Source organism: Neofelis nebulosa, chromosome 3 (genome assembly GCF_028018385.1).
Source record: "Neofelis nebulosa isolate mNeoNeb1 chromosome 3, mNeoNeb1.pri, whole genome shotgun sequence".
NCBI classification, from domain to species: domain Eukaryota; kingdom Metazoa; phylum Chordata; class Mammalia; order Carnivora; family Felidae; genus Neofelis; species Neofelis nebulosa.
The window spans coordinates 186,414,355-186,702,712 of NC_080784.1; the positions used below are offsets into that span (position 1 = coordinate 186,414,355).

The window sequence follows — 288,358 nt, forward strand, 5'->3', positions numbered from 1 at the left end:
CATTTGTGAAATACCTAGTTTAGTCATTTAGTGGTTCATTTAATCAACCAACAGATAATTGCTGAAGGTCTCCTATGAGTCAGATGCATGGCAGGCTTCGGGCATTCTAGAGGATTTGCAGTCCAGAGAAGGAGAAAGACAAGCCGATAGGCAGCTTCAACAGGATGGAATTTTTGGTAGGGGTCAGCACACGGGGCTGTGTGTGCACACAGAGACGCCCCGGGCCCAATGTCGGGGGTCTGGGTGGACCTCTCCTGAGGGCATATCCTCTCAGGGAGGGTAAGCAGCACCAGGTATGTGGGAATCAGACCCATGCTGTGGGGTTTGGGGGGTGTTGGAAGGCTTTAAGACAGGAAGGGGCGGGACCAAGCTGAGTGAGGCGTACAAGGCTACCCTGCTTGCAGTGAGGAGGGTGGCCTAAGATGTCGCCCAGAAGTGGGGCCTGAGATGGGCTTTTTGGACGCACACTTTCCTAAGGGATGTGCACAGGGGAAAACTGGAGAGGCATGGCGCGAACCCGCAGAGGGCAGGCAGAGATGTGGTCTCACCTCACTCTCATCCCATGGGGAGCTCTGGGGCATGCCAGTCAGCCTCAGGCCTCCTTCTCTGCAGTCCTGGCTGTGGGCCACGGGCTGTCTGCAGACGGGAGGCAGGAGTGCCCCGGGCACGTCTCAGGACAAGGGAACAGCTGTGAGCAGGTAGCCACCCTGGGCAGGGGACATGGAAGGGGACCAGGAGCATCTATTTCCAGAGGGAGGGTGAGCAGGATAGGGGGCCCTCGACGTCCTCCACGTGGGGGAGACTGTGGCAGGCCATTGCTGGAAAGGAAAAGGCGAATCCGTTCTTCTACTGGAAAATGCATTAGGCTTTCTAGAGAGAGCCGCTGAGCACGGGGCGAGAACCACAGGACATTACCGGCGGTTTGGCTGAGGGTGAGACCCGAGAGTGTGTATCCATCATCAATCACGAAGAAAAGAGGCCCAGAGTTCAGAATTAATCGGAGGTAAAGGGAGTGGGATTCGAGTAACATTGAGGTATATATGTCAGGCAAGGCAGGGATGGGGTTATGCTAACGTTCTGAAAAGAAATGCTTCTCCCCTGTTTCCATCAGAGGCGCTCAAGGTAATTTGCAAACATTTGCAGACCAGTTTTCCCGGGGCTGAACTGCAGGCAAAGCCCCCACTGACTTACTTCACAGGGAGCTCTCAGGCGATGCTCAGCAAGGTGAGGCCTTGGTTCTGGGTAATTAAGACTTACAGCACCCTTGTTAGTGTAGAAATCCCTGCTTGTAGCATTGAAATGCAGCGGCCCTGCAGTCCGGGAGCTTCTCGGTGGCCAGCAGCCGATAGAAGGCCACTCAAGCCGTCATTAATTTTGCTCTCCTTCACTTTCTGAAATCAGAGGATGATATCACTTTGACTTAGAGGGACAGTCACATTACAATCAGTGGAGTCCGCCTGTGTTTGTGTCAGGGCCATCTACAGATGGTCGGGTCTTCCACGGGGTGGAAGGAAATCGAAGGAGTTGGCAGAGATAGACCCCAAATCCATATTGCTTCTGAGCCGCTGAAACTCTCCCCAGACACCCTACCTGAGCTTCTTTCTTACATTACTGTCCCCTTCTCTAAGACACAAAGGTGCTCATAGGTGGCCAGGACTGGACAGGAAAAAATGTCTCTAGAACACTCTTCTGATCCCTGCTGTAGAACAGGGTGCAGGAGGGATGGGCAAATGAGTTAGCAGGCGTCTATCAGACTTCACTATGTGTAAGTACTGTGCTGGCAGCTAGGAAGGGGGCTGAGAATTCTACAACACACTCCTGACCCTCAAAGGGCTTAAAAATCTTATAGAAGAGGCACATCTCTACCCAGAGACAGATACCTACAAACTAGGCTTAGCAGGACAGCTTTGGAGATAGACAGCCTGGGTCTGAATCCCAGCTCTGCCACCCTAGCTCTGTGGCCCTAGGCAAGTTCTACAAACTCTCTGTGCCTTAGTTTTCTCATCTGTAAAATGGGGATAAACAATAATACCGACTTCACAGGGTCATCGTGAGGTATAGATATATTAAGGAAAGGGCTCAAAACATGGTCATTACTCAATAAATGTGAGCAAAGCAACCAACGTTTATTGAGTATTCACTGTGCTGAGTTGCTTTCTACCCTTTATCTCATCTGATCTCTACACAACATACGATGTGGGCACCGTCACTATCCCTACTTTACCAACAAGGAAGTAGAGACTCAGAGAGGTTCAGTAATTTGTACAAAGCCACAAAGCCAGGAAGTGACAGAGCTGGGATTTGTACCCAGAGCCAAGGCACTTAGCCATCATTCTAGAACGTGTCTCCCATAAGAAAACCAATGAGGGCCAAATGCTTTAGTTCCTCAGCGAACCAAGAGCTCCCTGGGAACCGGGACAGTCAATGGAGGTTTCTGCTGAGTCTCCCACTGGCGTATAGGAGGTTATTTATTGGTTCGGCCAGTATTTACTGGGCACATAACGCAATCAGGCACAAAGCTGGAGACATCGTGTGCAATGCGTGGTTTCTGCTGGCAGTTTAAAGGGGAAGAAGTAGGGTGCCTGGGTAGCTCAGTCGGTTAAGCGTCTGACTCTTGATCTCGGCTCACGTCGTGATCTCGAGGGTTCATGAGTTCGAGCCCCATGTCAGGCTCTGCACTGATGGCGTGGCCTGCTTGGGGTTCTGTCTCTCCCTCTCTCCGCCCCTCCCCCGCTCATGTTTTTTTCTGTCTCTCTCTTTTTCTGAAGAAATAAATAAACTTTTAAAAAAGATGAAGGGGAAGAAGGAAACCATCAAATGCTGCAGCAGCAGGGATGGGCTCCGAAAGGGTCACAGCAGGACCTTCAGGGGAGTGGACAAATCCCTCAGGATGGGACAGTAAGGAAGAAGGGAGAGGGCAGGAAAGGATTCCCAAGGAGGTAAAGGTTATGGTGCCCTGAGAGCAGAGGCTCAGAGGGATGAAACAACTGAAGGAAACCATTTCCCAAGTGTTTACGTGGCTGAAGCCAAGGGTGAAAGTGCGTATGATGGTAAGAAAGAATTATAATAGCCAACATCCTTCGAATACTCAAGTTGGGTTAAGCACATCGTACCATTTCATTTCTCTTATTTTTCCCTTGAAGTGGGCAAACTCTGGCCTGTGGGCCAAATCCAGCCCCCACCTGTGTTTGCTTTCAGCCCACAAGTTGAGACTGATTTTTACAGGGAAACATTTACAGTAGGTTTTGATGATAGGGGACACTAACTTTGAAGCTTACTTAACCGTCCCCCTCAAATAATTCTACTATTCTCATTGGCAGACCCGTATTATTAAAAAATTGTCCTTGATTATTACATTTTGAACTTTGTCAATAGCATATATTGTGGAAATTTGTTTTCTCTCTAGTTCTAAAAGTAGCTATACAATAGCCTTAATTTTGTATTTTGAGCTATGAAACCTGAAATCTTCACTACCTCGCCCTTTCTGGGGAAAGCCTGCCAGCCCCTGTTCTTTCCACATGCCCAGGATGCATCATTTTAAGGATAAGGAGACTGAGGCACAGAGGATGAGTTGACAGGACTCCTGTCACAGGGCTAAAACGGGGTGGAGGTGGGATTTGAACCCAGGTGGTCTGGACCGCCGCACTCTGAATCCCATCCGATCCTAGTGCTGGCAGAGTTCTGGGGAAGGAAATTAGCACCTGAACTACCAGCAAAGGGAGAGGGAATGGAGGGGGACAAAACTGCCCAGATATGGGGACCAGGAAGAAGGAGGAGGTTCCCCCGGCTGACCTGATGTGTATGAACCTACACTCAGGCTGAGGGCACAGCAGGAGTAAGCCTCGTTTCCCAGAAGAGGATTTCTGATCAGGGGCATCGGATTGCTCTCTTGAATGACTTGGGCTCTTTGAATGACAGTGTTGCAGGAAATGCTGGAGGAAGAGCAGGGTTGGTGGCCGAGGATGGGACAGAGGGGATGTTCAGTTCAGACAAGTGGAGCTGGAGATCGCTGGGGGATAAATATATGCAGAAGCCCAGGAGGAGGGTGGGTCTCAGGGGCCAAGAGTAGAGTTGGGGGTCCTTGGCCATGGGGGCCGAAGTCTCAGAGAACCAGAATTCACACACAAAGGGAAGAAATTACTCCCTCTGTTAACAGGAACTGAAAGGTCTGCCTTCTCAGAATGGAGATGGGGACAGAACACTTTTTCATTTTTGAAGCCCTGGGATAGAGGGGAGTGGGGGACATGTTTCTGGGTCCAGTGGATCTGGGAGAAGGACATAGGGATCTTTTTTAAAACCATCTGCTTGCTTGGGGCACACGGGTGGCTCAGTCGGTTGAGCGTCCAACTTCGGCTCAGGTCGTGATCTTGTGCTTTGTGGGTTCGAGCCCCACGTCAGGCTCTGTGCTGACAGCTCAGAGCCTGGAACCTGCTTCGGATTCTGTGTCTCCCTCTCTCTCTGCCCCTCCCCTGCTCATGCTCTGTCCCTTTCTGTCTCTCAAAAATGAATAAACGTTAAAAAAAATTTTTTTTAAATATATCTGTTTGTTTGTTTATTTGTTTATAATCCCAAGCAGGCTAGGCTCCTTGCTGTCAGCGTGGAGCCCGACCCAGGGCTCAATCACACCGACTGTGAGGCCATGACCTGAGCCAAATCAAAAGTCAGGTGCTTAACCAACTGAGCCACTCAGGCACCCCAACAAGGCTCTTTGTGAAGTAGGTCACCATATGATAGCTCAAGTCACACACATGCTCCAAAAGATCTTAAAAGACATATTTAAAAAACTCCGGTGTGTGTATTCATTTAGACAGAATTATCTGGTTAACTTCAGAGGCTGCTGACTTGAGCGTGGAGATTTCCAAGTAAGAGCAGAGGGAAAATGCTCAGTATAATTGCGAACGCAAGGAGAATTTCCTTCTAGTGAAGTTTCCAAACACAAAGGAAGGAGCAGCCTCTGATTATATAATTCCTACCTGCGAAAGTAAAAATCTTTGATTATCTATTTATGCCCCGCCATGCTCAGGGCCCAGAGGAAATCAGGCAAACCTAAGAGAAACTAATCTCCACCCCTTCTCCCTTCCTCTCTCTTGTTTCCTGGCCTCGTAACCTTGCCGTGCCCGCCAGCACGAGGCTGACTTAGGCAGATTCTTAGCCAAGGGGCAGGTGCTCCTGCTGAGGGAGAGAGCAGGATAAAGGGCCCCGGGGCAGGGCTGAGCCAACCTCGCCAGCACAGGGGACTCTTACAGACCTAATGTTTCCCCCAAGAATTTGGGGGGCAAACAGGGAGAAAAACACCAGGCCGTGTGACGTTTTAGAGGAAGAGGTTTATCGAGGTCAGGATTGTGCCCGGTCTTTGCAACGTCTGCCTTGGTTTTCCTTGAGGCCAGTCCTGGTCTGTAGGGCTCCTGTGTGCAAGTTATAAAAAGGTGGCCCTGCTGCCCCTGGCCCCTACCCCGGAGCGAGCCCGAAGCCAGGACAAGTGGTAGGGTAGGCAGAGGGGGCCCCCACTTGCCTGCTTGGGTGAGCGTGGAGACAACAGAGCACAACAGCACATCTGGCCCCCCGTCCTGTGGGCCGCATTTATTACTTTGCAGAAAGAGCAGCATCTGGAAAGGGGTGCCACAGCAACACCTCAAACGCCGATTTGTCCTTTCCCCTGGAAAACCGATGCGGAAGCAGGCCTGGGGGCACCTGTCATTTCTGGAGCCCCGTTCCCTCCTGCATTTAACCCTCCCAGGCACTCTGAAAACCTGCAGCCACACTTGGAGCTGCTATTCCACCGAACAAGTGATCACTCTGGCATTGTAAATGGAACCGGAGATCAAATCCACAAGATCGAGGAAATCCATGAAAAGAAAAAAAAAAAAAAAAAAAAAAAAAAGATGCGACATGGTGGTCCCCTATCTGCTACAAGAAGGAGGTTTTATGAGAGGTCTTTCAAAGAGAAAATGCATGTGCATAAATATACAACAGCTGTGTAAACTAAAACAATTACCTCTCCTGATTTGAAGGGAGCATGTAATGTAGGTGGAGGGGAGACTTGTATGTTTACCTCTGAACCTGATTGGATTTGAATATCATTCTGTCATTTATGAACAGTCCCTCAAGTGCCTTGTCAGGAAGAGTCGCTTATTGAGCCACTGAAGGTAGCTGAGAAAAGTAGCAGAGAGCGTAAACGGTGAATCATTCCATGGAACCCCGGTGGCCCCACTGGTTTCTGCACCGAGCTAAGAGCTGTGCAAACGTGTTCAGCACGCTTTCCACCGCGGTCAGTGCTAACCTCAGGTGAAGGAAGGGTCACAGCCCAGTGTGAAGGAGCAATCAGACGTTTAAAATACTATGCGAGGTAAAGGTACACATTAGAGATCAATTAGAAACAAACACCCTGACGCTGCACTGACCAAGTACGGGTCTGTCTAGGGTGCGACGGGAACAGAGAAGAGAGGGTTACCCAACTTAAGGGTGCCAGGGAGATGGCAAGGCAGAGACACCCGAATGAGGTCTTCAAGACGGGTTTGAAAGTGGCAAGGGGAGTCTCAGCATGGGCAAAGGTTTGGAGACATGACTGCACGCAGCGAATAAGGGCACAGCAAGGAGCACGGATGGCTGAACAGCGCCCTGCATGCGAGAGGGCCAAAGAATGAAACCGGGAAAGAAAGCGGGGTGACCGGGCCAGCCCCACGGTGACTGCGAGCCCCGAAGGTTTCCAGGCTGAGAAAAGCACATGCAGATGGGTGTTTTGGATGGACTCTTCTGACGGCCTCCCACCTGCAGAGCAGAGCCTTTCAGTGAGACCCACCTTAAGCATGATACCGGGTGGTGGTGTCATTTTTCTCACTGACTTCAATGAATTCGTTTCCTAGAGTTTTTGGCTCAGTCTCAAGGGGCGTTTATAGCCTAAAACAGGCTGCAAGCCCTGGCCCCCAGGATCATGTCTGGCCGGCCACCTCTTTTTATAAATAAAGTTTTATTGGAACACAGCTGCGTCATTCCATTCTGAGTTGTCCGTGGCTGCTTTGGCCTGGTGGCTGATTTTGAAGCAGAGTTCCATGGTTGCAACGGAGGGCCTGTAGGCCTGAAATAATTATGACTTGGTGCTTACAGAGAAAATTTGCTGGCCCTGGCCCTGAATGAAGTCTTTGCCCTCTCTCCCGTCAGACCAGAAACTTCGGAGATAACCCTAAAGGTCTGCCTCGTTAACTTTTGCACCATTTACCTCTGCCTTTGTCAAGCGGCCCAGTTCAGTTGCCAGTAGTGGGAAACAGAGTGGAGAATCACGGACAGAAGAGGAGGCAAGACAGTGAGCACCAGGCTGCAGGCAAGTCGGGCCAAACCCCTCCGTTTCTTCCCTGCATGGTCCCCGAGGATGAGATCAGCCTGCGATTCACACTAGGTATAATGATTGCAGCGGAGTTAGAAAACCTTTAGCCACGCCCCTGCGGGCAGGACGGAACCAGTTTAAGTACTTGTGTTGATGGTCAAACAGTGGCCCCCAAATGTCCAGACTCCTCTGCTGCTGCAATCTTGGGGAGATCTCCTACATGTTCTGGCAAGACTCTGGACTTACTCCTGTCCTGTTCAGCATTTTTATTGGTATATAAATAAATCAGAAGCCATGTTACCAATGTGGAGTTTTCTCATAGCTGGGGGCTGGGGGACAGCCAATAACTGGCCCTGATACGTCGGCATCAGGATTCCAAAAAATTCTTGAAACACTCAAGCAGTGACCAACACGTGCTGTCGGCCAGAGAGGCAGTTTCTCCTAAGTGAGGACTATGAGGTTCTACCAGGTCCGCCCCGAACATTCATGACGCTGGGGCAAGAGTACAGGGGAGGCCGGCATGCCATATGTCCACACGTTTAGAAGTTATAAATCAAGCTCACAAAGAGCCAGACAAAATGTATGCTGTCCTCCTACCTTGATAAATATACTTTCTTCACCACCCAGAAGTCCAGATTCAAATCCAGAATTCTCTGACTCCTCGGGGTTTTAATGCCAGAACACGGCAGCTTGGGGAGAAGCAGCCCTAGTCCCCGGCCCCCAGTCCTTGACCCGTCTTCTTCTCGCTCACCTGTTCTTGGAGTCCTCAGCAACGTATCTCTGGTGTCTCCTTCTTTGCTGCCTCACCAGTGATATCTGTCATTTGGTGTCATTTATCTGGCTCTGCCCTCCGGCTTCTATACTCCTACTAACTCCTGTCCCCACTGCTGATTAATCTGTTTCCAGTCTCTTCAGGTAACCCTAGTTTAGTGCTTACATTTGGCACAATTCCCAGGCAATAGCGTTCCTGATGGATTTTTCCCAGGGCTAGGAAACAGAACCTGGCCAACTTTCTCCTATCTTCCAGCTCCCAGATCTTACATGGTAACCCCCATCCCCCGCCACCACCCATGCCAATGCCCCTCGAGCTTAATGACAAAGGATGAACATACACTTCAGCAAATTTGGGGCTGCTGGGGGTGGGAGGCAGCCCCACCCACAAGTCATATGTTTATTTGAATGCTAGTGTTTTTATTTTCAAAGGGTCACATGCTTTAAGAAAAGGCTTCAATCACTGCAATACGATTTATGTGTAACATACATTCCAAGAAGTACACAAAACAAATATACAGCTTCATGAATTATCACAGGCATCTGACCAGCAGGTAAACAAATGCCCCAGCAGCCCCCCACCTCTTTGTGCCTCATTATCTTCTTCCCAAAGGAAACCAGCCATCATTTTGACCACCGACGCTATTGTTCAGTTTTGCCTGTTCGGGGATTTTATGTAAATAGAATCAAACACTGTTTGTTCCTCTGTGTAGATCTTAGTCCACTCAACATGTTTTTGGGGTTCACCTGTGATGCCCTGGGTAGCTCTTGTCTGCTCATTTTCATTGCCACGTGTCCATTATGTGAGTATACCACACATCGCCGTTGGGCGTTTCAGCTGTATCCGGTTGCTGGTTATTATGACCGATACTGCCACGAATATCCTTGTAAATATCTGTTGGTGCACCTGAGCACAAATTTGGGACTGTATGTATCTAGAAGGGGATTGTTGAATCCTGCGTTCTACATACCTTAGTACCTCCAAACAGTCTTCCAGAGTGGTTGAACCAATCTGTACTCCCACCATCAGTCCACAAGAGCTCTTGTGGGTCCACATTTTCGTAAGGTTTGCCACCTGCCCGGGTTGGAGGAGGTGAGCTGTATGTTAACCAAGCTGACCTCTTAGAGGTTCTTCACTCAGCCTCATGACCTTCTAGCCTTTCATCAGACTGTTTCATTTCATGGAACAGCTTCCCCCCCCCCCCCCGCCGCCTCCCCGCCCTGCATAGTACCTGAGTCATATTGGCTGAATGTGAGAAGGATTTGCTGCTGACCTTCAATCCATTTTGCCAAGATAGTATTTATCTGAATAATCTTATTTTGATTACAGGTTCATCTATTTGTCACTGAGATTAGCTTCTAAGTCCTTTCAAGGAAATGGACCATATACTTCCATAATACATACCTTTCTCGTCTACAAGAATTCTTGGGACCCCATGGGGAGTAATCGGTATTTGCTAACCGACTGACTGGCTCAGTGTAGCTTAAAATCCATCTTTATTTTTATATGATAGTTTAAGTGATTTAATGAGTGGCTGTCACTGACAAAGCACTTGGGGACTGTGCATAAAATGACACAATAATATAAAAATAAAGCTTTGCTCAGAGACTAACACATACCACTGCCTTCCATGTACACGCGGCTCTTTGTACTAAAGGAGGCAATTCTTCCTTTGGCCAAGTGCAGTAGTTTTCATTGATAAAAGTAAGTAAATCCACATTCCCTTCTACTGCCTTATTTGAATACTTCCCAAATCAGGAATCATATATAATATTCATTTCAGCAATGAATATGCAGGAAGTGCCACATCTCTTTATTTAGGGATTTTAAACATTGCAGTCATGTTCATCACGGTGACTGTAGGCTTTTATATCTAAGACGGACTCGTTTCTCAAAGTCATATTTAAATGCCTCAAACGGTAGTGTTGGCCTCTTGGGTATTGCACAACATACAACCGAAGAAGGAAGGTTGACTTCACCGAAAAACATGTAAAGAAATGGCGCAGCTGTGGATATTTCATGTTTAGGAAGCAGTGGGATGAGGGAAAAGAAGAAAAGAGAATTCTAGGGAAGCTAAGTTTGCAACGAGAATCTGGATGTTGGTCCCATCTTAGAGCAGGGTGTGGGAGTTGTTCTCTAACTTAATGACGCTCTAAGTGAAGTATACACTTTTTTTTTCTTTTGTTCACATGTTTTGTAGGCAAGGTTTCTCGTCTGCTCTTTTCAATAATCTGAATACCAAATACTGATGGTCCAGATGCCACACATACAGTTTCATACCTATGGCTTTGCTCTTAGTTTTAGATCTTAGGATTATTTCATTCATTCATTCATTCATTCATTCACTTGTTTATTCGTTTAATTAGATGATCAGGCAAGAAATATCCAGCACCTACTCTTTGCCAAGTGTTGTGCCTGGTGCTCAGGGACCATGATGTGTTCTAACCAGACACTATTCAAATAATTGTAAAATTGCATCAGGGTGCATACCCTGAAGGAGGAACATGGTATGATGGACGGAAATGTGTATTAGAAGGATTTGACTTAGAGAGGTCCACGAAGTGTCCTTGAGGACCTGATGTCTAGGCTGATATCTGTTAAATGAGCAGGTGAGTTAACTAGGTAGAGTCGGGGGAGGGGAGAGCAGCTTGAGGAAATGAGAATAGCTTGTGCAAAGGCCCTGTGGTGGGAGAGAAAATCACTTACACGAGGATTAGAATGAAGGTCTGTGTGGCAGGAGTGGAGTAAGCAAAGAGTGTGGGCAGGACCTTGTGGATCCTGAAAGAGCTTTGCCCTTAACAGCAAAGTTGATACATGGTGAGGATAGGTGGCGGATGGGAAGAGATTCAATTTTTTCAATTTTACGGTGTGGCCTGTGGGACTCAGAGATATACGAGTAAGAGGGTTTTAGAAGTTCTTGCTCTTGCCTTTACTTGCCTCAGCAGCTTGACTCAGTTACAGGTGTCCCCCCACAGCTGTGAGCTGTCAGGCAGACTGGTCTCCCAGGCCTGAGTGGATAATAGGGACGACACTCAGGGGTGGCAGAGGGACATGCTCCAGTGGTCCGGATCTGCTCTCTCCTCTGCGCACAATGAGCCATTTGGGCAGGAAGCTTATGCTTACCGCTCGCAGATCTGAATGTGTTTAACTGTAACGGCCTGACGGGGAAGCCTGGTTTTAACTTTAATAGAACACAAGACAACAGGCATAATCTCTCCTCGGAAAGGTAACGTGTGGCCTTTGTGTGCTGGGGCTTCAATTTACAACCGAGATGAAGTATCGATAACTTCAAAATAGAAATGCTTTGACCCCATGTATAATGCTAATCATAAAATGCGTTTGCATAGTCCAGATATTCAACATTCGGAGATTTAAAAGATCTGAAAAAAAAAAAATTTTTTTTTGGCTCAAGTTATTCCCATGCCTAGCATCCTAAGACAATAATAAATCTTGGAGGGGCAGAATTCCGGGCAGGGGGAAGGAAAGGGAAGGGCAACGATATCCTGAGCTCTGACTGTGATTGTCATAGGGCAGGCTTTCTCAACCTCGACACTGTTGGCATTTTGGGCCGGGTCGTTCTTTACTGTGGTGAGCAGGCCTGTGTATTATATGTTTAACAGCATCCCTGGCCTCTCTACGCATTAGACCCCAAAAGCACACCACCCTGTCTCTCTCCAAGTTGTGACAACCAAAAATGTTTCTGGGCACTGCCGAACATCCTCTGGGGGGCAGTCCTTCCCCCACTTTGAGTCGCCATAATGGGGGAGTCATAATGAACACACTTAGCGTAGAGGGTTTCATGAAACAACGATAAACATCGCCCCAAATTTGAACATCTCCATCCAATTTTTAAGAATTTTATACACAATATGGCTAGCGTTTTTTCAACCTAAAAATCAGTTTTATTTCTCAAGCTATTTAGACACGTAGCATATATACGAAAATAACCACACTCAAGCCTTCCTCAAAACTCCCAACGAAGGGACAGAGCCTTTTCTAATTCCTTGAGGGAAGTTGAGCTTATGATTCTACAAGTCAGCTTTGAAGATTTAAGTTTGAAATGCACAAACAACTTTCCCATTTCTTCCTTTGCAGAGGAATAAAATAAATAAAATAAATTAAAAAAAAAAAATAAAGGAACCGGTTGCTTGATTGCTGTGCTCTTGAGACTTTAAATATCTCTCCCCGTCTCAGTTTTGGTGGGAGATGGGAAGGTATTAAAAGCTATAATACAATCATTCGCATGCTTAACTGTAGTCTGGAGGAATTGGAGAAGATTTGTAAAGTTTCCCAAGAGGTTGAAGTGCTCTGATAGGGGTCCGATGCCCCCCCCCACCCCTCCCATCCCCCACCGCAGGGACAGACCGTGTGTCACTTTGTCGGGACACTGTCGCAGCCAACTGTAGGTGTTGGGCTTGCAGCCTCTTTACCACGCTGTACATGAGTGACCTTGAAAATGGGCTAAATCTCCTTGGATCTCCACTGTCCTTTCTTTGAAAATAAAAGTAAAAGCAGTCACTGAATCCCTCATGGAGTAGTTTGAGGCTTAATGAGATCACAGTTGGGGGACCGGGCGTTATCATTTGAAGGGTGTTACTTCTCACTTCAAGCCTGCCAGGCTCTCTCCGTATTTTGCCTATTTCTTTTTGTTAAATTGGTTAGGTAGGCAGATGTTTCTTTTATATAATTGGAGATGCAGGATTTAGAAATGTCACGGAAGTACCTGTTAACCACCCTAAATTTAAATCTGGTGAGTTGAGATTAGACATACCAAAGTTTAAGCTTATTTTGTGTACGTAAAAAAAAAATACATAAATTACATAAACCTCTTATAGATACAAAATAAGTTTAAGCTCGTCTCTAACACGTGACATTGCTCTGTATACATAATATGTAAAACAGATTCAAACCCTATATGTATGTATGTTACAGATACAAATATCCTTGAATAGATTCACAGTACACAATAATGAAACACTACCTAAAAGTATCGGTAATGCCATGGCTTACACAATTTGAAAAAGCCTTTGGTATTTTAGATTAGAAGGTATAAGCAATAGGTACTAAACATGTGAATGGAGTTGGAAGAATTTAGTTGGTGTGAATAAAGGAAAGCTCTAGACACAAGTCACTCCAGGCAGCCTGCCTGTTTATCTTGTGGAAGGAGAATTTATCTACAGCCCTCGGAGGAATATGAAGAGAGTGCTTGTTTTGTTGTGTCCCAGTGTGTTTTGTGGTCTGTGCAGCCGGAAGTCGGGGGATTAGGCAGGAAAATGTTAGTTCCTTTACATGAGAGCTAAAGACTGATCTCTGACTAATGTTGAAACGAACGAGATAAACTGGGGTTAGTCCAAGGGGGAAAGCGAATAATAAAGTGAGAAAAACATCTCTGAAACTGGAGCATGATTTTGGAACATTCCAGGGGCAGCAGCATGGGATGTTCGTCTTATGGAAGGGGATGGGAGGAGAGACCTGTGAGTTTTCAACCCTGACTCCTGCAAGTGTGTGCCCTGCACAGTAAGACTTTTCTCCCTGTCCAAAATGATACCAGTGACCCCACATTTGTGTACTTTGCAAAGCACTTCCCCTGCCGCCATTTCATTTGATCCTGAGGACAATCCTGAGAGTGGCTGTCATCATTTTCAATGGATAGAGCCCATTTAGGCTCAGGCTGTCAAGGGACTGGCTCAGAGGCCCTTATTTGGAAATTGGTGGAGAATCACTTCTATCCCATACACCAAGTTGTTTTGAAGGAAGGAAGAAGGGAAGGAAGGAAGGAAGGAAGGAAGGAAGGAAGGAAGGAAGGAAAAGAGAGAATGAGAGAAAGAAAAGAAAGAAAGAAAGAAAGAAAGAAAGAAAGAAAGAAAGAAAGAAAGAGAAAGAACAAATGAGGGAGGGAGGAAAGGAGGGAGGGAGGGAGGGAGGGAAGGAAGGAAGGAAGGATGAAGTTAGAAAGGAAGGAAAGAAGGAAAGAAGGAAGAAAGAGGGGAGCCTGGGTGGCTCAGTTGGTTAAGCATCTGACTCTTGAATTTAGCTCAGGTCATAATCTCACAGTCTGTGAGTTCAAGCCCCGTGTCAGGCTTTATGCGGTCACAGAGCCTGCTTGGGGTTCTCACTCTCTCCCTCTCTTTGCCCCTGCCCTGGTCACATTCTCTCTTTCTCTCTCTGTCTCTATCTCAAAATAAAAATAAATAAACTTAAAAAAAAGAAAGAAAGAAAGAAAGAAAGAAAGAAAGAAAGAAAGAAAGAAAGAAAGAAAGAAAGATGGAAGGGAAGGAAGATAAACTCTCTTTAAAAAAAGAAGGTAAAATAAAATAAAAATTGAAAGCCATCAGGGCTCCAGGTGGAGTTTGGAATCAATAGACTGGTCTTGTTTGCTTTTAAAAAAGTTTCTTCCCTTATAAGGAAGGGAACATAAGATAAAAACAGAGAGGCAGGCAAACCATAAGAGACTCTTAAATACAGAGAACAAACTGAGGGTTGATGGAGGAGGGCGGGGGGTGGTCACAGGAGGGAAAAGGTAGGTGATGGGCATTGAGGAGGGCCCTGCTGGAATGAGCACTGGGTGTTGTATGTAAGTGATGAGCCACTGGGTTCTACTCTTGAAACCAATACTACACTGTATGTTAACTAACTTGAAGTTAAATAAATACATTTTAAAAATAAAATTAAAAAAAAAAAGTTTCTTCCCTTGGACTCACCACCCTTCCTCTTTTTTTATTTTAATTTCTTGCCAGTGGTCTTGGGGTAAGGCGGATCTTTCATTTTAAAAAGGTAAGGAGGCCGGTCTTGTTAATCACTGGTCTCTTTCCCACACTGAAACTTCCCACAGGTCACTTGGCCAAGTCTCAGCCTTAGCTGCCAGGTGCCGAGCCCTCCGGCCATATGTACACGAACAAATGCATGTTGCAGTTTTAATGACCATGACCTCTCCAAGGACCACGTCTGTCCTCCTGCGTGGGTGCATTCCAATTTACTAGTTTTGAGATGCAGTGAACATAAGGCTGTTCCTGCAACTGCCCAAGAGTGCTGGACCCAAGAAGGCACGAATCTTCTGATGCCTGTGTGGTTGCCCTGCTCACCCCTCGGCCATGCTCACTGCCTCCGAACAGCTGCCGCTTTCACTTCTTGTTTTTTAGTTTGTGTTTTTTTAATTTCCTAAGTTTTTTGTTTGTTTTTGCCCTCCACTGTTCTGGCAGATACATTTCTACTTTCCAGAGAAATGTTGAAACCACTGTGCTAAAGGTATTTTTTTTTTTTTAGGGGCGCCTGGGTGGCTCAGTCGGTTAAGCGTCCGACTTCGGCTCAGGTCACGATCTCGCGGTCCGCGGGTTCGAGCCCCGCGTCAGGCTCTGGGCTGATGGCTCAGAGCCTGGAGCCTGCTTCTGATTCTGTGTTTCCCTCTCTCTCTGCCCCTCCCCCGTTCATGCTGTGTCTCTCTCTGTCTGAAAAATAAATATACGTTAAAAAAAAAATTAAAAAAAAAAAAGGTATTTTATTTTTTTAATACTGTCCTGTCAACGATGCATTGAGGATGTAATTTCAGGAAGTCAACATCTGTTTAAACACAACTTACTAACCGCTGCTGCTCATCATTTGGCCATTGCAATTTCATTTTACTTAATGCCATGTTCAATGTTCTTGGTTCAAAATACGTCCTAACTTTAACTTTTGTCTTAAAGGCATTATTTTATTAAAAGATGCACTCCATTTGACTTTCTTCTAATAGCACCCTTCCTCAAAATATACTAGATTTCTGTATCATATCAATTTATGTGTCTTCCTGTTTGTCTCTCTCCGTAGCATCATTTATCTGTATAAGCAAAAGCTGCTTCTTCTGGAAGGTGGGGGGAGGGATCACCATAGTACCCATAGTTACCCCCCAGAAGAGGTCTTTTGTTATGCGATCTCTGGTGGGTATCACACAGGATTGCCTCTTCAAAGCCAGACGCATCCATCACTCATCACCCCCGCCGGTCCTTTTCTGGAGTAATTTTGCTCCCTTTCCACTCAGATTTGAGGGAGTTAATTATTTAATATGTTTGCAAAGCACATTGGTTTCCCTAGAGAAAGTGTGCCACATAAATATATATAAATGAATAATTAATTAAAGTTTAAGCAGATTACTTGGTGAGTTCTTCCTTAACTGCCCCATTTTCCTAACGAGGTGTTTTGAAGTTACAATCTCCTTTTGGTTTCTCGCCCCTCCTCCTCTCTGACGCCTTCTCCTTCTTCCTCTTCTTAATTTCCTTCCGTTTAATTCTTTTTCCCCTCTGTCAATCAGTGCCTACCATATTGTGGGCACTCGGTCAATCACAGCGATTTAGTGCCAGATCCACAGGTAAAAGCCTTCATTAACTTCAACGGGTGTCATAAGCTCCTCAGAGCTCTAGGGTGAGATTAATAATTAGATAATGATTCTAATGCACTGTGAAAGCTAGAAGCCAGCCTCATGAAATGCTGAGTGATCAGTAGTCGAGATCAGTGATCAGTAGTCGAGAAAACCCTTGTTGACTGACCCCGTTCCCTGATCTGTTTCAAGTAAAACAAGAGATCCCTGATACTCTAAAAATTAATATCAATCAAATCAAATCCCTCCTGCAATCCTGACTCCTCTCACCGGTTAGAACAAAACAAGGAGGTTGCAATCGAAGAGCACGGTTTGGAGGTCCTTTGGATTCTATTTGAGGGAAGAGCAGACTAATTTGGATCGTGTTTGAAGGAGTGCCATAATTGCTTATTGAATGTTGACGTTCAAATCCTAGTTATTCCTTTACCAGAGATTAAGGGGAATTAGAGAACAGTTCACCTCCATCCGGCTAAACCTGACCCAGTTTATTTACACCGTAATCTTACTACAGAGCATGAGAGGTAAAACGAGCTTCTCTTATCAATTAATAGCTGGCGAAAAATTTAGATTTCAAGTTCAACATAAGAGCTATTTATTCTAAAGCACTACAGAAATGAAGAGGGGCTCCCTGTGATGCTGGAGGGAGGGACTCTGGGCGGGCGGGAGTGCTGAGGAGAATTTTTTTTTCCTTTCCCTCTTAAGAGTTTGAATTACTGTGCAATCTTGGATTTTCTAGTGACCCGTGTTAAAGCCCTGGGGCTAAAGCAGACCTATAATGGATCTATTTCTGAATTGTTCAGCAGTATTGGAATTTAAGACAGCAGTCATGGTGTATGCATATAATGAGGCCAGTGCCTCCTTCTGCATCCAGGAGGGCATTGGTCATAGCCCTTTGCTGCCACTCAAAGTACAGAAGGGAGCAATCTCTTCCTCCGCCCCGTCCAGAATTCTCCGTGGTCGCCATTCTGTCCTGAGCAGACACCGAAGTTGCTTTAAGGATATGAGATACGAGGTCAGTGAAAGACCCTACCCTTGCCCACGGGTCCCCCTGTCCTGCTTTGCCCGCCCCAACCTTCAGTCCCACCCTCCGCGATCTGAAATGCACTCCTCTGGGTTAAGGCATTGTTTCACATTCAAATACCTCTGGGAGGTAGAACATATTCTCGTTATCAGGGATTAATAATTTGGTGTTCGTTCGACAAACATTTGTTGTTTGTTGAATTTATTCATAACATGAATTAACCAGAGTCAGAGAGTGAGAAGACGTGTTGGAGTTCAATGCTGCCTTTTGACTGGTAGGGTGACCCCTCTCAACCTCAGGTGGTACACCTGGAAAGCCACAGGGCTGGATCAGATCTCCCAAGCTGCTTCTAGGCCCAGCACTGCCTACGTCTCAGCCAGTTGTGGGAACGGGCACAGACCATACAGTGGTGACGGATGGGCGTGGGGGTGGGGGTGTCTGGGCGTAAGGATGCTGAGGGAGAGCCTGAGACTCGACAGAATGAGCATAGAAACTCATCAGAGGGCTCAGGTCTTTGATTTGTTTTGTATCAACCTGTAGCTTTGGGTCTGAGTTCTAGAGCTCAGCACAGAGTCTGGTACACAGTAGGTATCCAGTAACATTGGATTAAAAAGGTAATCCAATAACATTGCATTAAAAAATATAAGAAAATGGGGCGCCTGGGTGGCGCAGTCGGTTAAGCGTCCGACTTCAGCCAGGTCACGATCTCGCGGTCCGTGAGTTCGAGTCCCGCGTCAGGCTCTGGGCTGATGGCTCGGAGCCTGGAGCCTGTTTCCGATTCTGTGTCTCCCTCTCTCTCTGCCCCTCCCCCGTTCATGCTCTGTCTCTCTCTGTCCCAAAAATAAACAAAAATTAAAAAAAATTAAAAAAAATAAGAAAATGACAACACTTACATATTAGTTTTCGAAGGCTGCTCGAACAAAGTGCCCTAAACTGGGTGGCTCAAAGCAATAGAAGTTTGTTGTTTCACAGTTCTAGAAGGTAGAAGTCCAAAATCAAGGCACAGGCAAAGTCACGCTCCCTCTGAAGCCGCTAGACAAGGATGCTTCCTTGTCTCTTCCCACTTCTGGTAGCCCCAGGCATTCCTTGGCTTGTGGCCTCGTGGCTCCAATCTCTGCTTCTGTCTTCGTATGGCCTTCTTCCTTCTGTGTCTTCACATTGTCACCCCTCGGTGCATGTCTATGAGGAAATTTCCATCTTCTTGTAAGGACACTGGTCATATTGGATCAGGGCCCACCGTACGATCTCAGCTTCACTTGATTACATCTGCGAAGGCCCTATTTGCAAATAAGGTCATATGCGCAGGTACCAGGGGTTAGGACTCCCAGCATATCCTTTTAGAGAACACAATTCAACCCATAACAGGGTCATCCCCCAGGATTCCACAGGAACTGTTGAGACAGTGACCTGAAATATGGATGTGAAATGTCTTGGTGATTTGAAAGTATTTAGGAAAATGTGGTATAAGGAACTCAGCTGGGATTTGAGAGTGCTCTTCTCTGCTACCCTTCAGGCTGTCCACACAGAGGTTCGCTACGAGGACTCGGAAGTCCTGCTTAGGGGTGTGAAGACAAATGTGGGGGAAGACTACAGAAAACAAGGTCAAGGACACAAGGACAAGGTTCACTACCTTCACAGGGTTGGCTGGGCCTCATTCAGGTTCTACGTAAGTGAGGTGACCTCAAATACCCCACGTGCTAACCAGCCTTCCCAGAATGGGACCCACAGGCAGGTAACGCCTGTTCACCAAGGTCACACTGGAGAGAACAGAAATCCCCGATTCACACTCAGCTTTATGTGTTTCATTATCGTAGACTTGGAAGGTCACTTAATGAAGACAAGCTTTAATAAGCACCACAAGGCATTAAACATTGCACTACCCAGAACACGGATGCAGTTCCTGACCTCCCAGAGCCTGGGTCTAAAGGACACAAAGACCGTCACGGATGTATGTTACGTGTTTGTTTCCTTTCCCTTTCGGGGGCTAGCGCCAGGGAAGTGTTGCATTCTTAGGAACCACAAATCCAATTTCCAATTCTGGGCTGAATAGTAATTTTTCCTGAAGGTTTGAATAAATCATCCAATCTGCTTCAGTTTCAACTATTTTCAGCATTTCTATTTTAATCATTAATTTTGGCTGCTTAGGACCCCAGAGACACTGAGCCCATTTGTGACTTAATTTGGGGTGGGGATGAGGCAGGAGGCAGAAGAGACACTGAGCACCAAACAGGAGAAAATAGGCTTGAGCTACCGTCTGAAAGATTTGGGCCAGATGCAAGGAACATTTTGTTGTCAGTGACAACTGTAATTCTTTGGTTTGCTCTAGCAGGGCAGATTATAGAATTTGCACAACCGTAATTTTGGTCAAGACCGGAGAGATTCTAATGTAAGAAGATAGTTTAATTTTCATTCTGATTGGACCACAAGGAGACGAGTCACATGAAATAGCCCTTCAGGTAAATCCTAATACTCAAGATAATAAGAAGTGCATATAATCCATCCTGCTCCCCTTGTTGCTTCGAATGCCAGGGAGCTCAAAATGAACTACACTGTTGAGTTAAAATAGAATATTAGCCTAGGACACTGTTTCAGTTACCTACTGTTGTCAACAAACTATCCCTAAACTTAGTGGCTCGGAACAGTTTATTTTTACCTTTCATGGGTCAGTGAGTTGCTAGGACTCAGCCGGGCAGTTCTGGCTTAGGGATTCTGAAGCTGTTTCAGCTGAACGGGGCGGGGCTGGGTTCGAGTCATGTAAAGGCTCGACGGATAAACCTTCAGGATGATTTGCTCATTCGCAGCTCTGGCCCACACGGGGTTCGGAATGTCTGAGCATCTCTCTCCCGTCACATGGCTGGCTTGCTGGTGGTGAGAGTTGACACACGGCAGCTGGCTTCCCCCCACCCCCCGGGGGGTAAATACTGGGGGAATACCCTCCCCTGCTCCAGGGTTATAATGGAGATGTGCTTCATGGGTGGGGTCATCCTTAACCCCTTGACAGGTTATTTATTTATTTTCTGTTTTTCATAAACTTACAAGGGATGGACCTTTCTTTGTGAGCCTTTTTTGGAAGTAGGTGAGTCTGAAAAATACACAAGAAGTGCTTTACTCTTGTCTAGGGCTTGACGATTTGCCACGCACCCTCACCCATGCTACCTCACTGGCCCCCACAACACCACATCGATGGCCAGATCGGTGACTTTATCCCCAGTTTTGCAGAGGCTGGAGACTGAGGTTCAAAAAAGGATTCGTGACCCGGCAAAGGCAACAAAGCTGGGGAGTGGCAGGATGGCCCCAGACAGATGTGTCCGACATGGCAGTGTCTGTCCCCAGGCACCATGAAGCCCGGACACACACCTACGTTTCAAACCCAGGTGCGAGCCCTGGACATACCTCACGACACCTGCTTGCCCCTCCACCACCCGCTGTCACTACAGAAGTTTCGTGTAGTCGTGGAAGCTCTGGTCCTTGAGCACGGCTGCTCGGACCAAACCCGCTCTGCCACCTGGTGATGACCCTGGACCTGGGATCTTTCAAACGACTCAGTTCCTTCGTCTGTAAAACGAGGCTGCTGCTGCTGCTGCTGTCATGAGGATTGAGTGAATTAGTGCGTCAAAGTGATACGTGGTAAGAACTTTGAAAAGAAGTCTCTCAGTCAAAGGCTGCAGAGATAAGTAGCTGTTAAGAGAACCCTGGGCTAGCTTCCTCTTCCCTATGCTTTTCTTGATTTTATATGGACCTTACTAAGTGTCCATGCAAGTACAGCTCATCTTGACATTTCATTTCACTTGATCACTTGATATTGTTTATTACCGGATAGACTAAAAGCCCTAAGTCGATGTTAATGCCTGTCTAAGGATCGCGATTTCAGCTGCAGGATGCAGTTATAAAATATTGTCAGGACTCGTAGATACAATCCGCTTTCCCCAAGGTCCCAGGTGTACTCACTCTCTCTCTTCAATTATTTACACTGACACTCCCTGGGTGCACAGTCGCTGTCCTTCCTCGCTCTCCGTCCCACGTGGATCGGCACACTCACACCCAACCTCCCTCCACCCTTTTCACACACATGTTCTTCTCAACATGCTCACCCGAAGATAGTTTTCTAACTACATGCCCTTGGCCTTCTGCATCCCAGCGTTCTTCCTTCCTCAGACCCTCAGTGTACAGCTATTTCTGTGCTCACTGAGCTGAAAATGTCCCCTGGCCATCCCAGGTGCCCTGAGGATGGTAGGAGAAGTTTTTGCAGCCAGGCCCAGTGGGGCAGGTTGCAGACCTTTGTATGTATGAACGAGGAGGCTTTGGATACCTGGCTGTACCTGCTGTTCGGCTCACAAGGGTCTCCATCAGTCATCTGAGGGGGCCAGGGAGCGGACTCCCCTGCTGCCCCCCTGGCCACGGCATAAACAGCCGCTGCGCAGCCCAGGACTCTTGAGATAGCTGCTGCTTAAGGGGGCAAATGTTCCTGACTCGAGAGGAGGCTTGGCTGAGGGAAGCTGCCTGCTTCTTCCCAGCTCAGGGTCGGGGGGAGAATTGAGCTGAATATGCACCTATTCAGAAGGGCAAAGAGCCAAAAATAACCGTGAGCAACAGCATTTCATCTGACAGGCCCAGAAATAGAGCTCATTTCGGAGTGCGCCAGGCTTACAGACTGGGTGATTCTGAGACCTTCCGCATCCCCACAGAAATACATGGAAAAACTCCCAGCTTACACAAAGGCTTCCATCCTCTCTTCACGCAACTTCTCAAAGCGAGGACCCTGTGGCCCAGGGAAAAGGAGTCTGCAGTCAGAGAGACTTGAGGCTCAAAAGATGGGGTCTGGGGACCCGGGGATAAGAATGGTACCTGGTGGAATGTTCTAAGAGAGGAAGAAACAGGAAATAATTGGTACATACGGAGGATTCAAAAAAGGAAGAACAGAGACAGGAACAGATTTAGGGAAGGTAAAGCCTAGGCTTTCTCATTCCCCCCCACCCACTCCCCGTGAGAAAAACGCAAGTACTGAATGTTAAAAACGTCAGGCAGGATTTGACTGGATCCCCAAGGTCATTGTTGGCAGGAAAAAAGACCATGGTTTTCCGATGGGGATGGGAAATGTGTGGTCTGACAGCAATCTTCTCTTCCATTTTTGTTTTCTTCTCTTGTATTTTGATGTAAAAGGCAAATGTCACAGTTCATTTATCTTTATTCCGCATATCTGAAGTTGCAGAATGGATGGGAAGTGGCAGGGTACAGAATTCCAGAGGACCCTGCCCACGGGGAAAATTGTGTACTAACAGGAAGGAGCTGGAGGAGATAACAATGGATATAAAAGGAAAAGAAGGCAGGAAGGTAAAAAGGGGGCAAGAAGGAAAGGACAGATAGAAAGAAAAAAATGAAAAAGAAGATGATGAAGTCAATCTGATTGAGTGACTATGCCTAAGAAGCTTCTACGTATAAGGCCAGGGGACAATGCCCAGAGCTGAGGAGAACAGGTGTACAGACCGACCAGAATACGAAGCAGGATTAGCCAGTTGCCACACGGGCTTACAAGCAATGCTCGCTGGGGACAGAGAGAAACTACCAGTTGATTTTTGACCTGAGATCACAAGGGATGTCTCTCTAGAGCTGGTGGCATTTGCCTGGGCCCAAAGGTTTATGTAGGAGGGCGCTTTCCTCACTGCTCTGCAGTGCCCTCCCTGCCCCCTCTTATAACTCAGAGATCAGGTGTCTTTGCAGGGACACACCTCAAGACAGATCCCAAGACATCCTCAGTACCTAGAAATGTGGTTTCCAAGTGCCCATGTGTGGACTGTGACAGCCTGAAGGTAGCAAAAAATAAGGCGATGACAAGTCTGGAATTTTTCACAAATTATATTCCGTTTAAAGAGCTGTCTTTTATTGTGATATTGGATCCTTCCTAATTTTTTGATGGTAAAAATACCGTCTTTTGGATGAAATAATGTTGATAAAAATAGTATATTGGGGTTTTTGTTTGTTTTAAATACTTTTATTGGCAAGTGGATAGGTAGCCAACTGCATCGGTCCCTGGGATTTTACAGATGTTATGCCATTTCAGATTCTAAGAACTCCTGGCCTAGAACGCCATTCCGTGCTCACAGAGGCAAGCATATTCAGTGAAGGTCATGCCCTTTTCCTGAAGCCCTGACCTGACCCGTCCAGGCTTCTGGATGCTTCTCCTCATAAGCCTTGCAGAGAGAGGCTATCATCCTCCTGCTGGACTCGGTCTTTTTCTGTGTTGAGGTGTGGGATTGCTCTCTCACTGTCTCTCAGAGGGGATGAGATAACCCTAAGGCAGTGATGAGTGAGAGCAGATACAGTCCCCAGGGACCTTCCCAGGTTAGTGGAGCATTAAAACTTAATTCGAACCAATAAATTGTAAAGGTGGGAAAGAATGGTATTTTAAAACGAACGGTCTTCTTGGGCACTCAGACCACACCCTTCAAATTACTGATCCGGACAGAGGAGGCAAGGGCAATGACCGATTCCGTCTTCTGGATCAAAATGTCACAGTCCACTGTGAATAGAAATCCTAACCTTCTGTTTTTCTTTCCCCTCTTCAACACAACATTAATCAGTCAATCCTGCCACACCCCTGCCCTGGGCCACAGAGCAACCTGAACATCCCTTTTTGAGGACCGAATTGTCTTGAGGTCAGTTCTCTGCCTGCCTGACGCTCCTCACGGAACAGGGCACCTTCTTACCTCTGGATTTTGGGGTGTTGAGTGACGCCCGGCGCACAGTAGGGGCACAACAGAGGCCTAGTAAGTAAGAGATTCGGTGCACCACATTAAAAAGAGCTCAGTGCCCCAAGGGGTGCCTCCACAACGACTACAGTTAGGTAAATTCAAACTCACAAGGCTTCTGAAACTTGGATTCCATGAATCCTGATTACAAACAACCTAAGGGAGCCATTTCGTTCCCTGAAGGCCAAACTGAGTCTTTGTGCAATGAAGTGAAAGAGAACTCCAGAGAAAGGCCCAGGAAGACAGGCAGAAATTCCAGAAATATTGTGAAGCCCCATTTTCTGGAAATGGCCAACAGTTTTCCTTCCATACACATTAAAGAGTATAGGGGCGCCTGGGTGGCTCAGTCGGTTAGGCGTCCAACTTTGGCTCGGGTCACGATCTCGCGGTTCGTGGGTTCGAGCCCCGCGTCGGGCTCTGGGCTGACGGCTCAGAGCCTGGAGCCTGCTTCCGATTCTGTGTCTCCCTCTCTCTCTTCCCCTCCCCCGTTCATGCTCTGTCACTCTCTGTCTCAAAAATAAATAAAACGTTAAAAAAATTTAAAAAAAAAGAGTATCGTCTATACTTTGACCTGCCCCCCAAAATAATATGGACACAATCTGGGACAAAGCTGCCAAATCTTTCAACCCCCCTGGACACTCAACAGAATAAATCATTTTCCACATCATACAGGAGAATTTTCAGTGCTTCGGGTCTTTGGAAGTGGGGCAGGGTGCTGGAGACAGCTGTCAAACAAAGACACTCTCAGATGTTTTAATGTAGTGCCTGCTGGATGAGGTAGGAGCAGAATGACCTTATCATGGTTCTGGAAATGGGGTCTGTGGACCAGCATACAGCTTCTCAAGCTTCACCCAGGGCCAACTGAATCTGAAATTCTAGTGGGGTTGTCCAGCAACGTGTGTTTTAATAAGCCCTCCCCGGGATTCACATGCAGGCTGAAGTTTGAGAACCAGTGACAGAAGGCATTACCTTGGAATGAGTGACTGGGAGCCAAGAACCTGACCCAGGGCCGCAGCCCTCAGGTGACCTAAAAAAAGAAAGGAATGACTCAGCTCAGTTGCTGAGTGTGGCCAGGCCTGTACTGAGACGGCCGAGGGCATACCCTGGGCACTCCATCTGTATGGCCAGACTCTCCTGACGCCTGCCGCGACTTGCCCTACCGTGGTGGCATCTCCAGAGGGCAAGGGCCGTGTCCTTCCAGGCTCCCAATCATTGTTAGTTCCAATACGCACAAATCCACCAGTGCCAAAGGGAAGCTTCTGAGAACTTTCGAACGTGGGTTAACTATTTCGGAGCTACAGCTACCTGCCCAAGCACTTGTCTGAACCGCTGGACACAGCCCAGCGCTTTCCAGAGCACCAGGGCGGCCGCAAGCTGGAAGACTCGAGGGCCAGCCGTGCCCCTGCGCTTGGCGGCAGGACCCGTATCCGTGAACAGCCAGTCCCAATCTGGGCCCCACGGCCGAGGGTGTGCCTGGATTTATTCTAAAAAGTGTGCGCTTCACGAGCCTCACCCTTTCGTTTAGGGCTTCAGTACAATCGCATTGACCTAATTAATTCGTTTTCTCCTCGGTCCGAAGTGGAAACCGGGGCACAGGGCTGCAAATCCAATGCAAACCCGCTTTGGGCGCCGATACTCTGGACAATTAAAACAAAGAGCGCGGCGGCGGCGGCGGCGGCACCGCACAAAACCCTCGGGAAACATCCAGAACGTGCCGGGAACCAGCCGGCAGGGCGGGGCGCAACCCGGGTTAAAAATGTGCCCGCAGGGAGGCGGCCCCACCCCTGCAGGTGGACAGGTGGAGGTTGGCAGGGGTCAAAATCCATCCTTAAAAGACTAGAAGCTGCGCCGCTGCGTGGCGCAACTGCAGGGGGCACAGTCGCCCTGCGCCCAGCGGGAATGGCGCCCTCGCCAAAAAAGCAAGGAAACAAAACCCATTGCACCGGCGGGAACTGGGCTGCGGGACCCGCAGAAGGAGTGGGTGGGAGCGGGAGGACGCGGGAGCGGGGTATAGAACGAGAAGGGGAGGGAGGGAAGGGAGAGAAGGGCAGGGAGAGAAGGCAGAAAGTGGAAGAGGGGGTTAGGAAGAGAAAGGTGCGAGGGGGAGATGGGAGAGAGGGAAAAAGGGGAACGGAGGGAGGGGAGAGAGGGATCGCGGACAGGAAGAGCGCCGAAGGGGGGCGGGGGAGGAAAGCGAAGAAAGGGGAAGGGGGGGGCGGGCCGGGAACCGAGGGAACCGGGCGGGGGGGGCGGCGGCCAGGGGGCGGGACCGGGGTCAGTCCCCACCTGCGGGGTCCCCGGCCGCGGGGCGAGGTGGAAGCTGGGGTCGGAGGCAGCCGCCGAGAGGCGGGCTGGGCACGGAGGCAGAGGGGAGGGAGGGGACGGGCACTGGGAGGCGGGGAGGAGCCGGCGCTCGGCTGGGGCTGCGGGGGCGGCGACGGCGGGAGCGGCAGTGGCGGCGGCGGGTCCGGCGGCGGCGGCGGCAGGTGGCCCCGCGCGCGGCGGCCGGCCCGGCCGGGGGCGGGCGGGAAGGTGGCGCCTCGGGCGGGGGCCGGTCCCTGCACCAGGTGACCTGTTCCGGCCCGGATCCGGGCGGCCTCGCCATGCAGCGGCGCGGCGCGGGGCTCGGGTGGCCGCGGCGGCAGCAGCAACAACCCCCGCCGCCCGCGGTCGGTCCCCGGGCCGCAGCCATGGCCCCCCCGAGCGGCGGCGTCCCCCCGGGCCTCGGCGGCCGCGCTGCCTGCGCGCTGCTCCTGTTCTGCTACCTGGTGAGCGCCGGACCCTGCCCGGGTCCTCCCCTCCGCGCGGGGCCCCGGGGACGCGGGCGGGGGCGGCCGGGGACCTCCTCCTCGCCGGGCGGTACGGCGCTGCTAGTTTTCTCGCTTCCGCGCCGCTGCGCCCCGGGCGCGCCCGGCACCTGGGATGGGTACGCGGGGCGCGGAGAGGGGTGCGTGGACCGGACTTGCGGCGCGGCGCTCTCGCTCGTGTCCGTTCCTCTCCCTCCGAGACGCGCTCCGTACCCGGGTTACGTTCCCCTGGAGACCCTCCCCTCCTGTTCCCCACTCCCCCCGGGAGCCTCGCCAGCCGCGTTTCCTCCCCACCCGCCGCGCGCGGCTCTCCAGCCCCCTCCCTCCCCGTCCTGGGCTCCCCTCACAGTCTCGCAGCTCCTTTCCTTCCCGTGCTTAACTTCGCCTCTCTCTCGCGGCGAACGCCACCCGCCTCGAACCTCCTTTTACTTTCCACCGGGGCCTCATGGCCCGGACTGTCTTCTGCCAACGCACCGGCGAGGAACCTAGCGTTGCCAGCGCTCTTCAACTCCTCCGTGGTCACTCCGGCCAAGTTGCGGATGCCAGAAAGAGATCTAGTTCTTTGTAACACGCTTACCGCCCGAGTGGGGACTTTAGCTGCGTCTTGAACGTTGTCATTTGAGAGAATACGTTTGGCTTATGCACGTCAGTTTACAATTTGCACTCTTCTTGGCTTCTGTTTCCGTCATCAACTAAATGGCAGTAACCTATTTTTCAAAAGCAGCTCATTTAAAATACCAGAGTAATTTAAACCCTCAGAACAAGGTGGGGGAAATAGTCCTCGTCGGTTCCTTTGATGGCTTGCTTTCTTCTGCTTTGAATTCTCCTAAACAATAGTAAATTTACAGAAGGTGACACCCTTCCTGTCCAGCCTACCTTATTTTCCAGGATCTTGCAGAAACCTTGGGTTATCTCGCCATATATTACTGTAAATAAATGAAATAGAAAATGCTGAATCATGAAACTGATGTAATAGGAAATTCACAGAACGCTTAAAATTGAGCAATGTCATTGTCCAGAATTATTTTCATTTATGTGGTGTTGCCGTTATGCAGAGTCTGTCTTCACAGAAGCTAAAAACTGCTTGGGAGACATTGTCAGGCATTAGAATTGGATTCCAAAGAAATTGCTACCTAGCCCAAGTTTCTTTTAACACTCTTTACTTCTTGGCTGTTGCATTTCTTGAAGCAAGAGGGTGTAAAAATGCAAATTGTAATTCTGCTTTAGAAAATACCTGTTGAGCAATCCATGCTTTGCCTCATATTTTAAAGTACCAAATTTTGTGGTTGGATTTACTTGATATTTTCATGAGAAGTTGTCAGTTAACCTGAATGTTTTTTTTTTTTTGCACCCGAGAGATATTATTATTTAATATTTATGCCACAGGGTTACAGCACACAGGCTCATAAATAAAACTGCCAAAACAAATGACAGGGTTTCAGTTTAAACAGATGATCCCCGTCCACAAGGCACTGGTTACCCACAGAGGCAGAAATGATGACATAGTAGAGTCGTGTGTGAAACATTTGTGTACAGGTGGTCTGGAAAGTTCCACGTGGAAATCCGAAGACCTGGCCGGGAGAGACCAGTTCTTGTCAGTTCCGAGAACTCAGAGGAACAAGAACAAAGCCTAAAGACCTAGTGGTCTGTGGGAACAGAGGCAGATGATGGAGTGGGTATACAAGTTCTGTTTGGACCCAGAGGGGTTTTGGGAGAACAGGTCACAGAGAGGGGAAAGAGACGATACCCGAAGCATAAGGTGAGCTAGTGAAGTCATGAGGTGCGGCTCCGAAGAGAGATTATAGAAAATACCGTAATGTGGGAACTAACTGGAGTGTGGATGAGTGTCTTGGCAGACAGAGAAGGATGGGATTTGGGAACGATCACGAGGAGGGAAATGTCAGTGCTTCCTGACTGTGTGTGTTTCCTTCAGATGGGCCTCAGATAGGCTACTGTACAGGAAAGACTCGGATAAACAAGCAAGCCATTTTGCAACTAAATGAGAAGGTTTTGTCAGAGCCAGGACAGCAAAAGTGTGATTTGGAAGGTGGGTTTCCCCATTTGTTCTAAAGGTCTAGCCGTCTGCTTAGGATTCTGTTCTAGAGGTACGAGCTACCTGAGCCACTGCTAAAAGGTAAGGCTTCCTGACCTTGGAGAAATTCAGTGTGCAAGGTGGGGGAAACCGCAAACATTGGCACAAAACACATGAGGGCCAGAAAACAACAGATGAAAAAAATGCGTAATTGTGTCCGTCCTGCTTGTCAAGGAATGCTTTGTAGAGGAAGAGATTGGTCGGGGGGAGGCGAGGCCGGCAGGTGGAGGGTACGAGTGGAGCAGAATAACGAGGCAGGATCTCAGGAATGTGCAGACACTGGAGGGAGAAAGCTGTCCCATAATTTGGAAACGTGAATAATAATAAGAGTAGCAATAATAGTTTGCGTTATATCAAGTCATTTATATCCATTATGCAGTATTAATTTTAACAACAACCTTGTGAGGTAGAAGCTGTTAAGATCCTTATTCAGATGAAGTGACTTGAGACTCAGAGAGGTTAAGTAAGTTGCCCCCGGCCACACAGGTAGTCCAGGATCGCAACCCAAGTCCATCTACTTCCAGAGCCCCAGTTCTTAGTTAGCCACGCTAACTTACTGCTTTTCTGGATCTCACTGCTTGGAACCCATTCCTCTCATGCATAGATGCATGCATGGGCCGTTAGCAAAGCTCTTACAATTAGCAGCCACTGTGCAATTGGTCAGGATGTGAGGTCATGTCTAAAGTAGCCTAAAATATACAAAGCAGGAAGCACAGGCCACAGAATAGAAGCAGGATGTTAAAAAGAAAAAAAAAAAAATAGGTGAAACCAGAAAATATTTGCCATCTGTGATGGAGAGGTTAAAGATAGGGTCCTTCTGTAGTCCAGAGGCAGCTGGTGGGGGTTAGCGCTCGAGTCTGTGTGAATGCGTGTCCAGGTGTAGAGCGAGTGTGCCTTGGAATGCATTCCAAAGCCAAGTCGTCCGTGATTTGGGAGCCGATTCCCACTTGGTGTTATCCCCGCCAGTTCGCTCGTTCGCAAGGCCTGGAGGTTGAGAGTGCTTTTCTGAACAGATGCCTTTAAGCCCCTGCCCTCGTGGGTGCGGGCTTCCAGGAGCCGGGGTCCTGAGGCAGCGGGCGCCTTTCTTCCCCATTGGCGGGGACAGCGTAACCTTCAGTCACAGCCCAAGAACAGTACTGTGACTGTAGCTAGGATACTGCCAAAGCATGAATAATTGTGACGAGGCCTGAAAGATAAGTCACGGAACGATGCCAAGCAGATTTCGGAAAAGATGATCCCTGGTTCCAGCAGCTGCCAGAAAATTCTAAGGTCACCAAGGGTCAAGATGCAGAGAGCCCCCTCAGAGAAGGTGAGGGCCTCGAAAGTAAAAGGTGACAGAATCGCTTCCGCTGAGGTCACTGGTGCTGAGCGGTGTGGCCCATGTAGAACTTGCCAACAGATCCCCTTGCCAGTCTCTTACATCATTAACTCTTACCCTCCTCCAGACCTGGCTAGACCAGCTGAGCCTGCCCCAGCCCCATCGATAGCAGTGGCACTTGTAGAAGGCATTTCTGTCCATTCTGAACTCTGGTCTCGAATGTATAATTTTTTCTTAAATGAGAAAAACAGATCTCACAATGGCGAACATTGATGTCAGCTGTAGAGCCGAAATATTCAGAGTGGACATTTGCACTTGTTAGACAGTCAGAGGACAAAGAAATAAGAGGGCATTAGTGGCACGGATGTACGTGGGGATCGTTAGCAGACGGTGGCTGCGACAGAACTCTCCATCAGTGGCCACAGACCATTGGTTATCCCTCTAGAAGTATTCATTAACTCCTTACTCTGGAACACAGGACTTGAGAAGATCAAAAGCAAGGTATAGAGAATTCTCAATTATCTCGCTTGCCCAAGAGTGAAAATGAATATATGAAATACAGAGATCACCTTCAAACTTCGCGTCAGCCAGTAGGGTCCACATTCATCCTGACCAGAGCTCCGAAAATCTCCCAAGCCATGGTGTTTGCCTCTTTCTTTCTATACCTTCTATTCCTGTTGACAATAGTGTGGGAGCCATGAATTGGCTGATGGAGACAGCTGGAGGAAAGGTAGACGAGAAGGCTTAAAGAATCCAGGCAATTCAGAGAGAATGGATAGACTCAAGTAGACCATAAATAGTCTCAAGTGAATTCCTGTTACCCCACTCATCCTATTCCCCTGAGAAAGGAGCCAAGGGGCAGGAGGGCTGTGCAGCATGTGAGGAATTGTTGGAGAGATTGGCCGACATCCTCATCCAAAGAAGGGCTTACCCTAGCTAGGGAGCTGGCCCGGTTCAAGGTGTATGTTTGTGGGTAAGACAATACCTACCCTCCCCACAACCAAGCCGTAGTGACACGGGGGGATTTTCGCCCACACACATCCCCACCCCGCCTTCAGGATGAGAGTGAACAAAGTCCCAACTTTTCCCCCACCTGTAGCCAGAAAGTGGGACAGGTGGAGAGGTGAGTTGGTGAGTTGAGGGCCTCTCCTTTGGGGTGTTAACTGGAAGGCAAGAAGGACACTATCGCAGACTCTGGAGTCAGATGGGAATTTGAATTTTGGTTCTGGTTTTTAGTGGTTGGTTGGCTTCGGGCAAGTTACTTACCGTCTCTGAACCCATGCTGTTTTCTCAGCTGTAAAACTGGAATGCTGTGTCCCTCCCAAAGCCCTTGTGAAGATTGGCTTTGAAGGGAGACGTTCTGTGAAGGGTGAGGTTAGAAGTGAGTGAGAAAAGGGACTTTCCGCACCTGTCCCGATGCCTGCACAGAGTAGGTACTCCATGAAATCGAACCAAACTCAACCTTGGTTACATCTTATGATTTAAGTTAAAAAGAAATAGCATATCAAATAGTATTAAAGAGGAGGGGGGGAGCAGACAACTAGAAGCATTGATCATTGTTGTGGTGGTTTCTCTAGCCAGCTCTCAGTTTGGGGAAGGCATATTAGTAAACTGGGAAGTATTTCCCAAGGCACATCTCGATTTTGGGGTCCATATTGACATCACTGCCCATTCGGTTTAATTGCATGCTTTGTTGACATAAACAGGATTTTTGCTTCTTTCTGGTCAGCAGAAATTGGGAAAGTAGGCGTTTTAAGGCAATACAGTTACCTCTTGACTCATGGAAAGTTTGATCTGGCCAGTTTGGAGAGAAAGCACACTCATTAGCCAAGGTTTCCTTAGGTGACTGATGGGATGGGATGGGCAGGAATGAGAAAAACACACACTCAGTTATTGTTTGTATATCACATGAACCCACGTACACGTGTTAGTGTAAATAAACTTCCCATAACAAGACGTGAATGATTGAAGATTTTGCAGTCTCTCTGTCCCTTCCTTAAATGACAAGTGGACCATATGGAGAAAAGAGCCAAGTTTTCTCAGCTTTTTAGAACCGGCAAGATTATTTGAATAGAATTTTTTCTTATTGATTTTGTTTAAAGGCATCAGATGCAGCCATCCTAAAAGAAGTTTAGGCAGAATTGATAGATTTTTTTTTTCCCATCCAGAAGATACATAAATTCATCTGTTTTGCAATTCCCAGGCTGAATCGAATGCATTTTGGTCTCCATTTTGGGGTCTCTCATCATGAACACAACATTAACTGACCCATTTCTTTCTTTAGAAAAAATGTACAATACATACTCAATTACACAAACACAAGGGAATCTGTTTTGTGAGTGGGTGTGACATTGTCAAATTTGACTTTGATTAAGGCTTACTTCTGGTGTAAACAGATGTTTGAGGGCTCAGGCATCTTTCAGAGCCCAGCTCCATTGTGTGCAGAACAAATCAGTAGCTTCCGAGGTGGAACATCTCCGTGACTGCCTAAATGGCGTAATTTAAGGGGCACAGAAATGCCCCGTCACTCCCAAAATCTTGCTTATAGACACAGTGCGTTTAGGCTTTGCTTTTAAGGCATTATCTTCACCAGGCTGGCATAGAAATGTAGGTATGTGACTTTACTGCAGCACTGTTTTCATTATCACATTAACATGGATGAACTTGCCAGATGAGCAGGAGTCCAACAGAGGGTAGAAGGATAGGAAACGTTAAAAATTTAATTTGTATTTTTGGTGTGGAGACATGGAAAGTTCTAGAATGTAGGGAGGTTGTCTGAAAGGTCTGGAGGGACTTGATAGCTGAGAGAAGTCCACCCTAAATGGGTAAGGTAGGTGCGAGAGTGCCACTTTCCCTGACCTCACAGTCCCTCATGTCAGCCCTGACCCCCAGGGGCCCGGTGGGATGCCAAAGGGTGAGGGTTCTTTACAAGGAGATTAGCGAGGCTGGATGGAAACGGAGAAGTGGAGACGGCTCCCCATCGCAAAAATGGGAGGCAGGCACTCAAGATTGGATGGAGTTCTCCGGTTAATATACAGGTGCCCCCCCAGGAGCAGTGACCCAGGACAGACCACAGCGGGTCCTGGCAGAAACGTTCACGCCCAGGACTTTAGTTCAGCAGGAAGCACTTAACCAAAATCCTACTGTGTGCCTGCCTACCTGTATTTCAGAAGCCAGAGACATAACAATGAGTAAGACATGGACTCTGACCTCATAATTTCTAAACAAAGGAACGTTGGTAATTTTTCACTTCCGCTAATGCAAGCTGGCATGTGAAAATACCTATGAAGGTTGGACACGTGTCATGCCTGTAGCTGAAACTCTTCAAGTTAATTGCCTTATTTTCCTGGCAGGAAACAGCTCATAAGCACACACATGACTTGAGCCAGGAAATCAGCTTCAGCTTAATCAATATTTAGAGTGTGATGTGTTGCTAATCGGTGTTGGTTTTGTACATAACAGAGGTAGCCACAACTCACAGCGTAGCAGCTGCCCACCGGGTCTCCTCCAGCCCGCAAGATGCCAGCTTCCTACGTTGCATAGGTGTCCAAAGGACTGAAGACTGTAGTGCCTTCTGGCGGGATTCAGACCTTGCCCCTAAAGCCACACATGGTGATGTCAAGGTCCCCTTTGGGGCCAGCACTCCCCCATCCTATGAAGAAAACAATTGTCCATCCCTGAAATTGTTCTTCTCTCCTATTAACGCTTCTCCCACTTCTCCAATCGTCTTTGTCAGCCCGTGAAATTTTCCAGTCCTGAAATTTTTAGCCTCGCTCGAACTTCTTATCCCACGTAGATGTTACTGAAACAATAGGAAGATGTCAACACCGCCGCCAGGGAACCTTAGCAAAATAACAAATCAAGCGCCATCAACCACACGTATATGAAATTGTATCTAATTGCCCAATCTCATTTCTTCGGTATGATCGTTCCTTCAAAGTGCATATTTTCTGTCATCTTGTGTTTTCCTGAATTCTAAATCTAGAATAAAAGCTTGATAATCTTAGAACAGGAGTCGGCAGACTGTGCCCCACGGGCCCGCCAGCCAGCCGCCTGTTTTGGTAAACACAGTTGTGCTGGACCACAGCCGTGCTCGTTCGCTTGTGAGTTAGTTGTCTGTGGCTGCTTTCGGCAGAGCCGAGTAGTTTTCACGGACACCAAGTGGCCTACAAAACCGAAAATACTTACCATCGCGCCCTTTTTTTAGAGGAAAAGCCTGTGCTCGCTTCAAATCTGGAAGCGCACCATCCAGGAGAAATACGACGTAAGCCACAGATGCTAGTCACATAGGTAATTTCAGATTTTCTAAAAGCCACGTTTAAAAAGCAAACGGAGGGGCGCCTGGGTGGCTCAGTCGGTTAAGCGTCCGACTTCGGCTCAGGTCAGGATCTCGTGGTCCGTGAGCTCGAGCCCCGCGTCGGGCTCTGGGCTGGTGGCTCAGAGCCTGGAGCCTGCTTCCGATTCTGTGTCTCCCTCTCTCTCTGCCCCTCCCCCATTCATGCTCTGTCTCTCTCTGTCTCAAAAATAAATAAAGGTTAAAAAAATTTAAAATTTTAAATCTGTCACCACCGATCTCCGCAGTGATGAGCCCGATGTGCGGAAGGTCACGGGTCACCAAGCAAAACTGAAACCGGTTTCCATGTGCTGTGCTTATTCACTTGGGACAGGGGACTGTGCGTGTTTAGCCCTGAGGTGTAAGATAATGGACGCTGTTACCAACTGCACTTTGCAATGAAATCTGGTGAAATCGAATAGCCTTCCCTCCAGAATTTGGTTGACCAGAAAGATTCACTGGAGTTCCTAGTGTCCGTACTAAACGCGTGGTTAGGGGTGTCTGGGCGTCTCAGCCAGTTGAGAGTCCAACTCTTGGTTTCGGCTCAGGTCATGATCTCATGGTTCGTGAGTTTGAGCCCCGTGTCGGGCTGTGCGCTGACAGGGAGGAGCCTCCTTGCGATTCTCAATCTCTCCTTCTCTCTCTCTGCCCCTCCCCCACTCACTCTGTCTGTCTCTGTCTCAAAATAAATAAACTTTAAAACAAATTAAGGGGTGCCTGGGTGGCTCAGTCGGTTGAGCGTCCGACTTCGGCTCGGGTCATGATCTCACGGTCCGTGAGTTCGAGCCCTGCGTCGGGCTCTGTGCTGACAGCTCAGAGCCTGGAGCCTGTTTTGGATTCTGTGTCTCCCTCTCTCTCTGACCCTCCCGCATTCATGTTCTGTCTCTCTCTGTCTCAAAAATAAATAAACATTAAAAAAAATTAAAAAAAAAAAACAATTTAAAAAAAAGATTAAAAAATAACTGAAGTGGGAGGGGCGCCTGGGTGGCTCAGTGAGTTGAGCGTCCAACTCGTGATTTCAGCTCAGGTCACGATCTCACGGTTGTGGGATTGAGCCCCGAGTCGGGCTCTGTACTGACAGCAAGGAGCCTGCTTGGGAGTCTCAGTCTCTCCCTCTCTCTCTGCCCCTCCCCGGCTTACGTGTTCTCTCTTGCTCTCTCTCAAAATAAATAAATAAACTTAAAAAACAATTGAAGTGGGTGAAGAGGGCTGGGTGAGTCTTTAAGGAATACATAAGAAGAATGAGGAAGAGGTTTAAAGTCATTCTCTGAGAAAGAACACAAGGTAATATTTAATATACCGCAGCATGTGTTGGACTCTAGTCCAGTTGCCTCACTAACTGGGCCAATGTCTTCTTCCCAGGGAACTGAGCGAGGGCAGCGTTAGGGGCACTTGGTAGGAGGGACACCAGCCACCGTTGGCTGCTGTGCCGTCCAGCTTCCATCTGCACCTGTGGCCTCGGTCTTCAGCCACCCTCTGCTGTGGGCTCGAGGCCGGCCGGATTCCCGTCTGGAGCGGCGGGCCAGACCTCCACACGTCCGACAAGCCACTGCTTATGGACAAATGCTGGGGGTATCTCTCATTCACAAGGAAGCCAAATTCAGCCCGGCAACTCTTCAGTCTCGCTGTTGTGTGCCGTGGGGTGAAGAACGGGGGGATAGAGAGTGAAAACGGGGTGGGTGGGGGGAGGAAGCTTCTGGGCTTGCCTCTGCTGAGCCACCGGCCCGGGTGATGTCGGAGAGCATGGCCTCTCAGCGACCCATTTCCTCGTTGGGAAAATGGGTTGGGCTGATTCCTCGCCAAGGGCTCATCCACTCTAACAGTCGCCACTTCTAATTATAAGATTATTTTTATGTTTGTTCCCCCCCTCCCCCGTGTAATTTGGAAGTATAAATGAGAACATAAAACAATTAAACCCCTTACTGCGGGGGCAGACAGTTTGGACTGTACCCACCTCTTTACATATTTCTTCCCACGCTTTTCCCATGACTAATCAAAAGGAATGGCCATTCTCCTGTTCTCACTCTGCCACTTGGAGAAACTATGTTTTTTATTTTCATCTTTAGGACAGTTGCTCCCCCCACCCCACCCCCTGCCCTACTCTGTTTTGTTTTGCAATATTCATGTAATACAGAATTCAAAAGATAATAAATAAGAATATACAGCCAATGTCCCTCTCTTACCCTGTCTTCTGGTCACTTTATCCTTTCCCATGTGAGCAACCCGTGCTATGTGTATTAAAGAAAATATGTATATATGTTCCTTTATTTATTTATTTTTTTTAATTTTTTAATGTTTATTTACTTGAGAGAGAGAGAGAGAGCAGGACAGGGGCAGACACACACACACACACACACACACACACACACACACACACACACACAGAATCTGAAGCAGGCTCCAGGCTCTGAGCTGTCAGCACAGAGCCTGACATGGGGCTTGAACCCACAGACCGTGAGATCATGACCTGAGCCAAAGTCAGAAGTTTAACCGACTGAGCCACCCACGCACCCGAACCAGCAGTCTCTTGATGGACATTTAGTTTTCCACCTTTTGCTATTACAAACAGTGCTGCAGTGAAAACATGTACGTACATCATTTTGCACAAATTTGAGAGTATGTGTAGGATAAAATCCTAGAGGGGCAATTGTTGGACCGGAGGGTTTTTTATACTTTCGATGGCTATTGCCTGACCACCATCCACAGAGATCACTCTTATCAGCAATACATAAGAGGCCCATCTGGCCGGTACAGTGTGTTATCGGACTTTTTTGATCTCTGTGAACCTAGTAAGTTCAAACTGGTATCTTCAGTGTCATTTCCATGTGCCTTTCCTTTACTATCCGTGGGAATTCACTAATTGATGAACTATGTCATTTCGCTCATTTTTCTTGATTGTTAGCTTTGTTTCTAATTGACTGTCAGTGCTTTTAAAATAGAAACGCAGTTCCCTTTTACGGAAATTTTCGTTGATTCTTCACTGTTAGTAGAATGAGATTCCACATGCCTTGGACTGGGATTCAGTGTCCTTCCTTGAGAGCCAGAACCCTGCCTTTCGTTTTTCAACCTCACATCCCTGTGTCCTTTTGTGTCGTTCCCCTCCTGTTCTCTGGTCAAAGCAATCTGCCCTGTATGTGGTCCCCACGTACGTCGGTGTTTCCTTGCCTTCTTGCCCCTGCTGATGCTGTTCACACCACTTGCAGCGTTTTCCCCTTTGCCTTTCTTCCTAAAGAACTTCTCTTCATCCCTCAAAGCCCAACGGAAATACCATTGTTTCCATAAAGGCTGTTCTAGAACCCCCAGGAAGAATGACCCTCCCCTGGGATTGTATTCCTTTAGGACTTGCTTATAGTCCGACTAGAGCACTGACACGTTCTGCCTTGTGTCACTATTTATAAACACGATTTCCTGATACCCACATTTATGTCTTAGCCCCCTCTGCGTCTCCTACACCCTTCAGCCAGAATTGAAAAAAGAGTCCTTATTTCTTCCTTCTTTGGAAAAGACCACGGTGACCTTCCTCTTTAAACTTGTAAAAATATTCACAGCACAAAATTTACCATCGTAACCACTTTCAAGTGTATCGTTCAGGAACATTAAGTATATTCACACTATTGTGCAACCATCACCAAATCCATCTCTGGGACTCTTTTCATCTTGTAAAACGGCAACTCTGTGCCCTTTAGACACTCACGCCCCGTGATCTTCTCCCCGCAACCCCTGGCAACCACCACCCTCCTTTCCGTCTCTACGAATCTGACCGCTGCAGGCATCTCCTCTAAGTAGAATCATGCGGTATTTATTCCTTGTGACTGGCTTATTTCACTTCGCATAATGTCCTCAACGTTCATCCATATTGTAGCATGCGTCAGACTTCCTTTCTCAAGCGGGATCATATTCCGTTGGGTGTGTAGTAGATCACATTTTGTTTATCCATTTATTCATCGAGGTCAATTCTACCTCTTGGCTGTTGTGAATAATGCTGCTGTGAACATGGGTGTGTGTCTGTGAGTGTATCTCTTCGAGTCCCTGTTTTCTTTTCCTTTTTTTAAAAAATTTTTAAATGTTTTTATTTATTTTTGAGACTGAGAGAGACCCAGCATGAGCAGGGGAGGGGCAGAGAGGGGGGAGACATAGAATCTGAAACGGGCTCCAGGCTCTGAGCTGTCAGCACAGAGCCCGACGCGGGGCTCGAACCCACGGGGTGTGAGATCATGACCTGGGCTGAAGTCGGACGCTCAACCGGCTGAGCCACCCAGCTGCCCCTCGAGTCCCTGTTGGAGGTGTATAGCCAGAAGTGGAATTGCTGGGTCACGTGGTAATTCTAGGTTTTGTTTTTTTGAGGAACTGCTACACTGTCTTCCTCAGTGGCTGTGGCGTTTCACCTTCCCACCAGCCATGTACGAGGATTCCAGTTTCCGAACGTCCTCTCCAGTGCTTGTTAGTTTTGTTTTGTGTTTGTTTTTGGATAACGGCCATACGAATGGGTGTGAGGCGGTCCAAAGTAACCTTTTTGCTATTGTGTTTTGGATGCCTGAATCACAAAAGTTATATTTGGAAGAGCTCTTAGCACCCATACATCAGCGCCTTATGCTCGAAACCTTGCCTTGATCTCATGACCAACTTCCAAGATTTCTTCTGCAAGGAAGGTCCATTTTAAGAGGTCTTCGTCGTTTAAAGAACTAGGTAAATACACACACGGCTAAAATCCTTCTTGGCACCTGGAGCACCATCCGTGGTGAAAGAATCAGACAACACAGTCTGTGGTCCGAGGCTGGCTGCGTGTGATTTGGAGCAGCCGGAACCTCCTGCTGGTCCATCCGTCATGCGTGCTTGTCCCGGCTCAGAACTTCACGGGAGAAAAAGAGGCCAGGTTGGCATCCCATCATGCTCCCTCTCGGGTGCACTTTGAACTCTTCTCCCGCCCTTTGATTTGGCTGTGTCTGATCACCATTTGAAGTCAGGACAATAGTTTGGAAATGTCTGAAGCTGGCTCGTCCCTTTCTTTCACACCAAGGCAGGTTCGCAGCTCCTGGATTTGTTGCGAACTAGCTCCTCCATTTGGAAACCAACTCTGGAATGATTGCCACGGAGCTTTGAAAGCCCCATTTTGATCAGCAGATGCTACTGAGTCTGGGAAGAGAGTTGAATGTGGCCTAATCTTCATTCGTGTGTGCGCGTGTGCGTGTGCATTTTTCTCTAATTGTTCAGTAGTGGTTTTGCCATCTTTCGTGTCCCACGTTCTCTGCTTTATGTAGACGGGTGTTTTTGTATCCCAGGAAAGTGATTCACATATCTGTTAATATGATGATTTTTTAACTCCCTGTATTTCTTTCTTCTTCTTCCTCTTTTTTTTTTTTCCTTTTCAGAACGTTGTGCCATCTTTGGGCAGGCAGACGTCCCTGACGACGTCGGTAACACCCAAAGCGGAACAGAGCACGGCTTACAAAGACTTTATTTATTTCACCGTCGTTGAAGGGAACGTCCGCAATGTTTCTGAAGTCTCGGTTGAGTATTTATGCTCTCAGCCGTGTGTTGTCAATCTGGAAGCAGTTGTCTCGTCCGAGTTCAGAAGTAGCATCCCCGTGTACAAAAAGAGGTGGAAAAATGAAAAGCATCTTCACACCAGCAGGACACAAATAGTGCACGTGAGATTTCCGAGCATCATGGTTTACAGAGATGATTATTTCATCAGACACTCCATTTCGGTATCCGCGGTGATACTACGCGCCTGGATTACTCACAGATACAGTGGTGGAGACTTGAATGTTAAATGGGAGGACAATTTGCTACATGCCGTAGCTAAGAATTATACTCTGCTGAAGACGGTCCCGCCTTTCGAACGCCCTTTCAAAGACCATCAAGTGTGCCTGGAGTGGAACATGGATTATATTTGGAACCTTCGGGCAAACAAGATTCCCCAGTGTCCTCTTGAAAGTGGTAGGTCATTTGCCTTGCAAGGAACCTCGTGCGTATTTCTTCAGATAGCCTGTATCACGAGAGGATGTCGGAGAAGGTTCTTATACCAGCAGTGGGGGGAGGTGAGGAAAATGGCGGGCACACCGAGCCTGTAGTTTAGGACTTTAGGGAGAAAGAGGGAGGAAGTAAAAAGGTGAAGAGAGGGGAAGAGTAGGAGAGAAGAGATTGCACTGGAGGGTCACAGAGGTCGTGGAGGGACCTTCAGAGGCTTGGGTCTGAACTGGGAAAGGAGCGTTACTGCCACTGAAACAGGCACAGGCACTGGGGAAGTCTTCCTCCCTCTCCCCTCATGAACCCTTTGACTGTCGGTTACTTTTAGGTGGAGTGTTTTTTCCGGGAGGAGATGAGAACCAGAGCAGCCTTTGTGTCAGGCAGGAAGTCACGTGGGAGTTTTCAGCCCAGCATATCTGGGTTCAGCTCCTTGACTCTACCACTTTCTGCCTGTGAACCTTGGCATTCTGGGAGCCTCAGTTTTCTTATCTGTAAAATGGGGATAATAAGTAGCAATACCCTCAGAGCAGTGCCGTGGAAATTAAATGAGATGTCGTGTGCTTAACACATAACCAGCACTTGATAAAATTAGCCACCACGATGATAGGGTCCAAACTCTACATCTTATCCTAAATGTCCCATGGTTATAGCCACCGAAGGACCAGTGCAGGAGGTTCCCGTGCCCTCCGTTAAGCACCGGGGTTGGAGATCTCTGACTGTGCACTCTTAGAAGCTCTCTCCATTGGTAAGAGGGGCACCTTGCTATGTGGATGCTGAGAGCCTGCTGGCCCTTCTGCCCATCCTGCGATGGGGAGTCAACCTGGGCATGCTCCCAGCACTCACCTGGAACCCGGCCGTATTTCCTGAAATGTGGCCCTGGGACCAGCTGCAATGGAGTCACCCAGGGCTCTGGTAAATGCAGATTTCCAGGCCCCATCCATATCCTACTCCGTCAGGCTCTGTAGGCTGTGGAGCCCTGAAATCAGCATTTTAAACACACTCCGGTGACTCCGATGCATCTTAAGGCTTAGGGGGCCTCTAGAGCAGGGGCAGAGCTGGTAGGACTCTGATCTAGAGTAACTGCGGCTCAACCCCCCGGCAGGCTTGGTGGGCGAAGCAAACCCATGGGCCTGTGATAGCAGACCCTTCCTCGGGAGGCGCCTGGGTGGAAGATCACATCTAAGCGTCATCACTCCTAGATGACTTAAGAACACCGAGAAGGTGATGGCCACAAATGTCTCCTGGGGCCACCCCCAAACAGCCCTGCATGTAATGACAGCTTCCAGGGCCGGTGCTACCGTATATTATAGTCGGTCGGAGGCCACTTGCCATAGAACGAACACATTTGCCCTTAAAAATAATCTCTTTCTTTTGAAATGATTTTAGATTTGCAAGAAGTTGCAAAATGGTAGAGTCCCATGTATCCCGCTTCCCCCTAATGGTGACGTCTCTCCCAACTGTAGTGCAGTATCAAAACCACGAAACTGATGTGGATCTAATACTGTTGAACCAGACTGCAGACCTTGTTCAGAATCCACCAGTTTTCACGTGCGCTTCTGCGTGTGTCTAGTTCTATGCGATCTTATCCTGCGTTTTGTCTGAATAGCCTCGTTCTGTGTCTGGCTTATTCCCTGTTTGTGCGGTGCTTTTAAATACAGATATGCAGAAGGAGAAGGCAGATTCCTTTTCTGTGTGTGTGTGAGTTGGGGGTAGGGCGGGGCGGGTAATTAACTAGTCGAGCTGCCTGCATTTCGATGATCAGTGTGCATCCTTCTTCCAGGCAGAACCCCATGCCAGCATCTTTCTGGAATGCCCTCCACGGGGAGACCTAATTTATTAAGGAGAAGGAAGCACGAGGCGCGTACAGCCGGTTTTGATTTGCCTCCGATTTTGTCAGGGCGTAATGATTCCATTTCATGTTTGGCAAATCACATATTTCTCATTGAACAATGACTAAATTGCAAGCTGGAAGTTTTTAAGTGAAGTCATTTATGGACTGGCTGAGGTCTTAGGGCGCCTGAACATACCCTTAACATGTGAACTGCCTTTTCTTTTCTTTTGTTGTTCCTTCCTGTGTTCACGGAGCTTTGGAACAGCGCAGTGGGATTTTTCTCCCCACCTTATTCCGAGCATTACTTTTGAGGTGAGAGCAAATCTAATAAAAGCGTAACGCAGAGGAAAACCCTTTCTAATAATTAAAGTCACCACAAATGGGGGGAGGGGGCTCTGTGCACTCTCAGACCAGGTCTGTGTGCGTGGCTGTGATTCCTTCACCAGAAAGGGGAACATTTCCTCTCCCTCTCTTTAAAAGAGGAATCAAAAGAGTGTCTGCGGCCGCCCTACGGAAAGTGTCCACGACCTTTGTTCTTGATGCGGCTGTGCGATGGAAGGGGGCCAGGCCTCTGGCTTGTTCTTAGCAGGGGCTTCTCTATTCGGCTCTTGATGAACAAGAGTCAAGTCAGAACAACAAGATGGCATTAAGGAGCCGCGGGGGTGCCTTTCATGTCTGGTCCCCTTGCAGTCTGCAGCCAGCCCTGGTGTGGGGTGTGGGGGAACGTTTTCTGTGTCGAGTGCCTGGTGTCCTACGAGGGCTCCGTGTCTGAACTGAAGTGCCCCCTGACTCGCTTTCATTTGCTTTTTCCTTTACAAAGAGAGAGCAAGCCAAGGTCCCCATGCACGGCTGTTCCGTGAGCGTGGCTGAGTGCCTCTCCACCTAAAGCTTAGGTTCGGCTCCTGAGGTGAGGGTTGTATGCACCCGCACCCGCCCCCCGCGCCCCCCCCCACCGCTCCCCGGAAGCTTATCTCCTTTGCCAGGACCGTGGCAAGCCCGGCCGGTGGTCCGATTGTTGGTGGACACGTGGGTAGACTTTTGTCCCGCCTTGCTGAGAAAATCTAGCCCAGATCAAAAGTCAGCAGCCTTTCAGGACACGTGTGTGCCAAGGCTTGGCCACGTGCCCTCCTGGTGCACCTGCTCCGGCTGCATCCTGGGCATGTGGGCCATAGGTGGCCAGGCACGCCACACCTGAGGCTCCACTTACTCTTGTCCATTTCCTGGGGGGAGGGGACCAGGCAGTAGCAGTCGTCCCTCACCCGTTAAACGTGTGTCTGACTCATGCATGACCATCGAGAAAAATCCGCGGCACGGGCAGCAACTCTAGGCCCACCTGGACTTCTCTTCATGCCTGTCCTGCCTCGAGAGGTGAGAGGGCCACTGGTCCCGTGGCCCCCGTCTTCAGACTACGTTGCATATTCAATCACTGCTCGCCGTGCGTATTGCTGTCCTACTGGCCTGTGTCACAGCCTGGCTTTGCCCTCATCCCTAACATGGCAACCGGTGCAAGGGGGGTCACACCGCCCCCCACCCCCCCGCAGGCGGTCCCTCCCATTACAGTGAGGAGGAGCTGCCCAAGACCCTTACCATGGCCCGTGCAAGGTGTCTCCATCCTTTTCCTGTTCCTGTCCCCTTCCCACTGCCTCTCCTGCCATGCTCCCCCCCGTCCACCTGCTCCGGCCCCACAGACCTGCTTATTCCTCGAGCTTCCTGAGTTCATTGTCCCTTTGGGACACTTATGTCCCTGCTCCCTTGCCCTACATGGCTTGCTCCCTTGCGTCAGGCCTCCGTGCTAATGTCATCTCAGGAGAGAAGACTCCCCTGATCACTTTATCTATGATGGCAGCCCCACCCCTCCCCCTCCCCCCCCCCATGGTCATCTATCTTTATTTTCCTTCTCCGCCTTATCGTCACCAGACATTGTAATTAAATATGCGTCATTGCTTTTTTGCCTGTTGAATGTCTCTGTCTGGTAGGCAAGTTCCATACCGCCAAGGTCCTGGCTTGTTTTATGCGGTGCCCGCCGCAGCCCCTAGCACAGGCCAGGCATGCGGTGACTCTTTGTGAATTGAGTGATGAATGCTCTTAGCCACGGGGCAAGGACCTTTTTCTCGTAGGGCTGTGTGTGACCGTCACACTGTGACATCCTCACACAGCTGTGTTGTCACATTAGGGAGCATGCAGGGGTCGTGGGCGGCTGTGTGCCGTCCCTAGGCTTGCGCACACACACCACAGCTGATCGGATAGAGCCCATCAGGGCGGTGCTGGTTAAGGATGCAGACTCTTGGTCAGTGATTCTCCTCGACAACCACACATGAGCTCACCTTTGCTCTGCCCTCGTGGTTTGAGTCTGCGATTCCTCACCTCCTGCTTTGACTACATCAGTTTCTTTTACGGGGGGGGGGGGGGATAGCCTTCCACACTGCTCCCCAATACCGCCACACCATACCCATTATTTCCAGTAGCCAGGTCAAATTTTCCCTCCCCCACCCCCTGCCCCTGCCCTGAAGATTATTTTTCTTCTCTTTTCTTTTTGTCACCCCCAACATCAGAAATTAAATTCTCCCCCCTCTGGCCTTCCCTAACCTCGTGTTGGTACTTCTTTCCTTATACAAGGTGTTTCATGTTCAGGTCAACTAAGCAAAGAGTGATTGAGCACCTACTATGTATCCATTTCTTTACTAAGTCAGGTGGCTCAAAGATGCAGACATGGTCCCCTCTGTCTTTAGGTGCTTACGTGGGAGGGGAAAACAGCCACCCCGTAGTAACAGCCGCTTTCTGTTACTGAGTACTCACTGTGTGTTAGGCATTGTGCTAAGTGCTTTATGTATCTCATTTAATCTGCCCAGCACCCTCCTGTCAGGTTTGCAGAGGAGGAAACTGACTCAGAGAGTTAGTGTGACCTGTCTCAGGTCGCACCGCTCTTGATGATGGAGCAGAGATTGGAACCCAGGTTGTCTGGTTCCCAAACCCCACACATAACTATCAGTCTCCACTATGGAGAGAGGTCATGAGACCATTTCTTGACTTTAAGTCATTCATTCATTGAAAAAAGCTATTGAGCAGTCTCTGTGTGTGCAGAACTCTGCTCGGCTTCTTCACAGAGGAGGCGACACTTGAACAGAGACTTGAAGGGTGACTAGAGTTTTCATAGTCAGAAAACGAGTAGGGGGAACAGCATCCAGGCAGAAGGGAAAGCACGAATGACAACACACAGAGGAGAAAATGCAGCCGGGTGGCAGAATGGTGACGAGTCTGCATCTCTTGATGTGTGAGGTTTCGTCCTGCCCGCCACCTCTGAGTGGGTGGGGGTGGCCACCTAGACGCGGTGTTGAGAAGGATTCTGAGGCTGAGTCTGGGCCTGAGTCTGAGAATGAGCGGCATGTGGACGGATGACCAGTGTCTGCCACAGGGTGGCGATGTGGAGTAGCAGCTCCTTGCTCTGTATTTGTTCACCCAGGTAGAGGAGGCTCAGGTATGAGTTGGGCAGTTCAGGAAATTACACTAGAATAGAGGTTGGGGCCCCACGTGGAAGGTTCTTAAATGCCATGCGAACGTGTATTAAGCATTCTGCCCTACTGTCTGTCTATATGAACATTTTTCTGTTCTTCCCTTTTAGGACAGAAACTGGGGAACGTGGCAGTTTCCTTCTTTTCCATTCTCTTTTCCTTTTGCTAAACATCCGGTCTCATCTTCAGATCCGGTGGATTAGAAGTGTGATTTCTTACAACAAAATTCCATTAAAACAAAGTAATGGAAGGACTAAGTCAGATATTGGAGCCAGGCTTTACCTGTCTCTGTGAAAATACCAGTTAGAAGTCAATGACATGATGATAATGTTTATAACTATGAGAACCATGTGTTTGGCACTTTGATTAAAAAAAGAGAGACTTAGTTCTTCTCTCCCCCCCCCCCCCCCCCCCCCCAGTTAATCATGGTAGTCTGAATTTCTCAGTAATAACACTAATTAGTGCCTGGTATCTGCTTTGCCCTTTATGATTTTCAGAATACTTTTTCTGTGCACATTGTCTCATTTAATCCTCATAATAGTCCCATGGGAAGGAGTCTTATTCTCATCCTTTCTTTTCAGAGGAGAAAACCAAGGCTCAGTTTGTTTAACGGGAGTCCAAGCTTCCTGATTCCTTCGACTTTGCTATGCCGCCTCTCTGAAATATGCTAATACAGCCCTAACCCAGGTTCTAAATTAGAAGGAATACTCTTTTTTTAAGTTGAATTTTTACTGATGTGAATCATCCTGTTTTCCTCACCCACTGGACTTTGTCTCTTTGAAGCAGATTGAATAGCCGCAGAGGCCCAGGGCGGGGAGGCCTCCGAATGTGGCTGTCCCTTTCTCCCTGCCTGCGTGGAAATGCTCAGACTTTGTTCTCTGCTGTTTTAGCCTAAAAAGGAATACAGGTACCTGGTAAAAAATTCATAGAGTGTAAAAGGGATTGGAGCAAGAGCGAGTTCCCGCCCACTCTGTGTTCAAGTTCTTTTCCTGGAGGCAAACTCACTAATACCGGTTTCTGTGTCTCTTTCCAGAAATGTTCTCTGCTCATATAAGCATTAAGTTGACGGCCCTTGTCTTCGTACACACATGGGAAGATACCGTAAACTCTGTCCTACACTCATTAACAATACAGCAGAGATTTTTCTATGTTACTGCATGTTACATGGCCTCATTCTTTTCAATAGCTGCTTAGCAAATCCTGTTGCCTGACGGCTCATAATTTACTCAGCCTGTCCCCTGCTGATGGTCACGCATATTGGTCACGTATTTTACTATTTTACTATCAACAACAAGGGTTCACGGAACATCCCTGTCCATGTATCTTTGTACACACCTACAAGCATATTTGGAGGATAAATTCCTGGGAGTGGAATTTATTTTATTCTTAACACTCCTACTATTGAATATTCTACTGACTTCCTTACTCGCCCACTTCACTGCCTTGTATCCTTTGGGGGGAAGTTCTGACCTAAATCATACTTGCTAGAAAATGGAATTTTAGTTCTCAGGCTTTGCTTTTAAAGAAAATGAAACACCCAAACAGTCCTGCCTTTTAACGTCCCGTGTTCGGAAAGCGCGATTGAATTACCCGTACTCTCGCTTTCCTTCTCCAGGTTGGAAAATCTTAACTTCTTTTCCTCCCATTTCCACTTACAGACTTTTAGCTGGTTATTTTTTGCCTCAAGATTATCTCTAACTTCTCCACAAACGGCCCGAGGTCTCCCCTGTGTCACTGTGGAGGTGCTCGAAGCCCGTCCTCAGGAGGGTTTTGTTACGTTGGAAATGGGACCCTCTCCAGAGCAGATGTCCATGTCAGGGCTCTGATCACCCTGCTGAACTGGAGAGTGGGCTGTATGGCCAACCCCAGCCACCCCACTCAGATTAGACGGGGTGGGGGGGGTGAGGGGAGGGTGGCGCCCTGGTCAGTGTCCGCAGGCGCTAGCCGTAGTGCTGAAGAAGGATGGTGATGCAGGCTTTTGCCGATCCAAGCTGTACCCTGAAGGAGAGCCTGGATGTGTGGTAGTGGTGGGGCCCTGGAGGGTCAACGTAGCAGCCATCCTCTAACCAATATGGGCATATTTCAGTCTTTTAACCACCAGCGAGGCCGCCCAGGGGCAAGCCAGCTGAACCTCAGCGTGAGTTCTCTTTGATAAGGCCTTTGAGATACGATGTGGTTTCAAAAGAAGCCCATTGGGTTTGTAGCGGGAGACCAGCTTTGAGTCACGCCTGCATCTCTTATTAGCCGTAAAACCTTCAACGAGACACTAACACTTTCCTTGTCTCCCAGTGAAGGAGTTTGCGCCATACAAAATCCAATGCCTCCTCTTGCTCTAAAGTTGGAGAAAATGAAACAAGCAAAACAGTCAAGGTGGCGGGTTCCAAACCTGAACCGTGTCCCTCGTATTTTATGTTTATGTCGTAGTGATGCCTTTTTCCTGCCTAACTTCTTCATTCAAGATTAGCCAAAGAAAGGGATTTGGGGGAAGGGTCTGAAAGAAGAGAGACTGTGATCTGATTTGGGCAGCACGGGGCACATCATAAAATTGTGAAAAGTGTTGAGCAAAAGAGGAGCAAGTTTAAATCCTGACTTGGCCGCACTGTGTTCATTTGTCCATTCATTTCTTCATTCGTTCACTCCCTCAGTATCTGTGGAGCCTCAGGGGTTGGGTGCCGTTCTGGACTCCAGGGAAGGGGTAACGATTGCAGTAATGTCCCTGCTTTCTTAGGATTTATATTCTAGAGGCACCTGGGCAAGCCACTTATCCTCTTTGGACCTACGTTTTGGACTTAAGTTTTTGTACCTGTGAAGTTTTTAATGGGGAGTGACACTGGTACTCTTACTCCCCATTCTAGTGCCCATGACAGCCATCACCAATCAAGCATAGCACTCCAAGCAGCCACAACCAGTTAATAGAAAACAAGCCTACATGTTATCCCGGGCTAGCCGAATTCTTAAATCCTTTCCTGCTCCAGAATTTCATTCTTACTCCTTCTAAGTAAATTGGAAGACAGGATTATACTGAAGAAAAAATTGCAGTAGAACCCCAAAATAGAACCATTGAAGCTGCAGGTCTTACAGGGAAACCACCATCGCTTTGGTTTTTATTGGGTACGAAAGGTATGTGTTTTTGTAAAATTGTCTTAGATCTTTCGGTCTTAGATTTTTCCATCCACATCTTTTGCTGCAAGTTCTCCTGCTCAACCTGCTTTACTTTGATCCCTGGATAAAGGAGAGGCTCATCAGCATTGACTTTTAACTCCTTTTCCTTTGGAAACCTCTTTATGAAGCCTCCTTTTACTGGAGGCAGGCTGGGCAGAATCAAATCCTGCTCCTTTTGATAAATGTTTCTACTGCACACTAGGTAACTGAACAGCAATCACTAGCAGAAGGCCTCCTAGGGGGCTAACGTGGCCATCTGGCCTTTTATGTTCCACTCCACGCGGTGGAAGCCAAACCAAGGTTGGGCTGACAGCAACGTCTTGGTGATTTTCCCCTCAGATTCCAAAGACACCTTTGCAGTATTCCCATTTGTGTGCCCTGCTTCCCATCCCTGTGATCGACCAGCAAATCCAGTGCTTCCAAGTGAGCTCAAATCGTGAAGAAAAAAAAAAAATGGCATTGTTTCTGTTGGGATTGGTAGCCTTTGAGCTTTCAAATGCCTCTCTGCCTCTCGCAAAACAGGGAGATGGGCACTGGGGACAGCTTGGCTCTATTTTATTTAATTCTATTAGATATATCACAGGGGTTGGAGACTATGAACACTTTGCTCCTGTGATTTCTAAGTTTTAATGACCCAGAGGTACCTCTCTCTATAATAAAACATTCTCTCCAATGAGGAATGAGAGCTGGGGTCTCCAGTATCCTAGGCTGAGGCTCCCATAATCTGTAATCCGTGCCATATAGGCGTTTGGTAATTGGCACAGAACTTAACTCTTCTCTTTTCAATGGAAGAAACCCAGGTTTCTAGCATTGAATCATGGACCTTTAAACCACAGAGTGTTTTAAGAAAGAGGAAAGGGATCTTTATTCCTCGGTTTAAGTCCGTGATTTTTTTTTTTTTCCTTTGAAGGGGAATGGGTATGGGCAATTTAGAAAAAAAAAAAAATCATTCTGGCCTTGTTTAGAACAGTAGGTATTAAATATAGATGAGATAACTCAGTTCTCCTTTTAAGACTTGGTAAAGGCATCCCTATCTTCTCTAGAGCCACAGAATTCTCCCACATTTGCAAAATGAAGTGGAAAGCTCTCTGGTTTTAAGGGGTTTGGTTAGTCATTTTTGCAGAGGGTAATGTGTGGAGTATATTGGAAAGTCTGCACAGAAGCAAAAAGCTTGTGTGCTCTTAAGGGCATGGATTCTGAAAGACAGTTGTGAAATTAAATGAGATTATTCCTGGGATGCTATGATTCCATATTCTGTGTTATATACATGGTAGCTAACCATTTTGGTAGCTGTGCCTCCATTTCCTCGTCTGTAGAATGGGGATAATAATGAGGCTTCAATGAATCTCTCTGTAGCTAGCTGGCCAGATGAGCTGTAGATGCATTTCCAGCAGCGTGGACCATAGTGAGTGCTACTCATGTGACAATCGTTACTGTTGTTGCGTGAACTCCGAATGCTTTCCTTATTGGAAGGGGCAGCGTGTGAAATGGTTAAGGACCTAGAACCCAAGCTCCAGGTCTGCCACTTATTTGTTAGCCGTGACCTTAGACGAGTCATTTTCCCTCTATGCCTCAGGCTTTTCATCTGTAGATTGGGACTAATAATGCAATCTCCTTTGTAGGGTTGCTCTGAGAATGAATTGAGATCGCTCTCTGTAAAGTGCTCAGAGGGTGCCCGGTGTACATTCAGGGTTCCATAAACCATCGCTCATATTTCCAGACGATTTCTTTTAACTCTCTGATTGGAGCGAGGCAGAGGGTTCCAGGAAGAATGTGCTTTGGGAAGCAGTGCTTTCTGGAGATAATTGAAAGGCAGCCGTCTTGCTGTTTGCAGATGTGGTCACCCTGCTGGGCTTTCTCTATGCCTCCAGTGGAGAAAACACAGGCATTGTGAAGAAGTTCCCGAGGTTTCACAACCGAGAGCTGGAGGCCACCCGACGCCAGCGGATAGATTACCCAGTGTAAGAATGGGCAGAGGACGGTGGGGGGCACTGGGCTGGTGGGGCAGGACCGTTTTAACCTGAGGACCAGGGCAGGCTAGTGGAATCCCTTAGGAGGACATACCTGTCTAATACGTTTTGGAAAAATGTTGAGATCCACACAGCTTAGATGGAATTCGTGGCCCAAAGTGGTCTTGAGTTATTCTTGCGATTAGCAGTCCTCAGTTTGCCTTAGACTCTCTGTGTCGGTCTCAGGAATGACATGAGCAGGGGCGCAAGGTGTGGGGGCCTGAAGCCTTGCAAGCTTTCGGGGGCAGCCAGCCACAGCCGGCACACGTTGCCGCCTTTGCTTTGCCTTTTCTGTCTTGGAAGACTGGATGAGCTGCTTGAAATCTCACAACTTCTGATCTCCTCCATTGATTTCAGCAAAACCCAGATATAGTTTTTTCCTTCTGCTGAATTGAAGATGCTGAAAATGGTTCCTGGTTCACCTCAGACCGGATGGATTTAGCAGAGTGATTTAATTCTTCCCATGCTGCTGGCTGTAGAAAGATCTTGAGTCACTTTACTGAGCGTATGTTCTTGCTAAGCTTCCTTGTAATAACTTATCTTCATGAGCTTGCTCAGCTGGGTGGGTCAGGAGGGAGCTGTGTGGCACCATCTGTTTGCATATCTTACCACTGATTCCGAGGCCAGATTATAAAGCCCAGAAAATTCTAAAGGACTTGTTTGGATATATCCCCCAAAGAACCCGGAGCCACTGCCACTTTAACCCCCAACTGTGACTTGCTCACCGGGGTGATGGCAAGAACTCTGCACGTTGGTTTTGACCTTGATTGCCGTTTCATCTGCAAAATGCAGTTGCTCCCAGCTCCTCGTCTTTGAACTTCCGGTCACTAGCACAATGCGTGGCATTAAGCAAGCACTCGGCAAATATTTGCTGAGTGATGGATGGATCACACATCTTGGCTAAATGTGTCCTAGTTAAGTTGACTACTCTTATTTTATTCCCACTCGGCAAATCACAGATGTACAATACTCTTTTCAACTAAAATAGCCCCGGTCCAGAAATGGAACAATTAGATTAGTCGTTCCATACGGGTCAGCCAGAACTGTGATCCTGCGCAACCTAATGTGTGCGTTAAAATAGTGTCTGTGTGTCCCCATTAACATAGAGTGATGCATTTGCAGATTATGACATTTTTCTACCTTAAGGCTTTTATCTTGGAAGGAAACAAAATTGCTCAAAAAGCCCTAGTTGTGTTTTTTTTTTCCTTTTAATCACTGAAATTAGAATAGCTTCTTATCAAATCACCTCTTATTAAAATCCAGATTTTTGTTTTACGTCTGGCTTTCTAAACCCTAATCAAGAGCTCAGATGGGAGGCGTGTGAGATTCTCAAAGGGGCACAGAAACAGAGTTTTGGGTGCAAGGTACGCTATCTGCCAGTTTTGCACAATGACTCTTAACTCCTGTCTTTTGCAGTTACTATAACTACCTCCTTTGTCTCAAAAATCAAGCTTTGCAAGCTGATCTCCCATGATGAACATGAAGGCAAATTCATCCCTTCATTGGAAAGAAAGCAATTTACTTGGTCATTGTTAACTGTAATTACCTGTTCTTGGATGATATCAATCTGCAGAATTTTTTATTTCTCCTCACTTGTAGGTTTACTGTTTCATTGTGGCTTTATTTACTCCATTATTGCAAGGCCAGTCTCTGTGGGATTCTGTACTTTGTTGATTCTAATGAGATGTACGGCACGCCGTCTGTATTTCTTACCGAAGAGGGTAAGTATGAGACAGAACCTTTAAAACGATGTTGCAGTTTTCTCGTGCTCTATTGGCAGATACGTCTGCAATTAAGGAAGATGTTGTCAACGTGGCAGTTCAGCGAAAGTGATGATTTTCAAACGTGGGCTTCACGTGAAACTTTATTTCTGGCAGCCTGAAACAAAGGCCTTCTTTACAAAGGAGTTCACTTGCGTGTTCTTTTGTTTGCTTTGTTTTTGTTTCAAGGAAGGAGGAACACGTTCTAGCTGGGTAGCTGCTTGAGGCAGTTGATGAAAAGGTGCACCCACTTGACGCACTTCGAAGTAATATTTTTGTGTGGTTTTCACGAGCTTTGATTTTCCTTGTAGGCCACTTGCATATTCAGATGCACCTTGTCAAAGGAGAAGACCTTGCGGTAAAAACGAAATTCACCATGCCCTTGAAGGAGTGGTTTCGACTGGATCTCTCTTTTAACGGAGGCCAGGTAGCGGCATGCACGCCCCATGAATCACCAGCATCATCACTGATAACATTAAGCGTTGCTGTAAAGTCAGGGAGCCAGGATATCCGCCACAGCGAATTTGTGGTACATGATAAAGTCTTTACAGCTGCACACTTTTTCAATCAAACTTTTATAGATGGAAGTTTAAATCATAAGAATCCCGTCCCATTTAATTAACTTTTAAAGTGCTTCTTTCGACCATATTGTGAATGAGTAAATAATATAGCCAGCGATATGGCCACAATTATCTGAGCAATTCAGTTTTTTACCCCCCCCGAGGGAGATAGGCTTAGTGGAGATAAATGTTAAAACAGCATCGGCCATGTTTCTACAGTGTTATCAGATCTACGACTTTTTTTTTTTTTTTTTTACAGGAAACTTATTGGTTAGTTCAGCCAAGAGATGGTTTCCCTGTTTTTGACAGTTACACAGTTGCTTATGTTTGGCATTAAACAGACAAATAACAAAATAAACGATGATTCTGGTGGGACAGAGGGTCTTTATCTATCTTGTACTATAAAACAGTGCACATAACTGCCTCAAACTCTCATAGCCCAGACTTTATGGATTCTGGCAAATCTGTTGTTATAATTGAAGACTAGTCCGTTTCTCAATATATGTGACGCCATTATCTTTTTTTTTCTCATCAGCTTTTCTTATTGATTTGTGATTTTCCAGTAACAAAAATGGAAGAGACGTTTTGTCTTATGTATTAGATAATACACAGACTTCCCTTGGTGTTTAGGTTTATAACATTTCCTTTCCCTGAAGAGAAAAGAAATCAGGTCAGTCCTTGTTACCTTGCTAAGAAGAATCTGTGAAAGGTTAGCTAGGATTGGTGTGTGTGTGTGTGTGTGTGTGTGCGCGCGCGCGCGCGCGTGCATTTGTTTCCTTAACAATGTTAGGTGACAGGGCTGTGGTCCGTGGTCCCGTTTATATGCTTCCCGTTTATATGAGGATTATGATGGCATTATAGTTTGGTTGCTGCTTTCTCTTAAGGAGAAGGTCAGCTCAGTACTTTGTGTCCCTTAAATGGGTACCAAATCATCAGAACAAATCACGGAGCTTATTTTGCACCTTATGTATGCAAGGCACTTTGCTCAAGGAGCTAATTGACTATTTATGGAAGAAGCACTGAGCAGGTGAGGGGATGTCATAAGGAAAGCGTAACTGCCAAATGATTCATATTGATTCACGCTGGGATGCTCAGGGAAGGTTTCGTAGAGAAGGTTCCTACGGATTGGGCGAAACTAAGAGCAGAGAGAAGGGAAGATTTTAGCACATCACTGGAGGTTAGTGGATAAAGCAGTTTGGAGTAGAAGTTTGCAGACTATAGAAAACTACTAGAAGGGGGAATGTCTTTAGCGCTAGAATGTGGACAATCGTGAGTATCAAGGAATTGGGGTTTCTGTTTGCAAGGCGGCAGGATGTCATGGAAGGTTTTTGAGCAGAAGGAGAGAAAACCAAAGGAGTCCTTTAATTACAGAGACAAATTTAATTTAGCAGGGCACGTAATGGGGGAAGGATTAGGAAGACCACATGGGATGGAAGGAAAAATAAAGTAGGTTTTTGTTTTTGGTAGATTTTTTTGCCATCTGTCCTACCTTCTTTCCATCCTCTCTGGTCTCCCTGATATCTGTAGGTCCCCAAACGATATTCCTGTTTTACCACACAGAATCCACCTCTGTGGCGGAACTTACCATACTCATTGCTTTGGCCAAATGGACAAGTGACTTAAAGCCAATGGCTGGTTTAGAGAAACCACTGGTTTGAATCCTTTTCTTCTCTGACCTGACACGTTGCATATGGCTGAAGTGGGTTGGTCTTTCAGTGTTAGTTTGTCTTTCGTAGACACTGTTGCAGCCACACCTTTGAGACTCTGATCAGGCCAGCACATTTTCGTCCACACTCGCTCTGTGCCAGTAGTAGGGGAGTAGAAGGAGCCCCTTAGCCCCAGGGGCTTATGTCGTCGTAGTAGTCCAAGGCTCAAGAAGAATATGGGACAGCCAGCGACCGTCTCCACAAAAACATGGTCCCTGTTGAAATGCCAGTGACAATTCTCAGTGCTTGGGAAGAGAGTAGGGAATAGCAGTGCATGAAAAATGCTCAGCACCAACTTGTTTCTCCCCCTAAGGATCTCATGGAATCAGAGTAAAAATTTTTTTATTAAATTTTGTTAATATTTATTTATTTTTTAGAGAGATGGAGAGACAGAGAGAGAGAGAGAGAGAGAGAAACAGAGTGTGAGCGAGGGAGGGGCAGAGAGAGAGGGAGACAGAACCCGAAGCAGGCTCCAGGCTCCTCAGAGCTGTCAGCACAGAGCCCACAGAGCAGGAATCGAACCCACAGACCCCAAGATCATGACCTGAGCTGAAGTCGGACACTTAACCGACAAAGCTACCCAGGCGCCCCCCAGAGTAAAATTTCATAAACTCCTTGTATCTTACCCATTTCCTGGTCTTTCTTTGCAACAAACTTATGGGCACAGATACACCCAACGAAGCTTTGGCTTGTAGCTTGGAAGTATCTGAAACCTACTGGGGGAAACCCCACGATGGATATTGTGACCGTGTGAAGTCACTTGGAGAAATTAAATTTCTTAAATCTTACAATATTCACGGGGCTAGTAAAGTGTTAATTTTACTTCTGCAGAAGTGGATCAGGCGAGAGAAAATGCAGCCCACCTTATGAGTAATTCGTACCCAGGACTGTATCTATGACGTGAGGTGTTGGGGCATAACTGATCTTGTGTGTTTCTCCCAACACAGATAGTGGTAGCCACCAGCCTTGGACAGGATTTGAAAAGCTACCATAATCAGACCATTAGGTAAGTGCAATATTTTTCTCTTTATTCAAAATGTCGGTTAAGGACTCAAAAATCTTCATACGTTAGCCTTCAACCCCCATGTTTTTCCCACATCTCCGTATTCAGCTTTTGTGGCTGGTCTGCCCTGTAGCCAGCCTTTGTATTTTTTTTTCTGTCCGCAAGCTCGCCCCATTTCCCCCACAACATTTTTGTTTTTCCAAGCAAGAGAAACTGTTCCTCTCTCCAGATGTCCTGGTAAATTCTTCCTTTCGTGGCACTTGATAATTCATTTTCTTTGAAAATTGTCTTCTATGAAGGCTTCTGAAAAATAAATCAAGGTATTAACGTTGCTTATTGAGAATGGTTGGTAACTTTGGCCTAGTATAAAACATAAAAGCAGACAGCCCTCATATTTATGTTTATGATCTGAATTTGAAATGCACACAACGATTGGTATTGCTGTAACTTTTCATCTTCCTGTAACCATTCCCCGCAAGAGTTACAGAAACTGAGAAGGGGGTCCTTTGCTTCGCATTTCATAATTTTTTAATTTGCTTCAGCATCCTTGTCTAATAGCGGGTTTTTTCTGGTGGCAGAACCATGGGGTAGCCTCCTTTAGGGACTCAGGGTGCCTCAGCCTCGCTAGACAACATATATACAACCAAATGCTTAAGAATAAGTGTAGAGAATAACAACAAAAATTACCAGCTTTATATGTATGATTTATGTATGCGTGTATATTACACATGTACCAGCTTTATCTGTATAATTAAAAAAAATGTATCAGGCACTTTGGCTGGGGAAGGAGGACTCGTTCCTCCTCGCTATTGTTGTTCTACAGCAGGCAGGCAGCTCTCTCCGAACGGGCTCGTTCGCTCAGACTCGTCACACGGTCCGGATGTTCCTGGAAACCAATTGTTAAAGAAAGGAATATAAGGAGAGCTGGGGACAAGGGAACTGAGGGGGGACATACAATACGCCCTACTTCCCGCCCCCCCTCCCCATTCCTGTTTACACTGAAGTCAAACCGATTGCTTTCTGGCTCTGGGCACTTAGAACAATTCTTATTTTCACGGCCGGATTAAAGGATTACCGTTATAAGGAGGGGCTAAGGAGGTGTTACTCCTCAGCTTGCAAGGAGAAGGTCAGGGGCCACTTGATAGTTTTATTGAGACAGAGAGGCTGATGCCTAAGAACAGAGGGGAGGTCTGGAAAGGGTACCAAGTGGATTTAGAGCAGTCAGAAGGAGTTCAGCAGACGTGAGTTTTGTTGTACAACAGGTGGCCGTGGGACCTCCTCTGAAGAGTTGGGGAATAGGCGAGGCCTGGGAGTTTGTTCGCTGCAGAGAAACAAATGATGTGTGGCTCTTCCGGGAGCTCCTTCTAGTGCCCTGCTCTGCCAAGTGAGCCCCAGAAAAGGAGGGCTTGCATTTTGGGATGTGAAGTGTGAAATAGTACCTTCTCCTTTCTCTCCCGACACCCGCCCACAACCCCAGGACCTTTTGGACAAAAGATTGATTTTATAGGCTCTTTTTCATTCGCTGTGTAAGGGCTTCCTTTCACTTTGCATCTCAGGGATCTAGATGCTGGCAAGACTGAATGGTAGACGGAGGGATCGCAGGGTGATCCGGAGCTGGGACCGGGATGTGGAGAGAGAGACATAGGCCTTCCACATAAAATTTAAGGAGGTGCCAAAAACCTCAGTAGTTGTATTAGTTTACTAGGGTTCCTGGAATAAAGCCACACAAACTGAGTGGATTAAACCACTGAAAATTATTGTTTTGCAGTTCTAGAGGCTAGAGGTCCAAGATCACGTGTCAGCTGGGCCGTGCTGTCTCTGAAGGGTCTGGGCAGAGCTGTTCCAGGCTCTGAGGCTTCCAGGCCTCTCTTCAGCTCTGACGGCTCCTGGGGCTGTGGCAGCAAAACCCCAGTCTTTACAGGGTATTTTCCCTGTGACGGTGTGTGTGTGTGTGTGTGTGTGTGTGTGTGTCTTTGTCCATATGTCCCCTTTGGACAAGGCCACCAGTCGTATTGGACTACGGGCCCATTCTGCCAGTGTGGCTTCATCTCAACTAATTACATCTGCAATGACCCTATTTCCAGATAAGGTCACCCTCCGAGAGACTGGGGGTTCAGACTTCAACCTGTGAATTCGGGTGGGGACAATGACACAACTTAACTCATAACAGTAATCATGATAAATACCACTTAATGCAATATGGTGAGAAAGAGAAATTAATGGAAAGAATGCACAATGAACGAAAAATAAAAGTTTTGAGTAAATACAGAATCCGTGTGATCACATAAGCATCCAGAGAGGAAGACTGATTTTCAGGTACATACCAATTCAACATGCCCCTTAACGCATTGCAGTGATTCCTTACCTGGTGGTACAGGCCGTCCCCAGACCCAGGAATGCCCCCTGTCACCTCCTCAGCTGCCCTGCCTGTATTCCCGGGACCTCACCCATCAATAAGAGAACTAAAGAGGGGCGCCTGGGTGGCTTGGTCGGTTAAGCGTCCGACTTCGGCTCAGGTCATGATCTCACCATCCGTGAGTTCAAGCCCCGCGTCGGGCTCTGTGCTGACAGCTCAGAGCCTGGAGCCTGCTTCCGATTCTGTGTCTCCCTCTCTCTCTGCCCCTCCCCTGTTCATGCTCTGTCTCTCTCTGTCTCAGAAATAAATAAACGTTAAAAAAAAAATTAAAAAAAAAAAAAAGAGAACTAAAGATTTAATGTCGTGCCTACCCGGGATTCCTGTGGTTAGATATTTGGAATCTCATCCATCAGAGAGATCTCTGGGCCAAGCCAGTGAACTAAACGTCAGATATTTTATTCCTTTCTTGTCATGGAAACATAATGATAGCTGCTATCCCATAAAGGTGGTGTAGAACGATTAGTAATTAAGTGCTCGGAAGCACAGTGCCATACATGAACGAATGGCTGTCAGTAACACTGGGTGGCAGGTAACAACTTCAGGCCTGTACTGTGTTTATCCTTCCTTCTTTCATTCATCCAGCATATTCTCATTCGTCCCAATGCGTTCACCATGTACCTGACACAGTGCCGGCCTCTGGGGATGAAATGATGAACGAAAAGAATACAGTCAGTCCCTGCCTTTAAGGAGGCTAAAAAAAAAAAAAAAAAAAAAAAAAAAACAACAACAACAACAACAAAAAAAACAAACTAGTCGGAGAGACAGATCCTAACTAAATTCACAAATAAATTTAAAATTGCAATTCATGGTGAATTCTGGGGAAGTGATGACTATAGGGTGACCTGAGGGGAGACAGGAGGTCAGGATTTATGGCAGGTCCCCGGGGAAGTGACATTTGAGAGCACAGCTAATTTGAGGCTCTGAGTTCCCCTATGAAAAAACCCTCGAGCTGGAACTGTTTTCTAATTCTGAGTGAGGTTTATTTAACGACATCGGAGATTCATCTGGGCTGCTGGCGTTCTATAGTAATACACCAAGGCACTCTCCTATGTCCAGATAGAAGTAAAGATAGTTTGCCAGTGTGTCTGAGGTTTCCAAAAGGGGTGGTCTGGGCTTTGGAACTGTCTAGCTCAACTTTTATGTCAGTGAAATTGATGACCTTCAAACAATGCACGCACAGTACAAGGAAGCTCTTGGCAATCTTTGGGCAGCCACTGAGAATTTTGGAGGAGAAAAATGTGGAGGCACCAATGTGGATGGAGACTAAACTGGAGAGATCTCTTATTTAGTTGTTCTTTGGGGGTTCCCAGACCCAAAACCGGGATTGAGGAGGTCTTTGCCCCCTACCACCACCAAGCAATTCTCAGACACCAGCAAAGTGTCTGAGAATTCAACTCCGTTACGACACTGTCTATCTGGAGATAGCATCAGATGCCACAGGGTAAAGGTCAGTCCTACAAGACTGTCCCTACCCCCACTTAAGATGCCAGTTCCAAGCTCCAGGCTGCAGATTGGAGGTTCCAATGACCTCCTCTGTAGGTTCTTTTAATTTGCTACAGCAAATCAAACTCAGAACTCAGGGAAGCACTTATGTAAATTTACTATTAAAGGATCTGATATAGGATACTAATCAACGGCCAGGTGAACAGATATATAAGGCGAAGTTTGGGGAAAGAGCACAGAACTTCCACACCCTCTCCAGGTATGTCACTTTCCCCAGCCTCCATGTGGTCACCAACCTTGAAGCTCTAACTCAGTCTTTTATGGAAGCATCATTACACACTCAGGATTGACTAAGTCATTAGCCGTTGGCTGGTTCAACCTGCAGCCCTTCTCCCGTCCCTGGAGGTTGGGGGATGAAACCAAAAATTTCAGTCCTTTAACCACATGGTTGGTCAATCTGGCAACCAGTCTCTCTACCTTTGGATGGAGTCCAAAAGGGACCTTCGCTGATGTAACAAAAGAAACCCTTATCACTTTCAACATGTAGGAGATCCCAAGGGTTTGGGGAGCATCATGAGCCAGGAACTATGGACAAAGACCAAATATATATTTCTTCTAAATCACGATGTCACAGTTGTATTGTGATAATGATCTTAAAAGCGCAAAAAATTACAATCCAGTACCATAGGGACCAAGTAGTTTATTGATTGGTTGAAAAATTTGAGTTAAAGCGAAGATCCATTTGAAAAGACACTTAACTATAGGGGCACCTGGGTGACTCGGTCGATTGAGCATCTGACTGCTGTTTTTGGCTTGGATCATGATCCCAGGGTCGTGGAATCAAGCCCTGCATCAGGCTCCACGCTCAGCGTGAGCTTAAGATTTTCACTCTTTCCCCTTCCACCCCTCCCCTGCTTGTGCTCTCTCCCTCTCTAACAAATAATTTTAAAAAGATACTTACCATAAACATTTTATTTTAATTAAAAAAAATAGAAGTGTATATCCATCCACCAGTCTTTCCAGATAGGGCCTTTCCTTTGTTACAAATCTACCGATTGGAGTTTTTTGTGCGTGTGGTCTTTCTTACATAGGTGGCACTCAATTTCTCTTTCTTAACAAATGAAAAAAAAACAAACAAGCAAAGACCCCTGTGAAACTATCAGAGCCAAAATACATCTGGACGTCTCCCATTTTTTTTCTAATCCTTTACAGTTGTCCTAATTCCACACTTTTTAAGCAACCATGACCATTCTTTTCTGAGTCTACCCAAAATACTCTGCTTAATTGTTATAAAGGAGCAACTCTTTCTTCCTGCTCATATTTTATTGGAGAACATCATAGTTAATCAAATTGTATAATTACAATGACCATCCAATCGGCACGGCCAGGTTTGGGAACAAACACTGCTTACTCTTACTCAACCCATAGTCCTACCAAGTTGGTAGCAAAAGTCCACCAGTGAATGAGGTTAATAATAATAATAATAATGGTCGTTAACAGTGATGGCGCTTACTCTGTGCCAGGCACTGTTCTAAATGCTCTCTTTAAATTTTAGTTTATCTAATCCTCACAACGACCCAGTAGGTGGGTACTATTATCACCCCGATTTAAGCCATGAGAAGACTAAGGCTCCCGAGAGTAGGCTGCAGCCAGTGAGCACCCAACACGTTGCAGGGATGGTGCTCAGGTGAGCCGATGAGTTGGTTGAGCCGAGTGCCAGAAGGAGCTTCTATCACAGAAGCATTGCTCTGTATCCCTCCAGTGCCAGGCACTGCGTCGTGAGCGTGGCTGGAATGTTAAGTCATTCTACGGTCTTGAGAAACGAAATCAATCCACGGCTCTCAGAGATAATAACTTTGCAGTCCCACTGGAAAAGAAAGGGAAGGACCATCATCGTCTCACAGCCCTTCAAGCCTGAGCTTTTCTGAAGAGAAAAATACCGGAGACGAAGCCCTTCTTTTCCAGTTTAGCTGCCTTCTGTAAAGCTAATTTCTAAGCGCTCACTTTGTGCTGCCGTCACTTGATGGGGTCAGAGAGTCTCATTCCTTCCCGCTTTTGCCTTCCTTTCTGGCCAGGTGCACCTGTTAGGGGTCAGGTTCCTGGCTAACCGTCAGTACATCCCCTCTCTGGGGTAACCCCAGGTTTCTTGGCTCCTGTGATCCCACCGCTGGTATCTTGCTCCATCCCTGTTGGCGTCACCTTGGCCCATTGCTCTCGTGGCCCGCCGGGCTTCTGGAGGCCTGCCTGGCATTTTGTTTTCTTTCCATCTGCTTCCGTCTGCCCTCTGCCTTCCCTGGCTCTTTCCGCTTTGCCTGGCTTCTCGCTTGATGCCTGTCTTGACCCCCTTCCCCCAACCTGCTGTCCACATATGCTCTGGTGGCACCTTGTCCACCTGTTCCTATTTTAGTTTTTAGTTTTTAAATAGGTAGTAAAGGCACATGTTTTAAAAAGCAAAACTAGGGGCACCTGTTGGTTAAGCGTCTGACTTCGGCTCAGGTCATGATCTCACGGCTAGTGGGTTCGAGCCCGGCATTGGGCTCTCTGCTGTCAGCGTGGAGCCTGCTTTGGGTCCTCTGCCCCCCTCTCTCCACTCCTCCCCCACTCACTCACACCCTCCCTCTCAAAATTGAACATTAAAAAAATAAAAATAAGTAAATAAATAAAACTGAAAACTCTATGAAAAGATAGACAGTTAGAGGTCTTACTTCTAGCTCAGCCCTCAACCAATCCATCCTTACTCTCCACACCACGGGGAAATACTCTTATTAGTTTCTTGCAGTATATACTTCCAGAGTTTTTAAATGAAAATCCAAAAAAAAAAAAAAAGAGAGAGAGAGAGAGACACGAAAAAAGCCATTCTCCTCTTTCTTGGATAAAAAGTGTACTCTTTGTTTTAAATTTTCGTTTTACCTTTTTTTTTTTTTTAAAGGTTATTTATTTATTTTGAAAGAGACAGAGACAGCATAAGTGGGGCGGGGGGGGGGGGGGTGCGCAGAGAGAGGAGACAGAGAATCCCAAGCAGGTTTCACACTGTCAGTGCAGAGCCTGATGTAGGGCTCGAACCCATGAAACCGTGAGATCATGACCTGAGCAGAAACGAAGAATCAGATGCTTCACTGACTGAGCCACCCAGGCGGCCTTGTTTTTAACTTCCTGGTTTAGGGATCTCTCCAGGTCAGTTCACAGAGCCCTCTGTCCCTTTTTTAAGCTATATATGAAAGAAAGGCTCACATTTAGGGTCCATTGGTTGGGTGTGGGCTGGTCTTCATTGACAGACATCTGGGATTTCCAGTCTTTGGTGAATATAAACAGCACTGCAAGGAACAACTTTGTGCATTTGATTCATGCTGGCCCATTGTTCCCTCTATTTCCCTTCTTGTTCTGTTAGGTCTTTTAGGACAAGGTGGATTTTCAGCACGTCACCTGTGCTGACCTCTGGTGTGCGGCCATGCCCTTTGACCTTGCTGTGGCCTCTTCCTCCTCACTCCAAATTTTACCTCGGTTCTTACCTACCAGGATATGTTGTTAATTTTCATTCACAGCCACCTTCTATCCATTTAACAAGTTGTTTGTTTTGTTTTGTTTTTTTCATTGTAGAGCAAAATATTTCCAATTAAGACTAGCGATTCCAAAGAATTCCAATTCCAGACAATTTTACCAATATCAAAAACTGGCAGGTACGGAGTATTTATGGGGGCCAGGCACTCTGCTCGACGTACGCCTTTACATTTCACTTAATCCTCCTAAAAATGTAGTTACTGAGGAACTAATTTCTTCATGAGAAAACTCCGTCTCAGAGAAGGTAAGGGACAGGTCTAAGGTCACACAGCTGGTAAATAGCAGAGTTAGGATCCGAGCCCAAGTGTGCCTGACCCCACCATGGTCTTATCTACTAGAACACAGGTAGGAAGTGAGGCAATTTGGGGCTTTAAGTCAGGAGGGTTAATGAAAGAGTCTCTTTTTTTAAATTTCTGGTTCCAACCGAGATTTCTCTTAATTCTTTGTTTTTCCCTAGCTTCAGGGAGGATTTCTATTATAATGACACTGCTGGGTACTTCATTATTGGAGGGAGCAGGTATGTGACTGGCATTGAAGGGTTTTTTGGACCCCTGAAGTACTATCGTCTCCACACTCTGCACCCTGCACAGGTGAGCCCGGGGCATCGAGAAGTTTCTGGGTGTTCGTGCATGATGGGAGTGTGGCTCAGGGATGTGGAGCCCAGTGTAAATAAATGATTTACCCAAGCCGGACCTCGCATCGGCTCTGTCATCACACACAATTAATATGGAGGCTTTTCCCCCAGCAAACTCGATAATAGATTTCTGTTAAGGTTTGGTTCATTTAGTACTCATAAAATGGAAAGCATTTACTTCCTCTGTTTTAATAACTACTAGCTTAATTATAGAGTAGATTTTTATCAGGCTGTTGCCTATCCAGTGATTAAGCTAATGAAAGGAGAGAATCTTAGTTATTTGGTAAAGCTTCTTTTATGTGCTATTATTTAAAGTATCAGAGGAGACACTCTAGCAAATTAAAATCTTGGTTCTGTTCGCTGGTCTCTTCAGAAACGCAGGCCCTGGGCCCCCACTGGGGTGGCTGGCTGTGGTTGTAGAGATTGTGGAGGGCTGAATCTACTGCACGCTGACCCTCACATCCAGAACCCACCCGCGGATGGGATGGTCCAGCTCTCCAGGCCCGCTCCCGCGGGGGTTGGTGCAGGGAGACGGGGATTTCCCACCTTCACGGAGGGGGGTGTTTTCTGCCTTGGTAAGGAGATCACCAGATACCTGAACAAGGTCATTCCTGTGACCCTGCGGGGTTGGTTCTGGGAAAAGCAGGAGTCCCTAGGCAAAGTATAGGAAGAAAAATGCGACGCCCTACTATACCCATGGGTGCATCTCACAGCCCCTGTGGACAGACCTCTACGAAGAGGAAAACAAAGAAAGAAATCAATTGATCCATTTTGCAACAAATACTTCTAGAACACCCGCTATGTGCCGGGGCCCTGTGCTGGTGCTGAGGCGTCCGAGATGATTAAAATGGTAGCTCTCAAACTTTTTTTTTTTTGAAGGTGGTTCACACAAGAAATCTACTTAATATCATGAACATACATAAGCGCGCACACACACACACACACACACACACACACATAATACACATACATATATACAAAACCAAATACAAAACCAAAACAAAGATTTTACTAAGAATACATATCTTTCCAATGTTAAATGCACTCGAATATTTTGTGTCCTGCTTCATATAAAAATAAATCACTGCTGATTACAACCTGCTGAAATAATCGCATGCCCCTCCAATGGGTCACAACCTGCATTTTGGAAACCAATAAATTGAGATAAGGCCTCTGTTTTTGAGAAGCTCCCTGTCTGGGCCTCAAACACCTAAGTCAAGAATGCGGTATGTGCTTTAACTCACTTACAAGCACAGTGTTTTTGGGGGCGCTGAGGTGGGAACATCCGCCTCCTCACATGCTTGAGGGTGGACTGTTAGGGAAGCCGCCCTGAAGCATTGACCTTGGATCTGGCTCTTGGGGAGGTGAGTAGGAGCTTGCCAACCAGAAGAAAGTGGGGGGAGGGTTCCCAGGCAGCGGCACAGCACAGGGAGACTTGGTGTCCTTTGGGGATTAGAAGGAGCCATGAACCTAATTGTCTAAGGACAGCGTGCGGCGAGGGGAAAGCAGAGGGTGGAGGCCTGGCGTCTGGGAAATCCTGACATTTAAGAAGCTCTGCAGAGGACAAGATGCCACAGAAAGCAGCTAGAGGGGACCGGCCAGAGCTGGCGTGTCCTGGAATTATACCCTCCCTTTGCTAATGCAGAATGGATGACCTGTGTGCAAAAAGCAAGCCGACTGGTCGTACCAGTGCGAGAAGGCAATCCACCCGAACACAGCCTCGTAGGTATCCACGGGTGTTTGATGACAGCTTGTTGTTCATTCAATTCTCTTGCCTTCTTGTAGATTTTAAACCCCCTCCTTGAGAAGCAGCTTGCTGACCGGATCAAGTTATATTACGAAAGGTGTGCTGAGGTTCAAGAAATAGTGTCTGTGTACATGTCCACGGTACAGCAAGGGGGCGGGAGACCAGAAGCATGTAAGTACTGAGCTGCAGGAGAGCCGTTTTGAGCTCTGTGTATTTGTGTCAACACGTGTGGCCTCTTTCTAACACGGTTAACGTAGAACATATGTGAGTTGAGCAGTGGGGGCACATACGACCTCGAGCCCTCCACGGATGGGCACACGAGACAAGTGTGTGTTCCACGTGGATTCCAAGGAGACCGACAGTGACCAGGAACCCAAATCTGCCTCTCAGCTTCCACCATGTGTGACTTAGTTGAGGAATACAAATGAAAGCCTTTTGAGTCTCACATCGCGTCCCTGCCATCCATAATGGGATCTTAGGCCGGTCTAAGAAAATAAAAGTGAATTGGAAAATAAATTAATCATTAGAAATGTTTCCCCATCGGTGCACTTTTGTCTTGGACCATTAATATCTGAATATTAGCTTTCAGAAATGTTGAATAGCGACTTTGTTGTTTGGGGCTCGGTTTTATTTTTTTCATCCCTGAAACTGATCCACTCTCAAAGACCCCGGTCATAGCCAACAGAAGGAATGCTTTTCAGATAGACTGCTTTCATGCCTGCTCATATTCGCATGGACATCCTTCACTCATGCAGGGTGTTCATTGATTACAAAACTTGGTTCCTGGCTTGTCTCCCAAGTGCTCCAGCTTGGGTCTAGCGCTTATCAGTGTCTCTGTGCTTAGACCCTCTTGCCCAATACGGTGGTGCTAGAGTTAGTCACATATGTTCCTTCGGGAAGAGAAATTCCCACGGGGCCTTTGCCATCAGCAAAAGCGAATTGAGTATCACAGTCCTGCCCACGCATCTCAGCCGTCTCCAGGGCCGCACTTGCCATTCTAGGCCGTGGATGGATGGGTGCCTCTGGAACATACCTCAGTCGGATAGGGTTCTCATACGGCGGCCTCAGGGAGGGAGCAGAGACGGTGATAGGTAAGTGTGGAAAGTCGGCCCTTCTGCAATTTAATTTAAGAAGAGGCAATACTGGTCCCCAGCTGCTGCTTGTACAGCTGACTCATCCAGAAAATATGATGCTGTCAGAAGAGGGGGAAGATATATAGGAATAGTAATATCCCAAACAGGAAAGAAACTGATTTTGATAACTGATGTAATTTCGGGAGAGATGCTCTGAACTGGAAGGCCATCCTTGCCTGCTGATCTGTTCGGTGGCCTTGGAAGATTTTCCTAACATCCACTGCCTTGCCTCCCTGGGGGACCTTGTGCTTTGCTCCTCAACTCACGCTGCCAACAAAATGGCCTAGATATTGGCCTCCTGGGGAACAGTCCGAGGCCAGCTGCTCATTCTGGAGAATTATTCAACAGCCATCAGCAACTTTGGCACAGTGCCCTCGGACGTGGCTTTGAATGTGTGACCTCGAGGCAAAGGCATCGGAGCCAATTTCAAATCCCTAATGCACCCAAACCAACATCCAGTAACATAAAGTCTGACCTCTTATTCCTAGTTCCTCTTAGGGAGGAGGGGTTGAGAAGGATGAGACCTTTCTTCTCCTAAGGGGAGTGCTATCTTGTGTTTCCCTTGCCCAGGCGACCTCCGGAACTCCTATCTGGACCTGAAGCTCAGGTACGGGAGGCCCTCCACGTGCAGAGCCTTCCCCTGGGAGCAGGAGCTGAAAGACCGCCACCCCAGCTTGTTCCAGACCTTGGTGGAGATGGGTTTGTTGACAGGTGATTGTGTAGGTGCCTTGCCTTTGGACACTGGCTGGGAAGGCTCCCTCTTGGCCACTGTTTCACTCACCCTCTTTGGCGGTTTATGCCTCAAAGTTATTCTTAACCCTAGTGTTCTAGGTTAACATCAGATTTAAATTCTGCCCTTGTGTGTCCACAACCCTCAGGGGGTCTGTGCACATTTCAAAAGCCAAATACAAAAGCAAATTTGGGAATCACTCCAGCAATTCTTTTAAAGCCAAGGCCACAGATGACAGCCTGCAGCCAGAGCCGGCCACCAAAAGTGATTGGTTTGGCACACACGTTATTGTCCATTTTTTTAAAAAAAATAGTTGCTAGTGTCTAAAAAATGCAATTTTTTTTAGCTTTTCTTGAAAAATCCAATGATCTGGCAATGCTGGGGCCTCCATTCCTACATCACAGCAATTCTGGAAGTGAGAGTTGGCACAGGTGTGCTCTGTCCACCCACGGTACCCCCCACCCCCTCCTATTCCAGCACCTTCTGCCTACTTCTTTCAGCGATCTTACCTGCCTGGGTCCTTAGGGCACTTGAACTTGAGATCCCTGATTTGAAATGCACACTTTAAGCAGCATCTCGGGAATCTATACTTCCCAAACGTGGCCGGCTTCTCCTGAGGCCCGTCACAATTTGTGTGTGCTTAGTAATTAGTGCACTCTGGGGCCACAAGGGATCTCAAAACCATGTCTGTTAGGAAGGGGAGGGAAGCCAGAGGTGTTCAGCCGGGGGAAACTGGTTAGAGGCAACCCGTGGTTTTCCTGAGCATCCAACCAGGACCTTGAGTCAAAGTAGTGCAGAATCTAACTTCTAGTTCATGTCAGGGCCTCCTAAGAATGTCAGTGTTGAGTGGAGTAGATTCCCTACTATAGATAGTGCAAAAGGAATCTATTCTGGCCGGAAAGAATTCGAACCATACGAGATATTTCCTCTTACGTTCATTCGATACTTGCTGAGCGTCTGACCAGTTACTTGGCTAGGCTTTAAAGATAAGTAAAATAACCCAAGGTCCCTGCCCTTAAGGGACAGACTTGAAGACAAAGAAAAACGGTGATGCATTTTCAGTATAAGTGGTGGGTGGAAGTGATAGAGTCATAAAAAAAAAAAGGGAGTTGTCAGGGAAGGCTTCCTGGAAGAGGTGGCATTGGGCTTGATGCTTGAAGGGTCAGTAGGTGTTTGTTAGGTAAGCAAGGTAGGGGTTGGGGGGGTGGGAGGCAGAGTAGAGGCAGAGAATGGGAACAGTACAGCATTTTAAATGATGTACAAGGGGGTTGGGAGGCAGGAGAAGGCCTGGAGAGTGATGATTCTGACTGCGGTCCGGTCACCGTCCTGAGAGTTTGGACTTCGCCTTGTAAGTGACTGGGGCCTGTTGAAGGGTTTTAAGCCGCGGGTAGAGGTGCAATCAGAATTGGGTTTTGAGGTTACTCTGGCAGCAGTGGGAGGTTGGGGGGGAGGTGAACAGAGAGGTGTGGCGTGGAAAGCAGGGAGTCCGTGGCCGTGGTCCAGGAAGAAAGGATGCAGGGGTCAGAGCGGTGGGGACAGAGCTAAAGGCTGTAAAGGGGTTGACTGCTTGGGCGCCAGCAAGGGGGACAAGGAGCGGGGAGGCCATGTGCCAGCCTCTGCAGCCAGGTGGCCTGAATCCAGCTTTAACTTAGCACTCACTAGCTGTGTGATCTTGGGCGAGTTCCTTCGCTTCTCTGAGCCCTGGTTTCCTCATCTGCAAAATGGGGATGATAACAGCACCCCTCTCCTAGTGTCGGGTTGAATGAACCGAGGCACATGACACAGAACAGAACGGGCACATGGGAAGCTCTGGGTAAACAGTGTTTCTCGACCTGGCCACTACTGACATTGGGGCCTGGATGATTCTTTGCTGGGGGCGGGAGGAGGGGCCTCTCCTGCGAATTATAAGATGTGCAGCTACGTTTCTGGCCTCAACTCATTGGACACTAGTAGTACTCCCTCCCCTCCCCCGACCCCCGTCTCGAGTGGCGACAACTAGAAACGTCCCCGTGGTTTGCGGGACGTCCCCAAGGAGGCCAGATTCCTCACAGGGCGAATCACCGTGCTCCACAGCGGTGGAATCACCACCCAAGACAGGCCAACGGGAGAGAGGCCTGCATGTTGAACCGTTGAGGCTCAATGGGCCGAGGCCGCATCCGCGTCAAATTCGGTTTTATGAGATTTCTGATCCCATTTAAATACCGTTTCGCTGACTGGGAACAGGGGTGAATCATTTTCAGCGAACATTCTTTTTAAGGTAAATACTCTCAGTAAGGATGTTTTCGTGTTATTTTTATAGCTCAGAAGTTTTGTTTATGAGAATTTAGGATTGTTATTTTCTTTGTGGAGGCCTGGGGATGGAATCTAAGTAAAAGCCCAAATCATGGGGCTCCCGGGTGGCTCAGTCGGTGAAGGGTCCGACTCGCGCTATCTGCTCGGGTCACGGCCTCGCGGTTCGTGGGTTTGAGCCCCATGTCCGGCTCTGCACTGACAGCGTGGAGCCTGCTCGGGATTCTCCCTACCTCTCCCTCTGCCCCTCCCTCGTGCTCTCTCTGTCTCTCTCTCTCTCTCTCTCAAAATAAATAAATAGACTTCAAAACTCATCACGAGCCCTTGAACCTCAGGACGCCCTGGGCTAGGTGTAGGGACCGTGACATTGCCATGTGTTCTGCTTACCCCTGGTAGGCCTCCAGGGGCCCCACCGTGGTGGCATAGGGAACCCCAAGGCCGGATTTGCCACCTTAGAGCCCACTGCTGGTGCCGAACCAGCCAGTGGAGTCCTTCTGGTGCCACGTCCGCTTAGAAGTGCTCCAAGAAGCATCTTCTGAGGGGCCATGCATGCCCCATGCATAGCCTCTGTCTCCCTCGTGCACACAGCCACCTGCGTTCCTTCCCTTCCTGCCATTTCCTTGCACCGGCAGGCAAGGAGGGAGGGCAGCAAGGGCAGGCCGATCTCCGGAATGAACCTCAAGCCCCCTTTCCGCCTTCAGCCCCTGGTTTTCTAGGTTACACCGTCCTGTCCATAAGGACTGGGAGCCTTCTGCAGAGGGAGGGCACACACTCCCCATTAAAATGCCTGGCACAGTGCCCTCGCTCGGGGCCATCACAGTGTCCTCCTGCTGGCCCCCGAGAGAGACTGCATTTGTGCGTGGCGCCCGGGTTCTAACAGGGCTGAGCGGAAGGCAGAAAATTTGATTTTGTAAATTGAGGTTAAACAAACAAGTTTACGTTCTTAACATACCTTTGCTCTGCTGTCCTATAAAAGGCATGGTTGTTGACCAGCGTGGCTGGTCCTTCCCTGGTTCCTCCCGTGCCCGTCCTTCCAGATTCGTCTTGGGGTTAAGTGTCCAGCTGACTTGGGAGTGCTTCGGACCACTCTAGTTAATAGGAACCGTGTCTCCATTATGTTTTCTGCCCTGTTGCCCTGAGCTGTCCCATCCCGTGGACTAGTCGACTTCGTTAGAACCTCCTCATCGTACTACATTTTTCATATCTGAGATAAAGTCCAAGAATGGCAGTCAAACATCAGATGTTTTTGGTGTTTGGAATTCTGGCTTTGGGAACTAAAGGGGTGGTAAGAGAGAGAAGGAATTCAACTGTGTGAGAAACTTCTAGGTTGCCCATGGCACCACCTTCGTTCACTCGTTCATTCAATCCACAGATGTTGGCTGAGTGCCCCGTGTGAGCCAGGACAGAACGAAAACGGGGCTGTGTTTTGAACGAGAGTCATCTGGGTAAATTTAAAGGAAGACGTCGGCTCCCATTGTTCCTACAAAGGGAGTTAATTTGTGGAATTCTGTTTCTCCTGGCGTGTTGAAAAAAAAAAAAAAATAAGACGACGGAAGACAGTGGCCCGTGATTTCTGGTTCTTTCGACAGGCTCATTTTTTTTTTTTCTTTGCGGTGTCTCCTCACATCCGCGGTAGCCTCTACTTCCAGGCCGCTACGCATGCACGTTTCAGAGTTAAGAGTGTATTTTCCCCGCACTGTGTGATTTCAGGCGCCTCATCTGCTCTCTCTCTAAGCCAACAACACACTTAACGAGGAGTGAGAACATTGCAGGGGGTGGGCATTTGGGGGCTTTGGCCTCATCCACAGCCAGGAGGGAGCCTATGACAGTGTTCCCTGCATCTGGCCCGGTGAGATCACGAGTGTCACCACCTTTCGGTTGTTCCCCAGAGTCCGAGTGGTATTTTCTTACAAAAGACAATCACCAAATAGTTGTACCCTCACTCTTTAAGGACTGTAATTAAAACTTTTTTTTTAATTTTAAATATTTATTTTTGAGAGAGAGAGAGAGAGAGAGAGAGAGAGAGAGAGAGAGAACGAGTGGGGGCAGGGGCAGAGAGAGAGGGAGACACAGAATCGGAAGCAGGCTCCAGGCTCCGAGCTGTCAGCACAGAGCCCGATGCGGGGCTCGAACCCACGAACTGTGAGATCGTGACCTGAGCCGAAGTGGGACGCTTAATCGACTGAGCCACCCAGTGTCCCAAAACATTTTTTATGGTAATATACATGTAAAATAAAATTCTCCATCGTAGCCATCTTTACGTACGCTCTTCAGTTGTGTTGAGTACAGCCACATTGTGGCACAGGTCTCTAGAAGTTTCTCAGCTTGTAAAACTGAAACCGCACCCATTCAACCACTCTCCGTTTTCCCTCCCCGCCGCTCCTGATAACCACTATTCTGTTTCTACGAACTTGCCTATCCTAGATACCTCAGCTAAGTGGAATCATACGGTATTGGTCTTTTTGTAACTGGCTTATTTGACTTAGCACACCGTCCTCAAGATCTATCCATGTGGTGGCTTGTGTCAGAGTCTCCTTCCTGTTTGAGACTGAATAACACCCCATCATAGGTATAGACCGTATTTTGTTTATCCATTCATCTGTCGGTGGACCCTTGGGACTGGTTCCACCTACTGGCCGTTGTGAATGACACTGCTATGACCGTGGGCGTGCCAACGCCTCTTCCGGACTCAGCTTTTCAGTTCTTTTGGATGTCGGTTCAGAGGCGGGGCTACTGGATCATATGGTGACTCTACGTTTCATCTTTTGAAGAACCTTCATACTGTTTTTCAGTGCAGCTGCACCATTTGACGTTCCCGCCAACGGTGCGCAAGGGTTCCGATTTCTCCATATCCCTGCCAACCCATGTTTATTTTCCATTTTTTTTTGATACGTGGCCATCCTCATGGGTGTGCGATGCTATTTATGTTTGTAATTTATCTACTGGGGAACATTTGGTTGAAGACCAGTTGAGAACAATGCTCTCGTAAAGTGACATGATGCTATGAAAGAGCTTCCTGGACAGAGAGGCACCATAAGGGTATGAGGGATAGGGTCGCCTGAAGAGAGCGCGTCTCACTCGGCCTCGGGTTACAGTTATTCGATCCTGTTTGTGTCTCTGTCACTCATGCAACTGCAAGCTTGTTGAGGGTAGCTCAAAAAGTAGAAGTACCCCGCTTAGGGGCGCCTGGGGGCCTCAGCCAGTTAAGCGTCCGACTTCGGCTCAGGTCATGATCTTACAGTTCGTGGGTTCGAGCCCCGCATCGGGCTCCGTGCTGACACCTCAGAGCCCGGGGCCTGCTTTGGATTCTGTGTCTCCCTCTCTCTTCCCCTCCCCTGCTTGCTCTCTGTCTCTGTCTCTCTGTCTCTCTTTCTCTCTCTGTCTCTCAAAAATAAATAAATAAACGTTTAAAAAAAAAAAGAACCCCACTAACACCTCCAGTTCTCCACAGAGCCTGCAGTGGTACTGGCCACATATTATCGATTTCTTCTTCTGTATGACCCTACACAGCACCTTTCTGTACCTTTCCCCTCCAGGAGCATACTTCATCTACCCATGCTCCTCAGCTGGCCTGTAAAGCGTCTTCAAGTCCCAACTCAAACTGCCCCCTCGCATCTGTGCCCCCAGGCAGGTGGCTTTTTTTCCCATGCTCCCCTTGCCACTTTGTGGGCAAGGCCTCTTCAGCGGACCTGCCCTATTGCACTATTATTGTTGTTGATTTGCCTGTTGGATTCAGCGGAACTTGTGAGCCTTCAAAGACAGGAGCGGGATCTAGGTTTTCTTTGAAGTCCCCCAGTTAAGTATTTGTTGGGTAACTGAATGCACTCCAGACGAATACATGATACCGTTGTAAGTACTAGAAATGTCCTTGCTGGGTCAGTGAATCACTGAAAGAACGAGGAATTTGACTACCAGGAGACACAGGTTCAAGGTCCACGCGAGCCAAGCTGTGACACCAATCCAGACTGATAGATAGAGCTCTGTGGGCTTCTTTGCCTTCTTCTCTACATTTTTCTCATTCCCTTCGTACTTCTTTAGCCTGTTCCCTCTCAGGAGCTGCTGTCCTGGCCCTGAGATGCCTCTGCAAACATAGCTCTGTTCCCCTGGTCTGCCAGCAGACTGTTTTCCAACTCCTCCCGTCAACAGCAGCAGACCAGGACCCTTCTTATGCATACTCCTTATAAAAGAATTCCCAAAATGCAGCCCTCACGGTTCTTCCTTTCATATATCCGTTATCTGGTGGCTGACGCATACGGGTGCCCAGATGTAAAACAGCCCCGACGTTCGTGCAGACCCCGTTGGCACCCGTGGACCGCAGCCCTCCAGCACTGTGCTGGGCCCTGGGGCAACCGTAATGAAAAGACACGCAGAACTCTCTGCCAAGTGCCAGGGGTCTGGGAGGAGGGAGGCTTCTTACTTGTTGACAGCTGAGGTGCTAACCTGGTATGCAATGCAGCTGTCCCCGCTGGTGGTGGTTCCCGCTCTGCAGTATCACAGGACGTGTTCCTCGTCTCCCAGAGTAGGCATGCCTTTGAATTAAAGATGGCAGCCCTCCTTAGGCACCCAGCTGCAGTGCATATAGATGTGGCGAACACCCTTCCTGCCTCCCGGCGTTCCAGACCCACTGCTCTGCATCTTGATTTCCTTGCTTGGCACGGGAATTCTACTGTGCTGCTCTGCCCCAAAGTCCACCACGGTCCAGGCTCTGGGTGGCATCCAACACGAGACCCCCTGTTCACGGCTTCAGGGGGACTCTTCTGATTGGTCACTCTCTATGTCGTTTCCCGGGGAACCTCCAATTCTCCAGGAAAATGGCTCCTGTCAGAGCATAGAAATTGCCCTATTAGCATTTGGGCTTTTTCTAATCCTAGAATGGTAGTATTCTAGTATGCATGCTTTTTCATTATTTAAGAGGTGTGCTGGCTATTTCTTCTACTCTCCTGTTGCAACTTCCTTGTCAAAATGGAACCCTTAGAATTCAAATACCCTTTGAATGGGGGGGCTAGGCATCCATTAGCAGTGGTGGAGATGGGGAGGGGTGAGGGGGAGCTGGTAAGAGACCTGGGGAATGGCAGTGGAAGGGGGTGGGACTCGAGGCCGGAGAGCGGGTTTGGGTAGGAAAGCGCGAGGAGAGCTGCTCAGGTGCATGTGGGCAACAAAGGCAGGGAAGGACAGGTGCATGGGACAGGTGAGCGGGCCGGCACTCCCCTGTGGGCATCTGCCCTGGGGCTGGAACCCCTTACTCCCTTCCCTCCCTTCATTCTGGATGGGGCAGTTCTGAGCCCAGGGGAGTAGGCAACTCTGGCTACAGAAGCCAGAGGTCTGCCGGCAGATGGGTCTCAGGAGGAGGCCAGGTCTGAGGTGGGCTCGCCTCCGTCTTGTTCGTCTCCTTTGTTGGGACCAGCCTGACTTGCCCCAGGCTTCAAGTGCAGGGGGAAGGAGCCTCCACGCAGTCTGCCAAGGGGTTGCTGGCCCCACATGCATCACCCTCGGTTGGTTGCCTTTAACTGTTCTTATTTTTGCCGACAATTGCAATGTTTATTTGGAAACACGAAAATGCAGAGCATAGAAATGGTAGAGATACAGTAATTTTCCTTAACAACGCCAAGATACCGTGTCCTTTAAGAGCTATTTTCAGTGTTGTGCATTGCAAAACCATCATCTTTATTTTTTTTATTTAAGAAAGCGTACATTATAGATTTTTTTTTTTTTTTTTTTTTTTTTACAAAAATGCACAGAAGCACCAAGAAGAATACAGACAGGGAGATACTTTTGCTGCCCAGAACATCCCTGGTGACAGTCCTGAGGGGCAGTGGGTAGAGAAAGGGACAGAAATCACACGCACAAACCCAGAAAACTTGCATACAGAAAAGTACCAGCCGAGCCGTTTACTTCTGACAAATAAGCCACCTCCTTCTGTCTCTGGGGCTCAGGGGCTCAGAATGCAAAAGAGGAATATGCTGTGGGGGTTTTTTAAGTAGTAAGCCTGGTGAGAGCTTCCTTTTCTGGTTAAATGACATTTTCTCCTTTCACTTTCTTTCCCTTTCCAGCTTATACTTTGGGTGCATTCCACCTTTTGGAAGCTTGAAACTAAAAATGACTTTCTTATTGATGCCCCCGTCCCTCTCACAAGGAAAGGGTCTGCATCCCTCCTGAATTCTCAGGCAGATGCCCACTCTGGCTCTCCAGCCAGGGCCCACCTTCTCATTTTCTGCTTTTTGCCTCTGTTAATGATGAGCCCGCAAATGGCCACCTTCTGGTATTGCTGTAGAAAAGAGAGCAAAACAAACAGTGCCGTGCTCCTTGGAAAATAGGGAGGGTTAATTAGTGGGGGCGCTGACCTTTTGTTTTTTCCTTAGCTTTGGGGGCAGGAAGGAAGAAAATGGGAAAATGGCTCCTTCTATTTTGTTTGTTTTTTTCATTACCCCATTAATCTCCATAAACAAGGCATGTGTTTTAGTTACAGATCAAATAGAAAAAAATGCATATGCTAAACCAGATGGGTGAAATTAACAGTTTCATTAAACTAATTTTAAAATTGCCAGTTTTACAATATCACCAGCGGTATAATGGCTTTGATTTTTCTGCCGCAGTTGGAATTTGAACTTTAAAGAACGTGCAAAAAAGAGCAGTTTTACTTTCGAATTATTTGTTTTTATTATATTCACCAGTGCAGAAAATTGTTGAGATTCTTTTGCAGAGAAAATACTGATCGGTAATATTTTGGGGGCAGTTAGGAATTTTATCATGTAAAAGAAATAATGAAACCTTTGCAATCCGCCTCTGTTGCCTTCTGCAGGGTGTGTGTGTGTGTGTGTGTATGTGCCCGCGAAGGCTTTGAGCTTTGTGAAGGATTCCCCTTTTGCTCCTTATCCTCCAGCAATCCCGGCTACCTGGGAAGTGCTGCTAATGATTTCTGGGGTTCCATGCCAGAGGTCAGCAGGGCAAGTGTTTCATTTGGAGCATCATTTGGTTTGGAGTTTCCTGTCTCTTCTGAGCCCACAAAGCCCATGTCTGTGGGTACTCAGGCAAAACCCATCATCTTGGTTAGGTGTTTGTCAGAGCAGGTAAGGCAGGGGTGAATCGTTAACAAAATGTTAATGTTGCTTTGCTCAGAACGTGCACAGAGGGGCATCGGAGATGAGTCCATATTTAAAAGTAAATCTATGAATAAGTAGGAGGAGGATTTATTTTGCAACTCCATCCGAGTGCTGCGGTGCATGCTAAATCCAGTGGAGAGGGTTCTTATCCTGTCTAATGGTTGGACTTCTCTCAACTATTCAAAGGGAAAATCCAAAATGAGATCCCCAGACTCCTGATGGAAAAGGGTGTTATTATTCAGATATACCCCAACAGATGAGCAGAGGAAAGTTCAAGGATGTTCATTGCCACGTTGTTGGTTATAGCAAAATGACTGGAAGCAACCCAAGAGTCTAAAAATAGAGAACTGGTTGGGGAAACAGCACTGCTGTGGAATGCAATACTATTGAAGCTTTAGAAAGAATGGGCCTCTGACAGCCGCGGACAAATACGGTATGTGGTTAATTTAAACATGAGAGTTGAGGGTCAGAATGATAGGAGCTTTTTAGAAAGAAAATGCATATGTATCAATACAGATAGATGTGTATGTGAATTATCGTCTGTGGAAAGGGAAAAGTCTGGAAGCATACACACCAAGCTTTTAACAATGTTTATCTTCACTATTAAGGATTGGGAGAGAGGGCACTCCTGGTTTTATTTTATACAAATCTGCTTTGTTTGATTTTCTTCTTCTTTGTTTTTTTTTTTTTTTTTGAAACAAGCAGCTATTTCTTTAGGGATTAAAAAAATACAGAAAGAGAAGCATCTTCCATTTGTTCAGTGAGGTGATTTTTTTCAGCACCTATTGCTTCGGATTGGGAGAGTAAAAGCAGAACCAGCTGATGCCTGTTGGGATCTGGAAGGCTGGGGTAAGGAGTTCCAGGAGCGGGGAGAGGAGACTGCCTTAGATCCAGGCAGTCGTGGGCTCCTTCCTCACAGCCCGGCAAGTGGAGGCACGTGTCTCCCACTCAGGGGCCAGCCAGTTGGCTCGTGTGCCCAGAAGGACTGGCACCAGCTCATAACCCGTGCCTGGGCTTTTACAGTTTCATCCTTGGATCCCACCGGCCTCTGTTTTTAGCATGGACTCTGCTAGGGGACTGCCTTTAAATAAATCCAATCTCAGACCTCCCATTGCAGTTGTCCCACATTGGAAACTCACCTGTGTTCATTCCTTAATGGAGTGCTGATAGAATGAATCTCTTGTGCCTCCTAAAAGCTGTTGGTAACATTTGAATTTTGGATAGAATGAAGATAAGGAAAGAAACACGTTAGACATAACAATTTTTAGGCAGGTAGAATTTTAGTCTTAAATAAGATGACCGTGGAGGCGCGTGGATGGCTCGTTCGGCGTTCTGCTCTTGGTTTTGGCTCAGGGCGCGTGCGTGGATGGCTCATTCGGCGTTCTGCTCTTGGTTTGGGCTCAGGGCGCATGCGTGGATGGCTCGTTCGGCGTTCTGCTCTTGGTTTGGGCTCAGGTCATGATCTCACAGTTTCGTGAGTTTGAGCCCTGTGTCTGGCTCTGGGCTGCCAGTGCAGAACCTGCTTGAGATTCCCTCTCTCCTCCTCACCCTCTGTCCCTCCCCCACTCATGCTGTCTCTGTCTCCCTCAAAATAAATAAATAAACTTTAAAAAAAATGTGAACATCTTTGGCCATATTTAAAAAAAAATAATAGGATGACCATAGCTCTTTGAATGAAAATATATCTATACAATCCTTTATGGTTTTTTGTAACATATCATCTAATAGATGCACAGGATAGAAACTAAACATTTGTTGCCTGAATTAATGAACGAGAGAGATGAGTAATGTAGACAGACTTTGGAAGACGGTAACACTTACATTATAAGGACATAGACCTTGCTAGTTTGGGCTTAAATGTTGATCAGATTTATGGGAGGATTAGGTGAAAGGAAGTATCATACAGCTTAAAGCAGTTGCACAGAGAAGGGTCTTCCGATAGTGGTGAGGTACTTATTAAGACATCTGCTTGCAGGGTGCCTTGGTGACTCAGTCAGTTAAACTTCTGACTCTGGCTCAGGTCATGATCTTACAGTTCATGGGTTCAAGCCCCACATCGGGCTCTGTGCTGACAGCTCAGGGTCTGTAGCCTGCTTTGGATTCTGTGTCTCCCTCTCTCTCTGCCCCTCCTCCACTCACACTATGTCTCTCTCTGTCTCTCAAAAATAAATAAACGTCAAAAAAAAAAAAAAAGACATCTGGTTGCCTATCAATCAGCAGGTAGGTGCAGCACAGTAAGTCGGAATGACTTTCTTGACCTGCAAAGCTGAATTCAAAACTGGGCTCAGCCCCTTGTCAGGTTTTGTAATTTTGGACAGGCTAGTTGACTTCTCCAGGCCTCAGACAATTCATTGGAAAAATAAGGACATTAATAATAGTCAAATTTTTCAAATTACATGCCATAATTTGCATAAAACACCTAATCCAGTATTTGGCATTTTGTAAGCCCTCTATAAAAGTTGACTCATTGTTTTTATCGTCTTTAGAAACCCTCCAGTAAAACTGGAGGAAAAAGATAAGAAAGCATCTCAAAATAAGGTTCTTTTGCTCCACTTTTTAGAACAGCACCTAGGAACTATTTCTGAGATAAAACACATTCTTCTGAGAGTCTTAGAGGGAAAAAAGTCTCTTTGGAACTTTCGGTGGTCCTGATTTGGTGGTGAGTTACACTCAGTAAATTACTCTCTGGAGGTGCTTTCTCAGCTATATAAGGCACATCCTTTTTCCCAGGATACTAGGCTGTCATTTAGTGCCAAAGAAAAAGCTATTTGCAGAATGACACCGTGGCGTCCCCAAAGGGTTTAATTTACCTCCCTGGAAGGTGGTATATTTCAAGGCACTGCAGAACCAACCATATTAATAACTCAGGTGGTTTAATTGGCTTTTCCCTCTTCTCTCTAAAGCCCCGTCGATCCCATGGTAATTAATTGTGTGTCCTGTGAATTGTGGTTATTTACAGTACCGAGGAACCAAAATGAATCTGTATTAGAAGTTGGCGGGAGGATATTTGAGAAGGCTGTAAAGAGACTCTCCAGTGTTGATGGTCTTCACCAAATTAGCTCTGTCGTCCCCTTTCTGATGGATTCCAGCTGTTGTGGATACCATAAAGCATCCTACTACCTCGCAGTCTTCTATGAAACTGGATTAAGTGTACCTCAGGATCAGCTGCAGGTAGAGTATTTATGGGTTCCAGAACCATCAGTCACCTGTGTTATATGTGCAGAGTAATGCTCTCATGCCCCAGGCAGAAACCGGACATGTTCATGCACATCCTTTCTGGACACAAGCTGGGGGATATGATTGGCATACGCCAAGGAAGAGTTTGGGCAGGGCTTACCAGACTCCTACTCTTTCGAGAACAACAGGTGGCCCTTACCCAATTCTTATAACTACTCTGGCTGTAGGGCCATTGTCCCACATGACTGTTCGGCTAAGTGAAGTCATCTGGATCTCTAAGCAAAGTATTGTCACCTCCAGCCTTCTACCATCAATATAAAAGCCATACCAGACTGTTTTGCTTGTGGTTTTTGAAACCCAGTTAATTATGCGACCTGCCAAACATTTGGGATCCCATTTTTATAAGCACTGTGAGTGGTTCTTGGCCACTTTTAGTTTTCTGATCTGCACATAGGGTTGTTTGTCCTGGATTTGAAGAGACTCAGTTTGTTTAAACCTGCCCAGGTAGTTCCATGTTCCTTTTAAGTGACTTCTCTGTGTATGTCTCTGGCTTATTGAAAGTCATGACTGATGGCATGCTTTCCTGAAGTCCCCAAGGCAATCCTCACAAAGGTGGAATAGTGAAGAAGATTCTAGCCCTGTGTCTGTCACAAAGTCGCTGGTTGGTCATAGACACCTGACGTCAAGTCTCTGGGCCTCCCTTTCCTCAATTGTGAAATGAGGCTGTTGGACCAGCTGAGCTCCAAAGACCCTTCTCAACACTAACGTTCTGAGAGCGTAAGGTTAGGACGTGGTCACTATTCATAGTATCTGCCATAAATGACGTAACTGAAATAGACCAGGGATCCTTAGACTAGATGGCAGATACACAAAAAGATTCAGGGAACAGCCGCTCTTTTCACTGAGTAGAGGGCAGAAGTCAAGGAATTGTGAGCTATTAGACATTAAGGACAGAGAGCTAGGTCTGAAAACCGTCAGAGAGCTGCTGTGGCTTCTCTTCTGAAGATTTTTTCTAAAAGGCACGTTAACATGTTTCCGGAATGACTAGGTTCATGCTTCAGGACGGGGCCAGATGACCTTCCAGTGTTAGGATTTTATTACCTTTTTTCTACAATCTTGTGAACACTTTGTAAATTTCTCCCTAACAGGGCATGTTGTATAGCTTGGTGGGAGGCCAGGGCAGCGAGAGGCTGTCTTCAATGAATCTTGGCTACAAGCACTACCAGGGTGTCGATAACTACCCCCTCGACTGGGAGCTGTCTTACGCATACTATAGCAACATTGCCACGAAGACACCCCTCGACCAGCACACGCTACAGGGAGATCAGGTAAGATAAAGAAGTGGGCGGAGATCATCATGGCCCTGTTTACACGGACTTCCTGAACCATTTCATACAGTGTCTGCACCTGTGGCTGGCTCATTTTCAGGCCTTCAGAGGATGATCATAATCGAACGGAGAGGAAAGCCATCTTACGTGCTCCAATCATATTTCCTGTGTTCTCAGGCTGAATGCGGGAACAATCCTCCATCTATGCATGAAAAGCTTTTCGGGAGTGGGAGGGCTGGCGCGGGAAGGGTAGATTTGGCTCTGGACAGAATTTGATTTTGCAGAGAGCGTGTACCAGAAACAAAGACACCTTGTCTTTGTTCCAAGACCATGTGAGGGGGTGGGGCCGGGAGGTGTTAGGGATCGGGTCACATTGAGTGGGGGCCACAAGCTAAGGGGTCCTCTCAATGCATAGTCAGCAAGCAGGGTCTGCAGTAGAAGGAAGCAGGCTCCGTCCCTAGCTTCGTTCCCAATGCTGGGCACCTCGAGAAGTGGCTGTCCCCATGACATGAGCCTCGCTAGCCAGGTCTTCCAAGTGACTGATGTGTGATGTTTGAAGACTCTGCCCAATCCCAGATTAAGGACTGGATGAAGGGCACTATCTCTGGCCTCTCCTTTTGTAGGCTTCCAAATCTTATTGACTCATTGGACAGAGAAATCAGTGGCTCACATCCCCCCAAAAATACATAACATGTTACCTTGGATCAACTGATGGTTTGCTTTGAGGATGGTGAATAAAAAGCTATATACATAGAAGTGATGGTGTAAGATTTCAAGGAATGATGATGCAGGTCTGCATTCAGTGGGAGTAGACTATGATGTGGTTGGCTTCTTGGAAGGTATTTGTATATATCCTCTTTATCCAGGAAGGATTTAAGACGTGATGGTCGCAGCCCTTGAGGCAGTCAGGTTGAGAGGAAATGCAAGCCGTCTCTCCCAGGAGTCGGCAGGGTTCTTTTTCTGTAAAGAGCCAGATAGTAAATATTTTAGGCTTTGCTCATACAGCCTCTGTTGTAGCTGCTCACCTCTGCCAGAGACAGTATATAAGCAAACGGGGAACCTGGGTTTGTGCAGCCATAAATAGTACATAAACTGCATGGTCGGATTTGGCCCTGGTATAGGCCATAAACTCTCGATTTTCCCTGCTTCTGCTCCGTAAGCCCAGGGGATCCGCCTGGCTAAGTCAGGATTGGACAATCTTAGCCTGAGCGGCTACCCGGGAACCAGAACCACTCACTGGTCCCCAGCTCTGCTCCTGGATGGCACTCAGAAACCCACAGTGCAGAAAACTTGTGCCTTGATGGTTGGCGATGGATAGTATCTGGAAATGAAATCTACAGGGGCCACCGTACGGTTATGAAATAAATGCGTCAAAAATACATGCTGTCAGTGAACATTAAACATGAGTCAGACTATAAAATACCACATGGCTACCTATATAGACATTCTGATTCCTTCAGAAAATAACAATTTCCCCTGAATAAACTTGAACGATCTTGTCATTATTGTTTGTATTCTCTCAGCGAAAATATAAGCTATGTGCAAAATTTGACCTCAGTTTGACAGGAATTAATTTATGAATTGATCAAAAAAAATTTTTTTTAAGGAATTATTCTGAAAAAGGCATTCATACAAAAAGCAAGCCACAACGTGATCTTGCGGTGGGTTCAGCTAAGCCTGAATGTGTTAAGAATGTCCTCTATGTATGTATTATACTTTTAAGAATTCTAATTCAGCATAAATTAGCAATGGGAAATAGTATGTTGCTAACAAGCTCCTTTTCTTTTGAAGATTTGGCACATGAAATGTTATGATTATGAAAGAAAGTGTTTAATTGGTCAGAACCAGAGAAGATGAATAGAAGAGATCCATCTTGCAGCTGAAAGTCGTATGATTAAGAATCACAGATACGAATTATACAGTTAGAAGAGTTGTATCATCGCTCATTTTCTTAAGAATGTGTAATTAATGGCTTCTTGAGAATTTAAGCAGGTGTCATACATTGATTTAAATGTCCTTTTGTTGAGAAATCTATTAATTCACCAGCAGCACGAAACAAATGAGGAGATATGGAAAGCCAGACCTCTAATTAACAAACCAAGGATCCGTCAGTAACTCCTTCCTTGACTCTTGCTTCATTTTCTCTTTTATGTAACGCGTGCTTCAAATCATTTCATCTTCTTTATTAGTACTCTCGCTTCGTGTCACTTCTTTATGAGTTAGCAGGTCTCTGGCTCAGGTGAAAGAGAAAGAAGATGCTGGCTTTTGTTTGTTTTGTGACTTAATCGTAGACGAGCTGCTTTCCTTCAGTCGCTCCTCGGAATGTGCTTTTCCACGTTGGTGGTTTGGTCCCCCACCTCATCTCAGCCCCTTCCAGAGGGGCAGGGGTCTCGTCCACACCCTTGGTTTCAACTGCCCTCCACATACTGGTGACACTCAGACCTTCCAGTCCAGCTGAGATTTTCTTACGCACCCCCATCTGGATTCATAACACAGTGCGGAGGAGGTAACACACCGCCCGTTCCCCGTAACTCCTCCACTGATGGCCCTGCTGTCCCTCCTTGCAGCCAAGGAGCCATCCCCCCATCCTCCCGTCAGTTACAGCCCCCGCCAGCTGCCCATTTCTCTCTCCGCCTGTCTCCATCCCTGGGGCCATAGGTGACATTTGCCCCTTCTCATCTCTGCCCCCAGCTGCTGGACAGCCTCCTACTCTGGGCTGAATTGTGCTACTCCCCATCCCCACCCCCACCCCCGCCCAAAGAACAGGAGAATAGGATTTAAACAGATAGCAGGATGACTATGTGGGGGGGCACAGTGAGAAAGTGGCCACCTGCATGCCAAGGAGAGGGGCCTTCGAAGAAATGAAACCTGCCAGCATCTTGATCTTGAACTTCTGGCCTCTAGAACTTTGAGGGAATAAGTGTCTGTGGTTCAAGCCACCCAGTCTGTGGCGTTTTGTTATGGCGGCCATAGCAAACCGATGTGCTTCCTAACTGGTCTTTCTGTCACCAGCCTTGTCTCTTCTTTTCTCTTCTCACTACTTCTTCCAAAGTAGGCTGTCGGCAGTCAAGGCTCTCAACCTGGCTGCACGTCACAATCACCTGGGGGTTTAAAGAACAACTCCGCGCAGGCTCCACCCCATAGTCTTGAGGTCGCAGCGTGGGGCGGGGGGGGGGGGGGGGGGGCGGCTGGGCACACGTGTATGTGTGTATGTGTATACAGTTGACCTTCGAACAACAAGAGGGCTAGGGGCACCGATCCCCCACACAGTTAAAAGTCCACATATAACTTTGACTCCCCCAAGTTTACTACTAATAGCCTACTGTTGTCCAGAAGTCTTACTGGTAACATAAACAGTCAATGAACACATGTTTATTTTGTTATATGTATTATCTGCTGTATTCTTACGATAAAGTAGGCCAGAGGAAAAAAAATGTGATTAAGAAAATCATCAAGAAATATATTTATAGCACCGTATTTGTTGAAAAAAAAAAAAAAAAACCCTGCATTAGGTGGGCCTGTGCAGGTGAAACCTGCGTTGTTCAAGTGTGTTTGAAAAGCTCGGATGTTCATAATGTGCAGCCCGTGTTGAGAAGTACTGACCCACGACGCCTCAGCTCAGCGCATCGCTTGGCATAGGAGGATTTCTTTGATCTGGTTTCTGTTTCTCCAGCCTCAGCTCTCAGTGATCCCTGCTCAGCCTGTCCACCCTGGTGACACCATACTATAGGCCACACCTTGCTGTTCCCACCTCCTGGTGCTGTTTGGTCTCCTCTGTCCGGTCTGTTTCTCCACACTCACTCCTCTTTTCCTGCCTGCTGACCCCTCCTACTTGAACACTGAGCTCAGACCTCACCTCCTCCTCCACATCTATTGGTGGTGGGGCCAGGGCACCCGGGTGTATCCCTGCCATTGCCCTTATGAACCCTTACGAAGGGTGCCACGCACAGGGTCACAGAGCTGGCTTCCCCAGGAGACCATAGGCTCCCTGTTACAGGCTCCTTGTTCATGTCAGTGATCTGAGTGCCCAGCACTGGGCGTGACACACAGTTGGCACCCAGTGTTTACCAATGGGCTGATGGACGGGGTAAGAGTGAAGAGCATTCAGTGATAAACTTGAAGTTATTACATTGTCTTGTTCACTCACTGGTGCCTAAAAAAAAAATATTTATTTATTTTGAGAGAGAGAGAGACAGAGTTAGTACAGCAGGGGAGGGACAGAGAGGGAGGGAAAGAGAGAATCCCAAGCAGGCTAGTCAGTACAGAGCCCTGCAGGGGGCGGAGGGGGGGGGGTGGTCAAACTCACAAACCATGAGATCATGCCCTGAGCCAAAATCGAGAGTCAAGGCTTAACTGCCTGAGCCGCCCAGGCGCCCCAGACTCTGGTGCTTTTTGATGTGACCAGTGTTCATTGTTGACTGCAAGCACCCAAAGCATTTGGCTTTAAATCCTGCCCCTCTCCCAGTCAGCCTTTCTGGGTGGCATCCCGCGTTTGAGAATTGTGGGTACTTATCCTTACAGCTCGTATTTCCCCATTCTTACTTTAATAAAATCCCTAAAATGTGAAATTTCAGCAAAGAAAACGCACACACACACCCACCATTGGGAGCCAAGCGTTACAGCTGATTTTAAACACGCTGAGAGGCGGGTTCCCAAGGGCGGTTCCCACAGGCCTCGCAGGAAGTTAGCAGAGGTAGGCGGTTTAAGTGTAGGCTTTGAAATTGCCCTGCTCCTGAGTTCCCAGGGGTGCTGGCTGAACCGTCATATCTCACAACTCCAGGGAACGCAGATGCTCTGGAAAATGTGAAGGCCCCAGTTGCAAAGTCGGAGGGGTTTTCCAAGTCCTGCCCTTTCTGCCTCCCTTCCTCTCTGTCTCTCTGTCTCTCCCCCCACTTCTCTCTCACTCTTTTCTCTTGTTCTCTTTGTCTCTTTTCTGTCTCTTCTCTTCTTGTCTCCACCACTTCTCTTGCCCTCCCTACCCCGTCTCCTCTGCCCCGCCCTGTGATCAATGGCAGATAGCCAATACGGTGTGAACACCGCCCTTGGAAGCCGCAGGCTGAGCAGAGAGAAAGGTGGTGACACCGGTGAAGTGTCAGCGTCTCTGGGACAGTGTGGTGCCTCCTCTGACAGTGGGCGTGGGGGCTGTAAGGTCTGTCCAGTCTCCAGACGTTGGACCTCCTCTGACCTGGTCAGCAGATTTTAACCCTGCAGTACAGGATATGAGCTCATTCGAGAGACCTTGACTTTGTAACGCAGCAACGAAAAGAACCCCTCAGAAGCCACAAAAGTCCCAGCGCTGGTCAATGTGGGGCCCTTGGGTCCCTGCCAGCATCTCTTCAGCTCTGCCCCCCAAACACCCCCACTGCTGCTTCTCCACACCGCACCTTCTTCCTCCTGGCTTGGTCATATTTCCATCCGACGCATCATTCTCCGGTCACACAATGTTGTGTGAATGCATGAACAACCGAACGTTCCTCCCTTTTAGGGGTTGTTCCTTCATCAGATGTCTTTGCAGGTGGTCGGCTTTCACAGAAGGCCCAGACCATATGGCTCTGGTGCTGGCTGCCGCTGTAGTGACCCCAGTACCACGGAGAAGCTACCAGCTGCCTGGGTGTGGCACACAGTGGAGGCGTGGCTCCGGCCAGATTTACTTGGGTTAAGGTCCCAGGTCTGTAGTTCACTGGGTGTGAAATCTTAAGTGATAGTGCTCACCTCTGTCTCTGCACAGCTTTTCACCAGTAAAACGGGTGCCGTGACGTGTACCTCACACGGGTGTCACAGCTTGAACAAGCGAACCCACATGATGTGTGGCTAATGGAGCCCGGCTTCCGTCCCCACAACTCCCCCTTTAAAGTCTACGACTTTCATCTTCTGACGCATAAAATGCTCTTAGATAGACCCCAACGCATAAGGTTGTGAGCTGCACAAAACTGCAGAACCAATAGGAGGGCTAATGTTCTAAACGGCTCCCAGCCTTTTACGTGTCAGAGTGAAGTAAGGACCTAACAAACGATGGGTTCCATTACTGAGAGCTCACCATGCACCACACGCTCTGCTAAGCTCTTTTATAAACAGTCTCATGGAATCTTCATGCAACCCTATGAGATCAGTTCCCATTTTACAAATGGGGCAACTGAGCCTCAGAGAAGCTGAAGAACTGCCCAGAGTCACACAGCGGTTGAGTAGTGGAGCCTCAATTGGAACCTAGGCCTTTCTAACTCTTCATACAGTGAAAAATAGTGGCTGTTAGGTTGAGTGCTTTTGATCTAGCAAATACCATGCTAAGCTCCACTTTATGGATGCAGAGACTGAATCGCAGATAAATAAAGTTAGTTGGCCAAGGTCCATGGGTAGTTCGTGGTGGGTTAGAATTCCCCTTGGTCTGATATGAAAGATTGTGCTCTTAATGGCCCTGTCCTGCTGCAAAACTTGATGGCACGACCCGGGGGAGCTAGATCAGGGTACCACGACACAAAGGACAAAAGTGTCACTTCTTCAGAATTATGCACAGCTACCCAGTTCCCTCAGAAATGTGGCCTTTGCCAAAAGGCCATGAGTTCACTATCAGGGAGGACAAGGAAGCAGTCCACCATTTGCTTCCTCTCAAATGCGCGAGCCCTTCACGGGGTGGTGAGGTCTATGGGCCCCACAGCCGACCAGCCTGGATTTGATTCCTAAGTTTGAAGAACGAAATATATGCTCTTGGATAAGCTACTTAACTTCCGAGCCTCGGTTTCTACATCACTGAAATGGAGATATTGACAGAGACACTCTTACAAGGTTGCAAAGACTCAATGAGGCAATCTTGGGCAAAGCAGTTAGAACAGTGACGTATTATCAGTGATACATCAACTATCATTGATATGTCAGTGATCTATCGTCACTGCCAGAGAGCGGCAGAAACATCTAAGGGTGTAAATCCCGCAGGGTAGGACCCGTGTCTTCATATGTCATGTCTTTCATTCAAGCCCCATGACAAAGTTAAAGAGAAGGAAACAAAATAAGAAAAATAACCAAAACTCAGAAGACCCCGAACTGTCCAGTTGAAAACAAAATTCTAACTGAGGATTCCATTATCTGAACAACTCCAGCGTCAGCCCAATCCCAAGTTCACCCCAGACCGTAGAGTGTCCCCTGGAGTTCGAGCCGAAGCACCCACTCGTTAGTCCTACGCTTGTCGGCGTCAACAGGATAGAGTGGATTCTAGGGCCTTCTCGCTAGAGGGTGACACTGTGGGGAGCCCGAGAGAGCCCTTTCTTTGGAGTCAGGCCGGGCTGGCTTGACAGCTCTACAAGGCAATCATGAGTTCCTGGTTTCACCTTTCAGGCCTCCGCTTCTTTGCCTATAAATCGAGGACAGTGACATTTGGATGGCAGTCCTGTCATGAGGATGAGGTGACAAAAAGATTTGTTAAACCCCTGGCACAAAGATTGTTTCAATAGAAGGTAGTGGGTGGCCTTATTCTAATTGTTGCTCTTTGCCTGGTGGCCTCCACGGGTTAGACACTGAGCAAGACGGGATGCCTGCTGGGTTCCCGACACAGTCCCCACTTCTCAGCACCCCCGTGCCCCAAGGAGGGACCCATGGTGCCATGCGGCCATAGCAGAGGAGACAGCTGCCAGACCGTCTCAGGAATGGGCTGCAGGCTAGAGTTTGTGAATCTAAGAATTCTTCCTCGCTAACAAACAAAGAGGGTCAGAAGGGAAATCAGGCCTGGCTCCTTGTTCTCTGAGGCTTCTTTCCCAAACTCATGCAGATCCATTTTTTTATTTTATTTTATTTTATTTTATTTTATTTTATTTTATTTATTTATTTGTTTGTTTGTTTGTTTATTTATTTATTTTACCATCTGCCTGTGGCATGTGCCGGGCATGGGAAGCCCTTCCCAGCACCCCTCACGGCATTGTTAAATAGAGGTCATTATGTATAAGGGGAGACCGTGAAACAACAGCACTGGTCTCTTGATAAACAGCCCAAATTTACACTTCGAAATGAGTCTGATTTTCTGCAGAGGAGTCGGATACCTCCGAGGCGGAGCGCAAATTCAAAACATTTTGGGAACTTTCCCTTTGGATTCCCCCTCAGAGCCTCTAGCACCTTCTTCCTTGCATCCTCAGAATTAACAATGCCCTCTTTTTGGCAGGGTAGATTTAATTTTTGGAAATAGCCAAAAGATATTTGAAGCTGAGCCTTCTAAATAAAAAGGGTTGGTCATGCAGGATAATAACACTTTGGGATTTAAAAAAAAAAAAAAAAACAAGGTTATACTTAGAAAATATTGATTCACCTTTTTTGAGGCCGTGTGGAATCTGCCTCTGAAATCAGTGGTGTGCACGTGGGCTTCTGAACAAGCTTGAGCAATGGAAGTGGGAGTGGAATAAATTTTGTCCTCCCAAGGCAAACGCTTTGGTAGGAACAAATATGCCCATTTAGGTATAGGAGATGTGATACGTTCATTTAAAACGCATTTGATCTTATGACATTGTGAACATACCCCGTGTTTCAGTTGTTCAGATAGTTTTTACTTGAGCAATTGCCAGTTTAAGAATAATGCCATGGCTTTTGCGTGCCTAAATCATTTGGACATTTCCCTTGTCCCCCTCCTTCTGTTTTCCTTCCTTCATCCCTCCCTCTTTCTCTCCTCTCTGTCCTTCCTTTTTAGGCATATGTCGAAACAATTAGACTGAAGGATGAGGAAACGCTCAAGGTACAAACCAAAGAGGATGGAGATGTCTTCATGTGGTTGAAGCACGAGGCCACCCGAGGCAATGCGGCAGCTCAGGTAAAAATGCGGGCCACTGTTTTGGAAATTCTATCGGTTCTGATAGACCAGGTTATGTCACGGTAACAGATTATCCCAAACCTCAGTGGCTTGAAACAACACGAGTTAGTTTCTCGCTTCCACTACCCGTCCCGTGGGGGTCGGCACGTGCCGTGCTCTCATGAGCCCCTACAAACCAAGCCACCAGGGGCTTCATTGCAATACAGTCGCCCACAGCCACTGCGGCGGGGCTCTGCACAGAGGTGGCGGGGGCCGCCTCTCACGTTTCACTGGCCAACACAAGTCACCTGGTCTCCCTTGACTTCACGTGGGCCGGAAGTGTAGTCCTACCCTGTACCCAGAAGGAGAAAGAGCTTTAACATTTGTGATCTGTCCTAAAGACTACCATCAGACATTTTAGTGCATTGGATAGAAATGAAAAAGAAGCATCTTGGGGTGCATTAGAGATTAGAGGGATATCAAGAAGAAGGGCCGTGAATTCAGCTAAGAGACTAACAGAAAATCACGTGTAGTATGTTAGACCAGAGGACCAACCTTGTCTCTTGAACATGTCTTGTGTTTTTGGAAGGACTTTTCAGAGGTACCAGGAAGGGCAGAAAGCTGGGAGAATGTTCTCTATCTGACTTCTTCCCTTGATTTCACTATGAAGAGAATCCCTTAATGGGAGACAGCTTAGGCCGATTGCACCGGTTGGGAGAAAGCCTCCTTCCCCAAGAGTGGATTTAGCTTTTGCTCTGTGCTCCTGGTGAGCACACAGTGTGGGAAGACCCTCTGGGTCTGTTAAGGAGGCAGAAGCTCAAAGATGGGAAAAAGAAAGAGAACAGAAAAGAACAAATGCATTGACAAGCAAATAGTTCAGAGACCCTTTAGTGATGAATGGGCCTCCCATCCGTCTGTAGAGGTCTTCCTAGAATTTCAGGAGATACTTTGAGGGACGTTGTAGGTATTTGAGGAGTGAGCGGAAGGAAGAGAAGGAGACGAGAGAAGAAGCAGAAAGAAAGACCACAAGAGGCCAGAATGGGCCAGAATGTTAACAGACATTGCTCTGGCTCCTGTTGGACATCTGTCCCTGGCCTGCAGTCTTTCTAGTGCAGGAAAGAATTCTAGTACCTAATTCTGGAAATGCCACTGCCAGAGTCATTTCCTGGGTACTCCAGAGCTTGCATGAACTTTCCTTCCTTCGTTTAACAAATCTTTGTGGAATAGCTTCTATGAGCTTCTACTGAGCTTTGCTGAATGGGGGCGGAGGGGATAAAGGCAGACAAAAAAACATCTTGAGGTTCCTATCCCCAGAGAGCTCTCAGCCTTGAGTGTCACGGTGGAGTCAGTCGTGTGGAAAAATGCTGGGATGGGGAGAGATAAGTGCCTTCCTGATATGGATGTGCACAGGCCTCCATGCCATTCACTAGGCCAAGTGACAGGCAGTACCTCCCAAAGGAGAGGGACTTTGAGGACAGGAGACAGTCGTGATTGTTGACCAAGTTCCATCCAGCTCTGGCCCTGGGTGCTACAGATACGTTCACATACACGTGCACACATGCCTTGTTTCCAGCTGGTGCTGAGGACTCGTATTTACACGAGTTCACCTTTCAGGGCTCCCAGTTGGAAGATAACATGCGCCTACCTATTTCTTGGTTCTCGTAGGAAAACATATTGAACTTGGTTTGTCCTTCCACCTTTTAAAGTCTTATGTTAAGCATTACACAGGAAAGTCATTCTTCTAAATTGCTACTGTCTTGAAGCAACGATTGGCCCAGATGCTGTTTTGGGGCCAGCAAGGTGTGGCCAAGAATCCTGAAGCGGCAATCGAGTGGTACGCCAAGGGTGCCCTGGAGACTGAGGACCCCGCGTTGATATATGACTATGCCATTGTGTTATTCAAGGTAAGAATCCCTCGGTTTGTGCCAACGTTATGCAATTCTTATCAGACTTCTGAGCAGTTTCCTGTAGGCGTGCTGGCAAACAAGGAATCTGTAACTGAAAGAACTTAGTATGTATGTGCTTCCGTCACTCTTGATGGAAAGGGATACTTGCTGGAAAGGCAGAATCAGAAACAGTGCCCTGGTCTCATTTTTAATCATTAGCCTTATGTTTGGCACCTGGATTCTCTTTGCTTTTGCAAGAACTGTAGCATTCTGGAGGAGGCACCACGTTTTACGGATTGGAAAACGGCCATCAGCCCCCAAGGGGGCTGCAAGTTCGCCACCAGGCAGAGTTGTCATTGAATTACAGCTTAACCGAAGTGTGTGTTTGGGCTGGATCCCAACGGTCTGGTTGGTTGGTCAAAACAAAGATCTTGCTTTAAGCCAACAGGAGAATGGTGGGGGCCGGGGCGGGGGGGTTTGAAAGCATTAGCACAGGAGACAGAGGGTGGAGTTCAAGTCCCTCCTCTGCCATCATCACCTATGTGTCCTTGGAGTTATTTGATCTCATGGGACAACGGTAATGATCACAGACTGAATGAGATAATATAATGAATGGGCTTCAAGAAATGAAAAATACTGTATCTTACACGAAATCTGAATAGATCACACTGCTTGAGCACTTATTGCCGGACTTACATGTATTAATGCATTCAATCCTCGTAACGACCTTGCGAGGCAGGCCCGGGGGTGCATTATGATTGCTGTTTATATATGTGGTAACAGAGGCAGAGGAAGGTTTTTTAACTTGCCCAAGGTCACACAACCGGTACATTTTAGAGATCTGGGACTGAGCTCCAGGCACTTTGGCTTCAGAGTCTGTGTTCTTCACCCCCAAACACAGAGACATCAACTCCCCAACCTTGGCAAAGCAAAAAGCTGTTGGCTCCAGTAAGGAAACCCTTAGATCCTATGTCATGCCCAAAGCAAGTGGCTGTCCGCAGATAGTGAGTGTCTTCAGACAAGGACGTGGATTTCTGCGGCCAGGTCCATCTTTGGAACCACAGCTGTGGCCACTCACTGATTCACAACCTTGACTCTGCTACATTTCGGACCCTCCACAGCCTTAAAACCTATTGGTGGATGTGGTTTCCAAATGTAGAGTCTGGACTTCCCTTTCTCAGTTGTCAAGTCAACACAGAAACGGCTTGACTCCTAGCCATATGCTGATGCATCCGTGTGTTTATTCAATAAACACCCATTCAGGGCTGACAAAATGCCAGACTCTGCGCTAGATGGAGTGACAGATGGATGCGGGCGCCGCGTCCCCGACCTCAAGGGGCTCATGCACTGGTGGAGAGGGCGGGCACGGAGAGGCACCTCTCTGCCGGAGTTGGGGCTGGCCACTGTCAAAGTGCAGAGAAGATAATGGCTCGAATCGGACATGACTTCTGCCCACCCGGAGCTCGCCATCTAGAGGCAGAGGCAAATAACATAAACAAATGACTCTGGAGGTGACCTACTGTCTGCTTTCCCAAACCTTAGAGACTTTTGTTTTTCCTGCATTCTAACTAAGAATCCCTCAGTGGGATCAAGGAAGCCGCTCATTAGCGTATCGAAGATCTTACCTCTGGCCAGAAGGTCGCTTTAAGTGTATTCCACGGGAAAGAACCCCATGCAGAAAATGAGCTTCCCAGATGTGACGAACAGTACTGTGCTCCGGGCTTTGTGTGGGTCTTGGGCATATTGTGTTATGGTGCCATGACAGCTGCAGCTTGTCCAAGACAAGACAGTCCAGGCCATCCCGTCTGGCATCCACAAGAGGACAGAGCTTTGACCTTTCCTACAGCAGCTGTTTTTGATTAATTCACTCAGTGGATATTATTGAGCACTTACTACGTACCAGGGCCTTCCATTTCTCTCACTTAACAACTTCCAGGACTACTCAGATCTGTGTAGCGTGCATAGCCCCTGTGCAGGAAGTTATCCCACTTAGGATGAAATGAACAAGTATTCTGGAAAATGCATGGCAGCTAGAAATCAGAGTATCTGAGTTCTAGTCGTAGATCCGACTGTAAGTCTTTGGATGAGTCATCCTCTCTGGGCTCCAGTTTTATTCCTTCAAAGCAGAGACGTTGCAGAAGATAAAAATTGAGTTCAACCAGGTTCTAACATCCTGTCATCCTGGTCTTTCTGACACTTTTCCAGAAGTCCAAAAGTGTTGTCTCATTGCCCTATCCAGTTTTTCCAAGTAGCCTTCTTGTTCTTTTTTTTTTTTCTCTCTCTCTTTTCTCTAATTAAATGAAGTAATGGTGCATTTCCGAAAAATATTTTCATCTTCAACTTTGCCTCAGCTCATTGGCTTTATTAAATAGGTAAGTTAAAGTCTAGTAGAAAATTTGGTGCACATAGTTTCACTTTTAGTTGGAGTCACGATTTTATTTTTGGGTCCTGAAAAAATAGAGACAACCATATCCTGCATGTTTTCTGGGTCCTGCCAGGAGGTTACAAATCGTTATGTGTTCTCAGCACAGAACTGGAATGTACAGGAGGCAAGAGAGAGTGGTAGTTGTGTGCTTGGACTCTGGGGCCTGCCTGCCTGGGTTCAAATCCTGCCTCTATATCTCACTCACTGTGCTAGTCTGGGCAAGGGCTCAGATGGGAATGCTCACAGCACGTCTCCAGGCTTGTGGTGAGGATTAGGTGTGACAGCCCAGGGTTGGGCACACTCTAATTAATGCGGGAATGTTTGCTAGTGTCATTTATTTGCTGTGGTGCTAAGTATTTCAACAGAGTTAAAAGCTATATTCATTGCAAAGCCCTGCCACATTATGTCACAATGTGACCCCATCAACCGCCGTGTCTGAGGCCAGGAAGAGTCCAGGGGGCACCTGTGGTGTGTGTCAGTCACAGATTCCGGTTGAGTTCGGTAGCAGCGACGGTTTTCATCCAGCTCCCATTGCCCGCCATTTTTGTTGTCAGTCCTGTGTTGAGAGAGACCTCAGGGACCCCTCCAGCTCCCCCCTCAGACCTGCCACTTCCCCACATGGTCCTGCAGACACTTCAGCGTGATCCCACGAAGTTCCTCTCTTACAGCAAGAACCCCAAGGAGCACCTGGGTGGCTCAGTCAGTTGAGCGTCCGACTTCGGCTCAGGTCGTGATCTCACGGCTCGTGAGTTCGAGCCCCGTGTCGGGCTCTGTGCTGACTGACCGCTCAGAGCCTGGAGCCCGCTTCGGATTCTGTGTCTCCCTCTCTCTCTGCCCTTCCCCTGCTCGCACTCTGTCTCTTTCAATCTCTCTCTCTCAAAAAAAAAAAAAAAAATTATGTATACTATATAAACAGATAAATTATAATATTTTTATAAAAATATATAAAATTATAATATATATTTATATAGTATATAAAATTATTTTCTAATATATTTCTCTCTGTGGTGGTGCTCAAACCACGTCTGCTGGGAAAACTTGCTTTTGCCGGAGGAACCTTGTCAGTTTCTGTCAGCATCTGAGGCAGAGGGTTCCAAGGGGTCCTGTCTCCTTCGAGACAGGCTCTCAAGCTGGTTCTGAAACCACCGTGTTCCACCCTGGGGACTCCTGAGAGGACCCAGGAAGGCTGCAAATGGCAGGCCTGATAACTTTTGACTGTCCAGTGCAGATAAAGCACGATATCTGGCTCATGGATGAGACCAGCCCCAGAGGAACGCATCCAGGATGACCAAACTCATTTAGCCCTATTCTTCAGGGCTTCTCCCAGTGGTACCTGTGGACAGACAGGAATGCGATCCACTGGATGATAATGGGGGATTTTGTATGGACGCTAAGCTGGGAAGGTCAGGTCCGATGCCTCAGCTCCACACACATAAGCAAAATAATGGTGGTGGTGGTGGTGATGATGATGGGATAATGGCTCTGCATCGAGAGATCTTTAAGGGAAGACTTCTAAATAGGAAGGCTCGGGTTTTATTGTGTAAGTATTTTACCTGGAACACTGATATACCCAAGTGATGTCTTTGAGCACACTCTGGGTTGATTTTCTTCGTACTCATTGCTGTTTATCATGGTTTAGGGTCAAGGAGTAAAAAAGAACAGACGGCTTGCCTTAGAGCTGATGAAGAAAGCGGCTTCCAAGGTAACACTTTTGCATATTGTCAGAGGGAAACATTTGCACCATGCATGCCCACACGCCTGCAAATCTGCCAAAGTGAATGGCCAGCCTTTGGCCCCGGTAGAAAACAGGAGTCGGGAGGGAGGTCACTGGCATTGCGGTGATTAGTCATTTTGGAGCTACAACACATACGGAAACCTGTCACAATGGGGACGGCAAAATTCAAAAGCTGAATTCACCTTCCAGTCAATAGAATTCAGGCCGATCTTGTTTGAAGGCTAAAATTATAATCACCGGCTGCCCTGATAACAAGCAAGGGTTGGGGGTTGGGCGGGGGGGGTAGCGGGGCTCCTTGGAATTGAATGGGTATGTATAAATGCCATTGAATTGGGAAAACCAAAGGCCTAATTCCCTTGAAGCTTAACCCTGTCGTGTCCAATGCTCCTTTACTTCCTGGGCTTTAATAACGGAGACGTTTATCCAGTTTGTTGCCGGGTTTAGAAATTTCTTTGCTTTGGTCACTATTTACTCTTCGCTGCTATTGTCAACTCAGCTGGTTTCACTCTGGCCCTACAGAATGGAGGTTAAGTATCGTTTGTGAGGGGACGCACCCACACACAGTGCACGCGTACCCACCCAAGCACACTCAAGGGTGCACGCATGCAGATTGGCAAATAAATACATTTGTAGAAACCACTGTAATTCTACAACCTTGACAGGGTCCTCTCTAGCCCTTCTGGCTCTTGAAAATGCCTCCCTCCCCCAGGCTGCCAATATCTGCCTTATCGACAAAGACTCCTGAAGATCCCGTGCTGATTTTTTTTCCCTCGTTCCCTCCCCTTGAGAAGTTCAGAGTGTCTTTTTTGTGTTGAGCAGAAAGTTGGAGCATGGAACAAGAGAGCCAGAAGACTTTTCCTCCACCTCTGTGGTGTCAAGAGGGCACATGACCCAGGAGAAGGGAGCCTACTTCAGCACACAACAACTCCTGACCCCACACAAATGTTAGGGCAGAGGTAGAGAGGCAGTTTCATGGTGGTCCTTGAGGGCATCGTTTCCAGAGAATCCTAAAATGGGGCAATGCTGGGGTTTCCCGGAAGCCGGGAAATTTGTGTCTCTGGCCATCGTAGTGGTGCATTGATGTCTACTGTGCTTTAGTAAGCAAGAAGACGGGATTTCTTGTGGGGCTCCAAGTGCGGTCCCTCCAGGAATTCCGCAGATGTTCTGAGGGATGGCAGGTGCATCTGAATAGGCCTGTGGCCTCTGGCTTCGCAGCAAAAGCCATTGTGAGGTGTACATTCCACAAGCCTGTTCCAAAGCTGGTTCTTGCCACTTTATAGCATTCCCTGGTCTATTACAGTATTGAAATGCATTCTGTAAGATTTACCAGCAGACCACCTTGCACCTGCTACTGTGTGAGGTTCAGGAAGAACGCTTCTGTGCCTAGATCCACAGCACTGATACTCCTTCCAGATGTCCGTTATTTTGGAGTCCGCTATCTGGGGGGCCTGGAGATCTGAACCCTACTCTCCATCCTCGGGGTATAGGGTTGGACTCCATTTTGTTTAACACCGAGATTCAAAGGGCGGCTTTCATTCATTTGTCAACTATTTACTGAGCACCTGCTCTGTGGCAAACACTAATAAAGGGACTTGGGAAACAAGATTCCCGCCCTCATGGAGCTTCTCTTTTAATAAGCTTTGTTAGTTTCTTTCCCCTGGTCTTCCCAACACCCGGAGTCCAACAGAGAATCTAGGAAGTATAGGCTCTTAGGATCCGTGGCAGACCGAAAAGGCTCAGACTGGGATCTTGGCATGTATTCTTAAGGGACACTTGTCCTTCGCTTGTGAAAGGGGGGTGAAAGAGGTTTGGTTCCATACTTAGCCTCTAACTTAACAAGTCTCACAGAGGCGAGGGCGCCGTTAGACCCTCGGATCCTTTCTCCCCTGCTTCTTCGTTTGGTTTGGTGGGGCTGGCAGGAAGGGAGGAATGAGAACACTGGACGCCCAGGTTACACACAGTGTTCTCCCTGCGGGTGGGAGGCTTGATCCGAAGCACTCACACCCCCTCAGGGCTTCTGAGCTCTCAACAAGCAAGCCGCCCGCTGCCCTGTGGAAGCAAGTGGGAGCTCCTAAGGAAAGCAGACGAGAGCACCCGACAGCACAAATCAGCAAGCACAAGGAGGCTCCAGGCTAGATTCGCATGAAGCGCTTCCTTGGTACCAGCCCCAGGTTTAGACACAATTTGAAAACCCTCCTCCCATCTCCACCGCCCTCCACCTCTGCCTCGGCCGCACCAGACTCCACCTGTCAGAACCGGGATGCTAAGTGGCCCCGAAGCACCTGTGTTTTGCCAGCCGCTTCCCTCAGAGGATTTGTTGGTGTTTGGGGCAGAAGAATCAACAGATGGGCAGGCGGGTCACCTAGAAACTGTCCCAGCCGGGGGTTGGGGGAGTGCCTGGCCTCCTCTCGCGGGTGAGCGCTTGTGAGTTTCAAGGTCACTGTTGACACTGCAGGGCAATAAGCAGCCTTTTGGGGACAAGGGCATTGCGTAAGAGCCCCCAGGAGCTGAGTGAGGCTTTGGGGGCGGGGGGGGGGGGCGGTCAGCATGACCACGGAGCCAGGAGGCAAGAATCCCAGCAGCAGCCGGAAGAAACCCACCTGGGAAGGCTCTGAGGCAGGCTTATGTTTTCTAACTCTTAGCGTTTCTTTAATGCCATCTGCCCCCAAAAAGAGATAGGAAAGGTTTTGCTCAGACTCAGGCAGAGTGCTTTCGCAGCAATTGATTCTCTTTAGGTTTCACTTAAAAAAAAAAAAAGTAATTTCTTTTTTGTTGTTCTAAAACCCAGGGATTGCATCAGGCAGTCAATGGCTTAGGATGGTATTACCACAAATTCAAGAAAAATTATGCCAAAGCGGCCAAGTACTGGCTAAAAGCAGAAGAGATGGGGAACCCGGATGCATCGTACAATCTTGGAGTCCTGCATTTGGATGGCATTTTCCCAGGAATTCCTGAAAGGAATCAAGTAAGTCTTGAGAGCAGCTGGGCAAGTGGCCACCAGATCATGGAGCCTTGAAGGTCTTACGTGCCCCGTGGGCGGCGCAGGGTGAGGCCCCATGGGCGGCGCAGAATGCCAGCCAAGACGCAGACCCTGTCCTCAAGAAACTCAAGGGTCCAGTTAGGAAGATAAGATAGCCAAACACCAAGGACGGCATCTAGCCAAGTGTCCAGAGTGTGCTAATTGCTATGACCCAAACGGCTCTTAATGGGAAACTGTGAAGGCCAGAGCAGTCAGGAAGGCTTCCTGGAGGAGGAGGGCTTGAACTAGGGAGGGAGGGGGAGATGATACAAAATGAGAATGCATCAGAGGCAGTGCAGAGATTGATATTACTAGAAGGAAAGAGAGCTGGGTCCAGAGAGGGTTACCGGAAATGAGACGAGATTTAATGAGAGTAAAAACAGGGGTGCCTCAGTGGCTCAGTAGGTTAAGCAGCCCTCTTGTTTTTGGCTCAGGTCATGATCTCACAATCTGTGAGATTGAGCCCCATGTCAGGCTCTGTGCCGGCAGCTCAGAGCCTGCTTGGGATTCTCTCTCTCCCTCTCTCTCTGCCTCTCCCCTGCTCTCACTGTCTTTTTCTCCAAATAAATAAATAAACATTTTTTAAAAATGATAGTGAAGGGGCGCCTGGGTGGCTCAGTTGGTTGAGCGTCCATCTTCGGCTCAGGTCATGATCTCACAGTTCGTGGGTTCGAGCCCCGCATTGGGCTCTGTGCTGACAGCTCAGAGCCCGGAGCCTGCTTTCGATTCTGTGTCTCCCTCGCTCTCTGCCCCTCCCCCACTCACACTCTGTCTCTCTCTGTCTCCTTCAAATATAAATAAACATTAAAAAAAATTTTTTTTTTTTTTAAATAAAAATGATAGTGAAAACAACAGTGACAGTCTCCAGCGTTGGTGAAGCACTTTCTCTGTGACAGAGACTCACAGACACTTGACACGCATCCCGCGTCATTCTGTCCTCTGCAATAGCTGCTGTTACACCCATTTTACAGAATGAACACTCAATGCTCTGAGAGGTTATGTCACTTACTCAGTCACACACTTAGTGGAGGCAGGGCCTGGATCCCTGCACAAAGTGAAAGCCCCTCATTATTAATATTGATGATGGTAATTATAATTTCTGCACCATTACATTCTGCAAATTCCATCGAATGCCCATCCAGGCACTCTTCCAGGCTCTGGGGATACAGCACCAGACAAAAACAGTCCCTGATCCTGGGAAGCTTACATTCCAGTGGGGAGGAAAGACAATAAACAAAGAAATATATAACATGAGAGCAGGTGGAGATATGTGTCACGGGGCAATAAAGCAAGAAATCAGAGAAGGCCTCTCTGATAATGTGACATTACAGAGACTCCTAAGATCTTACATGTATCTGGGAGAACATTCCAGAATGAGGGAACAGCCAGGGCAAAAGCCCTAGAGGAGAACAAGCTTGGCATGCTCAAGGAATGACCGGGAAGCTGGAGCCACAGCAGCAGGAAGCAGGGGAGGGGCATAGGTGGGAGATAAGGTTGGGGAGGCAGGGGCACAGGTCACTGTAAGGACTCAACTGCTCCAAGGAAGATAGGAAGCCTGTGGGCAGCTTTGGACAGGGCAGTGATGTGCTGTTTTAGAAGCCGCCCCTGGATCCTAGCAGAGACTAGAATTAAAGAAGACAAGGGGCGCCTGGGTGGCGCAGTCGGTTAAGCGTCCGACTTCAGCCAGGTCACGATCTCGCGGTCCGTGAGTTCGAGCCCCGGGTCAGGCTCTGGGCTGATGGCTCGGAGCCTGGAGCCTGTTTCCCATTCTGTGTCTCCCTCTCTCTCTGCCCCTCCCCCGTTCATGCTCTGTCTCTCTCTGTCCCAAAAAATAAATAAAAAACATTGAAAAAAAAAAAAAAAATTTTAAAGAAGACAAGAGGGGAGCAGGGGGTTAATGTATTGAATCCGAGGGAGAAAGGAAGGGTGACCCCAGAAGGGGTCGGAAATGTGGCTCGACTACGTATGTACATTGAAGGTCAAGGTGACTGGGTTGATAGTGTTTTGGACGTGAGGTGTGAAAGGGGAGAGGAGTCAGGGTGACTTCAGAGTGTTTGGCATTTATTGAGGTAGAGTGGAGAGGGCATTTAGTGGGATGGGCAGGACTGAGGCAGCAGCAGATTTGGGGGATGGGGAACCGGAGGATTATTTTTTGGGAAGCATCGTACTAAGCCTTGAGAATACATCTCATTTAATCCTTGAAACAGCCTTGGGGCGGCAGGGTGGCCCACGGTTAAGCATCTGACTTTGGCTCAGGTCATGATCTCAAAGTTCGTGGGTTCGAGTCCTGTGTTGGGCTCTGTGCTGACGGCTCAGAGCCCGGAGCCCGCTTCCGATCCTGTCGCCCTCTCTGCTCCTCCCCCACTCACGCTCTGTCTCTCTCGCTCTTTCGAAAATAAACATTAAAACAAATTTAAATTAAAAAAAAAATCCTTGAAATAGCTTTTCCTGCTAGGTACTATCAGAAGCCACATTTTTCAGTTGAAGAAAGTGAGTTAAACTCTCAGTTGGAGAGATTAACTAACATGCCCAAGGTCACACAGCTAGTAAGGAACAGAACTGGGATTTACACCCAAGCCTGTCTGATGCCAAAGCCCTGCCTTAAGAACGACAGCTAACTGCCTCCGAAAAATAATAGTACCCAATGGAACACACACCCTGGTAAATGTTTGTCTTCTGCATTGCTAATGTCTGGTAACCCGCCCACGTCTCTGCAAGTGTGGATTTTTTATTGTCACATTCTAATTCTCACCTTCCTACTGGAAATGCAGTTTCTGCACAGGGGTTTGAAGGAAGGTATTAAGCAAGGTCAGGAAAGTAAAGGCCTGGATTTTCACCTGGTGTAACTTCTGGTACGTTCTCCTACTTAGCTTGTGGGGGTTAGATGATTCATAGCCACGTGCTGTCTTGTTTATTTACTGGGTAAACTTAACACTCGCTTACCGTTAAAGTAATCACATCCAGAGGCCAGCTTCTGTGGTTGGCTGTCTTCCTGAAGCTTGACTTGGTTTTCCTAAAGATACCAGAAGTTATGAGCCTGTGAAAATCTCAGGCGTTAAGTGTCTGTCTCACCACGTTGGCTCTGGTGAAACCGGCCCGACTAGAAGGACTCCTTACCAATGAGATGACTTTGCTTATCTCTCTACAGACGTTAGCCGGTGAATATTTCCATAAGGCTGCACAAGGCGGACACATCGAAGGAACCTTGTGGTGTTCTCTCTATTATATCACAGGCAACCTGGAGACCTTCCCTAGAGATCCCGAGAAGGCTGTGGTGTAAGCATCTGTCAGATGTCGTGTGCGAAGGAAAAGCCATGTACTTTATTCATTCACAATGCCTGACCGTGGGGTTCCTTCTCTTTGTTTTGCAATTTTTAATTTAATTTTTTTTGTTATCAGGTATACATGCACATAGTTTAAAGAGCCCCATAATTTGACAAGGCAAACATAGATTAGAAATCAAGCTAAAAAAAAATAATTTGACAAGGGAAACCAGGAAATCTGCTACCCCACCCACCTAGACTCTTTCCTGCTCTTAAGAATAAGTCGCTTTCAATCTTTGAATTATTTCTTTATGATTGGCCTCTATCTTTAAATGACATGTTTATACCACTGTTTCTTGTTATTTTCATCATAGGCTTTGTCTAATGACGTCTCACTGTGGTAGATAAAGATACAGTTCTCTCTCATTCAGCCACCACCTGCTATCCCACACATCCACACTTCCCACCCTGTCCCATTTTCCCAATAAATATATCATTATTTTGGTTAGATTAGTATCAGGGTGTCCATTATTATGACCATGTGAATGCTGTGCATGGCTGAGCCACGCATTGTCCTGGGACTACCTTTTCTTTCTTACACAGCTTTTTGTTTTCTGTGGAGTAATAATTATATTTAATTGTTCTTTAGTTGCTTAGCTTTCTGCGTACTTACCATTTCTCATGTGCTTAATCTCCACATTCTCCCAGGGTTGTCTAAATCTCTCCTCCGTATGTCCAGACCCACCAGGTATTCTATTAACCTAATCTTCTCGGGGACATCTCTCCCGGAGTCTTCAGGACATAGCTACCCTCCTGAAATTATCTTTGTCATCATTGTGAGGGTTCCCTTTCCCTTCCTCTCCGTCTCTTTTGGGTTCTGTTTGCTGGGCCCTATTTCTTCCTCTTTCTCGGTCTACTCCTACACTTTTGTAGAGCACGTTGTACAGTAATGTCCTAAAGAACGGTGAACAGGAGGCACATTTTCGAGGTCACACATACCTGAAAATGTTTTACAGAGGTTGGCAAACTATGGCCCATAAATACCATGTGTCCCACCATCTGTTTTGTATGGCCCCAAGAGCTAAGAATACATTTTACGTTTTAAAGCGTTGTAAAACAAACACACACACACAACAATGAATATGAACAGAGACCATACAAATATTTACTATCTTGCCTTTTACGGAAAAAGAGAAAACAAACTTTGCAGACCTCTGCTTTAGACCACGCTCACACCAATAGTCTGGCTTTTCATCAGACATTTGAGAGCAAATCCAACCTGACCTGAACTCAGTGATGAAACTTGACCTAGACAGATTTGAAGCTTTATCATTGTTATTCAGGATGTTTGGTGTGAACATTCAGATGTTTCATACATTTTCTTGTTATCTTTTTGTTACTGATTTCTAGCTTAATCCCACTACAATCAAAGAATATATTCTGAATGATTTCAATCCCTCGGAATTTGTTGAAACTTGTTTGATGACCAGCATATTTTGCTACACCTGCCTTTTTTTTGTTAGAGTTTGCACGTTATATCTTTTTCCAGCCTTTGCTTTCAATCTTTTCTGTCTTTTAATTTCAACGTGTGTTTCTTCTAAGCGGCGTATAATTGGGTTTTTGTGTGCTCTTTATTCAGTCTGAAAAGTTTCGTTTTTAATTGGTGTATTTAGACCATTTACATTTAATGCAACATATTGATACATTTGGTTTCAAATCTACCATTTTACTGTTTATTCCTTATTTGTCCCATCTGTTCTTTGTGCTTCTGCCCCATTTTCTGACCCTTCCTTTATATTAACCAAGTATTTTTTAAACATTATTTTATTTCCCCCTTCCATTAGCTTGTTAGCTATGTACCCTTATAATATTCTTTTAGTGGTTGTAAGTCTAAAGATTACAACAAGCCAGTTCATTATTAATAAAAGTCTCCAGGAGAAATTAGAGAACAGAAAAAAATGAGGAACCTTATAATGAATCAGTATATACGTTTTAATGGAGAGGGTACTAGAACTCTTGGCAAAGATTATCTTTTTTCATACTGGTGGTTATTTTTCATTAGGTACCTTTCGTGTCTTTGTTTCCATGCATGATAACTCCTGAGCATTCATAAGAAAAGGCACTGAATGCAAAGCTCTCAAAATGCATAGTGTTTCGTTCTGACTTGTTGCTGTATAAAAATTCTAGCAAGCAAACTATTCCCCAAGTGGGATTTATTGAGATCAAATGAAGAAAAAGCAATTGTTTATTTGCCACAGTTTGGGTATTTTCTCGTTCCTTTCCTTTCAGATGGGCAAAGCACGTAGCTGAGAAAAATGGCTACTTGGGCCACATCATTCGCAAAGGCCTCAATGCCTACCTGGAGGGTTCATGGTAAGCTGGGGACTTCTGTTAGAATGAACCTTCTCAGCTCTCACCTTTCAATTTGTCCGTGTAGTCTTATGAGATGGAGTCTTAAAATACAACCGAAAATGCAATTTGCAGGGAAATCACGGCCTCCCACTAATGATATTCAGAGTATCACAGACTGATTGGCTGTTGGTTGGAAAACATAGCATTTCCATGTTTAATTATACACAAAAATTAGTTCTCCGGGGGAAGCGTCCACATTCATCAAGTTGAGAGACACATGAATGTATTGACATCTCTTCCCTTCAAGCTTGTTCCTCTTGGTTTCAGAGTGGAGACAGCACAGGGGGTCCTAGCTGAACCTCTGCCTCTCCCTGGCAGGCCACAGAAAGCTCATGGGAAGAAGAGAGAGCAGTGTGTTTAGGGCTCAAGCTACATCCTTCCACTGATATTTTACCACATCTTCCACGGCTGAGAGCCTGGATTTGCTGGAACTCACTCACCAGACCTCTGATGTCATAGCCAAACAGTCTCCCCATTTTGACTTTCTTCTGATGAAGTTAGCAAGTCTCATCCTGGACCCTATGGGATGAGACACTGCACGTAAAGACTTGCAAATGCTCCCCGTTTGCTGTGCCTTGATTTTACAAATAAGGGCACACCTTTCCAAACTGCAAACCCACCTGATCCATCGTTCTGTTTTCTTCCGCCAGTCCTCCCGTTCTGTCTTGCTTTTCCATTGGGCCATATTTTCTTGGCTGGTTTTTTGCCTGAATGATCTGGGTATTTCAGTAATAACTAACAAGGGCATGCAAATCAGCACATATCCCATCAGTCCACAGCCTCAAAGATATTAGACCAGAACTGTCACAGATCACACTCTGATCTGAACCTTAATTAAAAATTAAAATATGAGTCCAAAAGAACACGATTTTCTCCTTTGGTCCATGGGTGCCCACATAATCAGCAGATAGCGTTCGGTAAATGAGAATCTTAAAGAAGGCAGGGCAAACGAATCCAATGAAAAGAAATGCTTATCATTATCATCCTGTGAAAGCGTATTATCTATAACCTCACTCTACACAATCAGAAAAAAAAATTTAATGAAATTGTTATTTTGCAATTGATACACCTTACAACTTTTCTGGTGTTTCATCTTGTCTCCCAAGTAAGCTTCAGTTCATAAAACTCCCAAATTTGACTTTAATTTATTCTCTACTTCTCACCCTCCAAACTTCCCACCCCCACAAACTTCTGAGGGGAAAAAGAGCATTCAGATACCGAAGTGTGTATGCGAGGGATTTTCCCGCAGAGAGAGCACATCTGTAAACTCCCCCACACCGCCACACACACACACACACACACACACACACACACACACACCAAGATGTTTGACACTGTTTTTCCCATAAAGAGAGTGCCTATTAATAGCTGACATTACTTGCCTGCTTTTGAATTTAACATCACAAAGTGTTTCAGGTAGCACATTTTAAAATTTGCTGTGAAGGTCAAGATGAATTAATTTTCGTGACCTGTTGTCCTTCCTGCAATATTCAGCCACAGCATGAGATTGATTTTTTTTGTTCTTTTGGTAGAGGGGAGGGGGAAGTTAAGTGTATTCTCCACTGTTTGTGAGTTTGGGTCCAGTTCAGCAGACTTTATGGAGTAGACTTAAATGCAGGGTGCCTCATCTAGTCATATGCTTCAGGGGATGCCACCAGCAGGGCTTGGGGAAGTTTGCGGCCTCACCTCTTCTCATGCTGAACTCACATGGCCCATACTCTGTTTGACCTCTGGATCTTTGAACATGCTGTTTCCTCTGCCCAGAAGTCCTACCTAACTCCGTACTCCCGTTAGGATCATGATGGCCCTTGTTGATTGCCCTGTGTCTTCTTGTACCCCAGTGCCCAGCACCGAGTGGTACCTGGGAAGTGCTCAAAAACAAATGAATGTATGAACGAAGGCAAGTAGCACAACCATAACTCAAGACCCATGAGCAGCATATCAAGAGCATGAAAGATTCTGAGGAGGAAAAATGCTGTCCAGTTTGTGGGACTTAGGTCAGCCTTCACGACAGAGGTAGCAGAGGATATGGCCTTGAGGGGTGGGTGGAATTTCCACTTAGCCATGCGGGGAATAGCGTTTCTGGTGAAGGGAATAGCAGGAACAAAAGCAAAGAGATAGGAAAATTCTGGATGAATCTAGAAATTTTTAAGCCCCCGGTTTGCCTTCAGGTGAGATTTGTAAAAGGGAGTGATATAGAATAAGACCAAAGAAATGCTGCTCTAGGGAACTTTAAATGGCAGGTCATACACTTTTTACTTTATTTGTGAGGAGTGGGGAGTTACTGATAGTTTTGGGAGAGGGTACTGAGATGACAGAGCTGGGTTCTGAGCTGTTTAACCAAACAACTGTGTTTGATGGTAAAGAGAAGGGAGAGTCAGAAGGGGCATGTTAGTTCAGAATCCAGGTGAAAGGAGCTGAGCATTTGAGCTGGACATGGGGCACAAGCCAGTTCAGTTGTTCTTCTCTTCTTCTGTCATATAATGGTTGATGCGTATGAAGTAATATGTGATATATATGTAAGTTCTCAAGCGTAATGATAAAATGAACACCTATAACCCTACATAAGAGAATGAACAGCTCTGGGGCGCCTGGGTGGCTCAGTTGGTTAAGCTTCCGACTTTGGTCTCACAGTTCCTGAGTTCGAGCCCCACGTCGGGCCCTGTGCTGAGAGCTCAGAGCCTGGAGCCTGCTTCCGATTCTGTGTCTCCCTCTCTCTCTGTTCCTCCCCTGCTCGTGCTCTGTCTCTCTGTCTAAAAAATAAATAAACATAAAAAAAAAAAGAACTGTTGAAGCCTGCATTTCCCTCTCAGATTAAATCTACCCCCATCCCTATACCCAGAAGTAACCATCATCCTGAGCCTTATTGTTTTTTGTTTTCTGTGTTTTTTTTTAAACATTTATTTGTTTTCGAGAGACAGAGACAGAGTTCTGTGCAAGTGGGAGAGGGGCAGAGAGAGAGGGAGACACAGCATCGGAAGCAGGCTCCAGGCTCTGAGCCCAGAACGCTCCAGCACAGAGCCCAATGCGGGGCTCGAACTCACAAATCGTGAGATCGTGACCTGAGCCAAAATGAAGAGTCAGACACTTAACCAACTGAGCCACCCAGGCGCTCCCCATTTCTTATATTAACACACACTGGCATTTCCCTTTTCTGTTGTTTTTAAGAACAATGTGGCCATGAACATTTTTTATGTATATTGTGGCATGCATCAGAAAAGTTGCTCTGCAATATAAATTTAGGAGTGGAGTCATAGGGCAGGCACGTGTTCAACTTTGTCAGATGATGCCAACGGTTTTCCCAAAGGATTTTACCAGTTTGCTCTCCTGCCAACCATGTATATATTTTTGCTGCTTCAGATCCTTACCAATCTTGATGCTGATGCTAAGCGTTATTAAAGATAAGTTTCAACCTGGATTTAAAGCCTTTTTTTTTTTTTTTCTATCAGCAGGAAGGGACATCTAGTATCCATTACAATGGGAAAATCGTTGTCAAAGTACGGTTGAGGCAAAGTGCTTGTATCTCCCCCCACTCTCCAAACCCCAAAACCTTTCCTGGGGTTAAACAGGAAATCTATGACTGTTGGCCTTCCCACACCACAGGGTGGCTTTTTTGAAACCATCTATTTGGCTGCAATAGAACTAAATCATCCATCAATGTCCCAAGTCCATCCCCCTTCATTTTCTGTGAGTGAATTTATTCTGGACGTTATTTTCAAATTACGTGTGTCAGTTTGATGAGCTTGTGTTTTTCTGGGTTGTTCCAGGATTTATATGGGATAGTTTAAAAGAGGAGCATGATTGAGAAGAGGGCTTTTTGCTGTATAGGCATAATACGGAAGATAATGTTGTCATGCCTGAGGCTGTCCTCGGACACCAGGAGAAGTCAGCTAAGGAGAGGCTGGCTGTCATGTTTCATTTCTCTCCGCCTTCCCCCTATGTGTGTTTTATCTGTGAGCTAGGTGTTTTGTTGTCCTTTGTCTTAAATATGTCCTAAATATTTAACCCAGTAGGTTAGCCAGAGGGTGGGGGGCTTGGGGCATGCCAAGTTCCAGCTGAAAGAGATTCACCTTTCTGCAATAGACCAGGGGTCCTGAATTCCACTAAGATCCCAGGATATTTTTTTTTTTCCATCCGTCCAGTATAAGCTGCTTCAGGCATCGGCAGAGGAAAGCACAAAGAAAATAACATAATTGTTTGAGAAGCTGCTCAGAGGTACTCAGATTCACAGTTCACAGCAAGCAGCTAAAGGATTGATTATTAATATGTATCATTACAAAAGTTCTGTAAATGTGTATGCCGAGGCAGAAGTGGGGGGATAGCAAATGTGCCCCTAAACTCGTTCTTTACCGTAAATCCCCTCCTCTCCGCATCCACCCCCCCACCCCCAGTCCTTGTCAGAATGACTGTCTGGGGGACATTTTCACTTTGGTGCATTGGAAATAAAGCTTGAGGCTCTGGTTAGCTTCCTAAACCTTGAAGAAAGTCTTGGAAGGGCAGTACGGTTCTATGGCTTGCCTTTGGGCATCCTGCCCATAGCAGGTGCTGCCGACATGTTTGTCCCATGATTATAATTATAGAAATATCTGTAATTAATACCTCCGGGCAGTTTGTGTCGGAACACAATTAAGTAAGAACAAAGCACTGGGAGGTAAGGTGGGTAGGATTTCTGCAAAGGTGTCGTTTCTCAGAAGTCTCAATGAGCCGAGCAAGTCTGGCCTTGAGTGTGCTAAGCTTCGCCTATGGATGGTGGTGGTATAGGAGAGCACCAGCCTTCGATGATCGCTTCTGCAGGATGGAACACGGGGCTGGATTTCCAGTCGGCATTTCTACAGACATCAATGCTTTTTTAGACCTCTCTTTTTGATGGATTTCAGTGCTTCCTCAAAGGAAACGCTTGAGAATTCTGTGAAATTTCCTCTTGGCTTACACATTTAATTGGACAGTGGAAGTCTTCCTGTAAAACTCGTCCCTTCCTCCCCTCCCCACCACCAAGGTAGCTTTTGAGACAAGATATTGACTTTCTGAAGTTTGTCATAGCGACTCAGTTCTTACAGGAAGCATCAACCTCCTGCCTCCCCCGCAAATTCTAACAGTCTGCCCAAAGTGCTGTCAAAGAAAACGTCCTTTTATTACATTTTAATAATAATGTGAGCCACATTCCATCCATTATGGCAGCAGAGGGATCCGGCCCAGTATTTGGCCTTGGGCCAGTAAGTCTACACCTCTCTTTCCCTCATCCATCCCCAGGGGGAAACCAGGCACTGGTTCGCCTTCAAGCATCTCCAAAGAAATGCGAGATTGTAAGACCTTGGGAATGGGTCCCTGTTGCAGAGTGATGGGGACTTTCTGCTGGGCCACCCTTGCAGACCCTCCATCTGGGATCTGTCTGTTCTGAAGATTCTTGTCCCAAAATGTGGTTTTTGCAAGCTGTGTAAGAATATGCCTAGGCGTCTTCTGTGCTGTGGGCTCGTTTTCTGGCTTGTGACGTAGGGGACACTGCTCAGCCAGCCTTGTGTCTCTTTAGCATGAGTCATGGCTAATTGGTCGGCTGCCTTGGATGTCTGGGAAGCCAAGAATCAGCTCACTCAGCAGCTATATGGCCCGTGACCTGCGTTGTGTCTGATTGAAGGTCTCACTGTCCTAATTTGACCCCCAGTCACCTCTCCCTGTCCCCAGGGGTTGGACCACCAGAAGCTGCTTTAGCAGAGTAGAAAAGACAATTTCAGAATCTGCTTCCTTTGTTTCCCCAACCCTCCCATAAACCAGTTTCTAGGTGGAGTTGCAGTTAAAAAAAAAAAAAAAAAGTTCTTAATGTCAACTGCTTAGAATGAAAAATAAGCTTTAGAAACAACTATATATGGCTAAAATAAAATTTTACTCATTAACTGGGAAACACAAGGAAAATGGAGGAAATCGTACAAGTAAAAAGATGAAAATAAAATGATTTGGTTCTCACCACCGAGGGATAAGTGCTATTAGCCTTTTTTTTTCTTTATTTTTTACACATTTTATTTATTTTTGAGAGACAGAGTGTTAGTGGGGGAGGGACAGAGAGAGAGGAGACACAGAATCCAAAACAGGCTCCAGGCTCTGAGCTGTCAGCACAGAGCCCGACGCGGGGCTCGAACCCAGGAACTGTGAGATCATGACCTGAGCGGAAGTCGGATGCTTAACCGACTGAGCCACAGGCACCCCCGTGGTGTTAGCATTTTGATAGATAATTTTTAAGTTTTATTTGTTTCCTCTCCATACATGCATCTGCATGTGTGTGTATATGAATGGATACATTTGGTTTTATTTCTGTTTTACAAAAATGGAATTGCTCTGTTTTTCATCCTACCCTCTTTTTTTTTTAACCGAAAGGAAAATTTTGCATAAACATCTCTCCATGTTTTTGAATCCTCTTCTACAACATCATTTTTAACGGCCTCATCTGAAAGTGGCTGCACCGTGGGGTAATTTAACTACTCACTGATTTTCAGATACTTAAGTTGCTTCCGGTGTTTTTTGTTCATATAAACAGGTCTCCCATGAACTCTGTGGTCACAGAATCTTTACACGTGTTTCTGTTTTTTTAGAATAAAGCTTTACAAGGGGAAAACTCTTGGCTGAATGGTGTGGGCATTCTTAAGACTTCCCGCATTTAACCGTTGGGTTAACCAGCCCTCCCACAACCAGTGGCTGTAGGAATCCGTCCGTTTCCCCAAACCCATGCTGCTACTCTGTATTGTGAATCTTGTGCCAGTCTTTCGACAGGTGAACAGTCATGTCTCATGGTCTTGCGATCATTCAGTTACTAGCAGTATCGAGCATTTATTTTTGTTCCTCTGTGTTTTTGGCCATTGGTATCCAGCCCCTTGTCAACTGCCTCTCCTCGGCCAAACCTCTCATGCATCACAAAAGCTCAGCTTTAATTAAGCTTGCTCAGAATCCTAAGCCCCATGAAGCCTTTCACAAAACCGGGCTTTTTCTACATACCACTTACCTCTGCTAAGCAGGGATGGACGGATTCAAGGACCAAAGGCTAAGAGACAACGCAGCCAGCATGCCATATACCATTCGGCCAGTAGAGGTAGCTGTTGCATCAACCAGCTCTCCAACCTTATCTGTGAGTTCAGCCTTTAAGGTAGAAAATAAATCAGTGCCTGCAGTATTTTTAACAACAGTATTTATTTAAAAAACACACACACAACAAACTCATGATTTTGTGGTTTTAAAAAAACTGCTTATTTTGTGCCCTCTTATGCTTGCATATAAAGCTCTCTGTGAATATTAGTAAGAGCCACTATATGAAATTTATTATTAATCATCTATTTTTAGGCACGAAGCTTTGCTGTATTATGTTTTAGCAGCAGAAACTGGAATTGAAGTGTCACAGACAAATTTAGCACACATCTGTGAGGAGAGGCCAGTAAGTAAATGTATTCTTCTCAGAATGGAAGCTCTAAGGTTAAGGATAATGAATTGGCTTGTAGGAAGGCAAAATCAGTCACTTGGCTGAAATATTAATGAATTCACTTTTTCTCCCCTTTCACCCCCTTAGGATCTGGCCAGGAGATATTTGAGCGTGAACTGTGTTTGGAGATACTATAATTTCTCTGTTTTTCAAATCGGTGCTCCTTCGTTTGGTATGTATAGAAAAATGGGTGCTAAGTTGAAGCGTTGGGAGCTTTTAGTCTTTAGTAACAGGGAACATCTAACAGCTCTGTGTGAAGTATGATATTTCTAAACAATTAGAAAAGAGTGTGAAAAATCTCTGCTGTTAAGATCATGAGGCTGCTGTCAGCCTCAAGCAATGCGCTTCTCCTTGTCCGTGGTCCACTGAATACTTGAACCTACCATTTCTTCAGAGTTGGTGAGAGGCCCAAAGAGAAAGTTGTTTTGGAGAGATTCTCTGGGCCAGTCGTTTGCTTTTTTTGCCCTCAGATGTATCCCTGTCTTCCTCTACTCTGCTCTGTGTAGTAGGGGGCTGATCCGCAGGAACTACAGTTCCCAGACTCCTTTGCCCCGGGTGCATCTGATTAGTTTTAGCCAACGGGAGTGCTGGTGAGAAGCCCAAGTATTTCTGCTCTTCTCTCTCTCTACTTTGGGCTGTGTCTCCAGCAATGGCCACCCGTTTATGGTTCCAGCTCCTGCCTGGCAATCCAGCCTCTGTGGTCTCAGCTGGCCTCCAGATCTAGGGATGCGAGTAGTTTCCTGCATTCCTGTTCTCTGGATTGTCGGTTGTTCCTCCATTTGCCTTTTCAGCTCTTCCAACACCCTGGCAACTAATCCTCAGTGTTGAAATCCATCTTTTGAACTACTTGACATAGATTCTATTTTTCTGACTAGACGTTGAATGATACATACGCTGTTAAACAAAACTTTTTCCGGAGGGAGAAAATAAAATATATGGCTTAAACAGAGTAAAGAAATACCCATCAGTCATCAAACCCAGGCAGCAAAATTTCAGATGTGAAATAAAGTGCCCAGAGCAATCTTGGCCGATTGGGCTGCAAAGTTGCAGACTGGGATTTTCACAGACCCATTTGGGACAGCTGCCTGGCAAAGCACAAAAATGTGCCTAGAAATGGTGATGCTCAGTACAAAAGCTTTTCTTTTTTTTCTTTTTTTTTCTTTTTTCTTTTCTTTTCCTTTCTTTTCTTTTCTTTTCTTTTCTTTTCTTTTCTTTTCTTTTCTTTTCTTTTCTTTTCTTTTCTCTTTTCTTCTTTTCCTTCCTGGCACACCAAGGAAACAATGATGTCATGTATTCACATTCCGGTAGGAAAAACTCTCTGTCACGCAACCGGGCCAACCATTGAAAATGTCGGTCTGAAATAAAACCACTTCACAAATGGGCCTGTGCTTTCTGTCCTGCAGCATATTTGAAAATGGGAGACCTTTACTACTATGGCCACCAAAACCAGTCACAAGACCTTGAGTTGTCTGTGCAGATGTACGCCCAAGCCGCATTGGATGGAGACTCACAGGTAAACAACAGAAACGAGCTCTTGGTGATGTCTGTTTGTGAGGTTGCAAGGCCTCAAGTCCTCACAAGCCGCCCCCCCCCCATCTTTATCTTCTTCCCAGTTCACAAAGTCATTCCTCATCCATTTTCATAGCTCTGTGAAGGCATGAACCGTAATGGTGAACATTTATTGAGCACCTACTGTGGTTCCCATACCATCGTCACAGCAGTCTCATCAAGGGGGGATCATTATAACCATTTCATTTAGAGGGTAAGACTGCAACAAGGTGATACATTGCTCAAGGCCAGGCAGGTAGCAGGTGAAGCAGTCCGATCCGAAACCCAGATCTTCTGGCTCCAAATCCAAGAATTCTTTCTTCCAGATCCCATCAAACTGACTCACTGCATAGAAGCTGAAGAAATTGGAAGTGTGGTCAAAATGACAAGTGGTTTGTTTATTTGGCTGGGCCACCGATTCGGTGATAGGAATTTGCTCTTGGTGACTTTTTTGGGGGGGAAACTTCTTATTTTGGAATGTTTTTACATTTATAGAGAAGTTTCAAACAAGAGTACGGAGAGTTGCTATATACCAATCATCCAGCTTCCCCTAATGTGAATATCTCGTATAACCACAATACCGTTCTCAATCTAAGAAGCCAGTGATGGTTCCGTACCATTCAGTCCACTTCAGGCTTTACCTGGATTTCACTTATTTTTTCACCAATGTCCTTCTTCTGTTCCAGGATCCCATCCAGGGCCCCACATTGCATTTATTTATCGTATTTCTTTAGTCTTCTTCAATGGGTAATAGTCACCCAGTCTTTCTTTGTCTCTCATGACCTTGATACTTATGAAGAACACTGGTTGGGTATTAGGTAGAGTGCGCCTCGATTGGGCTCTGTCTTCTGTTTCCTCATGAATAGAATGAAGTTCTGCATCTTGAGCAAGGAAAGCACAGAAGGGATGTGTCCTCAGTGTATCGTCTGAGACATATGTGGTGTCAGTGTATCTCATTACTAGTGAGGCTGATCTCAGTCACTTGGTTGAGGTGGTTTCTTCCGGGGTGCTCCCCGGTAAAGTTGGTATTTTTCTCTTTCTAATTTATATATATATATATATATATATATATATATATATATATATATCTTGGGGAGAGAGCTTGCAACTCTGCAAATATTCTGTTCCTCCTCAAATTTCTGTCCGCTAATCTCAGCATTCTTTAGTAGATCTTGCCCGCAACAGTGATTAATGTGGCTAATGTGCTAATGGTGATCCTCTGTTTGCCTCACTCCTTCGACATCTGCTAATCAGAATTCTCTTGTGAGGATCTCAGGGTCATTTTCACGATGGAAGCTGCAATAGTTGTTACCTTCTTATACACCAGTTTTCTGGTGTTGCGCTCTGGGGTCTGATTATAGAGAAAAAGCTGGAAACTTATGCCTTTCTTAATTTTTGCTTTGTGTTTTTAAAAGAGGTACTACATCAAGTGTTTCTCTCTCCCTCCTCCTCCTCCTCCTTCTCCTCCTCCTCCTCTTCCTCTCCTTCTTCTCCCCTTCCTCCTCCAACATCTTCTTCTTTTTATAGAGAGAGAGTGTGCGCAAACTGGGGAGAGGAAAGGAGAGAGAGAGAGAGAGAGAGAGAGAATCCCACGTGGGTTCCACATGCAGCATGGAGCCCAACATGGGGTTTGATCCCACAACCCTTGAATCATGACCTGAGCTGAAACCAAGAGTCAGACACTCAACCACCTGAGCCACCCAGGTGCTCCTGAGTGTTTCTTTATTTGGGTTAAAACCCCACATCTCTTGGGGCGCCTGGGTGGCGCAGTCGGTTAAGCGTCCGACTTCAGCCAGGTCACGATCTCGCGGTCTGTGAGTTCGAGCCCCGCGTCAGGCTCTGGGCTGACGGCTCGGAGCCCGGAGCCTGTTTCCGATTCTGTGTCTCCCTCTCTCTCTGCCCCTCCCCCGTTCATGCTCTGTCTCTCTCTGTCCCAAAAATAAATAAAAAACGTTGAAAAAAAAAAAAAAAAAACCCCACATCTCTATCACTTCATAGCTATTCATACACGGCAAGTCACTGAATCACTGAGTCTGTGTTTTCTCATTTGGAAGGTGGAGGTATTTACCTCATAGGTTATGAAGATGAAATGTTTAACGTAGGGGCACCTGGGTGGCTCAGTTGATTAAGCCTCTGACTTCGGCTCAGGTCATGATCTCGCAGTTCGTGGATTAGAGCCCCGCATGGGGCTCTGTGCTGACAGCTCAGAGCCTGGAGCCTGCTTTGGATTCTGCGTCTCCCTCTCTCTCTGTCCCTCCCTCGCTCGCACTCTGTCTCTCTCTCTGTGTCAAAAAGAAATAAACATTAAAAAAAATGTTTAATGTAAAGCACTGAGTGCAGCATTGAGTACACTCAATGGACATGATCTTTTCTATTATTATTTCTTCTGGAATGAACTAGGAGTTGGTGGTAAAAGGCCTCATTATAGAGCCAAACTCCCTTAGATGATGTCTGTTGTCACTCAAATTTAGGGGAGTTTTTTCCCCCAATTCTGATTTATGTTTTTGGAAAAACAATGTTATACAAACATTAAAAGATAGTTTTAAAGCAAAATAAAAATTAAGGTATGCAGCCACAGTTCCATGGCAGGGGCTTTACTCTGTCCTGTCTTCTTGTCCCCTTCTTACCCCGTCTCTCTGTAACGTTAGCAAGATTGCCCATGCCACTTAAAAACCCATCTCTTTTCACAAATTGTAGGAATGTGTGCATTTTATTGCGGAGTCTCTGTCATTATTAATTACTCTTAACCACCGCCCCATATTCTGTTGAGCTGAGCTGGTGAAACGTTTTTCTCGTGTGCTATTTTATTCATTGATTCGCCACATATTTATTCAGTCCCGCCATGTCTTAGACACTTCTTAGTGATGGGGACGTAAGAGAAAAAGATAGACAATATTCTTGCCTTCGTGGGATTGATCGTCTATTAAGGAAAACGTGGAGGCCATTTCCTGTGTGTTGCAATGCCACAGGGTGCTGTGGTGGACATTTTCATATTTCCATCTTTTGTCTCCACTTGAACAATTTCTTTATAATCTGAAGGCTAGTGTTGCTGAGGCAAACAGTCAAAATGGGTTCATGGTTACATAATAAGAGCATACTGTTGACTTGTTTTCTGAAAGGGTTTCTCAAGGAATACCTTAGCAAGCAGTGGTTGAGTGTAGGAAAGGAATTAAAATCTTGTCAGCACTGGATATGTTCACGACTTCATTTTTAATTATTCTAATTAAATAATTATGTTGATAACTTCCTTACTGTTTTACATTGCATTTATTTGATTACTAGTGGTGATGGACACTTTTACATATACTTTATGATCATTTACTCTTGATATTTATGTGAATTCTCTTCTCTTATTCTTTGCCTATTTATCTCTTGGATTTTTGATGCTGTTTTTTTTTTTTTTAATTTATGTCATAATTAGTTCTTTATACATTTGCCCGGTAGATAATGAACCTTAAGCTGTTACACTGCATACAAATATTCTCTAGTCTATTTTCCCATTTATTTTAATTTTGTTATTCTTCCAAGAGACATTAAAATTATATAAAGTGATTTTTTTTCTTTTTTTCTAATAGTTCAAGTTTTAAGAGTACCTTCCTTTTAGGGGCACCTGGGTGGCTTGCTCAGTTGAGTGTCTGACTCTTGATTTCAGCTCAGGTCATGACCCCAGGGTCATAGAATGGAGCCCCACATGGCGATTCTCTCTCTCTCTCTCTCTCTCTCTCTCTTTCTCTTTCTCTTTCTCTTTCTCTTTCTCTTTCTCTTTCTCCCTTTGCCCCTCTCCCCTTCTTGCACTCTCTCTCTCTTTTTAAAATAATAATAAAAAGAGTACCTTCCTTTTAAAGAATGGAGAGATAGTCTATATTCTGTTTGTGTGTGTGTGTGTGTGTGTGTGTGTGTTGTGTGTGCATCTTAAAGACACAACACTTTCATCTATTTAGGGCTTATTTAGCCACGTAGTGGAAGTTAAGATTTGAGATTTGGACCTCGTCTGCTTGCATTTGAATCCCAATTCATGCCCCTGTCTAGCTGTGTTACCTTGGGCAAGTTCCTTAACCTCTCTGCACCCCAGTTTTCTCACCTATAAAGTAGAGAAGATAATAGTACCTATCTCAGTTTGTTGTTATGAACATCAAGTATATATAAAACAGAACAATGTCTCACATATAATAGCACTAAGAAAAAGTTAGCTGGGGGCACCTGGGTGGCCTAATCAGTTAAGCGTCCGACTCTTGATTTCAGGTCAGGTCATGATCTCACGGTTCATGGATTTGAGCCCCATGTCGGGCTCTGCACTGGCAGCAGGGAGCCTGCTTGGGATCCTCTCTCTCTCTCTCTCTCTGCCCCTCCCCCCCCACTCTCTCAACCATTTTGTAAAAACTTTAAAAAATGAAAAGGAAAGAAAATGTTAGCCGCTGTTATTTTTATCATGATTATTGCACGGGATAGCAGTGAGAGGCTTAGTGTATACCACCTGTTGGGTGATTTTCATTGAGATCCTTATCAATGGCAACTGAAAGGAAAGGTTGAAGGGAGGATATAAGTCATTAAAACATGACCATGAATTCTTTGAACGGCCACAATCCAGTTCCATTCGTAAATCCCTAATGGTACGTTATCCATTGTTTTTCGTTTATTTCTTGGTCCGGCCACGTGCTCAGCTCATGATGGTCAGGGCTTCTCCTCCAGGCAGTGTGGTAGCCTCCATACTTTATGAAGCACCTCTACTGTCAGGCTCTTAACTCTGCTGGGTTTTTTAACTGCATCTGCACAGCCCAATGAAGCAGGTCCTACCTCTGAGGGTCAAGACCAAGGCATATAAGGAAGATGTAGGGAAATGTACTTGGGAGGAGCTGGGCCAAGAGGATCATGAGAGAAGGTTCTCCCCCCAGGCCTAAGAGAGCAGAGACAAACCCCTGTATCTGACTGTGTGCACGAGAGTTAGCCTGTCAGTCGGGAGTAGCACCCCCAGCCACCAAAGCATTCTGCTAGATTTCCGACATGCTGCTGGTGTCCCAGGGCATGATCTGTAAGTGATAGACATTGCCTTCAACTTGGTATTTTGGTTTGTTGATGATACAAGGGCACGTTTTCCAGTGAGTTCCGTCTTGAGAGAATGAGCAGGAAAGGACAGAGTCCCCTGGTTGACTGGCTTCTGGCAGATGGGACACAGCATTCCCTGAAAGCCTCCTGGTTCTCCTGCAAATAAATTTCTCAGATGCATATATTTAGGGAAACAATCCATCAATGAAGATGACAAAAACATCTGGCTTGAGGGACTGAAAAAAAAAATCTAGAGGTTGTAAAAGTTTACATTTGATGAAGGGCTTGTGTCTGGGGTTTTATTATAAGGAGTTGATGAGTTTGGTTTGTGGCTTGTTTTCAGGGATTTTTTAACCTGGCTCTGCTAATTGAGGAAGGTGCTATAATCCCACATCATATTTTGGATTTCTTGGAAATTGACCCAACTATCCATTCTAATAACATCTCCATCCTTCAGGAACTGTATGAAAGGTGAGTTCAGAGCCTCTTTAATACTGTGGAGTCTGGGTGGCGTTTACTTCTTGGTAAAAGTTAGGCTTTCTTTTATTATGTAATGGCAGCTGTTATATAAAGGGCTCAGGACTTGTTTCAATTAGAGAGCACTCAGCTGGACCCAAACAATTTCCCTGTCTGAAGCCTACCATACAGAATGTGCTTGATCTGAAGTCAAAGTGCGGACCAGGGTTTCCCATGAGGGTGGAAAGACTAACGTGTCCGATTAGACCACGCCTTGTTGCAAATAGAGAAGCAGTCCGACGTCCAGACTTCGGACAGGCGCTCGGACCGAAGTATTGCTCTGGCAGCTCGTTGCTTCAGGGTCCTCTTTGACCCATTAGCTTTTTTATTAAGGACAGGACTCCTTTTTCTGAGGTTTCTGCCAGGATCCTGGAATTTCAGGGCAGACCCCAAGCCCTTTAGAACTGGCTGCGTTTCTTTGTCTTGCATCTCAAGAGTGGCCCATGTGCCCAAAGCAGGAGGCGGGCGTGAGGGTCTGATAATGTGGGTCATAAGTAATGCCACCGAAGTTTGCCAGTACATCCGGATGCCCCGTGCTTTTTGTCCCGCAGGTGCTGGAGCCAAAGTAGCGAGGAGTCCTTCAGCCCCTGTTCCCTGGCCTGGCTTTACCTTCACCTGAGGCTCATCTGGGGTGCCGTCCTGCACTCCGCCCTGGTAGGCGCCATGTCCCCCGGCCCTGCCCACGGGGGTCCCTGCCTTTTGTCAGTCATCTGATTCATGCTTTGGATTTTGCAGATCTACTTTCTGGGAACCTTCTTGCTGTCTGTATTGATCGCCTGGACTGTGCAGTATTTCCAGTCTGTTTCAGGTAAAGATTTATAAGAAGCCAGGGCAATATAAAAACGTAGGGATTCCTTTCACCTACCAAGAAGATGACACTCTTCCTCCTCACGCCCTTGACTATGCTACTTCCTTTCATTAGGTTGGTCATTCGTAGGGTGGAGGTTTCCCCCAAGGTTATACTATAATCTCTGGCGGATGGAAGGTCCCAATTTTTGTTATATTTGTCAAAGTAAGCGAGGATTTTTTTTTTAAGTAAGAAGCTTAAGATACTGAACTAAAAGGTCTTCTCCCATTGAAAATACATCCACTATAGATACTCTGCGTCTGTTGCCTTAAATCCAGATCTGAAGCCCCCTCCAGTATGAATTCTTCATATTTATCCCAGTCAAGGAATCAGATGTGTGGGATGATAAACAAACACTCATGATGAATAAAAATACCCAGCCACATGGAGTCAGAAGGAGGGGCCGAAGAGGAATATGAAGTGAGCATTTAGGTTAGCGTGATTTCCACTGGTCACTGTTATTTGTCTGAGCTGGCGTAGGACCGTAGTTAAAGAGACGGACACCGCCTTGGCGTCTCTTTGGGCTTTGGAGTCCAAGCTTGGCTACTCATTAGCTGTGTGACTTATGGTGCGTTGGTTCACCTTCCTGATCTCCCAATTTCTCAACAATAAAATTAGGTTATAATAGTAGCGATTTCCCAGGGATGTCAGAAGGGTCCAGTGAAAAAAAATACGCATGACACTTACCAAAATGACTACTGTGCTTCATCTGAGCTGTTATATTTATCTGGCATATAAACCCTCTTGGTAAATGTGAGCTAGTACGTTCCTCTCCCCCATCAAACCGTAAGAGGAATCAGAGGCAGGATTTCGTGCATCATTTAGGATATCGCACACTTAGTAGGTGCTCAAATTTGCAAACCTCTGACCGTGGAGAATTATAATTTCCCGCCATCTTGGATGACCGCAGAAGGACAGAATGTCTCACAAAGACCAGGAGGGACATTTACAAATGGATAAATTAGGACTGGACATGGCATTTGAGCACTTGAGCATTTGCTCAACCATTATTCATGTAGCAGATAATGAAAAGCGAAAGGAGTGCATTCCACCACAGATTCGATGGTGGGAAGGAAGTCACTGTCGCGAGAGGCTAATGCAGAATCACTTCCCTCTGATTTACCTGAGGAGGTTAACAAGGAGCCATCAAAAGCCCATCCAGATTTGCTGCCCCGTTGTATGCCGGCTTATAAATTTTCCTCATGCAAATTCTGTCCCGTCCCTAAATTTGTTGCCAGGTAGAGCACATTTATTTTGCATCTTGTCAGTGTTTTCCATTTCAAATTATCTTTGTCAGTTTTACTCTGCAGAAATATTGTTATGATTATTACAAATGCAATTCCGTGAGAGGAGCTGAAAATTGTCTTTATGATTTTATGCCAGCTGGTAGCCATGAAAATTCATGGGCTGGTGGAATCGCTTTTATCAGAAGTTGTCTCTTTTTCCTGTCTTCCTGTCTTCATTATCAGTCTCTCCACATTCTCGCCTCCCTGTCCCTCCTGCCCTTTGATATTTTTTTCCCTTTGCTCTTTTACACGTGTTCTTCATTTATTTGCAAACTCTTTCACTTCCTGCGCGTACCTCCCTCCCTGTTGCTGGCCTTGGACGAGTCTGGATGGGCTCTTAAAGTTCATTTAATTCTACGCCCTTCATTTCACAGATGGACAGACTGAGGCCACGTAGACGAAGTGGTCTGCCCCAAATCACAAAACAAAGTCCAAGAAAGGACAGAGGGCAGCAGGATTTCACACTTTTTCAGACTCGCAATACAGGTGGCCCTTCAGCAACAGGGCGAGTGAGGGACACCGACCTACCCTGGGCTGAAATGCTGCAGAAAACTTTGACTCCTCCAAAACTTCGCTACTGCCTGCTGTTGACAGAAGCCTTACCAGTAACATAGTCAATTAACACATATCTTATATGTTATATATGTTATGTGCTGTATTCTTACATTAAAGTAAGTTAGAGAAAAGAAATTGTTATTCAGGAAATCATAAGGAAGAGAAAGTACTTCCATGGCGCTGTAGTGTATTTATTAAAAACAAACACAAACTTGTGTACGTGGGTCCATACAGTCCAAACCTGTGCTATTCAAGGGTCAACAGTATTTTAAAACAGTGGCTACGGTCATGTCTCTGACCTATTGTTGCCTTATATAAAAAATATTTTGTAGCACATTTTTTGGGTACCTTGAAATGAACGGTAATTAACTTGCCTCCAGACATATTTTTAAAAATAATACCCCACAGCAATATAAAGGAGAAATAAAAAGAAACCAATTATAATGCAATGATGCATATTTCACTATGTAAATTCTAGCCCCATACTTCTTTATTGTAATGTGCACATGAATCACCCAGGGATCTTGTTTAATGCAGATTCTTGAGTCAGTAGGTCCAGGGGTAGGATTCCACATTTCTGACAAGATTTCAGGTGATGTCCATGCTGCTGTTCCATGGGCCACACTTTGAGTAGTGAGGGCCTAGAAGTAAAAAAAAAAAAAAAGTCTCCACGTATTTCCAAAATGTGCCCCGAGTAGTACCTACTAGCCCTGTTAGAACTAGTGTGTCAGGAGTTAAAATATGTAGTCAATTATTTTCCTATTTTTAAGGTCCTCCCCATAAGTGCAAATTTGTCAATAACTTTGAAATAGGAAGGTACTCTGTCAGTGACTAGACAGTGGGGCAGGGGACGAATTGGCACACAGGAGCAGGGGGAGAAGACGGCTGAGAGGACAAAGCATCTGTCTCCCCAGTGACCCCGGGGCCGGAGGTCTCACGACCTGCCCGGTGGGAAGGGGGTGCCCTCCCGTAGAGGCTGGTGGCCAAGGTGTGGGGAAGCAGGCACAGGAATGAAGCCCGGGCACTGGCCGACAGCGAGGAGGGACCAGATTTGAAAGTCGGGAGCCTCCTTTAAGTAGCCTCGTGTAAGGATTGTGCTGTAAGTCAGGGATCTTTGTCATTTTGTGATTTGCATTTTTCCAGTTAGTTGTTTTTCAACATTAGTGATTTATGGTCAAACTTTTAAATTGAGCTGTCCATCCGTTTTTGCTTTCGGCTCCACTTACCTTCATTCCCCTCCTGAGTTTATGTGCTCTGTGATATATGGTCCACACTCTGCCGCCTTTGCCACACTAAATCGTCCCGCGTCCGGAAGGTTAGCAGTGTGGGACAGTAGCTAACCGCATGGGCTCGGCAGTCATGCGCTCGGATTCTGGCCCTGCCACTGACTTGTGTGACCTTGGGCAAGGGAGGGAGCCCATGCGCGCCTCGGTTTCCCTTTCTGTAAAATAGCAGAAATAGCGGTCCACCTACCTCCTGTTGCAGTTGAGGGAAGCCAACAGCCAGATAACACAACGTAAAGTGCTTAGAACTGAACAAGCGGTGGCTGTAGCTCCCCGAGGAGTAATATCCTCGGGGGTTTCCACCCTCAATTCAAGCTTGACCTCAGGTACTTACACATCGTGCTTTATCTCAGTAACAGACACAATTCCCAGAGCCCAGTGGGTTTTTCTACGTTGTTAGACTCTTTCTCAAACACAAAACGCTTTTTTAAAGTATCCAAAAGATATTGACCAGGCCATGAAGAGAGCCAGAGCGAGTACATGAAAAATATCGCACGTCTCTCGTTTCCTTGAACTTGATGTTGCCTCCCAGCTTGTGTTCTACCAAGTGGCTCAGTCTTTCTTAAGGCCAGCGCCCCCCAGGGTGGTGCAAGGGTCCCTGGGTCTTGGTCCACTCACACTGTCGCCAGTCTGATAGCTGAACACACGCTGCTGTGCGCCTACTCTGTCTCTCCAAGTCCACTGGCTTTGCAGCTTCTGGTCACCTAGGGGTCCCGCCGGCTTTGCTTCACCTTTTTCCTCCCCGGTCTTCCTTTCTGAAATTGCTGAAGGGGCAAGGCGAGGGCTTAGCGGCCAGTACAACCCACAGCCGGGGCTCAGCCACTTTCCCAGGCTCCAGACCCTCCTTCTCCCGCCTCCCTGGGTCTCCGAAGTGCTCCGCCTCTCCCCTGTCAGGGACGCCAAGCATAATTGCCTTAATGGACTCAGGCTTTTGAAAAAACAAAAAAATCCCCAAGCAAAGTATGTCTAGAGCCGTTTCCTTTTCTGCCCTGCTTGCAGTCCCCCCCTGAGACAGAGAAAGCATGGAGCCTGGCTGGCTGCCCAAAGGGAAGGGAAGGAGAGAACCGAGGGGCAAAACGGAAGGGACGATTTCAGAGACTCCTTCCTTACCAGTGTTACCGTGAACTTCAAGTCCCAGTAGAATGCGCAGTGTAGAGCAAGACATTTAGAACAAACTACCAGCTCCCAGGTGTGATGGGCTAACCTCTCGCTCCAATGTCATTCTACTCCAAACGTTCATGATTCAAGCCAACTCTTTCTTTCTGCCTACGTGGTTAGCCCGGTGTCTTTGCAAAAGAGTAAGATGATATGAACGAGATGAATGAAGTCATTTCTACTCTTCTGTCCTCTCCATTTCCAGTTAATGAGGTTGCTGCTAAAACTACAGTGAAATGTCACAAAGCAGTGCTCATGAAAAAAACTAGTAGCCTTAAAGTCAGAGCGACTTAATGGTGAGAATTCACTTTTCTTCGATCTCATTGCCCTTGGCACTGATCTAGTAGCTTTACTCATAAGAAATGTTTAAATGACATGAATTGTATACTTGTCCCAGGCCTCGCTAGATCTGGAGACCCAGGTGAAGCAGGCTATATCTTCTTCATAGCGTAAGATTTCCAGGTCTTGCCTGTTCCCACCCCCTCCTCGCCCCCCCACCCCCACCCCCCCCCTCCCCGCCCCGCCATCTTTGCAAACTTTATTTTACCATTTCAGGACAGGCTCAATATATTTTCTCCAGTTCTTCTTTCTTTCATGCTCCCATCTGGTCAACCAGCAAGCAGACATTTTTCCTACAATGGTCCACCACAGGGGTTGGCAGATTTTTTCCATAAAGGCCAAATAATAAGCATTTGGGGCTCTGAGGGCCATCTCAAGTACTCGACTTTCATTATACAGCCAAGGCAGCCAGCCATTGATGACACATGAAAACAAATGGGTATGGCTTGTTTCTGATAAAACTTTACCGAGGACATGAAAATTTGAATCTCATATGTCTTTCACATGTCATGAAATATTACTCCCCTCTTGATTTTTGCTCGATCACTGACAGTGGTAAAAATAATTCTTAGATTGCAAGCCATACAAAAACAGGCGGTGAGCCCCATCTGGCCTGTGGGTTGCAGAGTGTCAACCCCTGGGTCTACACCGCTCAGGGCCAGCTCCTGATTAGTCTCACTAATGTATAGAACATGGTCCCCCAAGCAGCAAGTGATACAGAAATCATTTCTATTTGGTGCTGGAATAGTCTCTGTAATATTTGAAACGGCACACTCATTTTCCTGGTTACCTTGATTCCAGCCCGGTAATCAACTTAGCACACGTTTCAGGTGAGCAGAGACGAAGAGACCACTTTAAAATTATGATGGGCTGTGGGGGGCTTGTCCAATGATTGCAAACCCCTGATGGTGGGGGGGGGAGGGGAGAGTTCTCGCATGGATAATAACAAATTTACTGTAGAAACATCGAGCACTTTCATTATGCTCTTACGAGAAGATTTAAAGTGTGGCAATGCTAATTATGCATTCCTTTTACATTTACACGCTGGCACTTTTTTGTTTTAATCAGAAAACTGATTGCTGATTTTTCTTGTTACCATGGTGATTTAAACATTTTTTTCTCCCCCCCCCCGCCCCCCCCAGAGCTTGAAAAGGAAAAAATGCATGCTTTAGTACTTTGTTAACTTCCTCAGAGATCAATCTCTGGGCCTAAGGGGGTCTGGGACACCATCTGAACCAAGCCCTTCAGTTCACAGATGAGGAAACTGAGGCCTATGAGATTTAAGCATTTTAGGACTAAAATAGCTGCCATTCAGTACCTACCCTAAAGTCCCCTGCTAATGGCAGATAAATGAGACTTGCCCAGGCCAGGTCTCCTGACTCCAGCAAATGGTCTTTGTACCACGTCACTGGGCCACATGCTCCCAGCTATGGTTAGATCATCTACCAGAGTTTTGGCTTTAACCTAGAAACGTCCACATCATCATGCAATACCCTGGGTCCTCCCTGCCCCACCAGCCACCACCACTGTCCTGTTCTTTCAAAACCATCTCCGGATTCACAAGATCTTCTGTAGGTGTTGAAAAGAGTCCCTAGGAGAATTCCTTTCCATATCCAGAAAAGCCAGAGGGTTTGGAGCTCGTTCCGAAAGTTCGTGGAACGGTCTCTTGGCGGTGAAACTCTTGACGAGTCTATCTAGAAGTCAGATTGTCAGTGTGGTGGCAGCTTTTTCAAGTTGATACATTTCAGGATGGACACTGGGAACTTCTAAAAATGGTCCCACCTGCTGAAGACTGTATAAGACTCCAGGATTGCTGAGCATGATTAAGATCACTAAAGACAAGCTAGCAGTTTGCACAAACGATGGCCCCTGTGTTAACCGTATGTCACAAACGCCTGCAAACTGCTACCCCCATATCACAGATGAAAAAAACCACAGCTCAGAGAGGCTAAATAACTAGCTTAACACTCATCTGGTATAAATGTCAGAGTCGTGTAAGTCCTGGTCTTTCTGGCTTCAAAGTTTCTGCTGTTTTCAGAGGCTCCTGGGGAGGGTTCCTAGAAACAAATGCACCAACTCTTTTATCAGTCCTATAAGACATGTCCCTGAAAGTAATAAATCTTAAAACACGTTTCGAGGGTAAAACAGGTATACTATCTCTAGTATTAATAGCTAACATTTGTTGAGTACCTCGGCATGCCAGACCCTGTCTGGGCACTTGATATACACTAGCTCATTTAATCCTTATAACAGCTTAGCGTGGTATAGATCCTTTTATTTCGCCCATGTTTTAGAGGCAGAAGGAGAGAAGGTAATTTGCCCAAGTCACATAACTGATGAAGGAGAGTTCCCGAGTGGCCAGTGGCCAGAGACTACAGTCTTCGTAACCGGGACACCTCTCAGCCTCAGTCCGTAAAGCAAAGTATGCCAGCCTCAGCACCACTGATATCTGGAGCTGGATCATTCTTTGTTTCAGGCAGGCTACCCCACGCATTGTAGGACTCCTAGCAGCATCCCTGGCCTCTACCCACTGTCTATTAGCAGCAGCCTGCCCTCCAGTTGTGACAACCAAAAACGTCTACCGATGTAACCACCTGTCCTCTGGGAATCACGATTGCCCTGTGTGAGGGGCGACTGGGTGGCTCAGTCAGTTAAGCATTCATCTGTTGATTTAGGCTCAGGTCATGATCTCACGCTTGTGAGATCAAGCCCCGGGTCAGACTCACACTGAGTCTTGCTTGCTTGGGATTCTCTCTCTCTCTCTCTCTCTCTCTCTCTCTGAAAAGTAAACGAATAAGCTTTAAAAAATTGCCCTATTTGAAAAGCGCTGACATGAAGTACAAAACTTCATAAGCTTCCCTAATATTTATGGTGGTTTAGCCTCCTTACTAAAGGTAGATAGATAATTAAACCGAGTAGTCACGATTTCCGAAACTTATCCACATTTTATCTAAATAACATAATTTAAACCAAATTTGGTACATCATCCAACTGGAATAAGAATGTGAATAAAACAAACACTCCTTTCTGATTGACTGGTATAATTAATTCATGGCTCACATAATATCAATGCCATGAAAGAAAAAAAAAGAGAGAGAGAGATGACCACAGGAAACATAGACCGGGAAACATAGACATAGAGAGTTGTTATTCTTTCCTTCCTTCCTTCCTTCCTTCCTTCCTTCTCTTTCTTCCTTTCTTTCTTTCATTTTTTCTTTCTTTCTTTCATCTTTCTTTCTTTCATTTTTTCTTTCTTTCTTTCTTTCATTTTTTCTTTCTTTCTTTCTTTAATTTTTTTCTTTCTTTCTTTCATCTTTCTTTCTTTCTTAACTAAAATATCTGCCTGGAAGTCACAATACAAACGCAGAACTTCACATCCCAGGAGGTCAGAACCGGCAGAGATCTTTGCACATCTGTTCTAGTCTGCCATGTTACAGAAGGGGCCCCAAAGTCCGAGTAGCCTACGTAACGAGTGTAAAGTTACTTATCAAGTCAGGGCCACTGGACTAGAAGCTTCTCTCCCGGCTTGCTGGGGTCTAGGTGTGGTTGCGTGTCCTGCACACACTGGTTTAAACATTCAACACCTGTCGTACATGTGTCTCTGCAGCCAGTGGTTCCCGTCCCACACCAGCCCGGGCCTCCTCAGACCCCACGGCCCCGTCCACCAGTCCGGCTGTGACTCCAGCTGCAGATGCCTCCGCTCAGGACCAGCCCACGGTCACTAATAACACAGAGCCTTGAGAGTGAACTGTGCGCTCCAGGTCTCTCCCGATGAGAGACAGTCCTTCCAACAGCTGGTATTGGAAAGCTGGGGCTAGGGCATTATACTGATAAACACCTTACATACATGTCTTGTCAACTGGATGCGAATTTTGCACTTGGTGTCTTTTTTTTTTTTTTTAATCAAATTAGGAGGAAGTACCCAGAGCAGGCAGTGGCTAAACCAAAGGTTATCAGCCAGATACAAGGAGACTCCTGATCACAGGGGTCTGTTGAGGAGGTTAACTGGGTCACTGCAGATGTGTGTATGGGGAGTCAGAGTTTGCCCTGTGGCCCATCTGAATCCTTACACACTGAGATGCATTTAAAAAAAATCTTAGCCCCTGTTCATTCCCTGTTATTAAAGAACAGAAAATTGTGACTTGTCTACCAGGTAGGGAATATTTCGGTATGTGTGTTTGCCACAGTCCGGCTCCTCAAAGTCCAAAAGACGGGTTTCAATTTGACTTCCAAGACCCGGCGGTTCTAAGGCACCTTGAAATAAATAGGTTATGGCTGGAAATGCAGGGAGGGTGATGGCTTTGTAAATGGGTTTACATTTTTCTCCTTGGATTTTTCTAGGGTCGGGCTTCCGAATCATTTAATGACATTGTTGGATATCGTTTACTTTTCAATCAAATCCATAAAATAACATTTAGAAAATTCTTAGTATTTAACTGTAGTCTTCTCCATGAATTACCCATTAGAATAGACTGGCAGCAGGGGAATATGCAGGAAATAAGCCTTTAGCTCATAGTTCTGTCCCTACCCCTTTTGCCTGCCTGAGTTTGTGCGAGGGTGTGTGTGTGTGTGTGTGTGTGTGTGCATGTGTGTGTGTGAGAGAGAGGGGGGGGTTGGGGGGGAAAGAGGAAGAGCAGACTGTCTGTATGCTGTATGCTGCTAAGGTAGTAAATAAATCAGTAATGCAATATTGTGGGTCCAAACTACTCTTTGCACTACTTTATTTACAGTAGTAAATAAAAATTATTTTTATACTGTTGACTTCTGGGAAGTGGCTTTTTTTTCCTTTTTCATAGTTACTGCTGTCTGCATACAAAGTCCTAAGGTCCATGCATGCTCCCCAAGGAGGCAAAAAAAAAAAGAGTCCTCCCTATGAGAGGGATTATTTCTGGTAACCATGAATATTTACAGATATAAAGGTGGAAGGAGGCTCTTCTCCAGGGATCCCATGCTCAGAGTTTGGCCCCCCGTGATGTTCGCGTGGTGCCAAACATGGTCGGGGCTTCTGACTACTCTGGGGCTATATTTATATCAGTTCTGGGTAACACTTGCAGCCCATGCCCTTTCTCCTGTGCCTACTGTGTGTGTAGAACGCTCTTGTTTTATCAAAGGTTGTCTTTCCTGTTTGCGAGCAAGCCAGACTTTGGAGTCTGACGGCCCTGGATTCAAATTCTGATTCTATATCTTACTAGCTTGATAACCTTGGGTAAGGCATTAACCCTCTCTGAGGCTTGGATTACTGCTTTATAAAGTAAGGGTCATAAAATCCACCCCTCGGACTTCTCATGCAGCTTAAATGACATAATGGAAGTAAACCCCCCATGGCAGTGCCCTAGACGTGGTTGATTATTTTTATTAGAAAGAGAAGGCTGAGGGGTGCCTGGCTGGCTCAGTCAGTAGAGTATGAGACTTTTGAGCTCAGGGTTCTAAGTTCAAGCCCCACAGTAGGTGTAGAGATGACTTAAAAATAAAATCTTTAAAAAAGAGAGAGAGAGAGAGAGAGAGAGAGAGAGAAAGAGAGAGAAGCCCGGGAGTCCAGATACCAGGTAAAGGGCTCTTTGCTCTACCTGGATCCTCTCTCCATGGCAAACACACTCACTCCTCAGTTGCTGGGATCATAAAACTGCTGGTGGCTCACAGCTATATCCCTCACTGGGAACTGCCCAAGGTTATGTCCTTGTAAGAGCACCTCACGGCCAATGACTTGTTGATATAGGGCAGGCTTTCTCAACCTCAGAACTAGTGACATTTGGGACCTGATGGCCACCTTGTGTATTGTAGGACATTTAGCAACAGCTTCCCTGGTGTCTACCCACTAGATGCCAGTGGTGCATGTACCCCCCCACCCCCCCACCCCCCCACACACCAATTGTGAGAGCCAAAAAATATCTCCAGACATTGCCAAATGTTTTCACGGGAGTGGGGAGGGAGGGAACTCACCCCTGCCACCCTTCACCTCGGGAATGACCAATGTAGGAAAAAAGGCTTCTTGCTTCAACTTGGAACAGCCCTGAAGGGCCCTCCCAGCTCCAGGATGCCAGCTTGGTGGCAACCTCATTATAGTTCAATATCTCCCTCTGCCCTATTCTGCCTTCCTTGTTTGTGAAGGATTTCCTGACACTGGTCCCATAAAATTTCACATGCCACCCTGCACCTCAGAGTCTTTTTCCAAGGAACACAGCTATATTAGTCTGCTAGCGCTGCGATAACAAGGTATCCCAGACTAGGGAGCTTAAACAACACAAATGTTTTTCCTCACAGTTTTAAAGCTTGATCCGGGTCCAAGATCCAGGTGTAAGCAAGGCTGTTTTCTTCTGTGGCCTCTCTCCTTGGCTTGTAGGTGGCACAGTCTTCCCTCCATGTGTGGCTGTGTCCTCATCTCTTCCTCTTATAAGGACACCAGTCACATTAGATCAGAGCCCACCATAACGACCTCATTTTACAGCACTGATCTCTGTAAAGGCCCCATCTCTGAACACAATCACATTCTGAGATACTGGGTGTTAGGACTTCAATGTGAGAATGTTGGGAGGACACAATCCATCCCATAACATCAACCGGAGACACCATGGGAGGCTGCTTCAGTTCCAAAGCGTGGATTCGTGGGAACCATCTTGATTCGAGACGGCCAAACGTGCTCACCTGCAGGTAACGTGGGAAAGAGCTGGAGTCGTTTTGGTACCAGACGACCTCAGGAGAAGCTGGTAGGTAGGTCACACATCAATTCATGTCCCAGCTTAGACACCTGTTCTCATGGGGGTTCTCGAGCTGTGTGATGGGGATCCAGCCCACACCTTCTCAAACCTTGACCTCCCTCTTCTCTTCTCAAGCTCTAAATTCAATTCCTATGAGGCTAGTGTCCAAGCTGACTGGAACATAACCTTGCATAGTGAAGTCAACATGGGTTGGAGACGGGGGGAAGGAATGGAAGAGTAGGGTCAGAACTGATATTTACTTCCTTTCTTATTGTCCCCTCCCTTTGGGACAGTCTTAGATCAGGGGGTGTAGACCAGTAAATTGTGAAACAAATCTAGCACACAGATGTGATTTCTTTGGCACATCCAATGTATTTTGTTTTAATTTGAATTATTTCCTAACATCTTAAAATCAAGGATTTGGGGCTCTTCCTAATAAAATCTGAAGATGTAAAAAAGTAGCTTTCCTTCCCACATGGCAAGAATGAGCTGAGGCTAAGGAGGTCTGCTCCATTTAGATAGAGCTTGTGCCTTCTGGTTTACCCCAGTCCCCACCATGTCCTGTTGAGTTACACCTAGCCCACCTAGGCATTACAATCTATGCTTTGTACTTCCTTCTTTTATTCTTAGTGACCTCATTTTGGCAAATCTGAGAGAGATGCCCAGATTCATCTAGTGCTTAATCATTGTCAAGCTTCTGTTAGCTGGATAAGTAGTGGTCTTTCTTTCCACTCTTTGGTAGAGAGAGATGCCAAGTTGTGACTCATTTGAAGTCCCAACAAAGTGTCTAAAAAAGTTGTAGGATACAATGGCAATTAAAAAATAACCAAAAATATTTTTAAAAAATTTTTAATGTCTGGTAATTAACCCAACAGTAAATTCACTAGATCTTCACCAAGAAAGCTAAAAATTTTGTTTTAGAAGAGTTTTTTTAAGTGTATTTGTTTATTTTGAGAGCGAGAGCATGAGGGAGGGGCAGAGAGAGATTGAGAATCCCAAGCAGGCTCCGCATCATCAGCACAGAGCCTGATGTCGGGCTCAAATTCACAAATTGAGAGACAATGACCTGAATTGAAGTCAAGAGTCACATGCTCCACTGGCTGAGTCACCAGGCACCCCTAAAAAAATTTTAAGCATAAAAGAAGATATAAAGTAGTCCAAATGTCCATTGATAGAATAATAACATACAAATATGTTAATTTCCTCAAAGTTAATGTATAAATTCAATGACATTTCAACCAGTCCTGATTCTGTGTTTGTGAGGAACTGATAAGCTGGTTTTAAGATGTGTATGGAAGGGGACACGTCCACGTACAGGTGAAGAAAATCCGAAAAAGAAGAAGAGAGAGAAGTGACTTACCAAACATCATTTTACCTCAAACCACAGGAACAGAAACAGTGGGGTGGCGATGGAGGAATAGACAAATGGTTCAAAGGGGAACAATCGAGAACCCAGAAGCAGACCAGTTATAAATAGACATTTGGTGCATGGTAAAGTGTCATCACAAACCAATTGGACTAAGAGTGGAATGTTTAGTAGACAGAGTCAGGAAGTTGGCTATTCCCAGGTAGAAAAACAAGATGGACACTGTATTTCCTGTCCTTTATATAAAAAAATAAATAAATTTCATATATAATTAGACTTAACTGTGAAAGGCAGAACTGCAAGACTCGTAGGAGAAAATTCAGGAGAGTATTTTACTGAGCTTGAATCAGAAAAGATTTTTTAAACAATATATACATTTCTTTTTTTCAAAAATGAAGGATTTCTGCTGTGATGCCACAGACAAAATTGGCAGATTGGTGACAGACGGGGAGAAGGCTTTCGCAACATCACCACGAAGGATCAATGTCTGCATTGGATAAGGAATGCACACTAATCGACCACAGCAGAAACCCCAGTAAAAAAATATATATATACATATATATGTCTGTGTATATATATATGTATATATGTATATTCAAAGCACATGATCAGGCAATTTATGGAAGGAAAAAAATCTAATGACATACAAGTGGATAAAAGGCCTCTCAATCTAACCCAAAGTCAAAGAAATACAAATTAAAATGAAAAGATATCACTTCATAACCACATATTTGCAAAAATGAGAAAGACACATAAGACTGAGATATGGGGGAAGAGAAGCTCTCAGGCTTAGCTATCACGAGGGCCAACAGCTGTGCAATATGCAGGCAATGCACTTACTGAAAATTAAGTGTTTATTACCCAGCAAGTCTGTTCTTGAGGACAGGCTCCACAAATTGCACATCCGACAGGGGATGCGTATGAGGGGGCTGTTCATCACAGCACCGTTTCAGAGAACAAGGAGATGGAGCAGCCTGGAAGTCCATCATTCGGAGAACGGACGTGGTAGATGAATATGATGGAAAACGATGTGCCAGTCAGAAAGTAAGGAACCAGACTTATGAGCAGCAGCATAGAGAGATGTACAAAATATATTAACACATGAAAAAAGTAAGCAACTGAATAAGATCTGATCTCAATACTGTTTGTGTAAATTAAAAATCCAGCTCCCAAGGAATAGTATACGCGCACGCACGCGCACACACACACACACACACACACACATAGCTCTCAACCTTGGTGATATTCACATTTTGGGCTATCTAGTACTTTGTTGTAAGAGCTTGTCCTATGTATTGTAGGATGCTTCGCAGCATTTCTGGTCTCTCTCTACTAACTGCCAGTAGCACCCCTTCTGCTGTGACAACCCAAAATTTCCCCAGATGTTTCCAAATGTCCCCGGGTAGGGATGGAGGAAAGTCTGTCCTGGTTGAGAATCATTAGGTCAGATCATATATCACGGGCTCAAACTATTAGAGTAGCTAGTTAAGTATTCAGAGGCAGGGACTAGAAGACAGACTGTATGAGGAAAGGAAAAGTATTACAATAAAAAAAGAGCAGTGTTTTGCACACCAGGTATGGTGTGCCATGAACTGAAGAGAATGATTAATACTACGGTGGGTAACTGGGGTCAAAATACAAGAAGCAAAGCAAAACAAAAGAAACTAAAATTGGCCTCAGTCGTCAGAATTGGCAGGTGTTTATTAGAATTCGGTCTTCTACCATTTGAATATCCTTGTAGGGAAAAAATAAGTAGGCCCTATAATCTCTTGATTTTTGGCTTTCCCTGTGACTTTAGACACAAGGAGGAAGGCTTGGCTTTCCTTTAATGAGCCTGTGCTGAAGCATCTTTTGCAAAAGCTCTGGTGTCATGAAGACAGTGTTGGATTAACCAATGGACAGACAAAGCATATCCTGTGGAGATCAGCAGAGCAGAGAATGATACACCGGTGAGAAAAAGTCAGCCCTGATGAAATTGCCTGCATTTTAAAACTAGAGAAAGCTAGAAAGGAACTTTAAAAAAAATGTAATATTTTCTAAAAGTAGTACATTACTAAAAGATACAAATGGGGAATAAAGCTAGAGTAGCTTTATTAATATCATACAAAATAGACGTTAAGACAAGGGGCATTACAAGAGACAAAAAAGGGACACTTCATTATGTCAAAGAGGATAATGAGGGGCGCCTAGGTGGCTCAGTCGGTTGAGCACCCAGCTTCAGCTCAGGTCATGATCTTGCAGTCTCTTGAGTTCGAGCCCCGTGTCCGGCTCTGTGCTGACAGCTCAGAGCCTGGAGCCTGCTTCCGATTCTGTGTCTCTCTCTCTCTCTCTCTCTGCCCCTCCCCTGCTCACGCTCTGTCTCTCTCTCTCTCTGTCAAAAACAAATAAACATTAAAAAAAAATTTTTTTTAAACGGATAATGAATCAGGAAGATAGAATAATTAGAAATATAGGTATGACTAGTAACAGAATGTCAAAAGCGTATGAAGCACAAACTGACAGAAATAAGGAGAAACAGACAAATCCACAAATTATAAATATTAATACACTTCATTCAGTAATAGAACAAGTAAAACTAAATCAGTAAGTACACAGAAGATCTGAATGACAAAACATTTTATAAATGTTTTAACATAAAAGACTACACCCAAAAATCGCAAAATACACATTCCTTTCAAGGGCACATAGAATGATTACAAAGATAAACTATATTCTGATACATAAAGAAAGTCTCAATGGAATTCAAAATATAGAACTTTTACAGAATATGTTATCTGACTACAATGGAAATAAATTAGAAGTTAACAGACTAAAGCAACTAGATAAGCTGGAAAATAAACAATACATTGCTAAACAACTCATTGGTCAAAGAAGAAATCTCAAAGAAAATTAGAAAATATCTTGAACTGAATAATAATAAAAACACATCAAAATTCGTGGGACTGTATATATAAAACATTAACTGTTTCTAAGAAGTAGATCTCAAATCAATGATCTAAATTTCTACCATAAAGAAAAAGAAGAGCAAAATAAACTCAAAGTAAGCCCCCCCCCAAAAAAAAAGGTAAAAAAGAAAAAAGAAGATATCAATGAAATTGAAACCAGAAAATAAAGAAAATCAATGAAATTAGGAGCACCTAGTTAAGCATCTGAGACTTTGGCTCAGGTCTATGATCTCGTGGTCCATGATGAATTCAAGCTACACATCAGGCTCTGTGCTGACAGCTCAGAACCTGGAGCCTGCCTCGGATTCTGTGTCTCCCTCTCTTGGCCCCTCTCCCCCTCAAAATAATAAATAAACATTTTAAAAAAAGAAAAAAGAAAGAAAATCAATGAAATCAAAGCTGATTATTTGAAAAAAAATCAATGAAATTCATAGTGGTCTAGAGAAAAGACACAAAATTGTCAATATCAGGAATAAGTGAACAATATAACTACAGCTATTACAGACATAAAAAGATTAATAAAGGAACATTATGAATACTTTACACCAGTAAATGTGATATCATACATAAAATGGAAAATTCCTTAAAAGATATGAACTGCCAAGGCTAATGTAAAAATAGGTAATGTGAATAGTCTACAGCTTTCAAGGAAATTGAATTCATAGTTTAAAAACCTTTCCAAAAAGAAATTTCCAAGCCCAAATGGCTGTAGTGGTGAATTCTATCAAAAATTTAAGAAAAGGGGTGCCTGGCTGGCTCAGTTGAGAGAACATGTGACTCTTGATCTCATGATTGTGAATTTGAGCTCCACATTGGGTGTAGAGATTACTTAAAAATAAAAAAAAAAAAATCTTTAAAAAAATGAAGAAAAATAGAATCCCAACTCTACACAAACATTTTGGTAAAAAATAAGAACAGGAATTGCTTCAGAATTTATTTTACAAAGCCAAGCATTACTTTGACGTCAAAATCAGACAAAATATTACGAGAAAAGAAAACCAAACTACACATCAGTGTCTCTCATAAACACAGATACAAAAACCTCTAATCAAATATTAGCAAATTGAAACTAGCAAAAAGGGTATTAAAAAGCACAGTACATCATGACCAAATGTAGTTTATCCCAGGAATTCAAGGTTGATTTAACATTTGAAACAAATCAATGTAACTGACCATATTAAAAGGCTAGAAAATGTAAAAAAGGATCATCTCAATAGATACAGAAAAGACATTTGGCAAAATCCAATATTCCTTTATGATAAAAACAGACAGTAAATTTGGAAGAGTAGGGAAATTTCTCAATTGCATAAAGGGCATATGCAGCAAAACCTACAGCTACATTGCAGTTAATGGTGAAAGACTAAATGGTTCCCCCTGACTGGAAACAACACAAAGATGTCAGCTTTCACAGTTCTATTCAGTATTGTCATGTAAGTCTTTTGTAAAATTCTAAGGGATACGCAAAAAAAAAGATACTGTAATAACTAAATGACCTTAGTAAGCCTGCAAGACTCAAAGTCAACATACAAAACCAAATTATATTTGGATGTATTACCAATGAATAATTGAAATGTGAAAAATTCTTTAAAAAACTATAATAGCAGCAGATAATATAAAATATCTAGGCATAAATTTAACAAAGATTTAAAAGATCTGTATTCTGAAAACTCAGAGCATGACATTGCTGGATAAATGGGACAGAACAGAGAATCCAGAAATCCTCACATATATATGGTCAATTGATTTTCAACAAATTTGCCAAGACATTTAACTGCCTTGGAGAAAGATAGTCTTTTCTTAAAAACAACAGCTTGAAAGTCATAAGCAAAAAATTGAAACTGCACCTTACCTTACACTATAGATAAAAATTAACTCAAAGTTTATCACAGATCTAAATCTACAGGCTAAAACTATTAAGCTTCTGAAAGAAAATATGAGCAATCTTGAATTAGCAAAGATTTGTATAAAGGACACAAAAACATGAACTAAAGAAAAATATCAATAAATTGAATTGGATCAAAATGAAAAATTCTTACTCTTCAAAAGATACTGTTAACACAGATGAAAAAAACAAGCCACAAAGTGGGACAATATATCTGCGAAAAATGTATATGACAAAGGACTTGTATACAGCATACATCAAGAACTCTTACAACCTAATAACAAGACTTCAAAAATCCAATACAAAAAAAGAGTAGGGGGTACAATCTGAACTAAACAGACTTTTCATCAGGTTAGCTATAGGGATGCCAAATAAGCACATTAAAAATATAGTCAGTATCAGCAGTCATTATGGAAATGTAAATTAAAATCACATTGAGATACCACTGCTTCTTACTAGCATGGCTAAAATTAAAAGATTGATCATATTGGGGCACCTGAGTGGCTCAGTCAGTTGAGCATCCAACTCTTGATTTCTGCTCAGGTCATGATCTCAGGGTTTGTGAGATCAAGCCCTACATAGGGCCCTGCACAGACAGCGCAAAGCCCACTTGGGATTCTCTCTCTCTCTCTCTCTCTCTCTCTCTCTCTCTGGACCCCTCCCCAACTTGTGCTCTCTTCCTCTCTCTGTCAAAAATAAATAAATAATTATTTTTGGAAAAAAAGAAAGATTGATCATACTAAGTGTTGACGAGGAGATGAAGAAACTAGAACTCTCATTTACCGCTCATGGGAATGTAAAATGTGACCGCCACTTCAGAAAAAAGTTTGGCAGTTTCTGAAAAAGTTAATGGAGTTAATTAAGTGTTAATTAATTAATTTAGTGTTGTCCGATAAAGGAACTTAAATTTTAACCTCACATAAATAATAAATAATTTTTTAAAACTTTTTTAGCGTTTATTCATCTTTGAGAGATGAAGAGAAACAGAGCATGAGTGGGGGAGGGGCAGAAAGAGAGGGAGACACAGAATCTAAAGTAGGCTCCAGGCTCTGAGCTGTCAGCACAGAGCCCCACGCGGGGCTTGAACCCACAGACCATGAGATCTTGACTTGAGCCGAAGTTGGACGCTTAACCCACTGAGCCACCCAGGTGCTCCAATAAATAATTTTTAGTATAGGTATGTCCTAACTATTTAATGGGATATATATATATATATATATATATATGTGTATATATATATATATTATATAAGCCATACAAGCCAGCCATTCCACTCCTAGGTATTTACCCAAGAAAAGTAAAAATATATGTCCACTGTACATAGTATTCATAGCATCTTTCTTCGTAATAGCCCTAAACCGGAAACATCTCAAATGTCCATGAACAAAAGAAGGGATAAATAAATGATGATATATCCATACAGTGCATTACTATCCAGTAATAAAAGGGAATGAACTATGGATACACAAAAAGCATGGATGAATATCGAAGTAATTATTCTGAGTGAGAGAAGTCTGACAAAAAAGAGTATATACCAAATTATTCCATTTACATGAAATTCTAGAAAATATCAACTCGTTTATAGTGACAGAAAGCTGACGAGTGATTGCCTAGGGCATGCAAGGGTTGGGGTGAAATGTGGGACAAGGGATGCATTTGAAACTTCTGGGAGGGATAGATATATTGATTACCTAGATTTTGAGAATGGTTTCATGGGTGTTTACAAGTGTCAAAACCCATCAAGTTGTGTTCTTTAAATATATGCAGTATGTTGTATGTCAATTACACTTCAGTGAAGGTGTAAAATTTTATTTTTAATTTTCCTGTGTGAATTAGCTGTGTATATAACAGTGTGTGAATCTTCGTGGTGGATAAAACAAGCATTTTACTTACTCAGGAAAGAGGACTGACAACCATAAAAAGTTAAATGAAAGCACAAGCATTAAACAAAATGAAATTGGGATCATATTTGCAAATATTAAACCAATGTATTTTAATTTCCCCTACAACTCATGTTCCTTTGAAGCTTTCTCCCTCAGAGATAGTCCCAAAGCTTATAACCAGAGAGTGGAAGAAAACAGATACTTGACTTCATTAACAAATGATGGGCTTGCCAATTAAGCCTGGTGGGGAAAGAGTGGGTTTCCTACATTTCTTTAGTTATATCAAAGGATAGATTTGGAGGTCTAGCCCAAAGATTTTTTTTTAATGGTTGTTTGTTTATTTATTTATTTATTTTTCAGAGACAGAAGCAGAGAGAGAGAGAGAGAGGAAGGGACAGAGAATCCCAAGCAGGCTCCACACTGTCAGTGCAGAGCCTGACTCAGGGTTTGAACTCAGGAACCATGAGATCATGACCTGAGCCGAAATCAAAAGTTGGTCACTTAGCCAACTGAGCCACCCAGGCCCCCTAGCTCAAAGATTTTTCTATCAATGGTGGAGAGACAATTTTCCTTCTGCTTGTGACAACTAGATACAATGGTTGAAAGAGTATAAGGAGGGAAGAGAAAAATTCACTCTTTCCAGCCAAAGGATGGTGGGGGACAGAAGAGAGGAGCAGAATTTGAAAGAGGAAAGCAGATGCCATGGTTGTCCCTTCTCACATCCTCTCAATATCCTCTGTGCTCCCGCCCCTACACATTCCTAGTCCTCAGAAGGACTGACTCTCAAGCTTAGACACAGGGAAGCCCTGGGGCACAGGGACCTCTATCTTCCTTCCATTGGAAGATCCCAGTCTTGCAGACCCTCCGCCCATACCTGAGGTTCAACCAGTGTCTCTGTTTGCCGTAGCCAAGAGGAAGAGCCTGAGGATTCCCTGAATCTTCCCAGCTTTCTGTGTGGTTTGAAGGTGTCCAGAAACACGTGTGTGCCCTGAGGGAGAAATGTGGAAGGAAGCTGAGGGTGCTGGCTGCCTTCTCTAGCAGGGGCTGCTTTAAACATCAATGAAAGCAAGAGTGGAGTTCATTGGTGAGTGGTTGTTGGAGAGGATGTCCCTGAAGCACTGCCCAGGCCAAGGGAAGGGACCACAAGTTTGCTGACAGCAGATATTCGCCTCAGAGCCTGGCTCAATGACTAGACAGTCTGAAGACTTTATACACATACCACAAGAATTCTGCATGTCCCACCATTACACCATCTTACGAGGGAATTTTGGGGGTGAGGGTGGGAGGTGAATCTGGAAGAGGAGACATTTTACATAATGAATCTGAACATCATCCAAAGACACTGTATTAGTTTATTACTTTGGACTAAATAGTTCCCTCACTCCACTTCCCACCCATCCCCACCAATACCCATGGGATGCACACTCAAAAGTAAGTCTAGATTATAGATAAACTAAAGAAAATATATTTCCAATGCACATCTGAGTGTAATGTACATACCCTTACAACCCATTGCCAAGAAAACGCAAGATGTTCAAGGCATTCTATGATGGAGAGCAACAGTGGTAGTTAGGAAGTGAGGGATAGTCACAGAGGTGGGGACTGAGTCCTGCCAGCTGGGCAGGATTTTGGCCAGGCAGATTAGAGAAGCATATCTGATGGGGAGAACTGCCTGAACAAGGGTCTGGAGGAGAGGACATGCACAGTGGGGGAGAGAGTGGAGCAGAGAGCTCCTGTTGATGGAGGAACTCTGATGCCCCACTTTGTTAGCATGACCAAGGAACTCAGCAGTGAGTGAGCTCAGAAAATGCCAGCTTTGAGCAGGCATGGGCTTGTCTTCTGGAAACTTTGCAAAGAGAAAACCAGAGAACACGGCCACCCAAATGTCAGTTGGTCTCTCAATAGGTCAAGAAGCTGAACGTGGCTATCTGATGGTTCCTGGTGCTCACAGAGTGACAAACTGCTTCAACATGTCACTTAGAGAGACTGAGGTAATTTTTTTTAAATTTTTTTTTAATGTTTATTCATTTTTGAGAGAGACAGAGCGTAAGGAGGGGAGGGGCAGAGAGAGAGGGAGACACAGAATCTGAAGCAGGCTCCAGGCTCTGAGCTGTCAGCACAGAGCCCGACACGGGGCTTGAACTCATGAACCGCGAGATCATGACCTGAGCTGAAGTCGGATGCTTAACCGACTGAGCCACCCAGGTGCCCCCGAGACTAGGATGATTCTTTACAGGGCAAGTCTAAAGCACTAGAAACACCAAGGGTCATCCTCCTAGTAAGTCGACCTACGGACACCAGGGAGTCAGAATGAAGGCTGGCTGATACCTAGTAAGAAGAGCTTTTATTTTCTAGTTTCAATTCAGTCCATGAAGAATATGTACTGGATCGATCACTGAGAACTGGCCTGGTTCATATTTCATGTCACTTCCTGTAGCCAGGCTGCTCAGCCAGGCAGAACTTGCTGAGAGGTCATGGAGTAGGAAGGGTGTTATTGTATGCAGCTCTGATGGCTGGACACAGCTTACCCCCACATACGCCTCCAACTCCCTGCCTAATGTGTTTTTAATTGACTGTCACTCTCAAGCACCCTTGTCCCTTTCCTTCTCTGACCTTGGCTTCCTGCAGCAGGACATGTTGTCATGGGACCCACACCAGGCCTCCTGTCTGCACCTGGAGTGCCCGCATGCCTCAGGTGAGTGCTGGTTTGAGAAGCCCACCTACTGCTTCCCTCCACGTGGCATGAAAAAGAGATTGTATCTGGAGTGGCTCACAGCTCTGGACAGGAAGAACAGAGTTGTTTGGGCAAGACCACAGGCGAGGTTGGTCAGGCAAACCCAGGGGACTGTCGGGTGGTTCCCAAAGTGATTGTTATAGAAGGGTCCCACATTGACTCCAAAGTAAAAGAAAGCAATAGAAAGCTTAACCTATTAGACCGGCCCCAACCGGGAACACCGACCACACTAAACACTGGCAAAGGTGAGGAGCAACAGGAACTCTTGTTCATTGCTAATGGGAACGCAAAACGGGACCGCCATGTTGGAAGACATTTTGGTGGTTTCTCACAAAACTGAACGTACTCTTAACATACGCTCCAGCAATTGCACTCCTTGGTATTTACCAAATGAGTTGAGAACTTCTGTCTACACAAAAAGATGTGCACGTGGATGTTTACAGCAGCTTTATTAGTAATTACCAAAATATGGACGCAAGATGCCCTTCAGTAGGTGGATAGATAAATAATAAGCTGTAGTACTTCCAGACAGTGGAATATTATTCAGAGTGAAAAAGAAATGCACTGTCAAGCCATGAGAAAACATGGAAGAAAATTAAATGCATATTACTGAGTGAAAGAAACCAATCTGAAAAGGTCACATACTATATGATTGCAGCCATATGACAGTCTGGAAAAGACAAAGCTATGGAGACCGTAAAAAGTTCAGTGGTTGCCAGAGTGTGTGACGGGAAAGGACAGAGATGAATAGCGGATCATGGAAGATTTTTAGGGCAGCGAAAATACTCTTTATGATACCATAATGATGGATACGTGTCTTTATACATTTGTCCCAACCCACAGACCATACGGCACCATGAGTAAGCCATAATGTAAACTATGGTCTTAGAGTGATAATGACATGTCAATACAGGTTCTTCAAATGTAGCAAATATACCACTCTGGTGTTGTTGATGATGGGAAAGTCTACTCAGTGTGGGCGCAAGGGGTAAATGGGAAATCTCTGTATCTTTGCTTGAATTTTACTGTGAACCTCAAACTGCTCTAAAAAACGAAAGTCTTAGTGAAAAAAAAAATTAAAAAATAAAGCTAATAGGGGATTAGTAACCATTTTAAGTAAATAATGTTCACATTTGAAGAAGAGTGACAAGTGTAAGAAAAATAGTGCTCATTAGGACTTTAGGAAATATTTATAGTATTTCTGGGAGGCCTTATAATAATCTCATCACCAAAAGGGTGTCTGGGACCCACAGGTCTGCAATCACCCAGAGCAGGCACACCTGGTGAGTATTACTTGCTAATAACCCTGAGCAATCAGAGACCACCAGGGCTCAGTCCACTGGTCTCATTCTGTCATCTTGGAGCTGACTCCAAGGTCTGATATTTGAGGACTGGACTTTTTTGCTCCTCCCGGGCACCGAGACTTCGGTCCCCCTTCTTTTTTTATTCCAACTATTCGACAAACCAGCTCACGTTTCTAGTCCTCCAGGAAGTGGAAGAGAATGAACACTTCTTGGCTACTGACCATTTACTTGGTACTTTCTGTCCATTATATCTGTAAGCAGGGATCCTCGCAGGACCTGATCTATCCATCGAGAGCAGACGAAGGGTACCCCACCTCTCAAGAAACTGTTTGCACGCTCGGATTTGCATGGAGGCCAGAATGTCTCCTGGGAGTGTATCTTGATTGCTGTTCATGGCTGAGGCTCAGACAAGCCTGACAGACTTGAGGGCCACCGATTGGCAAAGTCTTACAGAGGGCAGGGAGGAAATTGACCCTAGGGACTCAGACTCAGCAACGGGCCCCAAGGGCTGTGCGGGAGAACTGAACTGGGTTTACTGTGGTACCTGTCAGAGGGTGTCTCCTGAACCCTGCCATTCTGGAAGCATTTCCACATTTGAAAGAGCTGTTTCACTAAATTCTGACCAGGCTGTGGAGTTCACCAACTGATTATAAATGAGGGAGAGCATATCTTCTATCCGCTTTTCCCTCTTCCAAGCAATTACCCCAAGTCATGAATCTAACCCAGGGTACCACTGACGTAGATATTTGTTGAGCGAGGGAGTCAGGCTGCCCGGCATCACGATGTTCAAGCCCTCTGCTGTTTGTGAGTGGCTCTCTATTGCAGCCCCACCAAATGGCCAGCTGATCAGACGTATGGGGACCGGGGGCTGGTGGGTGGAGGAGAACACCCAACACTGGGAGACATCAGGACTATTTATAGCCTGTTTTCCAAGAGGGGAATTTCTTCATGAGCAGAGGAGCTATTGTAAATCAGGTATCAATATTAATGTCAGCTCAGTGGGATTCTCAGGGTGTTGGAATCTGAGACATTTGGTTTATATGGCACTCAATTCTCACAATACCTCTGAAAGTAAATACATATTTTCCCCACTTTACAGATGAACAAACTACTGTTGCAGTCATACTGAGTCACAAGCCACTATAAAATCTCAGTGGCACATAGCCAGAAGCATTTATTTCTCGCTCAGGCACCTGTAGGTTGGCTGTGGTTCAACTGATCTAGGCTGGACTCAGCTGGACCTGTTTGCAGGCTCTGGGGCACGTCCGGGCATGCTCAATTTGTCAATCTCATGGCAAAAGGCTAAAAAATCCAACTGTGCCAGCATATTTAAGGCTTTCATTCATATCATTTCTCCTAACTTCCCATTGGCTAAAGCAAGTCACATGGGTAAGCCATGTGGGCAGAGAAGCCAATGCTTCCTGTGGAGGAGGATGGGGCATTACTTTGAACTTCTACTTGTCGGCTGCCAAAGCTAGAGAAGCTTTCTTGCAGCCTTTGTTAATCGCTCCCTCCTATGAATTCCTAGGTTTGTTGTCTTTACCACTCAACAAAGCAATTTAATTGCATACTTTTGTCCTATCGTTCGGGTCTTTGTTCTTTGACATTTGCCTTTGTCACCCCAGGGGGATTGTTGAGGGGACCCAGGGATGCTTCTGGGTCGCCCCAGCCCTGCACAATGCTGATATATAGAAGGACCACGGTAAGTAACTACAGAAGGACTGGTCAGGTACATCATTGTACCAAGAAGCCTGCAGTGAGTACCCCTTTGAGTATTCTGGCAGATTACATGAAAACAAGCCCAAAAGAGCCCGGTGTGTAACTGCAGCCCCCCAGTGCTGGGAGAATTTGACAACCCTTTGCTATTTCCGGGGATCTGCGATCAGCAGGTACCGCTGGATTAATCAGCACTGTGTCCTCCTTGCAGACTTAATTAGCAGCTCTTGTCAAAACCCAGCTTCTTGTTAAAACCAGACTTTAAAAAAGAAACTGTTCCAAGCTTATATCCTTACTTTCAGTTACGTGTCATCCAGATATGAGACTAAAATCTCGCTTTTTTAAAACTGAGTTATAATTGACATGTAACGTTGTGAAGTTTAAAGTATACAACGTGTTGATCTGATACACTTCTATGTTGCTATGTGATAGCTACCACGGTGTTAGCTAACACTTCCATCATATCACATAATTATCATTTCTTTTCTGTGGTGAGAACAAGTAAGATCTAGTCTCTTAGTCACTTCCAAGTATGTAATACAGTATTACTGAAAATTAACAATACAATATAATTTAAAATTAAAAACAGACCTACCGTATGATCCAGCAATCTCACTTCTGGGTATATATCCAAAGGAAGTGGAAATAGGATATAGAAAAGATGTCTGAACTCCCATGTTTATTGCAGCATTATTCACAATAGCCAAGATATAGAAACAATGTAAGTGTCCCTCAATGGGATGGATGAAGACATTATGTTATGTGTGTGTGTGTGTGTGTGTGTGTGTGTGTATACATTCATAATGGAATATTATTCAGCCATGAGAAAGAAGGACATACAGCCATTTGCATCAGTATGGATAGACCTTGCAGGCATTATGCTGAGTGAGATACATCAGATAGACAAAAACAAATAGTGTATGATATCACTTATATGTAGAATCTAAAAAGCCTGAACTCCGGGGCCCCTGGGTGGCTCAGTTGGTTAAGTATCCAACTCTTGGTTTCAACTCAGGTCAGGATCTTACAGTTCGTGAGTTTGAGCCCCACATTGGGCTCTGCGCTGAGAGTGCAGAGCCTGCTTGGGATTCGCTCTCTCTGTCCCCCTCCACGCCCCTTCAAAATAAATAAATAAACTTAAAAAAAAAAAAAAAAGACTGAACTCCTAGAAACAAAGAGTAGAAGAGTGATTACCAGGTACTTGCAGGTGGAGGAATTTGGGATGTGGGTCAAAGGACACAAATCTGCAGTTCAAAAATGTATATGTTCTGGGAATCTAATGCACACAATCTCATTTTCTTTTTTTTAACATTTTTTTTTAATTTTAGAAAGAGAGAGAGAGAGCACAATTGGGGGAGGGGGCAGAGGGAGAGAGAGGATCTTAAGCAGGCTCCACGATCATCGTGGATCCCATAACTGTGAGATCATGACCTGTGTGGAAATCAGGAGTTGGATGTTTAACCAACCGAGCCACCCAGGCACCCCTACAAAATTTCATTTTCAAAAGACAGCCAGTTATTCAAGAATGCCCTTGCCCTAGTCAAATGGAGATGGCGATAATGTGAGTTAACACTTAACTAAGCACTTACTATGTACAAGGATCACGTATTTATCCCCTTGTTCAATCTTCATCTTACTTAATCTAATAGCTATCGTAATTATCCCTTATAACTATTATAATTATATAATTATTATAATTATCCCCCATTTTGCAACTGGGTGAAACGAAGTTTAAAGAGATAATGGGACTTGCCCAGGGTCCCGGTGCTTACAAACAGTAGTGCTGGGAAATAAAACACTGACCAGAAAAAAAACCTGTGTTCTTTCATACTTACCACTAAATCCCTACTGCATTCTTGTTTATGTTAATGAATTATTTCAAACATTATAAAAGTATAGGAAATAATACTAGTATACCTACCGACAAGTTTTGTAAAATGTTACCTTTTTCTTTTTTCTTTCAGTGATTTTTTTTAAGTTTATTTATTTTGAAAGAGAGAGAGAGCAGGGCTCCTGGGTGGCTCCGTCGGTTAAGCGTCCAACTTCGGCTCAGGTCATGATCTCACAGTTCGTGGGTTCGAGCCCTGCGTCGGGCTCTGTGCTGACAGCTCAGAGTCTGGAGCCTGCTTCGAATTCTGTGTCTCCCTCTCTCTCTGCCCCTCACCTGCTCATTCTCTGTCTCTGTCTCTCAAAAATAAATAAACATTAAAAAATATTTTTTGAATGAAAAGAGAGAGAGAGAAAGAGAGAGGGAAAGAGCACGTGAATAAGGGAGGAGTAGAGAGAAAGGGAGAGAGACAGAATCCCAAGCAGGCTCTGCACTGTCAGCACAGAGCCCAATGCAGGGCTAGAACCCATGAACTGTGAGATCATGACCTGAGCCTAAATTAAGAGCCAAAATATGACCTACAAGCATCCCTCCTCTATACTCAGGGGTAACCATTACTTGAATTTAGTATTTTTAATTCCAGTGTATTTTTAATGTTTACTATATATATAAATAAACACAAACATTATATAGAATTACTGTGAATTTTTAAAATTTTATTTACATGATATCTTTCCAAAATTTGCTTTTCATCCCACCTGATGTGTTTGAGCTTTATCCATGTTGATACACATAGGAATATTGCAATATATTTTATTGTGTAATTATACCATTAGTTATTCATTTCCCTGTTAATTTTCGTTAGTGCAAACAGTACATCAATGGATATTTCCTGTCCGTATTTCTTCATGCACATTTGCCAGAACTTTTCTGTGAAAAGTACCAAAAAGTGCGACTACTGTGTTGAAGGTGTGCGTATTTTCTGTGTTGATTGCTGTGTGGTTCTCCAGTGTGGTGATACCCACTTAAACTGCCACCAGCGGGAGATGAGAGTTCCCCATATCTTAAATTCTCACCCACACTTGGGATTGTTAGAATTTTCCAACCTACTAGCGGTAAAATGGTAGCTCATTTTAATGTATAGTTTTCTGATTGTTAGTAGCGAATGTTAATATTCAATTGAGCAGGCCTGTTTCTTCTTCTGTTTTGGTGTCCATTTTCATATTGAATTGGTTGTCTTTTTCTTATTGACTTGGAACTCTGGATCCCAATCTTTAGGCAGTTACATGTGTTGAAAATATATTCATTCCTCCAGTATATGACTTATCTTTTCGCCTTTTTAATGATGCCTTTAATTGTATAGAAATTTTAAATTTTGGAGTGCCTGGGAGACTCAGTCGGTTGAGTGTCCAACTCTTGATTTCGGCTCAGGTCATGATCTCACAGTTCCTGGGATCGAGCCCTGTGTCAGGCCCCGTGCTGACAGCAAGGAGCCTGCTTGGGATTCTCTCTCTCCCTCTCTCTCTCTGCCCCTCCCCTGCTCTGTCTCTCTCTCTCTCTCTCTCTCAAAATAAATAAATCAACTTAAAAAATATTTTTTGAATCTCAATGTACTTAATTTGGTAAATTTTAAATATATTAATCTTTTTTTAGGATAGTAATAATTATTATTATTTCATTATTTTTTTCTTCAAATTTTTATTTAAATTCTAGTTAGTTAACATATAAGTGTGGGACGCCTGGGTGGTTCAGTCGGTTGAGCATCCGACTTCGGCTCAGGTCAGGATCTCACGGTCCGTGGGTTGGAGCCCAGCGTTGGTCTCTGTGCTGACAGCTCAGAGCCTGGAGCCTGAATTCTGTGTCTCCCTCTCTCTCTGCCCCTCCCCTGCTCATGCTCTGTCTCTCTCTGTCTCAAAAATAAATAAACGTTAAAAAATTTTTTAAACAAAAAACTTAGAAGTGGAACAGTGGTTTCAGGAGTAGAATTTAGTGATCCATCACTTACGTATGATACACTGTACTCATCCCAACAAGTGCCCTCCTCAATGCCCACCACCATTTAGCCCACCCCCCCGCCTCTCTCCTTCAACCCTCAATTTGTTCTCTATCATTAAGAGCCTCTTATAGTTTGCTTCCCTCTCCTTTTTTTCCCCTTTCCCGTATGTTCATCTGTTTTGTTCCTCAGATTCCACATAAATATATTAATATTTTACCTGAAAGACAATACATACATACAGCTTAAAATTCAAGAAGTACAAAGGGCCTATAGTGACAAGCCTCCTCTTGCTTTCTCAGTCACCCTGTTTCCCTTGGCATCCTTCCAAAATTATTTATGCACATAAAAGCAAAGTATAAACATTTTCACCTTTGAACCCCAATATCAACATACTGTATACACTGTTGTATGTGGTGGTTTTAAGGTTTTTTCACCCTTTATCTATACCTTGAAGATTATTCTGTATCAGCACTAAAGAGTTTACACTTTACAGCTCCAGTATTCCATAGAAAGAATGTACTATAATTAACATTTAACCAGTTCCTGATGAATATTTGGTAGTTTGCCAACTTTTGTGAATACAAACAATGTTGCACTGAGTAACCTTGTTCTTTTATCATTATTCACATGTGTGTATATATGTCTAGGGAACAAATCCTTAGATATGGAAATGCATGGTCGAAGGGTATATGCAACTGTATTTTTGACAGATATTGCCAAATTCCTTCTATAGGGTTGTAAAAATTTGCTCTCCACAGCCCTGTAAGAGGGTCTGTTTTCTAGACCACAGATGATATCATAAATCAGACTTCTGGATTTTTACCAACCTGATAGGTACAAAATAGGATCTCAGTGTAGTAATGAAAATGTTGCCATTTACGTTTCCATTGCTATTAGTGAGGTTGACATTTAAAAGCATAGATTTTTTGAAGACCACTTGTATAAATTTTTCTGTGATCTATTTGTTCATATCAAATTATTGGTACCGCATTGATTTGCAAGAAGGCTTATATTTCTTAGTGAAATTAGCTCTTTGTGATGTAAGCTATAAATTTTTTTTTCCAGAAGGTTCCTTAATTTTTTGACTATAGTCATGGTTTTTGTCAGTTTGTTTGCTTTTAAGTAATCTATACACCCAACATGGAGCTTGGGCTTGAATTTAAAACCCAGAGATCAAGAGATCATGAGTCACACACTCTGCTGACTGAGCCACCCGGTGTGTGTATATATACACACGTATGTATCACTTATTGAATAATCCTTTCTGTCCCAATAGATTAGTAATGGCACTCTTGAAGATAATAAAATTTCCATGTATATGAGGATCTATGTGAGCTCTTTCTGGTCTGCTTGTCTATTCCAGTGCTTCATAACCTTTTCACAACATGAATACATAAAAAAAGGTCATCTTTGATTTGCACATTGGTGGTCCCTCCCAGGGCTTCGGCGGCTCCAGGCCACCCCAGACCTCCCCAGACCACCCCAAGAGTTGAGAGGATCAATATCCCAGGACATTTTTAACACCATGGAAGAGAGTCAAGTCTATTTATCTCATAGTCAAGCTGCTTTATGTCTATAATTACAGTTGACTCTTAAACAACACAGGTTTGAATGGTGCAAGTCCACTTATACATGGATTTTTTTTGATACAGTAGAGTATTGTAAATGTATTTTCTCTTCATTATGATTTTCTTAATAACATTTTCTTTTCTGTAGATTTTTTTCTTCAAAATTGTCTTAAGTGACCCATTTCTGTCCCTTGCTTTTCTAAAAGAATTTTTAAAGGAGGTAATTTACAGATTGGAGATCTTGAAATTTTGGAGACTTGAAATGGAGACTCGAAATACAAATTTATGCCAGTCAGTCTCCCTCTCCATGAACATGGTATACATCATTTATTCGTTATCATCTTCCTTTCAATGAAGGTTTATAATTTTTATTCAAAAGTTTTAGCAAATCTTTTGTTAGATCTCTTCTTTGGTATATTATTGTTTTGTGGATATTGTGTGTAAATTGTGCCTTTTTTCTCTTGCTTAAAGTATGAGGAGAATATGATAATGATAACAATAATATTAATACTACTACTACTTATACAGTAGTATATACCTCCTATATAGACAAGCATTATTCTAAGGACTTTACATATTTTAACTTACTCGGTCTTCAGAAAAGCCCTATTAAGTACTTTTACTATTATTCCCATTTTATAAATGAAGGGACCGAGGCATTGACAAATTATTTAACTTGCCCAAAGTCATCCAGTTGGTGGATGGCAGTCTTGCTTTGGGGGATGAATTTTGAAAGATTTGAAGACACCACACATTTACTTAAAACAAAGCCTCTGAGAGAGGTCAGGAGGGAAGGAGACATTTAAAAAACAAATGCTCTGAGACAGAGATTGGGGCACATGTTTTCCATCTCCCAGTAATCCTGTAAAATGCAGACACCAAGACCCAGATAGATGAATAATGCACCCAAGATCATCTCATCTTTTAGGTTGGACACAGAGCATAATATAAGTGTGCATCTGCCCGCCTCCAGACCCCCTGTTGTATGGTTGCTGTTTTCACGTACTAGAGAGCCAATAGTGTCATGAGCTTTCAGGAGTAGGAGGCTTCATAACCCCAAGTCAGTGCCAGCTCCCTAATGCCAAGTATGAATATAAACGAAGCATAAAGAAAGAAAATGCCTCATCTTTATGAGTGCTTTCAAAGTATCGTCAGACCTTCACTACTTGAAGCAGTTAATAAAAGTGGGGAGGTTATCAATAGATCTCCTTCCTGGTTATCAGAGGGACCTCTACAGGGGGTCAAGATGCTCTGTCAGTCAATGAACACACATATAATAAATGGGAATTCTGTGCAAGGCACTAGATCCTTCCTACACTCACTGAGATGGCTGGTACCCGCTCTTTAGCTACTTAGGGGACATACCAACCACAAGAGCCTGATTCCATAGCAGGTAGCGGTCCTCAGAAAAGGAGTGTCACAGCCAGAATACCATCATCCGCTCTCAGCTATCTAGACTGATGAGTGAGATAAACTAAATATATTTTTAAAACCACAAGTCTCATCCTCTGGAAAGCAAATTCTATTAGAGTAATGAGATCTTATGTTTTTCTCCAAACAAAGCTCTGAGATTCTGGCTCTATTTTAATTTTTGTTTAAATATATACTTTTTGGACCAATTACAAAAGTAACATGTAAACTACAAAAAAAAAATCTGGAGAGTATGAGAAAGTACAAAAATCTCCATAATTTCCTTAGCTGAGGACTCCCATTGTTAATAGGGCTTATACTTCGAGGCTTTGGAGGTAGATAGATGACAGCTAGATTAGCAGTCAGTACTGCTTTGTAAACCTTTTTGACTTAATTCTTGTTTTCACTTAACAAGACATTATTTTTCTCTACCATATTTTTAATGGCTGAATTGTATTACATTACGTGGATATATTGTATTTGGCTTATCCAATGCTGCCATATGGGATATTTAGGTTATCTCTGATTTTTGGTTATTACAAAAATTCTGAGAAAAAAAGTCCTTGTAGTCAAATCTGTAGTTTCCATGCTAATTTCCTTGGGGTAAATTCACAGAAGTAGAATTGTTAGATCATTGAGAGCATACAGTTTAAAACTTGCCGTCTACATCTGTCTCTGTTCGGCATCTCAGGTTGGGGCTGGCATGACCACTCTGCTTAAGATGTTTGGATTTCCAGCAGAAGTCACAGCAACTCTAGCCTCCGGGGTTAAAGCTGCACTGGAGAGCTCGGCAGCTGGCTTCTCACTGCTGGCCTGCTGTACTGGGACCCTTGGTAACCACTCTTCCCCCTGTGGTTCTGGCCCTGAAGAATTAACATCAGAAGCACACATGGTATCCTCTGAACTCCAGAGGTTCAGAACCTAAAACTTGGTAGAATCTAGAACTTCTAGAACTTGGAGTGAGAACTGTCAGCTCAAGGTTAGAAACAGCTCTGAAAATCTCTTGGGGATCTGGTCAGGGTTAGAAGGAAGATAAAACTGCCTTTTGACCTTGATTTTAGATAAAGGAGTCAAGTGACTCTCCAACAAGCGCTGAAATTCTATAAAATAGAGTTCTGCTATAGTTTACTAAAGGCCCATGTGATATTTCAGTTCCAGCGGCTAAAACATACGGAGGCAAACGAAGCTCCAGCTTATATTAATTGAGTCATTTTTAACTGGTTTTTATTTTTCATTGCAATTGAATTAAACTTTGTTTCCACTCTTTAAAAGAGAGTGTGTGGACTTTGAAGCCGGATGATCTGGGCTAAAATCCTGGCTTTTACATTTCTTAGAGATCTGCCTTGAGCAAGAGACCTAATTTCTTTTTGCCTCAGTTTTCACATTTGTAAAATGGGCATCAGAATAGCTACTTCATGGGCTATCGCAAGGATTAAATGAGAAGGCAAAGGTTGTGTGCATGAGTGCACTAGCATACAGAAAATACTTAGGAAACATGAATCCTATTTCCTTCTAAATTCCACAGGAGATCTGGTGTGGCATATACATTATAAGTGAGTCCTTCTTTAGTGGTTTTATTTACAATTTCACATTCATTGACTATCTCAAATCAGAAGGAGGTCTTATTTCAGTCAAGCATTCACTTACAATAACCAAGAGGTAGAAACAGCCCAAATCTCCATTGGCGGAGGAAAGGGTAAGCAATTTGTGGTATGTACGTACAGTGGAGGGTTATTCAGTCATAAGAAGGTCGTGTTACATATCACAATGTGGATGAACCTTGAAAACATGATACTAAGTGAAAAAAGTCAGCAACAAAAAGTCACATATTCCCTGAAGTTGTGGGAATGTTCTGGAACTAGATCGAGGCAGGTACTAAATGCCACTGAATTGTTCGTTTTAAAATGGTTAATTTTATGTGATAGGAATTTCACCTGAATGAATTATTTTTAAAAAATCACGAGAAGACCAAAGCCATTCTTTAATGGACAAAGGAACAATCCAGCAGGAATAAAGAGCACACTCTCTAGAGGATGTGGGCACCTCTTCTCGTTTGTAAGGTAAGGATGACAGTAGTCTCTAACTCAGAGGGACTGGTGGGTAAGTAGATGAGGTAGTCCATGCAAAGAACTTAGAACAGGTCCATGCACACAGTGAATGCTCCATGTATGTTGTCCATCACCATTATTATTAATTCTTGCCCAAGAACCCACTAGAAAGCTTCCTCAAAAAGTCCTAACACAAGCCACTTTCTCCTTCATTCCTATTAAGATGACAAAAAATAAACTATGGACTCCACAACTGAAGACACTCACAGGTCTTGGTGCCCGGCCCAGCTTCTTTCAAAATGCTGTTCATGAAATTCGCTGCAAGCTCAGCTTTGACAGTGATCATTCCACGCTCCCAAGTGCATACAGGTTGGTCGAAGTGAACACCAGTTTTGATGCTGTGATGCTCTGAACATTGAAATGGCCGCCAAGACCAAAGGTGTGGATGAGATCACCATTGTCAACATTTTGACCAGCTGCAGCAGTTAACAGAGATAGGATACTACCTTCACCTACCAGAGAAGGACCAAAAAGGAACTTGCATTTGCACTGAAGTCAGCCTTGTCTGGCCACCTGGAGACCATGATTTGGGGCCTATTGGAAACACCTGCTCAGTATGATGCTTCTGACTTGAAAGCCTTCATGTAGGGGCTGGGGACTGAGGAGGCCTCCTTTATTGAGATCATCTGCTCAAGGACCAACCAAGAGCTTCGAGAAATTAGCAAAGTCGACAAGGAAACGTACAAGACTGATCTGGAGAACGACATCATTTCTGACACATCTGGTGACTTCTGCAAGCTGATGGTTGCCCTCGCAAAAGGACGAAGAGCAGAGGATGGCCCTGTCATTGACTATGAACTGATTGACCGGGATCGCTATGATGCTGGAGTGAAGAGGAAAGGAACTGATGTGCCCGAGTGGATCAGTGTCATGACGGAGCAGAGTGTGTCCTCTCCAGAAAGTATTTGACAGGTACAGGAGCTACAGCCCTTATGACACGTTGGAGAGCCTCAAGAAGGAGGCCAAAGGAGAAACCTGGAAACTGCTTTTCTGAACCTGGTCCAGCGTATTCAGAACAAGCCCCTCTATTTTGCTGACCGACTGTACGACTCCATGAAGGGCAAGGGAACTCCCGAGAGATTCCTGACTGGAATCATGGTCTCTCGAAGTGAAGTGGACGGTGTTGAAAACCAGGTCCTGTTTCAAGAAGTATGGCAAGTCCCTGTACTACTGCGACCAGCAAGACACAAAGGGCAACTACCAGAAAGTGCTGCTGTCCCTGTGGGGTAGGGATGACTGAGCCCCAGGAGGGGTGCGACTTTGCTTCCAGCTGACAGTTCCAGAAAATAGCTTGTGACTAACAGTCCCCTTATGCCCATCCCTGAGAGGATGACGTTAGCATTGTCCCCTCCCATCCTTATTTCCATTGCCAAACATTGCCTGCCTCTCGTGTCTACTCTCTCCTTTGAGCCAAGGAAATGAACATTCCAAGGAGTTGGAAGTGAAATCTATGATGTGAAACACTTTGCCTCTTATTCATACCCAGATGAATAAACTGAATATTTGCTTTATAAACAAAGAATAAATAAATAAGCTGTGACTCATTTGAAAAAAAAAAAAAAAGTGAGACAGAATTAACTTGAGTGTGACAAGTATCAGTGGAATCTCCCGTCAGGCGCTTTGCAAACACTAACACATTTATCCTTGCATCTTCTGGATACGTCAACATGGTCCCCACGTTGCAGCTGGGGAAACTGAGATTCAAAGAGGTTAAGTGACTTGACCAATACCTCATAGGTGATCAGTGGTAAATCCAGAATTCAAACCCAGTCTAGCATTTCCCCCAAGCTCATAAGCTCCTAGTCTACTGCGTAGCTTTCCTTCTGCAAAGTCACTCTCTGGGCCAAGCTCTGGAGAGGGACAAGGGTGAGAGGTAAAAGCTGTTGGTCAGTCGGTGGGGGGAGGGAGAAGAAGAGCCTCAGGGCAGATAGAAAGTCCTTGGGGTGTGAAATCCCTGCTGACTATTATCCCCCCCACCACTGACTTTCTAATTGGTCTCTGGCCACATTCTTGATTTCTTTCATGATACATTAATCCCAAGCACCAGTCTGGGACCAGCCTGATGTGGCCTCGCTGTGCTACATTAACCCGCTGATTTGAAAGGAGTTCTAAAATACTGGCCAGGAAAGATGCATGGGAAATCTGAGACCTCTCTCTGCTCTCTTCCTCCACCCCACTCCCACTCCATACCCACTCCATCATCCAGTGCTGTAAGAGAAGCTTCTACTCATTCTGGAGGTGAGGGTTTCGTGTCAGAGGTGTCTGCCCCAATCACGCCCTGGTAGGATAATGCCTTATCCCTGCCCTCTGCCACCCTCCCAAACCCCAATATCCCACTCAGCGGATCCACGGTTGCCTGTGTAATCGGCGATCTATAGCTACTCAGGACATGGAGAATGACCACAGCTAATCAGCACATATTTTAGTAGTTTAGGGCCAGGGCTAACCAAGAAGTGAAAGAGGGGGATTTCTTCCTTGCTGGAAGCTTGAGCTGGGGGTGGGAAAAGTATAGATCCACATTTTAATCCTGAAAGGCTGTGTGCTACCCAGCCTGTGTCAACTCAGGGTTGATGACAGATCTCTGCACTCAGACGACAGACTCCCACGGACTCTATCCAAGAGGCCGATGACTAATACCAGGCCCATTTATTCATTTATAGAGTTTGGGTATCTTAGGCAGTCATAGATTACAGAAGGGAGGTGGAGAGAGGGTTGTAATAATAATACCAAACCCTTATTGAATTTCTACCACGCGCCGTGCAGTAAAGCAAAATGCTTCACTCAGTATCTCACTTAATCTCGGCTACAGCCCCTTGAGGCAGATGTCTGAATGCGTTATCTCCGGAGGAGGAAATAAGGACTTAGTAAGAGTAAAGGATTTGCTTGGGACCCCGTAGATTACCTACATTTAAGAATCCAGGTGTGACCAGGGGGGAGACCCGTGCAGCGCTCACTCCAGAGCCCTGAGGCCAGAGATGCAAACAGTTTGAACTGCAAGGACAGAGGGAGCCGAGAAGGGACGAGATTTGATCAGTATCGGAAAGGGGAAACTGACAGGCCTGTCTCCCCTGGTTGTGGAGGGTGCATGGAGAAAGGGTTAGTTGCAGACAGCTCCCGGTTTCCTGGCTTTCACCACCAGGTAAGTGAAGGACCACTGACAACCATAGCTTTTCAGGACAGTAGAAGCTGATAGCGGAAACAAAGTGCTCATTTCTGCCGAAATAAACTAACAGCCGCCATATGGGCTGCATTGTTTGAAAGCGCCCATGACTGAATGAAGGCATGGGAGGGTGAGAGGTATTTTTGCAGATTTATCAGGCAACCTTGGTGCACCCAGCCTGTGGAGGCCCCTGCGCTGAGCCACCCTGAACGTTCTCGGAGATCTTCTTGGGCTGGAAATGGGAACGCGTGACTTCTCAGCAAGTTTCCTTATAGCCATGAGGATCAAGTCCAAACTCCTCAGAGAGCATGCACGTCCTCCTGTATCTTTATCTGAGCTGCCTTATCTATCTCTCCAGGCTCATCTTTTACAGCAGGCCAGCCGCAATTCCTTGAAGTTCTAAGGTCCCATTCTGATCCTGGCCTTTGTTCCCTTTTCCTGGAAAGCACCTCCCTTTCCTCCTCCCCCTTTCCTCAAGCCCTCTCTTGCTGTCCGTGTCCTGTGGCGGAGGGCTCAGCCTTTAGTGCTATTTCAGATATCACCCTGTTCTCTCCCCCACGCCCCACCTCCAAGACACGGGGTCCTCTCACCTCCTCAGAATCCACAGAATTGTGTGTGCACCAAGCAACGTGCTAGGGGCTTTAATTATGAAGCTCAATATTGTCCTAAGTGTAGTATTTGTATCCCTGGGGGCACAGGAAATGTTTCTGACCCACAGGAACTTTAAAAATGTTAACAGCTGTGCATTTGCTTTTTCTTTTTTTACTTTTTTTTTTACTTTTTATTTTTTTTTTAAATATGAAATGTATTGTCAAATTGGTTTCCATACAACACCCAGTGCTCATCCCAACAGGTGCCCTCCTCAATACCCATCACCCACCCTCCCCTCCCTCCCACCCCCCATCAACCCTCAGTTTGTTCTCAGTTTTTAGGAGTCTCTTATGCTTTGGGTCCCTCCCTCTCTAACTTTTTTTTCCTTCCCCTCCCCCATGGTCTTCTGTTAAATTTCTCAGGATCCACGTAAGAGTGAAACCATATGGGATCTGTCTTTCTCTGTATGGTTTATTTCGCTTAGCATCACACTCTCCAGTTCCATCCATGTTGCTACAAAGGGCCATATTTCGTTCTTTCTCATTGCCACGTAGTACTCCATTGTGTATATAAACCACAAGTTCTTTACCTATTCATCAGTTGATGGACATTTAGGTTTTTTCCATAATTTGGCTATTGTTGAGAGTGCTGCTATAAACATTGGGGTACAAGTGCCCCTATGCATCAGTACTCCTCTATCCCTTGGGTAAATTCCTAGCAGTACTACTGCTGGGTCATAGGCTAGGTCTATTTTTAATTTTCTGAGGAACCTCCAGACTGTTTTCCAGAGTGGCTGCACCACTTTGCATTCCCACCAACAGTGCAAGAGGGTTCCCGTTTCTCCACATCCTCTCCAGCATCTATAGTCTCCTGATTTGTTCATTTTGGCCACTCTGACTGGCGTGAGGTGGTATCTGAGTGTGGTTTTGATTTGTATTTCCCTGACGAGGAGCGACATAGAGCATCTTTTCATGTGCCTGTTGGCCATGTGCATTTGCTTTAGTGTCCATTAGGAAACCAAAAAATAGGACTCACACACCAAACCCGAGATTTCACAGATATTGCCACTTAGGAGGAAGCGAAAGTGGGTGGCGATGTGAATGAACTGACTGCCCAGGTTGCAGGGAGATGAAGCAAACATTTTAAAGGGGAGATGCCAATACCTGAGGTTTGGGGAAATCTCATTTAATCCTTACAACAACCCTGTGAAAATGGCATCTTCCCATTCCTGAGATAGAAGCCTGTGGGTCACCAAGGCTAAATAACTTGCCTCTGGTCACAGAGCCCTGAAGGAGGGGACAGGGTTAGCTCTCAGTCTGGAATGGCTCCTGCCGTAGCAAAGCTTCCGCACTGACTTCGTCTCCCTCTCTGGATGGTTGAAGCTTCTTGGAAGTAGGAACACACGTCTGTCGGCCGCGCATTGGGTGCCCAAGGCGCCTCCCGACGCAGCAGAATTTCCTAAGGTTCTGTGGAAGGAAGAAATGACTGCCTGAACGACTGGCATATGGTTAGCAAGATACAGCATTTTCATTCACTTCTCCCAACGCTCCTGTGAAGAAAGGTTTATTCGCCCCCTTTCCTGCTTCCCAGGTGAGGGCACCATGATCAGAGTCACGCCTTCAAGCTGGAGCATCGGAGAGGGACCACACTCACCAGGGTGCCACAGAGGCCCCAGGCGCCCAGCGGGGCAAGAAGGTGGGAGGTGGAGAGGGAAAGAGGAAAAAAATGATCTAGGTCCTACCCTGCACATCCGAGGCAGGTGACCTCTTGCCTTGAGCACTTTTTCCCCTTTCCAAGCTCAGAGCTCAGCAGACCAGAGTCATAAGAACTTCCTGTCCTCGGTCAGCACTGACAGTCACTTGGGACTTAGATAAGATATTAAGAGACGAAGCCTTGTGCTTGAGCAGGGGGACACTCCTGGGGCAAATTCAGTTTCCCAGTTGACACACTTCCTGGGGGTCATTTGAGGTTTCCTTTTGTTTATTGCATTTTCTTACTTGTGACCAAACAATGTAAATTTAAGGTCAAAAATTAGGCGGAGGGATAAATATACGTGTATTTTATCGTGTTAACAAATTCTTATATGTGACTATATAATTATAAATACATAATATAAATAAATATATAGCATATATAATTGCATATAATTTTCTTTATCTATATTTCTTTTCACCCAGAAATGACTAACATTGGTGTGTGTAGACAACGGAAGGAGGAGGAGGAAGAGGAGAGGAGGGAAGGGAGGGAGTGAAGGAAGGAAGATGAGAAGGTCTGGCAAGTTGTGTTTAAAAAGACTCTTTATTTTTACACTTTGCTGGGGGCAGAGCTCTTATAAACTTTTTTTTTAAGTTTATTTATTTTGAGAGAGAGAGAGAGTACAAGCAAGGGAGAGGCATAGAGAGAGAGAGAGAGAGGGAGGGAGGGAGAGAATCCCAAGCAGGCTCTGCACTGTCAGCACAGAGCCCGACGCAGGGCTTGAACACGCAGACTGTGAGATCATGACCTGAGCCGAAATCAAGAGTCGGACTCTTAACTGACTGAGCCACCCAGGCCCCCCCCGGCAGAGGTCTTATAAATATGATTTGAGGATCATCTGCATCAGAGTTACTTGGGGGATTTTCTAAACATGCAGATTCCAGGACTTCACCCCACTGAATTGTCATCACGGGGATGGGGTCTGGTGCTATTTGGACTGGTCCTGCAGAGTTGAAAACATTCCTGCAGTAAGCAACCCACAGAAGTCATCCAAGAAATAGGGGACTGCAGGGGACCGCTTTCTGTGGAGAACAACATTATGTTTATGCCAAGGCCTAGCCTGGACACTGCAATGTTGAAAAAAGAGCTGCACCATTCTGCCCGGCGAAGGTCGAGCGTGCCCGCCTTGGCTTGCTAAGGTGTTCATTGATTGGGGGCTTCCTCTATGGACACCGGGGGCAGAGGGAGTTGGAGGTCCCTGGGTTTAGGGGGAAGGAGAGATGAATGGAGACTGAGATCTGCAAGGAAGGAGCTGGCTGAGCCCCAGGGGTGTAAGCCAAGGAGAAAGCCGGACCAGAAGGCCCTCCAGATGATCCCATGTGGTTCAGGGACTGAGTTGAGATTAAAGTTTTTCTTCTTTCACTGTCCACTCAATGACATTTTCACATTTTCAGGAAAGTCTGGGACCTTAAACAGCTGGTCTTGGTGCTTTGGAGACATAAATGAAAGGGTAAGGTGGCACCAAATAAGTAAGCAGCGATGCGCTGACCAGGAGCTTTGGATAGGAGACAGAAGGTGCAGTTCAGGGAAAGACAAGGACGACCCATCACGACCAGAAGGTGCAAGCGCTCCAAGAGACCCTCGGAAGTTAACAGGAGCGGGGCGCCTAGGTGACTCAGTCAGTGAGGCGTCCTACTCTTGATTTCAGCTCAGGGTACGATCTCATAGTTCGTGAGTTCAAGCCCTGCATCAGGCCGTGCACTGACAGTGCAGAGCCTGCTTGGGATTCTCTTTCTCCCTCTCTCTCTTTGCCCCTCCCCCACTTGCACTCTTTCTTTCTCTCTCTGAAAATAAATAAACATTAAAAAAAAAAAAAAGAAGAAGAAGTTAACGGGAGTGAGCGAGAGTTCCTGTTACCCTAGACAGAGGGTGAATTTTATTTCATGGAAGTGAGACCCAAAAAAACCTTCCATGCTGTTCCGCCATCTTGGCTCCTCCCCCCAAAAGAGGGTGAATTTTAAAGGAAATGTCTGGAAAATGTAGTGAGTATACACTCATGCAAACACTCGCGCGCACACACACACACACACACACACACAATCTCTTTTTCCCTCTCTCCAAATTGACACTAGGAAACCAGAAGTAAAAAATAAAGTTGGCCAGAAGAGACTCATTCTTGCCCTGGGCTGGGACCAGGTGTCACTGAGAAAAGCTGGGCCATGAGAAGGCTTAGGGCCCAGAAGCCCATCGTCATGCTTTCTGGGATTGAGGACTTCACCCAGTTGGGAAAAATGTTATCGCACCGCATGCTGTCCTCTGCTTTTATAGCCGTCTAATTGCTGGTAGGTTTCAGCCTGACTCACTGAGGAATTTGATCTGCAATATACTGAGAGACAGTCACATTCATCTCTGGATGAACAGAGACATATTCCAGGAAGTAGGATTTCCTAAGAACTCCTTGAAAGAGGAGGGTGTGCACCTTGGTTTCAAGTCATTCCTTTCCCAACATTCCCCTCCCGACACCACAAACTTCCCACAGTTCCTTCTCGGGCCCGCTCTCTCTCTCTCTAGGAACTTTTATCTTTGTGGTTATTTACCTTTTCCTGATTGTAAAATTTAGCTGCTGCTAAATCGAAAGTTTAAGAAAATATTTAAAAAGTTGCTCACTGTCTCTACTAAAATTTAGTAAAGATTATATGGTATATATAATTTTGATTCCCGGGGCACCTGAGTGGCTCAGCCGATTAGGTGACCAACTCCAGGTCAGGTCATGATCTCGCAGTGTGTGGGTTCCAGCCCGCGTTGGGCTCTGTGCTGACAGCTCAGAGCCTGGAGCCTGCTTTGGATTCTGTGTCTCCCAATCTCTCTGTCCCTCCCCTGCTCAGGTGCGCTCTCTCTCTACCTCTCTCTCTCTCAAAAATAAATAAACATTAATTTTGATTCCTTCTCTTTTCACATTTCTTCCTAAGTTTATTCCTGGATAGCTAAGAACGTTGGTACTATCGTAAATGGGAATTTTTTCCTCTTGCATTATTTAGGAATGGCTAAAACTTCTGGAATAATGGTAAATAATTGTGGCGGTAACGTGAATCTTTGTCTTTCTCCTGATTTTAATGGGAGTGTCTTTACTGTGTCACTTTTAAGTATGATGTCAACTCTTGTTCATACCAGTCAGATGTTGGGTGTTGAGACAGAGTTTTTACCATGAAAAAGAATGCATATTGCTTTAATTTATTTTTTTTTAATTTTCTGACCATTTTAGGTTTCCTTTTTCTTTTCTTTTTAACTTACATCCAAATTAGTTAGCATATAGTGCAATAATGATTTCAGGAGTAGATTCCTTAGTGCCCCTTACCCATTTAGCCCATCCCCCCTCCCACAACCCCTCCAGTAACCCTCAGTTTGTTCTCCATATTTATGAGTCTCCTCTGTTTTGCCCCCCGCCCTGTTTTTGTATTATTTTTGTTTCCCTTCCCTTATGTTTGTCTGTTTTGTCTCTTCAAGTCCTCATATGAGTGAAGTCATATGATTTTTGTTTTTCTCTGACTGACTAATTTCACTTAGCATAATACCCTCCAGTTCCATCCACATAGTTGCATATGGCCAGATTTCATTCTTTTTGATTGCCGAGTAATACTCCATTGAATATATATACCACATCTTCTTTATCCATTCATCCATCGATGGACATTTGGGCTCTTTCCGTACTTTGCTTATTGTTGACAGTGCTGCTATAAACATGGGAGTGCATGTGTCCCTTCGAAACAGCACACCTGTATCGCTTGGATAAATGCCTAGTAGTGCAATTGCTGGGTCGTAGGGTAGTTCTATTTTTAGTTTTTTGAGGAACCTCCATACTGCTTTCCAGAGTGGCTGCACCAGCTTGCATTCCCAAGAAAGCATATTTTTTAAAATCAAAGTTTACTATTCAAAAATAAATCAGAAATGGACATTGAAATTTATCAAATTTTTCAACAGTATCTTTCAAGAGGACAGATAGTGATGTGAATTTTATGAGTAGATTTTTCATATAAAACCTTCCTTATATTTCTGATGTAACATCACTTGATACTTCATTTACTACTGGGCTTATTTACTGGAATTTTTGTTTAAAATTTTTGTTTTAATAGACATAAGTAAAAGGCATCTATACTTTTTTTTTTAACTTTGTTTCTGTAAGCCTTATAAGCTGAATTGTGACGCATATCCATAGTTGCCGGTCCCTTGTCCTAGAATAAGCTCTTTATCATGAGAATTATTCCTTGAAAGTCTTTTTTTAAAAGCGTTTTCTCTTGTAATCACAGCCCAGCATTTTTGTGAAGGCAATCAACTTTTCCTTCCTGGTTATTGGATTGTTTAGATTATTATCCATTTCTTAAAAGAATAAAAAAATTATTGTCCATCTCTTGATTCAAGTTTGGTAATTTACATTTTACTGGAGAATCATACTTTTTGTAAGGATTTTCAAATGTGTTGCTGAGTTGCACACAGAATTTAAAAATTTTTGTATCTGTAATTTTCTCCACTTCTCAGTACAAATGGAGAAATTTTAAATGGCAGGACCTAAGGTCCAGTGGACCTGGGTTCAAATCTCCATTTTCCCTATGAGGAGCTTCCTTAGATAAGTTGTTGGCTCCTGACATGGAGAAAATGAAAAATAGAGATAATAGAACTTTGTACCTCACAAGGAAACAGGGAGGTGAAAGAGGGCAGGTAAGGTGCTTAGCATAATGGCTAGAACATGGAAATATTCAGTGAATGTGGGCTGTTTTTTTATGTATCTAATACTGGATGTTTGTGGGCTTTTTTCACATTTTTTCTTTATATTAGCAAAACATTACCTATTTTATTGTTTTTTAAAAATCTAAGACTGTTGGGGCACCTGGGTGGCTTAGTCGGTTGAGCGCCAACTTCGGCTCAGGTCATGATCTTACACTCCGTGAGTTCGAGCCCCGTGTCGGGCTCTGTGCTGACAGCTCAGAGCCTGGAGCCTGCTTCAGATCCTGTGTCTCCCTCTCTGCCCCTTTCCCACTTGTGGTCTGTCTCTCTCTCTCTCTCTCTCTCTCACTCAAAAATAAAAAAAAATAATAATAATAATAAATAAAAATCTAAGACTGTTTACTTCTACTTTGCAATGAAAACATTTTTTTTCTGTTATTTTCATAGGGCTGAGTATTTTTGTTGATTATAGTTGTGTTATTAAATTAGAGAGTGCTCTGAATAATTTGTGCTTTGGGGAATTTATTGAAATTTTCTTTGTTGAACAATATATAATCACTTTCAAAGTGACCTATAAGTCCTAGAAAAGTGTTATGTTTGTAGAAAAAGGGAATACAATATTAATCTATTAAATTGACTTTATTGATTATATCATTCAGACTTTCTATCTCAATGCTATTCAATAGAAATATACTGCAGAAAACACATGGGATTTAAAACTTTCTAGTAGCCGTGTTCAAAAGTAAAAATAGGTGAAATTAATTTTAATTAGCATATTTACGTAACTCCCTATATCCAAAATATTATCATTTCAGCCTGTAGCCAATATAAAGTATCTTAATGAAATATTTTATATTTTTCTCGACTCAGTCTTCAAGTCAATGTATCTTTTATATTTACGGCACATCTCAATTCAGATGCTAAGCTGTCATCAGGAACACTTGATCTATATTTAGATTCCATAAAATTTACAGTTGAAAAGGTAGATTCACATACTTGTGTTATTCTCAACATCCTTAAAAATTTGCCAATACTGAATCAAGTATCATTTTTAAAAGTTACATTACAATTAAGTAAAATTAAATCCAATTAAAAATTCAGTTTCCCAGTTCCACTAGCCGCATTTCAAATACTCAGCAGCCACACACAGTTACATCTCTGCGATTCTGGGCAATGCAGTTTTATATCTTCATTCATTTCTGCCTGCTAGACCTGTCCAATAAAAATGTATTAAAATGTCCAACTACTTTTAAGGAATTCTTGTTAATTTTTTTTTTACATGTGATAATGGTATTTGGGTATTTTTTTTTAATTTTATTGAGATATAACTAACATAACATTATATCAGCTTCAGGTATACAACTTAATGATTTGCTAATGTATGTATTGTGAAACTATGATCACTATAAATCTGTTAACATTTATGACCATGTGAGGATTTTTAAAATGGCTTTTTCATGTTTATTTTCGAGACAGAGAGAGACAGAGCATGAGCGGGGGAGGGGTAGAGAGACAGAGAGAGACCCAGAATCTGAAGCAGGCTCCAGGCTCTGAGCTGTCAGCACAGAGCCCGATGTGGGGCTCAAACTCACGAGCCATGAGATCATGACGTGAGCTGAAGTCGGACGCTCAACCGACCGAGCCACGCAGGCACCCCTTCCATGTGACTGTTTTTTAAAGCGTTCCTATCTTTTACAAAGACATGTTGAAATATTTATGAATAAAATGATGGGATCTTTGAGCCTGGTTTTCAAAGCAATATAGAGAAGGCAGAAGTAGGTTTTGCTGTAAGTGAAAAACTGCTGGCCCTGAGTTGATAACTGTCGAAACTTAGGTGCACGGGTACGTGGGGATTCATTAAGCTTTTCTGTTTACTCTTTTATATGTTTGAAATTTTTCATAATCAAAAGATAAAATGCTTTTAAAATTTGGATGACACCGTTTCCACTTATCAATTCCTTCTATCAAAATTTCCAGTATGTTGTTTTATGTATTTCAATCCTATTATTTTGTTATTCTTATAACTGAAAAATTGAATTTATATGACTAGTTATATATAAACAGTATGCGACTTTATTTCTTTTCTCTCTGTTCTGTTGTTTTTTTTTTTTTAATGTTTATTTTTGAGACAGAGGGAGACAGAGCATGAGCAGGGGAGGGGCAGAGAGAGAGAGAGGAAGGCACAGAATACGAAACAGGCCCCAGGCTCTGAGCTGTCAGCACAGAGCCCGATGCGGGGCTCAAACCCACGAACCGTGAGATCATGACCTGAGCCGAAGTTAGAAGCTTAACCGACTGTGCCGCCCAGGCGCCCCTTCTCTCTGGTCTATTAAAGTTTTTCAATGGGAAGTTCTTTGCTTCCTCATAAAAACTCAGAATTTTTCTAGTCACTCTCAGGTGAAAAAAAAAAAAGCCTTAGGGTCACTTTAAGTCACAAATTTAGTGTGGTGGTTAAAGATGGCTACAATTTCTCTGCCATTCTTCCTGTGGACTGGCGGAGTCTATTTGTCCCTCCTTAATTGGGACGGCCCTTGCTTTGACCAATGGAATGTGGCAAACGTGATGCTGTGTAACTTAAGCTAAGCTTCAAGAGCCTCGCAGCCTCTTTCTCACTCTTGGTACAATCCCTTTTTTAATCCAGTCGCCATGCCCTGTGAAGCCTAAACTGCACGGAGAGGCCACATGAAAGAGAACCAAGGCGCCTGGTCGACAGCTCCAGCTGAGCTCCCAGCCGGCAGCTGTGTGAAGGAGCCATCTTGGACATCATTCAACTGGCTGTCAGAGTGGAGTGGAGTTGTTTCTCAAATGCAGCCTTTTTCTCTGCTGCCACCGCCACTTTTTCTGAGACACAAGTCAGGTAGCACCTGATCATGTCCCCAGTTGCAGAGTACTCCCGTCTCACTCTCTGAGGGGCTCGTTGACGCTTCCTCACTAGACCTGAGTAAGAGAGGCAGCATGCCCATGTTGGATTGATGTTGAGACAGAAACAGTTTGAAGTGGCGGGGAGCAGGAGCCAACGGTCACAGCCAACATTCCATAGCATCAGCCTGGTCTGTCACCAACTAAGCCTGCTTCTGCCCAAACTTCCTGCTCTGTTTTGTTTGTTTTTAAAGAAAAGATGTCTTCCTTCCACCACACCTAGATTCTTAGTATCTTCCTTTTATCTTGGGGAGCAAAAGTGAGGGTGTTAGGAAGATCAAGGGAGGAACAAGCTTCCCTCTTTCCAGACAGAACAGTGGAGGCCACGGGTAAGATCACGGCAAGGGGTGCAAACGAGCACCAGATGTTTCTGGAAAACCATCTGAGTAAAGCTTCCCTATTGGCTACTCGGGACTAAAACTTCAGAGGGAAGAAAAGTGAGACTTTCTCCCCCACACCAGTAAATCTCAAGGTTCTCACCTGGTTCTGAAGTGGCGTGTGGTGAGAACATGTTGCTCTTTTTCCCTCGGCCCTGGATGTTTGGGCAGTGACTTGTTGGCTTTGATTTGGGTTGTGTCCCACACATACTTCACTGGGTGGTGGGGAGCCAAACCCAGGGCACCTGTGAGGACGAGGGAGTTTGGCCTTGGGAGGTTGATACAGAAAGTGGTACATATTCAGCACATGTTTATCACATTGGATAAGACTTGAGTCTTATCCCCTTTATTCCTTGTCCCTAGACTGTCCCACCTCCTCTCTCTAAGCTTCTTCATTCCACAATGCCTTGATGCTTCAACTCCAATATAACTATAACCTGTCTTATAATCTGGAGATCAGTGAGTCACAAGGCAGCATGGTTCATCAGATGGGACACTGGGGTCTGTATTCAAACCTATCATCCTGAACCACCAGCTAAGTTCTCTGAATCTGCTTCATTAAATGTCCATAAATAACTCTTGTCTCTTAAGGCTCCAGTGACAGTCGGAAAACACCTATCTAGGGGTCTCAAGCGCTGTTAGTTGTGGAAGGTCGCCTTCCAACTCCATCTATGGTGTTAGTGGGGACCCTCAACTGCCCTGGAACCTCCATGGCAGTCACAATCTGGGCCTCCCAGTTATCTGATGGGTAAGTCTGGGAGAAGAAATGGACCATGCTCAGCTTTGGAACACACAGGGTCCCATTCAGTTTGGTCAGCTGTGGTAGTAATCTCAGGGCTCTCTTTGCCACACTGGGGAGGCCTGCAGTATTCTGCCTGTGATTGGCCAAGCAATTGGTTTAATTCAACAGTGGAATGTTAAGAAGCTTTCTCCCACCCCTGAAGAGATAAAAGCCTCCCTAGTAATAAAATGGATATTTTCACCTCCATTAGTTAGTCTTCTATGTCTTATTTTTCAATCGATTCCAAATTTTTCAATTGATTCCAAATTCTGTAAGGAAATAAAAAAATGTTATTTTATTATTTACTGACTCCCTAAGACTTCAGTCAAGCCTTCTTTAGAATGTAAAACTACAACCTCAACACGACCAGCAGATCCCAGATCCCCTTTGGAGCTTATGTAATTAAATTGAGCCAAATGCAAAGGCGTAATTTTACTAGCTGACAGGTGTAATTTATACTCTATTCACAGGCTGTACATTAGCCAGTACCTGAGGATGATTTTTTCTGCTAATATGACACACCAGTGACATTAAGCTGAAACTAAAAATTAAATAATGCACCCTGGCGGACCTGTAGATCTGCTCCGACCACTCTAGGCAAGAGGAGATTTATTCTCTCAAGGAATTAAGCCAAAGAAGTGATGATCAGAAGGACAGGTGGTAGGAAATGTGGTGCAGGAGAAAACATTAGACTTAAGTAAAATGCTGTGCTTTGAACAGTTGGTTCTGTATCAGTTATCTAGTGCTGTGTAACAAACGACATCAAAACTTAGTGCCTCATAAATGACCACCATTTTATTGCTCACACTATAGCCCAGTAATTTGGGATGGGCTTTCTTGGGCTGTGAGGATAAAGTAAACTTCCATACATGCATGGACACAAAAATTTCATTTCCTTTGTACCCTTTCTCGGGTAATTCATGCAAACTAGAGAGTAAAATAATAAAATATGAACTTGAGAAAACAGGGTTTCCATCCAAGGAGCATGGCAAACCAAAGATGACAGATAACTATTCAAAAAGCAGACAAAACACTCTTCTATACTGGATCAAGAGGATAAGGGTTAAAAAAAAAGGAAAAAAAAAAAAAAGAGAAAGAGAAAGAAAGAAACCAAAAGGTTGTCACACGCTTTGAAGCAACTGGGAAAAAAATATTTATGACATCACTGATGAAAGAGATTAAAGAAAGAAAATAATGTTCTGCATCATCATAATACTGTAAATCATATTAATTGTAATAATGTGAATATGGACTACTGATTTTGACAATAGGTGGTGGTGGGGGGAGTGTTAGATAAACCTCATTTACTAAAGAACAGGTGAATAGATACATAAAGAAAACCCATTACAATCATCTGATGGTTATGGACCAAAATACCAGAAGAGAGCGTCTAAGGAGTGGGAAAGGTTGTTTCTGGAACACCAGACGGGAGGAGTATGGGGAGGGCTGGAGCCAATGACAAGGGCAACTTGTGAACTCTCTACACCTATTGCATATTTAACATTAGACAAAAATAACGTCAAACCCTTTTTAAAACAATGCTTGTCTCTGCATCCTAGGTTGGGACTAGGAAGGGAGCCTCTCCGTAGAAAACAGCAAACGGTTTCCGAAATGCTAAGTGCTCTTTGCATCCTGTCTCCTGGCTGCAGACTCTTAGTGTAGTCTTCCAAGTGGCTCAGGTCCATTTGGAAGTGAGTCACATGACACCTGTCCACCTCATCCTGATGATGAATCCAACCAAGGCCCCTTCTGGCCTCTGTGTCTTGGGTCGATAGCAGCTTTTGGGGCTTGGCATTTCACTGTGGAAATACTCAGAGGAGGAAAATGCACACAAGCATCAGAAGTGGATCTGGTACAGCTATCATGTTACGTCCCTTATAGTTGGAGGCATGACTGTATATACCAAACACGGTAACCAACCCTGGGCTAAATATTTACATACGTTACCTAGTTTTAATCATCTTAAGAAGCCATGCGTTACCGTCCCCATAGTCCAAGTGAGGACATTGACATTGAGGAATGTTCACAGTTTAGCTAGTAAATGACGTAGACAGGAGTGGGACCCAGCTCCCCAAGCACTCCCAACCCTGAATTTGTCACTCTCTAGCACCAACTCAGCCCTCTGCCCGTGCTCCAGCTGTCCTAGAGAGATGCTACCAATTTATAGTCCTTCTGCACACATTTCTTAATTTAAATCAACTTTTTCCGAACACCGTGACTGGCACGGGGTGGTGAGCACGGCCAGCTTTGCGAGCATGCAGTCACACGGCACCCCACACTGAGAAGGGAAATACTCTGCCATCAGGGTCCTGAAAATCTTAATCTACATTTTGTAAGCGAAGTCCTGTGGGGCAGTGGAGTGCGGGAGTGAGCAGGATGGGCAGGACACGTGTCCACGGTCCCCCACACCCCACTCACACAGAGTATTGGCCGTGCCCCAGGAAGACAGAATTCTGGCAGATCCACAACAAGCCTAAGGGCAGCAAGGCTCACTGTCAGCTACAGGTGCGTGATATCTGCAACCGAGTGCCCGGGGGTACTGACAGCCTCAGGAGGACCTGCTTCCCATTCAAACCAGAACTTTCTTCGAACACAGCAAAAGAAAGGACTGAGAAACCCCATCTCCACCTTTTTCGCTCGTGTTACTTGCCTGTGTTAGCCGCCCACTTAGGCTGGAGTGATGAGATAGAAGGAAAGGTCAGCCCCTCGTACCTCTCTTCTTTTCACTGCCTCCTTACTCATCAGTAAGGTACGGTATTGGCAGACTGTGCGTCTGTCAAGAAGAGACAGGAAAAATGAGTTTTATGCATCATTCTTGCTGTTGTGGCAGGACAAACGATACATGTATGCGCTACAAAATAGGAGTTGGGTAATTTCAGCAGTCCCACATGTGAGTTAGAAGCTCTTATGTTTACATTTAAAACTGACATTGCATAACGTAAAGATGAACCATAAAATTGATGCTAATAATTTAAATTTATTTAAACTCTAACTTAGCATAGCACTACACGAAACAGAACAAACTGAGGGTTGATGCGGTGGGGGGCAGGGGAGAGGCGAAAACGGGTGATAGGCATTGAGGAGGGCACTTGTTGGGATGAGCACTGGGTGTTGCATGTAAGTGATGAATCATGGGAAACTACCCCCAAGACCAAGAGCACGCTGTATACAATGTATGTTAGCCAACTTGACAATAAATTACATTAAAAAAAAAAAAAGGGAAGGAAATTCTGACATATGCTACAACATGGATGAACTTGAGGGCATTATGCTAAGTGAAATAAAGCAATTGCAAAAAGAAAAAAAAAATAGCACTACACAGCAACATTTTTAAAAGCCCTAAGTCAAGAGAGAGACCACTGAAGGAAAGCTTTATATTTAGTACCTTATAATGGCAATTTCCCTCTGCTTCTTGAACAAGGGACCCTACAAATTACCTGGTGATGGGGAGGTGGGTAGTGATGTTAACTGAGGAAAGAGACCCCACATTTTCAGGAACTAGATCCAGGAAGCCTCTGTTTCTCTGTAATTGAAAACAGCGCACTCCTTTGGGGTTTGATTGTCTCCTTTATTGCTCTCTTCCCACAACCAGTAAAAAAAAAAAAAAAAAATACAAATCAAGGCTGGTACAAGGATCCAATTAAAAAAAAAAAAAATCGTGTGCAAAGAGGGCCACAGCCCTGCCCAGGTTTAACTTACATATTTACAGGGGGTGTGGCATGGGCGCAGCTACAGAAACACGTTGAAAAGACGGCGGTACAAAATATACAAAGGTGCTCTTTCTTTATATTTCATAGTAGAACCCGGCCTCATTTCCCAGTGAGAGCACTATAAAACACAAATCACACTACTACCTATATAACTTATGAAAAATGCTGTGCACCTGTGCGACTATAAATATAGAGTATAAATGGTTCTGTCTCGGAACCAGTATCTACACGGGTAAGGGTCAGGGGAGGGCTCAGTCTGGTATCCCAACCTGCTAAGAGAAGGATAAGCCAAGACGGGGGCGAACCGGGTCTTGGAGTGTGGCTGCACTGAATCCCCTTCCCCAGACTCCATTGAAGCTCTCTCCCTCTCCGGGGCGGCCTGGGATTGTTCAGGGTGAGAAGCAGCGGAGGGAGGAGGTATAAACACGAGAGGCCGCTCTGGAAGGCACAGAGAAGACGCAAGAGAGAGGACACCCCTTGGACCCACAGCCACGCACGGACCTCTACTTGATGACCACTGTTCTGTGGGAAGTCCAGCCATGCCCTGGTTTCTGCCCTCTGAGAAAAGTGGGGATCTCCAAAGGCAGGGAGAGAGGGCAGAAAAGTCAAAGCTCACCTATCTATGGGAACGTGAGAGAAGTTTTGGAAAGTGTTTCTGGCTTGGATGGATGAATGGACTCAGGGACGCAGAGGGGCTGCCTTATCTTCCTCCAAAAGACTCATCAGGGATGATTTTATCGGACCAAGAGAGCGGCGCTAGGCTTTGGCCACAACTGTCAATTTGGCTTCCAAAGTAGCCAAATCAAGAAGAGCCCTAGGTCCTTTTAGCAGACAAACTGTCTCCCCACCCCAGCCCCTCCAGGTCTCGCCATTCCCTGGCTCATCCTCCAACTCTTCGGCTCAGGAACAGAACACTCTCTTCTCAGAAAGGGGGAGCCAACAGGTGGGCCAAAGTGCACCCCGAACCTCTCTCTCGATAGCTCAGATGTGGCTCCCGCCCTAAAAACTCGGACAAGGACACAGTAGGGAAGCTCAGATCGGCCAGAACTGCCCAGGTGAGGTCCCCCTAACAAGGAGTTTGGGGAGCTCCGCGAAGGGGAAAGACCCACCCCTGTGGTCTTCAAGTCTCCAAACAATGACACTATTTCCCCCTCCAAATGGGTCCGGTCTGGGGCAAGGACCCCCGGGGACGGCTGATCTTGGTTGAAGCAAGTCTTTGGTAAAAGAGAGAGCTGTCTGAGCTTTATCGCAATAACATACACTTAACATAGGCATCTTTGAGAACCTTCCGTCAATCCCTCCCTCGAGGCTCTTCCTTTGGAAGAAGGTGGTTTGAGTCTGAAAGTAGGTCATGTGGACCCACCCTGCTGTCGCAGGGGGTGGGTGAGTGTGACCGTCTCCAGCCATTGTCTTTCATCGTCTTTTGGGGTTGCTCTGCCAGTTCCCGCGAGCGGGAGCCCAGTTTGGGGGGAGGCGGGTGCGGTGGGGAGGGGGGGGAGGGGGGCGGGCTGAGATGAAGCCACTGTGCGGGCTGACACACCGGGACAAAGGGGGTCAGGGTGGGGGCTGATGTCAACTCCACTTCTCAGCAGGGAAGGCGTCCCGGCCGGGCAGAGAAGGGCCCGCGGAGCCAGCGGGGAGGTGGCCCCCCTTCCCACCTCCGGGAAGCCCCTACAAGGCTGTGCTGCTGGAGGTGACCTCTGTGTCCGGGCCATCCACCTGAGACCTGGGGACCCCGTCCTGGGCCTCTGTGCTCATGGCCATGTTATCAAAGGCCTTGGGGGCCTTGATGGGCGTATCCTGCTCCTCCTCCAGGATCCGGCAGCACCCGCTGCAGCGGCAGCAGGCCGGGCAGCCGCACAGCAGGCAGCAGGCGCGGCAGCAGACCCGGCAGCAGAAGCAGCAGCGCGTCTGGCAACAGCCAGTGAGCAGGAAGATCAGTTCGTCCCAGGGCTTCAGCGAGTGCATCCACAGCGGCAGGAAGTCCCAGCTCTGGAGCTTTCTGGGCAGGATGCGCGGGTAGCGGGACTGCAGGAACCTGAGGACCACCACCAGGAGGATCACGAGGATGATGGGCGCCCCCACGCCCACCAGCACCGGCCAGCCCGCCAGCGAGAGGCCGAACACGGCCAGCGGGGTCAGGAAGAAGAAGAAGATCAGGTAGAAGATGGCAAACCAGCGGTACTCGGCAGAGATGTTGCCCAGCCCCTTGGCCAGGCGGATGGGCAGGCGGGTGAATGGGATTGGGTACCACAGCAGGATGCCCGAGATGTTGAAGAAAAAGTGGCACAGGGCGATCTGAAACACAAGAGGTTGGACAGGTGCATGAGTGTGGAGCACGGTGGAGGCGGGGGGCTGGGGGGGGGGGAGGGTCATCTAGCAGCCATCCTGAGTCAGGGGTCTTCCCTGTCTTCACAGGGCTATTCAGAAAGGGGCCGGCATTACCTGAGGACCGTGTGTGTGTGTGTGTGTGTGTGTGTGTGTGTGTCGGGGGAGCGCAAGGGAGGTGGCCAAATGAATCAGTTTTCAGGACCTAAACTCCTGAAGGCCAAATCTAATAATGAACTTCATTCATTAATATGCCTGCCGCTACCCAAGGTCTTGACCCTGCTGTTTCCAGCTGAGCAGGTAAGAGCTGGTGCGGCCAGAGGAGAGGCTTGCTGGAGAGCTGGCTTCCTTGGCTCAATGGCCCCATTCTATGGAGGGGAGAGAGATGATTACAGTTAATAAAAATAATAGCACCAGCAGCTGATTTTAGTGCCTCCTAAATGTAGGAGGCAACCGTTCTAAGCCCCTGATGTGGATTACCACAATCCTCAAAACAATAGCCCATGACATGGTAAATCATCATTATCTCTATTTGATGGAGGAGGCGATTGAGGAAGAGCTTTGACTCTTCCCAAAGTCACACAGGTAAGAGGTGGTAGAGGTGGGATTCAAACCCAAGTAGCCTGGCTCCAGAGGCCACACACACTTGGCCACTTTCCTGTGTGCCCAGGCATCACGCTAGGGGCTTCGGACCTGCCTGTCCAATACGTTAGCCACCAGCCACGTGTGGCAAATGAGCACTGGAGATGTGGCTCGCCCACGCTGAGATGTGCTGTTAAGTGTGAAATACAGAGTTGATTTCAAAATCTTAACCAAAAAATATAAAACATCACCGATTTTTAAATCAATTACATGTGAAATGATAAGGAGTTAAATCAAATGTATTATTAAAATTGATCTCCCCGTTTTACTTTTTAAAAATGCGGCCACTAAAAATTTCAAATTACGTGGGCGGCTCAAATTTATATTCTACACTCAGATTTCTGTTGGACAGCCCGGCTTTAGACAGAGCCTCATCAGATCCTTAGAATCATCCTAGTGAGATCTGGTTCACAGTTTTCAGATGAGGGAATTGATGTTCAAAGTTCAGGTCACCTGTCTAAGGTCATTCAGCGTGTAAAGGCGGGACAAGAATTCAAATGCCAAAGGTCTTCTTGCCCAAGATCACTTAGTCGATCTGGGCAAGGCAGGTCCTCCTGATTCTTCTCGATTCCAGGTCCAGAACAGAGGTCACCTCCTAATATCCAGGCAGAGTCCCCCAAGAGGGGGGCGAGGAGATGGGAAGTGGTGTCTCTATGCTCCTTGAATACTCTTTCCATCTCCGTCAAAGTGGTTACCGCGCCTCTGTTTAACAAGCACCAGTGATGGGGGTCTCTCACTGCCTCTCTCAGGAACAGAGAGACACTTCTCAGATCTGTCTTCCTGTGGCTTCTCCTCACATCACAGTTTTGAACACAGAGAAAAACTTGGCTCTTGTTCACAAACCGTCTGCTTGCAGGACCACGAATGGGGCTGCATCTCACCAGAGCCCCTGCCCCACAGAACATTTCCTAACCTGCAGTGAGCTCCTGAGAGTATTGCCTGGGCTGGCTAAGGCGGCCAGAATGGCGGTGGTGGTGGTGCCGATGTTGGAGCCCAGCGTGAGTGGATACGCCCTCTCGATGGTGATCACACCAATACCTGGCAGGAAAATACAAAAACTATAGTATCAGCCTCAGGGGATGATGGGAGACGGTAATAGGGGAAAAGCCAGGGAGAAACTCACCAATCAGTGGGGTCATAGCAGATGTGAACACAGAGCTGCTCTGCACGATGAAGGTCATACCTGCCCCCACAAGGATGGCCAGGTAGCCAGTCAGCCAGGCAAAAGGAAAGGGAAAATCTAGAAGACAGAAGGAAAAGAGATCTGTCACAGGCCTGCTAAAGAAGGCAGGGGCTGGAGGCCCAGCTGGCACCTCCACAGGACCTGGGGTGGGGGGAGGGGATGGTCTGAGCTAGCCTCCTCACCCCACACCACGGTCGGAAATTACAAACTGGATTTTCGGAATCCTTTCACCTTGCATATTCGGATGGTGGAAACAAGGATGTTGGCATGTGTCACAGAAACAAACAAACAAACACATATTCACTGAAATCCAGAAGTAGAAATGCTGAACCCACATGTTATGGAGTGGATGTCTTGTTTCCCCAAAATTAATGTTGAAACCGAAACCCCCAGTGTGAGTGTATTAGGAACGGGAGCCTTTGGGAGGTAATTAGATCATCAGGGTGGAGTCCTCGTGAATGACACTTAGTGCCCTTACACAAGAAGAGGGAGCATGTTTCCTCTGTACTCTTTCCGTGTGAGGGCACAGCGGCCACCTGAAAATCAGGAAGTGGGACGTCACCAAAGCCCAACTATGCTGGCATCCTAACGCCGGACTTCCCAGCCCCCAGGACTGTGAGATATAAATGTCTCTTGTTTAAGCCACCCCAGTCTAGGATAATTTGTTAGAGCAGCAGACCTAAGACACCGCCCAAACAACCACCTTCCTCCCACAAAGCATTTGAGCCTCCTTCCTTCTGCCTGTCCTGGTCTCCCCAGGCTGCGGATCCTCCACCTTTGTGGCATTGCCTGGAGGCAGTGCCACGGCTCAGAAGTCCTACACACCGGTCCCTCGGCACAGGATCAAGACCTGCACATCCAGCAGGCACCCAGAGTCACCCAGCTCAGCCGCATGACAACCTTGTGACAACCCTGGGAGGCAGACCTTTCTCGGCCCCATTTCCCTGAGGTTTCATGGGGAGGCAACGTCCTCAGCTTTGCACCCTCCCAGGGGACAGGATGCCATCAGCAAGAGAACCGGCTGCCTCAAGATGCTGATGTATTATCCAGACCCACATTTTCTTCCCAAGAGTGGAGAGAAGTAGGGAGCAGGGAGGGCATCTGTTACCCTTTTCCTATGGGATCCTGACAAGACCCGAGAGTCCTGGGCATAGGAAACCTGCCAGGAAGGAAGGCCTATCTCACAGATCGCTGCATTTGAGCCAGCTCTTCCTCAGGACCTTGCAACTATGTGATAGAAGCTTGTGCCCACTCCCCAGCCTCCACCCAAGACACCAAGGGAGATTTCAAGGGCAAAAGGCATCTTAACTTCTTCAGCTTGTCAGACCCAAGAGAGAAACTCCATGCAGGAGTTTATTTAACAAGAGGCCATTGCTAAATAAAAATATAAAGGAGCCCCCCCCCCCCGCCCCGGGATGGCCACAGTGATGCCACACCTTAGAAAGCCCAGAATGAGGGGCAGTGTGCCTACCAGTGTTGAGGGTCTTCTTGATGACAACGGCTACCTGTCCCCGGAGCACGGAGCCCAGGAGCTTGACGATCATGATCAGGCAGCCACAGAGGACCAGCAGGGAGGCTAACAGCAGGATTATGCCAACAGCAACATCTGGGAGGCTGGAATTCACAAAGATGTGCTGGCCTGAAGAGACAATGGAAAGCCCTTGTTAGGAGGGAAATGGGTGCCCCTCCCCCCAAGGCCACAGACCGTTATTCATTCCCCAACATCTTTCTGTATCACAGTAACAGAATCTTGGTTGTTAGCTCGACGTATGGCAACCCGGAATAAGGACCACACTTCCCAGCTTCCCTTGCAGCTAAGTGTAAGCCTGAGGCTATGTTTTGGCCAGTGGGACCTCACGAAGCTAGAACATGATGATGTGAAATCATTACAGTCACAGAGCTAGTCAGGGGCTTCCTTCTACCTCTAAATCCCAGGCTGTGTTTTACTCACGATATTGAGGATACTTACAACAAAGAGTTTGAGGAGCCAAGTGGCATAGGATGGGTAAGTCAGAGTAGGAACTATTGCTAATTATAAACCTCCTTGTTTTTTAGAAGTCCCTGTGTGGTCCCATGATTATATGGTTTTGTTGATGGATGATAAGCACCTAGAACATGGGAGGTGGCAAACTCATTGATTCTGTGAGGTAAACCACACTTGACTATTTTCTGCTCAGAATTAATGTGGGTGGTATGGAGAGGATGAAGAGAAGCAGAAATACACACATGGCTATATAAAGAATAGTTAGCAGAGTTAAGGATGTCTGGGCTGGAAGAGATTCCTGGGGCAACAGTCTAGCTTCTTAAAGACAGGGAGCATCATGTAGGCTCACTGCATTGTTTAGTGCTATAGCTCCAGGCCCTTGAATGGGGCCTTCCGTATAGCAGGGACTCGTGGCTTCAGGGTGAATGTATTTGTTCTGTTCTGTGTGGGACCTGCATCTCCTGCAAATATGGCTGGCATCTCCCTGGAGCCCAAGGGATACCAAAGCATATGGAGGGAGCACTCTGGAATCTGTTGACGAGTTCTGATGCAGTATGGAACTGCCAGAGAAGCTGGGCTTCAAGTCCTACTTCCTCCCCTTACCGGGGGACCTTGGGCATAGCACCTGTTCCTCTGCTGTGAAAGTTCATACTCAGTACTGGGTATGACACCAGTGCTCTGTGAATCCTAGTGCCCTTCTTTCCCTCACTTACTGAGCCTCACACAGATAATGAATGCCAACTGCAACCCCCAGACAGCCCAACCTGGTGGGCTGATGTTCTTTCGAGTTCCACTCACACTTGGCAATGTTCTCCTTGTAGGTCACGTTCTTGATGGTCCAGGTGTAGGAACCGTCCGACCAACAAAGGGAAGGGGAGGTGCAGTTCTCAGGCGAGGGGACAGTGACATTCATCTGAGTCTGGATGACAAACATTGGGAAATGGGATGCATAGTCCATAATACTCACTTTTGGTGGCACTGGCAGGCAATGTGGCAAGTAGGAGGGAGACACGCATGAATGTGTGTGTCTGTAAGGATAATGCACTGTTTCCACAGGTCTCTCCATAAATGGGAACACAGGCAGCCAGAGGTGAGCCAAGAGGCATGAAAATAATGAGCCAGGAATAACGTATCCATGGTGCAGAATGAAGCAAAATGGGGTCAGTATGTCCTACTGCATTGTCTGTCCATCTGGCATTCAGAGACTTGCTTTCTTAATTTCTTAATTGGCTCACGGGCCAATTTTTCCTTCTCCGTACCTTTCATTTGCCCACATTGAATTAAAGGTTTTGCTTAAGGCACGGATGCTGGAGTCTGCCAACCCAGCAACATTCTTGGAAACTTACCACGTTGGTAAAAGTTTCACACCAAATCTTGATCAGACTCTTGTTTTTGGCTGCTTCATCATTCATTGCAATTTGGTTGATAACTTTCTTATCCAGCTGAGGAAAGCAACAGACAGGAGAGAGTCAGCACGTCCTCAGCACTGATGAGGGATGGACCGTAGGAGGTGCTGTTAAGGGGGCTTCGAGAACTTGAACCCAACTGGGAGCTCCTGCAGGAGTGAGTCAGGACTCACTCCATCTGTACTCCCAGGATGGAGCACAGCACCTGGATGTTACTTAGCAGGTGCTTGACAAATAAACAAATGATTGTATAAACAATGGGCTGGTAACTAGGAAGCATGCAGTAGATAGTCATTGAGTGATAGTAAAAACCAGAAGATAAAGGTAATAAAGGACAAGGTCCAAGTTGACCCATTCTACCTAAGGTAAGAACCCCAAAACCTTTTTTCATTTATTTCAATAATAACAGACCCTAGTGAGCAGAGGGCTGAGATGGAAGGAAAGACAGTAACCTTCCTCTTTGGCTAGAGGCAGGATAATATTTTATTAGTGAGCCCAAGGATGCTGAGGTCAGTGGGGGGAATACAACGGCTCCAAGCATCCAGTGAAGTCCTTGAGTCTTGAGAAGCACTTGCCATTCCCTTGCTCCCACCCCAATAAAGAGGACACATGTTGAAGTCAAGGAAACAAAAAAAAGCCAATTGCTCTATCAGGTGTCCCTGAAGTCTTGCCTCCCTTGGCCTTTTTCAAAGGCAACCAAAGAACAGTGTTTTTAGACCATCATCTTTCACCATCTCTGCCCAGTTGGGTGGGGTGTGGGGGGAAAGGGGAAGGAGTTAGTTCCTTCCTTTCCCTCTCTGAAGGAAGATGGGTTACCTGGATAATGAGTTTCGTGAAGGGATCTGTGATAACTTTCAGAAGTGCCGGGGCGTCTTCTCCATTCTTGAAGTTAAAGGTCTCTACCACCAAGTTGGTCAGGATCTCCAGGTAATGGGTAGCTGCCTCCAGGGGCAAGAGCACCAACACAGAGAGCCAGTTGAAGAAGTCATGGACAGTAGCCCCCGCAAAAGCCCTATAAGAAGGTAATCCCACCCCAAGCCAACAGTAAGATTGGTCAACAAGCAAGTGGGCACCAGTCTAGGCTGGTCATTGATTGCATTGGCTGCAAGGGAGTCACCTATCTATGCCCACACGTGTACAATCTCATTTACATGCTCACGGCAATGCCCAAGTGGGTGGGATTAATATCCCCATTTGATAGCTAAGGAAATTGGGGGCCACCAAACAGAGGGGAATTGACTGAAGACCACTGCATGGGTGTTGGGTCCAGGACCCTTGTCTCCCACTGCCCAGCAGAGCCTTTCCCACCAAGCCAGACAGCACTCAGTTCTTTCTGCTGAGCAAAAGGGAGGTAGACAGGTTATGGCTACAATAATTAGCTCAAGGACCACTGTTTGGAAGAATTGAATCAAGGCTACTTTTGAATCATGCACATTGAAGACAACCTTCCTTTGGAAAGGTGGAGGCCAGTAGTCTGATGGTAATCAAACCCCAGAACTGAATTCTTAACTTTTTGTGTTAAGATCTCGGGACTCTGATAAAACATCTGAACAACCTGCACAGAAAACAAGGCCAATATATACCACAGTTTATATCTGATAAGGTTTGCAGGTTCTCCTGAATTCCATCCTATCTCCACACTATGACACTTGAGATTTCTTTTTTGCTCAATGAAAAAGATTTTTCTTCAAAACACATCTGCATGGGGTTCTTGGGTGGCTCAGTCGGTTAAGCGTCAGACTCTTAGTTTCGGCTCATGGCTTGTGAGTTCAAGCCCCGAGTCGGGCTCTGAGCTGACAGGGTGGAACCTGCTTGGGATTCTCTCTCTCTCCCTCTCTCTCTCTCTCTGACCTTCCCTTGCTGGAGCGCTTGCACTCTCTCTCTCTCTCTCTCAAAATAAATAAACTTTAAAAAAGTTCCCAGGTGATCCTAAAAAAATTAAAAATAATTAAAAAAAAACATCTGCATGTCAAAAAACACCTAAAACCCAAAGGGACATGGATAGAAGCTAATATACTTGTGGAGAAAATGCTTAACTTCACTTCACTACAGTTAAGGAAACTTATTTATAATTTATTTACTTGCAAGTACACATTTTCACCTATCATATTAGCCAATGTTTTTTAAAGTAACTTATTCTTCCTAAAGAGAGTAATTTAAGACATCTTCATACACTTCTGATGTAAAGTGATGTAAATATTTCTTAGTAGTTTGGCAAAATGTTTTAGGAGCCTTATAGGGGTTGGATATAGTCATTATTTTCCTAGAAATCTAAGGAGGTATTCCAAATCACCAGGAAAGAATGATACACATCTCCAAAGATGTGACTGGAAGCAATCTATTTAAATAATCTGAACAAGGGGTGAGCTATATACTGCTATGTGCAGGCACTTTCATAGATCATGTTTATATTTCATAGATAGCAGTGAAAAGAACCCAGAATCTGGAAGAAACCTAGATTGAGTCCAAGCTATGCCTCTCGGTGAAGTCACTTAACCTCTTGGTGCTTCTATATTAATAAAACGAGGCAAAGAAAGTCTACTCGGCTTCTTGAGAAGACCAAATTAACAACCTTCCCCCTGGATCATGTGTATTATTATTGCAAACCTCAGGACATTTCATCAGGGACCAAGGAAGGTTAGCCATGTCTGAGTGGAAATGAGCAGCTCTGAGGCCCTCTGCCACCTGCCAGTTCACCCACAGAAGAGGGATGACATTTGCTGACTCCCCAGCCAGCCTGTTTAATGCTGTCTGCCTGACCCACATGGCGATTACATCATGCAGACAAACTGCCTTCTCTATTTTATGAACTTCTGGGAAAAGCCCATCAGTTAGAAGACAGGCCAGAGAACGTGGTTAATTTTCACATTAACCTTTGCCTGTTTTAACCTGTCCCGTTTTCAGATCTTATGCATCCACAAAAGCTACAGTTTGCCTTTTACCGGCAAGTGAAGAACAAAGGAAAGGTAACTGGGGTTGAGCTCACCCAAAGAGGAAGCTTTAGGAGGTTATAATTATTTCTGACTAAGCGGGATGGTAAATCCTATCCTAACTGGCCTTGTTTTAACTACACCACACAGCAAGTAAGCTTCTAGCTAGGGCTTGCATTTAGGGAGCTCTGGTTATGTGCCAGGTACCTTGCTAAGCATTTACCTGTTTGGCTGGGTTTACTCCTTTGGACAACAGTGGTGATAGACACAATTATCCTGGCTTTGCATACCAGGGAGCTGAGTTAAATCAACTGGTAAGTATGTGATTCCAACCCCCAGCTGTACTCCACAATGGCTACTTCAAACTGCTCTAGGAATGACCAGAAGGTTCTCATTGGCTAGTTTAAGGTAGTTATGACAACCTGGCCGAAACCGATGAGCCTCATGGCAGCAAAGGCTGATTCTGGGCCTCCTACCTCCTGAACTCACTCCGGTCTCCTGCCTGCATGAGCGCCACAATGGTGTTGGTGACTGAGGTCCCAATGTTGGCCCCCATGATGATGGGAATGGCGGCACGCACAGTCAGCACTGGGGGGTGGAAAAGAGAAAGTTGGTGAGAGTTAGCAAGTTTAGGAAGGCAGCCTGGCCATGTTCCCGATGTGGCCCAAGGCAGGCAGACCTCATTCAAGCTAGTAAGTGACAAAGCAGCATTTCCTAACCCATTTTGGGGTCTGCACCAAGCTATGAATCTGATTCAAGCTAGGATAGCCCACCACAGAAATACGCACATGTACCAAGCAAAAAGTCCCGGCACATAATTTCAGGGAATCCACACGCTCCATGAAGAAGCCCTTCTGTGGATTCCAGTTTCAAAGTGCCTTTCTAAATTTCTCTGTCCTCCATATTACAGATGCAAGGCCAGCTTACGGGAGAACAGGAAACAATGTGTAAGGACTTGTGTATTTATTATGGCAAATTCCCAGCAGTATAATTTCTCTAACAAAATTAGTACACTGCCACAGTGTTCTAACATGTGAAAGTAATTTTAAAGAATATCTTTTTCTAATTTAGCCCAAGAAAGTTCTAGTTAACTTTGCTAACATGCTGGTTTGTACTGAAAATTAATCTGTTCAATTTGGTTGCCCTCGGAGTACCTGTCCTGATTCAGCCAGAGCAAATATCAGCAGGTTCATGTTTGGAATGCCAGCTTCCCAAGCTTGGTTGTCCCCAAGCCAACGTGTGGATTTATTTATAATTTATTCTTAGTACTGAGCAGTGATGGAAATGTTCTTGAAAGGACCATGTAGATACGTGGCCCAATATGGCAGCCACAGGCCACGTGTGACTATTGATCCCCTGAAATACAGTCAGTGCAACCAAGCAACTAATTTTTATATGTTAAGTGAAAATAAATTAAGGATAAATAAAATTAAATAGCCACGTGGCTAGTGCCTGATGGACTGGGCAACACAGTTCTAGAGAATTCAGAGCTGGGTCTTCAAGCATCGGGGACGATTTTCAGACTCAGCCATGGCAATGGAAACAGGAGACTGCCTGGGATAAAGCAGAGCACATCACAGCTGCACAAGATAGGAAGACAATGGTGACAAGCCTGGACACATTCAGAGTAAATCCTGGGTTCCTCAGCCGGGCAGGGAAATGCCTGGAATGTCTGGGCCCACGGGTGCCTGGACTCACACGAGGAGGCCACCATGCTGACGATGATGGACGAGGAGGTGCTGGAACTCTGCACAAGGACAGTCACTAGCACTCCGATCACCAGCCCAGCCACGGGGTTGGACATAATAGAGTTGTTGCTGAAAAACTGCCCGGCCACCTTTCCTGAAAAACAAGCCCACAGCCACCAGATGGAAAGTTAGGTGGGCGACTGAATACACAGACATCTCATCTCCAGCCACGACCAGCTGGCTGTGGGTCAGGGAGGCCAGCCTCCAGCCCAGCTGGTACCCCTGGGATCTTCCCAGTGCATCTGCCACGTGCTTCTTCCCAGTGCTGCCCTGGGGCCATGTCTCCACTTCTGTGACCTCGCTCCCCACTCATGCCGCACCCCTTGTTCCTCTTGTCCCTTCACCTTACAGCCTCCATACTACCACTACTCCTTCATCAGCAAGCCCTCCCCCAGCCTTCTCTGACCGCCAACCTGGCCTCAATTCCGCACTTGGCCCAATAGGTGTTGGTGAGTCTCCAGATGCGCTAATTCCTGTCTCTGGGGATATATTCCTGACTCAGAAAATTCCCCCCGCCAAGAATGGATATTCTCATTCTTCTCTATCAATCCTACCCAACCCCCATTCTCTAGCTCCAGCCTAGCCTCAGATGCCTGAGACCATCAATCCATTCCCCAACCCATTCACTGAAGATGACCAAGGCCCAAGAGGGTGGAGGCAATTCATCTGAGACACTTGGAGAGCAAAATCCCTTGCTTACGCTGGGATTCCTGGGGGTGGCTTCCGGGAAGTCAGTCTGCCCTTCATACACCCTCACAAGTGCCCCCTCTCCCAATTCTCCCAGGTCACAACGATGAGTTCCCAAGAAGGCACCCAGGGGAATAGAAATCCATCGTCTTCTGTGTCTCTGGGATCTAAGTTTGGATCCCACCATGCCAACTCAAGGCTGTGAAACTAAGTGCTGACCTCTTTCAACTTTGAGTGCTCTCCATAAATGGGAAGGGTTTGGGGAAGAAACATTTAGGACTTCAGGAGGCATTCAAAGTGCTGGCTATCACTGTTGTCACCCATCGGGGAGCACAGGTGGCCAAGCACGTGGTGATTTAACTTCTGGGACCCCCTCACACTGCTTAGCTACTCTCAGTCCTGCAAGACATGTAGGCAACTGCTAAGGATAAGGATCCACCAGCTCTGGGAACCTTGTCCTTCTCCAACAAAGGCCCAGCCCTGATTTTCTATAGTTGCTTTAGCTTGAGAGCATTCCTATCTAATAATCTCTGCAGGTCGGGAGGCCCAAAGACAGCAGGGATCCCTTAGATAAGTCCTTATATCAAACAGCTTCCTGCCTAGGGTCGGTGGACAAACACAGGAAGCTGACCTCTTGGAAATGGCCCCAGCCTGGGCTGCCGGCCTAAGCCATCTCAGCCAGTCATAGCTCCTTTAAAGACCTCAGTTTTCTCTTCTGTGAAACGGGGGCATGACTTCACGAGAAGGTGTGCGGTGGCCTTCTGTCCTAAAACACGCCGGGAGGCTGCAGCTAGAGAGGGCTTGCTGACTTGTGACCATCTGAACCAAACTGCATGAAAATACCCCACTCCGGATCTCTGTCCCTTTCATCCATACCTCCAACCAGCTGGAAGGCACTGCTGAGGACATCCAGCGAGCACACGAAAAAGTAGAGAAATGCCAGAAGCAAAATAAATTTCCCAATTCCTTGGAAGACACAGAGAATCTTCCCTTTGGTGTCTCTCTCTGGGGTAAGGGAGAAAAGACACAGGCTTTTAGTGCCCGAAACTCTGAGAAGTTTGGCAATGAGCTCAGAGTGCTCATCTCCCCTCCCCCACCAACCTTCCCCCCCCCCCCCGCCCCCCATCACCAGGTGGCTGTAAGCTCTTATGTATGGCAAGGCTTAGAGATGGGATGCATCCGTGACTAGAGTTTTCAAAGCAATTACCACTCTAGTCCATTTAGTTGAAATCTGTGGTGAAGCGTCTCTAAAGGACTGGCTTCAGGGAGGAGGGGTTTGGTGTGGTCTGGGGCACTGACAGGCAAACCAGACTCCATGCTCAGCTGAAGCAGTGTCGCTGAGGGAGGCAGTTAAGGGCACCTGACACCTGCTAAGTGCGGGGTCAGAGATAATGGCTCTCCTAAGCACCTTCAAAACAGCACAGACTATTTTCTAAAATGTGGCCACAAGGTAGCAATCACAGCCTCCATTTGGGGAGGGCTTGGGCGCTCATACATCCTGGAATGTTATGTCCTTGGATGCTATTTTCTCTGCTCGATTTTATAGTGGTTCTCACCTCCTCCCTCCCAGCTGTCTGATCTGCAGACAGACCTTACACCCCGCACCCGGAAAAGAAATGCAGCATTTGTTGGCACGCCAGCCATCCTGGCTGTATATTCTGTCTTCTGGAAGCTCTCCTCGATGCCCACATTTAGGTGAGGAGAGCCCTCCATCCAGGGGCTCTCAGAGCAGGGGTCTCGTCTGTTCAATGCTGTACCCACAGCACAGTTCCTGGGACCAGTCAGCACACAGTGGGTTATAAGGAGCAGCATGGCGCCCGGCCTGGTTACTACCCCCATGCTGGCACATTTGTTGAGTGCATGAGAGAACAAAAGATCCCCCAATTATCGCATTACGCTTTGACTCCAAGCCTCCAAGACTGCAGGCGGTATCCCTAGCCAGGACCTTTTTCTGAGAGGCATCAGAGGGGTGCTGGGTGGCTCAGGCGGTTCAGCCTCCGACTTCGGCTCAGACCATGATCTTGGGGTTTGTGAGTTCGAGCCCCGCTTCAGGCTCTGTGCTGACAGCTCAGAGCCTGGAGCCTGCTTGGGATTCTGTGTCTCCCTCTCTCTCTCTGCCCCTCTCCCACTCGTGCTCGCTCTCTCTCTCTCTCTCTCTTCCTCTCAAAAATAAACATTTAAAAATTAATAAAAAGAAAGAAAGACCTCAGAGCGATGGAACGGAAGAGGGTAACACAAAGGAGATGATCCTGTGGAGGCAGTGAACCCAATCCCTCACGCATGGGAAGTCCCTCCTGCCTGCTTTCACCTGACCACTTGATCCCCGTGTCCCGGAGCTCGGGCAGGTCCCAGGGGTCTTCCACTGCTGTGGGTTCCTCTATCAGTGCCACGGTGGAATAGGATGGCAGAAGCTCGATCTTGGTGACTGGGGTCCCGCTGTCATCTACTCAAACAAGCAACAGAGGCCATGAGGAATGAGGGTCAGACCCGAGCCACAGGAGGCCAGTCTGGGGCGGGATGATCGGCACTTACTTTGGCTAGTGTCCTTGCCTTTCCCGGGTGTGGCGGACTGCTGGCTAGTGTCCCCTTCCATGTATTTATTGGGGTCGGGCTGGGCATTTTCCAGCTCAGGCCAGGGAGCCATGATCTGCAGACGGAAAACAGAGCTTAAAGAAGCAGCCACTGAAGGGAGGCCCACTCAGGTGCTATGACGGGAAGAACCAGAGGTTGCAGAGATTCGGGAGAGAATCTACCTTCCAAGGGGGGGGCTCTTCCGTGCCATATTCCTCCTCTGGGTCTCCCTCAACCGCTCACCCAGGCTGTCACTAAATCAAACCACTTCTTACAGTGTTTTTTTTCCATTCTAGCCTCAAGTCTGTCCACTGAACTTCCTTTGATGTCTGCAACTTCCTTCTGGCTCAGCCTCTGTCTTCACTCTCTCCTGTAGTCAGAAAGGGGGTGCAAAGCCACCCCTCTTCATCAACTCACGGCACGCCACGTCCTCTCGGTCCTCCACTGGTTCCCTCCTGCTTTTATTCTAGACTGCACATCCGCACCAAACCTCACACAGCGGACTTAACGTATACGTAAATGCTAACACACATTCTGCCAGCTTTACCTACCACCCAGTCTTCTGTGGGCAGCATGACACAATGAAGCTAGTTCGAATCCCAGTTGTGCCACTTATCAGCGGCTGTGTGCTTAGGCAAGTCCTTTTATACCTCTGAGCATAAAGGCATCAATGTTTCCCCATCTATAAAATGTGGACAAGTCCAGGTTATGTGTGCAGGGTTATGAGATTGACAGTGACCCCTAGAAAGTTCCTGGAACCAAGCAGCCATCCGCCAAATGGTAGCTATTATTCCTATGCCAGGCCGCCCGGCTTAATGACCCTTTGTCAGAGCCACATGCTTTCTAACCTTTGGTAGACACTTCCTCATAAGCCATTGTTTCAACAAAGCCTTTCTTGGTTACACAGAGAGAAAGTGTGGCTCTTGACACACTTGGAAGTCCCCTCCTTGTGGTGCTTGTCCTTTGACACACGTTAGTGCCGTACAAACAATTCACAGAAGAGGAAAATACAAGTAAGTGGCTAAAATAGTGCAAAGAATTGGGCCTCATTAACAACCCAAGATATGCAAATTAGAACAGTGAGATAAATTTCAACTATCAAATCAGCAGAAAAAAATACTTGTAAGTATAATATGCTGTGCTGGAGAGACCGCAGTGAGATGAGTACTGGTGGAAAACCACCGGCAACACGTCTAAAGTCCTTTACATTTTCAATACATCTCTGACCCAGTCATTTCACTTCTAGGAATTCAGTAGCTAGGAATGTTTTCTCTCAGAAAATCCAAAGTACCTCCCTGTTCTGATCACTTCTTTGAAGAGGTTTTCCCAGAATCCGTGTCAATCTAACTCCTTTCCTATTTTTCTTCTTTCCCCCTTTCCTAATTTTCTTAAATGGATCTACTTCCTGCCTACCGAAATGCAAGCTCTACCCAAAAAAAGAGGCTTTGCCTGGTTCAACATGGCATCCTTAGGGTCTACAGCTATGCCTGGCACACTGACAATGCCCAATAAGTGGTGGCTGATGGAATGAATGGGACGCAAACCAAAGAAGATGTTGCCACGCTGTCGCTTAAAGCGTTGAATAGGAAAAATAGGAAAATTGTCGTACTAGCCATGGTACATCCATGCAATGCAATAGCACGCCATTAAAAAAGCTTATAAAGAATTAGAAAAGGGGCACCGGGGTGGCTCGGCCGGTTAAGTGGCTGACTCTCGATCTCCACGCAGGTCATGATCTCACGGTTCGTGAGTTCAAGCCCTGCGTCAGCTCCACACTGACAGCACAGAGCCTGCTTGGGATTCCGTCTCTGTCCCTCCCCGACTCACTCTCTCTCTGTCTCTCTCAAAATAAGTAAACCTTAAAAAAAGAATCAGAAGCAATGCCTTAGATAAATTGTGAATAAAAGGCACTATTTTTTGCCCTACTCACAGCACGTTCTCACAGGCTCTGGAAATGTCCCATGGGATTCACAGTGGGTGATGGGATTGTGGGTGACTTATTTTTCTACTCTATGAGATTTCCAAAATTCTTTTAAGAGCTGTAGCCCCACCCCAGACCCACAACGTAAGATGGTTCAGGGATACCCAGTGTTGTGACTGTTAGGCGTACCTGGAAAGCTAGGACTTAAGCTGATTCTGTGTCCCCATCACGAAGGGCTTTTCATCGGTTTGTTTAGCCTAAGGAATTTCTTGACTTTGCCCAGGCAACTGCAGAACCCATGATCACAGGGGACATCCTGCAGTCATTGGCTTCCATCAAAGTACAAGCCATGCCTTTCATTTCAACTTAACAAGCATCCAGCACAGGGCCTGGCACACAACAGGCCTCACGTGCTTTCTGAGCAGGATGCTGGGGCCTGCCTGGCCAGCGAGAGCCAGTATTTAGTAAGCCAGGCTGTGCTCAAACCTTGCAGGGGGTTGTTGTTATTCTCCCATTATACAGATGAAAACACTGAGGCATAAGGAGGCTAAGTAACTTGCCCAAGGCCCCAAGTGGTAGAGCCTTGAGCCCAGGTCAGCCTTTTCTGGCAGCTGCTCTAGGGCTGCGTGTTCTCTGTAAGCCACTCCGTTGGCTTCTGGGAGCGGGGCTGCTTCTAGGGTCCGGCCTCCTGGAGTTGCTATGCCTGTCACAGGCTGGACTCCTCCCTCGGGCTCAATGAAAAGCCTTCTTATAGCTGACAGTCAAAGGTGGGGCAAAGCCTGCTGCTCAAGGTGTGTTGGGTTTGGGGGGGCCCCTTCTCAGGGTGTGCTGGGAGGCAGCTACAAGGTTGGGACCCAGGCAGGGGAGGTGGGGCAGAGCTGACCGGTTGGGGAGGAGACCGAGGCTGGCCTGGGACAGCCCCAAGTTCAACTCAAGGCCACCATGCAGGTGAACGGGCTCGGCTTGGAAACAGCACGGAGGTTAAAAAGAAAAGACAAGGCCAGGCCTATGGGTTTGGGGGAGTAAGCTCAAATGTCTACCTGGTGACTCTTCCAATGCAGGGATCCGTAGCCACAGTGTGTTGGGGGAAAGAAACAAACAATCTTGGAGCTCTTAATTTCAGTCAGGCACGAGGCTGGGTACCTTACATAGCACAGAGGCTCAAAACCAAACTCCAGTTCTGCCCCAGATACACTGAGACCTGAGCAAATCACGCGACTACTTTGTGCCTCAGTTTCCCATATGTAGAATCGAGTTTATAACAGTCTATATAGCCCATTGGTTGTTAGACAGCTTCAATGAGTTAATTTCTGCAAAGTGCTTGGAACAGTAACCTGTCCAATTGGTTCGTGTTCCTCCTCTGAGCAACCCTGAGGGGTTAGTGTTCTCCCCATTTTACAGATGAGAAAACCAAAGCATTTCAGAGGGGTAAAGCCACTCGGCCCAAGGCCGCAGTGCGACTTGAGAGTCTCTGACTCCAGAATCTGTGTTTGCCTCAACTACAACATGACTGGAACACTCCTAGAAGGGATGAGTCATGTAATAATAGCATCAGAAGTGCAACGTATCTGATTAAAGGCCCGTTGTCGGGCAAATGGAGAAGATGCCTTAAGACCCGAGTGGCAGAAGCCAGCGCCTCACTTCCGCATGCAGCGTCCTGGGAGGAAGCGAGGGCTCCATGAACTGGGTCTTGGGAGCACCTGCCGCCCAGGTATTGGCACAAAAGCATTCCCCCTGCCTTGGAACATCAACCTTCCGTCGTCACTGCCACAGGCCGCTTAAGGGCAGTCCACGCTTCGACCTCACCCCGACTGAAGTCCAACTTACTTCCCCATCACCCCGGACGCTCCCCTCCGTGGAAGTTTGCTGTTTGTCATTCCTGCTACCATCCGCCAAGAACCTCAAGGTCATCTCCCACAGCCCCCCAACCCAGCACCTCTGCTCTTGCCTAGGTAGCACACCCCCCCAGAAGACCCACTTCTCATCTGTGGGCCCCCCGGGTCCTCTCTCCTCCCCTGCCACAGTTCCGCAGGCCTCTCTGATCCGCCCTTGCCCACGCGCCCGACATACAGCACATATGCACCCGGCACTCCACCACATATGGTGTAATTGACCCTAATAACAATAACTACCATTTAATGAGCACCAGCGAGGTGCCAGGTGCTGTGCTGGGCCCTGACACATATTATCTGATTAATCTTTATGCAGGAAAGGGGTCATGCTCATCCCCACTGGCAGATAGAAAAACCTGGAGTGCCAAGAGACGAAGCAACTTGTGCAAACTCACCCAGCAGGGGAGGGACAGAGACGGTTTTTAAACACAGCTCAACCCGTCAGTGAGGTTGGGACCCTTATTTACAACATCCTTGGTCAGGACATAAACTTATTTTCCTGGAGCACTGATTTCACTCACCTAACTGGGGAGAGGGGACGTTAAATAGAGTGACTGGTAGATGATTTACGCTGGAGAGGTGATATTTACACGGAGCACATTGTTTCTCAGCCTTGGCACTGTTGACATTTGGGGCCAGATAATGCTTTGTTGGGTGAGTTGTCCCGCTCATTGTAGGATATTTAGCAAGATCCCTGGTCTCTACTCACTACGTGCCAGGAGCACCCCCTCCCCCTTAGTTTTGACAACCAAAAACGTCTCCAGACATTGACAGATATCCCTCGGGGGCTGAGAACCACCGGTCTACAGGTTAAGAGACCAGACCTTCGATCCCACCTGCCTGGGTTCAAGTCTCAGCCAGCCATCTGCTGTGTGACTTTGGGCTAATTCCTTTGTTCCTCTGTTTCCCCTACATGTCAAACTGAGATAATACCCCGGACGAAGAATTCTTATGACGAAGCGCGTTATGTTTTAAAAGTTCTCAGAATGGCATTTGACACATCGTAAACCCTGTGCGGTTTTCAGCTATCACACTAAAACAAGCAGGGACGTGTAGCACAGAGTGCAAGACTTACATGAATTTTGAGCTCGTGGTGGGTTGCTCTGGGCTAGTCACAGACAAATGGAATTTAAGTTTTAGAGGGCAAGACCCGTATATTATGCGTTTCCTCTCAAAGCTCAGTAGACGATACCTAGTAGGCCCTTCGTATTTGTGAAGGGAAGAGTCAACATATGGGGTTTGCTGAAGGAATGAACTGGACCCACGCCTAGGAAACAAATCAAGCCCGAATCTTACTAATGAGTGGCTGCCCCTCCTCGTGATAAGCAGGTTGGGTTGGACAAGATCTGTTAGATGGGGCAAGTGTACCAAGAAACTGCGCCCTCAATGTCACAACAGCCCCACTTGGGCTCTCATCAGCAGTAAGGTGTAAGAAGGGTGATTGTTTGCCTATTCAAATTATGTTTTCGGTGACTGGATTTCTCTGGCTGATCGGGATAATTGCCTGGAGTGAACACAAAGTATGTAGCAAGTACAGAAACGGACGCTTCCGTGGGCCGAAGTGCAGGTGGCTTAGGACACTGCCGGCAATAGAACAGGAGGACGCTCGTTTGCACTGACCCGAGCGGAAAGGAATAGCATACCGTGGCGGGGGCCCCAATGCGCTAAACTGTCTTGAATACTTACTCTGTGTGAGGCCAGTGCTGGCTTCACTCACCTGCAGGCCCTCATTGCACTGTCAGTACCACCGAAAGCAAAAGAAAATTTCTATGGAATGTCTCCACTCCTCCTTCTTGGAGGTCCTTTCTTCCCTATTCCAAGTCCAGCCATGTGGCCAAGCCCATGCCCTCTTTACAAACACTTCCCTGATGAAGCAATTACTTCCCCTCATGCAATACTTCATTTTCTGGTACATGCATGTGCTCCACCATCGTTGGGGGAAGTTCACTGTGCTAGACCCCTGGCAGGTAAGAAAAGCAGGCTCAGGTACTGAGTGAGCCCCAGGGCAGGCAGCCAGGAAAGCCATCTGGTCAAGCCCGGAGCACTCTGCAACTGCTGGCCACTCCCCTCCTGGCCCTCTCCACCCCCACAGCTCCGGCTGCTCCTCTCAGGACCTGGGAAGTGGGGAAATGCAGGGCACCTGGGACACAGTCACTGTCCTCAGCAGCATGGGTACACAGGCCCCGCTCGCCTGGCCTTCCCAGGCAGCAGAGCCCCAGCTCTTGTGCAGGTGGACCCCACGGATCTGGAGTAAAGGGATGACTCGGAGCAAACCCCCCCATGATCGGCCCCAGGCAGATGCTCAGGCGCTCCTCGAGACCCCTGGATCTTCCAAGGCTGCTGACATCATAGCCCCTGACACACAGCGCCAAGAGAGAACCACACAGTGCGTGCCCCCGAACCTCAGTTTCAACATCTCAAAAGTGGGGATAATACCATCTCCCTCACTCATCTGTGGTAGGACTGACTGACTGATGAGCAAAGGTGAGGCCCCGCACAGAGTGCCTGGCAGAGTAAGCACACAGAATTTTGTGGAATGAATTGCATCGCAAACAATGCACAGCCCAAACTCCACTGTGCCCTAGACCACCAGTTCCTTATCTCAGTGCTCAGCACAGCCGGGGATTCTCTGTAAATATTTGTGCGCTAAAGGAACCCAAAGCACAGGAGAGAAAGGCACTAACGTGTGTGCATATGTGTGTGTGTGTGTGTGTGTGTGTGTGTGTGTGTCTTGAGGGGAGTGCCCTATGGGATCCGTGACTTCATTAAATTTTACAGCAACGAAGTTCTTTCCAGTTTACAGAAGTTCTTTCCGGTTTACAAAGAAACTGAGACCCAGAGAAATTAACGAAGTCCCACAGCTACCTGTAGACGGAGTCAGGATTTGAACCCAGAAATGCTAGTTCCAAAGCTGGGGGGCCTTCCATAGACCTTTCGGCCAGACGCCGAGACAGAGGGAGGAGGAATCCTCTGGGCCCCATCAAAGCAGCATGGAAACCAAGGGGCCAAGGGCCCCCACCCGGTCCAGGCTCAGTGGGAACTCTAGCGGCTTCTGGGAGAGCTGGCGGGGCTTGTCCCTCTGCAGGGGTCTGCAGACTCACTCAAGCAGCTAGAAGAACCAGCCAAGAACACCGTGATGACAGGCTACCCGGTTCCCACCAAGGCTCTGGCATACCAGAGATTTGGATTTGGCATATGTCAGGCCTTTTTAGGAGTCTCAGCTAAGCAGGAGAGGCAGACACTGAATGAGCCGGACAGAGGCCCCAACCCAAATCTGACGCCACTTTCCCAATGGCAGCCACACACTGGCCTGTCTGGAACTTGCTTCTCCAGAAAGGGGCTTTGGGGATCAGCAGAGGCCTTTGGGGCCTTTGAGTCCCTCCATAGGCATTCTCCCCAGAGCATCCTCTGACCTACTGTTCCCTCTCCCCACCTTCCCAAGGGCGCACTCCGGCACACTCTTGCCACCTGCCAGAAAAAAGCAGAGAAGAAAGGATAAAGTCATCCATTTTGACCGTTTGGTACTAACACCCACAAAGATTTTTTTTTTTTAATGCCTAGGTATGAGGTTCATGGCTATGATCACACATTTGCTTCCTTGCTCCCCTCCACTCATCCCTACAACTGACCCGGCTATGTCAATAACCCTTTTGGCTTGACTTCCTGCATCCATATGTGTATCCCATGCCAGCAGGAACTCTTATAGGCTAACGAGAGGAGACTTCTCAGCTCTTCTCAGACCCGGGAACAGGAAAATGTAGGGCACCTGGCGGTCGCCCAACCCTTATGCTCTGCATTGTTTGAGCTTCTCCAACCAGGACCTGTGCCGGGGCCACCTGTACTCTGAACAGCAGCAGCCATCTGACGACGGGGGCAGAGGAGGCGGGGGACAGGCACACGTTCTGGCCTCCTGGGCCCAGGGAGGATGACCTGTGCGGCCCCAGCATGCACGACAGTGTTTGGCACACAGGCGCCACCCAAATGGCTCTTGAGCATTTCGAATCAGGTACTGAGCGAGCCCCGGACACAAATTAACCCGTTTAACCTCACAAGCACTTTATTTCTGTGAGTTTACTTTTCAGTATTCATGCCTCAGTACTAATCCTACCACGGAGGAAACCAAGGCGCAAAGAAATTCATGGCTTCAAGTTATAAAGACACTGCACCTTCAGAAACAATTCAAACTCAGGTAGTCTGATGTCGAAGTTCAAGACGCGTGAGAAATCTTTTCCTACTCTGAAAGAATGCCCAGGACTTCAAAAATTCCCAAGAGGGGAATTAACCCCAAGAGGGCTACTTAATCTTCCATCTTCCTTCAACCACCACAAGGCAAACTAATCCCCCCAAGGACATGGCAATGGCAGGAAGCGGGCGCGCGGGGCAGGACACAAAAGCAGTTGGCCTGGGTTTTGCATTGATGAGTGGCTTCAGTTTAGACTTTTGACTATATGTACTGACAGTCTTTTAAAAAGACATTTTACTCTCTCTTTAAACTAGGGCCATATTACCAAACCACGCCCTCATGGTGCACTTTTAATTTACACTTATGATATTTTAAAATTAAATCCTGCAGTTGGGGCGCCTGGGTGGCGCAGTCGGTTAAGCGTCCGACTTTAGCCAGGTCACGATCTCGCGGTCCGTGAGTTCGAGCCCCGCGTCAGGCTCTGGGCTGATGGCTCGGAGCCTGGAGCCTGTTTCCGAGTCTGTGTCTCCCTCTCTCTCTGCCCCTCCCCCGTTCATGCTCTGTCTCTCTCTGTCCCCAAAATAAATAAAAAACGTTGAAAAAAAAAATTAAAAAAAAAATAAATAAATAAAATAAAATAAAATTAAATCCTGCAGTTAACTTATATCTGTATCAATTATTTTGCATCGTGTTGGGTGGTTAAAAGAGCCAATTCACAAAAACACTTTGGACATATTGCAGTCTGTTTGCAGCCCTCTTTTTACACTCTTGTGTATTTTTAAGTTCAGTGGGATATCCTGACTACTTCCTGCTGATGTTGCCATTCTGTCTCTAGAGTGGTGGTTGGGTGGGCAGGAGAGGGTGGGGAGAAGGAGGGAAGGCCGGGAGGAAGGTGGCTAAAAATGGTATTAAAAGTTTATTCCAAATCACTGATCCCAAGAAGCTGTTTTCTTCATTAAACTGGATTCAGGCTATTTATATGTCAGCTTTGTGCCTAACAGCTCTAATCCAGACGTACGTCCTCCCACCAAGGGGGACTTGTTTCAATGAGACGGTTGAGTGATTTGGGGGTGGACTTTGGAGGGGGCAATTTGTTAAACATCCAAACCTTGTACAAGCGCGATCTTCTTACCACCAGTCCCCAAAGTTACAAAAAGAGAGATCCTTATCAGCTGGTTGGCTGGCAGAAGCAGAGAGATTCAAACACTCCTACCAACCAGAAACAATCGTTGTTCCTATGAGGCACAACTTTTTCAAGAACACCGGGCCCAGAACAACTTAAAAAACTCCGGCTCGGGAGAGGGGGAAGCAAGACAAACAGGACTGTCGCAAGCAGGGCGAACACAGAAATCACTTGTGAATAGAAACAGGGAGGGAGAGGGGATTCTAAGTGCAGAAATCCACAAGCTGCCTCCAGGAAATCGACATGGTTCAGACAGCTGCCATCTCCTTATGGAAAATGAGTGCTTCTAACTCTCTCCAGCTCCGTGCCAGCTACCCACCGCAGGCAACTGCCTCTGGGGATCTGAGGACTGAATGTAAGCCCATTCCATGTGCCACCCCCTCTCTGGCCTGGAGATGCTGGGTGCTCCCACCCCGCCCCCACCTGAGCACATTTCCTTGCAAGCCATTCCCCCCCCCCCGCCCCCCGACTGCTCACCTGGTACCCTCTGACTCTGTTCCCCCCGGGGCAAGCTGAAAGACCAGCCCTGTGCGGACCCCCACCAGCAAACTAGACTGTACCCTGCAGTCACTTTAGATAAATAACTCGGCAAACAAGAATGGCAGCACGTGGAAGTCACACTCGTGGGCACTGCGTTACTGGACAGCCACGCACACCTAGAATTTTCAGCGCAGGAAAGCCTGTGGGAGGGTTCCCTTCCCCCTCTTACAAAGAGGGGTAAACTGAGGCCCAGGGGCTCACAGCAACCTGCTTTAGGTCACACAGCTAGTTCGTGACCAAAAAAGAGAGCCCAGTTGTCCCAGTCCCTATGTGGCCCCTCTTATTCCCCCGTCTTTCCTCCCTGACCTACAAATGCCAGAACATCCACAGTTTCAGAATCCCCAACAGTGGCTCATTAATAACATGGCCAGGGGTAAACAGTGTAGTCATGGGAATTGTAATAACAGCCACGGCAGCAGCATCGAAAAAAATATAATCTGAAAGTTTAGAGAAGGTTTATTTTTTTGTCTTCCGCAGTCCAAAGCCAGCCAAGCTCCTTGAGGTCAACATCGAGGGATGTCTAAAAGAATTAAGTGAATTAAAAGTAAATGAAGCTTCTTTGGAGAGCGAGAGGGGAGAAGGAAGAGCCCTCGCCCCGGCGGCGGTACTCACCAGCGCTCCCAGCGCAGGTAATGGACCCAAGGAGGAACCAGGTAGAGTTCAGCCGCTGGGGTATATATAGCGAAGGTGTTGCGCAAAGACCCGGAGGCAGCTGCTGTCATCACGCCCCTCGCACATTCCAGGACCGCCTGCCGCCGCCGCCGGGGCACTGCCTACCTGCCGACTTAATGAGCCCATCGTGACCTCGCCGGCTGCGGAGGGAAGACAGGCGGCCCTGGCTGCTGCGGGAGATCCCCACACGGTCCCCGAGCCCCAAAGGCACCGCCCGTCCCGCGCCCTGCGCGCCCTGCGCGCCCTCCCACGCGACACTGGGCCAAGTGGGGGACTAGCCCGGCTCCCCCCCCCCCCGCCCCGTCCCGTCCCCGTCCCCGTCCCCATTCTCTCCTCCCCAAGACAGTTTAGCGCCTGTGAGGCTGAAGAGGTCAGAGACGCTGAGACACAGATAAAAGCCAACTGGAAACTCAGGGACAAATCCTTCCAAAACAAAGCCGGGATTGTTTGGCCTTATCAGGCGTTGGGGTGCTTTCTGCCCCAGAAGCCTGGACTCTGCAGTTAAAACCACTGCAGCTGGAGCCCTGCGTCGGCCAAGGGATGGGGCTGGATTAGCCCGGCCGAGCATGGGGAGAGGGGCTGCTCTTCTCTCCAGAAGGGCACCCCTGCCAGCTCATCCAGCTCTAGCAGACTGTGTCCCTTATTTCACCGGCTGCCCTGCCCTGTGTGTTCCTTTTGAAACCACCACACATCTTTCTCCATCCACACCTGTCCCAGGGAGAGCCCATGGTCACGCTTATCCTTAAGAGCTGCGGGGTTATGGGCGCGCAGTCATTCTCCAAAGCCCACACGCACACCTTCCCACGGGTACAGTGGCTTCCATTTTAGCTGAGACTTCTGGAAGGGTTAGGGGGCATGGCATAGGATTACTCGGGATTTGCTAAGCAGGGATCAAACTTCGATCTTATTCCAAATCCCAGGCCCTTCCCTCCACCGCATGGTCCTGTTTTACAGTGGAGGAAAAGTTTTACTGCGCACGACGGGAGAGTAGAAGGACCCATAGGAACTAGGCTGGTTTCATCCCCAAGCCAAGAGCTCTCTCCTCCATCAGGGGGAAGATGTCAGGAGTGCTGCTTCCTAGAAGCTACTGAGCAGGGCTCTCCCTGGGGCTGAGAGGTCAGTGGCTAACTCTGGGCCAAACCACTTAAACTCAGTTCCCTGTTTTAACCCTTGCTTTGCCTGCCTTCATCTGCTCCTGTATAAAATGGGAATAATGGTCCCTATCAGAGTAAGTGAGCTCAACTATTTACAGCACACAGCATGGTACCTGATGTGCACATGAGTACTCAGCCCATATCAATCATTGTAGTTTTCACTGGGAACATCCGGTGTTGGGACAAGATTGAGTGGGAAGATTTGATTAGTCTCATCTGGAACCTTGGGGCCCTGAGGTCACTACTCCACAGCTCAGATGCTGGGCACATCAGTCCAAGGGTCAGGACATATTGCTTGGAGAGTGGACATGGAAATCAAATCAGCCCAGGCTGTTTTTATTAGAGGGACAATGGTTTTGCTAAGTGCGTCCCAGACTTCAAAGCCAGCCCTTGGAGATAGTGATCAGCCAGCACCTTTCCTCGGAGTGACCTCCAAAGCAGAACACCTGGTGTTGGGAACCCTTGGCACCTATTCATTGAGCTCAGCCACACCTCCGTCCCTGGGCATGTGGGCTGCGGACATTATCTCAGGGGCAGACAGGAACAGCCTCACTTGGACATTCATCCCGACAAGCCTCCCCCCAGTAACGGTGGGCTTTGATGTGGGGCACAGAGCAAACCGCTCTCACTTCCTATCACTCCCAACAAGGAGCTAATAGATCAAAATTTCAAAAACCTTGGAAAGGGAAAGTTCACTGCTGAGAACTTAACACATAATTTAAACAGCCTACGTTTACACACAAACATCGAAAGTACTTTCAGCTCACTTGTTGGGTGCCTACAGTTGGCCTGTAAGTGAAAACCGATTGGATTCATGGCATCATTAATGCAAATTCATGGCCCACGTAGAGTCTGGCCCAAGGCTACAAAACTTTGAGCTAATATCAGCCCACAACCGTTACCGAGCCTCTGGGGCCAGATATGTTTCAGAATGTAGAACTTTCCAGTTTTAGAAAATAAGATGTGAGACACTCTAGTGGGACCTAGACAGCACCCTATAATCAAACCTACGGATATTGTTTGCTGTAAAAATGTACGAATATTATACCAAACGGCATAACTTTTGATTTTATATATCAATTCAGTTTAGGGTTTGGCGCTAAGGGAGTTTTTAATTGCAGATTAAGGATCATGACTGCTATTTATTGAGTGCTTCACGTGTACTAACCATTTTACATATATCAAGTCATTAATCCTTGTAGTACTAAGAGCTAGGTATAAAATCCAGGAAACGAGGCCCCAGAGAAGTTAAACAGCTTATCCCAATGTTGCAGGACTAGTTGGTGGCAGAATTAAAATCTTAGCCCAGTTACTGATTTCACCCACATAATCACCAAGAAATTTTCGCCGATTTCTTCCCTCCTTTTCCTTATAGGGATATTTGGTTACCCAAAGAATGTGTCTGAGTAGAGAGAAGAATAGAGAGCTCAGAAACATATATGGACCCTTGATTTGTGGCCAAATTATGGCCGAGCAGCAGGGTAAACACAAACAGCAATAAATGGATACCCAAATGACAAGTGAAACTTGACCATCTACCTAACACACTGCATAAAAGAATGCACCTAAATGTAGAAGTCAAAATAATAGGACTGCTAGAAAACAATATAGACAAATATTCATGAACTCCAGGTGGGGACAGACTTCTTCAATAGCATACAAGATGCATTAACCATAAAGGAAACAGAATTTGCATGAGAGGTGGAGGCCAGGGGGGAGGAAGAGGGTTGGAACACTCAGAACTGACCAAGAACGGACTTCCGAATACATAAAGAATGTTCGTATATCAAGAAAAAAATCCAATTAAAAAATGGTCAAGGGACTAGAACAGGCACTTCACAAAGAGGATAATTAATAAACACATTAAAAGATGCTCTATATCACAACTGAAGGAAATGCAAATTAGAGCACAGTTAGATTTAAACCCGGTGTATACATCTCCCGGTGTAAGCCCAAGAGAAATGTACCCTCTGTTCAACAAAAGACATACACAAAGTTGCCCATGGCAACACAGCCCACACAATCGCTCAGATGTCCATTTCCATAGAATGAAACATTAACCACAAAGCACGCAGACCAGGAAACACTATTTTGAAATCCCAGTTTGGGGAGTCAAAAGTGGCCAGATAACATGTGACGACAAGGAACACTTTATTGTTACGTGGAACAATTTATTGTTACGTGGAACAAAATGGATAGGTGTTATCTCACAAACATAATGCTAAGTTAAAGAAGCATTCGTACTCTTTGATTTCCCTTGTATAAAATTCCCGATCCAGCCCAAACTAAATCTTGGTGTTCAGGAATGCACGCTTAAGTGGTAAAACTATGAAGAAAAGAAGCAAGGACTTCCCAGAGAAGTCATGTGGAGGTCCCTGTGTTGGGAAGCAAGTGGGTAAGACTGAGGGAACGTGCAGGGATTCCTGAGGGGTTGACAGTGTCCTCCTTTTGGGTTGTGGTCATTTGCTGTGTGATAAATCCTTGAGCTGTACTAATCCCACGTATTTTGTTTTTCCTATGAATATCTCACAATTAAAAAGTTAAACTAAACAAACCTAGTGGTCCTGGAGAAGGGTACAGGGAAGAGAGGAGGCGCTGGGTTATATCACCGATTTTGAAATCCTTTGAAGCCAGTAGGTTTGAGCCATTTACTGGCTGAGTCACGTAATGTTTACCATAATCTTCGGCATAGCTAGCACTTGTATACATGGCTTGCTGTGTCCCAGATGTTTAACCAATTATGTGACACACTTTTAAAATAGAACACACAGAGGGGCGCCTGGGTGGCTCAGTCAGTTGAATGTGTGATTTCAGCTCAGGTAATGATCTCGTGGTTCATGAGTTCGAGCCCCGTGTTGGGCTCTGTGCTGACAGCTCAGAGCCTGGAGCCTGCTTCGGATTCTGTGTCTCCCTCTCTCTCTCTCTCTCTCTCTGCCCCTCCCCAGCTCGTGCTTTGTCTCTCTCTCTCTTTCAAAAATAAACATTAAAAAACACACACACACACACAAAAACCGCAGACTTTTCCTGCCAGGAGCAAACTGAATTTAACAACTTCCGATGACTTATGATCATTTTACAGAATCCAGTGACAATCTCATAATTTTTTAAGCATCTCAGAGCTGTTTTTCTACCGTAAATAGGCCGAGACAGCTAAGTATTAAGTTTTTTTCTGGGTGTGCACACGTGTGTATTATGTGTGCATGTGCGTGTATGAGTGTGTGTGTATATGTTTGGGGAGGTTTTTGGTGATTTTTTCTGCTTCTTTCCTTGCTGCATAGTATTAGCAGTCAGGCCATTACAGGCTCTTTCTGACGTGTCACGATAAGTATATGTAGCAATAACCTCCCTGCTTTATCATCAGCAGCCATCATTATATTGCTATTTCTAACCTGTTGTGGATTAAGCAAATAGCTCACCTCATTCATTTTAATTAACAGTCTCATTAAACTTGTGTGTAAAACAGGACTAAGGAACCCTGAAAGGCCTAATGGTTCTATTCACGTGCATCTTTACTGCCCAGACTTAACGTTTACTTTAGATCATCAGAAATCATTTTCTTACTACGCAGTACTGAGCTAGATCCTAAACAGTTGAGGCCACCAACACTAAAATCCTGTTTTAAAAGGACATACCATAATGGAATAAGAGTAACAAGTCAGTGCCATACAGAAGGCCTGGGGTAACCAGTGCAGATTGGGTCATCGGGCCCCACAGCCTGGATGGTGGCCAGGAGTTCAGTGCAGAGAAAGAGGCAGTTTCCCTGCCCTTCTGGTGTTCTTTTTGCTTCTATCACTCATTCCCATCCCAGGGCTGATGCTCTGGCCATCCCCGCTGCCCAGAACATTTTTCTAGATTTTCGCAGGGACATTCCTCCTGATCATTCATGTCTCAGAGATTTTCACTGAGCATTTCCTTTGTCCATAGCCATTGTCACCCTCATTTTCTTTCATTCACAGATTGTCATATGGCCTCTTTTCCCCAACAATAGATCTCCAAAGAAACGGTCTGGGTTGAGGGACTGGAATTTGAGGTTCAAATTGCATCCCGAACATTTCACTTGGCTTAAATTTTTAAAGGGGACCTAAAGTTATGAGGATGTATAACTTTTGATTGAATTACTTAAAATTAATTTTTGATTAATTACAATAAAAAAGATAAAATAATAAAGTTAAGGAGGAACTCACAGCTCTGAACTTAAGTCTGAACGCCATCCTGGAGGCTCGAATCTCCCTTTTGTTCTCTGTTGAGTCTGGATCCCACAGGCCTGGTTGGAGATGCCAGAGGAAGAGAAGTAAATGATTCCTGAGCACCCGCTCACACAGAAAGATCTCCCACAGCCTGTTAGGGCATCTCATATTCCCACTATGTGCATCTACCAAAAAAAAGTGAAAGTTCTAGAACCCAGTGTGGGTGGAGCTAGAGGAAAAAAAAGGGATGTGTGTATTATCTTAGGAGATGATGCTAACAATGACAGTGGTGTTTTAAAAATGGTCTTGGGGCACCTGGGTGGCTCAGTCTGTTAGGTGTCTGACTCCTGATTTCGGCTCAAGTCATGATCTTACAATTCACAAGTTTGAGCCCCACATTGGGACTGACGGTGTGGAGCCTGCTTGGTATTTTCTCTCTCTGTCCACCCCCTGCCCCCACAGTGCTCTCTCTCTCTCAGAATAAGTAAATAAACTTTAAAAAATAAGAAGAAATGGTCTTTATGCTGCAATACTCCTAGATTGTCTAATGACCCTCCCCCGGAAGTATTTTGTTTTTAGGTGTCCCTAGAGGTAATGCTTATGGTGGCAAAACAATTGGAAACCACATAAATGAATGTATCACATTTTTTTCACATTGGCACATTATAATGATGCAATGTAGGCAAAAAAAATATATTTATTGCTACGGCTTAATGCAGAAGTAACAGAACTCCCTGTTAAGCCAGCCATGAACCAATGGGGTACCGCTGAAAAATAGCTATGGAAAGAAAAAGATTGAAAGCTATATACCAACCTTAACAGGGATAATCTGAGGGTACGAGCAAGTAATTTCCTGTCATGGATAGAACTATCCATACATACTAATTTAAAAACTAGAAAAAAAATTAAATTTTGTATCCATCCATCCATCCATCAGGAGAAGTCACCTAATCTGGGCCACCATTTTCTTACCCTTTATATGTGAGATACATTTAAACCTACCCTCCCTAACTCAGAATGAAGTTTTTTTTTTGGGTTTTTTTTTTTTTTTTTTTAATTTTTTTTTTTCAACGTTTTTTATTTATTTTTGGGACAGAGAGAGACATAGCATGAACGGGGGAGGGGCAGAGAGAGAGGGAGACACAGAATCGGAAACAGGCTCCAGGCTCTGAGCCATCAGCCCAGAGCCTGACGTGGGGCTCGAACTCACGGACCGCGAGATCGTGACCTGGCTGAAGTCGGACGCTTAACCGACTGCGCCACCCAGGCGCCCCCAGAATGAAGTTTTAGTAAGATTACGTAAGGAAAGGGCTTTACAGTGGTAAAGAGTTACCCAGATATATGATAGCTGGGCTATTATTGACATACTATGCATACACACACATCGTCATGTTACACATGTGGAAAACAAGACGGTCCATCCATATCCCCACTACCTTCTACCAAACTGTATGTGTGCATTGGCGAAGATTAGAATTGCATGTAAACATCTTTATCAGTTATATATATGTCCATTCACTTTGCCTGAAAAGCTGCCAAAACTCAGAGTAAATTTAAAATAACACAAACTCTAGCTCTTTGGCTACCTATTCTCGCACAAATAACAATCTAGAAGGAATAGGCTTGAGGTGAGGTTCAGGGGAGGCCGGGCCTCTACCAGGATGACTGTCCTCTCTCTTTCTCCCCAAGTTCTTCCTGCATGAACCCACCCAATTACCCACCCCACCCACACTCTAAGACTTCTTGCCCATAAAAATGTCCTCTCACTTTTTCCTTCATGAAAGATCCATTTCCTGGATATCCAGCAGCCTGAGAGAGCCTCCCCTACGGTCCCCGCCTTCTTACCACCTCCGGCCCTGCGTTGCTGCCTTTGGAGTGATAAGACACACTATGGCAGGGGAAGGAAAACATCTTCTCTTTACACAGGGCTGTTGCTTCTAGAGCCCATCAGTCCTGCTTAGCAGATGAGGAAACAGATAAAGTGCCTGAAGAGCGGGGCAGGAGTCACTTGTCAAGGGCAGGTTGCAAGCAGGAAGTGCACGCGGGGAAGCCAGGCAAGTAGAAGACAGGTGGGTTCTGAGTTGGTCCGGAGGACGCGCCCCGTCCAGGGCTCTGCTTCGGGTATTGCAAGAGAAGACCTGAGCGATGCTGCCAGATCTTTGGACTTTTCTGGAGAAGCCTGATAACCGGTTTTGTGAAAGTTACCACTAAAAACAAAACAAACAAACAAACAAAAAAACCCCAAAATTGGACAGGCCAAACAAAGCAGGGCGGTGCACTGCTGATTTTCATCCTGACACCAGAATACATTCTCAGGTGTGCAGGCAGTGGCCCAGTGCCCTTTTGACCAGCACACATAGCTTGTCCTCTGGACCCCCTGGTGCTTCCTTCCACCAGTCTCCTAATGCACTCGGTAGGGCTAGCACTCTTTGCAAAGCAGAAGAGACAGAGAGACGCCAGAGGGAAGGATGGCACTTGTCCCAGGGAGATGGCTGTGTGGGGAGAGAAGGGCATTCAGGAGCCTGGCTCTCATTACTCCTCCTCAGCTCAGTGCTCTGCCCAGAGTCACCAGGCCTGGGAAAACCAAGGTACCCAGACTGATGGGAAAAGCCCCAGCCTTGCCCCGGCCATTCCAAACTCTTCAGCAGCAAGAAGCGCTCAGTGACTAGAGCAAGAAAAGGGGAGAGCCTGCTGGACTCTGAGCTGTCCAGGCAGGGCCTGGAGAGGCGGCAGGTGTTCAGGCCCCCACCCCGGGGCCAGCGGGCAGCAGCTTGGCCCTCTCCTGAAGGCAGCCGCTACTGAGGTGGATTGTACCGTAAAAGCCTGAAAAAGTGGCTCCAAAAATAGCACCTGCACAAAACCACTTTGAACTTTCGCATTCATTAGGAGCTTCTTTGAGGGCCCTCTGACAGTGCTGATAATTTTAGAATTGTTCAGTCAGGCCTGCTGACAGGGAGTCTATCCCCGTGGAGGCTGCCAGAATTCGGGAAATGTCAAATAATGTGTTACATGGCTGTGAGAAAGCACTAAACTTCAAAGGATCAGATTTAAGTGGAGAACTGCTAACGGAACACGGGCTGGCATAATTACAGGCTGTTTTCAGCCTTGCTTAAATATGCACATAAATGTGCAGAGAAAAACCTCTGGAAACTGATACACAAAAATCTTCCTAGCGGTTATCTCTGATGGTGGGGATAGGTGACTTTATTGTCTATTTAAGATTTTTTTTTTAATTTTTTTTAATGTTTTATTTCTTTTTGACAGAGAGAGAGAGACAGAGCATGAGCGGGGGAGGGGCAGAGAGAGAGGGAGACGCAGAATCCGAAGCAGGCTCCAGGCTCTGAGCTGTCAGCACAGAGCCCGACGTGGGGCTCGAACTCACAGACCGCGAGATCATGACCTGAGCCAAAGTCGGATGCTCAACCGACTGAGCCACCCAGGAGCCCCTCTATTTAAGATTTAAGGCAGCTTATGAACAGACAAAGGAAGCTTGTTTCAAAATAAGTGAAAAAAGAGGCAGCAGTTACATAGGAAGTTGAACTGTATGAAATTGATGTTTTGTAGGCCAATGTCATGTGGCTGAACTTCATACGCAACGCAGATCGACACTTGCTGGAGCTAAGACTACTTCTCTGTTGTCTGGGCACCAACGGGAAGAAGGAAAAAGCTCCAGGTAAAAACCTTCAGTGTCTGTGAGGTGAAAACTGGCTGCTCATGCCTTTCCTTCTGTTTCCTAAGACCATAGTCTCCCTTTGTAACCAGAGATTGTTTAAATAAATACTTTTTAAAGAAGTTGTGAGTCCCCTACCCCCGAGTCCTCAGATTTGGGGCAATTTCACCCCATTTCTCAAACATGAAGAAAATCTCTGCTCAACCCACCTCCAAATGTGGCTTTGAAAACTCAAATTAGACTATGGTTTGTGAAATTAACTAGACTTACAACGGCACCATTTACTAAGTGTGTACAATAGTCAAACAGTGTGCTGGTGTCCGGTAACAAATAAGCCACAGAAGGTCACAGTCACAGATATAACAAACTCACGTATGAAACCGGTAAGTCTGAACGTTGTAGGTCAAGTGCCTTTCGTGATGTCTGACACCTAGGAGATCAATCACAGTAATGCTCGTTAATACTAGAGTAAGAGATATGAATGCTTTGCCCAAGTCAAAATTAATAGATTCTAGGGGCATCTGGGTGACTCAGTCGGTTAAGCGTCCGACTTTGGCTCAGGTGGTGATCTCACGGTTCGTGGTTTCGAGCCCCGCGTCGGGCTTGCTGCTGACAGCCTATCAGCACGGAACCTGCTTCGGATTCTCTGTCCTCCTCTCTCTCTGACCCTCCCCTGCTCACACTCTCTCTCAAAATAAATAGATAAAAACATTAAAAAATTTTTAAAAACTAATAGATCCTAATTAAGTTTGCAAAAGTTTGTAAATATCATCAGTAATTTACTAAGTTGACTAATATAAAGTATTATAGTGCCTGGTATATAGTAGGGACTCAGTAAATAGCTCTAATGCCATCTATTCCTTTTGCTTTGGGCCTGTTATAATTAGAGGCACAGCCAGGATCTCAAACCCTGGCTTCTCTGGCTCTCAAACCTTTCCCACCACACTACATACATATTTTGAACACATAGTAGGGATAATATGTAATTATCAATTTAATGAATCAGGCCTCAGAACCCTGAACTTTTTTTTTTTTACCTCAAATTTGTTTGTTTGTTTTTTAAGTTTAAAGTTTCTCTTAAAAGTCCCTGCTATCCTCTTTCGTTGCACTGCCACTGGCTTCATTTATCCTCACAAACTCCTCCTCCCGCTTCTGCTGGAGCAAAACGTCACTCCTGTTTATTGTCCCCTGGACGCTGTGGTCTCCCCTGTTCCTTCTCCCTGAAGGCCAGCAGTGGCATCCTTGTTCTGGAGATAGGGACCTTCCACAGCCATCGGTCAAGAAGCCTCATGGAGCATCTGCTGAGGGTCCGGCTATATGTGAAGGCCTGGTCCCTGCCCTCATAGCGCTGCAGTAGACGGCTGTCAGAGCAATTTAACTGATGTTCGCACAGTGCGAAATATAAGGCTCGACACATAGTAGGTACCCAGTTGTGGATCTGACCATTAGTTCCAGGTCAGGATCCTCTCTGCTCCCAGCACTAACTCTTAGCTCCTCAGGCATTACCTCACTTCATCCTCCGTGTCTCGTGAAAATGACTCGATTATTGTTTACGTTCCAGACACAAGAAATCCAGACCACAGAGGTCACGACTTCCCCAGCCCGTTGGGACTCACTCAAGCCTGCCTAACTCCAAAGCTTATGCTTCTGTTCAGATCCAGGCACAGGCTCGGGCAAGAGGCACCCAAAGTGCAAAACTCAAAATGTTCACGCTCCATTTCCTACAGGACCCCCAAAATTGGCTGATACTGCATCATTTCCCACCTGGCAAAGATTCTAGCTCGGAGGTTTTCTGTTAAACATATCCTTTCCCCCGCCTGTATACTCTTTCATATTTTTTCCTGCCCCAACCCAGCTCGGAGCTCCAAAACCATAGCAGGGTGGTCCCTCCATTCCTGGCTTCCTGGGGGCACAAATCTCTGGGCCAGTGACCCCCAAGGAGAAAGTATGCTCTGTGTGTTGGCATAATTTGCCAGGTAACCTGAACTGAAATCATGGCCAAGCGGTCTAGCAGGACTGGACCAGCTCAAATGGCCAAGGATGTTTTGTACTTGCCCAGGCACTTGTCCAGCCGGCCAAGCCAAGCCAGGAGCTGACAGGGAAAGCCAGAGAACAGCTCTTCGACCTCTAAATAGCAGCTCCTAGTGTGGTTCCCAGACCAGTAGCACCAGTAACACTCGCCCAGGACATTGTGGGCAACGCAGCTTCCTTGCCCACCCCACCCACCCCCGATCTTCTGAACGGAAAGTCTAGAGATGTGGCCCTGCAACCATGCAGGGGATGCTGGTGTGCACTTAACTTTGAGACCTGCTGACCTGTGTAACGTAGAATCCCAGCTCTGCTCTAGCAGAGCCTCCGTGGCCTCTGTCCACACCTCCAGCCTCGTCTCTCCCCTCTCCCTGCATCACCTCCTCCAGGAAGCCCTCCCTGGGGCCTTATTAATCTTCTTGTCCCGGGTTCTCAGGAGCTGCTCAGTCAATGTTTGTTGAATCGCAATGAAACCAAGCAGGACGTTTGAAAGTGGGGCTCAGGGCGTGGTTACCATGGAGAAGGGCAACCCCCACCGGAACCAGAACTCTGGCTGATAGCCTCCGGCCGCAGTCACAAGTCTTTGAGTGACAAAGGGCCAGGTGCCACAGAAGGTCTCGGAAGAGTGAACCCACCCACTTACCTCCCCCTAAAAGGGGCAGTCACTACTCGTTTTCAGCCGGCTCTTACTGCAGGGTGGGCAGCAAGGTTGCTTTTTTCACTCACATTTCAGAAGCCAAGATCAGGACCTTCAGGCAAAATGTCAGGACCTTTAGATGTTGGCTCAAAGCAAACAAATAAAAAACAAACAAAACAGAATTCCCGAAACCCAGCTCTAGGAGCCAAGCAAAGCACATTTCGAACGACACGCAGCGTACTCTCTGTTTGCAACCTTGCTACCTCTGCCTGGCACCAATTTCACTCTTCCTAGAACTCGAGTTCTCGGCCACAATAGAGCACGTGCCGCTCGAAGGCCCGGGGTCTGTCTCGTACTCGATACTGTGCTCCCCAGACCTAGGAGGGTGCCGGGCTCAGAGCAGAGCCCATTGGCATTTGAGGAATGACTTAATGACAGAAGATAGCCTTCCACCATCGACATCACGGCCCCTCTTTGTACCAGATCCCCCCTTATCCGAACTTGGCTCATCTAAGGAAGGAAGGCCCCCAGGAGCCCACCTGCTGTCACTCTCCAGAACACCCCGTGCTGTCCCACTGCTAATGACAATGCGGTGGCCTCTTTGGCTCCCTCCCACGACAGAATGCAGAAACAGAGAGAGGGAGGGACTCCTTGCCCTACCATGTATCCATGTTTACACTGAGCAGGTATCCAGAGGGCTGTACAGTGGGAACCACAGATGGTTACCAGGAACGCTACAAGCTCTTTGTCCTCACAGGAACCCATTAGAATTAAGATATTTTCCCCCCTCCATGGCTAGAGGCTTTATAATCCCTGAGAAAGGGCAAGGAGGTTTGTCATTCTTCACTGCTACCCATAACTTCTTTCATTCTTTCTGATCTGCAGGGGGTAGAAGCCCTGAATGTGACTCAGAAAGCAGTGAACAGCCCCAGTGGGGCAATTCCAACCTGGGTTCATCTTATTTCAGGAAGTGGGCCTTTCCCAACCCAGGGTCACTGCACAAGTCACATCGTGTCTCTCCTTTGTGGTATGTCTGGCCAAATTTCGCTTCTTTCCCAGAAGCTTCCAGAGTAACCTTCTCATCCAGGCACTGTGGTATCCACTGACCCCCTCTCACCTGTCAGAACACGCTCCCCTTTCCCCGAAATTGAAGGGACCGTCCTGTGTATAATTCTGTGGAAAACTCTGCTCAGATAAAATCACATTGCTGCTATCACCTGAACTTACAAGGAAGAGAAGCACAGAATGTTTAAGTTGGAATAAACCTTAGAAAGCATCTCAGCCCAGTGATGTTTCAGGGCAAACAGATAAGACAGATAACAGGATTGATTGTTTGATCTGATCCTCCCCCCACCCCGCCCCCCCAGTCCCCCGTGCTGTGTCCTCTTTCCCATCTCCTTCCAGTCTCAGGATAACCCCGGAGGCAGGGTGTGCACTAAGGGGGAGCTCGTGTAGTCCCGAGTTGCAGTTTGAAAACCTGACCCCCCAGGGGGGAAAGAAGAAAAATTTACCAAAGATCTCTATTGTAAAAAGAATCTATAGTTACTGTGGAAATCGTGAAATTTCCAAAAAGAGGGGTGAGGGGCAAGTTACTATTGATGAATAGCCACCATGGCAATTTGGGTCCGTTCGTTTCCTTTCACTTTTTTATTTTTCTACACACAGGAGTTTGTCTTGCTTTTGGTTTTCACCTAGGGCTTGCGTCCAGCCAGAGAGGGCACCTTTCCCCAATTCATACAAAAGTGTGAACCGGGCAGGGGACTTCGGCTCATACCAGGCTGACTCCAAGGACCTGACTTCGTTCCGTTCAGAACCACAGTTGCCCTTTCTGGTGACCTCACTCTTCAGCGTAGATGAGCACAGTGGCAGATGCAGGGCCTTGGGGAGATATTTTGACAGGCAAGTGGGTAGACTTAGCCCCAAGTGAGGCCGGAGTTCAGCCACCACGTGGACACCCAAGCATTCTGCAGCAGGTCAGAGGGAGGAAGGAGGGCAGGCAGGAGTGCTCCAGGGTCAGGCTGCACACCGCTGGAGGTCTTACGGATTAACGTTGAGCAGTAAGCAGGGGTCACTACCTCCCCGTTCCCCGCCCTCAGCGGATGAACTGTTTCTAATCTTGCCCAGAGAACAGAAGTCCTTAGAAGAGACTGTCCCCCCTCCCTCCCCCAAATTAACTGGACTTCCTGACTTTGTACTCATAGCCTCTGCATTCCTTCTTAGTACCTGGGTCCTCTCAAAAACATTCCTTCCTGGGGCGCCTGAGTGGCTCAGTCGGTTAAGCTAAGCGTCCGACTTCGGCTCAGGTCATGATCTCATGGTTCGTGAGTTCCAGCCCCGCGTTGGGCTCTGGGCTGACAGCTTGGCGCCTGGAGCCCGTTTCGGGTTCTGTGTCTCCCTCTCTCTGCCCCTCCGCCGCTTGCACTCTGTCTCTTGCGTTGTCTCAAAAATAAAGAAACGTTTTAAAAAAATTAAAAAAAGAAGAACACTCCTTCCTGGATCCTCTTCCCTCTCACCTGCTCCAGGACAACTTCCCTCCCCTTCTCTCTCTTGCATCATTTAGTTCTCCCTTCAGTGGGATTTTTCCCACTGGCTTACAAATGCCAGGTTTCCACCGTCTTTAGAAACCACTCCTCGTCCTTGACCTCACAGCTCCCTCTTAGCTATTGTCTTTATAGCAATACTCCTTGAAAGAATCACCCACACTCCACCTCCCCCTCTTTCCTCCATTTCATTCTCTCTTGAACCTGTTCTTATCAGGGTTTTGCCCCGAGTATGCCGCCACTAAGAGTTCTTATCAAGGTCACTGATGCCCTCCATGTTGCTAACCCACAGTCAGTACTCAGTTATCTTTCTCAACCTTGTGCATGCTCGCTCTCCTGACCTGAAGTGGTTTCATCACTCAGCTTCTCTCTTGATATTCCTCCTACATCATGAGCCAGCCACTCCTTGCCTCGCTTGTTGGAGTCCCTTCCTGACTTCTAGACATCCCAGTGTCTCATACCAGCACTCAGTCCATAGCTGTCTTCCACTCACTCCTTAGGTCAATGACATTCAAACTCTGATTATGACCCACAGTAAGAAACACATTTTACATCCTATCTCAGGATGTCTATGCCCATACACAAACACAGATGAAATAAAATGTTTTCTCAGAACAATGACCAACCTTACTATGTACAACACACTAAAGTTTTCTATTTTCTTTTTTTTTTTTTACATGCTGCTCAGGACCACCATTGGGTCAAGACCTAGTCTTTAAATGCCATCTATATGCTGAAAATTCCCAAGTGTATCATCTTCAGCTGAACCTGACCTTCAGACATGAATTTCCAACTGCCTACACAACAGTCCCTTCATAGGTACGTCCCACCAGCCTTTCAAACTTGACATGCCCCAAACTCCTGACTCCCCAGCCTTCCCCAGCTGAGGAATGACTTACCCAGTTGCTTAGATCGAAAACTTTAGAGCCTGCATTTGTGCCCTTTGACTTCTTCCTTTCTCACCCTACATCCAATATATCAGAAAATCCTTCTAAATGGATCTGCCTTCAAAATACATCCCAGTGCAATCGTTTCTCACAAACTGTTGCCATGCTAGTCTAGCTACCACCTCTTGCCTGGATTATTTTTAGTGTCTTAACTGTTCTGTCCACTGCCACTCTGACCCCTCTACAGTCTATTCTTCAAAATATCAGCCAAGGGGATCGTCGGTATAAACTAACTCATGTTCTTTACTCAAGCCTTCCCACAGGTCCCCATCCCACTTACAACATGATCTCTAAAGTCTTTCCAGACCCTCAACAGATGGCTGGTCTAACCTTATTTCCTTCCACTCCAGCCACATCAGCCTTCCTGCTATTGTTCAAACTTGACAAGTATATTCCTAACCCAGGGTCATTGGCTTCATTGGTCCCTCCTGGATGGCACAGGTATTAAACAACTTGCTTCCTTCCTTCACTCAAAAAAGAATTCTGAAAGGTCTATTTAGCCCCTTACTGTGTCTTGTTTTCCTGTTCCCGACACTCATCATCACATAACATTGTTACATATTTTTTACTTTTTCCATTGTCTGTAGACCTTAAGTTCCATGAGGGAGGGTTTATTTTGTTCGCTGGGCCTAGTAGGTGCCTGATACACAATGGGTATTCAGTAAATATCTGTTGAATTAATAAATGCTATTCAAATGTCTTCATTTCAAGCAGGTCAATGCAAGAATAACCAGACAGAGATAAGGGGCAGTGGGGCTTGAGGCAAAAACGGATAGAGCATGACCTACCCTAAAGCATTCAGATTCACATGCAAAACAAACCTAATCTAAACGTGATGAGGAGACTTTGACTTTAAAAATTCAGAACACTAGAATTGGAATCTTCAAGTTATTTGAGACCTTCCTTATTAAACAAGTTGCCAACGTGAGCTTTAGTGACTTCTCAGGGGTAACTCTACAACTTGGAGCAAAGCCAAGGTAGGTCAAGGGTCTTCTGAATGCAGTATAGGGGTCATCTTTCTACCTGAAATGAGAATTCTCTATGAGGCATTACAGAGGCCACAGGGACTAGCTGAATTGTTGAAACACAGAAAAGTAGTTGGCAGTCCATCCTGTCAAGGAGTACTTGCCAGTCGGGGGACTATGGAGAAGATCAGATCTAGAGGAAACTTCAGTCATGAATGACAAGGTTATGGAACTTGGCTTACCTACCCCACCCCAACCAGATGGCACGCTAGTATAAATTCTCTACTTTTGAACCAAACTGACTTTTGCTAATATTTATGTACTCAAAGGTAAGTCGATTTTATAACTCCAGATTCAAGGAGGCTTCCTGTTCTCAGGCTGCCCTCTGTAAACTGGGAGAATCTGAGCTGATAAATAACTTAAGGCACTGGACTAGGAGACCTCGCAAACAAAGGTTACTTGGGCACCACTGGCACGGAAATGAGATAGCTTAAGGAAGCATTGATAGAACTGTTATTCTATATGTAAGGTTTGATTTCCTTATTTCCCCCCTATTGTCTTGTGACCATTTTTATTTGTCATTAAATTTTCTTGAAGTTACTGAGTCCACAAATTGCAAACATCTCTTCCCAATTCTAGTGAGAGCTGTTCCAAGAGAAACGGGCGGGCAACTTTGCCCTCGTCCTTCTCCGCCCGTCCTACATATTGCAAAGATAGCTGTTTATAGGGACTCCTGAACTAGGTGGTTCCCTCCTGCATTCATAAGGTCCTGTGGGTACTTGCCTAAGGAGGAGGTGGCCCCATCCACCCTCAGGGGTACTACCCTTCCCTCTCACCCTAAATTCCCCAGAAGCAAGAGAGAAAAGTAAGTCCACATAATTTAGCCTGAAAGCAATACCAGGGGTATTCTCAAGGCCCCAACTCCCCTTCCCCAGTTTTCCCAGGTAGGCGGTGGAGCAGGAACCTCTGATGACTAAGTAATGGATTACTGCCGGGGCTCTACAAGTCGTCATATGTCATATTTGCAGTTCGTTGCCCGGAGTGGAGTGACATGATAGTCCATGGCTAAACCTTTATGGGTTTGGGTTTATCTCATTTAATCCTCATCAGCGCTTCATAAGCTTGATCCCACCATTATCCACATTCCGCAGATTACCCAATATCTCACAGCTAGTAAGTGGCAAACCATGGCGAACCTACTGTACCAAAAGCTATTGCTTTTCACTTCTAAACTTGTGTTGCGAACCACAAGACTCATTGCTTAATTCTCACAAGAAACCTAAGCCAACTGCTCATTTAACCTCCGTGTTACAGATGAAGAGCTTAGGCTCAGAGAAGTTTCCATATTTTGCCCAAAGGCGCCAAGTTAGTTTCTGATCCAATCAGGACTCAAACCCAGATTAACTACCACTCCACACAACCCCTTACACGCCTATGCGTGAATCTGTGAACCCAAACAGGGGTCCCCCAGTGGGGAGCTCAGTGACACACAAGAACACCACTGTTACTCAGGCACAGCCATTCACCCCCACCCCCACTCCCAACACCGAACCTGTTGCAACTGGAAAATGGAGACCTCTTGATGGATCACTCAGACTTCTGTTGTCACTCCCTGCCAATCAGGAGCATGTGACAGCCCACATTCCACCACCTTCCCAGAGACCAGCTCTGTTCACCCAGAGGAAAACGAATATAATGTGGCAAAGACTCCAGGTCCTTCACACCCCAATCTTCATACCTGGGAAGGATTCAGTCAGGAAGAGCTGGAAACCACTGCTGCTGAAAGAGGAAGACACCAGACTTTATCCAGGGTAAGCCAAGATACAGCCTTTCACTCTCGAGATATAGCCTACTGCCTCCCTTAATCTCATCTACCCAGTTTAGGGTGGAGCAGCCCCATCCCTGCCAGCTCCCTCCCTAAACCCATTCATTGCTGCTTCCTCTCTAGGATTGGTTTCATCCTCTCTTGTTCAGCTTAGAGACCCAGTTTTGGGGCTGGCTCCTTGGTTCTGCTCATACTCACCACAGGCCTCTTGTTCTGATGACCTGTCTGGGCAGCCTAGTCTGGTTGTGCTATGGGAGCATTAGAAACACAGGACACTTGGGCCAACCCATGCTGACATCCCCGCTGGGAAAGAAGGTATAAACATTGGCAAGAGAATTCTAAAACTCATCTGGAAGAACAGAAAAGGAAAGACGATGGAAGAACATTCAGAAGAAAGTAAAGAAATGACATGAAAATGCCTTATAAGATATCAAAACATGTTAAAAGACTACAGTTATCAAACAGACTGGTAATAGCTTAGACAATGGATTAAATTGAATAAAAAGGCCTAGAAACAAATCCCTGCCAAGATCTGATAAAGGAGGCATTTCAAATTAACTTAAAAGTCAAGGCATATTAGTAAATTTTCTATAGTAACTATTAGTAAATTGAAAAAAAAAAGTTAACTCAGGCACACGCATATCAAAATTAATTCCAGAGAGACCATAAAACTCAGACCACAGAAAAATGATGAATGAGACAGACAGAAAGAGTTATAGATGTAACTGAATAGATGAAAAGTACAGTGAGAAAAAATATCCCTGCTCAATAATAAGCATTGAATTCATACCTTTTTTATTGTTCAAGTTCATTCATATTAGTAAACCAAACACTGAGACTTCCATAAATAAATAAAAGTAAGCAGAACATCTACCACAAAAGATAGAGATCTACTAATCCAAAAAAAGTGCTAGTAATCTTTTGAAGTATATATTAAGACTAAAAAGCAAAAAAAAAGGAAAAGAAAAAGAAAGAAAAAAGGAAAAAAAAGACTAAAGAGCACTTTTCCCTACTTGTATGATTTGTTTGAAACATTAATTCTGTCATGGTGAACAATGGCATAGATATTCTCCTGTTTGACTCGTAATTCAAGTTGATATAGCCTCTAGGGGAAAGTTGGAAACATGTGTTAAGAAACATAACATGATTACCCTTTGACCTAGTAATTATACTCAGAGAAACCCACATTAGGAAAAGATCCAAAACATGTAAACTTATGTATCATAGTGTAAGGAGAAAGAAGGAACCACACCACATGTCCAAAATGGGCATATGATAAATAAATTATAATGCTTCCACTGGGTAAATGAGACTATTTGCACTTTTAAAAATAGCATCAGTGAGTCAAAGCAATCTTAAGAAAGAACAAATCCCAGATTCCAAAACATCCCACAAAGCAACAGTAATCAAAACAGTATGGTACATGCACAAAAATAGACACATTGATCAATGGGACAGAATAAAGAGCCCAGAAATAAACTCACACTTCTATAGTTAATTAATTTATAATAAAAGAGGCAAAAATATACAATGGCAGGAAAGACAGTCTCTTTAATAAATCGTGCTGGGAAAACTGGTAGCTACATGCAAAAGAATGAAATTGGATCATTTTCGTACACCATACACAAAACAAATTCGAAATGTATTAAAGACCTAAATTTGAGACCTGAAACCATAAAACTCCCCAAAGTAAACAGCAAGTATTCTCTTAGACATTAACCTTAGCAATATTTTTCTGGATTTATCTCCTCAGGCAAGGGAAAGAAAAGCAAAAATAAACAATGGGTTCTACATCAACCTAAAAAGCACAGTGAAGGAAATGATCAACAAAATAAAAAGTTAACCTGTTGAATGGGAGAAGATATTTATAAATGATATACCCAATAAACAGGTTAATATCTAAAATATGTAAAGAACTCATAAAACTCAACATCAAACAACAAATAATCCAATTAAAGAAATGGGCAGAGGGCCTAAACACATGTTTCTCCAAAGAAGACATACAGATGATCAACAGACACATGGAAAGATGTTCAACATCGCTAGTCATCAGGAAAATGCAAATCAAAACCACAATGAGATATCACCTCACATGTGCCATAATGGCTAGTATCAAAAGACAAAAAATAGCATGTATTGGTGAGGATGTGGAGAAAAGGAAGCTGTTGTTCACTCTTGGTGGGAATGTAAATTGGGGCAGCCACTATGAAAAATAGTATGAAGGTTCCTCAAAAATTAGAAATATTATATAACCCAGAAATTCCACTTGTGGGTACTTTCTTCAGATATATGCACACCTATGTTGATTTACAATGAATACCCCTACGTTCATTATAAATAATAGCCAAGATATGGAAGCAACTACTGTGTCCATCGACAGATGAATGGATAAAGAAGTGGAGTGTGTGTGTGTGTGTGTGTGTATGTGTGTGTGTGTGTGTAATGGAATATTACTCAACCATGAAAAAAGAAGTCTTGTGATTCACAACAACATAAATGGGTTTAGAGGGTATTATGCTCAGTGATATATGTCAGATAGGGAAAAACAAATACCATATGATTTCACGTATATGTGGAATCTAAAAAACAAAAGAAACAAACAACACAAACAGACTCATAAATACAAAGAACAAACTCTTGATTGCCAGAGGGTACAGGGATGGGGAGGTGAGCAAAATAGGTGAATGGGATTAAGAGGCACGAATTTGCAATTATAAAATCAGTCACAGGGATGAAAAATATGGCATAGAGAATATAGTCAATAATATTGTAATAATTTTGTATGATGACAGAGGGTAGCCACACTTACCATGATGAGGGTTTAATAATGTATATAATTGTCAAATCACTATATGGTACACCTGAAACCAATATAATACCTTATGTCAACTATACTTCAATTTAAATAAAAAAAAAAATTTTAAGGTGGCCTGGGTGACTCAGTTGATTGAGTGTCCAACTCTTGATTTCGGCTCAGGTCATGATCCCAGGGTCATGGGATTGAGCCCTGCATCCGGCTCTGTGCTGAGTGTGGAGCCTGCTTGGGATTCTCTCTCTATCTTCCTCTGCCCCTCTCTCTTTTTCACGCCCTTTCTCTATCTCTCTCAAAATAAATAAATATTTTTAAAACTTTTAAATACAAAAATAAAATAAAAATAGCATTTATGAAAACAATGTCACAAGATAAAAAATGTTTGTGATATGACATAACAAAGAAACTCAAAACGGAAATAGGCTGGGAAGTCTCCAGTCGTGAGTTTGAGCCCCACATTGGGCATAAAGATTATTTTAAAAATCAATAAATAAAAATAAAATAAGTGTAAGAAATAGGTTAGGAAGGAAAAAAACAGAAAAAAAACAGCAAAGCAAAAAAGACAAAATGCATCCAGGTTTATAGGCATTATGGTATGAGAGTAATAAGATTAAAGGGAACTTTTTAAATGCTCCTCAATGTTCCAGATTTTCTGTGATGGAGTTGCTGTTTTACAATCTTTAAAGAACACATCATAATGATGAATCACTAAATTCTACTCCTGAAAACAATATTATACTATATGTTAACGAACCAGAATTTAAATTGAAATTTGAAAGAAAAAGAACGCATCATAACACCTTTTACTTGGTAAGTGTACTTGAGCAGTTCAAGGAAAGACACAGGAGGAAAAAAGATGGCAAGGAAAACAGAAGACCGAGAAGAAAGAAACAGGGACTGAGATGCTAAGGGACAGAAACAGGCGGAGAGGGGATGCAAGCAGAGAAGGTTGCCCAGACTGCCGGAAGGAGCGTGGCCACGTTGCAGAGCAAAGGAGTGCATCAGACAGTGAGAGTGGGGGAGACAAGTGGGATCCAGGAGGGAGATTAGAAGAGACAGAAACAAGGGGAAAAAGAGCCAGTTCACCTAGTCCATTTGTTAACACGGCATTTTCCAAAAACACAATCTTCCATATTAAAAAAAAAAAAAAAATGGGGGAGGTGTAGTTGCTGTCAAATTTTAGACATACGAATATATTCGTTCCAATATAAAGTTTAAAAGCACTTGGGTTCTTTATAACTCCTTGTTTCTTCAGCTTCCCTGGAGACCATGCTAATTTTCTGGTCTGAAAAGTAAGAGGCATTACATTTCTTCTTGCAGAAGGAAAAAAGAGAAAAGCTACATTTAAGAATCAGCACCAGCAAAACTCTGTATCTTGGTGTCTCAACTATAAGCATACTTGTTTCACACCTGCCTTGCCATCTGGCTGAAATTGAGAGGAGGACCAGATGTGTCCCCTGGCTGGACACCGCGTCTTTAAAATTCTTTCCCTACGAAGCCAGTCCTTGCTGTTGGCCATTGGATATACTTCTACTAACAATACCTTTCTTTCTCATTCACCTGCGTTGTGCCTCACTGTACTCATTCTCTGCCAATGCTATCATGAAATCTTGACAGTAATAAAAATAACCCAGCGAGGCCCTGTAGCATGGGACCCAGCTGCAAGGTCTTTAAGTGTATTTACGGTTTCATCCTCACAGTGGCCCCTACAATTAGTATCCCTATTTTAGGGCGTGGAGTTAAGTAACTGGTCCAAATAGGTATTCGCCATTTCCAAGAGCGGAAAAATCAAAGCTCAGAGAAATGAAATAACTGGGTCAAGGGCGCCCACTGGCAAGGGGCGGAACCAAGGATTTGCAGATAGTTCTACCTGACATTGACGCATAATCGAAGCCCTCCAGTGTGGTCCTAAAAGCACCCCATTCCTTGAATTAAACCCCTCTCTGATTGAAATAGCTAGAGCAACTGTTCTCTGCCAGGACAGTTTTCCCTCCGAGAGACATTTGGCAAAGTCTGAGACACTTTTAGTTGCCACAACTGGAAGTGGGGGTCCCACTAGCATCTAGGGGGACCAGGAATGCTGCTAAGCATCCTATACTGCACTGGACAACCCTTCCCCCGGCCCCCAATAAAGAATGATCCAGCAAAAAATTCCATTATTGCCGAGATTGAGAAATCCTGAGCTGGCAAGTTTCTCTGTTTTCTTCAATACTGATAGAGGCTGCATTTTAGCCATTTATGCCCTAACTCTGTGTTCTGTCCACCGTATGGCACTGTTCTCCTCTCGTGCTTAGGAGGTCCACAGTGTCAAGAATAATTCCTCTCTCCGAGAGACACAGGAAAGTGACCTGAAGGAAAGTCAGATGATCGATTTCTTCTTCCAGTTCCTAGAATAAGAGATTAAGGGAGTTTGACACAAGTTTCAAATACCGGGCCTGGCAATATGGAGCCTGAGGAAAAAGCCATCGCTGCCTCTTTGAATCTAGTGTAGTGGAGGAAGGACCTAGAAGTCCTAACACAGTTTAGGAAAAGGGAACGTTCCTTGAAACAATGCCAGCCTTTGTGCCTGGTATCAGAGAAGCTTCGGCTAACAGTCAGGTTCAGAAACCAAGTTTTTGGAATCCAAGTGATTTCTGGTCTCTCTTAAGCCCTCATCCACCTCCATTTTTTCTGTAGTTTTGATATTCTTGATAATATGTTGCTTTCTTAAGACTTCTTATACCCTTGGCTTCTGTGATATTGCATTGCCTTGCGTGCCTTGTGCTGGTTCCTCTCCCTGCCCTGGGCTTAGTATCTACTGCCTCTGACAGGTTGTCACTCCTTCCCATGACTCCCCTCGACCCCTACACAAGTTCTCTACTTTCTCTAAATTCAACTAACACATCGCAGGGGTCATAACTTGGGATCTGAAGGTCTCCTACAGCTTCGATGCTGTCATGGGCGTGGCCGGAGATTGATGAGGACTCAGGCAAAGCCTTGAGAGATCCCATCACACATTGTGTCCTGTGAGCTGGGGGGGGGGGGTGGGGGGGGGAGGGGCACCAGGTGTGAAGTACATAAAATTATAAAGAATTCCATCAAGTCTAAGGTAAAAGACACTTAAATATCCTAAGAACAAAAACAAAAGCTCACAAAATCAAATCTAATTAAAAATTATAATTGGGGCTCCTGGGTGGCTCAGTAGGGTAAGCATTTGATTCCAGATCAGGTTACGATCTCACGGTTCATGAGTTCGAGCCCTGCACAGGGCTCTCTGCATTCAGCTCAGGGCCCACTTTGGAACCTCCATCCCCTTTCTCTCTGCCCCTCCCCTGCTTGTGTTTTCTCTCTCTCTCTCTCTCTCTCTCTCTCAAAAATAAGTAAAACATTTAGAAAAAAAGAATAAATGGCTGCTGAGGTTCTTTAAAAAATATTATAATCTTATAGCAGCCTGGGTGGAGGTGTAGACTTCTGTGATTAGATTGGAAATGTCCCTTTCTGAGTTCAACTATGACAATAGACTGTACTGAAGTGACAGGAGTTTTTCCCTTGATGGATCTGCAAAATGAACCCCAGGGGAGATTCAGGACTAAGAAGATCTACTAAGCAAATCCAACCTAGACTATCAACATTTTTGTGGCAAATTTAGAAATAATCTCTATATATCTGTTATTTTAATTGCTTGAAATGTTAGGGACATTAAAATACTATTAAAATATTAGTATTTTTTAAAAGGTCAACCCAGTGATCTTAATTTAAAATAGAGCATGGCACAATTGATTTGGACTTATGACTTAAATGGAAATTTTAATAAGTTTGTAAGCAATATTGGAACACTTAAGAGAACCTAAAATCCAGCACTTTAATATTTTAGATTTATAAAAATTTTTTGTGTACCCTGCAATGTTTGTTACATTTGGTGATGGCAAGAACAAAGAAACCAAAACGAATGTGTTTAAAGTATAAATGAAGTGGAAAGGGTAAACAAAGTACCCTTAAAATTAGTTGTTTAGGGGTGTCTGGGTGGCTCAGTCAGTTAAGTGTCTGACTTCAGCTCAGGTCCTGATCTCCCAATTGGTGAGTTCAAGCCCCACACCAGGCTCACTGCTGTCAGCCTGTCAGCTGAGAGCCCGCTTCAGATCTTCTGTCCCTCTCTCTCTGCTCTCAAAAATAAACATTTTTTTAATTGGTTGCTTAAACTTCGGTAGGTTTCTTTTTTAAACTGAATTAAGATATTTTAAAACTAAATTTAAGAAGATGAAGAGAGAAGATTTTTAAAAACTGAAAGCTCGAACAAATTTAAAATATTGGAAATGCTGACACTTTTCCGGAATCAACCTTTCCATGCACAAAAGCCAATCTCAAGGGCACACAAAAGGTAAGAACAGACTAACGAATAAAAATACACCCATTTGACCACCGGGCTGAACTTGAACTGCAAGTTTTTCAGAGGCATGTGTATTTGGGGGTGGGGGGAAGGCAGGGGCAGGGATATAGAGCTTCTTCATATCCAGGAGGGTCCTTGACCCAAAGAAGCTTAAGAACCATACTTTGTGGCAAGAGTAACCTGTACACCTCCCACCCTAAAAGTCCTCATGGAGCGTCACTTGGATGTCCTGTCTGCACCCCATGCCCAACGGTCTGCAAAACCATCTTATTGGAGTGACTCACCCAAACCACTCCCTCCCGCAGAGACCTTTTTCTGCCTGGCACTCTGGCAGCTTTCCTGCAACCTCTCCTTTGCTCCAAATATCCAACGAATGACCTGTTTCTATTGATCTCTCTATTGAATTTCCCAATTCTATTGATGTCTGCAATGACATAATTCTTTTTTTTTTAAGCTTATTTATTTATTTTAGGAGACAGAGATAGAAAGACAAAGAGAGCGTGGTGGGGAGGAGCAGAGAGAGAGCAGTATTCCAAGCAGGCTCCACACTGTCAGTGCAGAGCCTGACATGGGGCTCGATCCTATGAACCATGAGATCATGACCTGAGCCGAGATCAAGAGTTGGATGCTCGGCCGACTGAGCCACCCAGACGCCCCCACAATGGCATAATTCTATTGATCAATTCTAATTGATTCCCCTGAAAATTAATAGAATTAGGAAATCGGTTGGATATTTCCTTTCCTTTTGCCACGAAGATGTAAATTGCCACAAGATCCTAGTAAATCTTCCCTTGGAACATTCCCTGCCTATTTCCTTTCTCCCAGTCCTCCCTTCTTCCCTTTACCCCTCACACTAACAACAGTTCTGTAGGGGACCCAAGATTCTTTCTGCCACCCTGAACGACTAGATGTGTGGCTCCAAAGCTCTCCGTGACTCTTTGCTACTCCCGTGGCAGATTTCACCCCCAAGGGATTGATGACAGTCATGCCCAATGCAAACCCCTGAGTGCACTGCTCACTCCTGCCTCCATCCTCTATATATGGGAAATGTCCTTAAAATACCCTTAGCTCTGCCTCTGGAAATCCCATTTTCCTTGAGGACTCACAACCTTCAGGAAGACTCTCTTTTACTCCGAATGACTCAAATAGCGCCTAATCATATGTCCCCTTCTGCTGCAGGACCCTCCAGCCCTTCAGTACTCAAAGCTCCTGAAGGGTGGAAACCATTTCTTCTGCAGTTTTGAATCCTGTGAAGGGAGGCTTTGCTTCCACTCATTTGTTAAGCACCAGGCACCAGTGCGTTCCAGGCACTATTCTAGGTGCTGGGGGTTTAGTGGAGAGTGAGAGAAAGAAAGTTCCTGCTCTCAAGTTTATACTCTGGAGGAGCAGAGAAGAAATAAGGCAATAAATAAACAAAATGCACAGTTGCCTTAGCAGTGACTCAGACGTAAGAATAAACTGGAATTATAGCGTAAAGAGCGACAGTTCTGGGGAGGCTAATTTAGATCTGGATTATAGGAAAGCCCTTTCTGAGATGGTGAAATCTGTGCTGAGACCTGAATGATGAGAAGCAGGCCCATGTGGGGATCTGGGGATAGCGTTCCGGGAGGAGGGAGATAGCAAGAGCAGATGTGGGGGAGGGGATGGGGCATGTTAAGGGGCTGCTCCAGTGTGGAGACTGACGAAGTTTGTGTGAGGCCAGAGACTATCAGAAAGGCCTTGAGAGGTTGTGCTGAGGGCTGGTGTAGGTTCAAGTGTGTTGGAGGGTCTCAAGCAGAGAAAGGCGTAAGCCCCTGACTCCAGGGTCTATGAGCTCACTCTGCTGCTGTGTGGGGAATGGCTACAGGTCTAGAGCGAAGCAAGGAGGCCAACACAAAGTCCACAGATTGGACTAGTGTGGTCACAGCACATTAGGGTGACCAGCCACCCCCGGTTTTCCTGGGTCTAAGAGGCTCCCCGAGACGTGGGCCTTTGGTGCTGAAGTGGGAAAGCCCTGGCAAGCCTGGACAGTTGGTCATCCTAAACCACCATGGGTGAAGGCCAAGTCCACCTGATTTGCTGCTGATGAATGAGATGGAAGCAGAAGAAAGTTCTATGGTGACGTCCAGGAATTTAGTTGGAATAGCTGGGTGGATGGCAGTGCCATTTACGGAGATCGGGAAAAAGGGAGAGAAACAAGTTCAAGGGGAAAATTTAGAGTTTGGCTTTCTGAGACACCCAAAATGAGCTCCCCAGATCTCTGCCAAGTGCCAAAGCCACTATAAAAACACTTGGGAGATGGGAATACAAACTGGTGCAGCCACTCTGGAAAACAGTGTGGAGGTTCCTCAAAAAACTAAAAATAGAACTACCCTGTGACCCAGCAATTGCACGACTAGGTATTTATCCAAGGGATACAGGTGTGCTGTTTCAAAGGGATACATGCACCCCTATGTTTGTAGCAGCACTATCGACAATAGCCAAAGTATGGGAAAATGCCCAAATGTCCATCGATGGATGAATGGAGAAAGAAGATGTGGTATATATATATATATACAATGGAGTATTACTTGGCAATCAAAAAGAGTGAAATCTTGCCATTCACAACTACATGGATGGAACTGGAGGGTATTCTGCTAAGTGAAATTGGTCAGTCAGAGAAAGACAAATATCATATGACTTCATTCATATGAGGACTTTAAGATACAAAACAGATGAACATAAGGCAAGGGAAACAAAAATAATATAAACACAGGGAGGGGGACAATACATAAGAGACTTATAAATATGGAGAACAGAGGGTTACCGGAGGGGTTGTGGGAGGGGGGATGAGCTAAATGGGTAAGGGGCATTAAGGAATCTACTCCTGAAATCATTGTTGCACTATATACTAACTAATTTGGATTTTAATAATAATAAAATTAATAAAAATAAATTAAAAAAAAACACTTGGGAGAGGGTGCCTGGGTGACTCAGTCCACTGAGCATCTAACTCTTGACTTCCCAGGGTCATGGGATCAAGCCCTGCGTCGGGCTCTGCAGTGAGCATGGAACCTGCTTAATATTCTCTCTCTCTCTCTCTTTCTCTCTCTCTCTCTCCCTCTGCCCCTCTCCCCGACTCGTGTGCTATCTCTGTAAAGTAAAAAAATAAATAAATAAAAATTAAAAAACACTTGGAGATACCTATTGCTATCCCAGATCTGCAGAGATAAAGTGGATACAGAAATAGGCTTCTAATCAATAACGAAATCACTCTGAAATCTCTTAATTGCTGGCCCACAGTCACAAACGAGCCATCCTTCCCAGAAATAGGTGATGCATCCACTTCCTGCAGTTAACGATGATGTTCCAGAAATCCACAAGTGGATGGGAGCCGTGCCAAGCGTGGCCTCTATAGCCCTGTTAGATCTCACCCCAGCAACCTGCGACACCTGCAAATGAAGTTCAAGATGGAGATGAGAGGTCTTAGGGAGAAGTCACATCACGTCACTGTAGTGACACCCTTCTCCGAGATCCTCCACTCCTGCTGCAATTCTGTTTTCGTTCTTCCCTTAAACAATAACTTCTCCTTCCTCTGATCCTGGCTGCCTGCGAAGCCCTGGGACTGTAGCCTCTACTGCTAATGGGCTTCTCGAAGCATTCTCTCACACAGTTGGTCCTCTCTCCTTCTAACTCTAAGAGAAAGCAGTCTTGTCTCCCGTTATGTCCTTTCTCCTGTGGCCTTCCTCTTGTTAGCTGCACACTCTCCCTGGAGGCAATACCATTTCCTCCAACAAGCACAACCCACTCCTTCTTCTGCTTTGCATCAGCTGCTCCCAGGGCTCCCAGAGACCCACTGCCCCCTGCCTGAAGCTAAGAAAGACCAGAAGACCCAAGCACCAGAGCCCTATCTGGAAGGAGAGGGGCAGAAGAGGCTGGCCTCCCTGTCTCCACTGATCTGCCTGAGGCCGGTCATGCTTTTCCCTCACTGTGTCTGGCCTCGCTTCTCCCACCCAAACATGTTCTCACATCAGGCGTAGGGATTCTCACTGGCCCAGATCTTTTCTTTATTTAAATTTTGTTATTTTGCACATCATAGATTTTTTTCGCATTAACTTTGATTCTTTTTTTTAAAATACTGCCTTAATACAGTATTTCCTCTGATTGCTGAGTTTTATGGCACTCCTTTAAATTTTGTGCCCGATGCAAGTGCCTCACTCACATCACCCTAGCCCTGGACCTTCTGGTTTGCCCATTTTGATTTGCCCAGGATAGTCCTGGGAAAATCAGGAAGAGTTGGTCATCGTCAGAGTGCCTTAGGTACTAAAGCCAGACTTCCAGAAATCAAGTGCTGGTGTTGCTATTCTCTAGCTAAGGGACAATCTCTCTGTGCCTCCATGTCTCCAGCTAAGGGACAATCTCTCTGTGCCTCTATGTCCTCGTCTATGCTGTGTTACAGTAGTAACAACTATGTTGTTACGTCTATGTTACAGTAGTAACAACTTCAGAGGGTGGCTACTATGGATTAGTCTGTAGTAAGGTTGGTACAATGCCCGGAACATAACAAGTGCTTCGAAACATTAGTCGTGATGCTGACTTATCGAGGATCTGCCATATGCTGGCCACTGTGCCAGGAAGATGGCATACAATGGTGCTCCTGATGGACACAGCCTTGCCCTTGTGCTTGTCCTTGCCTTTGTGTGCTCATGGAGAAGTCAGACTGAGAACAGGTAATATTAAGAATTATTTGTGCAGTGCACATGCCTGAGAATGTGTCAGGAACGTGTGTGGTCTCGTGCAATCCCCCAACCAGCCTACCGAGAAGGTTCTTTCCTCCTCCCCCATTTTGCAGACAGGACCAGTCAGCGAGAGACTGGGACTTGCCTGGAATCCTAGAAGGAGCAAGAGAGAGATTCAGAATCTTTCACCGGCCCTCAGAGGTGATCTTCAGCCCCATACCTCTGGGCAGCTCTAGAAGGTGGATTCGGGAGAAACACACTCCAGCTAAGTTTACCTCACAAAACTCTTTGCGCCAACAATAACTTGTATTCATCAGTGAGGTTCTTCCCCAAGAGGAAACTTGGCCAAAAAAAAGAAAAAAATTACCAATCGCCACTGGCTACTTTCACGTGAAGGAGCTGCCTGCCTGGGGAACATGGGGTGAGAGGAAGCCTTTTTTTTTTTTTAATGATTGTTTAATTTTTGAGAGAGAGAGAGAGAGTGAGCTGGGGAGGGTCAGAGACAGAAGGAGACAGAGGATTCAAAGCAGGCCCTGCACTGAGAGCACAGAGCCTCATGTGGGGCTCAAACTCACAAACAATGAGATCATGACCTGAGCCCAAGTTGGGCACTTAACCAACTGAGCCACCCGGGGGCCCGAGAGGAAGACTTTTTACACATACTATTTTGCACTTTGAGCCATCTGCACATAATTATTACCTATTAAAAAATAAATGCTAATATTAAAGTTCAAAAATTTAAAAAGAAAAACTTACAAATTACCGTCAGGAGAACGCTGGAGTGAATAGGCCGTTCTACACATTTGGTTTCAAGAAAATCTTGGCAGGTCCTCCAGAGTGGTCTTCCCTGGCTGGGGGGCAGGGGGAGGCATGCGCCAGCCTCTCCAACATTAATTCACTCCTTGGGCCCACAGTCCAGATTCCCCAGATATATGACTTTCCACTAATCTCAGATAGGCCTGGAGCAACACTGGGCCTAGAAGTTCCTCCTTGGGGCCCTAAGTGGTCCAGAGTTACGAACAAGCTTCGCAGGCCATCTCCCAGAGAATGCAGAGGAGTTAGAACTGGCCTGACCACCCTCTTGGCTCATTGGAAGGAAAAAAGGAATATCACAGCCAACAGCTCACATTTGGGGTTAACTATGAAATCCAAGGTGACGCCAAACCCACAGCCATTCAGAGGAAAGCTCAAATTCTTTACAAGCCACCTGCCCTCCACCCACCTCCTCCAACATCTCCTGGGCTGCCTCAACCAGTGATGTTCACTTCTGGCCTCACAGTCACAAGTATCTTGTCATCTCCGTCCTGCTGAGATTTGAGGGTCTCTGAAGATTGTTGATACAGGGATCACCCCAGGCTAGAGACCTTTCTGGAAACCCAGAGTGTTGAACCGTTATTGAAAGGCAGTTTAGTACAGCCAGGGATTTATAAACCCCACAGACTGTGGCTCATGGTCTATGAGAAGTCCCCAGGCTAGTTCTGTCAAGTGCTCCCCTCCTCCAGTCTCTATCTGGAGCGTGTTCAAGTTGTCTCTGACCCCCTGGCCTCAACTGATTGGATCGGATATAGACACCTGACCTGAGCTGGACCAATCAGTTCCCTGCCTGGAAATTTAAAGCTGGACTAAGAGATTCAGTTGCACTGGGGCTGGGCCTGTCAGGAAATCTACCTTGGATGCAGAGAAAGTCAGTTTCCAGGGAAATAAAGATGAATAAAGTAGAAATATAAAAAGAGCTCAGAATGGGACTTGGGGACAGTCTCATGGGCATTCCTGTCCCTGGTCAGTTCATGGTCAAGAGCTGGTAAAGTGCAGGTTTGTGTGGCTTTGGCTGCCCAGCCCTCACTGTAAAACCATGCCCTCCTTTCCTTTTGGGGAGTGATGTCTCTCCGTGAGTTGCCTTGTGGGGATGCGTCATTCCAGACAACTGCCCACCTCTCTGAGGGGGATCCAGATCCTTCTTCCCACCCCAGGGCCTGCCACATACAGGCACGTGTCCTGAGCTGCATGAACACAATGACCACTCCCAGAACGGGCAAGTGACTGACAGGGACCATTCACCCCGGTGACCAAAGTGGCGGTTGCCTGGAATGACCAAGCAGTCCCTGCTTGACCTCCAGGTTTTTCCCCCTCCAGGCAGCCTTGGCCCCTCAGCCATAAGCTCTATGTGCCAGCTCATCCTCCCATAAATTTCCTTTTGTTTTAGCAAAACTGGAGTCGGTTTCTCTTGTCTGCAACTAAGAGGTCCTGACTGATAGTCACAGTTACATCATCTGCATGGGTTCCATCAGACTGCTCGTATATGTCCCCCCTTAAGTGAGCCCGAGTGGATTTCCATTTCTCATGACCAAGAGTCCTTACGGGGCACCTGGGTGGCTCAGTCAGCTGAACATCCAACTTCAACTCTGGTCATGATCTCGCAGTTCGTGAGTTGGAGCCCCGCGTCGGACTCTGTGCTGACAGCTCAGAGCCTGGACCCTGCTTCAGATCCTGTGTCTTCCTCTCTCTGCTCCTCCCTCAATCGTGCTCTGTCTCTCTGTCTGTCTCCGTCTCTGTCTCTCTCTCAATGAATAAATAAACATTAAAAAAAATTTTTTTTAAAAGAGTCCTTATAGTGTAGGGGTGGGCCCTGGACGAGTTACTTTACTTCTCTGAGACTTTGTTTCCTCCTCCTGAAGATGATGCTACTGATTCTGACTGTACAGAGAAAGTGGAAGGATAAAAAAGCAACAACAATGATAAAAGTGATCAAGAGTACACGTTGGATCGTGCTTAAGATGCTCTGCCAACCTTTCCAAGAGCCTACCCAGAGCAACTCACTCAACCCTCACAGCCACTCTATGAAGTGAGTGCTTTCAGCCTCATTTGAACGGCTAGGAAACTGAGAGACAGAGAGGCCAAGTAATTGCCCCCAAAGCCACAGAGCTATCAGGTACCGGGACGCCCCCTGCGTGTTTTATTGTTCAGTAGATGGTGGCTATTATTTATACTAGTCAAACAAGCCCCCAAAGTCGGTTTATGATTTGGCTCGTGTCCCACCTGGGAAGGGTGGGGGGGCAGGCCTCCACCAGAACGATAGCTGATTGATGGTGGCCAAGGCAGTTGGAGAATGAGAAATAACTCTGTCTCTCTTCCTCTCCCTTTACGGAGCCCTTCCAGTGATCCTGCCACTCCCGGGGCTGCAGCTGTCCCCTCTCTGTACAGTTGTCCTGCAACTCTGCCTCCCACTCAGGCCTCTCCACTGACTTCCCAGCACTCCCAGTCAACTGCCATGGGCACCCAAAACTCAGCATGGCTTAAGATCAACCCTGCACCTCTACCCCAGGCCTGCACCGCCTCCAGGGCTGTCTGGTTCAGGGAACGGTGTCATCCCCCTGTAAACTTCCTAAACCAGCTCACCCCAAATCCAGTCAATCAACCCTACACCCAGTCTGTTCTGGCTGGAGAATGCTCATCTCCCCACTCCCTAGAGGGGACCGCCAGCACTCTGACCCCATCACACAGCTGCCGTTCTCCTGTGCCCCCCACGCCCTCCCAGCCAATCCCACACAGCAGCAGTCGAAGTGATGCTTCCAAAATGCAAACCTAGCCAGTTGCCTTTCTGCCAAATCTCCAGTGGCTTCCTCTTGACCCCAAGAGATGAAGTCCTCCCTCCTTTTTATGGTTTATGAGACTTCCTGATCTAGCCTCTGCCTACCCCTCCAGTCGTAAACCTTGAGATTTTCCCTCTGACACTCCCTGCTTCAGACACGCTGAACTTTCCCCTGGATTTTTCCACCATTCATTCGCTTATTCATTCAATAGAAACTTACTGAGCCCCTACTGTGAGCGGGGCACGGGGAGTGCAATAAAGCAAACTGGGTTCCTGTTCTTATGAGGCCTATGCTGATCTGGTTGGCTTCTTTTCATTTTTAAGGATTCAGCTTAAGTATCTGTTCCTCAAGGAAATTCTCCCTCTCCCCTAAATTAGGTTATGTCTCTTGGTGTGTGTCCCTAGATTACCCTGTTCATCTTTGTCATAGCTTCACCACACCCTCTCTTTCCTGCCAGTCAACCCCATGGACATAGACCCTGGATCTCTTGCTCACCTCTGTATCTTCAATCCTCGTACCTAAGAGACAATAAATAGATGATGAATGAATGAATGAGTGGATGAATGTATGAATGAATAGCATCAAACTCAGTAAATACATTTCTGGTTTTCCTACAAGATTGCCAAATTTCTTTTATTATTATTATTATTATTTTAACAGGAAAGACCCTGTTTATATTTTTGTCCTGGAAGCTCCCGCATTAGTACTCCATGAGTCTTGGCTGAATGGATGGATGAGTGTATTTCCATGTAGGAGAATGAGCATTAGTAAGGATGGTCAAAGCAGGAAGGCAGTATCTTTAGGAGACTGAGGTGTGTGCAGACCCCTGGAATTTACAATTATGTGATCTGCTTATTCTCTAGGGGGACACAGAGTTCCTGGGTTCTCCATGCTTGCTCTACAGTGGAAGCATGTGGGAAGGTTGACAAAATACAGATGCCCAGGCCTCTCCCCAACAGATTCCAATTCAGTCCATCTGGATTGAGGCATGGGCAATGGGGAAAATTTTTAAAGCTTCTCAGGTGATTTGAACACAAAGCCAGGGCTGAGAAGGTGTGGGGCCTCCTAGAATTTATAAGACCTTGGCCAGATGTAAGTCTACAGATGTGGAGATAATCTGTCATGGATTCCTGGTATTGGATGTGAACCAAGATTTATGATATAATCCGAGGTGAAACCCAGGAGATGAAAACTGAGAAAGAAACCAGGACCAATTAACCATCCCTCATAGTTACACACTTATTGAATGGATGGATGGTTGGATGGATGGATGGATGAATGGATGCATGGATGAGTCTTTAATAGGCAAGAGCATTTTCTTTGTACTTCTGTGAACTCACTGGAATAACTAATGGACAGTCAAGCTAGAATCTACTCATGAAAAACCATGAAATATATTTCTGAAAAGACAAAACAATATGAAACTGCTAGAATCTTTTGCTATCATAGATACCCAAGAGTCATCCACTTATTCTCCCATTCACTCAGTCAACAAACATTTACTAAGCAGCAATTATGTGTGCAGCATTATTCTAGATGCTAGAAAGGGTACAGCTTGTTCTTGTGTCTACCCAAAATTCATGTGTTGAAATTCTAACCACCAGTTCCTCAGAAATATATTTGGAGACAGTTTTTAAAGAAGTAATTCAGTTAAAATGAGGCCATTAACGCTGACCCTAATCCAATGTAACTGGTGTCCTTATATGAAGAAGAAATTTGGACATAGACACAGAGTGAAGACCATGTAAAGATATGAGTGGAAACTGCCCACCTACAAGCCAAGGAGAGAGTCCTAGAGGAAACCAATCTGCCAACACCTTGAGCTCAGACTTCCAGCCTCCAGAATTGTGAGAAATAAATGACTGTTATTGACAGCTCTGGAAGTCTAACAGACAGTGTGAACAAGACGAAGCCCTTGTTTTCTAATGCAGATAGTTATCACACATTTATTTTCTGAGGTCTGTCTGACTTATCTACTGCTGTTTTTTAAAGCTATGTGATCATAGTTGTTTTTAATAAAATCCGCATTCATTGAAAGAGTTCCTTCATTCAAAGTAGCATTTTGTCATGGTATATATTTTGTACTAGATAAAGTCTCAGTTGGGTCCTAACGTGTCTTCAACACTTCTCCAACACTTGCTAAAATCTGTGGTCTAAACAATAGAAAGGAGGCCTCAGGCCAGAACTTCCCTAAACAAGAATTAAATAACATCACTGTTTTATTGTTCCCATATGTATTTTCAGGATTACTTCTGTGTAATAGCAAGTGACGATGATTTTCCATTTGTGGTGGTAGTAGAATGTTTTTGTTTCAAAAAAATTGTTTAGGAAGAAAACAAGTGATTAGACTTTAAGAATAAATATTCAGAGGGGAGGGGCTCCTGGGTGGCTCAGTTGGTTAAGTGTCCGACTTCAGCTCAAGTCAAGATCTCCCAGTTTGTGGGTTCGGGCCCTGCGTCTGGCTCTGTGCTGACAGCTCAGAGCCTGGAGCCTGCTTCAGATTCTGTGTGTCCCTTTCTCTCTGCCCTCTCCAGCTCATGCTCTGTCTCTGTCTCTGTCTCAAAAATAAATAAACATTTTTTAAAATAAATAAATAAATAAATAAATAAATATTCAGAGGGGAAAGTGGATGATAGGCATTGAGGAGAGCACCTGTTGGGATGAGCACTGGGTGTTGTATGGAAATCAATTTGACAATAAATTTCATATTTAAAAAATGAAAAAAAAAGAATAAATATTCAATGGATAACCGCAATGCAGTTTGTGTATAAGGAAAAAATCATGATGCTGGTATGCGAATGACAAAAGACTGGAAAACACCAAATGAAATGATTCATTTCAGAAATCACTAGTTTATGATTGTCATTCATTCACTCACTTTTTAATTTTACCGGCACTGATTGAACAGTTACTTGCTAAGCTGGCATCATGCTAAGTATTTTCTCATGAAGTATCTTATTTAATTTCAGAATGTATGAGAGAGGAGCCACCTCTGTCCCATTCATTGTTTTAGCCCCAGAACCTAGCATAATGCAGGAGCACTCTACACTTTGCCTTTGAATGATACATGCACTTTTTTGAGTTGAGATCCAATATATCACATGATGAATATTCAAATCCAAAGTATAGGCCACTAAGAAGTAGTTGATTGATTTTCTCCACTTCCCTGGGCTATAACCTCTTAAAAAAAATTTTTTTTTTTTTTTTGTAGTGAGAAAGGTGTTTGTGATTCAATGAGAGTATGATGCTTTCCTGAGACATTACATGAACTGCTCTGGAACCTGAAATGGGCTCGTCTTCCCATCTGTCCATCAGCCATCCATCCATCCATCTGTCTGTCCATACATTCATCCATCATCCATCCATCCATCCAGTGAAGAAAAATAGAAACCTACATCTGTCTCTTGAGAAGACTCAGTTGGCATTTGCAAAGCAATTGATAGAATTTTCCAAGCCAGGCTCTAGGGAGAGGTGACCCTTTTCTATCTCCAGGGAACAGTTCCACTTATCTCACACCCCTCAGGCTTGGTGAGACCAGCCCTGGTGATTAAGAGTTTGGAATTTGTGACAGGATTTTGGGTTGGGTTCAGCTGTTATTATTGTTATTCTTATCTGGAATGACTAGCTTGTGTTAAAGAACAAAAACTCCTGCTCTTCAAGGTCAAGCTCACTTTGTCTGGGATTTAGGATTTAGGCATATTCCAAACTGGGTAATAGGTTTTAAAACAAGATTATGGCATTCTGGTGAAGAAATAACAACACACCTGTCTGTGGTCACTTTCTATTTGGGATATTAGCAAGTCACACTTTCAAGGCCAGTGTATAAATATCCTACCTATGGAAGAGACTGCAGGGATTGGTTAAGCATAACGGATTGTTTCCGCTCTGTTTTACCAGGTCAATTGCTCAGCTGTGGACGTCATCCCAAGTTCTTAGTTTGGCAATGCAAAGCCCCATCTAATTTGCCCTGACCTAGCTTTCCAGCTTTGCCTCCCACTACTCCTCTTCTGGAAACTTCCACTCCAGCAGATTGGTTTACCTGCTTGCTCCTAAAAATGTCCCATACGGACATTCTTTTGCTCTTGCTAGAACTTGAGCCTTGACCACCCACATTCCTCTCTACTTAAATAAGTTATAACCTCCCTTGGATTCCAAATCCTATCACACCTTTTCCTTAAAGCCTAATGTGACCTCAGTGTACAGGGATCCCTTCTTCCTCAAAATCCCTAGTTCTCATGGAGTGTCTAATTAATTTGGAGATTCAATAGAAAGAACATTATGATGTTTGAGGTTTTTTGCCATTATTGCCTGTGATGGTTATTCTTGTCTTCTGCCCATTTCTTCACTGGATTATTTGTTTTTCAGGTGTGGAGTTTGGTGAGTTCTTTATAGATTTTGGATACTAGCCCTTTATCCAATATGTCATTTGCAAATATCTTTTCCCATTCCATTGGCCTTTTAGTTTTGTTGATTGTTTCCTTTGCAGTGCAGAAGCTTTTTATCTTGATGAGGTCCCAATAGTTTATTTTTGCTTTTAATTCCCTTGCCTTTGGAGATGTGGCAAGTAAGAAATTGCTGCGGCTGAGGTCAGAGAGGTTGTTGCCTGCTTTCTCCTCTAGGGTTTTGATGGTTTCCTGTCTCACATTCAGGTCCTTCATCCATTTTGAGTTTATTTTTGTGAATGGTGTAAGAAAGTGGTCTAGTTTCATTCTTCTGCATGTTGCTGTCCAGTTCTCCCCACACGATTTTTTAAAGAGACTGTCTTTTTTTCCATTGGATATTCTTTCCTGCTTTGTCAAAGATTAGTTGGCCTGGAGTCTGTATTCTATTCCATTGGTCTATGTGTCTGTTTTTGTGCCAATACCATGCTGTCTTGATGATTACAGCTTTGTAGTAGAGGCTAAAGCCTGGGATTGTGATGCCTCCTGCTTTGGTCTTCTTCTTCAATATTGCTTTGGCTATTCAGGGTCTTTTGTGGTTCCATACAAATTTTAGGATTGCTTGTTCTAGCTTCGAGAAGAATGCTGGTGCAATTTTGATTGGGATTGCATTGAATGTGTAGATTGCTTTGGGTAGTATTGACATTTTAACAATATTTATTCTTCCAATCCATGAGCATGGAATGTTTTTCCATTTCTTTGTATCTTCTTCAATTTCCATCATAAGCTTTCTATAGTTTTCACATACAGATCTCTTACATCTTTGGTTAGGTTTATTCCTAGGTATTTTATGGTTATTGGTGCAATTGTAAATGGGATCAGTGTATTTATTTCTCTTTCTGTTGTTTCATTATTGGTGTATAAAAATGCAACCAACTTCTGTAAATTGATTTTGTACCCTGCGACTTTGCTGAATTCACGTTCAGTTCTAGCAGACTTTTGGTAGAGTCTGTCAGGTTTTCCATGTAGAGTATCATGTCACCTGTGAAAAGTGAAAGTTTGACTTCTTCTTTGCCAATTTTGATGTTTTTTATTTCATTTTTTTGTCTGATTGCTGATGCTAGGACTTTCAACACTGCGTTAAACAACAGTGGTGAGAGTGGACATCCCTGTCGTGTTCCTGATCTCGGGGAAAGCTCTCAGTTTTTCCCCATTGAGGATAATATGTTCCTTCTATCCAGCCTTTGAGGGTTTTTATTAAGAAAGAATGCTGTATTTTTCAAATGCTTTTTCTGCATCTATTGACAGGTCATATGGTTCTCATCCTTTCTTTTATTAATGTGATATATCACATTGAGATTGATTTGCAAATATTGTGCCAGCCCTGCAGCCCAGGAATGAATCCCACTTGATCATGGTGAATAATTCTTTTTATATGCTGTTGAATTTGATTTGCTAGTATCTTGTTGAGAATTTCTGCATCCATGTTCATCAGGGATATTGGCCTGTAGTTCTCCTTTTTTGTTGGATCTCCGTCTGGTTTGGGAATCAAAGTAATTCTGGCTTTGTAGAATGAGTCCAGAAGTTTTCCTTCCATTTCTATTTTTTGGAACCGCTTGAGAAAGATAGGTGGGTATTAACTCTACTTTAAATGTCTGGTAGAATTCCTCAGGGAAGCCATCTGGTCCTGGGCTCTTATTTGTTGGGAGATTTTTGATAACTGATTCAATTTCTTCACTAGTTATGGGTCTGTTCAAATTTTCTATTTCTTCCCTGTTTGAGTTTTGGTAGTGTGTGGGTGTTTAGGAATTTGTCCATTTCTTCCAGATTGTCCAGTGTGTTGGCATATAATTTTTCATAGTATTCCCTGATAATTGCTTGTATTTCTGAAGTATTGGTTGTAATAAATCCATTTTCATTCATGATTTTATCTATTTGGGTCCTCTCTCTTTTCTTTTTTAGAAGCCTGGCTAGAGGTTTATCAATTTTGTTTATTTTTTTTCAAAAAAAAAAAACAAAAAAAAAAACCTCTTAGTTCCATTAATCTGTTCTACTGGGTTGTTTTTGTTTTTGTTTTGGATTCTATATTGTTTATTTCTGCTCTGATCTTTATTATTTCCCTTCTTCTGCTGGGTTTGGGGTTTCTCTGCTGTTCTGCTATGCTGTTAGATTTTGTATTTGGGATTATTTTTTTATGTGTCAACTTGATTGGACAAAGGGTTGCCCAGATAGCTAGTAAAACATTATTTCTGAGTGTTTCTCCGAGGATGTTTCCAGGAGAGATTAGCATTTGAATCCACAGACTGAGTAAAGAAGATCATCTTCACTAATGTGGGTGGGCATCATCCAGTCACCTGGGGGTTTGAACAAAACAAAAAGGTAGAGGGAGGGTGAATTCATTCTCTCTGCCTGAGCTTGGAAATCCGCTTTCTGCCCCTGGACCTCAGCTCTCCTGGCTCTCAGGCCTTCAGACTTGGACTGAATTACACCACCAGCTTTTCTGGTTCTCCAGCTCGTAGATGGCAGATCCTGGGTCTTCTCCCCCTCCATAATCACATGAACCAATTCCTATAATAAATCTCCTCTTATGCTTATCTGTCTCTCTCAGTGTAGATCATAGAGATATTGTGATGCTAATATAGGTATATTCTATTGGTTCTGTTTCTCTGACTAACATTTCTACGACTAACACATTGTCTCTAACCTTATCTAATGTCCTAGTATAAACTGTAAGCTCCTTGGTGACATAGAATCCTTTCAATTCTATGAGCTTCAATTCATTGGGCTTCAAAATGTCCTCTTTTCTCATGAAATAACCAACATCAGTTTCTGTTACAACCAAAATAACCTCTAATCTGTTCTCCATAAAGTAGGGATGGGAAAAATATATTGAATTAAGTTAAAGAAACACCAAGAAAACCAAGGTGTTTTAACATTTACATATGTAGCCAAGAGATTCCCTTACTTCTCAGAGAGGAACTGTTTACTTGCTTTTTATAGTCATCTCTCCCAAGTCCAACTATCTTGTTCATAAAAATTATAAATGAATAGTAGGAGAATGGTTATTATAGATGATAGAGAAAAAAGAGCTGATAGCCCAGCCAAAATTAAGAGAGAAATGCCACAAAAGGCAGAGCCAAAAATTCAACACTCAAAATGATTTGTATAGAGGCAAAATAAGTAAACAAATAAATTCATGTGCTCAATAGGATTAAATGATAATCCAGTATAATAACCAACATTCAGGATAATGCCCTGGGTCATTCAGAGTAGGTTTAATTTTCTGGTATCTTCTATCTACAGAAGGCATGAAATAGTTCATTTCAGTAACATTTCTAACCCAAATGTCTATTTTTTTTTTTAAAGTATGAGACTCTATAGAATGGTTGCACTCAGTACATTCACATGTCCATTCAAAAAGTGTTTATCGAGTACCTGCCATAGAGCAGGCACTGTCCAATTAGTGGGGACAGAAGGGTGAACATGACAGATGAGATCCTTATTCAACTGGAGTTTATATTCTATGTGGGGAAGAGATCTTAGGGAAATACTTAAATGAACAAGATAATTTTTGACAATAATAAGAGCTATGAAATACAGAAATACATCAGAATGATGTATCAGAGTGATGTAGTAGATAATGCCTGTGGTGGGAGATAAATTATATTGGGTGACCATGAACAGTTTCACTGAGGAAGGGACACTTGGGGTCATGCCCATCTTCCCTTCCTGCATTTGCCTCCCACCCTCCTGACCTCCAGAGATGTCTCTCTCTAGCTGGAAGACTCCTTGCCTCAGGGAGCTACTGAGCAGCTTCCCTGAGGTGGGGAGAAAAAAAAAAAAAAAATAACCACATTCCTTTGCCAGAGAGGCATTTGAGTTAACTCCAGTCCTGGTTTCTAGAAGGACGTTTTTGCAATACCTAGATGAAACACATCCTGCATCAGTCTGAAGGCTGTCCAGAAAATACGTCAGCAATGGATCATTGACTCTCGGTGGATAAGGCAGGTCTATTCCTCCTGGTTTAACAATCAAGACTCTACCCAATACCTAGAGGTTGATAACGAAACTGTCACTAGTTTATCAGAAAGTTTGAAGCTGGTTTATCCCTGATGTGCTCTACACTCAAGGCATCCAGAAATTACCTAGGGCCGAGTGAGGCTTTTCATGGCCTGATATTTTGACTCAAAGCCACGTGACAAGCAGACTCTCAGTGGTTCCTCCGGAGCCAACAATCCTCCCACTCTGGCTCCAAAGTACAATCTGTAACTCCATTCATGCCCTCTGACTGCCAACTCTCCCAGGAAGGTTCCTTCTTTGCCCATCTGGGCATCTGGCATCTTCCCCTGAAGGCTGGTTAAAATACTTCCACCTGCTTCCAGCAAAAATGTTGGAGCAGATTCCAGTTTTGCTTCACATGCCTCAGGAATGTGAGTAATCCCATTTAAGAAGATGCTTGATTAAGTTTTTAGAACCCAAATCAATTCGGTCATTCTTCAATCCCTAGAGCATGGCCCATTGTGAGATGGAAACATTCCTATCAAATATTGTACTAGAGAGAAGTCTGGTTTGGCTGGTCCAAAGCACAGAGATGGATTCCTACAAAAAATAATAACAGTAATTTCTACATATAAAGTCTCTCAGGCCAGCTCAGACCTTTTGGTCAAAGGGGACACATGTGCCACTGGATATCTGGCCTCTGAGAGAAGCCGACAGGTGTAAGGCAGAGAGAAGGGCCAAGCTGTATTGGGAGGTCTCATTGTGTCATTCAGCTTCCTAGCTGCCCAGCCTTGCGGGTGGCGGTACCTCAAGACCAAATTCACTGAGCAATTATTTCTATGAAAAGTGTGCTATCACATCATTTAACAGGTCAGTAGGAATATCGCTCTCTTGCTCTCCCCCTGCCAATGCCACAGCAGCATCATCCCACAGAACCTGGGGAAGAATGCAGAGATGCAGTAGCTCTGAGAAAGAGATGCTTAGTGCCTGTCCTCCAAAGCCATACCAAGAAAAGCACATGGCTTTGGACATGGCGACTCAAGATGTCGGAATCCTCGCCACAACATGGAAGGAAAGAAAAGGACTCCCTTTCAGACCAACTTAGGATAACTTGAAAACAGACAAGAATTCACTCGCTCAGTTCTATCGAAGGACTATTTTTCCCCTGGGAGTATTGGTGTAATATGGCATATATAAATACCTGAATAGTTTCCCTCCATTACTGCTGAGGTGGAACTCAAGGGTCTATAAAGTGTGAAATGAGAAGTGGACGCAGTATAGCTTAATGCTAATTACTGCTCAGGTGATGTGCCTTGGGGGCTTCCATATTTTTACAGCTCCCCAAATCAGAATCTGATTAGCAACTATTTTAAGACTGCATTATAGAGTCTGCCTCAAATGCTTTCTAAATAAGAGGAATGTTATGGACTACCATCAATCTTTTCGTCCTGTTAATCATTTCAAGGACTCATGTTGTGCACACAAGGTGACTATTAAGCAATTAACCCATTAAAGGTTTGTTTTTTTTTTAATTTAACGATCTGGCTGAACTTAAGAAGGATCCTCCTTCTCCCTCCCCCAACCCCCATACCTTTTAATTAAATACCTGAGTTCATCTATTATAGTCTTAAAGGTGTAAATAAATATGTTACTAACTAGTCTGGCGATAAAAGCCAGGGAACTTATTTCTGTTTTTCAAAAACATATTTGTATTAGGATGATTGCCCTTGATTACAGAACTAAAGACAATCATAAAGTCACAATTTTCTTTTCTCAAATTGTATTTTCGTTGCTTCCAAGGTGGAATAAACAATCTGCTCACTGCATTCCCCTTGCTAGTTTTCAAACTGCATATTTCCACTAAAGACTGGTGATTCTTCTGTGTTCTGTGTGACAGTTTTTGTGGAGAAGGTTTGTGGTGGGGAGGAAGGAGAGGAGTGATGTGTAAGTCAGAAAAGCATTTAGTGATATGTAGCTCTCCCAATATCTTATCTTCTACTTGCAGAATTATTAATAATATGGATAATCTTATCCTCTATACTGGCTTTCTTTCTGTGCCGGTAAATCTGCTCAAAGTCAGAAGCCAAGAAGTCATTTTAATATTTTCTTTCAACTTTAATACCCACCCCCCCACCTATAATCAATCACCAAACTCAATGGCATTGATGTCTGAACTAACTCATGAATCCACCCCCTCCTTTCCAGGAGTTCCAGGTCTCACTGCTGTTGTCAGGACCCAGTTATGTCTCACACGGGCAGTGAGCAGTCCCACACTGGGCTCCCTAGTACCAGCCTGGCCTTCCCCAAATCCAGTCTCCACCCTGTGCCAGTGCAACTTTCCTTTTTTGTTGTTTTTGGGGGGTTTTGTTTTGTTTTGTTCTAAGTTTTTATTAAAATTCCAGTTAGCTAACATATAGTGTAATATTAGTTTCAGGTGCAGGATTTAGTGATTCATTACTTACATACAAGACCCAGTGCTCATCACAAGTGTCCTCCTTAATACCCATATCCCATTTAACCCATCCCCCTGCCCACTTCCCCTCCAGAAACCCTCAGTTTGTTCTCTATAGTTGAGAATCTGTTTTCTGGTTTGCATTTCTCTTCCCCCCCCGACTGTGTTCATCTGTTTTGTTTCTTAAATTCCACATATGAGTGAAATCATATGGTATTTGTCTTTCTCTGACTGATTTCACTTAGCATAATACTTTCTAGCTCCATCCATGTCATTTCGTTCTTTTTTATGGCTAAGTAATATTCCATTGTGTATATATGTGTGACTTTCTAAAACACAATTGGAACCCTGGCTCCTCAGGTCCACAAAGAATTGGAAGGGCCCCTTGAGGACCCTTTGTTGTCTTCTAGACAACAAAGTGAGTGCCCTCAAGGTTGCAATGAAGTCTTTCCTAGTGCCCCACACGGGGACAATGCTCAATGCTCATAGGTAAAAGGAAGGAAAGAAGAACAATGGGAAGTTCTTTGAGCTTCAAGTGTTGTGTGTGAAATCACTTGTCATCTTGCTCAGCTAACTTCGTAGAAAGAAAAAGGGCACCTCAGTAGTGGGCCCATTGTCCAACATCGAAACTACGCTTTCATTTGGGGAGAATCCCTAGTGGTGGGGCCAGTTTCATGTGCGTGTGATCTGTGCAGTCTCAGAGGACCCCACACTGAGAGGGTCTCCACACTTGGTTTAATGTTCTACTGTTGGTATGTTGAAATTGTTAATAAATTTTTAATGAGGGGCTCCCATTTTCCTTTTACACTGGGCCTTGCAAATTGTGTAGCCAGTCCTGCCTTGTGAGTATGGAAGTCATGGGGACAGTAGGCTCAGATCCTCCTATTTCCCATGCCCTGGAGACAAAGACCAAGTCCCTGTCCTCTAACCCGCGTATCCACCTAGCATTCCTTACCCGAAGGCTAAGTACTTTCTACATATCTACCATCTACTGTTTTTCAAAGCTATGTGGTCATTGATGAATTTCATAATATACGCATTTGTTTGAAAGACCTCCTTAATCCACAGTGGCATTTTAGCATTACATATAGTTTGTGGAAGAGGAAAGTCTCGGTTGGGTTCTAGCACGTCTTTAGCACCTTTCTAACATTCGCCATGTTCCCTTTGTCAACAATAGAGAGGAAGCCACAAGCACAGAACCTTCCCCAAGCAGAAATATCTGGTTAAACACCCCTGGGACTTCTCGCTCCCAGGAGCCAGGCGCCCAGGCACACCTAAGCGTATCACTCGGACGCTCCCCCTCACGGGATGAAGTAGTAGTACGAAGCTCTCATGGGACAGCCATGGCAGTGAATTTCAGCAGGAGAAGCAAAGGATACTGGCCATCCCTTACAAGTTCCCTCCTCTGCTCCTGCCCATGTTTCCATCTTACACCCACTAATTGTGAGAGCCCCTACCTACAGACTTCCAAGGGTGGGTAGCTGCCTCTTGAAATAGGGAGGCTTTCTCCCAAAGGTCTACAAAAATCACAGCTGCTTCTGCTAAGCCTCTTTCTTTACCACCTTGGAGGCGGGGACATACAGTGATGGATAGCACACCTGCCTTCAGGGGTACTCAACCTAGGTGTGCCCCAGCCCTGGACCCACAGGCAGCACATTTTTTTCCACTTGACAGAATTCAGTGTTGTGATTCCCATGCTCACCTCTCTCTACCTGATCTTCCAGGTAATGAGTACTAAGGATTCAGTCTCACCAGGTACTCAGTCTGTCCTGAGCCCTTCATGTATCCTGAGAGAAGCATCACGGAGTGATCATGAGCACAGAGCCTGATGCTCGACCACTGGGTTCAAACCTCAATTCCCACACCTGGGAGACGCGAACAACGAAAGCTCCCACTTCTAGCACCGCTGTGAAGTTAAAGGAGTTAAAGTATGTGCTCTGCTCGGCCCAGGGCTTTGTAAACATTGCTTGCGTTTGCCATTTATCATTATCACATATCATCTAATCATCCCAACAGTTGGTGAGGGAGGTTTTATTATTATTATCAGCAGCAGGAACATCATCCCCATTTTGCAGATAACAGAAGGGCAGAGAGATTAAGGCACTTGCCCAAGGTAACCCTTAAGCAAATGGTAAGGCCGTCAAAACCGGCCTGAGATGGTCTGAGTCCAGAGCTGGGCTCCTTCACCACCAAACACTAAACCTTCCCCTTGGGACCACCTTGCTGACTAGGATCCTCTGTGACCCCACATATTTTTCCAGGTCAAGTGCATTCTTTGCAATCCTGTGGCTGGTCCTAAATGCATAAACCCACCATCCAGTAACAGTGCTTACTGAATCGCTTCTTGTTTTTCACGGAGTCCTCTGACCGCTGATCCCCAATTGATTGTGGAGGCTGAGGGCAGAAGTTCAGAATGGGACTGAAGGTAGGAGTTGAAGGTGGGGCCAGGTGGTTATCAGGGCAGAAAGAGATTATAGGATGGAGCAGTCCAGCTTGTGTGAGAAATGTGGTAGATGAACATTTCCTCCCTTCTCACGTGTCTTCCCCCACTGCAGAGGCTGGAAAAGTTCAGAATTACACTTCCCAGGTGCACGTGAGCTCTTGCCACCAAGAAGGAAGCAGTGAGGGGGCAGCCACACCTCTGTTGCCCCCACTGTCTCTCCTGGCACTGCTATAGAGTCTGGTCTTACGATCTTGAAAGACACCAGTGTTCTTGCTGTCTCCTACTTTCGCAGCATGGTTCTCAAAGCTAGTCATAAAAGCTCAGCATGGTGCCTTCATCCTCCTGAAGAATTCTGTAAACACTATTAAATCCTCTCCCTCCTAAACTAGCTAGGGACCCAGAATAGATTATGTCTCTGCTATTGAACCCTGACCAATACAGCATCTGAGAAGTAGAAATTTAACCATGACCCAGGTGGAACATGTCCCATTATCAAATACTCTCAAATATTTTATTTTATTTTTAATGTTTTATTTATTTTTGAGAGAGAAAGAGCACAAGCAGGGGAGGGGCAAAGAGAGGGGGGACAGAGGATCAGAAGTGGGCTCTGTACTGACAGTAGGAAGCCCCCTGTGGGACTCAAACCCATGAAGCATGAGATCATGACCTGAGCTGAAGTTGGGTGCTCAACCGACTGAGCCACCCAGGAGCCCCTCAATTATTTTATTTAAAAAACAAAGTAGAGGGGCGCCTGGGTGGCGTAGTCGGTTAAGCGTCCGACTTCAGCCAGGTCATGATCTCGCGGTCCGTGAGTTCGAGCCCCGCGTCAGGCTCTGGGCTGACGGCTCGGAGCCTGGAGCCTGTTTCCGATTCTGTGTCTCCCTCTCTCTCTGCCCCTCCCCCGTTCATGCTCTGTCTCTCTCTGTCCCAAAAATAAATAAAAAACGTTGAAAAAAAAATTAAAAAAAAAAACAAAGTAGAGAGGATAAGGTGAGAAACAATCCTGTGTCCACCACTCAACCTAATAAATAAAACATTACCAATAAAATTGATGATTTTTCATTTCCCTTTTACCCCATTTCCCCATGCAAAGCCCCTTCCTCTTGCCCCAGTGGCCTGCCATCTTGAAATGTCTATGCACGTGTTTGTATTTTTACTCCTTGTGTAACCCTACACCACACACAGCATGCTTTTGCATGTAACCTTCTATAGTTTTGTTGTTGTTGTTGTTCTTCAACATTATGTTTTTGAGCTTTGCCAGTACTGATATTTGGTCACCTCATTTTATTTTTTTTAATGACTGGCTGGTATTCCATGTGTGCATATATTTCATGCATGATTCCATATAGGTTTATTCTGCTCTTAATAAGAGATACAGTTTAACTTCCTAAGGTCTATTGTGGGTAGCATTTCAAACATCTTCAGAACAGACAGATTAACGTATAATATGCTTTTTTGGTAATAAGGACTAGTGCCCATGGTGACCAGGGCATTCATATTTATGCCTTAAAACAGTGTGCTAACCAAATAAATCTCATCCCTGGAACAGGATCATCACAGGGTTCCACTCTGGTATCCCCAAACATACCATTAAGGCTGTCTGTAACAAACAAGGGCCCATGACAGACAGTCGTCAACTTGCTACCAGGAAATGAAAATCAAGAGGAAGAGGATGACTAACTTCTAAGGTCCCAGCAGCCACGGACCCCAGGTTCTGGGAAAATGCTGATGAGCTCACTGACCAATCATGGAGAAATTCTAACACCTTTGCCAGGAATTCTGGATGAAATGTGTAGCTTAGCTTAAATGATTCAGGAGAGTTTATCAACCAGGGATTAAAATTAGTTACTTTGTCACCTAAAGTTACTGAATCAGAAAAAGTGGAGATATACTTGTTATGGTTCAGTTCGGGCCAGCAGAAGTACCCTTGTTGGCTTTGCAGCCAAGCCCACATAATTTCCCAGTCTGCACTTTCTGCATATGTGACCTTGGACAAACAGCTTCCTATCTCTGAGCTCTGGATCCCTTGTCTCTAAATGGGAGATTAAAATAATAGTAAGTGGACATGGCTGCCTCGGTGCTTCATTCCACTCTTTTGGGTAACAGCAGCCACCATTCCTTCTGGGGAACTACCCCTCCCCCATTCGTAGTCCACACATTTGGGGTGGAGGCTCCACTCTTAGCTTCAGAAGTCGACTTGGGTCTCAGGCCTGGGTAACAAGATCACCCACTTCCCTGCCCCAACCATTGGTTCAAAGGCAGGTGTATGATGCAGTCAACATCAATGAGATGCAATGAGACTTTTATTGGAACCCCAGGGGCTCTTTCCTGCTAAACTTGAATTTGGGAGGATGTGAACCTGGAGTGACAGGGAGTCGCCAAATTTTGGACCAAGAATGAAGCCCATTCAGCAGACTGCATTGCTGGGAGATGAAAAGAAGCATTATTTGAGTTCCTGGATCAAATTATAATGAAGGCCAAGATCAACTCTTGGGATTCTCAGTTCCTTATTAATCCACTGAAGCCAGTTTGAGTTGGTCTCTGGTCACTTGCAGAAGAGTTGGTCTTGCACAACACTGTCTCACTGGGAGCTGTGGAGATTGACTGAGATGACATGGGAGGCACCTGCTGTAGCCTAGATTCCCTCCCTCTGCCTATTCTTGCTCTGAGCCAAAGCTATCTCCATTCGACTCCTTTAATTGTATGCAACCCCGAAATCATTCTGAGTTTCTAGAAACATCTAGAGACTATGGTATATTAGAAACTCAAACAAATTAAAGATGCTTCACTTAGGAAAAACTGCTTGGCAAAATAATACTTTCTTGAAACACTCAAAGGCTGCCATATGGAAAAGAACTGAATTTCCACTTGAAGAGCGGAACTGGGTGACTGGGTGGAAGTTGGCAGAAGAAGCTCGGCGTTAGCGGGGGGAAGAAGCATTTGGTGATAAGCTCTGGGGTCCTAGGTCTCCCCTCACAAGAGACTTTCATTCCAAGAACGGACAATCACTGGTTGTGATTTGTGGAGGGGAGTCATACTTCGAGAAGACAGCTAGCCGGATGACCACAGAAGCCCTCTCACTTACAGGATGCTGGGATTCTCAATAAAGTGCCAAACGGTGACTATTTATGCCCCGAGTCTAAGAGTGTCTCCAATTTTTCCAGTGTAAGAGGGTTTTGAAGATATGAACTTTTAGGAATATAGATGAAATATTCAAATGTCTGCTTATACTCATATCAGCCACATAAATCTCTACACTTATGTATTATGTAACACTATCAAATGTGAATTGAGAAAAGTTGCATTTTTCCATTCTCGCATTTAATGAAATCACATTCAAGTCCTTCATATGCACTTTGACTATTTTTTTATTACAATCCTTTTTGAACCATGTAATGTTGAATTTGTTCAACTGTTTAACTTTTAGAGCTGTGCCCTTATCACTGTGGAAAGCAACTCAAGGACAGATAATTCGGGCAGGAAAAATACCCTTTTTATTGTGAGTCTAAAACTTTCTAGCCCCTGACCTCTCTGGTCTCACTGTAACTGATTTTTAAGAAAATGACTTTTCTTAGAAACTCAGCTATTACAATAGAGCAGAATAAACCATACTTAGTAACTAATAGAATGCCCTCTGAATAAGGGAAGATGTAGGGTGTAATCCAACATGAGAAAAATATGAGAAGGAATATACCAGGAGATTAACGGTTCTGGTTAGCATCTGAGTTTTGGATACGATGCACACACACCATAGTTTTATTTTTCACATTTTTCTATATTCCCAAGTTTTCTACGGCCAGCATGAGTAACTTTTACAATAAAAATAAACGTGGCAGTTATAGAGTATAAACCCCTGTTCCAGATTCTGTGAGGCTTACACAATGCAGTTGGATCAGGGGTCTCGCACGCAAACACTTCATGTAACATAAATACTGGAAGTGGGCCAACCGCAATAGAACAGGGGGTCGGGAGGACGGTAGCCAATTGAAGACCGTTTTCCTAATTGAAACAGGGTAACCAGCTGTTGTCATGTAAGAATGTGAGCCCAGTGTTATCAAATGCTCTGAACCTGGATGGTTATTTAAATCTGCCCCACGACAAAATCCACATTCAGTTTGCCCTTGTCTCTGACCTCTAGTTAGATAGGATTTCTGGGGTTTTTTTTCCCCACTGAACGAGGTACTCAAACTTCAGTCTTCCTAGCCCTCTATTAATCTATTTCACCATCAGCAGTGGTGTGCCCAAAGTGTGTTCCATGGAACACGAGTCCTGTGAGATGTTCTGTGAAAAGAAAAGGAAGGGTTCCATGGTGAAATGTGTCAGAGAAACACTGCTCTTAAATTTGCCACCCAGAAATTCAAAGTGTACCCTAGCATTTTAAAGTCCCTGAAAATAAATACATACATACATACATACATACATAAATAAGTAAATAAAGTCCCTGAGATGCCCTGCAGTTTTGCAACTTGGAGTGTTGCAAAAAAAATAAGCAGAAAAAGATGCTGAGTGTATCACAATTGGCCCACGTACCACATAGTGACAAGTGTGGTCCACAAAGCCAGCCTTCCTGGGTTCCAAGGCCAAGCTCTGCCACTTTTTAGTGGTGTGACCTTGGTCAAGTGACTTAACTTCTCTGTGTGTCAGCTCCCTTGACATAAAATGGAGATTCGTTATAGAGCCCATCTTAAGAACATGTAAGGAATGAACTCTGTGCAACATAGAAATATTCGCGGCATATTGTAGGCGCTTAGTAAATGTTAGTTACTGTTATGCTCACTTCCCTGCCCACCACATTGGCTAGTGCATAGCTGACAATAATGGCTACTATTAATATATTATGATCATATTTTAATAGCTAACATGTCTTAAGAGCTTACTATGTGCCAGACACTAAGCTAAATCAATTATCTCCTTACAAAAATTGCATTAGGTAGATATTACTGTTGATCCCATGGGGCACTGAGGCTTGGAGGGTTGGCGTGACTTGTCCTCGATTCAAGAGCTGGCAACGGGGGATCCAGGATAAAAGCCCACTGGATGGACTTAAAAGCCCGCCCTTGTAATTGCAGCACTCTGCTTTTTTAAAGGCCTGGTCTTCACATTTTAGAAAAGGAAGAGATCTCGACAGTGAGCTCCAGAAAATTCACTGGTGCCTCCGTTTTACTGAAACTAAGATCCAGAGGGGTTGTGTGATCCATGAGAGGTCAAGTAGATGGGTGCAGAGTTGGAATTATTGGGCAGGAAAGAAGCAAAGAAAGAGGGATGGGGAGGGCGGCCCAGATGGGAGGGAGGAGGATAAGATCAAGCCTTCTGTACTGGCCCGTAAGGGGATCAGAATATGCCACCCCCAAATACGCCGCTTCGGCATAAGGATTATTTTGAGCTGAAGGCAAGTGAGAAACAGCAGTGGCAAGAAAAGCCCTTTACCCTCCCCCTTTCCATGTCAAAGCAGGGCATAAACTTCCCTTTGTAAAGGCGTACCCACCCTCCTCTCCTGGACTAGGAGGAGGAGAATACTCTTATCCCTAGAGATGCTACCAACTTGAATCTGCACCAACAACCCTTTCTGGAAGAACCCTTATCTTCCATGAGTTTATGCCATATGCTCACCTTTCCACAATTTACCACCCCAGAAGTCCCAACGCTTTCCCTTTGTCTATCACTTCCGCACAGATTTTTCACTCTTTGTTAAAATGGTATATAAGCTCTCAGGCTTAACTGCCTTCCCTTTCTGTGAGATCCTTGCGTACATGCAAAAATTAAAATATTAACAACAAACAAAATGTGTACGCCTTTCCTCCTCCTAATCTGTCTTGTCAGTTTAATTTGCAGAGTTCTGGCCACCACACTTAAGAGGGTAGAGGAAAACATTTTTCCTCCCTTAAAGCCACATCCAGGAAAAGCCTATTAGTCATCCATAAGGATCGGTGAGACGTCAGTTACGTCTTCAAGCCTGGAGCTTAGGAGCCAGTTTGGGTCTGGAGATGTATCTCCTATTCCAGACAACTGTGCTGCTAGATGCAGCTCCCATGTCAGGAGCCTTACTAGACACTGCCCCTTACCCCTTACCCCTCACCTTCCCTTCATGTCCAATGGAATCTCCAAGTCCTGTAGGCCCTACCTCTATGAAGCTTCTGTAGCATAGCCACCTCTTTCCACCCTCTTGCCGTCCACCTTAAGCAGGTCCCCCATCACCTCTCACATGGATGCCTCCACCAGCCTTCAACTTGGTCTCCCCAACTCCAGACTTATCCCTTCCAACCCAACCTCCGTATCTAGTCAGGACAATCTTGCTTATATGCTTTGTCTGCTTAAATACCTCTCCGTGACTTTCTTTTGCGTCAAACTCCATGCTTACTAATGCTTTCTTTGGCCCTTGCTCAGCTCCCCAGTCTCATATCCTCTAGCTATACCCCCAACTTGCAGTTCCCTGAGGAAGCCACATTCTCTCCCTTCTCCTAGCTTTGGCACATGCTGTTTCCTCTGCTCGGAGTACACCTTTCTATCCCACTAATTCGTATCTGTGTTTCAGATCTTCCTCCAGAGACCCTCTCCTGCACCCCCTTCCCTCCACCTCTGGGTAAGTTTCCTCCAAGGATTCTCACAGCAGCTTGTACTTGACCCTCATCAAAGCAGTCACCGTGTTGCATTGCCATTGCCTTCCTTCCTCTGTCTCCCCCAACAGAATGGGAACAACTTGAGTGATGTGGTGCATTTTTGCACAGCCAACGCCTGGCACATAGTAGGTGGGCAAGAACTTTTAAAAAATTTTTTATATTTATTTTAGTTTTAGGGTTTTGTTTTGTCAAGTTCATTTATTTTTGAGACAGTGAGTGCGAGTGGGGCAGAAAGAGAGAGAAGAGAGAGAATTCCAAGCAGCCTCTGTGCTATTAGTGTAGACAGAGCCTGACGTGGCTCGAACCCACCGACTGTGAGATCATGACCTAAGCCAACATCAAAGTCGGGTGCTCAAACGACTGAGCCACCCAGATGGCTCAAGAAATTTTTGTTTAAATAAATTAATAAATGAGCAGGCAATTTACAGTAATATACCACTGCAGTTTAGAGCCTCATCACCCTGACTTCACTCGGCAATTATTTTTATTGGATAGTATTACTTCTAGACCGATAGTGTGAGTGCCAGTGCCTATGACAGTCACATTTCTTAGAATGTGCTATCTACGACATTTCTACCAAACTTTATATATAGCTGTTTGGCTCGTGTTACTTGGTTCCAGGGGGGAAAAAAAAAGTCTTTCCTCGTTCACATTCTGGGTTTCCAGCTTCTAGATGGGCTGTGTCATGGGCCAACACTGCCGGGTGCCAGCGAGAGGAGAAACTAGTTTGCTCATTCACGTGGAACATATTCGTGGAAAACCAATTCTACAGCCAAGACAAGGGGGGTGTTGTGTCTGTCCATCTGGGGCAGTTTTAATAAAGGAACCTGAAAACCAATCCTTCTTAACAGCCTCATCTGATAAAACTGGATGCCCCAAGCCAGGCCCAGACACCCTCACCTCAGATACTCTCCCTTCGGAAGGCCCGACTGCTAGGAATGAGAATCTGGGTTACCAGATAAATGACAGAACCCCTAGTTACATTTGCATTCCAGATAAATAATGAAAGAATTTGTAGTATAAGTATGCCCCACATATTGCCTGGGGCATACTTATACAAAAAAAAATTTACTCTTGGGACGCCTGGGTGGCTCAGTCGGTTAAGCATCCGACTTTGACTCAGGTCATGATCTCACCATTTGTGAGTTGGAGCCCTGCGTCGGGCTCTGTGCTGACAGCTCGGAGCCTGGAGCCTGCTTCAGATTCTGTGTCTCCCCCTCTCTCTGCCCCTCCCCCACTTGTGTTCTGTCTCTCAAAAATAAATAAACATAGGGGCGCCTGGGTGGCTCAGTCGGTTAAGCGTCCGACTTCGGTTCAGGTCATGATCTCACGGTCTGTGGGTTCGAGCCCCACGTTGGGCTCTGTGCTGACAGCTCAGAGCCTGGAGCCTGTTTCAGATTCTGTGTCTCCTTCTCTCTGTGACCCTCCCCCGTTCGTGCTCTGTCTCTCTCTGTCTCAAAAATAAATAAATGTTAAAAAATAAAATAAAATAAATAAATAAACATAAAATTTTTTTTTAAAAATTACTCTGTTTATCTGGAATTCAAATTTAACTAGCTGCCCTATATTTTTATTTCCCAAATCTGGCAACCCTAAATGAGGTTGTAGGTGGGATTCTGGAAGGGCATGTTTTCCTAGAGGGTACCCTCTACTGCTAGGCTGCTCAGGGGTAATGCACAGACTTCACAGGCTGGGAGGAGGGATTTAGTAGTCAGAGGCTGTCTCTGTTCAGGGTACAGGGCAGTGTCATGTGGTGTGGGAGACGGAAAGAGGTTCCCAGACTCAGCTGCACATTAGAATCACCAGGTGGCTCTAAAAACATCTCAAAGCACAAGCCACATCCAGATCAGTTAAATCAGAATCTCTGGGGCTGGGACACAGGCTTGGGTGTTTTTTAAGCTCCTGCAGAAGATTCCATTGTATAGCCAAGGTTGAGAACCACTGACCTATGACTCTTTCTTCCCCCACCCCCCCCCCCCCCAACCACAAGTCACATGCTAATCTTCTCCCTTCACAGGGTATACTAACTTGTCATTCAAGTAGCAACTAGTCACAGGAGGCTTGAGACCCTAACTGATGTAGAGTGTGTACTTGTAAAGCTCCAGGAACTGTGCCTGGCACTCAGGGAGGGCTCTGAAATGTCTGTCATCATTGGGAGACATGATTTTCCCCTCATCAAACTTGTCACTTGCAGTGCATAATACTTCTGCATACATTTCTTTATGGCATCTGCTGAATGATGCTCTAAACTAAAAATACATGTTGACCCATTTGATAGATAAGGACATTAAGGCTGGGGGAGGTAAGTTGGAAGACACAGAACCAGAGCCCTCATCTTGGACCTCCGAGTCAGGGCTTCCTCCCTCAGCTCCCTGGGCCAGACAGAGTGGCTATTTCTCAGGCAGATATGGTCCTCCAAGGTCAGCCCCTTCCCCACACTCTGGCATCTTCTACATTGCTCTGTCCGCCCAGGCAAGTGGCCAGGTCCAGGGATGAACTTGTCTTTCCCCCCAAACAGTAGAAGCAAGAGGGCCCAGCAACAACCAGTAGTAGGGGATGACTGGCGGACCCTAGGGGGCCCTGGGAACCAGGAGCAGGTTTCAAGTTTTTCTAAGCTACAACCATCCATCTAGGTCAGTGTTTCTCCAAATGCGTCCTATGGATCTCTGTTTCAGAGCCTCCAGGGGCTCTCATTAAAGTGCGGATGTCAGGATGCCTGGATGGCTCAGTCAGTTAAGCATCTGACTCTTAATTTGGGCTCAAATCATGATCTCATGGTTTGTGGGATCGAGCCCCATGTTGGGCTCTGTGCTGACAGCACAGAGCCTGCTTGGGATTCTCTCTCTCCTTCCCATCCTCTCTCTCTCTCTCTCTCTCTCAAAATAAGTAAATGAACATTTAAAACACGCAGATGTCTTCATCCCCAAAGTATTAATCTCAATTTCAAGAGAAGAAGCCCAGGAATCTGAATTTAACAAGCACCCCAGGGGATTCCAAAAATTGAGAACCTTACGTTCAGGTCCTGGGCAGGGTGGGGATGGGGACACAATGGTTCACCTGAACTTCTCTCTGTATCTTCTGCCCCAGACCCGAGGTGGAGCCCCCTCTCCTGGAACCCTGGCCCCAGAGCGGTGAACCTTTCCCAGCCAGGCCCCAAGCCCACCTCCCTTTGCAAAACTCGGCCTGATGTGAATAGGCACTCAGGCCCCATGAGGCCCCCGAGACCTCCTGAGCTGCTCAGCTGCATCAGCCGGTCCTGGGTTCAGGTCCTGCCTCTACCTCGTCTGCTCCTGCAGGTCATTTTTCCTCCCCTCTCCCTCTTGGCAGGTGCACCCCCTTCTACCCCATCTTACTGTGACCACCCTTTTCTCATTTGTAAAATGTAGTCCTTGGTTTTATGTGATTCGGAGATCCCTTTTTGCAAAATATTGAGGCAGCTGGGTCCCAGCACCTGCTAGCCCCCCTTCTAGATGTGACACCCCTATCCCCTACCGCACACACGTATTTTCATAAAGTGATTATGGATGAGGACCCACAGGTGTCCACTGAAGAGGTATTTCCGGGAGCCACACTGTGGCTCTCTTCCCGCCCCCATCCCCCAGGAGGGTACCATGACCCTGAAGGAACAAGGCAAGAAGGTAATTCCTTAGGAAGTGTGACGAATGTAAGATATGAGAGGACTTTGTGGAGAGGTGGTTTATAAAACCTAAGACTACGGAGACGACCCTCATTCAGTAATCTGCTGTGCCGGTCCTGGGTAAGAGAGGAAAGTAGAGTACAACATAATCCAGGTGGAAGCTGGGGGGGTTTCTTGAGGAATGAGCAGGATGCGGTGGAAGGAGTGAGCAAGGGCAGGGGCTTTGGTGTTGGATTCATCTGGGGCTGGGTGTAGGCCCACTGCAAGCTGTGTGGCCTCGGGCAAATTACTTAACCTCTCTGGGCCTCGTGCCCCCATTTATACATGCTGACAGTCCCAACAACCCCTCCTGGGTTTGTGGGGAAGACCAAACAAGATCATGTGTGTAGCGTGCTTAGCCCAGAGGAGTGGCACCTACTACGTGTCTGATAACGTATCCCAGAGACCATGATTCCTAGTCTCTCAAAACTGAAAGCTCAGGGAGGGACGGGACTTCTAGACTGAGTCATTGATCAAAAGACAATTACAGGTTCTCGTCTCCAGGTATGAAGAAGGGAAGGAAGCCATGTGACTATGAACAATGATGATGCATTAAATACCTTGTAATCATGCATAATAAATAAGTGTTTATAGCCTGAGCCTAGACACCTCCCCAACAAAGCAGCAGCTTTGATTCTGTTCAAATGTTCAAGCCTGTTCTCCCGGGAGGCCACTAAAGCTTGGAGGCTTTCTCTCTACCTGCCAATCTTCTGGAGGGAAATTCAGCTGTTTCACTAACAATAGTATCAACCACACCAGCAGCAATGGCAGTGCCCTCGTCTCAGTGATGGGCAGGCACTCATTTAATCCTCCAAGGCCCTCCGGAGGGTGGGCTGGGATTCCTCATCTCCACCTTCGAACCCTGGGGTTTGAAGGGCGTCTGTCCCAGAGTCACACATCAGGTGTGTGGCCAGGCCAGGACTCGAACCTGGGCTGCTGAGTACTCTGTCATGTTGCCTCCTGACATCAGTCACAGAGCCAATGGGAGAAATGTTGCTAGGACAGGGAGAGGAGGAGAGAAGAGCCTAGAAAACTCTAAGGAGGGGATAACAAAAAGCTACTTCCTGAATCATCTATTCTGTGTCTGAAATTAAGAGCAAGAGGGATGAGGAGAACAGACAAGGAGCTTTGCATCGGGCTCTGGGTGGGGGCGTAATCTCTTGCTGACATCCTCCTTTCTCACATGACCCCTGTGATCTCCAAATCTCTCAAGAAGTTAAAACACTTTGCAAACAGATTAAAAACCAAACCACACCTCACTGGCTAGGAGAAGGGGGTGGGGGCGGGGGGGTGGGGTTAAAGGCAAACTTCCAGAGCAGAGTCTGACAATGACAGCCTGTTTGTCCAGGGCTGTTGGTATGAGGCCGCCATGCGGTGCTAGGGCAGGGGTGTTAATGCACCTTCTCAGGCCACTGCCCTGGGGGTTCTACGTGCTACACCCGCCCCAACCCGAGTGGGGAGGGTGTGAGGGGAAGAAGATGCCAGCAATGAACCGGAAGCACGAGGGTGACAGATGACTGAAGTGACCAGAAAGAAAGGGAAGGCCTTGCCCCGGCTGACAGTGGTAAGGCATGAAGGAAGCATGGCCGAACTTTCTGCACAGGATGCAGGAATCAGCAGTGGGATAGGAACCAAGCTTCTCCTGAGGCACCTCAGCCCGGGTGCCTGGCTCCCTCACTCGTGTGGCACCTCTCCTCCCCCTCGGAGCCCAGAGACCTCTTCTCAGGCCACAGTGAAGAAGGAGACTTTCACGCTATCACATAGGAAGTGGAAGAAAAGCACTGCACAATGAGATCACCCACAATTCTGGAAACCAGAGTTTAGAAGACTGGAAGGGAGGGAGGGATGGTGGAAGAAAGGAAGGAGCAAGGGGGGAGGAAGGATGGTTGGTTTCAAGCTCGGAAATAAGTTATTAGTTGTTTTCTACCAAAAAAAAAAAGTATTCAAATCTAAGTCTAGCACAACTTTCTTTAGTTAGAAACTACTCTGTTCCACTTAAGCATACGTTTAGAGCTCATTAACTATGTTAGAGGGACAAAAGGGCAAACAGGAAGGGGGAAAACCCTTAAAATTCCAGGCATTTGGTCATCCACAAAAGACTGCTAAATTCTAAACCAGCGTACTGATGGTGTAGGTTAATAAGGAGTGGGAAAGCTTCCTGATGGTGTAAACCAACAGAAATTTTATTTTAGGGCCAATTTAAAGGACTCACCCATACACACCCCAAAAGGGTGATCAGAACCAAAAGCATAAATATGATAAGAAAGACAAAGACTCACAATGTATCCTGGAATCTTTTATGACTCTGGGAGCAACTATCTTTCCACAACACAATCCTCAGAGCCACTTGATAGACAGACCATCACATACTTGCCAATAAACACTGACTCTGCAGTCAGATAGCTCCAGGTACAAATTCCAGCTCTGCCTTACCCCTACCCTAGCTGACCTTGTGCAAGGCCCTTGATCTCTCCAAGGTTCAATGCTTTGAGCTGTAAAACAGGGTTCACAGAGTTGTAAGAAGTAAAAGACGTTTAAATAATTATCGAGCACCTGTTATGTGCCAAGCCCTATTCTAGGCAATAGGGATACACAATGAACAAAGCAAAGGTCTGCCTTTGTGAAGCTCACAACAAGAGGGGCAAGATGAACAACAAACATGTAAACAAATAAAGGCAGGGTAGATCAGATAGTGATGCTGGGTGGGGGGCAGGAAGGAGTGGGAGCGAGGCTGTTCTTTTATTTAGGAGATCAGGAATGGTGCATGGTAAGGAGACACGAGGCAGTGAGTCATGCATATGTCTGGGGGAAGAAGGTTCCTACAGAAGGAGCAGCAGGACAGAGATCCTGGGGCAGGAGCCTGCTTGTTGCCTTCACGTAACACGGAGAACACCATGGCTGGAACAGAGTGAGGCAGGTGGGGCAAAGAAGATCAAGTCGGACAGGTGTTGGAGTGGGAGGAGGCAGAAAAGAAGATCTGGATTTGACGCTGACTGAGCTGGGAAGCCAATGGAAGGGTATGTTTGGCTTCCATTTCGAAAGGATCTCACCTTGTCTGTTGCAAGAAGAAGAAGCTGGAAGGGGCAAGAGCAGAGAGACCAGTCAGAGGCCACTGAAAACACCTCAGGTAAGCAGTGATGGTTGTTTCAGGTATTTGGGCTGAGCACCTGGAGGCACAGAGTTGCAACTAAATGAACAGAGGGAACTTGCAAGAGGGGAGGCTTGCAGAGAAGAAATCAGGCTAGTGTTGGACGTGTTGAAGTTTGAGAAGTCTACTAGACGAGCAAGTGGAGATTCAGAGTCAACAGTTGGGTATATGTGCCCACAGGCTTGGCTCTGCTCAGCCAGGGACTAAGTATAGACAGAGAAGAGAAGAGTTCAAGGACTCCAGGTCTTAAAGGTCAAGGAGATGAGGACAAGAATCAAAGGAGACTAGGAGTGGCAGGTAAGGTAAAAGGAAAACCAAAGTCCCCAAGGAGTCTATGCCAGGGGTCAGCATGCTTTTTCCATAAAGGGCCACATAATAAATATGTTCAGCTTTATCTCGTCTCCGTGGCCACCACTCAACTCTGCCACTGTACCATGAAAGCAGCCATAAGTGATATGTAAATGAATGGGCATGGTTGTGCTCCAATAAAGTTTTATTTACAAAAAAAAAAAAAAAAAAAAAGTGGCAACCTGGATTTGGCCCAGAAGCTCTAGTTTGCCAAACTCTGATCAAGGCAAATGGCACCCCAGGAGTCGTGGAGAGTGGAGACAGAACTGAAGATGTGGTGTTCTGGAAGCCAAGTAGAACATTAAGTGGGACCAGATGCTGCTGACAGGTTGAACCCCAGGAAGGAAGAGAAGCAGCCATTGGCTGTGGGAACACACTGGCCATGGAAGACCTCAACCGGAGCAGTTTCTCTGGCATGATGAGGGTGAAAACCGGACTGAAATGGGTTCGAAAGAGGATGGTAGGAGAGCATGGGCGTTAACAACTCTTTTGGAAAGTTTTAGTTCCCAGCAAGAAGGAGGCGCTCAATAAATGGAAATTCCTCTTCCATAAATGGACCCCTAGTAGAGCGGCTATAATTTATATAGAACTGCAGAGTTCCAAGGCACGTGCACAAGGTAGGGGACTTTCAGCGATGGCAACTGGGCATTTTCATGTTGCTTCAACTAACTCGCGTCAGTTATTTGGATTCACAAGAAAAACAGAACCTTGACATCCGAAGTTGAGTTGGAAGCCATTCTGAATTTGATGGTATGATCCCCAGGCATCATGCAGACAGGCCACTGTATCACAGATCCCAAACATGGGTGACTGTCATTTATTTATGTCCTGCCCTGAGACTTGAGACAGGTATCTGGACCATGGTTAGGTCAAGTCCACACCCAGCCAGAGTATTCCATTCTGAACCCAGAGAGCAGCCTTCACAGTCTATATGGCCAAGTGAGTTTTTCATTAACTGGGGTGAGTTATTGGCATGGGGGACATCTAGTGAAAAAGGCTAAATTTATGCCACATGTTGTTTCCCTGGGAGCCCAAACTATTTCATACAGATTACCTCATTGATCTCCAAAGCCCTCGTGTGAGATTTAGAATTATTATTTCTTTTTCATCTTGACACCCAGTCTGTAGGAAGGCAATAAATACTACATTCTGATGTTTATGATGTGGGACTGAGGACTATGTGGGTAAAATTTGTATTGCAGCTCTAGCCTCAGAGAGGAACCCGGAGCAGGGAGATGAGTAAAAGTTTGGTCTAACCAGCTATACTGGGCATGTTTCCTGAGCCCATCTACCTTCAGCTCCTGCTGGCATGGGGGAACCACATTTTTTTACCTTATGGCCCTGCTTCCTTCTGTGTTCTCCTGCCCTCACCAAACTATAACTCACGGGACCCAGAATGGATCCTACCCTCAGGATAGTCAATCTGTTAGCTGACCTGAAGCCTACGTCTATGCTTGGCATGACCTGATGATCTGGACCAATGCTTGCCTCTCTTGGGAAAGCGTACCCCCGATCAGACACAGGGAGACGGAGAGGAATGGGCACACAGGGAGAGCCCCATCACTGACCGTGCAACTCTAAAGTGAAGATCCATGAATTTCTGGATGCAAGAGGTCCCAGGCACCATCTTGGATACAGATGCCTGGCAGATCTATTCTTAGGGAGCCTGGACCCCGCTGCCATTCCAGTTCTCAACTTTCCAGGAGATTCTGTCTCCATCAATCACTGCACATATAGACCTGAGATTAGGTCTTCTTCCTCTTTTTTTGAGGGGGGGAGTGGTTTTGGGGGGGCAGGTGAGGAATAGAGGACTCCAAAGGATCTTTGCTCCTTGTAGCCAAACGTGCTCAACACAAACCCTGATAAAGCCGACCCACAATGTTCAAGGCTTGGGAACCCCAAATAAGAAACTGCTTAAAAACAAACACCAGGTAGAGGGGACAGAGTCAGGGTGTTCTGGGCCCTGTGCTTTTGTCTGTCCTCTCCCCAAAGTTCTGCACTGTTCTAGGGCACCTCTATTGCTTCAAGCCCAGAGACTCAACCTGCACCCGCTCCTCATTTGTTTCAACAAGAATTCACTGGGCACCTACTATGAGCCCACCAGTCTAGGTACTAGGGCTACTGGAGTGAACAAGACGGACTCAGTCTCTGTCCTCCAGGGCTACAATCTGGAAGGAGAAACAGACCACTAGATAAACAAGTACATTATGATGTTGTGTGGCCTCACAGAGGAAATTGTGGGTAGAGGGAACCACAGAGCAGGTGAAGCAAATCCCGTCTTGAGGAAATCATGGAGAGCTTCCTGGAGAAAGTGGTGCCTAAGCCAAGGCTTAAAGGAAGGGTTGTGATCACTCAAGGAGGAAGCAGAAGGGTGTGTGAGGCAGAGGAAGCCGCACTTGCAAAGGCCAAGCCAAACCAGAGTCCTTTGAGCAATCAGTCAGGTTAAGGTAACATAATCCAGGGTCCTTCACAGGGGTGCCCCAGTGGGTGACTGAACTAGACACACTCCTAAGTTCATTGTCACCCACAGAGTCCTGATTCTTGGTGGAGCCTGGGATTCAGTCTGGGTCCTCCTCAGAGCTGACCCAAATTTCCAATCTGGGCCCAGAGAATTTTTCAGTCCGAAGAGCGGAGGAAAGCAACGCAGCCCCACTCACAGGGCCCCAGTCAACCAGCCCTACAGCAGAGCGCAGGGGCTGTGGCCAGAAACTCTGGCCTATCTGCTGCCGGTGCAGGAGAGAACACACTAGGGCATGGCTTCCTTGAGGGGCAGGGACACCAAGAGATGCCCAGAAGAGGGATAACGGCACGTTTTCCCTAAGGGTCTACCTTCCACCGTAGAACGTTGCCCTGAGGTATGTCCAGGGATTGATTCCACACATCTCGCCAGCCCAGAATAGGTAGGGAAACACAAGATCTGGACTTTTTGTGTCCAGAATTCAGCTTTCTACCCTGCTCTGCTGTAGAGACTCTCACCTGCACGCACGCACACACACACACACACACACACACACACACACACACCCTCCTTTCCCGTCATGGTGCTATGAGTGAAGTGGACTGAGTCTGCGGTGTAAAAGTCATTAAGTTCCTACTGCAGGTTAGCGTGAGGAAGATAGCCCAGGAACCACCCTAGGCTATCGGCCACGGAATTCAGCTCATGCCCCAAAATAAGTGTTCACATACGCCAGGGAGGTACTTTTTTTTTTTTTTTACCCCCCTTTACAGGTGAGGAAACTGAGGCCCAGAGTAACTTGCCCTACCTCACCCAGCCAGGAAGTAGAGAGCTCTGATTCTGCCAATCTGCTACTAGAGGTCAAGGGCTAGAGGTCAACAACTACATCTATTTAACTTCCTCTGTGTAGCCCTTATCTCGGCACCACCGGAGGCCCCATACGCACACCCTGTAAGTGGGCTTTAATGCTGACTTGCGTATCAGATAGCTCTTTACTTCTGCTCCCACCGCTTCACCCTCTGCAGCTGAGGCTCCGGACCAGAGAGAGCAGCTTAAACTGCAAATGTTTGTTGAACGAAATAACGACTAAAGGACCGTTCCTTTTGACTTCAGTGCCCTTCGCTTTCCACCTCTGCCCTGGGCTCCTCTCCCAAAGCGTCCTACCTCCCGAGACACGCTTGCCTCCACAAAGATAGTCCTTTCCACTTTCTGCCCATCTCCACTGCCGACACTTGTTCCTCCCCCACGTCTCCACAGCTCCCGTTCTTGGTTGGACTCAGGGTTAACACTGCTGCTCGGCCCCTCACTAGCTCTGCGGCTTTGTGCAAAATTCCTTAACCTTTCTGAGTCTCCGCCAAGCTACTAGCCCTAACTTCTAATGGTAGTGGATCAAAAAAAAAAACAAAAAACAAAAAACAAAAAACAAACCAAGGTAGAAATTCATGTGACAGTGCCCAGCCCATAGTAGGTGCTTAAAGTGTGTTTGTACTCTTCCCCTTTCCCCTCCAAGCATAGACCTTTGGACTTTCACACTTCCACTCCCTCTATTCACACATAATTCCTTTTCTCAAAATATCAGGAAGGCACATGATTTTCTTTTATCTTGGAACTGCTTCTAAGCCACCACACAGAGTTGCAAAGCCATAAAACAATTAGCAATAACTCTGCTATCAAATAATTAATTATCAGGGAGTATAAATGTGTGCCCAAGGCTCCAACTTACAGACTAATAAGAGGGTTTAGAAGCTTGCAGATGGTTTCCTGGAAACTCAAATGGGAGAGACACACAGCTGGAGGCTACTGCTGCCTGGAGGCCATGCTGCCAGGAAGTGGCCAACAGGATTCAGGCCTGAAAAAGCTGGCACCAAATTCCAGCGATTAAAGTCTGAGGCTGCTGGTTTCTCACCAGGGATGGATAAGAGCTCTGGGACAAGGGCTTGTAAATGGGCTAGTGGAAATCTGGAAAGGCTAAGAGCCCAGTGCAAAATCAGGGTGGTCGTAAGGGGTCAAATTCATGAGTTTGGTTTTTCCACCTTGGGCCCAAGTTGTATGACCACAATAGAAGTCAATGAGTCTGAGTTCTGGGAACTGTCTTACCGGTCAGAAGGCAAGCTCTCCAGTTCTTCCTTCATTTCTCTGCCAACTAAGATTTTTAGATCAGTCGTAGAAATATCCCAAGGGCCCTCTCCCCTCTGTCTTTAAGTCCTTCAGAGTACTTCAGCAAATGCTTGGACCCAGATGACTTACCAAGAAGGACTCTTTACTTAGGATTTCCCGAACACTAAACGTTCTATGGAACCCGAAGAGAAATGTTGGGAAAGTTAAAAGTTAAGATGTTTCAGTTCTGTCCAATTTCTCTTGAGGGTCTACTCCTTGAATTTTAAAGCAAATACATCTATAGTTTGTAATATGTTATTCTTATGTAATCTCTCCAGACTTCTAACCTTTAAGAAAAAAGGCTGGAGGTAAGTCAAATGGTTTCTTTCTACTATAACTTAATAACACAAAGTTTGACTTGAGAGAGAGTGACTTTTGGGGCAAACACTCCAAAACTTTCATAACGGAATGAGTGTTGTCTTCATAGTGGTTACCTTCAGAGATAGGTTTCAGCTTGGATGGGGTTGCAAGAGCCCAGCCACATTCTGCAAGTCCTTCTTGAAGACTCCCTTCAAGGCCAGTTTACAAGACACTCCTCAAAATCTACTTGGGATTCCAAACAGCATTGCAAGACTTGTCTACTCTGTACTAGTCTCCAGATTCGACCACAAATGGTTTTTGTCTATTTCCAAACATCAAATCCACCTCCAGAAGATTAAGATTTGCCATCTTCAAGGGTGTGCTGACATCAGAAATGCACTGTGGGCTCTGAAGGTCATTCTCGAGAACGAGTCCCTAAATGTGAACAGTGGGAGCATTGTTTGAAAGTGAAGCTTTCCCGGGTGGTTACTTGTAAGACCACATACCTCATTTGTATGCACCGAGTCACAAAACACCAGACCTGGAAGCGGCTGGATGGCCTGGCTGGGACGAGGGTGATGGGCAGCTCCACGGAGTCTGGGCCCCAAGTGCTTCACTGTCCACACTCTAGTCCCAGCCCTGCATCGAGACTTTCCAGCTCAAGTTTAGGCTGTTCCTTGCTGCCCCATGGCTTTGTTAAAAGTATCAATCACGTTATTTTATATGCACATGTTCGGAATGGGGTTCTAAACAGTGATAATAGCAACAGAAAGAGAAAGCCACTGTGCAGGTTTATGTTGGGTTGACCTCCTCCCACAACCCGGTAAGATGCTCAATGATCCTGATGAAATGAACTAGACTTGAGACACGATACTGCACAATGTATTGTACCTGAGAAATATATTATTCCTGTTACCGTGGCCAGGGTTAGCCACTGGTGCAACCCTTCTGCCTTGCAGACAGTGCTGAGAATCACCAGTGTATGGCTATTTTTTTAAATTTAAACTGTTACTAGTATTGATTTGTCTGAATACTAGCCTACTATTAAACACTGTAAAGTACTCTGCTTAGTAGATTACCATTAAAATTCGATCCCTGCCAAATCAGAGGGAGAAGAAATGAGAAATGTATTTAAAAAAAATTTTTTTAAGTGCATTTATTGAGAGAAGAGAGGAGGAGCAGAGAGGGGGAGGAGAGAGAGAATCCCAAGCAGGCTCTGCACTGCCAGACAAAGTTTGATGTGGGGCTCAAACTCATGAACCATGAGATCATGATCTGAGCTGAAACCAAGAGTCAGACGCTAAACCGACTGAGCCACCCAAGTGCCCCAAGAAAATGTGCTCTGCCAGAGATTGGTGGAAGTCAAAAAGAAGGAAGAGTTTGGGGCAAATCTGAGAGCTGAACTGATCGAAAGCAAAATTGCCTACCTCATGTGACAGTAAATTGGCTGCCATGCAGGCATTCAAGTAGAGGTGGGATGGCTTTTGGGGGGATGGTGTAAGGGTTTCTACAATGAGCTACAGACCACCTCCTGCCACCCCGTCCCTCTCCATAATTGTGTTTCCAGAATTCTATGACATCAGCTTATAGGATGAATATCTTCATAACACAGAGGTTACCACATTCTCTAAATAAACCATTAGCCTCTGCCTTTTTGCCTGTTTTAATGTAGCACATTTTCTTAGGTTTTTTTTGGGTTGTTTGTTTGTTTGTTTTGTTTTGTTTTTTATCAAAACTTTAAGCCCTGTTGATGCATGGAGCCTTCCTGATTCCCCAGGGGAGGTATTGACTTCATATCCAGTTCCCACCTCAATAAGGACAGGGTTTGCCTTCGCATCAGGATTTCTGAACAGCGATGGGCACTGATGGGGCAAAGAAGGGGCATCTCGGTAAATCTTCATGAATAGTCTATAACGCAAAAATTCGGATCTGTGTTTTATAAAAGAGGAAACTGGAGTCCTGGAAGGTGTGGTTGTTCAGGATCGAACAGCTTGCTGGTGACTAGCGGGCATTCTTCCCCAGGTCCGATGGCCCCAAAGCGCCTGCTCTTTGCATTCTACCCAGGTATATGGGGTGTCCGCGTGTGTACAGATACTGCTCTGAGCCATCAATCTGCGTGCTGTTATTTCACTTTCCACTGTACAACCCAACAAAACAGCTAAAGCTTATCAAGCGGTAGCCACGTGCCAAGCTCGCCCATCATAAACTCGTGTTACCCTAGAAAGGAAGTACTGTCATCACCTCCACTTTTTGGATAAAGAAACTGAGGCATAGGGAGTTTAAGTGACTTGTGCAAGTCACAGAGCTGGGGAGTAGTAAACGCAGGGCTTAAATCCAGACTTTCTATCATCAGGAAACAGTCCCCTGCAACCTTACCCACGAGGCCACTCTGCTTCTATTTTACTTAAGGGCGAAGAGTCACTTTTCATTTCTCTAAATCATCCAGAGCTGCTGGCGTCGTTCTAGGCTCACAGTAGGGAATTAATTAAGTGTGGTATTAACTGGTAAATATGGGAAGGATCGCGGAGGGGAGGAGATGGCTGATGACTGAATGGAAAGTTAACTAGAACAGCCTTGTGGGATGGTCAGAGATCAGAGATGTCGTAGAGCCGTGCAAAACTGATGCAGACTCAACACCCTTGGAGGAAAAGCTGTGGTTGTCCAAATGCAGTGCTGCCTTCTCATTCCAGAAACCTAGACACAAGGGTTCGAAGGAGGAGACAGCTTCTAAGCAACCCCGCCAGATCCGAAAAACTGGCCCTGCCTGTCTGCTCTGATGCTGAAGTAAGATTAAATCAGCTCCTTTGTCTCTTCGATCCATTTAGTAAATATTTCCTGAGAAATAACTCCATGCCAGGCACTGGGGACAAGTGCAGGCCCTAATGGAGCTTACATTCTGGGGAAAGGATCAGAGTAATGAGTAATATATGATGTGTTAGGTGGAGCTAAATGCTATAAATTCTGAGTTAAAACGATGGGTGGGCAGTGGGGCGGGGTGGTGGGGTGTATATTAAATAAGTCAGAGATTCCTCTGTTCAGGTTGAGCAGAACCTGAATGAAGTGAGAGGGCAAGCAATGCTAATGGGGAAAGGGTGTTCAGGCAGCCATGCAAAGGCCCTGGGGTTTGTTCAAGCAAGAGAAAAGAGGCCCCGTGAACTTGCAGCAGGAGCACAACTTACTCTCCTGAGATCAAAACCAGAGTCAAAAGGGATCTGAAAGTTCCAATGTGGCTCTCCAAACTTGGTCAAGGCACACCTGGGTGATTTGTCTGCATCACAGAAAAAAGAGCAGGTACGTGATTAAGAACAGCTCATATCTCAGGGCACCTGGGTGGCTAAGTCGGTTGAGCCTCTGACTTTAGCCCAGGTCACGATCTCATGGTTCCTGAGTTTGAGCCCCACATCAGGCTCACTGCTATTAGCGCATAGCCCGCTTTGGATCCTCTGTCCCCCCTCTCTCTGCCCCTCCCCTCTTTGTGCACGCACATACACGCTCCTTCTCTCTCTCTCAAAGATAAACAAAACAAAGCAAAAAAGAACAGCTTATATCTTTATTTTATAGTCTTAAAGTGCTCCTACACACACAATCCCTCAGGACCTCACAACCTGGAAAGGTGGCCACTGTGCTCCTCTCACACGTTAAAGAAAGGTTAAGTGGCTGGCCCAAGGCCACCCAGCGACAAGGCAGGTTCAAATCCATACTCCTGTCTGCATTATCCTCTCCTCAAAGCCAGGCTTCATCTTCTCTCACTGCAACCACCCTCTGGCCCAGAGCCTGCCAGAGCCTTCTAGATCCACAGTAAATGCCACTTGATGCTGTTGACGAAGACTGTCACAAAGGGGGCTTCCCAGAACAGATGAAGTGGCAAAAGCAATCAGAATTTGTCCCGGGCTAGGCAGGGTGTTGAGTCTATTCTTGGCATCCTACAGATGGAAATTCTAAGACCCAAAGAGGAAAATGACCTCCCCAAGTTCCCAGAATGAACAGAGATCTCGAGAGTTTATGCCCAGTTCCTCCGTACAACTTCCCTGGCAAAGAATATCTATCTGTATTTCACTTCTTTGAAGAGACGTGAAACAAAGCAACTAAGAAATTAGGAACTTGGTTCCAGAGTCAGGCAACCAGCCCTTGATCTGAAACCTTCCTACTTTTTCTCAATGTGGCTTAGGTAGAAACATATTCTTTGAAGACTCGGGTGGGGTTTTTTTGTTTGTTTTTGTTTTTAAGACTATTTTTTTTTTTTAGAACATTGTTAGCTTCACAACGAAACTGAGAGGGATACACAGAGATTTGCCACATACTCCTTATGCCCACACATGTATCGCCTCCCCATTATCAGCATCACCGGCCCCGTTGGTACATTTTTTTTTTTTTTAACCAAGGATGAACCTACAATGACACATCGTAATTGCTCCAAGTCCATGGTTTACACTACAATTCATTTTTGGTGTTAGTACATTCTATAGGTCTTGACAAATATATAAGGGCACATATTTGTCATAATAGTAGCATACAAAATAGTTTGAGTGGGGGCTCCTGGGTGGCTCGGTCGGTTAAGTGGCCGACTTCGGCTCAGGTCATGATCTCGCGGTCCGTGAGTTTGAGCCCCGCGTCGGGCTCTGTGTTGACAGCTCAGAGCCTGGAGCCTGTTTTGGATTCTGTGTCTCTCTCTCTCTGACCCTCCCCCGTTCATGCTCTGTCTCTCTCTGTCTCAAAAATAAATAAACGTTAAAAAAATTAAAAAAAAAATAGTTTGAGTGCTCTAAAATCTCTGTGTGCTTTACCGGTTCACCTCCCCCTCTACACCTCTATCCCATCCCTGGCAGTCACTGACCTTTTTACTGTCTCCATAGTTTTGCCTTTTCCAGAATGTCATATGGTATGGAATCATATGGGATATAGCTTTTTCAGATTGACCTCTTTCACTTAAGTAATAATGCCCTTAAGTGTCGTCCATATCTTTTCATGGCTTGAGAGCTCCTCTCTTCTTAACACGGAATCATCCGCCGCCTGGATGTGCCACGGCTCCCTTATCCATTTACTTACCAAAGGACGTCTTGGCTGCTTTCAAGTTTTGGCCATTATGAATAAGGCTGCTATCAACATCCATATGCAAGTTTTTGTGTGGACATAAGTTTCCAACTCATTTGGGTAAATACTAAGGATAATGATTGCTGGATGGAATGGTAAGAGTATATTTGGTTCTGGAAGAAACTGCCAAACTGTCACCCAAAGTGTCTATTCCATTTTGTACTCTTTCTGGCAGTGACGGAGAGTTCCCCTTGCTCCGCAAACTTGTCAGCATTTAGTGTTGCCAGTGTTCCAGATTTTGGCCATTTTAATGGGTCAAAACTTGGTTCTCACATATGTAAAATGGAACTATTTTACAGTGCTTGTGGGATGGAATTGCTGTATTCAATAAGGGCATGCAGATAGCCAGTGCAACACGGCACCCAGCACAGAGTAGCTGGTTAGTAACTGGCTCTTATTATCCTTATTATTTATATGAAATGCCTACTCTCTGCCCAACATTTTGCATATCTTACCTCCTCCTGTTGCAAGAGCCGTGAAAGGTAAATATTATTATCACCAAATGCGGATGGGAACAATTGTCTCAACAGCACAGCTCAAGGAACTTGTCCGGGGGTATGGGCAGCTCTCAGAAAAATCTCCTAATGGCTGTGATTTCCCATGACCGCACCCACAGTGACTTTGCTCCTCTAGGGGAGCCTGTGTGGGGAACAGCCAAAGACTATGCTGTCTTTTGTTCTCAGACAAGGTGTGTTGAGGTCTCAGTGTGCCTCTAGAAGGGAGAGGCCACATTCTGTGGCAAAGGGAAAGAACATGAGCTGCCAGCACATTCCATGTCAGGACTTCCTCTTTGTTTAGAAATCATTCTGCCTTGATTTGTTTGTTTCTTTTAAAGAATAGGGAGACCCTTCTCCTTGACATCTGAATGAGATAAGAGAACGTTGTTCTTGATGGGCCCCATGGTACCATTACTTCTGCCCCATGATCAGCAATGAAGGGAATCAGAGCCACTGTCCCCATGGCAGCAATAAGCCACCGAGTGTTTTGTTTTGTTTTGTTGAAAAACAGTGAGAGAGAAAGGGCGCAAGTGAGTGAGGGGCAGAGAAAGAGGAAGAGAGAGAATCCCATGAGGGGCAGAGAGAGAGAGAGAAGTGGGGTTCATTCAAAGGGGAGCTTGACCTCACCCATTGTGAGACTCGAACTCATGAACCATGAGATCACGACCTGAGCCAAAGTCTGATACTTAACCGACTGAGCCACCCAGGTATCCATAACCTACCGAGTCTTCACAGGAAAGCAAGGCCCCCTCTGTCATCACCCCAGAGGCTAATGAGTGATGGTAGATGAAAGGTGTTGCAGGTGGAAGTTCGAATGAGTGGGTGTGAGAAGGAATAAAAGGCAAAGGAAACCCCTCTCTGTCTCCTAGGGCCATCTTTTGAAATGCAGAAAATGAAAGAACAGTCTGACTGAAGGGATGAGAGCCCTGGTTTGACAGAGCTTCACAAGCCAAGGCCACAGGGTCGTAAAGTGGTGCAACGAGGACACCCCTTTGCACCACATTGCACTGCCACTTAATCTCAACATTCTGGAATAGTCTTTTCCAAAAGATGAGCCAAGTTCAAATGACAAACCCAATCATATCTCTTAGACACGATCTAATTTATTGGGGTAAAATACACATAAGATGCAATTTACCACTGTAACCATTTTTAAGTGTAGAGTTCAATGGGATTAGATACATTCATAATATTGGGCCAACATCACCGCTATCCATCTCCGTAACTCTTTTCACTTTGTGAGACTCAAATACCACACCTGTTACACAACAACACCCCATTCTTCCCTTCCCCTGCCTAGCCCCTGGCAACCACCGTTCTACTTTCTGTCTCTGTGGATGTCACCACTCTAGGGACCTCATATAAGTGGAATCACAAAGTACCTATCCTTCTGTGACTGGCTTATTTCACTTAACATAATGTCCCCAAGGTTCATCCATGTTGTACCATGTGTCAGAATCTCCTTCCTTCTTAAGGCTAAATAATATTTCATTACATGTACCAAATATATATATATATATATATATATATATATATATATATATATATGTGTGTGTGTGTGTGTGTATGTATATTTACATACATATATATACACATATTCACCAAATTATTTTGTTCATTCATCTGTCAACAAACCCAGGGGTTGTTTCTAACCTTTTGGTTATCATGAATAATGCTGCTATGAACATGGGTGTACAAATATCCCCGAATCTTTGCTTTTAATTCTTTTGGATATATGCCCAGAAGTGGAATTACCAGGTCCTATGGTAGTTCTAATTTTAATTTCTTGAGGAGCCTCCATACTGTTCCTCATTGCAGCTGTTACATTTTACATGCCTACCAACAGCACACAAGGATTACAATTTCTCCACATCCTCTCCAATACTTGTTATTTTTTGTGTTTTTGAGAGCAGCCATCCTCGTGGGTGTGAAGTTCTAGGATATTCTTCCATTTATTTATTTACTATAAGACACTATTTGTTTTTAGAGCAGTTTCAGTTCATGGCAATGCTGAGAAGAAAGCACAGAGGGCCTGGGGGCTATGGAAGAATACAGAAGGCTGAAGAGATAACACAACAAAATGCAATGTGTGGTCCTTCATTGGATCCTGGATTTAAAATGTTTAAACACTGAAACAGCTAGGGGCACCTGGGTGGCTCAGTCAGTAGAGCATCTGGCTCTTGACCTCAGCTCAGGTCATGATCTCAAGGTTCATGAGTTCGAGCCCCGTGTTGGTCTCTGCACTGTCGGTACAGAGCCTGCTTCGGATTCTCTCTCTCTCCCTCTCTCTCTGCCCCTCTCCTACACTCTCTCTCTCAAAATAAATAAATAAACTTAAAAAAAATGAAACAGCTATAAAAGACATCACTGGGACAACTGGAGAAAGGAGAGCATGGCCGGATCACACGTTGATAACAATGGCTCTCTATCCATGCTATATTCACTAAGTGTGACAATCGTATGATGGTTGTGAAGGAGACGCTTGCTAAAGCAGTCAGGCTGCAGGTAATTCTCACATGCTTCAGCAAAAATAAACAAATAAATAAGGGTGGACACACACACGCGCACACACACACACACACACACACAGACACACACACACAGAGCGCAAACACGGTAAAAGTGTTACCAGTTTATAAACCTAGATGAAGGGCACAGGGGTACCCATTGACCTATTCTTGCAATTTATTTGAAGATCTGAACATTTTTTTTTTAAATGAGGGGAAGGAGATTCCTAGAGCAAGTCTACTCTCTGCCTGTCCTTACAGTGATTTTTCTCACTGTGTGACTTGTGACTTTATTACTGCTTTATATACACTTTGGGTCAAGAGTGTGGAATATAAATAATTTAAAAAAATTTTTTTATGTTTATTTATTTTTGAGACAATGCAAAAGACAGAGTGCAAGCAGCGGAGGGGCAGACAGAGGGAGACACAGAATCTGAAGCGGGCTCCAGGCTCTGAGCTGTCAGCCCAGAGCTGGATGCGGGGTTCAAACTCACAAACCATGAGATCATGACCTGAGATGAAGTCAGACGTTTAACCGACTAAGCCACTCAGGCGCCCCATTAAATAGCAGCTTCTTTCCAGACACTTTTAGTGGAGGCAGTGGAAGGTGTGATTAAAAACAAAAACAAAGAGGCATCTGGGTGGCTCTGTCAGTTCAGCGTCCGACTTTGGCTCAGGTCATTATCTCACAGTTTGTGGGTTTGAGCCCCGCGTCGGGCACTGTGCTGACAGCTCAGAGCCTGGAGCCTGCTTCTGATTCTGTGTCTCCCTCTCTCTCTGTCCTTCCCCCACGTGCTCTGTGTCTCTTTCTCTCAAAAATAAATAATACGTTAAAAATTTTTTAGCAAAACAAAAACAAAAACCAAAGTTGTCTTGTCACTTAAAAATAAGAATACCTACTCTATAAAAGACAAAACTGTAGGGGCAAAAGCCTGAACGGTGGTTGCCAGGACCTGGGGGCAGGGGAGGAGACTCACCACAAAGGGGCATAAGGGGAACTTTTCGAGATGGTGAAAATCTTCTAGACCTTAATTATGGCGGTAGTGACACAACTATCTACATTTGTCAAGGCCATTGTAGGAAAGCTTTCTGGAGGCAGGATGCATCTCCTTCTGTTTGTGAGTCCCTGAAGGGACCTGGATTTCTGTAGGCGATGGGCTAGCGCCTCCAGGGAAGCGAGAGGGGAAGGCTTCCTCCCAGGCCTCCAACTTCTGTCCCATCAACTGCCATTGGGGTCACCCTTCTCCGTCACCATTGACCACATGTTTGAAATGGACACAAAACTGAGGACCCATTGTCAGGAAACCCTCAGTGGGAGTGTGCATGTTTTTAGCGGAAGAAAACATCTTGGCTTTTTTTCTTATACACATTCAGTAAACATTTCTCACGGGCAGTACTCTCGACATTGGAGGTTAAAGAACAGAATCTCTATCATAATAGATTCAGATTCAGCAGAATCATAGCATTTTCGATCTAGAGGACTTTGGGGATTGCCATTTGATATCTTCATTTCATAAGCAGGGAAATCGAGTGTTCTGGATTGAATGTTTGTGTTTCCCCCACAAATTCGTGTGCTAAATCCCCACCCCCAATGTGATGGTGTTAGGAAGTGGGGCCTTTGGGAGGTGACTGGCTCATCCGGGTGGAGCTTCGTGAACAGGATCTCCATGAATGGGTCTTATAGTCCCTTACAAGAAAAGACATAACAGAGATGATCTGTCTCTCTAGTATGAGGATACAGTGAGAGACAAACATCTATAAACCAGCAAGAAGGTCATCACCAAGAACTTGACCATGCTGCCACCCTGATCTTGGACTTCTTGCCTCCAGAACTATGAGAAATAAATGTTTGCTGTTCAACCACCCAGTCTGTGGTGTTCTAAGAGCCTAAACACACTAAGACACTGAGGTCTAGAGCAAGGGAGAAGGTCACCCAAGATTGAGAAGCATGTTAGCTGGTGAGTAAAAGCAGAAGTCAGTGGACTGTTCACAAATTCACAAATTACACTTGGCAGACTTATCCTGAGAGACAGAACCAGCTGATGGCAAGAGCTGGAGCTTCAGGGCTGGATGCATTCAGAACAGAGCTCAGCCTCTCAGCTTGCTGGGTGATGGTGGGCCTCAGTTCCTTATCTGTAAAATGGGGATGACAGTCCCCTCATTGTAAGGGTCTCTGGTAAGAACAATTTATGTAAGGTCCCTAGTGTAGAGTAGGCTACTCTTATTAGCCATTGTGGGAGACACTGGCAGTAGGGACCAGCCATAGGATAATATCTTTGGTAAAATTCTAGAAAGGAAGTGGGGTAAGCAGGAGCAGAGATTCTGATGAACTTCACCCATGTCACAACTCTGCCTGGGGCCAGTCAATGATAAAACTAGTTCAATGTGTTGGGATGAATCTGTATTAGAAACATGTTCTAAATGAAGTTTTATAATTAATGCTCTTCTCTGAGAGGTAGAGGAGAGAGGGCAGGCTTTCTGACAGCAAAAACGTTTTCTGAATATTTGAAAACTTCACACAGCATAGGCAGTACATTATTTAGGACTATCTGGAAACCTAAGTTACTGGAAAACTCCAATTCTGACTATATGATGCAGGCAGGGAGGCACCTTCAGGTCCCTAGAGTCACTTACACTGGGTTCCCATGTCAGGTTGAGGTCCTTTAGGAGTCTGCCATAAAGAAGAGGTGAGACCGTGTTATTTACCAAATCGACATGGGCATATGTAAATGAAGTCCTCTGGGGTGGCCCAAAACAGACTATTTTCAAAGAGATCAAAAACCACATTTCCATCCTCCTTATGACAGTCTGGCCTTGCATACTTCTGGAGCAGGTTGGATTCCAAAACCCATCCCACTTGCTTCAGGGGTAAGCACACAGAATATGCAGACAATTCACTCTTCATCCATGCCTTTGCTCAAAGCTAGAGCAGTTGGTACTGAACTACAGGAATGGCGAAGGGAAATTGGTTCTCTAGAGACTGTGTCCCGAATGGACAGAAACTCATTCTCAGCTCTACACAATATCCTCCCTGGCTGTCACTGGCCAGGGTCTACGGACCAGCTTAGCAGGTATGGTTCTGGCCTCTCTGAACAGGTCTCCGGTTCCTCCAGCCTCTGCTCCCCTACAAACACCTCGCCTTTCCTTCACTGGCCAGGGAAGTGAGCACCCTGCCCCACCCCTTTGCATCAAAGTGATGGCCGGCTGGCACCCATTGTAGGTAGGTTGGACTCTGGTCCTTCTGTTGTTCTTTCATAAACATGGAAGGTGGGCAACATGATGCATCAGAGGCTGGGTTCTAGACACAGTGTCTGGGTTGAGTCCTGGCTTAGCCTTAGCTCAGTTCCTGATGCACAAGCTAACATCCCTAGACCCGCCTTCACTTTCCCATCTGTAAAATGGAGATAATGACAATAATAATAGCAACCATTCACATGTGTCTTCTCCCCAGCAGACACAGTTCAGAACACCCCACATATATCAACCATCTAATCCTCACACAGCAATAGAAGTCATTAGTGCTATTCTCCTCTGCCTCCCTACCTCGCCGTGAGGACTAAACAAATTCATGCCCATGAAGGGACTGGAATAGCTCCTGGCCCACAACACTCAGCATATCTTAGCTATTATTACATGAGATGATTTTAAAGATCATGCAGATACACTTTTTAAAGTTCATAGTATGTGAGCAAAATACCAGGACATGGATTTTTCCCTGTTGACCTGTCTGGACACTGGTACAAAATTCAGGAAGGGGAGGCATCCTGTGGAATTTGAGTTTAGGATCTCAACATTGGGCCTATTTTTTCCTTCCTTTACCCATTCTTAATGCAATCAACAACGCTCTCTAAGAAAGAAAAAAGAAGAAAGAAAGAAAGAAAGAAAGAAAGAAAGAAAGAAAGAAAGAAAGAAAGAAAGAAAGAAAGAAAGAAAGAGAAAAGAAAGTTAGTTCATAGTATGTACTTATTAGAAAGAAACCATATACTTTGCCCATGATTTCACTGATATTATTGCCTAAGAATAGAGATGAGGGGCATCTAGATATCTGTCGATTAAGTGTCCAACTCTTGATTTCAGCTCAGGTTGTGATCTCACGTTTGAGCCCCTCATCGGGCTCTGTGTTGACAGCATGGAGTCTCCTTGGGATTCTCTCTCTCTCCCTCTCTCTGCCCCCATCTCCAAATAAATAAATAAATAAATAAATATTTTTTTTAAAAAAGAATAGACATAATATGTAAGTAAAAGTACAGAGTCAATTTTAAGAAAGATTAAGTAAACAACAGCATAGACATTAAAGAGATTCAGCAAAAATCACTAAAGTAGAACACAAATGTCCAGACATTGGGCAATACTGCTTTGGTATTGCCCAAGACAGTGCCTATTTTTAGCAGCTGTCTCCCCTGCTCTCCTTTTTTTTTTTTTTTTTTTTACAAATGCCCATCTCTACCTGGTTCAGCAGTCCAGAAAGAAGTGGCTAGGACCCACTTGGACCCATTCCAAACCAGCCTATCCTTTTCAGCTCATGCTGTTTCCTGGGTCAAGGCCATAGCCTCAGGAAAAGGCAAAGGGCGTGTTTCCCCCTCTCTAAACTAGAGGTGAGCTGGAGGGAGCTCCTCCCAGGTGCCACCTGTCAGGGTACATAATAACTGTGTGGGTCAGGATCCAGAGCAGAAGATGCCACCTGCCCGGCAAGTGACAAGACCCCGTGGAGCCAGAAGCTCTAATTGTTCCTCTGGCACCTGAAGATCATTCCCCACTTTATCATAGACAAGCCCCTTCTTGAGGAATTTGGAAGCCACTTGAGCTGTTGGCTAGAGCTGTTGGAGACAGAGGGAAAGTGTTGGCTGGGCCGGCTACACCTGCCCTTGAAAATATTTACAAATAGGTAACTCTTTAGCTTTTCAATAAGATCTTGAATCATGAGGAAGTTGTTGAGGCTCTGGTAGGTCTATAAAAGCCTTGGTCAAGGGTTTTGTTTGCCCCTGCAATAAAGCACTTGGATGTGCCAGTCAGCTCATGCTTCTACTCGTGTTATTGGGAAACCAGGGTGGGCGGCTCTGTTTGCATCCAGTTGGGCCTCACCTTGCAGCCACCCGGGCTGCTGTCTTTCCAAATCCATTCCACATTCCCCTCTGCAGATTTCATTTCATTCCCGGAGGAAAACATGTATAGAAAAAACAAATAATTTCCCTTTGAAGGGTTCCAAACCTGTGTCACCAAAAACTAGAATTCCCGGTCTCTCGGGTTTGCAGTCTCACCACACTTTGTTATTGTTTTCACTCTTGCCAGGGACACTCACATGAACCCCAAGAGCAACCACTCCGCCTTCATGAATCCCTGCTGCCTCGAGGTTCAGACTCGTTTCTAGGCTGCTCACAAGGTACCCGAGGCTCTGCTAACGGCTTTTCAAGCATCATCTCATGCAAACCTTATGATGAACTTTGAGTTGGGTTTATTTTTCCTGCATAACACAGGAAATCACTCAACAAGAGTCTGGAGTTCAAGTTCAGGCCTGGTGCAATGGCTTCACCTGTTATCAGCACTTCTGCTCTTCCTTCTTCCCTCCTTGCCCTCCTTCTCCCAGCAAACAGTTCAAAGAACATAAAGCAACTTGTCCCGATCATGAAGCCAGTTAAAAGAAGGGATGGGATTTGAAGCCAAGACTGTCTGCCTCCCAAACTCTTTCTGCCACTCCAGATAGAATCTCTCTGTGGATGGACTATGGCAGCTCAGCATGAGGCCCCAGCTGTACCTCTGCCACACCTCCTGCCTGATCCCAAACACAGGGAAGGCTTGGACCCATAACTGGCAACCAGGTAGTTGCAGGAGGAAAAGGGCCTGGGACCTTCATCTCCTGGACGTCAGCTCACAGCCTCTGCCTGAGGCAGTTTCTGGTCCTTCCAGCCCCTTCAGACCTTCCCACCCGGGATCTCAAACTCCTGACCCTGCTCCTGCAGGGCTTCCAGAGGTAGAGAAAAAAAAAATCAGAATTCCCAGTTAAATGTGACTTTTCAGATACACAACAAGTAATTTTGTGCTGTAAGTACAGACATCCATTCAATGGAATAACAGGCAAGGTAGCAGAGGTGATTCATTAAAATAGTATTATCACAGTTCTTTGATCTCCCAAGAAACAAACTGTGTAAGCATAAAACATTATGACTTTAGTAGACTGTTATTACTTTATGTTTATAGTTGAGATTGACCTAATCTTAATACACTAAAATGATATAGTTGTTAACCAAAGATATAAATAAACATAAAGCAAGATTTGGAAGACTGTAATGCAGATAAGTTATTTTGCAATACAGCACTAAGAATCGATGTCAGCATATAGGATATATTAATTCTTTTTCTCATATGATTTACTGGAGCTAGAAGGATTAAAGTAAATCTTTTTTTTTAATGTTTACTTAGAGAGAGAATGTGCATGAGGGAGGGGCAGAGAGAGAGGGAGAGAATCCCAAGAGAATCCCAAGCCCTACGAGGGGCTCAATCTCATGACCATGAGATCATGACCTGAGCCGAAATCAAGAGCCAGATGTTCAACTGACTGAGTTGCCCACCCAGGCGCCTCAGGTCTTTGAACTGTCTTAAAAACCTTTAAAAAATATTAAAAACTGGGGGCGCCTGGGTGGCGCAGTCGGTTAAGCGTCCGACTTCAGCCAGGTCACGATCTCGCGGTCCGTGAGTTCGAGCCCTGCGTCAGGCTCTGGGCTGACGGCTCGGAGCCTGGAGCCTGTTTCCAATTCTGTGTCTCCCTCTCTCTCTGCCCCTCCCCCGTTCATGCTCTGTCTCTCTCTGTCCCAAAAATAAATAAAAAACGTTGAAAAAAAAAATTAAAAAAAAAATATTAAAAACTGAACAAAAAGATGTAAAAAAAATGATCAGTCTTAATAACCACAGAAATTAGAATAAAACAGTACTTTTCATCTATGAAATGAATATGAGAATTAAATTAAATTTAATAAAGTTGACAATGGCTAGTATTATGATGGACGTGGGTAGAATGTGCTAGGGTCCTCACATGTGGCACTAGAAGGAGTAAAAACCTCTGCATTTCCCAAGAGCAATTTGGAAAAATATATCAGAAGTCTTGGAAATAGGCAAATTCTCTGACACAAAGATATTTCTCTTAGGAATTTGTCTTAAGGAAATAACTTGGGATAGCTGCAAAGATTTCACTACAAAGGTATCCACTGCAGCATTATTAATGTATATATAATGTAATAATATATGTCATCATAGGTAATTAATACATGTTATTATTAGTAATATATATGTGCATATATGTGTATATACATTATACATCACATATATACCATATTTAATATATATTTGTTAGGGCACCTGGGTGGCTCAGTCAGTTAAGCATCTGACTGTTGATTTCAGCTCAGATCATGATCTCACTGGTTCGTGGGATCGAGCCCCACATTGGGCTCTGTGCTGACAGCACAGAGCCTGCTTGGGATTCTCTCTCCCCCTCTCTCTGCCCCTCCCCAACTCATGTTCTCTCTCTTAAAATAAGTAAATAAACTTTTTAAAATAAAAAAAAATAAATGTATATTTGTTTATATATTTATATCATATACAGCATGTATTTTATATAGTATATATGTATATTATATATTATAAAATATAAATGATATTATATAAATATATAAATTTATATTATATTTATTAAATTCTATATATGTATACATATATAAAATAAACACACACACTAAAGGGGACAAAGTAAATAAGTTTTGGCACACCTATCCAAAGGCAGGCATTTTAAGTGATGTTATAGAGGAATATTCCAAGACATAAAAGTATTCACCTTCCTTCTTCCTTGCATGGACCAGGCTGGGGGTGAAATAACGAGCATCAGGTGATAAGCACAAGGACAAAAGCCACACGCTAAGGAAGGTGCAGAGGAAAGACGGAGGACCGGAAACACAGATAACATTGTGAAACCGCTCCACCAGTGGTGAACTTTAACTTCAGACTTCTCCTTAAGCAATCTGCCTTTTCTCACAGGAAGCTTTTAGAATTCTCCCTTTCAACAAAAAATACAGCACACCTAGGATATTGACAACTTAAAAAATGTATGAGATCTATGTAAAAAAACATTTTTGGTCTTCCCGAAAGAACACAAAACTTGCAATTGTCTTATCTCCCAGTCTTCACAACAATGCTTCCAGACAGGTATCGTTTTATCTTTTTCACAGGAAGATTAAGTGAGCTGCTCAAATCCGCAGAGTCCCAGAGCTGAAATTCAAACCTTTGTCCAGCAGTCTCGTATTTGTGCTCTGTATGGTAACATGCTCCCTAAAGAGAACTGATGGAAGTTAATGAAATAACAAAATAGGACTTCAAGTGTTCCTTTACCCCAAGATTATTGCTTCATGCACGTTCACAATTACGGGAAGTTTCTCTTTGGGTTGTAAGACACAGCGTGAACCTTATATTTGTGGCAAGAACCATCTAACAGTGAAAGGGAATTTGGAGATTTTAGGAGTAAATGTCAAAAAGATCTAAAATGATGACTGATAAGGAAGTATCTCGGTGCCTTTGCACATGCTGTTCCCTCCACCTGGAAAGCTTTTCTTCTACATACTGACATGGCTTAGTTTCTTCACTTCAAGTCTTTGCTTAAATATTACCTTCACAAAGATTTCTTCCCTGATCACCCCATCTAACATAGCCTCCCCTGGCTTTATTTTTCTCCATTGTATTTATCAATCTCTACTATACTATAAAATATAAAATTTACTTGTTTATTTTAATTATTGTCCAACCCTGCAAAAAAAAAAAAAAAAGTTAAGTCCAGAACGAGAGCAGAATTTTTGTCTGTTTTGCAATCAGCAACAAGCACGGAGCTGGCACTCAGAACTTGTTGAATGGATGTATAAGTGGAATCAGAAGCATACAGTGTGAGCACCACTCAGAGCAGGGCCTGTGCTAGCAAATTTGACCTTGCTCCACGGGCATCTCAAGATGGCAGGAGAGAGCGACAGGGGGAGACAGGAACACAGAAGAACTGGCTATGAATAGGGTTAAGTTCTATCTACTTGTGTCCTTTAGATAAATGATTCATTCTTTACATGTCCTCTTGTGACTTGCTTCTGTCCCTCATATTCTGATGGCAGGGTTTACCCATGTTATTATGTGCAGCTGTAAATTATGTTCATTTCTATTGCTGTCCGGAGTGCCATGGCAAGAATAGTAGAACGTGTATTCCACTGTTATAGACATTTGGGTGGACTCCAGTTTGAGGCTGTTTTGACCCATCTTGGCGGGGCCATTCTTATCAAGTTTCAGGTATACTGGTACACGAATTTCTCTAGAAGGGTAGGTGCTTCTATTTTGCCAGGTACCAAACTGTCACCCAAAGTGACTCTCCCCAGCGATGAAGGAGAGTCACTGTTACTCGACATCTTGTCCCGCTTGGTATTATCAGAGTCTTGCCAAAATTTTTGCCATTCTAGTGATCATAAAATGGTATCTCCCTGTGGTTTTATTTTGAATTTCCCTGAGTATGGATGAAGGACCCCTTTGTAGGACACATTTTTGTTTTTTATTTCCTTCTTTCTCTGTTCAGAATTACCATACCCCACGTATACCCAGCCATCTCAAGTTTCTTTGTTCATATGCACCAGTAAGGGGGCAGATATGCAAGTAGTTTGCAAATAATTTTAATTGACCTTTGAAACTACACCAGGGTTTTCTCTCCACACTTCCTCTCTTAAATCGATTCTGCTTAGTCGGTCATTAAATCTAATTTAGAATCACGGTCTTTAGAAGTGGAAATTGTGATAGCTAACATTTGGTGAGTGTTTATCATGTGCTAGCCACTGTGCTCTAGGCTTTACAGATATAAAGGAATGAGAAACTTGCTATTTAAAAATAACAACTTCCTCCCAAGGAGAAAGAGTCTCTTATCTGGAGAGGGCTATTCTGCTGAGTACCTTAGTTCAATTATGCAAAGTGAATGTGGAAGCAAATTTGGTGCTCAAAACTGGAGAGAGCCCAACTGCTTGGCTTCATGAAGTGAGAAGAATGCGGAGTTCTGAAGTAATCGCGGAGATAAGGGGCGAGGAGGAGAGGTGGGAAGGGACAGAAGAGAGAGGAAGGTCGGTCCACAGGGAGGGGTGGATGGATCTCATGTTGGTGAAATGACCAAGGGATTCTTCAGTCTTCAGCTTAACAATATCCTTCCTTGCTCCTGGTACACAACACACGGTGCCTTACAAGGGGTCTAGGGTTTTCATTTGGTATTTGTAAAATTTTCTCATATGGAGCAACACAGTGAAGAAGAGCATGTTCAGGATATAGAAGCAACCCCTACACAGAACATATTCACCAGATGCTAAAGTTCAGAAGCAGAGATGAGCAGAAGAAACTAAGGACTACCACCTCCCCATTCACCTTACACAGAAGAGAGTTTGAGGATATTTTATCTGAACTTAGGAGGGCAGCAAGACCCTAGCTGACATTTAAGTAATACTTCCATTACTTCCTTTCTTTGATCTTTACAACTATCCTGTTAGGTAAGCACTAATATTATTCTCATATACAATTAAAGACATCGGGGCTCAAAAAGGACAAGTAATGTCCTATGGACAAAATCAGAACAGTTGAGGAACACCAGGGTGGCTTTGTCGGTTGAACATCCAGCTTGGGCTCAGGTCATGATATCACGGGTCATGGGTTCAAGTCCAGCATTTGGCTCTGTGCTGATAGCTCAAAGCTTGGAGCCTGGTCAGGTTGTGTCTCCCCTCTCTCTCTGCCCCTCCCCTGCTCACTCTCTGTCTCTCTGTCTCTCTCTCTTTCAAAAACAAACATTAAAAAAATTTTTAATATTGGAATAGTTGATTACCATATTTATTTTTTTTTACAGAAAGTATTTTTTAATGTTTATTTATTTTGAGAGAGAGAAAGCACACACAAGTGGGGGAGGGGTGGAGAGAGGGCCAGAAGGGTGGGGGATGGGAGGGGAGAGAAGCCCAAGCAGTCTCTGCCCTGTCAGCACAGAGCCCGATGTGGGGCTTGATCTCACGAACTGCCATAATCAGGAATCAGATGCTTACTGACAGAGCCCCAGATTACTATATTTGTTTTATGTTTATTTCTTTATTTTTGAGAGAGAGGGAGGGGGAGGAGGGGCAGAGAGAGAGAGGGTGACAGAGGATCCCAAGCAGGCTCTGCACTGAGAGCCAAGAGTGCAATGTGGGGCTTGAACTCCAGAACTGTGAGATCATGCCCTGAGCCAAAGTGAGAAGCTCAACAAACAGCCACTCGGGCACCCCCACTAATTAACTTTGCAGACTGACAGACCCTTCTACTCCCATCACATACAAATACTGGACAAAATTTAACTCCTTCTTCTCAATGTTCAAATATGTGACCAAGCAAGTATTGGTCAAAACAAAACAAAGAAAAGAATCCCAAACAAGAATCCCAAAACAGAAAAAGAATCTCCCCAGGCTCTGGAGCAGAAAGAAGGGGCTAAAAGGAAGGAGTCTATGTGGGTATTGGAACCAGGTTCCAGACACTGGTGTTGAAACAACTACCCAGAATCTCAACCTGTGAGAAGTGGAAGCTGGAACTGAGCCCCCTCCTGCCTAAAGTTGGGAGTCACGAAACCTCTCTGTCTCTGAAACAGGCAACAGAAGGTCCTTTCATTGGCCAACGATGCAAAAAGGAATTTGACCATCTTTCAGGGACAGGGAAGGTAAAAGAACCACTCCAAAGAAAGCAGAACTTCAACCTGCATCTTTGACAGGCACCTGATCAGAATTCACACTACCAATAAAGCACAAGAACCCATTCTTAGAAACTTACATAAAACAGGCCTGGAATCTACAGGGTCCTGACCAAGTACTACGTATTTTTCATCAAAAACCATTCCCACTGAAGATGAGCTCATGATAAAAAATTACTTATCTCATGGAGTAAATAATTTCTGGGAGAGAAAACCAGCGAGCACAACAAACACAGAAAAATTCAGAACAAGAACTATAGATATAAAGCAATCTCAAAGAGACCTTAAAATCGTGTGATCTGAACACGCAATAATATAAAGGAATAAAATGCATTAAAGTAAGAAAGAAAATAAAACGAAAGAACACAACACTAAGGGAGGGGCTGTAAAATTGTTAAAAAGAATTCAATTGAACTTCTAGAAATAAAAAAAAATAGTGTCATTAAAATTGAAAATTCAATGGACATGCATCTGGAGAGAAAACTAATGAACTCTATGGTAGATTTGAGGAAATCATCCAGAATGCAGCTCACAGCTGGGTGGTGAGAAATGTGAAAGCAATTAAGAGATGCATAATATAGAATGAAAAGACTCTGCATACATTTCATAGGAGTTCCAGAGAAGGGAGAGAGACCCCAGGAGATACTATTAGAGGTCCAGGCCAAATCAGTACGCAGGAGTGAGTAGGTAAAGATTTTTTGGACATAAAAGTCTAAGATAATTTACTGTAACATTCCCTTACTAAAAAGTAATACCAAAGGTGATATCTCAGCAAGAAAGAAACTCAACCTAGAAGGAAGGAGTGGGATTCAATAAGCAATGGTAAGCCAAGTAACTGATGAAAAAGTTGAGAAATCTAAATAATGCCGAATGTAAAATTGGAGTTACAATGATGATGACCAACAGGGAGTTTTCTAAAAAGGTAGAGCCAAAATATTACCCATCAATAATATAGAAGATGGGAGAGGGTTTAGGTAAAGTATTCTTAGTTCCTTGTATTGTTTGAGAAAATGATAAAGATATTGATTAGATCTAAACTTTCAATCACACATGCTAATAATTAACCATGAAATGAATAGAAATCGAACATATAACTTCTAAATTGGTAAAAGGGAAAGAGGTGAGTGGAGAAGCAAATAATCTAGTAAAAACAAGTTCACGTATAAATGACTGTGGAGGTGCAGGAGAAAATATACTAGGAGGTTCATCACAGCATTGAGTGTAACAAAAAAAGGTAAAAACAACAATTTACCATCCTTAGGATAATAGATAGATACATTGCAGTGTATTTATAAGTTGGAACTCTCCAGAATAGTTTAAAATGAATAAAATTGACATATGCAAAATTGGTTTTTATATAGCAATGTGGATAGGGCCCCCAAATATATTAATAAGTTTTAAAAAACAAGTTTCAGAATGATACGTATATGGTATAATGCCATTTGTCTAATTTGCTTAAACACTCAAACAATGCTACTTATTGTTTATAAATAATGAAATGACAAAAACGTGGATGGGGAGGATACACAGTAAAACTTTGGTTTGTGAGCATAATTCGTTCTGGATACATGCTTGTAATCCAAAGCACTTGTATATCAAAGCAAATTTCCCCATAAGAAATAGTGCAAACTCAGATGATCTGTTCCACAAACCAAAAGTATTCATATCAAGATTTAGAGGAAGATGGCGGCGTAGGAGGACGCTGGGCTCACCGCGCGTCCTGCCGATCACTTAGATTCCACCTACACCCGCCTAAAGAACCCAGAAAACCGCCAGAGGATTAGCAGAACGGAGTCTCCGGAGCCGAGCGCCGACGAGAGGCCCACGGAAGAGGGGAGGAAGGGTGCGCGCTCCACGGACCGGCGGGAGGGAGCCGGGGTGGAGCGGTGGCTCGCCGGCCAAGCGGAGCCCCCGAGTCTGGCTGGCAAAAGCGGAGGGGCCGGACGGACTGTGTTCCGACAGCAAGCGCGACTTAGCGTCTGGGAGGTCAGAAGTGAACAGCTCTGCTCGGAAAGCAGGAAGGCTGGAGGACAAAGGGAGGGAGAGCTGCTGAGCCCCCGGACGGCAGAACTCAGCTTGGCCGGGAACAAAGGCGCTCGCCAGCACCTCCTCCCCCGCCCATCCCCCAGCCAAAATCCCAAAGAGAACCAGTTCCTGCCGGGGAACTTGCTCGCTCCGCGCAAACAACCAACTCTGTGCCAAACCTCCGGCAGCGGATCTGACTCCCTCCCGCTGCCACAGGGCCCCTCCTGAAGTGGATCCCCTAAGGAGAAGAGAGCTAAGCCTGCCCCTCCTGCCCCCGTGCACCTTGCCTACCCACCCCAGCTAATACGCCAGATCCCCAGCACCACAAGCCTGGCAGTGTGCAAGTAGCCCAGACGGGCCACGCCACCCCACAGTGAATCCCGCCCCTAGGAGAGGGGAAGAGAAGGCACACACCAGTCTGACTGTGGCCCCAGCGGTGGGCTGGGGGCAGACATCAGGGCGGACTGCGGCCCCGCCCACCAACTCCAGTTATACACCACAGCACGGGGGAAGTGCCCTGCGGGTCCTCACCACTCCAGGGACTATCCAAAATGACCAAACGGAAGAATTCCCCTCAGAAGAATCTCCAGGAAATAACAACAGCTAATGAACTGATCAAAAAGGATTTAAATAATATAACAGGAAGTGAATTTAGAATAATAGTCATACAATTAATCGCTGGGCTTGAAAACAGTATACAGGACAGCAGAGAATCTCTTGCCACAGAGATCAAGGGACTAAGGAACAGTCACGAGGAGCTGAAAAACGCTTTAAACGAAATGCAAAACAAAATGGAAACCACGACGGCTCGGACTGAAGAGGCAGAGGAGAGAATAGGTGAACTAGAAGATAAAGTTATGGAGAAAGAGGAAGCTGAAAGAAAGAGAGATAAAAAAATCCAGGAGTATGAGGGGAAAATTAGAGAACTAAGTGATACACTAAAAAGAAACAATATACGCATAATTGGTATCCCAGAGGAGGAAGAGAGAGGGAAAGGTGCTGAAGGGGTACTTGAAGAAATTATAGCTGAGAACTTCCCTGAACTGGGGAAGGAAAAAGGCATTGAAATCCAAGAGGCACAGAGAACTCCCTTCAGACGTAACTTGAATCGATCTTCTGCACGACATATCATAGTGAAACTGGCAAAATACAAGGATAAAGAGAAAATTCTGAAAGCAGCAAGGGATAAACGTGCCCTCACATCTAAAGGGAGACCTATAAGACTCGTGACTGATCTCTCTTTTGAAACTTGGCAGGCCAGAAAGGCTTGGCACGAGATCTTCAATGTGCTGAACAGAAAAAATATGCAGCCGAGAATCCTTTATCCAGCAAGTCTGTCATTTAGAATAGGAGAAATAAAGGTCTTCCCAAACAAACAAAAACTGAAGGAATTTGTCACCACTAAACCAGCCCTACAAGAGATCCTAAGGCGGGTCCTGTGAGACAAAGTACCAGAGACATCACTACAAGCATACATCATACAGATATCACCATGACTCTAAACCCGTATCTTTCTATAATAACACTGAATGTAAATGGATTAAATGCGCCAACCAAAAGACATAGGGTATCAGAATGGATAAAAAAACAAGACCCATCTATTTGCTGTCTACAAGAGACTCATTTGAGATCTGAGGACACCTTTAGATTGAGAGTGAGGGGATGGAGAACTATTTATCATGCTACTGGAAGCCAAAAGAAAGCTGGAGTAGCCATACTTATATCAGACAAACTAGACTTTAAATTAAAGGCTGTGACAAGAGATGAAGAAGGGCATTATATAATAATTACAGGGTCTATCCACCAGGAAGAGCTAACAATTATAAATGTCTATGCGCCGAATACCGGAGCCCCCAAATATATAAAACAATTACTCATAAACATAAGCAACCTTATTGATAAGAATGTGGTAATTGCAGTGGACTTTAACACTCCACTTACAGAAATGGATAGATCATCTAGACACATGGTCAATAAAGAAACAAGGACCCCGAATGATATATTGGATCAGATGGACTTGACAGACATATTTAGAACTCTGCATCCCAAAACAACAGAATATACTTTCTTCTCAAGTGCACATGGAACATTCTCCAAGATAGATCACATACTGGGTCACAAAACAGCCCTTCATAAGTATATAAGAATGGAGATCATACCATACACACTTTCAGACCACAATGCTATGAAGTTTGAAATCAACGACAGGAAAAAGTCTGGAAAACCTCCAAAAGCATGGAGGTTGAAGAACACCCTACTAAAGAATGAGTGGGTCAACCAGGCAATTAGAGAAGAAATTAAAAAGTATATGGAAACAAACGAAAATGAAAATACAACAATCCAAATGCTTTGGGATGCAGCAAAGGCAGTCCTGAGAGGAAAATACATCACAATCCAGGCCTATCTCAAGAAACAAGAAAAAGCCCAAATACAAAATCTAACAGCACACCTAAAGGAAATAGAAGCAGAACAGCAAAGGCAGC

The 288,358-nt window shown here is 45.6% G+C and overlaps 2 protein-coding genes, 3 long non-coding RNA genes and 1 pseudogene across 15 annotated transcripts; 3 read left to right on the forward strand and 3 right to left on the reverse strand.

Annotated features, from left to right (window-relative positions):
* Positions 1-16,913: 16,913 nt before the first annotated feature.
* Positions 16,914-168,853, reverse strand: LOC131507741 (uncharacterized). Its single transcript, XR_009259673.1, has 4 exons — positions 168,357-168,853; positions 20,118-24,714; positions 18,358-18,871; positions 16,914-17,433 (listed from the first exon to the last, which is right to left on the reverse strand). It is a non-coding gene; the product is annotated as an uncharacterized LOC131507741 (long non-coding RNA).
* SEL1L3 (SEL1L family member 3) lies at positions 26,633-130,118 on the forward strand. Of its 11 annotated transcripts, none has more exons than XM_058722929.1 (24): positions 26,636-26,978; positions 40,130-40,700; positions 51,049-51,193; positions 52,841-52,962; positions 53,313-53,530; positions 56,215-56,273; positions 64,145-64,277; positions 66,107-66,239; positions 67,772-67,912; positions 80,280-80,491; positions 81,646-81,825; positions 90,488-90,607; positions 92,350-92,490; positions 96,537-96,599; positions 99,421-99,597; positions 102,800-102,927; positions 105,204-105,287; positions 112,650-112,740; positions 112,873-112,957; positions 114,189-114,298; positions 119,720-119,847; positions 120,444-120,546; positions 120,628-120,700; positions 122,400-123,052. In XM_058722929.1, exons 1-24 carry the CDS (start codon positions 26,814-26,816, stop codon positions 122,420-122,422), a joined length of 3,405 nt encoding a protein of 1,134 aa, XP_058578912.1. In that variant the 5' UTR covers positions 26,636-26,813; the 3' UTR covers positions 122,423-123,052. The 11 variants fall into 11 exon arrangements, 10 of the variants coding, with proteins under 10 accessions (XP_058578917.1, XP_058578916.1, XP_058578915.1 ...); XM_058722924.1 differs by lacking the exon at positions 122,400-123,052 and adding an exon at positions 128,965-130,118 and having other exon boundaries at positions 26,638-26,978; XM_058722926.1 differs by lacking the exon at positions 122,400-123,052 and adding an exon at positions 128,965-130,118 and having other exon boundaries at positions 26,639-26,978; positions 53,313-53,431.
* Positions 142,211-158,533, forward strand: LOC131507740 (annexin A2-like; annotated as a pseudogene).
* LOC131507742 (uncharacterized) lies at positions 159,588-162,439 on the reverse strand. Its single transcript, XR_009259674.1, has 2 exons — positions 160,285-162,439; positions 159,588-160,009 (listed from the first exon to the last, which is right to left on the reverse strand). It is a non-coding gene; the product is annotated as an uncharacterized LOC131507742 (long non-coding RNA).
* A 3,138-nt stretch (positions 168,854-171,991) lies between the features above and the next one.
* On the reverse strand, positions 171,992-198,687 carry SLC34A2 (solute carrier family 34 member 2). Its single transcript, XM_058722935.1, has 13 exons — positions 198,555-198,687; positions 188,185-188,299; positions 187,961-188,095; positions 186,529-186,657; positions 184,916-185,059; positions 183,694-183,805; positions 181,104-181,299; positions 180,228-180,323; positions 179,680-179,800; positions 178,369-178,536; positions 176,838-176,954; positions 176,628-176,752; positions 171,992-175,042 (listed from the first exon to the last, which is right to left on the reverse strand). The coding sequence occupies exons 2-13, from the start codon at positions 188,294-188,296 to the stop codon at positions 174,416-174,418; spliced, it is 2,082 nt and encodes a 693-aa protein (XP_058578918.1). The 5' UTR covers positions 188,297-188,299; positions 198,555-198,687; the 3' UTR covers positions 171,992-174,415.
* Positions 198,688-258,619: 59,932 nt separating this feature from the next.
* LOC131507743 (uncharacterized) lies at positions 258,620-268,406 on the forward strand. The gene is made up of 3 exons (XR_009259675.1): positions 258,620-258,725; positions 264,134-266,070; positions 266,697-268,406. It is a non-coding gene; the product is annotated as an uncharacterized LOC131507743 (long non-coding RNA).
* The last annotated feature ends 19,952 nt before the right edge of the window (positions 268,407-288,358 follow it).

Excerpts from the sequence above, each read along its gene's own strand:
- SEL1L3 (XM_058722924.1), top strand. The coding sequence starts at position 26,814 with ATGCAGCGGCGCGGCGCGGGGCTCGGGTGGCCGCGGCGGCAGCAGCAA. Across the intron at positions 67,913-80,279 it reads GGAGATGGGTTTGTTGACAG|TACCGAGGAACCAAAATGAA; the intron begins GTGATTGTGTAG and ends GGTTATTTACAG. Across the intron at positions 119,848-120,443 it reads CTTCAGGAACTGTATGAAAG|GTGCTGGAGCCAAAGTAGCG; the intron begins GTGAGTTCAGAG and ends TTTGTCCCGCAG.
- SLC34A2 (XM_058722935.1), bottom strand. The coding sequence starts at position 188,296 with ATGGCTCCCTGGCCTGAGCTGGAAAATGCCCAGCCCGACCCCAATAAA. Across the intron at positions 185,060-186,528 it reads TGCCTTCCAGCTGGTTGGAG|GAAAGGTGGCCGGGCAGTTT; the intron begins GTATGGATGAAA and ends CTTGTTTTTCAG. Across the intron at positions 175,043-176,627 it reads CTCTCAGGAGCTCACTGCAG|ATCGCCCTGTGCCACTTTTT; the intron begins GTTAGGAAATGT and ends CTTGTGTTTCAG.